General features: G+C 39.4%; 3 protein-coding genes, 1 long non-coding RNA gene and 2 pseudogenes across 22 annotated transcripts; 3 read left to right on the top strand and 3 right to left on the bottom strand.

The window, feature by feature from the left end:
* Window positions 1-4841: 4841 nt before the first annotated feature.
* Window positions 4842-60456, bottom strand: CPNE3 (copine 3). 4 transcript variants are annotated; one of them, XM_036031089.1, is made up of 17 exons: window positions 60365-60371; window positions 57627-57629; window positions 49524-49663; window positions 49079-49258; window positions 41567-41641; window positions 40223-40294; window positions 35285-35368; window positions 32657-32746; window positions 28180-28278; window positions 22541-22627; window positions 21832-21891; window positions 21188-21321; window positions 16518-16572; window positions 16388-16439; window positions 10827-10960; window positions 9546-9782; window positions 6775-7875 (listed from the first exon to the last, which is right to left on the bottom strand). In XM_036031089.1, exons 3-17 carry the CDS (start codon window positions 49653-49655, stop codon window positions 7759-7761), a joined length of 1608 nt encoding a protein of 535 aa, XP_035886982.1. In that variant the 5' UTR covers window positions 49656-49663; window positions 57627-57629; window positions 60365-60371; the 3' UTR covers window positions 6775-7758. The 4 variants fall into 4 exon arrangements, with proteins under 4 accessions (XP_028373954.1, XP_035886982.1, XP_035886980.1 ...); XM_028518153.2 differs by lacking the exons at window positions 57627-57629; window positions 60365-60371 and adding an exon at window positions 59890-60128 and having other exon boundaries at window positions 4842-7875; XM_036031087.1 differs by lacking the exon at window positions 57627-57629 and having other exon boundaries at window positions 60365-60456.
* Window positions 60457-68197: 7741 nt separating this feature from the next.
* Window positions 68198-112070, top strand: RMDN1 (regulator of microtubule dynamics 1). 9 transcript variants are annotated; one of them, XR_004904337.1, is made up of 11 exons: window positions 68253-68465; window positions 76077-76194; window positions 88245-88341; window positions 90186-90345; window positions 94979-95068; window positions 98506-98561; window positions 100220-100307; window positions 101400-101430; window positions 103510-103643; window positions 104075-104187; window positions 110190-112070. XR_004904337.1 is itself a non-coding variant. In XM_036031092.1 (10 exons), exons 1-10 carry the CDS (start codon window positions 68253-68255, stop codon window positions 104123-104125), a joined length of 999 nt encoding a protein of 332 aa, XP_035886985.1. In that variant the 5' UTR covers window positions 68202-68252; the 3' UTR covers window positions 104126-104202. The 9 variants fall into 9 exon arrangements, 7 of the variants coding, with proteins under 7 accessions (XP_035886988.1, XP_035886987.1, XP_035886990.1 ...); XM_036031092.1 differs by lacking the exon at window positions 110190-112070 and having other exon boundaries at window positions 68202-68465; window positions 103549-103643; window positions 104075-104202; XM_036031093.1 differs by lacking the exon at window positions 110190-112070 and having other exon boundaries at window positions 68227-68408; window positions 104075-104202.
* On the bottom strand, window positions 75540-95017 carry LOC118501701. Its single transcript, XR_004904339.1, has 3 exons — window positions 94881-95017; window positions 86626-86629; window positions 75540-75550 (listed from the first exon to the last, which is right to left on the bottom strand). It is a non-coding gene; the product is annotated as an uncharacterized LOC118501701 (long non-coding RNA).
* On the bottom strand, window positions 106789-227571 carry WWP1 (WW domain containing E3 ubiquitin protein ligase 1). 8 transcript variants are annotated; one of them, XM_036031082.1, is made up of 26 exons: window positions 227433-227571; window positions 204961-205056; window positions 203466-203627; window positions 186418-186508; window positions 174214-174352; window positions 173267-173391; window positions 161341-161478; window positions 161188-161254; window positions 158188-158372; window positions 151868-152219; window positions 140829-140924; window positions 136973-137147; window positions 134350-134404; window positions 134182-134266; window positions 133925-134053; window positions 131222-131297; window positions 131047-131118; window positions 129132-129220; window positions 126212-126371; window positions 123459-123592; window positions 123230-123370; window positions 119259-119379; window positions 114889-114993; window positions 112510-112606; window positions 112117-112189; window positions 106789-109634 (listed from the first exon to the last, which is right to left on the bottom strand). In XM_036031082.1, the coding sequence occupies exons 4-26, from the start codon at window positions 186485-186487 to the stop codon at window positions 109535-109537; spliced, it is 2784 nt and encodes a 927-aa protein (XP_035886975.1). In that variant the 5' UTR covers window positions 186488-186508; window positions 203466-203627; window positions 204961-205056; window positions 227433-227571; the 3' UTR covers window positions 106789-109534. The 8 variants fall into 8 exon arrangements, with proteins under 8 accessions (XP_035886975.1, XP_035886972.1, XP_028373595.1 ...); XM_036031079.1 differs by lacking the exon at window positions 203466-203627; XM_028517794.2 differs by lacking the exon at window positions 203466-203627 and having other exon boundaries at window positions 151868-152192.
* Window positions 227572-232238: 4667 nt separating this feature from the next.
* LOC114501388 lies at window positions 232239-235896 on the top strand (annotated as a pseudogene).
* A 13556-nt stretch (window positions 235897-249452) lies between these two features.
* Window positions 249453-252509, top strand: LOC114501387 (annotated as a pseudogene).
* The last annotated feature ends 8755 nt before the right edge of the window (window positions 252510-261264 follow it).

Here is a 261264-nt window from a genome sequence, read left to right as displayed (position 1 = left end):
TTTTATTTTTATCATTGTTCAAGTACAGTTTTCTCCCTTTTACTCCCACTCCAGCCCACCCACCCAACCCTCCCCACTTCCCTCCCATTACCACCCTCCCCCTAGTTTTGTCCATGTGTCCTTTAAATTTGTTCCTGTAAACCCTACCCATTCTCCCCTGAAATTCCCTCTTCTCTTTTTGCTATTTCAAATGGGATTTTTTTTTCTTGATTTCTGCTTCTGCTGTTTCATTGTTGGTATAGAGAAATGCCTTTGATTTCTGGATATTGACTTTGTATCCCGCTGTTTTGCCGAATTCATTTATTACGTCAGGCAGTTTTTTGGTGGAGTCTATAGGATTTTCTATGTACACTACCATGTCATCTGTAAACAGTGACAGTTTTGTTTCCTCCTTCCCACTTTGGATGCCTTTTATTCCTTTTTCTTGTCTGATCACTGTGGCTAAATCTTCCAGTACTATAATGAATAGAAGTGGTGAAAGTGGACAGCCTTGTCTTGTTCCTGACCTTAGTGGAAAAGATTTTAATTTTTGCCCATTGAGTATGATGTTGGCTGTAGGTCTCTCATATATGGCCTTTATTATGTTGAGGAATGCTCCTTCTATTCCCACTTTGCTGGGTGTTTTTATCATGAATGGGTGCTATACCTTATCAAATGCTTTTTCTGCATCTATTGATATGATCATGTGGTTTTTGTCTTTGCTTTTGTTTATGTGATGTATTACATTTACTGATTTGTGAATATTGTACCATCCTTGCATAGCTGGAATGAATCCCACTTAGTCATGGTGTATGATCTTTTTAATGTATTGTTGGATGTGGTTTGCCAGTATTTTGTTGAGGATTTTAGCGTCAATGTTCACCAGTGATATTGGCCTGAAGTTTTCTTTCTTTGTTGTGTCCTTATCTGGTTTTGGAATTAGGATGATTTTGGCCTCATAAAAAGAGTTTGGGAGTCTCCCATCTTTTTGGATTTTTTGGAATAGTCTGTGAAGGATAGAGGTTACTTCTTCCTTAAATGCTTTGTAGAATTCTCCTGTGAAACCATCTGGTCCAGGGCTTTTGTGTGTTGGGAGTTTTTTTGATTACTGCTTCAATTTCTTTTGCTGTTATGGGTTTGTTCAGGCTTTCTGCTTCTTTTTCATTGAGTTTTGGAAGGTTATATTTTTCTAGAAATTTGTCCATGTCACCTAGGTTTTCAAATTTCTTGGCATACAGTTCTGCATAGTAATTTCTTACAATCCTTTGTATTTCTGTGGTATCTGTTGTAATCTCTCCTCTTTCATTTCTGATTGTGTTTATTTGGGTTTTCTCTCTTTTTTTCTTGATGAGTATGCTTAAAGGCTTGTTGATTTTGTTTATCTTTTCAAAGAACCAGCTCTTGGATTCACTGATCCTTAGAATTGTGCTTTTAGTCTCTATGCCATTTAATTTTGCTCTGATCTTGGTTATTTCCTTCCTTCTGCTTGCTCTAGGCTGTCTTTGTTGTTGTTCCTGGAGTTCTTGTAGACGTAGGGTTAGGTTGTTTGTTTGCAATGTTTCTAATTTTTTAGGTGGGCCTGTATTGCTATGAAGTTCCCTCTGAGGACTGCCTTGGCTGTGTCCCATAAGTTTTGGGTTGTTGTGAGTTTGTGTTCATTTGTTTCCAGAAATCTTTTGATTCTCTATGAGTTTTTATTGGCTGTATTCTTCCTGCTACAACTTTTCTGAGTAGAAGTGATGGTGCAAAGGTCAAATAAATATGCTTCATTGAGCAATACAACCTGACATTTCTTGACAACAGCTCCCTTGGGTGAGGAAAGAGAGGTACCCTGAAAGGTCATAACCCCCCTTACTGCTGCTTTGCTCCTCCACAATGTACACAATGGGTCCCTGTACACAATGACTGTACAGAAGTACAGGGACCCTGTCTACCCAGAATCCTGAGTAATGAAGAACTCAGACCCAGGGCATTCTGAGGCATGTTAACAAGGCTCTGCTACAGTTTCTTGTACCCAGCTTTATGCAAATCTGCCTCTGTTGTTTATATCAGAATCTTAGACTCTAAAGGGAATTTAAAGATTCCCACTACCAGCCTGTTACACAAATCACAAAACAAAATCCTGTGTCCAGGACTACTGCAGAAGATGGCACAGCTCAAGGATAGAGGTACCACACTAACCCAAACATGAAGATCCTGGATGAACTTGTTATAAGTAGCTTCCACCTGAAGAAGGACTTTTTCAAATAATACATATCCCAAGATTTCATGGGGCAAAATGGCAGTCAAGTCTGCCATTTTAGGATATTTATATTCCATATCAGAGAAGAAAGTTTCAAATTTTGCTTGTCCTTCAGAAAGGGACTAACCACAGAGTTCACTAAATTAGGAGTCTGAAGAATACAGTTGGAACTCTGCTGTCCTATGTGTAAAGTGAGTAGAGATTGTTATGAAATAAAAAGTTTTCTACAGCATGTATATAATCAATATTGACAACCCACTCACATTCTGACTTCAAGACACTGTCTGTTTCTTTATCTGGGGCTCCTCTGGCTTCATCATAGAACCCAATGTGAACTTCAATGTCCATGTCTGCTAGGGAGAGCAGGGTAAATGCTGCACTTTCCTCTGGGCTCTGGGAACATAGCAGTGAAAAAACTGAACAAAAAGCCCTGCTTTTTCAGCTCTTGCATGTGAGTGAATGAAGATGACAGGAAACCATGAAAGTAAACCCTAAACATGGAAGAGGGCTAGAAAGTACTGGGGAAAGAGATACAATTTTAAATAGTGTGGCAATGACACTGAGGATCTGCAGGAGTGAGGGAGCAGGCTTCCAAGTGAATACAGACCTGCAGGATGGGCTAAGAGTACACCAGGCACATCCCCATCACAGCAAGAAAGTCCACAAATGACCAGAGATGGTAGGAGATATATCTGGAAGAGGAGCAGAGTCCACACCAGAAACATGTGGAAAGATGGCAGGGTTAGTAGACTGAAGGTACCAGTGGAGAATGATTGGAAGGAGCTGTTGTGTAGCGGGAGTGAGCTGGAAAGTGTGTTGTTAGTGGGAGACCAAGTACTTGAAGTTGAGATTTAGAGGGGCTTGTTAGGGATAACAAAGAGGTCCAGAGCATGACCTCAGGGGTGGGCCAAAGTGAGGTGGAGAGCAAGTTGATTACCAGGAGGAATGGAGCTGATCTGATGATGAGAGTCCAAGCTGGAGGTTTTCAGAGGCAAATTCTACCTGAAGTAGAAGGGGGATATTTACCTGACTCCATGCCCAGTGGGAGGTCCACTTGAGATGGCTGCTAGAGGAAGTGAGTTTCCACTGGAGAGCCAGGGATTAACTAAAATAAAGCATGATCAAGCCCGGAGGGGAGAGACTTCTTTGGGAAGGGACATAGCTAATGAATGACACAGCTCCAGGGCAGGGAGTATGTGGTCAGACAGTGCTACAGAGGAGCTACAGGAAATGTCTTGCTTTGTAAGGACTGTAGGGCTGTCCTGGGTCATTGGGCAGCCAGATAGCAATGACTGGAGGAGGGGGCAGCTGCTCCCATCAGCAGTGTTCAGAGCTCCCCTCTGTACTCAAGATCTCCATGCCTGAAGGCAGAAGACACAAGCACAACAGGCTGTCTCATCTTTGCTCCAATTGTTTTCCTGTCACATGCTGTCTCCTTTTCCTTAGATTGTAAATTCTTTGAGGTCAGTTAGAAATTTTACTCCTCATGACTTCACCTATTGGTTTGCAGTACTAACCCTAACTCCTAAAATTCTTCGGAGTCCAGTGCTGGAAACAGGTGCTGGTGAAAACACAATGCCTGGTGAGTCCGCTTGTGGAAACACCAAAGATCCTCTGGCTGTCCTTTCATTGTTGCCAGAAGGCATGACCTCTTATAATAGCAATAGCCAAGCTAAAGAATCATTCTCCAAGGACACTGTAACTTGCTGTGAGGTTTCTGGAGAATTGGGCCAAAAACAGCCACACTGAGTGACAAGTGCCAAGGGTGCCCATCTTGCTAAAAGCAAGGGTTTGGCAGCCCTGTGATCTGTGTCAGCATCAGGCATGAGATGCCTCATGAGATATGGCACTAACATATCTGGAGGAAATGGCAGGCTGTGGCAGAAAAAGCAGAATTCAGAACCTGACCTACAATCAGACACTTAGCAAGCGTATGACCAAACAGTGAAGTCTCTGCCCTAAGCTGACCGCCAAGGCAAAGCCAGAACCATCGTCCCTTTGTTGAAGTGCTTTCAGCGACAGCTGTGACCCTTAGCCTGAGTCTGAACTCCCCTGCATGTCCCAGATGGTCCCGGATGTGACCCCACCACACTGCACTATATATTCCAGCAAATTTATATTTCTTTCCTTTCCTAAAACATTTCTCTCCATACTTGCTGTTGACTTGATACCTTCACAAGTGCTTTTAAACTTCTTCACCCAGCTAAATTTCAGGTCACAGCTTAAAAACCACATCCTCAGGGAAGTGCTCCTTGCTGGCCAGATGGGTCAGGTCTCCCTATGATATGTTACATCACACATTGATCTCATGTCCCCATAATACTCATTTAATATTCTCTTTCTCCCTGCTCCCATTCCACTATTTCTACATATGCAGCAACTGTGGCTGCCTCAGTCAACATTGTATCTCCAGGGCCTTGCCCAATGAATGGAACAGAATCAAAGCAAAAATTTTTTTAAGTTAAGTGGATATTCTGTCCTGCTTAATATGACTTATAAAATGTGAGAAGCAATATTTCCCAGTTCACTCTAGCTATAAGCTGAGAACCTTTCCCTTCTGTACCCAGAAAGTATCTTGAATGCAGTCAACATCTTTTAAATTAATAAACCCCACAAAATATTAACATCACCCAAACTCTTTAATTCAGTAAAATATGGAACACAGGCCACTTAACATACTATATTCACTTTATTTCTAACTTTTCTACTGGTTTTGATAACATGTAGAAAAGAATAAAAATTAAAACAAGGCACTATTGTAGCACATCAAGAAATATCTTTATTCAAAGGGAATTCAGTTGGAAGTTATACTTAACATCAACTAATAGACAGAGTCCAGCACAAATAACACCCTTATTTCATTACAAACTGTTTTATTACAAAATCATAAGCATGTAGTTCTGTAACAATACCACATTCAAGCACACCATATGACATTTTAGGCGAAATGTTCAAATTAAAACTATAAATTGTTACACCCATATTATTACCCTACCAACCACACTCAAGAAGGCCGGCCTTCTGCCAGACTCTGTAACTTATATGCTTATTGTCAAGGATGATATCCAAAAAGCATGAAACAGTCTGGCAATCACAGCCAGATGTCTTGCTTATGTGTCACTTCCATGACTGTCAACTGCATACATGGAGAGATTGACCAAGATGACTTTCCGAAAAATACACAAACAAGGCAAAGCATGAGGATGAGGCATACTCAGCAGTGGGCCCTGAACCTGCTCAGAGACAGCAGACTGGTGTAAGCTTTGGACCCAACTCTACGCCTTTGTGACCTGACTATGCTGATTGGTATATTGTCCTCGCTGTATAGGCATGTGTGAGAAATAGTGCATCCACCCAGGGCACCACTGCTCCAGCATATGCTTGTAACCTATCTAGTTATTGTTTCTTTAAATGTACTTTATGAACTAATGGCACTTGAATGAATGGTAGCACAACAGGGCTATTTTAATATAAAATACCAGTAAATCACACACAATGAGGTGAAATGTAGGGATTGTACAGACTTTATAAAATAACTTACAAATTGTAACTGCTTTTATTCCAAACTGCAAGAGTAGGGTATCCATTACTCTAATTTGCCAGAACCATAGTTCTTAGGAGAAACAACATCTATTGATGAATCTGATCAAAAATTAATAAATAATTTTAAAAAGGAAATAATTCTGGTTAAAACCAGAATATGACATTGTGAAGATCAAAATCAGTTGGACAGTGGTGTCAGAAGTACTGTGATCTGGGCAGTGAATTGATGACGAGTCACACCCAGTGCTGCAGGGCTGGTTAGCATTAAGCCGGTAAGGAGGGTCTTGGGAGTGTGTTTAAAAATCAAAATTCTGAAAACCACAGCAATATACATGTGTTGCATCCAAGCCAAATAAAATTAGAACACAGGACAAGAAAGGCTCCCAACTTGGAAGAACCAGACATTTCACAGAATAAGAGATACAAACTTTGGTGCAAGTTTCAGGACTGAATGGCATATTAGCATAGCACTGGATGCATCCACTTGAGGATTTGTGATCAATATGAAGTTTTTAATGTTGAATGGCCAATATATAGATATGCCAGTACTTGGCACAAGAGTCCTCAATAACCATTGCTGAATCTATTCTGATGAGAAAATGTTTGCTTAGTAATATGTTCTAAAGGGTAAAAATCAGGGAGAAAAAGCATGTAAAATGCACTCTATCTTAAGGCAGAAGTTGGATTTTTTAAAAGTTATAACAGGTTTTATGCTTTTTAAAATGTTTTCTTCCTTTTTAAAAAAGATTTTATTCATTTATTTTTAGAGAGAAGGGAAGGGAGGGAGGACGTGAGGGAGAGAAACATTGATGTGAGAAAGAAATACTGATTGATTTTCTCTTGCACATGCCCCAACTGGGAACCGAACCCACAACCCAAACATGTGCCCTGACCAGAAATGGAATCAGCAACCTTTCAGTTTATGGGACGATGTTCCAACTGAGCCACACTGATCATGGCAGGTTTTATGCTTAATACAGTGCATTCTGGGCTTAGGAAATAGCATATTATTAAAATGGAAAGTATAATTTTGATTCATTAATAACCATTATCATGAGTTTAAAAATTAGATTAAAAATGTTACTTAAAAAAATGAGAAAATATCTAAATGATTATGTACAAACCAACATATGGGACCTTAGCAAGCAAAGTATAAAACTGTCCTTTCTTAATAAGCATAGTCTTTCTTAAGTGAAAAGGAAATAGAATTCTGGTTTAGTCCTCATAGTTTTCCTGGACAAAGCAACCTTAGCCATTACAAAACAAACCAGTGAAAATGCTCTAGTAATGGAGATTCTAGGACAAGCTATTGCCTGCAGGTGCAGACCCTGAGCTCATGGACCTCATGGACAGTGTTCTGCATGCATCAAAAGGACTGAGCGGCAAACATGGATGGCTACTTATATGAGAATGAGGTCGCTGACTGTGTTATAAAGACCAGATACGTGCCTTGTCATTCAGCACTCTGCAGAAAGTCCTGGTGGCTGCTGCTGCACTGTGAACTAGACCATGAACTGGATCATGTCTACCCTGCCACAAACTCAGATACAGGCGGGGGCACTTGTAGCCTCTGGAAAAGCACTGAACAAATCCAGTGTCATCTCCTTTGAGAAGTCTTGTCACCAAGATGGACATGGTCTTGTGACACACAAAGCACAGCAACCTGAGACTGTACCATCCCAACAGGTTTTCATTTTTTCTATTGACAAACATTCAAAATGGCATTTTCACCCTATGAAAGTAAACAATTATAACAACAAAATTGGCTTTTCTCACATGAGTGTCTAATCCAAACAGCCTGACTATAATTACTAGAAGTCACAAGCAACCACTGAATTGATTGGGCAAATATTAAATTAGCACTTTTCCTCCAAAAAAAGAATTAAAAGAATGCTTTAAGTAAATAGAATACACAGAGAACTAGGTTCACATCCTAAATGATGGTTTGAAAGTATGTGACATCATGTCCATAATCGGGGGAGGCAGGAGAGATTTCACTTAGTGGCAGTAGCAGGGTTCTTGGGAGGAAGGAGCTTGTACGTGTTGAAGTAGCCCACAACCTGCTGGGGGATCTCCGCCAAGACACATTGAGCCAGCGCCTCTTTGGGAGCCTAATGAAAACAATCAGATGACTACTTTAGCAACTGAATATTTACTGCTCTTCTAATGAAGACTAAAAATACCACACCAGCCAGTAAGGAGGAGCAATCCCCATTCCTAGGCCTGCATCTTGTCTTAGGAACAGTTTAAGAACATGGAATAAGCTAAAGAATGCTTTCTATCCCACTGACATTTATCAAGTTATTTTCTGGTGTGTGATGACTTTTTGTTGTTACTGTTCTTTAACTTTTAAATGTGGGTTTTTCATTCACTAGGTATTAATTTTTTTAACTTTTTATTTTGAAATAATTATAGATTTATAGGAAGATGAAAAAATAATACAAAGGAGTCCCATGTACCTACACACAGTTTCCTCCAAAGGTAACAGCTTCTATAACAGCAAGACAATATCAAAACCAGGACAGTGCATTGTTACAGTTCACACACCTTACTGGGATTCATCAGTGTCACATGCTCTCATGTGTGTGTTGTGTGTGTGCACATGCATCTCTATGTGTCCATCATATGGACAGATCTGTGTAACCACCACCATAATCAAGATACACAATTGTTTCATTACCACAAAGACCCCCAATATTACTGCTTCTTAATCTCATACCCTACCCACATCTTGCCTCTATATTGCTGGTGGGGATATACAATGGCACAGCCACTCTGGGAAAATTTGATAGTTTCTTTAATAATTAAACATGCAACAGTCACGAGGCCCAGCAACTGCACTTGTGGGTATTTATCCCTGAGAAATGTTCACACAAAACCTGTATGCGGGCCCTGGCCGGTGTGCCTCAGTGGGTTAAGTGTCAGCCCACAAACCAAAGAGTTACCAGTTGGATTCCCAGCCAGGGTACATGCCTAGGTTGCAGGTCAGGTCCCTAGCTGGGGGCACATAAGAGGCAGCCACACATTGATTCTTCTTCCCTCTCTTTCTCCCACCCTTTTTCTAAAAATAAATAAAATCTTTTAAAATTTTTAGAACAAAAAAACCCCCCCCAAATCCCATATGCAATGTTAATAGAAGCTTTGTGCGCAAAAGGCAAAACTGGAAACTGAAGACATCCTTCAAACAAACTGGTACACCTTTAGTATGGAATACTGCTCAGCAGTGAAAAGGTGTAAATGCAGCAGCTTGGCTGAGTGAAAAAGTCAGTCCCAAAGGTTACATACTGTATGATTCTGTTTCTATAACAGTCTTGAAAAAACAAAATCATATAAATGAAGACCAAATTAGTGGTTACCAGGGGTAAGGAGGGATGAAGGTAGGAGGGCATAGGTATAGCTATGAAATGGCAACATGGTAGATTTTATGAATTGGGAACTTGCTTGTATCAATGTACCAGTTTTACAAGATGTTACCATTGGAGTAAACTGGGTAAAACAGTCACCTGAGAGATTTTCATCAAATCAACTTCCAGTTTGGTAAATTCATCACATACTTGTATAGAGTTTTTCTGTTGTCATAGAGGTAAAGATGTAATATATTTTAAGATATTCGTAACACTGGTTTAATGGTTTATCACACAGACTGTAAGAGGCAGTGTACAACCTGAAGTAAAACCACGCACTCTGATCAGGGCTCTTCAAATGGAACATTCCCACACCTGCCCTAGGACCTACTCAAGCATCTGGTTGTAAGCTGGCAAGTAGAAGGAATGGTACTCACGCTCTGGAACTGTCTGAAAGGCACAAACTGGACAATGTCTCTGATGGCAGCCTCGCCTGATGGGGAACGCAGACTCCCAGTGTCACCATCCAAAAACTCCATGGCACTGAAGTCAGCACTGCCCACTCCTACGATGATGATGGACATGGGCAGCTTGGCAGCATTGACGATAGCTTGCCTGGTCTCATCCAGGTCTGTGATCACACCATCCGTGATGATCAGGAGCACAAAATATTGCTGCCAAAGAGAACAGTAGTCTAGCGAGCAGCTCAAGCTCCCATGCAGTAAGGGCAATGGCTGCTGACAGCATCTTAATGAGTCATTAGTGTCCTTCTTGCTTGTTTTCCTCACCAGTCTCCACCTAGGACACCATCTAACAATAGTATGAGATCTCTGATGACAAGGGAATTTACCAACAGAAATGCTGTAGGTTCATTAGAAGTGTAACAGACCACAAAATAGGTTGAGCATAAATTCATGGGAGCAAGACATGGAAAAGCACAGGCATAATCATACTGACTTAACTGAAGTATTAAATCTGTCAAGGTATCAGGCAAGGGAGCAAGTGGCAACTCCAGTGAAAAGCAAGAGAACTGTTTATCATACAAAATTCACTTAAAAAATGGATATGGTATGGGGTGGGGGTACGAGATGCTCTTACTTCTGTGCTATCTGACCAATCTTTTTAGAGAGTTGTAAAATGTTATGTAAAGTTGTGACTCCATCATTTGGTTCATTCAAGTCTGGAATTGGAGTAAGATTTGTAACAATACCTAACATGTGCTCAGTGTTCATTATGGCCCAGACCCTGTGCATTTGATACAAATTATCTTATTTTACTCTTTGGACAACTATATGAGGTTGTCATCCCTACTTGACTCATGAGAATACTGAAGCTAACAGAGATATGGCATATGAGGTCTTACAGGTAAGGGCTGTCTGATACAAAACTTTTTAGCACAGTGAGCAATTCTGCAACAGCAACTCAAGTTGTAAGTTAACTAGTTTATGTGTTTGGTCTACCTTCATTTGTGAGTATGGGAGGTAGAACCAATTTAAAAATTAATTCAAGACAGAGAAAAGACTCATGGATGAAAGGGTTGCTTGTTCTTGCCTTGTTTGTAATGATCACTAATACAATAACAGATGTTACTCCAAAACTGAGGATGACTATACCATCACTTTGTGTTTTTCCTCGGCATCTCAACAGTCAAATCAATGGATAAGTGGCACTAGAAGCAAGTATGACCCACAACTCCCTGCCCTGGTGACAACACTTACTGAAGCTGTCTGCTGTTGTGTAGCTGCAGCAGCAAACCTGGCCACGTGGTTGATGATTGGGGAGAAATTTGTGGGTCCATAGAGTTTTATCTGAGGAAGGCATGCCCGGTAAGTCTCCACGATGCCTTGGATCCCTAGACCAGGAAAGCAATATTGAACATTTTCACATGCACTACAACTGTTCATTGTTCACCACCTGGCTAATTATATGTACATATAAATATATATAGTGCTTTAAATAGTTATAAGTTCTACATTAAGGAGTTCCTCTAAGCTATACAGGAGTGGAAAAAAGTAGGCTTCAGTCATCTTCATGCAAAACAGTGTTTATTCTTGTATTATTAATTATTGTATTATTTTCCATATAAGCTGTAAACCTACTCATGCCCCACCCTGTATATCACACACCTCCACAGCTTTGCTGCATCTCAAAATCCAATAAACCCTCCCCTCTCCTAAGAGAAGGCATTTATTTTCTTTTTTTAAGTATATTTTATTGATTATGCTATTACAGTTGTCCCATTTTCCCCCCTACACTCCCCTCCACCCTGGACCCCTCCCACCCACATTCCGCCCCTTTAGTTCATGTCCATGTGTCATGTACTTTTAAGTTCTTTACCTTCTACATTTCCCATACTATTCTTACCCTCCCCCTATCTATTTTCAACCTACATTCTATGCTACTTATTCTATGTACCTTTTCCCCCTCTCTCCTGCTCCCACTCCCCTGTTGCTAACCCTCCATGTGATCTCTATTTCTGTGGTTCTGTTCTTGTTCTAGTTGTTTGCTTAGTTTCTTTTGGTTTTGCTTTAGGTGTGATTGTTAATAATTGTGAATTTGCTGTCCTTTTACTATACATGTTTTTTCTTTATCTTCTTTTCTTAGATAAGTCCCTTTAACCTTTCATAAAATAAGGGCTTGGTGATGACGAACTCCTTTAACTTGACCTTATCAGAGAAGCACTTTATCTGCCCTTCCATTCTAAATGAGAGCTTTGCTGGATAGAGCAATCTGGGATGTAGGTCCTTGTCTTTCATGACTTGGAATATTTCTTTCCAGCCCCTTCTTGCCTGTAAGGTCTCTTTTGAGAAATCTGCTGACAGTCTGATGGGAACTCTTTTGTAGGTTACTGTCGCCTTATCTCTTGCTGCTTCTAGGATTCTCTCCTTCATTTTTACCTTGGCTAGTGTAATTATGATGTGCCTTGGTGTGTTTCTTCTTGGGTCCAACTTCTTTGGGGCTCTCTGAGCTTCCTGGATTTCTTGGAAGTCTATTTCCTTTGCCAGAATGGGGAAGTTCTCCTTTATTATTTGTTCAAATACATGCTCAATCTGTTGCTTTTCCTCTTCCCCTTCTGGTAGCCCTATAATTCAGATGTTGGAACATTTAAAGATGTCCTGGAGATTCCTAAGCTTCTCCTCGTTTTTTTTAATTCTTATTTCTTCATGCTTTCCTGCTTGGTTGTTTCTTGCTTCTTTCTGATCCACTCTATTGTTTTGAGTCCCAGTTTCCTTCCCTTCACTATTGGCTCTCCTCCGTGTATCTTCCTTCATCTCTTTTATGGTAACCTGCATTTTTTCATCTAATTTGCACCCAAAATCAACCAGTTCTGTGAGCTTTCTGATCACCAGTGTTTTGAACTGTGCATCTGATAGATTGGCTATTTCTTGGTCGCTCAAAAGGATGAGTCCTGGGGGACTGATCTGTTCTTCTGTTGGAAGCATATCTCTCTCTCTCTCTCCTTTTTTTTTTCGGTCTGGTCGCTCTTATTACAGTGAGGGGCAGAGCATTAGGTGTTCACCGGGGCTGGGCACCCCAGTCACTAGATTGTGACATTGTATGTGGGGGTGGGGGCAGGAGGGAACAATGGCAATAGTTCTGTTCTACTGGGATCTCATTCCCTTCTCTGGGATCCTGGGTTGTGCGCTCTGCCCTGGCCCACAATGCCACCTCACTGGGTCCACCAGCTGCTGCTTGTGAACGAACTCAGGGTCCACTGCTGCAATCTTGCACATCCCGGAAGGCTAAAGGTGCTTCCCAGTGCCTTTAGCGCCCACTTCTCCCCAATCTCCACGCACCGCGACCCGTGCCCACTCCTCCTCAACGCCCCTCCTACCAGTCTGGATGAATGGGTCTACTTCAACTTCTTGGCTGTCCAACTTCCATTCAGATAAATTCTGTCAGTTCTGGGTGTTATTCTGGCTCTAAATTGTTGTTCTAATCTTGGTTGTGTGTGGAGGTACGGTGCGTCCACCTATGCCTCCATCTTGCCGGAAGTCCCCCGTATTGATTTTCATCTTAGCAAAATTATTCATTAATCTACACTAGGATTGTTACAGTGCTTGATTTTAATGTGTTTTAGGATTGAAACTCAGATGTAAAAGAACCATGAAAGAGCTGCTGCATCATAAAACTGTCTTAAAATGTGAAAAAAGTGACTGACTAGATATAAAAATACTTGTATATGTATGTGGCCAGAGGCTCCACAAAAATGCCAGCTGGCTACAATCCTACTGGTAATTTCAGGCCAGGGTTTCTTCGATGACTTACAGCAGTGATGCTGCAAGGATTTTTAAAACATGAAATACCTAACCATTAGACAGGCACACTGACCTCTTTTCCCTTAGATTGTCAAATAAAAAAAAAAAATACTGCCCTGGTAGGTGTGGTTAAGTGGATTGAGTTCTGGTCTGTGAACCAAGGGTCGCTAGTTCAATTGCTAGCTCAGGGCACATGCCTGGGTTGTGGGCCAGGTTCCCCAGCAGGGGGCACTCAAGAGGCAACCACACATTGATGTTTCTCTCCCTTTCCCTCCCTCCCCCTCTCTAAAAATAAATAAATAAAATATTTTTTAAAAAATGACAACAGCCACACAACAACTGCCATCCAGTGTGAATGAATCAAAATTATACCTTTTTCTGTCAGATAGGCAAATAATATATGTTTTTGATGTGCTGCAGAATTTTAATAATTAGTTCATGTGTGCTAAGAGGTGAAAAAGGTTAAAAATTGCTGATTTAGAGGTCAAGCATGGCAGGGCGAGCTGCAGAACTCCACATACCCACTGGGTCAGTGTCACACTCCACTGCTGGTTTTGGGCACTGAGGGGCCTGTTGGGGTGCTGTGTGCTGGGCCTGGGCAGGGCCTGGACCAGTTGTGAGCTGTGCATGTCAGTGGACAGAACGTTGACATCTCAAAAGACCCACTGCTTGCTCTCCCTATGCCACAGGATAGTATATCCCAGAAAGTGGCTGCTCCTTTGGCCCAAGTCCCAGACAGAAGAAACAGAGCAGAGCTACAGCCCAGTGATAAGTGAAACTGAGTAAGTCACTGAGATCTGGAGACTATTTATTACAGCAACACAACCTGGTAAAAGCTGAACAACATTCCAGGTAAAAGTACTGCTGATGCTGCATAGTACCATACATGCACCTACTGAATCTGCCCCAACATTAGAGTCAGACACAGGTAAGATACTGGAACCTCTAGAAATTTCCCACAGTTCTCGCTGAGATCATCAAGTAATCTTTCTCAGAAGAACGCTGATATAAAACCCAAAGAGGTTGCTTGTTTAAAAATGTGCAACAGAACAGAGTAACAGAAGAGAAGCATGGACTTGGTTTAAAAGCTTCAGAGGAACAAGTCCCTGCCCTTAAAATTATCGAGTTCCCATTAACTCCCCTTAGTCACTTTGAACTTAGAAATGAATGATCTCATGAACAGCCCTTAAGAATATAACATTGATAGATAGAGGACATTCTACATGCAAAGATGAGGCTGTAACTAGGGTCAGTCAGTGCACTCGTAACAAAAAATCATATTGACACAGACAAGCAGCAGGATTCTAGTGCAGTGACACAGCTGTAGAAAATTGAGTCCATAACCATAGCAATAATAGCTTCTTCCACTTCTACCATCTTAGCTTGCTCTTCAGTCTGAAGGTGTCAAAACTATTAATTAAATTTCTTCACAGATATCAAGTGCCTTCAGTTGCTCCACTAAGATTGAATTATGCCAAAATCTTTCCTTTGCATTATAGGAACAAGCAAGACATGTTATTTATTTCTGGGCAAATAAATTTCATCATTAATTTGGAAAAGAAATTCAACTTCCCCTTGCTTTAGAATAAAGCTGTCTTTTTTTCTGCACAGTATCTCCTTTGTCTCAAACCAAATGGACTTTTTCCTGACTATAAACCAGAAATAGAAAAGCTGCACTTGATGGCAGCCCAAAGATGGGCTCATATTACTCAGAGTAAATGAACTTTTAAAATAAACTATCACATAAGTTATCCATATTCGCTGGCAATAAATGAAATCTAATTACAGATTCCAAAGACTTTCTAATTTTGTCTTAAGCATAAAACATATTTCTTGAAAAGAATAATATTCCCAGTTTCAAATGGCTATGGATATAAAAGCCACCAGCCACTGAAGTGTGTCAAAGGAGCACTGAATTAATCTGTGTGGAAAAAGTGTTCCAGAAACAAGAGAAACCCTAATACAAAGTCTCCCAACACCATGTTCATGTGCTTCTATTGTACCTTGTGAATAGGAGAGGACAGGCGCTTTTGTTCAAAATCCGTACATTCCGTAATTGTCAAAAAGACCCATTGCAGAAAGTCAGCTTATTGTCTACAATTTTAAGGCCCTATCCCCACCTTTTTTTCCTCCTCCAAACTTACATAATTTTGTGGGAGAATTAGCATTCTAGGTTAATTGCTCAATGGGGTAAAGGAGGAAAACACTTGGATATGTGAAGTATCAGGAAAGCATGAACCACAAACATTGGCCTTTACTTCCTGCATCAGAGGGAAGCTGTTCCTAGAGCCAAGCCCTTTGCGCCTCAAGCCACCCACCCACTCACGGAAGACCGAGCACAAGCAACTTGGTGCTGGACACTTTCCTTGTAGAGTATCTGCTCCTCCGAGAGGAGCTTCAAAAGACTCATATAATGAACTGCTCATTTTACTGAAGGGTTATCTTAAAATCGACTTACACATAAAAGAAATATGACTATATTATTGACCTAGTCTCAAGATTGAGAATTCTGTTGTTCTATTAAACAAACCTCTTAAGGCAGAAGAACTTAGCCTGAGATCATCATCATAAGAGTGATGTCACCACCCTCACCAACTGGGTGCAATTCTTCTGCTTTATTTGACAAAAAGGAAAGTATGTCACAAAAGAAACCTAGAGTACTGGCTGGGTGACTCAGTTGGCTGGAGCATCATCCCATTTATCTAAAGGTTGTGAATTCAATACCCAGTCAGGGCACATACATAGGTTGTGGGTTTGATCCCTGGTTGGGGCGTGTACAGAAGACAACTGATCAACTTTTCTCTCTCACACAGATGCTTCTCTCTCTCCCTCTCTCTCCCTCTCCCCGCCCCATGCCCCTTCCTCCCTCTCTAAAATCAATGAATAATATCCTTGTTTAAAGATTAAAAAAGAAAAGAAACCTAGAGAGGGAACCTGAGTAGCTTTAAATCACAAGAAAAAAACAAATACCAGTGAGGTTCTCAGTTTACAATGCCTGTGTGGGTTTTTTTTTAACTCACCATTACAGTAGGGGTTGGATGGATTAAAGTTCATGGGAAATTCATGCGAAACCTGAAGAGGAAAGAGGGGCTGATGAGGCTGGTTTTGCTTCTGTAAGAAACAAATCTTTAAGTCGGGATTTCCTCTTACCTGCCACTGAGGAGGTATTTGGGCTCCAAAGCCAAAAGCTGGAAACATCTTATCACTAAAAAGAAAATTTAAAAAAATGTAAAGGTGGTCGTTTTGAAAGTAGAGTTTTATCTTTACTCAAAACCAATAGGAGCTTCTTTTTTAAAAATTTTAAATCTTTATTAAAAGATAAAAAAGGATTACTCATAATAATCAGAGAAAGAAATGTTAATATATGGCAATTCTCATTCTCAATATTTTTATGCGCTTTGAGGGAGAAAAATATCTTTATATACATTGATAAAAATGGGGTTCATATTCCCATATTTTATAACATATTATTTTCTATTTATACACTGTATATTATTCCACTGAATAAACATGTAATCCATAAAGCCCTAAAACTATAAGGCCTTTCATTTGTTTATAGTAAACTCATGTGGCAGTAAAACCTGAGCTCAACTCACATGGGATGATTTACAGCCACATAATAGGATTATTCACACACTGGCCACAGAAACATAGTAGAAATGCCACATACAAAACTCTCAAATTTATGCAGCAAAATGTATGACTATTTGGCCCCAGCAGTTTAGGAGTAAGGGGCAGGAACCTGGGTCTATAGCAGCCTGTGAATGGTGTGAGTATTCCCTTTGTGGACTTATCCCCATGTCCTGCCACATAAACAAACCTCAGTGATGGACACGCTCATTTCCTACTAGGGACATCCTTCTCCATGTAAACTCTAACAGCTCTTCTTGTGGACTGAACCTATATAACATGTCAGATCTTTTCCCAGTTTATAATCTGTCTCTTTATTTACAGTATCTTCCCCTTTATAGTTTTAATATTAATATGAACAAATAAAGTTTTTTTCATGATTTCTGTTACCTCACTGCCAGACTATGAACAATCCACATCTATTTTTTCTGTGGGAATGTTCAGGGTTGTCTTTGCTAATAAACATGGTCCATCTGGAAAAGTCTGGAGCTGGATATGATGCAGACCAATACTTGCCCATTTCCATTTTCTTCTCCACCTTGTAATAGGCCACCCAAGCCAGAGCCCACTCAGCTGATCCAAGCTCCTCAGCCAGGACATCGGGAACATAAGTCATCTGAAGAGGCCCCTGGGAGGGACACACATGCACCCCGTCTCCTTCATCTTCCACTGCTGGAGGACCCAGGACCTACCACAGCTGCCTGAATCCAGGGTGGATGTTACAGGCCGAGGAAGGCAGAACTGCCCCCTCAGTATCAGCTACTCACCTTTACCCATGAACACAAAGGGAAACAAGCTCTATTTGATCAAAAACACTTTATTTTTACATGTCTAGTTCAGCAGTTTTGCCTGTAATTTATATGGAATAGTATCCTAACCAAGTTGAGTTCTTGTCCGGTTTGACTGCTGTTGTAGCCCTTTTCCCTTGAAATTACATCTCCATCAAATGCCAAGTTCACATACACACTTGGGTCTATTTCAAGACAGTTGCTTTGTTCCACAGGGCATGTGCTAGTTCCATAATCTTAACTCACATGCTTTTAAAATGTTTTACTACCTAGTAGAACAAATTCCCTGTTTCTTTTCTTTTTTTTTCCTGAAAAATTTCTTCATTATTCTGATTCATTTTCCTTCTAGAAAATTTTAAGAATTATTTTGTCAGGATTCCAATGCAATTTTGACTCAAGTTGATTAAATTAGGGAGACTTTATACCTTATATCATTATGGCATCTGTCTACAGGATACCATTCTGCGTGGCATGGGCCCAGCTCCCACTTGGAAAGGCCAGTGGAAAGTGAGATCTAGTACACAGGACCCACACCCATAGATAGGTTCTCCTTTGGAGAATCAGGCCTGCATTGTACCTGGGCCACTTTGAGACTTGTTTTTTGCTAAAACTTCCTCACCCTGAATTGAGGCAGCAAATGTTTACTGAATATCTTTAAAGTAACTTCCTAAAATCTATGCTAAGCCTTCCAAGGTGTGTAACCAGTTCAACCACTTTTCCATTTACATTTGCAAATATCCTTCTTTTTGATGTAATTAGCAACATCCTCTCCTTTGTTTTCTGTGAAAGGTAACCACCTAAAGAGAACCTGTTCATAGTAAATGAGGACCATCCTCAATGTAATGTGCCCAGAAAAGCAATAAAAGCTTGTCAAGGCAAGGGTCAGGGCACTCTCCCCTTGAGAGAGTGGCCATGTCATCCCTTTCCCTTCACAGGACTCGGGTAGTCCATGTAAATCTGTCTTGTCTCATCCATAACACCACGGATACGGCTGGCTGGTGACCACATCATCTATCTAGAATCGTGGGATATCTTTCTGTTTAAACAAGTCTTCTCTGTCTTTCAGTACAATTTTGTAGTTTTCCCTCAGTAAACATCCTAGACCTTTAATTAAATTCATTCTCAATTTTTATTGCATTCTGAATTGTGATCTTTAATCCACTATAACTTCTTTAATCAGTTATTGGTGGTTATTGAAAAAATGTTGATTTTTAATTTTATGTTGTCTCAGACCACCTTTCTAAACTCTCACTACTTTCTTGTATTTTTTACTAAACTCTCTCAGGTTTGAGTCCATTCCTGACAGGTCTGCTGGAGTTGATGTCTGAAACTGTCTTGGTCTGCTGCCTCTGTGAGGAGTGGCTGTCCCCTTCCATCCATAGTCCCTACTCCATTGTGGTTACCTGCCTCTTTGAGCCATCTTTGGTAAGTTAAAACTTTCTCAAAAAGTTATCGTTTAATCCAGATTCTCCACTGTAACAAGTTTCAACATATAATTTTTAATGGTTTTTTTCTTGAATTTGTGCCTATATTCACTCTCTCATTACTAATATTCCAATGATGTTTTCTCTTTCACTGTTGGCAAAAAGCCTTGGTTTTTGTTCAACTTGCACAAAATCACGTCTTCCTTTATTTAATAATGTGATGGCTTTTTTAGAACTCTCTAAGCCATTCCTTGTTGTTCGGAGGAAGTTAGTGCAGTTGGGAGAGCATGTTGCTGGTCAGGCTCAATGTTGCCTCTGCCATTACCAGCTAAGGGACCTGGACAAGGGACTGCCCATGCCTCAGTGTTCTCTGCAAAGTGCAAGTGACAAGAGCAGCCCTCTTCCCTTGAGGATGTTATTAGGTGATTATGATGCAAAAAGTGCTTAAATCATCCCCAACACTTAATAGCTGACATGTATATGGAATCTGCTATTACGATGTATTTTTCTTCTGTGTTTTAATTTTATTAAAATAGTTTATTTATATTCAATTCTTAGTTAAAAATAAAAGCATGTAAACCAGAAATTCTCCTGCATAAAGATAGCACTGCCCTGGCTAGTGTGGCTCAGTGAATTGAGTGCCAGACTGTGAAGCAAAGGGTTACAAGTTCTATTCCCAGTCAGGGCACATGCCTGGGTTGTAGGTCAGGTCCCCAGCATGGGGCATGTGACAGGCAACCACACATTGCTGTTTCTCTCCCTCTCTTTCTCCTGCCCTTCCTCTCTTTGTAAAAATAAATAAATAAAATCTTTTTAAAAAGATAGCACCATGCACAGTCTTCTTATTACCCTCCATTCCTAGAGAGCTTGATATCACACTTTGGTCTTCTCTTTGATCTAATAACCACTTAAGAATTTTTAAACTTCAACATGGTAAATTCTCTTTAGTTATCTCTTTCATGTTAACTTCCAGGTGGCAGTCTGAGAGAATGACCCTGTGAATGTTTTATTCTTTGTATAAGCCCCATTTTTACTTTGAAATTTTTATTATACTTCTGTTTTCAATGTAAGTACTTTGATACTGTTATTAAACACGTCCATAGTTATATTTTCATTTTGGATTATACAGTAAGGTGCTCTATAAGTAATTTTTTTACTGTTTTTATGAGTTCTGCCTTAAATTCTATAAGGCTAGTACTAGGATTGTTAACTTTGCTTCAGGTTTGTTTGCCATTTGTCTGAAAAAGCCACTTCTTTAAATGTTGTAACAGATTAACAAAAAGCTATTTCAATAAGTAAGGGCTTTTGTGGTAAAGTAAAAGGTAAAAACAAGTGAAATTTTATAGTGTATCTTAACAGATCCAGAACAAAAAATTACCAATGCACTAAGTCACCATTAAGATAATTTTACTATGACTGCCAAGGAAATAGATGTGTTAAGAAATAGCATCTATGATTGTTTACAGAATGTTTCATCTGGATTTTCCCTAGTGAGTAAACCCCAAGGAAACTAGGTCAAAGAAACAACAGCCTGCTGATTGCACTCAGCTGTTAAATAAGCACATTGTACCTAATATATTGTAAATGACCACAGACCACAATTAAAAGTCCAAAGTGAAAACTAGGACTGTGCCCTGGCTGATGTGGCTCTGTGGATTGAGTGCTGGCCTGTGAACCACAGGGTCACCAGTTCAATTCCCAGTCAGGGCACATGCCTGAGTTGTGGGCCCAGAACCCAGCAGGGGGTGTGTGAGAAGCAACCACACATTCATGTTTCTTTCTCTTTCTCCCTCCCTTCCCCTCTCTAAAAATAAATAAATAAAATCTTAAAAAAAAAAAAAACTAGGACTACCACAAAGATAAAGACAAGGTAAGAGAAAGTCACTCCCCCAGCAGTCTATCCCCCCAACTCTAATGATCAGAGAAAAAGCAGAGGAACTGCTCCTATCAGGAGTGAGGGAAAACAAGTCATACTCACGCATCATAATCCTGAATGACCAGTCCCACAGACCAGATAGCGGTCAAGTACTCATTCACACCGCTGGGGCTGATGTAATGAAGGGAGTCAGGAGACCGTGGGTCACCATTGGAGCCAGTGAAGTCTACCCCCACCTGCAAGTAACAATTGCAGACCTTACTAGTGAAGGTAGGACACCTATACTGATGTCCAGGAGAGCATCAAGAGATGAGACACAAACATTCATTCTGAGGGCTGCCTCCGTTTCCTTAAATACCTGAGACCACAGGTATATCCAGTCAAATAATCTGAGCCTCTGCATGAAACAGCCTGCCATTCCCATTTGCTAGATGCATTAAATCATAAATTATTACACCCATGACTTTAAATGTAGGGTTTGTTTTTGTTATGTCTGTTTTTATTATTAAACTTACTATAGGATAATCACTTTTTTGTACATAACCTGTTTACTATTAGAAAGAAGGAACAGATCTTACTAACACAGATGAAAGCTTCAGGATGTGCGCAGACCACCTGTCTAAGGGAGACTACACAGAGTGTAAATTTCAGCACAAAATCAGTTTTGCAGGTAGAAAATGTACACTGAAAAAATGGAAGTGCTCTTCCTGCAAAATTGACTTTGAAAAATTTGGTGAGCTACTTACAGTAAAATTCAGCTGACATCCTCCCATAATATAGTCAAGGAATGTGCATTCCACTGTAATCTAAAAACAAATAGCAATAGTTAAAATGTAGGCTTTCCTCATGAGCAAGAGAAACAAAGAGCTCTCTGACAAAAATTTTTAACAGTTTATGAAATGAACAGAATTCATATAAACACATGGAGGCCAATCCTGCACTTAAGTTTAAGGTCCCTGCCCTATATGTCACAAATTGGATTTTACTTCCAGATAAGTAGAGCAATGTTCAGATTAGAATAAAACGGCTAACACTGAAATACACTCATTTTACATTTTAAGAAACTAGTAATGAATCTAATGTGTTGACAGCTTTAATAAGCATAATAATCAAGATATTTTTAAAAGCCCACTTGTTTGTTATAAGAAATCTCTTGGATCACTCCCCCCCCCAACTCATAATGTCATTCCCACCAATGCAATGGAAAAATACCACAGGGCCTCACATTTCCTAAAATAACAAAAAAACTTAACATCCTCTCCTTTCTAAAACATTGTCAAACCTTGGAAACAAAGTTACTTGAAAGATTTCTTTACTATTTCCTACTCTGTTCTTCTCCCTAAAGTGTGTGGGCTCCCGTGATTCTCAGCTGCCCCAGATACAGCTGTGATGTACCACATTGATAGAACTGGAAATGGGGTCTCATTACATGAACAGTGGTCAGGGTCAACTGACCTCACACTGCTTCACACTGATGACACCTGAATTCTTGTAGCTCTTTTTCTTCTGTCTCTTTTTTTCATTTATGCATTCAAATTCAATCTGTAGTAAGGAAAGACAAAAGTTTGTTCTTACTAGTGATATTAGAAATGTCAATGTGATTTTATTAATTCTTTTAGAGAGAGAGGAATGGAGGGAGAGAAACATCAATGTGTGGTTGCCTCTCACACACCTCCTACTGGGGACCTGGGGAACCCAGGCATGTGCCCTGACTAGGAATCAAATCAGCAACTCTTGAATCTCAGGCCAGCACTCAATCCACTGGGCCACACCAGCCAGGGCAGAAATGTCAATGTGAATTTAAATGAGTGATTTTTCTCTCCTGGACTCAAACTACCTACTAATGTAGGTCTACTGCAAAATATAACTCTGAAACAATGACATAATCCACTAAATATGTGAAATAGTTAGTGAAATTTCCAAAAGGCATTCCTAAATTTATTTACCTTTTAAAATAGTTTGTAAATATAAATTTCCTTGCAAATCTGCTAAGTAATAATCTTGTTCTTTACAATAAAGGAACTAAATTATTTTACTCCCAGTTGTTACCCTCACAGGAAACAAAATATGCTGCTTAGAAAAGAAGAAGAAAACCTACCATCAGAAAACAGAGATACATGAAGACCAATTCCATGGTAAAATACATAATCTCTTTCCACTGGGAATGTGTGTTACATATAGATCTAATGTTGTCCTCAGTATACTTCCTTCCCCAGACAGACTGGTCTTCCTTCCCACCTTCTGTCCACCTGTCTATCCATAAGGCTTGGCTCATGTCCTCCTCTGTTCTAGTCTTCTCTGATCTTCACTTCTCTCTTTAAACTTCTGTAGCCATATAAAACTAACATACTTTGTATTATCCTCAATTGTTTCATTCATTTTTTTTCATAGCTAGAGTATAATGACCTCCAATTTATACCTTCAAATTCTCACTGACTTACCTAATAAGTTCATAAGGGATACTCAGTGAATACTTGATGAGTCAGCTCTTCTGGTTAATAGAAAGCAACTTCTATAGTACTAGTTTTCTAAAAATCAAACATTAAAAAGTACATTTGATACAATGATATAAAACAAAAGTATGTTAAGTTTTTGAAGGATCGGGATCCTTCCAGAGTCTCAGTCATCATCATAAATACAAATTACTGAGTATTTCAGATGCAGAAATGCTCTACATAGAATTCTCACTGGTCAAAGGCTGCATTATTTCATGTACTCACTCTCTCATAAGGCAGATGCTGTCCTAGGCACTGAGAACAGAGATAAGACAGAGCCCTGCCTTTAAAGAACAAGAATGATAAAGAACAAGAGTGAAGACTTCCTGCCAAGATGGAGGCATAGGTAGACACATTGTGCCTCCTCCACAACCAAAATAAGGACAACAACAATTTAGAATTAAAAAAAGACCCAGAATCAACAGAAAATTGAACTGTATGGAAGTCCCACAATCAAGGAGTTAAAGCAGACATATTTATCCAGACCAGTGGGAGGGGCGGAGTCTGGTGACCAGGCAGAGAGGGGTAGCAGCAAGGCAGCAGCTGGTGGACCAAGCGAGGTGGCAGATTGTGGAGGGGTGCAGTGCACAAGGAGGCTGGCGGACTGGGTGGTCCCACATTCGAGCATAGATAAACCAGGCGAAACTGGGGAGCGAAGACAGACTACGCACGCCAGGGTCCCAGCTCGGGGATATAAAGCCTCAAAACACCGGCTGAAAACACCTGTGGGGGCTGAGGTGCCAGGAGAAACTCCCAGCCTCACAGGAGAGTTTGTTGGAGAGACCCACAGGGTCCTAGAACATACACAAACCCACCCACCCAGGAATCAGCACCAGAAGGGCCCAGTTTGCTTGGGGGAAGCGGGGGAAGTGACTGAAATCTGGCAGAGAGCAAAGCAAGCAGCATTGTTTTCTTTCAGACCCCTCCCCGACATACAGCATCACAAACCAGCAACTGGGTTGCCCCACTCGGGTGAACACCTAAGGCTCCACCCCTCACTACGTAACAGGCATGCTGAGATTAAAAAAAAAAAGGCCCAAGTGAAAGAACAAGCCAAAACTCCAGAAAATACACAACTAAGGGATGAAGAAATAGCCAACCTATTATATGCACAGTTCAAAACACTGGTAATCAGGATGCTCACAGAATTGGTTGAATTTGGTTGCAAATTAGATGAAAAAGTGAAGGCTATGCTAAGTGAAATAAAGGAAAATGTACAGGGACCCAATAGTGAAGGGAAGGAAACTGGAACTCAAATCAGTGGAGTGGACCAGACGAAAGAAAGAAACATCCAACCAGAAAAGAATGAAAAAACAAGAATTCAAAAAAAATGAAGAAAGGCTTAGGAAGCTACAGGACATCTTTAAACATTCCAACATCCAAACCATAGGGGTACCAGAAGAAGAAGAGGAAGAGCAAGAAATTGAAAACTTATTTGAACAAATAATGAAGGAGAACATCCCATTCTGGCAAAGGAAATAGACTTCTAGGAAGTCCAGAAAGCTCAGAGAGTCCCAAAGAAGTTGGACCCAAGCAGGAACACACCAAAGCACATCATAATTACATTACCCAAGATGAAAGATAAAAAGAGAATCTTAAAAGCAGCAAGAGAAAAGGAGACAGTTACCTACAAAGAAGTGCCCATAAGACTGTCAGCTGATTTCTCAAGAGACCTTACAGACAAGAAGGGGCTGGAAAGAAGTATTCCAAGTCACAAAAGGCAAGGACCTATATCCAAGATTGCGCTATCCAGGAAAGCTTTCATTTAGAATGGAAGGGCAGATAAAGTGCTTCTCAGATAAGGTCAAGTTAAAGGAGTTCACCAAGCCCTTATTATATGAAATGTTAAAGGGACTTATCTAAGAAAAAGAACATAAAAAGCATGCACAGTAAAATGACAGCAACCTCACAATTATTAACAACCACACCTAAAACAAAAACAACCTAAGCAAACAACTAGAAGAGGAACAGAACCACAGAAATGGAGATCACATGGAGGGCTAGCAACAGGGCAATCGGAGGAGGAGGAGGGGAATAGGTACAGAGAATAAGTAATGTAGGCGGTAGGTAGAAAATAGACAAGGGGAGGGTAAGAATAGTATGGGAAATGTAGAAGCTAAAGAACTTATAAGTACATGACACATGGACATGAACTAAAGGGGCGGAATGTGGGTGGGAGGGGTCCAGGGTGGAGGGGAGTGAAGGGGGAAATGGGACAACTCTAATAACATAATCAATAAAATATATTTAAAAAAAAGAACAAGAGCGAGCAGGCCTGTCACCACAACAACATTAAAAGCTTCATTTGTCATAAATGAGCTGGATTTACAAAACATTTTACATGACCCATTATCTTCTAAAAGCAGGTCATTCACTGATTCTGGAAAATAATGAACTAATTCCAGTGAAACATCAATCCATAGCACTCCTCATATTTAGTTCCTTTGGGAGGCCTGCTTTACTTTAAGTATTCAGGTTTTCAATATTTTCCATTAGTTCTGCCTTTAAAAAATCTTTAAATAGAATATTTGCAGCTGAATTTTGCTGCTGTGTTAATTCAAAGTCAGTTAACTCAAAGCCAAATTAATGTCTGTATTGAAACCATAAGTGGGATTTGAAAAGCCTCTCCTCCATCCCACCAGCATCTCGGTACTGGCTGCTTCTAATACCTGGGTTTTGTGACCAGAAGCAGGGACAGAGTGGAGATCTCTATGTGACCCACTGAAAATTCTAGCCCCTTTATGCTTATTTAAAACTCATTTCTCCCAATTACTTAAACTAAATGGCTCATAAGTTTTATTTATTTGTTCAACTTTTAAATTTTGATCTAGACCTCTCAGCATCATCTTTTAGGTCACATCACCCACATGACTTAGTAAAACAGACCTTCTTACCTGGCTATGACCTCTTACCTGTAAAACCCCATGGCTATATTTTCAAAAGCAAATGCTATGTATATAAAACATGAGCATGTTTCAGGTCTCTATGCAGCTAATAAACATTCATATTATTCTATTATAAGTTATATAAAAAGCATAAACACTTTATCTCATTCAAACTAGAAAGATAAATAAGATGAAAGCAATTTATAAGTTTTACTTAAAAAATTCTCTGGAACAGTATTTAACCACATTGGTTTAGAGATAGAAAAGTTTCAGAGGCACTCTTAGAAATATGTTGAGATGCTAAATGTAGTGAAGGCAGACACACTGTTACTAGTAGTCAGTTTCTCCAGAGTGCCAGGGAGTCTCCCCATTGGCCAAGATAGTACCATGGGGAGGTTCTTATATTGAGTGCAGGGTAAGCTAGAAATATCAATGTAGAGGGCCCAAGTGTACAAAAAGTAACAAGATAACTGGACAGAGAAAAAGCCCTTCCCCACCCCTACCAGACTGGGTGTGGTACTATAGGAAGGCAGGCACATGTGCCACAAAAGTCAAAATGGTGCAGAGGGAGGTACTGGACCAAAGAGGCCAGTCCATCTAACCTGGGAAAAGAACGGATTGGTTGGGAGATGGACCCACCCAAAGTGCACAAAAGTTTGGGAAGTTGATTGGTCATTTTGAAAAAGCAGCTGGTCTGTCCCATACCTAAACTAATATAATCCCAGGGAAACAAAGAGGTTCTCTCTTGCTCATGACTTGAGGGCTTGCTTTCTTGCTTGCTCATGACCTGGACTTGCATGATGTGCTTGCCTATTCTCTCTATGGGTAGCCCATGGCTTCCAGGAGGGAGTCTCTTTTTCTTTCTCTTGCCTATTTGGGAATGCTTTTGTCCACACATCTGTGTGCTCTCCAGGGATTATGTGACCTTGCAGCCCTAGCAGCCACAGGGCCTATGGCCATGTAGGCCCACACGCAGGCTCCAGGAGGGAGCCTAAAATGAACAGCAACCTGGAACAAGCTAAGCTACCTGGATGGGGACTATGATAGCTTAGCAGCCACCCGTGGGCTCCAAAGGACTGTACTTTAAATTGGAACAGAAATTTTGGAGACACGAGTGTGCCATTCTCCCAGATTGCGCATCACCTGCATAAAACTTCTTTCTTTTTGCATCAGCAACTGCCACATAAGTTTGGCTTTTGTAGCAACAGAAGTTGAACCCGTTTTTTTGTTTGATTACAACATGATCTTAACATAAGTAGGGCCATTAGATGGTAGCCATATTTCCTCATTTGATGTACCATATCTGTACTTTCATCCCTCCATGGGTAAGGACAAGTCAGAGAGAAGACCCAGAGGAAGGCTGTAAAAGTAAACACAGTTTAAAAATACTGTACACAGGTATTTGTCCAGTGCTGTGGATATTAATTTTTGTGACCAATGAAATGCCAAACACTTGAAAAATAAGAATTTTCAATCAAACCATGAATGTTGTCTGTAGCCAAGAAAACAAAACTCTAAATCTTATGTAAGCTCACACCCCAAGTATGAATTTTGGGTCATCTGATTATTAAACAAATAAAAGCTACAGATGTCTGAGCATTATATAATATGGAGAAAATATGTGGTAAACATGTGCTATGCCAAGGGAAAAAATGGAATACTAACTTCATGGCCAAACTGTCAGATATTTTCAAACAACAAAAATGTGACTTACGGGTGAGTTCCTGGAGGCCTCTTTCAGTTTGGTCATGGTGGTTTGAAATGTTCCAATGAGATCATGTGACCCATCATTATCATAATCATAGCACTCTACCTAGAATTAAGTATGACAAAAATATATAAAAGTCAACATAACTGTATTAAAAAAAGTATTGGCTGTAATCAGTGGGACTTACCAAAAAGTGCCATTTTCATTCAAGTAAGTAAAAATATTCAGTGTGGCCCTGGCTGGTATGCTCAGTGGATTGAGTGCCGGCCTTCGAACCACAAAGGACTGCCGGTTCAATTCCCAGTTGGGGTGCATGCCTGGGTTGCAGACCAGGTCCCCAACAGGGGGTACATGAGAGGCAACTATACATTGATGTTTCTCTCCCTCTCTTTCTCCCTCCCTCCCCATTTCTAAAAATAAATATAATCTTTAAAAAATATATTCAGTGCGCAGGTCTCCTTAGAGAGGTAGAAACTGACTTCCTGGAACCCTTCCGAACTCTAGTGACCCTGGAATGGGTTCCCGGGCAGATCACAGACAGATAAAAAACAAGTACTGTTCAATTTCAGCATTAAGCGGTTTCCAATATCTCTTTCATGTCCTCTATAAGTGCTGATAAAATCAAAACAGAATTACACCTCTTCCTCATTCACTTCTTTACCTTGTTATCGCTGACCAACAGCTAAAAGCCATTATCTGGAGGAAGAGAGGAAGCTAGTGAGTAGGCAGCTGAAAGGCATAATTAAATTCTAGATGACCTAAAATCATGGAAAGAGTGTTTCATCTTGCCATTTGGTATGGTTAGGCTTGCATGAGAGTTAGACATGATAAAGTCAGATGACAGCATTGAGGATCACAGCTCCTACAATGAAAAGGAAAACTCAGTGGGAAAAGTACTGAATCCCTTGTGAAGTCTCTGCTCCCACATAAGGCTGGTGAAGTCCAGCCTCAGCAGCAGCTTTCACTCAGTGAGTGCTCTGTCTCACAGCCAACAGCCCGGAGCCGAATGTGTGATTCGAATGCAGTTTCATGCCAGGTGGACAGACGTAGTGAAGAGTAAATATTCACAAGAATGCCTGAATTATCTGTTGCAACAAGAGACTTAAGGTGGTGTAAGCTGTTAGCCAGCAGAGGCGTTATGGTGAACAATGAATAACCAATGTCTTCTTAGTGCTTTTAATTTCAAAATAGATCATCTTATTTCTACAAACCCTTATTATGTATACTGCACACATTAGCTATTAAAAGCTTGTGAGGCAGCCAAAGGTATTAAACAGTCTTGGAAGACATTTCTTGTGTGGGGCCCAACAGAGTTAAAGGAAAGCTGTGCTAAGGACTCTTGAATCCTTTTAGAACCCATGACTGCCTGTATCTAAAAAGCTATTGGCATTGACCCCATGCCATCTTGCCATCGTTCTTTATAGAATTATGTTAATCACCAAGCTAAAGTGCTCACAGCATTTCATAGCATGAAATTAATAAATTTCATAAGTCTCACCATAAATTTTAGGATTTATACATCTCACCTGACAAAGTGATTTTTTTCTTCTTAGTTGTATGAGAAGTGAATCAATTACTTATCATAACAGATAGCCTTTCATTCCTTTATTTCCATTTTTATTCAGGAAGACTAACCATTGATCAATGAATAAAAACAAACAAGGTCTAGAATTGCAATTCTGAGTAACTGATAAGAGTTTTTATTTGTTGAAAGCACTTTGGCCGCTGACCAATTCTGAGATTTTGACTCTTGCCCTGTATATGTGATGCTCAGTTTTTAAGCCCAAAGGCCTTTTTCTAACTTTCTAAAGTATCAGGGAAAAGAAAAATAATGATCTTAATTTTTTTCTAGGAGAACTAAAACAAGATAAAGTCAAAACAATCTTAATATTTTAATAATTTCATTTTAATAGGTTTTTATATGTATGGACAACAGAATGTTACATTTTAGATTTGCATTCAGGGAAGTACAATTTGCATCTAAGGCAAAAGCAAGCTGTGATAATGCCAAGATTTTATTTAAACAAAGCATACGAAGAGCTAATACTATTCATGTATTTAGTCTGCCTGAAACTTCAGGGAATGCAAAAATAGTTTTCTATTTTAATTTCTAATAACTCACTATATTGCCCCATTGAAGGCAAATGTTTGGTGCTGAAGAAAAAAATGTGGCATTTATAATGCTGGCAAATGTTCAGATACAGTTTGAGGGAAGATGATGTAATGACTGTGTCATTTAATTTCTCTTCTCAAGAATTCAAATATTAAGACTACTGTGTGCTTTAAATAACAGCATCAGGGTGTTTGTGAAACTGAAACACATGCATATATACATCTGTGCACAAGTATATATGTAAAGTATGCACACACCACACAATACCACATCTACTAAGGCATTCCCACTTCAGGCAAGGTGGCAGCATGCATGATTATTTCTCAGTCACTGGATGTTATGAAAATGATAATACATGCTAGAGTGCACATTCACACTGCAGCAAAGAAACTGCTGATGACTGTAACTCTGTCCTCTGCTCTGTAACTCTTTACGCACCTCTAAGCAGTTTCCAAATACCAAGGGAAATCACAGATATATGACTTCCTGATATTGCAAAGAGATACAGACAGTGATGATGTGGCAAGCCAAATTATATGTCATTAAAGCAAACCAAGAAACTTTTAAGAATGGAAGGCATTCATCAGGGTAAGCTCAGAAAACCAGTTTACTTACTATAATAAAATAGCCCTGTACGCAAGCCACTGTGTGCAGAAAAAGTTTAAAAAACATTGTTTCACAGTTAACATATTATGATCAAATAGTTTTGATTTAGATATATTTTCACAGCCTCTCTTGCTTCTCAGATCTAACGAAGCTTCAACTTACTACCTTTAATGTCAAAAGCAAAAGCTCTAGATTTGGTACAATAAAAAAAGTAAATCTGTTTTGAATTTTTATATAACTTTATTTGAGCCAAACTGATGACATATGTCAGGGAGCAAGATCTTAAATGCTCTCAAAAGTAATTTTTAAGCTATTTTTCTACTATTTATTTTGTACTGTATGTGCCTGAATGGTATGTAGATTATTTTGAGCTAAAGGCAATTGAGACTCTGTGGCCTAAAGAAAAACTTTTGCTCCCCACTTAACTATCTAGAAGACTTTAAATTAGGAGCCTGATCCATGATGACAGAAATAACTTTATCAGAGTTATCATCAGAAATAACTTTTTAATTGTGTATATGGCAGGGCAAACTAATAATCACTGAACGTGCGCTATCCCTCAATGACCTTCTGACACCTCAAGGTATCTTACATCCTCCCTCTCCCAGAATGTCTTCTAGACCTCAGTTTCCCTTTGTGTCTGTGACTCTCTTATGTAGGAGGGGTTCCCCTAAATATGTAATTAAATTTGGTCAATTTCTCTTGCTAATTTGTTTTGTGTCTATTTGAATGTTAGACCAGCCAACAGAACCTTGAGAGTAAAGCTTGTTCCTCCCCCTGCCCAAAAGCTGACTTTTCACTGTTGTTAGAAACACCACACAACTTACACAGACATTATTTTTTAAAGTTCTCTGCGGTTTTCAATGATAACAGTATCTGTACTGTGTTTAAGAGTTTATAAAACTTTAATTTTTGCTAATTTAATTCTCACTTTTTTGTAGAATAGACATTATTTTCTCTATTATATAAGTAAAGACATTAGATGACCTGCCCAAGATCCTTTAGCTGCTTCAAGGACTGAATTAAGACTTGCATTGTAGTCTGATTTTCAATTCTCCACTTGTTCTGTGCCATCAACCTCCCTGTATTCACCATATTCATTACGAAAAACAAAAACAAAAACCCATGTCAGTTTGCTAACCTCAGAACATAAGAAAAGGCTTCTATCTGGAATCTTATGTCAACAAGTGACTCTAGTATAAAAATATCTTTAAAATAATATATATTTTTTTGATAAATGGTTAAAGTAAGAACATTTTAACAAATTCTTAGACATCTGCTTCTGCTCCTTGTTGCCACTCTACCTTCCTGATCCTCCAAAACTGAATCGACCTAAATGTTTCCAGTACTTGTATTTTGCTCTGGAAATAAGCGACAATACCACCAGTCTTCATTCTATGCTGTGCTAGGGGCAACATCTGCTTTATCCACAAGAGACACACGAGAGGCAAACAGGGTAGTTACAGGTCCTATTCATGGAGTAAAGGAATCTTTTTAAAAGGCAGAAAAATTTATATTAGATATTTTATTTTAAAAATAAATGAGTAAAATAAAAACTATAATGCTTGATTCAGCATTAGGTCAACAGATCAGTCAAACATGTTGTATCTTCAAATTATTTATCATCAAAAACATCTCTACTTTAGTATTCCTAAATATGAACAAAACTGAATCCTACATCTCTGTTGCATCACATAATCTTTTTAAATACTATCAAATCAATCAATTTTACAAAAGAGGTGAGTTTGCATAATTTCAAATTACCTTAATAGTTTTATCCATATCTCCGTAGCACAGTGAGTTAAGAGAGATTTTAAAAGGTCTCCAAACAGGATTCAAGTTGTTTTTAATAACCTATAAAAATAGATTTTCAAGGACAAGTTAGGGACGTATTCAGTTCATTAGCATTTTGTTCCTGCCTCTCCTAGATTCCGCTGTGCTTTAACCATTCGTCAATTACCTCTTTGGGCAATCAACTTTTTCACTGAGAAACTAGCTAGGCCAATATTACACAACTGTTACATTAAAGCTGTAATAAACTGTTTAGTTGTGATACATGCTAAGAAAAGAACAAAACTACTTGGGAAATACATCCACCCATTACAAGATATGCTTGTGTCAGAAATCAGGGTTTCCAAACAGGGTATAGAAGACTGAAATATGATATAAGAAAGTCTGAGAAAGAACTGTGCTGGGTTGGATTTGGTTAAAGAAATAGTCTTAAGTTCATAATTAAATTTTTAAAAATATACATAAACATATATATATGCTTCCCAGCTGAGTAAATTGAAAAGGCCTAAATGCTATGATGTCCCAGTAACAATGAGTACATCCAGCCTTCAGATCTTGGCAGCTAAATACCACCACCCTCTGAAAGGAATATAGTTGCTTCAGAGAAATGGGTTGTTCCAGATCTGGCACAGAAGAAGCAGAGGGTGAACTGAGACTACAATATAAAATAAGAGAATGGTTAAAGAGTTAAAGACTAGGGGTCATGTTAAAAGAAGCCAGGAGCCATTTGAAGGCACTGCTCTGGTCAAATCTGGATTAATTTGAGCTGTAAAATGGGTGACAGTAACGAATTACAAATAATGAACATGCTATGTTATAATAATCTATGAGTCCACAATGACACTAAAAATAAAGAAGGAGAAAGTAAGAGAGGAGTATCTGGTAAAATACATTAAGGGACAGAAAATATAAGAATCACTGTGTTATAACCCAATATAATAACTGGTTCAGGCATGGATCATGGGTAGATGCTAAATCCAGTGGGGGAAAGCTGGGAGAACAGCCTCAAAGTGACACACCACAGACTACCTATTAATTACAAAGGGGTGGTCACAAGCATAACCACATGGGCAAGGTTGGCGTCAGCAGTACTGGGCAGCCTGACACTGTGGGTCCCCTGCTGGTATAGAGCAAGAGACACAGAGTGGTCCTGATGGCACGTCTCAGCAGAATCTAGCTGTGAGGAAACACAAGACTCCAGAGTGTTGGACATACTGTGTTGGGAACTGCCCTGCCTGGTTTCAGAAACTGTAACCCCCCATGACTAAGGCTGAGTGAGAGACCTTGAGTCCCTAAGCCACTGAGACAAAGCTTATCTCCTTGGCAGGAGTACCACCTCTGCCCCCTTTACTTCATCCTGCCTGGCCCCCAGTACATGATCAGTTACCCAATGATAGGTAAGATTCCTCAAGGGAGGGATGACCTAAGACAGGAGTGGTCATGGGGGGCCCTCAAGGAAGGACTTGGGGGCTATAGATGAAGGAAGTGATGGACCCTCGCCCCTTGGTTTTGATACAGCCTGAGTCCTCACTCTGTCTGCAAGAAGTCTCCTAATCTCTTGGCTTCCTTACTTCCCCTGATCCACCTAAGCCTGAAACAATGCTAGAGGTGGGTGCAGCCCTGTGCTGCAAAGTGCAAATTCCCTGGGGTGATCAGGCCTAAGAAAGAAAGCATAAAATCCTGTGAAACCTGCTTTGCTAATACCCTTACTCCAAGCGTGAAATGAGTTTGTTTCCTCAAAGTTTTATAGCCCTTTAGCTATCAGACCCTGACTCAAAATAAAGGAGTCCCTAAGCAAATTATGCAAATTAAGCCAATAAAAGCCTGTCAAGGCAAGGGTCCGGGTGCTCTCCTCTTGAGAGAGTGGCGGTGCCATCCCTTTTCCTCCACAGGACTCAGTAGTCTGTGTGAATTTGTTCATATCTCATCCAAATGCCGTAGGCAACATGGGCTGTGTCTACTTCAATACTGGTCTGATTATTCAAGAGATTTGATGGCGGAGAGGTGTAGGAAAGCAGGAAGAAGAATTAAGCTAGATGCAGAATGCTAGATGCAATAAGCTAGATAGCTAAATGCAAAATGTGAACTTTGATTGACTTTGGACAAAACAAAATGATATGCTTTTAAACATGTGAGACAGCTGGAAAGGCCTGAAGACACTATTATAAACCATCTTAACTCTTTCAGATGTGGTTGGGTAGGAGAATGCCCTTGTTCTTGGGAAATTTCTGCTCTACTATTAAAAGGTGAAGAGTTGCCTGCAGCCCACATCAGGACAGCTCTGAAAAAGGGAAGTACCTATGTGCAGGTGTGTGAGTCTGCATGTGTATGTGTATGTGAGAGAACGTACAACTGTAGAGGGATACATTACAGTGCTCTTTACAGGGTTTTAAATTTTTTTCAAAATAAAAACTTTACTAATAATTAAGCAGGGTAGCACCTCCTCATTAAAAGAAAAAAAAATCAGCATGTTGACCATATGTCTCTGGCTATGTATGTCTGAACTCAGATATTTTTATACAAACATAATTTGAAAAAAATTTTAGATTACTATAATTCTAAAGGAAACCTCAACCCTACTTTTCAAATTCAGATGTTCACCTCTGTTCGATGAATCATGAGCCAGTTTCCATCAGATGTCTGCTTGTGGAATTCCAGGTATGGATCTGACTTTCCAAATAGATCCTACATTAAAAAGAGAAAGCCATTATTCTCCTTTAGACCATTTTATGCCTATTACATGTTAATAACACCTGAACTCTGTCCCCCAGAGTACAGATATACAGAGTACAGTACCGTAGTAAATACAAACCCATCTCCTTCCTCACAGACTTGCTGACATCTAACCAGGAGAACTATGATGGTATTTCTGATATATGCTCCTAGTCCTTACTTCTCAAAAAACATGATGACTTTAAAATATAGTGATCAATACGATCCATTAATATAATATATTTTGGGCTGTTTTCATTAACATTGTTCACTCACACAGCACTGGGTAGTTTTTACGTAAGCAATATTCCACACTAGTTATGCTAACTCCCTGAGGGACCAGCAATAAAATGGATTCAGAGGGGTTAAATGATTTGCTAAGATAACATATCTAATTGCTGATGGACCTGAGTCTTGACTCCATATATTATCCTTCTATGTTCAATTCCACACACAAGAGAGCAGAGGTAAATATGTGGAGTGTGCAACAGAATTACTTCAAGGGCACTCACCTTTTTCTTCTGTAATTTCCCACAGTACTCTTATACAGTGCTCTCAGCACACTGAGCACTCAAAACTGCCCTTACCACCACCCTCAACACATACACACATAGGAGATAAAAGGATAGAAGGATAGAAATTATAGAAGGATATACAAATCACTTCCATAAGTTAAACTCAAGTAATGAGATTATGGATGGTTATTTTCTCATTTTCATTTATCTTCACTTTGAAATCTCCATACTACTTAGAATACATTACTTATTATTTGTCAAAATGAAAGGACACCTGTTAACTCTACAATCATATGTACAGCTATGTCTTTCAATTGAAGACTTTTGAGTCCTGAATTAACCTCAGTACTAAATTAAGAACAAAGATAGTATCATTTCCCTACTTAGTATAGTTTACTGTCAAGCAAGAAACATACTTGGTACAGTCAAAAAATATATAAACACAAGGACTAGGAAGAACTAAAATTTAACTTTATCTGCAAGAAGCATCGTAAGTAAATATAATAAGCCACTCTATGCCACATTTTATATTGTAAAACTAATAATAGCATTATACAGAGACATTAACTTTCTAAAAACACAGTAATCTACCTTGTCTTACTTATTGTAGAAATAAACCTATGACAGAGGCAAAATAGCACTGTTACCATTTTGAAGGTAAGAAAACAGTCTTTGTTTAAAAGTTCATTAGTGTTAAAAGTTCATTAAGTTAGCAATAGTAGAACCAAAATAAGAATTAAAAGTCCCTGACTCAGGCCTCCAAATATGTTACATGAAAAAAGGAATGTGGAGGAAAGTGTGCACGTGGTATGATACACTTACCAAAAGGCCTGGGGTGGGGACAATACAAATACAGACAGACATGCATGCCCACACATCTCAATTGATAGATACACACACATGAGGGGGGACCCCCAAAAAACAGAATTTATTCATAAACAATTGTGTATTTATTCTTAAATGCTTAAACTTCAGTCACCTTCAGAGTACTCACCATTTGATGCAATACACCTATCAAGGCATTTTTCCAGTGCTCAAAACAGTTTTTGAACTGGTCAATTTTGATGCCTTTCAGTGCTTCTGCCATTTTTTGTTTCACCTCTTCCACATTGGCAAAACATTTCCCTCTGAGGACATTTTTTATCCAGGGAAACAAAAACAAAGTCGCTCAGGGCAAAATTCGGTGAATAGGGAGGGTGGGGCACAAGGGTCACACCAAAAATCACTAAACACTTGGTGCAGTGTGGGTAGGTGCGCTCCTAAATTACTCATCATGAAATGAGCAAACACGTTGAATGAGTCTTCAAAAACATTTCACTGAAGCCAAATGCAGCCTCTCACTACAACATCAGCAGGCACACTGATACACATGGGTTCCAAGAACACTCACCCAGAGGGGGAAGCCTGTATGTACTACAAGGGGCCCACCCTCCAAGAGATAATTCCAGGTTTCTTGGGTCCTGCCTCATACATATGTGTATATAAGTATATGTATACAGACACACAAATATATGTTCGCATATACATATACACAAAAAACCTTAGTTTTTTTAGGAAATTGAAAGATTAAACCATAAAATATAAATTAAAAAATATTACCTACAGGAGGAAAAACAGCAGGCAGGGAAAGAAGCTAAATTTCTTGAATATACCTTGTTTTACAGATTTGGCATTGGAACCATGTAAATCTTTTACATGATTATAAAACAAAATTAAATCAAAAGGTGTTTAAAGAAATTCATAAATGTCAAAAGCAAAATTCTACTATGTGTCAATATGACAGTATAACCATTCAGAGAAGAATTATTTCTTTAAAACCAAAGTTTGACTGTATCACCAAGTGGAATATAACCAAAAGGATAAAAAACTTCAAAGAAAGCTCAAACCATTTCCAGTAAAAATATTTTAATTACAACCTGGATATTTTTATTCTGAAACTATTCAATACTCTATAAGACAAAATAGATAGGTAATTATGTTAATATCTTAGGAACCCAGATTTTCAACATAAGAAAAAAACAGGTATAAATATAGAATTAAAGAAGTAGAGCCCTGTAATTCTATATCTGAATATCTAAATTGGAAATAACTGTATAAACTTATAATTCAGTTTTTCTTTTTTCTCACATTAAAACACTCATAACAGAGGTTTTTTAATTTTACTTTATGTACAAAGAGCTAGCTAGCATTGTTTGTATGGTAAAGCAGATGTCTTAAATAACCAATTCAAGGAAGTTCACTTGGCCCAACTTAATAAAGCCTATACCTTCGAATACTGACAGAAATACAAGTGGCCCCTGTTGAGGCCATATGTCCAATCAGACCACCCAGTTTGAGCAGACACAGCAAGAATGAGAACCCTGGCCAAATGTTCTCAGATGGCTCCTGTAGAGCTGTTGGTAACTTATCTTGCTCTCTCCAGTAAAACAAAGCAAAAGGTAAGTTTTTCTTAAAAAGTAAAATAAAATCTTTCCTATATCTGACTACTGACTGAGAAGCCACAGAAACAATAAGCAACCACAATAAACAGCTCCCTAGCACCTGCCTGTGGTCTCTAAGTACCAGCTCTCACTGACACGCAGAATAGCACCATTTCATGTGCCAATCTGGGGCAGAGACTGAATGAAATGAGCCTGGAACATGTGTCCTCCCATAGGGCAAGGAAGCTATCAGAGATCCCTGGATTGTCCAGATGGTTTCAGGGATAAATTAAAGAGGTCCCCAGAGGCCAAAAGTTGGAATACTCTGTATCAATAAGAATTAATCAATAGAGTTCACAGCAATACTAAAAATAAACAACAAATGCAAAAAACCCTCATTGGTCACGTTTAGAGAATAATAAGGAGCCAACTTATTATTCCAAAAAATGGTAAATACAGGAAAAAAAGTCAAACATTTTAACTTGCCTTTTCTGTAAAACTGTACCTCAAAATAAGTAAATGCCCAATGGGGAGAATACTTTCCTCTATAGAAGTATTCTCACTGATTAATAAAGAAGCAATGATAGCATGAGAATATCACTATTTTATAAACCCTTAATAAAACAATATGTCTAGGTGCTTATCATACCCTAAAATACACACTCGACAATGTGAGCCTCCTGATTATGGGCCACCACCTATGAAACTGCCTTACCAACAATTAAAAATACCATCTAATCATACCTCTAGATTCAATTACCAGCTTACAGAAATCAAGAAATAATGGTGGAAAGAGCAGCAAGTTACATGACACCATAGGGATTTAAGCAGTTATACACACCGTGGAAACCTCTATAGGACAAAGTATTCAATTTCTTTGTGGAATAAATCCCAGGAAGGAAGGATGGATGGATGGATGGATGGATGGATGGATGGAAAGATGGATGGGAAGGAGAAAGGGACAAACAAGAGAAGGAATGAAGGAGGAAGGGATGAAGGAACGAAGGAAAAGGAAGGAGGAAATTTACAGGTTAAAGTGATTTAAGAGGCACATTAACCAATTATATATTTTTAAGAGTCTTTTGAGATATACCAGAATATTTACAAATGAAATGATATGATGGCTAGGAGGAGGGAAAGAAAATAGGGGTAGAGATGTAACACAACTGGTCATGAGTTATAATTGTTTAAGACAGGTGATGAGACATGAAATTTAAAAAAAAATACTATTCTATGTTTGTATATATTTACATTTTTCAAAAAAAAATGTCCCTGGCTACTAGCCTAACATGTTTTCAAACTGATGTGTAAGGAAATATAAACAATGAAGAATATTGATTGGATAATAAAGTAAAAAAGCGTGTGAATTATTCTAATCCATGTAATATATATATATTGTTGTGCTATTATATAATACATTCACCCTTCATTAAAAATATTGACTTCTGAATGGAAAGAGGAAATTCTGTAATCAATGAAATATGAAATTTTTGCTTTATCCCTTAAGGTAATCCAATACACCATCTCTACTATCTTTTCCAGTAACATTAATGCTTATATTGACTCCTCTTTTGAGCCAGAGAAACCCTTTGATTATATTAACAGGAAAGAGGTAAGAGGAAACAAGTTCTGCTTACGCACACACACAGATACACATACAGAGACAGACACAAACTCATACAGACATACATAGACACATATACACACAGCTACACACTCACATACACAGAAACACACACACAGGAAAACAGGATTTGGAAGGCACTAAAACTCCAAGGGATGTTCAGATGATGGCACTTTTATATTAACTGCAGTATTACGTATTTCTCAAACAAGAATCACTGTGTGGCAAACGATATATATCCCTGTTGAAGTCTGCATCACCTACCCACCTTATTGTCCAGTTTTCTTGCTTCCATTTCAAACAAGACCACTCTGTTATCCTTTATTTCTTCTGCTGAAATCTAAGAACAGATAAGGTAAGTAAAAGAAAGCTTTTTTTAGGGATTCTGATACACTCAGGAAGTACTGATATTCTGTTACCTAATAGTATATAAAGTCTGTTAATATAAATAAATTATAAAACAGTTAATAACTAAATGGTACATTTAAGAGATTTATCATTATAGCTTTTATGTACTTGCAATAAATATTTTCCCAAAATATGGTGAATCTCATTATGCACTTTCCTTTTTAAGTATCATTATACACCTCTGTTTTTCGATTAAGTCTGCATTATGCACCTTCCTTTTCAGAGGCTGTTGCCCCAACTGGATTTCCTAATTCCAGTGAGAAATTCAAAGACCTGGAGAAATTCACAACACCAGCTAAAGCTCTCTAAACCCTGAGAAGTGATGAAATCATATCTAGAAAACACTATCAATTGAAGTATCACATCACTATTTTTCATTTAACTTAACTGAGTTATTAGCTGTCAAAGGCCCAAGAGCAATAAAAGTAACTACCCACAATGTTCTCTATGTGCTACAATGTTCACAATGTGCTAGGAAAGTTAGCACCCCCACAGACTGACCATTCTTATGCTTTAGGAAATTTCAGTAAGAACAAAATGGCTGCTCAGGGAAATGAGTTTCATGATGGAAATGATCCTAAAACGAGGCTCTCAGGGAGCCAACCTTCAACTTGCAGAGCTAAAGTCAGAAACTATTGCTCCAGGGGTGATTGCCCAGACACAAGGTCTGGAAGGTAAGATCATTAAAAGCACAGCATTATATAACTTGGGATCTAAATTGGGATAAGACATACATTCATTGGCCCAGGGCTAGATGTCAGCTGGCAAGTCCTGCTGGGAGGACAGACAGCAGAGTGTGGGCACTAAAAAACAGGTGCCAGCCATGTCACAGTGTGAGACCCATCAGGAATAAAATCCATTCTGAAAATTCTGTCATTTTGAGGGGATGACTTTGCCTTGCAACAAGCCAGGTGGATCCATTCAGATAATTAAATAGTTTAATTATACTTCCACAGGAGTAAGGCATATCACCAAGTTGCTCTTGACCCTGCGACCAACTTAAACACTCAAAGGGATTTTGTATGTGTGTGTTTCTTTTTTTGGCACACACGTTTCCCATTTGTGATTGCTCTTAAGCAGGGCAGGAGGACGGCGCCATTCAGATGAAATGATAAAGCATGGTTGTAAGGTAATTACCTGCCTGTACAGTTTCATTGTGCCCTCTACATAAATCTTTTTAGACAAAAAACAAGTATCTTGTTACCGTGATGCTGCCTTTACCCGCAGGTCTGCCACTTTTAAGCACCAGTGGTCGAGTCAACTTCTTACTGGAAACAATCTATTAAAGGAAAAGATTGATAAAAAGAGCTTTTTCACTTCATCTTGTAACATTTTAAACTGAATGGTTTTGAAAAAAAGTTTGAGTGTGAAGTCATTAAGTCCATTCTGTAAGGATGGAGTGATTATAAAATACATGGACACATTTAAAAATCTTATTTATTTTTAGAAAGAGGGGAAGGGAAGGAGAAAGAAAAGGAGAGAAACATTGATCAGTTGTCTCTTACACACCCCAACCAGGGACCTGACCTGCAACCCAGGCAAAAGCCGTGAATGGGAATTGAACCAGAAACCTTTTGGCTTGCAGGACAATGCCCAACTCACTGAGCTACACCAGTTAGGGCATGCTTGAAGAACACTGGAGACATTTAAAACCAACTGGAGAGTTGCAAGATGGTGGAGGAGTAAGTGGAAGCCACACTAACCTCCTCCCAGAACCAAGCTGGAATTACAACTAAGTTGTAGAGAAATCATCCTGAATAACCAACAGAACATAAGCTGGAGAGAAGTCTTATAACCACGGACAGAGAGAAGTCACCACTTCACCATAATGAGACTGGTAGGGAGTATGGAGGAGACATGAGAGGGCTGGCCGGGCTGCCAGGGGCAGTAGCAGAAATTCCAGAGGGATATGTCAGCAGCTGGAGTGTTCCCCCTGAGAAGTGTGACATCTAAACACCAAGTTGGGCTCTCCAGCTTACAGCATTAGAGCCTAAAAAAACCCAGGTAACATCAAGCTGTGAAAAGCAGCAGGCTTTCTGTCTGCCAGGAAAAGATGGATGAGGATAAGGAAAGCCTCTTACAGGGCCAGTGCACAAAATTCAGTTTGCAGCACATACCCTGGACTGTGCCAGAGGGAGGGCAGAGGGAGGGCAAGAGATACTTGACAAGAGTCTGGGGTTGGTGGCTCTGGAGAAAGAATGGAAGGAACAGTGTTCAGGATCACTACGCTGAGTCATTCCATATACTACAGAAGCCATTTTTCTCAGGCAGAACACTCCTCTCCAAGTGATACCGGCCTGAGGGGAAGCAATAGCCCTGGCCACAGGAATTACTCTGCCCCACCCTGTGGTGTTTATGCAGACTGCTGATTAGAGCTTAAGGCTATATGACTGATCAGTTTAAGACACAAAATACAAGGAAGTCACCAAAATGGGAACACAAAGAAACAGACCCCAAATGAAAGAACAAGAAAATTTACCAGAAAAACTAGATGAAATGGAGGCAATTGATCAGATAGAGTTTAGAGTAATGATTATAAGGATACTCAACAGCATGAAAAAAGACACAGAAACCATAAAAAAAAGGACCAGTCAGAAATACAGAATGCAATGTCTGAAATAAATAGTATACTGGAAGGCATAAACAGTAGATTAGATAAAACAGAGGACAGAATCAATATTTTGGAAGACGAGGTAAAAAAAAAACCTAGGCAGAGCAGCAAAAAGAAAAAAGAATTTAAAAAAATCAGAAGAACTTAGCCCTAGCTGGCGTGGCTCAGTGGATTGAGTGCGAGCTGCGAACCAAAGCATTGCAGGTTCAATTCCCAGTCAGGGCACATGCCTGGGTTGCAGGCCACAGCCCCCAGCAACTGCACATTGATGTTTCTCTCTCTCTCTCTTTCTCCCTCCCTTCTCTCTCTAAAAATAAATAAATAACATTTTTAAAAAATTAGGAGAACTTAAGAAACATTTTAGACGACATGAAGCATAATAACATCCACATCATAGGAATAACAGAAGAAGAGAGTAAGCAAGGGATTGAGAACCTATTTGAAGAAATGATGACTGAAAACTTCCCTGATCTGATGAAGGAAAAAGACACACAAGTTCAGGAAGCTCAAAGAGTCCCAAACAAGTTGGACCCAAAAAGGCCTATAACAAGACACATCATAATTAAAACGACAAGGCTTAAAGACAGAGAGAGAATCCTGAAAGCTGCAAAAGAAAAAGAGGTAGTTACTGAGACTGGAGCACCAATTAGACTATCATCTGAATTCTCAAAAGAAACATGGCTGGCCAGAAAGGAGTGGCATGAAATAGTCAGGGTAATGAAAAGCAAGGACCTACAACCAAGGCTACTTAACCCAGCAAGAAAATAAAATCGAAGGAGAAATATGGAGCTTCCCAGACAAGAAAAGCTGAAGGAGTTTGTTAACACCCAAGCCAGTACTACAACAATGGTTAAAGGTTTTAAGCTTGTTTTAAGAAGAAAAAAAGAAAGAAAAAAAAGAGAAAGCAGATGAAAATAGTCTAACGATAAAATAGCACTAAATACAAAGTATTTATCAATGATTACCTTAAATGTGAATGGCTTAAATCCTCCAACAGAATGACATAAGGTATTTGAATGTATAAGAAAAAAAAGACCCAAGAATATGCTGCCTCTGAAAGACTCATTTCAGACCAAAAGATACACACAGAATAAAAGTACAGGGATGGAAAAAATATTTCATGCAAACAGAAGGGAAAAAAGCTGGGGTAGCTGTACTTATATTTGACAAAACAGACTTAAAACCAAGACTATATTAGGAGACAAAGCAGGACACTACATAATGATATAGGGAACAATCCAGCAAGAGGATATAACCCTAGTAAATGTTCACACACCCAACATAGGAGCACCTAAATATGTAAAGCAAATCTGGATGGACATAAAGGAAAGATCAACAGAAATACAGTCATAGTTGGGGATTTTAACGCCCCATTGACTTCAATGGATAGATCTTCCAGGTAGAAAATCAACAACAAGACAGTAATCTTAAATGACACACTAAATCAAATGGATTTAATTGGTATCTTCAGAGCATTTCACCCCAAAGCAGCAGAATATACACACTTTTCAAGTGCACATGGAATGTTTTCTAAGATAGACTACCTGATAGGACACAAAACAAGTCTCAATAAATTTAAGAAGATTAAAATCGTATCAAGCATCTTCTCTGACCACAATTCTATGAAGCTAGAAATCAACCACAAGAAGAACACTGAAAAACTCACAAAGATATGGAAGCAAATTAGGATGTTATTAAAGAATGAATAACAGTGAGGTCAAGGAAGAAATCAAGATACCTTGAAAGAATTAAAAATGAGGGCACAACAATCCAAAATCTTTGGGATTGGGAAAGCAACAGTAAGAGGGAAATTCATACCATTATAGGCCTATCACAAAAAATAAGAAAACGCTCAAGTAAACAATCTAAATTCACATGAAAGGAACTTGAAAAAGAACAAACAAAGCCTAAATAAGTAGAAAAAAGGAAATACTAAAGGTCAGAGCAGAAGTAAATGAAACGGAGTCTAAAAAATAATATGAAAGATCAATGAATCCAAGAGCTGGTTCTTTGAAATGATAAATAAGATTGACAAACCTTTAATCACACCCATCAAGGAAAAAAGAGAGAGGGCCCAAATAAATAAAATCAGGAATGAAAGAGTAAAAATAACAACTGACACCAAAAAATACAAAAGATTGTAAGAAAATATTATAAATAACCATATGCCAACACACAGGACAACCTGGACAAACTGAATAAGTTCCTAGAAAGGTAAAATCTTCCCAAACTAAATCAAGAAAAATCAGAGAATCTGAATAGACAGATTACACCTAGTGAAATTAAAGCAGTAATCAAAAAAATTCCCAAAAAACAAAAGCCCTGGACTGGATGGTTCACAGGTCAATTTTACCACACTTTGAGAAGAACTAACACCACTCCCTCTCAAATGACTGCATAAAATTCAAGAGGAGGGAAAGCTCCCAAACAATTTTTATAATGCCAGCATTATCCTAATGCCAAAATCAGATAAAGATAGTACAAAGAAAGAAAATTAGAAGCCAATATCCCTGATGAATACAGACGCTAAAATCCTCATCAAAATATTAGCAAACTGCGCGGACTGGGAACCAAAGTGTCCCAGGTTCGATTCCCAGCCAGGGTACATTCCTGGGTTGCAGGCCATAACCCCCAGCAACCGCACATTGATGTCTCTCTCTCTTTCTCTCTATCCCTCCCTCCCTCCCTCCCTTCCCTCTCTAAAAATAAATAAATAAAATCTTTAAAAAAAAAAAAAAAAAAAAAAAAAAATATTAGCAAACTGACAGAGCAATGCAAAACCCACACCATGATCAAGTGGGTTTTATTCTGGGAGTGCAAGGTTGGTACAATATTCACAAATCAATAAATGTGATTCACCACATAAACTAAATGAAGGATAAAAATCACATGTCATATCAAAAGATGCAGAAAAAGCATTTGATAAAATCCAGCACCCATTTATGATAAAAACTCTCAGCAAAGTAGGATTAAAGGGAGCATACCTAAACATGATAAAGGCTATATGTACAAATTCACTGCCACCATCATATTCAACTGTCAAAAACTATATGTGTTCCCCTTAAGATTGGGAACAAGACAGGGAAGTCTAAAAACAGAAAGGAAAATTTAGAAAGCAATATCATTCAGCATTGCTAAAAAATATATATATGTATATAAACATATATATGAATAAACTAATAAAGGATATAAAAAGACCTGTACTTGGAAAATTATAAGACACTGAAGAAAGAAATAAAGGAAGATACAAATAAGTGAAAACACACACCATGTTCATGGGTAGGACGAATTAACATCATTAAAATGTCCATACTACCCAAGAAATATATCGATTCAACACAACTACTATCAAGATTCAAATGATATACTTCACAGAACTAGAACACGTAACTAAAAAATTTATATGGAACCATGAAAGGCCCCACATAGCAACAGCAATCCTGAGAAAAACCAAAATTGGAAGAACCATGCTACCTAATATCAAATAGTATTATAAAGCCATAGTAATCTAAACAGCATGGTACTGGCATAAAAACAAACCTATAGATCAATGGAACAGAATTGACAGCCCAGAAATAAATGTACACCTTTATAGTCAATTAATATTCAACAGAAGAAGCAAACTCACACAAAGGGTTAAAGATAGTTTATTCAATAAATGATGTTTGGAAAATTGGAAGTATGTGTCAGAAAAATGAATCTAGACTACCTTCTTACACCACACACAAGAATATATTCAAAATGGATCAAAGACTTAAATGTTGGACCTAAAATTATAAAAACCCTAGAAGAAAGCATAGGCAAGCAAAATGTCAGAATTGCTCACAGCAATATTTTTTCAAATATATCTCCCTAGGCAAGGGAAACAATAGAAAATATAAACAAATTGGACAACATCAAACTAAAAACATTTGCACAGCAAAGGAAATCATCAACAGAATAAAAAGACAACCCACAGAATGGGAGAACATATTCACTGATACATCTGATAAGGGATTAATGTCCAAAATTTATAAAGTACTTATAAAACTCAACACCAAAAAAAACAAACAACACAATTAAAAAATGGACAAATGACCTGAATAGATACTTCTCCAAAGAGGATATACAGATAGCCAATTGACATATGAAAAGATGCTCAACATCACTAATCATCAGAGAAATGCAAATTAAAACCACAATGATATACCATCTCACACCTGTCAGAATGGCTATTACCAATAAATCAACAAACAAGTGTTGGGGAGTATGTGGAGAAAGGGGAACCCTTTTGCACTGTCGGTGGGAATACAGAGTAGTATAGCCACTATGGAAACCAGTACGGAGATAGATACCTCAAAAAAGTAAAAATGGATCTGTCTTTTGACCCAGCAATCCCATTTCTGGGAATATATCTGAAGGAACCCAAATCACTAATTCAAAAGAACATAAGCAGCCCAATAGTCACTGCAGCTTTATTTACAGTTGTCAAGATACAGAAGTAGCACAAGTGTCCATCAGTAGATGGGTGGATAAAGCAACTATAATACAGTTACACAGTGGACTACTACTTGGCCATGAAAAAGAAAATCTTACCCTTTGCAACAATATGGATGGACCTGGAGTACATTATGCTAAGTGAAATAAGCCAGTCAGAAAAAGACAAATACCAGATAATTGCACTCGTATGTGCACTCTAATGAACAAACTGAACTAACAAGGAAAACGGGGACAATTCACAGATGGAGAGCAGGATGACAGCTTGTGGGGAGGGGGTGGAAGGATTGAGAAAAAAGGAAAAAAGGACTCATGGATATGAACAACAGAGTGATGATTGTTGAGGGTATAGAGATATAAGGGGACTAGAGGTAACAGAAAAAAATACAATAAAGATTAAGTCAATAAAAAAATAAATAAATATTTCACCCCTCTTGGTTAAAGGCAGGCCAGGCCTCAGAACTCTCACCAAATGGGATTCAGTTTTTTAACTGATGTAACTTTAATGTATAACTCCCCCACCCCCAAAAATAGCATTTTGATTAATATAGTAGACCTAGGCTCTCAATCAGCTATAATCTCTTATATTCATTTTAAATTTAGCTATATTCACTTTTTTCCAAAACAATAAGTACTTTAACTTCCCTTTGGTACTGTTTATCAAAGTTTTTGAAAACTGATCAGCTCCATTTGTCAAGACACAGGAAATGCCATGATCTCCAAACAATTCAACACTGGAAAATGAACTCTTAAAAGATAACTCTGAGCAATAATTGTCACCAACTTTAAAAAAAGACTCCTTTCCCTGAAACCTTTCTCACTCTGTACAAATGTTCCTTACCTCTACTTAGAAGTCAGACTGTGAGTGTGTCTACCCACAGACACACTCCTACCCTACTGAAACCTATCCTGTACCAGAAAGATAGAACTATGATAAACAAGGTGAATGATCAGGGAGAGAGAGGAGAGAGCACCCAGTAGGCTAGCAGGACCCCACAGACTCTAGTTTGAAAGGGAGGAAGCCCAGCTGATGAGGCATGAGCCAGGGAGGGCCCAGTGTGGGCCCTGGGTACCAGTGAAGCCAGTTAGAACATGAGAAGTTGCTGGTACTGTGATGGCATTTATGACTAAACATAAGGGCGCACACACAGCAGCTACAATAGTAGTTTCATTTACTGTAATGTCGAACGAACACCCCAAATGCAAACATATGGTCCCTGCCCTTAGGAAAGTAACAAATTCTATAATGCTGAAGCCCACCAAACCAATGTATGAATTCGGTCCTTAAAGTGATTACATGATTTCCAACTTTAAAAATTAAACTAATGAGCACTTATGAAAAGGTCCAAATTTTTGGAGATGTGACGTACAGCATAGGAAATAAAGTCAATAATAACTGTGATAACAGTGTATGAAGTCAGATGGGTACTGGAAATATTGGGGGAACACTTTGTAAGGTATATGATTATCTAACCACTATGCTGTGCACTTGAAACAAATACAAAATAATATTGAATGTAAACTGTAATTGGAATTTTTTTTTGTAACTGGAAATTTTTAAAAATTTTTAAAAGGTCTAATTCTTTGGTTAAAATTTAGACACATAGTAGAGCAGCAACTTATACTCACTTGTCCAAGGGTACATTCACATTCTCCTAAGAAGTCATCATCATTCAGCTCGATTGTTTTGTTATCAATGTCATAAATCCCAAATTTCAGTTTCTGAACCACTTCAAAGTAATAATCAATAATAAATGTCTTGGAAAATGCGGGATTCAAGCAATTCTTAATCCTTTCTGTGCGCTCAACCTGTACACACCCCAAAATAAAAATGTTTCAAGTCAAAAGTGAACTTGCATTTTAAAATTTTTTTAATTTTATGTACTACATCCAACTAAATATAGGCATGACAGCTAAGGAAGTTCCTATATGTGTGTTAAAAATTCTGTCAAGGACAAACCTGTCCAAACACTGCACTAACAGATGAGATGGTTTTATGATTTTTAACATTTTTAAACTCATGTTGTCAAAAAAACAATTCAGCTTGCTTTTCACCTATAGTATTTAATATTACCTCATACCACTGCTGACCACTTGTATTCAAGAATAACACGCACAATGGGTCAGACTTTGACCCTATGTCTTTATCCAGAAGATTGTCACAGGAAATATTCAGCTCCACCTTCATCACACACTGGGCAGCCATCTCTTGAGCTGTGAGAAAACCAAGGAGATGAGAAATGATGCCATTGAAATGGTGCTTCAAGAAGCACATCATTCCCAATGAAGAAGCAGAACTCTCAGGACAACTGTCAGGACAGGACCTAAGAGGGAATTGACTAGAATAAGACTTAAGTGCCTCCCAGCAAGTCGGATGTCACTGATATTGCTTCAGTCAGACTTTTGCTGGGATAAGCTCATTTATTATATGACAAAAGACATGTTAATAATCTTTTCACTTCCCTATATATTTTACCATTCATAAAAAGTCCAAGTAGCATTTAGCTATGAAACAAAACTCTTTAAACTACAACCTTAATATTTTTATTTGTTTATCTGACAAGATGCTAAAGGAGATATTTTCTGTTTTCAAAGAATTTTGCTAAAACCCAAACCCGGGGAATAAAAGACCCCCAAATATACCCTCTCTTCACCTACCCCTGCCCATTTTACACAAGTGGTTCTCAATCTTGGCTGCTCACTGGAAGCACCTGGGAGTTTTCAAAACCACTGATGCTGGAGTCCTCCACTCAGAGATTAGTGTGACTGATTTACGGTCTACCCAGCCTCGGCTCCTTGGACGATTCTAATGTAGACAAGGTCAACAGACCCACTAATCTACAAAGAGCTTCTGGCAAACAGGCATAGCTTACTTGTCCTCCAGACTTGCCACAAATACCAAAGTTAGCACAACTGTCATTAACCTCTCTCCCCCACCTCCAGTCAAGGGATGAAGAGGGCTGGGGATAGATGAAGCCCTCAGAGGCTGGCCTTAAGAGGTGATAATTGCTGAGGGTAAGTTGCTTTCCTCCCTGACACCAGGTAAAGGAACTGGAGCAGCCATCTCTTGAGCTGTGGAGGAGACAAGCATCACATTCCCCTGCCTGGCAGGCCACTCACAGCACCCAGCATGAAGTAGGGGCCCACAGTGGGAGGATAGGTCCTAAAGGGAAGAAGGAGACTCCCCACTAGAGGTGCTAATGGCCTTTAGAATGTGGGATATTCAATGCCCTTTGCCTTCCACTTGGAGATCTGGATGAAATTCTGGGACAAGAAGGACAAATCCACTCATCACTCATCCTGTTATTTAAACAGGATTTCTGTGCTGTATAAAATGCCTACTCAGGCCTAAAATAATCAGGATTATGCTTAGAAGAGTCCTTTGGCAAGTATTAAAAACAACTCATGCCTACAGAAACTCTTTAGTTATTCCAATGGACTCTTTGAAAATAGTACAATCCTCAGTGTGGGTCAGAAATCAATACTAACATTTAAGACTCTTAAATTAGCCCTGGCTGAGTGGCTCAGCTCGTTGAAGTGTTGTCCTATACAGCAAAAGACTATGGGTTCAATTCCCAGCCAGGGCACATACCTAGGATGTACTACAATCCCCAGTCAGGGCCTATGTGGGAGACAACCAATCGATGTGTTTCTCTCACATTGATATGTTTCTCTCACATCGATGTTTCTCTCTCTCTTCCTCTCTCTCTAAAATCAAGAAACATATCCTCAGGTAAGGATTAAAAAATTCCTAAGTTAAAGGAAACAGAATAAGGAAACAGGTTTTGTAGTTGCAAAAGCTAGAAATTCCTTTGAAAAGCAATGCTCTTTGTGTGGACTTCACCCTGAAGAGAATTATTCCTAATATAGAACAAAATTCACAAATCCTCTATTTGCCTCCTAAATCCCTTCCCCAGGATGTTGTAATAAAACTGAAACTGCCATGGCCTTTTACTGTGAAGTCAGACATTTTTTGCTACTTTACGTGTATCACAGTTGTGAAGTGTAGAACACATGGTCCTGACAAAGTGCCCCAGACACTAACATTGGGAGAAATCTCTGATGCAGGCCAAAGACTGTACAGGGCAGACACTGCAGGGAGACTGGCAGTGCTGAGCTTGGAGGATTCTGTGAGCAGGTAAAGAGGGGACCACAAAGAAACAGGAGGGCTAGGCATGAGAGGGCACAATGAAGACAGTGTCATGGAAGTGAGCATCCCGATGGGGGAGTCATGGTGGGCAGGACACGAGTCTAGTGTACTGAGAACTAGGCTGAAGGACTCAGTGGGAGGGTGATAGGTGTCACTGCAAGTTCTCAGGCTGGGGAGAAGAGGATGAGATACTCATTTCAGACATCACATGTGTTAAATCAACTCTATGGTGCCTCAGAAGTTCGGTCACTGACATGATAGCAGTAAAGTTTCCGGATCCAGAAACACACAAATACTGAATTTAGTGCCAACATTAGCATATCTTTACATTGTCCAGTGCAGGAGATGAGCTGTTTCCAATATCAGTGAGCACCTGTGATGACAGTGTGACTACAATCATCATTCTGTCCTACTCTGATTTATGAAAAAGGAAAAAGTGCTACATAGACTGTCAGGGTACAAAGCAAATGGTACAAAAAGACACCAGAAAACCCAGAAGCAGAGATCTGACTGTCCTCCCTCTGATGTTACACAGTCATGACATCACCGAAAGGTAAACACATGGGCCTTGCCCTTGGACTTGCCACCTGTAACTCTGCTCCTCTGCACCTCCAACAACTGCCTGTTCCTCCTCTCTCCCCAGACCCCAGGAGCACCCACAGGCCTGATCCCTCCTAGTCTTTCTACCTTCTCTTCTTTGACCTGACCCTCCCAAGGAAGGGTTCAAGCATCAGTGAGCAGGGAGTGTGCCCCAAACTGACCACCCTACCTGCCCCTACTTTACATCAACAAAGTACACAAACAAAGTACTATACATTCAAGAGCCTTACCTTCAATTTCCTCTTGGTTTCCTCATGTCCAATAATAATATGAAAATAATGAAATTAATAACCAACCCTACCTTATCTGGTTGTTCAGCAGACTGAGTTAATATATTTGAACAGTGCCCAGAAGCTGCTGCTGCTTAATAATAGTAGTAGTAATAGTAACAGTAACAGTAGTAGTAGTATTTTAGGACTACCTGCCTCCAGTGTCTGATCCTCTCTTATCCACCCCAAATTATTCCAGCCTTCACTAAGGACCTCATTTGAACTCCTGCAGAATAGGGACAAGATAAGATTTGCAGTGATGATTATGTGATGTCATAGAAATGACTTTCTAGATTTCTTCATCAGTCAAAATGGAGATTCTACAAGTAAACCTGTACATCTGGCATGTGCAGTACACCTCGCTCTTCATATCTAACACAGCGTCTATGGAATAAAGGTTAGTGTATCCATTTTGTCTTCTGCATAAGGGAGTTTAGAGTGTTGTGAGTTGTATCAGTAGTACCCAGGATAATGCAGTACTCCAGGGACGGACGTAGCATGAGCAAGGTTTCTAAAGTCCTGGGAACACAGTATGTAATGAATTGTCTACCAGCAACCAGCTAGCCCTCAATTTCCAAGGATGGGGAGAACTGCACAGAAATGAAGATAACACCTCTGTGTGGAGTCACTCTCATAACAGAGACACACAATCAGAAGAACATGATTCCCCCTCTCACAGAAGAGCTACAGAAACAGCCTGCTAGGTGTGCATGATCATTTAGTAAACTGCTGACAGCTACATTATTGTATTCCTTCCAAAACGCAAATCTCTTCTATTAGCAGTATCCCCTGATGACAGCTCTGCATGCAGGCTCATTTTAAGCTACAAACCCATTACGGCTTGAACCATGTTAACAGCAATGTCCATGAAGATGCTCTTTGCACTTCCTTCTATGTGATGACCTGGTATATGACACATGATTTTAGAAACAATATGGTATTCTTTTACAATGGAAGATAATAAATGTTTTGTACTCTTGGTGTCTGAGACAATTGAGCAGACAGAAGAAGGCATGCCAACAGAAGGTGCCTCTATGTGTTCCTCCCCAAAGAGTGATAGTAGCAAGATAGAGAGAGCCCTGGGACTGGCCAGAAGCTTCTCCACTGCACAGGTGACTTACTGGAGAATAGTTTGGTTTAGTTGTTAGGTTTCTGAAATGTAAATATCCCTTAGAAATCCTAAACAAGTCAACTTTCCCAGTCACCCCAACTACCCCAAATCAATATTATATGACAGATGATTCAAAGAAACTGAAAATTAAAAGCTAATATGTGAAAGAAGGTCTAGTGTATAAAATTTTGGGACCATGGTCACACCCAGGCCCTAGCTGAAAACCTTGCAGTGTCTGCTTCCTCCTCCCCATCTCACATAGGCCTAGTGCCCTAATGTGCTCAGGAAAGCTGTCAGGGAGATTCTGGCACACCCCCCAAATCTCTCACATGTACAAGTGCAGAGCCTTCCCATACCCACAGCCCAACTCCACTTCCAAACCCTCTCATAGCTCCTGGCGGCACTCCCACTGCCATCCTCCCTCCATTCACATCATTACTTTATCACTTCTGATGGAAACAACAACATCACTGGCTGCCCAGGGCCACTAGTCTATTGCTCTCCCAAGAACTCCTGGCTCTGCCCACACTGACCCCAGCCAACTAAAGTGAGCAGCACCTTCTGCCCATCCAAGGTCTTCATCAAGATACACTGTGATTGACAGCTCCCCCATGAGTGGCTGGGATGCCTATGAAACGTGGGCTCTGTTTTCCTTCCTCTCCACTGCCGTGAGCTGAGCACAGGGACCAGGCTGCAGAGCCCCTTCACCAGGAAGGACAATGTCTGGCTCATTCTTGGGGCATAAAGAAGAATAACTTCAGAGTCAGTACTCTTTGTTCACATTTCTTTCCCGCTATGTATTTGAGTGTGTTTGCTTTGCCAGGTTATCTATCTGAACTTCAATTTCTATAAATTGGAGATTTAAAAAATTACCTGACAATGGTTGGTTTTTGACATGCTCAGCATATATCAGACATGACTCTATGAACTGTAGCAATTATTACTTTATTAACTACTCAAATATTTAATTGATTGCCTCGGTGTTGATGGCTTATTATTAAGTAGTAAGATGTAGAGCACACTTCTCATCTTTGTTTATGAAGAGCTTCTTGGAATGATAATAAAAGACTATGGGTTTTACACAAAATTAATTGGCCCAAATAGCCTTGATGATAGACCGGTGCTAATTTTTCTAAATTCTCTCAGAAGAGCTTGTTTCTCTGAGCAACTACGTAGTTGGTACATAGGGGAGGGGATCTAGGACTGGTGACAATGGCTCATTATTTGTCCCAAAACAGTTAGAGGGAAGTCAGTGCCCACCCACCAATAACATGAACTGGACAGTTGATATTTATCTCACAGCAGTTCTCCAAGACAGTCCATTAGATCATGGGTTACTTAGGGCACAAAAGCATTTCGTCCTTGCTGGGCTCTCACATATTATCTACATGGGGCACCAACATCTCAGAGCTTCCAGAAGGTACTCCTGGGCCATCTCAGGACAGCAACATGAGTTCACAGGAATGCCCTGCACTGAACACCCGGGCTCTGAGAGTAGAAAACTTATGGTAAAAGAATTTACACTGAGTTTATCCTGTATGTATTAAGAAAGTGATGCCCACATATTTTAATCCCTGCCATGGACACTAGAAATGGGGATAGGGAATTACATCAAGCATTAAAGCACACAAACAGAGAAAAAAACATGTTTTCTTTTCAGTGTGAAAAAGGGACCAGCAAAAGGGTCATTGGATCAGAGTAAAAAAAAAAAGTGGCCAATAGTTCTGTGTCACTGCTTATGGGCAGTTGTCTAACTTCTCTAGCCTCTGTGTTTCACTTATTAAATCTGAATTTTTAATCACTTTAGGTAACTTTTAAGGCCTCTTCCAGTTAATGTGCTATGATGTTCATTTAATCATAGTGAACACAAAACATGTAGAGAAAGTGGTATTAAAGGAGTAGGAGTATTTTTTTAACAAATAGAAAAATATCAGAAAAGTTACAAGAACCAAAAAGAGAAACAGAAAGAAAAGGATAAGATTTTCCAAATTTAGCCTCCATCTTCCACTACTGAAAAAACCGCATCTGAAAAAAATACCTATATTCAGATACTATCCCACTAATTAAGTACCTCTGCTTGAAACTATTATTAAATTCCATATCCTGTGATGACTTGGAAAAATAAAGATCATCGACAAACAAAACACAAGCCCAGTGCATTGGGCCTACATAGCAGGACAAGGAGGCAAGTTTTCCTACCATACACAGTGTCACTCATCACTAAACCCTCAGCGCAGCAAAAGGAATCAGTTTCTGGCTACCATAAAAAAATAAATTTCCAGATACTTGAGTTATCCTGAATATCTAAATAGTAATACTATTGCTGATACCCGAACATTCAGAATGGGGAAAGCAGGAGTCATTACAAAAGTGTTGACACTTGACCACTTTTGATTTTAAAACTAAAAACTATGTAGTTTCACCCTGTACTTATTGCTTGATACAAAGTGAGAGATTAACTAAGGCCCCTTCCTTGATTTCTCTAGAAAACCCTTAAAATATATAGATCTGTCTGATTCATAACAGGCTACAGAGTTTACTTAATATCTGTATCTAGTTATACTACTTTTCTAATCCCTTGGCTACAGTATATACACTTTAGAAATCTCATGATTACATTTTCTAGCCTATCAAATAAAGAGTTCACCATAGGGGCACTGAGTGAGGTGTTAATAAAAGTCAGATGCAATGACAGTATCTCAATATTGCCTCACTTTATTACCATTACCCATATACCAAATAAATCATCTTTTACAAAAAAACCTGCCTTGATAAAAATCAGAGCTGTTTCTCCTAGTAAAAAATTCCAGCTCTTTAGCCAAAAATTTTTTAAATTATAAGGCCTCTATAAAACTGCTGGCCAGCTGGGCTGCAGGCAGGATGGATGTCATGTTAAGGCCCATTCACCTCGGAAACTGAAGTCCCTTGGGCTCCTTATTCCAGTCCCAGCATTTTAAGAACTTCATGCCTTTTGGAATCCCCCAGATGTTGGACCAAAAATTAGAAGTTCTCACCTGCCCGTTACCCAGCTTTGCCCAATTCTAACACCTGGGTCCCTCCTCTTCTCAGGGAGCTCATCTATTTAATTGGGCCAGATGGGCATTTCACACGTCACTACATTCTTCTCTCTAGTTGTGATGAAAAATAATATGAAAATTCTCTCAGTTCAAAGCTGCAACAACTACAATGACTGTTCTCAAGGCTTTAAAGTGTCTATGTGGAGCAAGGACTGTGAGATGTTTATACATTTCCCAATTTCAAGAAGATTCCTTGTATGGTTTCTTAGCATTCCATTTCAGCTATTTGTAACTTTCTGGTAAACCCCTTCATACTTCCTGATCAGGAACAGTTGTATAGTACTTCATACTATTCATTCACTCAGTATCATTCTCACAGATAGCCTATTGTGCCAGACACTCTGCTAAGGTACTAGGGGACAAGAAACCAAACAAATACACATCCCTGCCCTCACACAGTTACACTGCAGGGAGACACTAAAGTTACAGTGTATACAGGTGGTAGTAAGTGCTAACAAGAAAAATAAAGCAGGGAAGGTGAACAAGGAGTCTTGAAGGCAGCATGGGCAATTTTAGATATTTTATAAACCTATTTTTGACAACACAATAAGGAAATACTTGTTTTGATTTTCACTTCCCAACCTCTAGAGAGAAGAAAATGTGGACAGACAAGTTCCTCTTCACAGTTGCAGGGATCTATTTTAACATGCGCTATCTATCACCTGAGTCTGGAACAGGGTAAACTAACCTCAGAAAACTGAAGAGGCCTGATGACAATGCATAGCACAACCACACTGCTGCTTTGGTAATTTTCACAGGAACCAGACATAATACATCTGCTTGGTAAGATGGCATTTTGAAATGATTTGCTATAATGAATATGTAGTGTTTCCTTCTATTTTTCATGGGGAAACTGTATTAATATGCTATCCAGCTAACTTATATTGGTAATTTTGATCACTAGTTGACTAATTTTAATGCCTTTTTAAAATTATGATTACATACTGGTAAGCTGCTCAAACTTATTTACCTACTTATTACTTTTTAATCCTCACCTGAGGACACATTCATTGACTCTAGAGAGAGAAAGGACAGGAAGAGAGAGACAGAAACATCAGTGTGAGAGAAACATCAATCAGTTGCCTCCTAAAAACATCCCAACCAGGGATCGAACCAATGACCCAAGTATATGCCCTGACCAGGGATTGAACCTGAAACCTAGGTAAGTGTACTGACTGGGGATCAAAACCACAACCTTCTGGTGTATGGGATCACTCCAAAAAACTAAGCCAACCAGTCAGGGCTTCAAACACATTTAAGCCAGTGTAGTCATTTTCAGAATGTTATCAAAATGTACACCTAACGTCTGTTTTTGATTATCATGTAAGAAACTTAAGTAATGTAGTTAAATAGAATCTATGATGCTTTACTTTAGGTGTTAATTTAAATGTCCTTCTCAGCCAATGTTTCAACAAATTTCCCAGCAAGTATCTTACAGATTTGTTTGAACTTTAACCTGATTAGCAATACTTCCAAGACAGGTAAGAAGGTAAAGGGAAAGGTAGTAGGCAGGAAGCTAGCCTGCAGGGTGAAGGTAATAGTGAGCATATTAAAGGAATGTCCACATTTGGGTTCCTCATACTTGAGAGTATAACTGATCCTCACTCAGATATCCACCTAAAGGTTCATGCTTTCCATGAGCAGTGGTGGCTAATTACAATTTTTTAAAGATTTTATTTACTTATTTTAGAGACAGATGAAGGGAGGAGGAAGAGAGGAAGAGAAACACCAATGTGTGGTTGTCTCTCATGAGTCCCCTAGTAGGGACCTGGTCTGCAACCCAAGAATGTGCCCTGACTGGGAATCGAACCAGCGACTCTTTGGTTATCAGGCCAATGCTCAATCCACTGAGCTACACCAGCCAGGGCTCATTACAAATTTTTGAAGGTCAAAATGTTATTTAATCATATTTTACACCCAGTGCTAACCTTCTTAGTTTTGCTGACTTTCTAGAACAATTATTTATTGACTAAAGAAAGTTTTAAAAAGAAAATTCTAACAGTAGTAGAAAAAAGCACAGCTGTGTCTAAAGCTAGAGAACCAAGAACTGACAGGCACTGAAGTCAGCAGGAATTGGTTATCAGGACAGACGCCATGGAAGAGATGTTCAGGACAGTAGTGCCAGTGTTGTAGAGAGCATGTGTATAATCCTTAGGTTGCTTAATGCTATGTGGGAATGAAGGTCATTGTCTACAAAGTGTTCACAGTTATAGGTAAAATTAGGAGACATGTCTAGTCATTAAGCAGCCCTTAAAAGGAAAAGGCCTCTTTTGTCCCCATTCTGACACCTCTTGTCCCTTTGCATTCTTTAGGCACTAGATCTGAGAAAAAAATCCTGAACCATCAGGCCAGGCCCCCTCTTATCCAGAGAGCCTCAGTGCGTCCAGTCCCAAAGACTGATCTCTGAGTTGTTTCAAACCAAAATGAAATGTATTTTTTTAATTCATCAACCAAAAGGAACTCCCTTTTATTTTTTTAAGATTTTATTTATTTATTTTTAGAGAGAGGGGAAGAGAGGGAGAAAGAGAGAGAGAAACATCAATGCGTGGTTGCCTCTCACATGGCCCCCACTGGGGACCTGGCCTGCAACCCAAGCATGTGTCCTGACTGGGAATCGAACTGGCAGCCCTTTGGTTCACAGCCCATTCTCAATCTGAGCTACACCAGCCAGGACCAAGGAACTGCCTTTTAAAAAAATTCTCACAAAGGCAAAAAGAAAGTGACCCTGGGTACCAATGACTGTATTAGTGTGGCTGTAACTGTTCTTTTTTTTTAATTTCTTTTTATGTGTGGTTGCCTCTCCTACCCCATACTGGTCACTAGGTCAGCTACCAAGCAACATGCCCTGACTGGGTATCAAACCAGTGACCTTTTAGTTTGCAGGCCTGTGCCCAATCCACTGAGTTACAGCAGCCAGGGCCATGTTCTTTATTCGTCTAAGCCCCTGTCTCTGAGCTCTGGGCCTGCACAAGTTTTGTTTGAGCTGGCTTGTGGAGTGTGCTGACCCTAGTTAGTAACGAGTAGGTTATACAAGGCAGACACTTTGCTGTGTTACAAATATCATCGTATTTAGTCCTCGTAACAACACTGACATAGGGTATTTGATCTTCGCTTTACAAATGCAGAAACAAGTCCTAAGAGGTTAACCTGCCCAAGGTCACACAGCTAACAAACCTCAAAGTAGAGATCTGAAACCTCGGTACCCAGTTTATTTCAAAGAGTAATGTTCTTACCTTTAAGCGCCAAAGCTTGTGATGTGACACTGTACAGACCTTAATTCCAACCCCAGTGGTAAATTGCTTCCTCTTAGCTTCCTCCAGCTTGAAATGGAGTAACAATTGCACGTTAAGTGGTAAATGTAGGTATCGGATGCACTAATGCTTACATCGCTTGTTCATGGTGTTGTCTGTTGAAATCACCACCGCAGGTCCCATACCACATGCCCTTTGTCTGAGGGTCAGTGCAGAGGCCACTGCACAGAAAACACGGCCTACACAGTGATCTACGTGGAGTGCACGGTAGCTGAGAAGGCAAGTGGCCGGTCCGGAGCTTCCGCCCCACCCGGCGCAGGCTCCATCTCCCCGCGCAGGTCCAGGCGTGCCACCCCAGTTGTCCCTCCCACCGCGCTCCTCCGGCACTCCTAGCACAGGACCCGAAGGCCCTTCTACCCCTAGCCCCCACACTGCCGAGGGTACAGCCCACACTCACCTACAGCCTCAGCGGCGAACACCTGGGAGCAAGTCTAAAGTCCGACCAGCAACAATCTCGGGAACCAGACAAGACCGGCCAGCCGGGCGAGGCTGACTTGGGGGCGGGGAGGTGGGTGGGGCCAACCAGTAGGGGGCGGAGCGAAGACGCTGAGACAAGTTGAAGTGGGGTCTAACTAATGGAGGCGCAGATGAGGCCTGGCTGAGAGGGAAGAGGCGGGTAGAGACGAAGTACGCTGGGCCAAGGCGCAGGCCCGCCCCCTGGGAGCACAGCTCGCCAAGCCCTGGCACAGGGCAATGGCCTCCTGCCGGTGGGCTGAGGCTTCAACACTTTTATGAGACTTTCCTCACCCAGAACCGCAGGCTCACTTTGCACCTTGAAGTTAGTTATTTAGTGCACCAAAATTAATTCCTAAAGGACAAAACAATTAAAATATGTGAGAAAATGAGTCCTGGGGAGATGGCTCATTTGGTTGGAGCATCATCCCATACAGTAAAAGGCTGCCCTTTGATTCCTTGGCAGAGCACATACCTACGTTTCGATTTTGATCCCTGCTTGGGGCACGGAGGGGAGGCAAATGATGGATGTTTCTCTCTCACATAGATGTCTCTCTTGCTCTTTCTCTCTCCCACTCCTTCCCTTCCTTTCTCTCTAAAATCGATAAACATATCCTCTGAGCCATTTTATATCCTTAATTTAATACTCACAATTTTGTGACATATTCATTGCCATTATCCCCACTTTACAGAAGAAAAAATGCAATTGAGAAACTTGAGTTTTGGTCACTAAGTGTCAGCCTACTTGCCTAAAGTCACATTTCTAAGTAAACTAACCCCAAAGGCCCCACTTGATGAAACAAACTGTGGGAAATACAGAACTTGTATCCCAGAAAAGCATGAACAAAAATCAATTGGCAAACACATTGGAAAAAACATTTGCCATTCATCTTGAACAGTCAAAGAAAGGGTTAGTATCTTAAGCAGCAATTGATCTTTTTAATTTTTAAAATTTATTTTTAGAGAGACGGGAAGGGAGGGAGGGAAACATCGATGTGACAGAGAAACATCCTTGTGTTGCCTCTCATGCATGCCTGGGGATGGAACCACAACCTAAGTACGTGCCCTGACTAAGAATTGAATTGGTGACCTTTCACTTCATGGGATGGCGCCCAACCAACTGAGCCATATGAGTCAGGAAGTACAAATTAATTTTCAAAAATAGAAATATGAGCAAAGGATAATTATTTAAATTACAGAAATGGAAAATGAAACATATGAAGAAGTATAGACTTTTCTAACTAAAAACTTGACTTTTAATCCAAAAAAATGAAAACTAAATATGTTTTGTGTAGAGCAGGACCAATAAAATGGCATTGGTCCAGTCAAGATAGGATAAAGTATATAAAACAAGATGGAGTCTCTCATGTCAACTAAGATGGCTGTCAGTCAGCCATGACACTTTGGTTCAAGAGGGAAACTACCTAAGTCATGCTATACACATTTGGCAAGGAGGCACACCTAAGATATCTGCACATGTGACCAAAACAGCCATGTCTGCAGAAGAGGACCTCCCATAGATAGACTCCTGGGGAAATTCCCCACTTATCATCAGGGGTGCCAAAGACACTTATCAAGAGACCCAGAAGGTGTAATCCACCACTTTAAAGATATAATTGAGGCAGGCCCCAGACCACTGCTGAGACAGCTGAGCTCCACACAGCAATATACTGTTCCATGCCATGCTGATCTCCCTTGGCATCAGCTGCTGGAGGCTCTGCCCTGCTGGGTTGAGGACTTTGTCTGTTCTACTGCTAACCTGACTCCAGAAATCCTTCCTTGTAAGATACTGACAACTCCCTTACCCACTGTGCTGTCTCTTGGACCTGCAGACTGAGACCCTGGGACTTGAGCTCATTATTCCTTATTGATTGCTCTGTGTGTGTGTGTGTGTGTGCGTGTGTGTTATATTTCTCATAGATTGTTAGAGTGGGAGTATGATATTCATGTATGTTAATGTTCTACTTTGAGTGAACCTGCATGCAATAAAATCTGAGTGAATAGCATAGTTATCTTGTGACTCTTGTCTATTCCTTGGTGGTAGGTAGCAAGCTGAGCAGTTGCCCAGCTGACATATAAGAAAGACTATATTGGCAACATATGCTTGTGACATGTTTAAATAATCACATCAGGACACATGAGGATCCAGCATGTGCTGGATGCCTACTATGTGCCAGGCATTGTTCTAGATTTGTGATAAATTAGGGACATACAGAATCTTTTATCCTAGGGGAGGACAACTAATAAGTGAATTATTATAAGTGAATGAGATGATTTTAAGTAGCCATAACTACCATGGGGAAAGTGTTAAGGGTGATTTGGGGATAATAGGAGCTTACTTGAACTGGGGATCAAGGAAGGTCTAAGGAGGCCATATTTGATTTGAGACCTAAAAAATAAGATAGAGGCAGTCATGCAAAGATCTGAGGGCAGTGGGATGATAGCAGGGGCAAAGGCACCAGTAGACCTTGCAAGTTGCAAGAGCAGAAACAAGGCCTTTGTGATTGCAGCATAATGGGGAGGGAGAAAAAGTGTTTTGTTCAACCTTTTGTTTCATTCTTGATTATGCTTTGACATGTAAGTGAAGGTTGCCAGGCACACCACTAATTTAAGTGTAATTTTTCAAAATTTCTGGAACACATAGTTTTCCTCACTAACCATAATGATCTTTGTCTCCACTAAAATAGAAGTAAGGAAAAGGAAATGGTTGTGTACTTTTAGTGCCCAATAAGCAATCTTGTTTCAATGCATCACCCCTTCTGTTCAGCCTATTGTCTAAATTCTATTCTACTTATGTTCTTGTTCACTTTCTCATTTACTCAACACTTATTAAATTCATATTATGTATTAGGCATAACAACATTTAAGAAACAAAGAACAAATATGTATCAGACCCAACAACTAGTAGAGATTTTCATGGATGTTAAAATGAATGAGATGTTCATAAAATCAATGGATTACACCAAATTTTGTGGCTTAAAACTAACAGTCACATTATTTCTTATAGTTTCTGTGTTCAGGGATTTATGAGTGGTTTAGCAGGCCATTCTGTCTCATATCCTTCATAACATTGCAGTCAGGTATTGGGCAGAGTTACAGTCATCACATGGGGCTGGAAGATCTACTTTCAAGGTGGTATGCTCACAAGTAGCAATGGTACTGTGTGTTGGTGGGAGACCTCAGTTTCTCTCCACGTAGGCCTCTCAACGGGGCTGCTTAAATGTCCTAAGGGCATGGCTACTGGATTCCTCCAGAGTAAAACTCCACAAGATCTAGGCAGAAACTCAGTGATTTGTATGACGTAGCCTTGGAAGTCACATGCCATCACCTTTGCAGTATTCTATTGGTCAAACAGACCATCGTTGATTAAATGTAGAAGGGATTCCACAAAGGGCTAAATTCAAGAGGAAAGGATCTTTGCCTGCCTTCTCTGAGGCTGGCTACCACAAAAGTCTAATAAGTGTTTTGAAACTAAATATATAAATAAAACCTAATTTCTCCTCAAATCTATTCTACCCATAGTTTTCTCTATCTCCATTAATGGCAAAGCATTCTTTCAATTGTTTGAGTCAAAATACTTGGAGTCATTGTGGACTCCTCTTGTATCCTGTCTCTATCTGGTCCGGTCTGTCTGCTACTCCTGTCAACTCTACAAGTGTATCTAGATTCCGATGACTCTTATCTTCCAGCCTAGTTGAAGCCACCATTATTTCTTTCTAGATTATTATAATACTCTAGTAACTGCTTTGCTACTTGCTCTCTTTCAGTCTATTTTCAAAACAGAAGAATCTAATTAATGTTTAAATTAAATTATGTCACACACAATCATACAAAGACACAATTTCTTACAATTGCCTACAAGGTCCTACAGTACTTGATTGCCACCTCCTCTCTGACTTTCTCTCTTGTACTCTTCCCTTTCCTCAATGAACCCCATCTATAATGGACTTACTGTTTATGGAAAATGCCACTTGCTATCCCAGTTCAGGCCTTTCCACTTTCCTTCTACACAAAATGCTGTGCCCCCAGATATCTTCATGGATCTCTCCTTCTTCTTTGGGTCTTTATTCAAATGTTTCCCTCAGTGAGGACTTCTGTGGCTACTAGCCTATTGAAAACTGTAATACCAACACAGAAATGCACTCCTTACCCCTTCCTGCTTTATCTTCCACTTCATTTATCATCATCTATTATATCTTTTATTATTTATCTTATCTTTTGCCAACTACAATATATACTCCATTAGAAATTGTTCATTCACCTCTAGAAGAGTAGAAGATATACCATGCAATAAACATTTGTTGTATGAATTAAGAAATGGTGCCAGGACTTGTAATAAGACAAAAGTCAGACATATCACTGATTTTACAGTATAGCAAAGGCACACATTACCATTTCTTATCAACACATTACCAGTTGTTATCACTGCAGCTCCAAAATATACTCGATTAACAAATAATCTAATATAAAAATAGCATTATAAAACATGCTCAGAGCCATGAAAGATATAAAAGTATATTTACAGAATCAAGAAAAGCTTCTTTGAAGAAGTGACATTTGGACTGAGAGCTGAAAGATGAACAGAAATTACCTTGGTAAGGAATAAAGGAGCTGGGTGGAGGGATGAGAAGGAAATATTTTTTTCGTTGTCAAATAATCTTTAATTGAAATATTTTCCTTTATACCTGTTAAGTAGCTGGCCATTCCACTGCACCACTGTTGATGTCATCTACGATGTCATGAGGGTGGTGGCCATCCACATTGCAGCCCACAAACTGGGTGGTCCCCAGGATCTCTTTATCATCATCTCTTTAATGATTCCAGAGAGCTCTCTAGCTAAAGAGCAGTGCCACATCTGTTAGCAATGTTGATGATCTCAGCAAAAATGATATTTCCACTGTGCTTAGTGTGTGTGTGTTTTCTTGCATTTTTCTGTCTCATGGTGGTTCTTTGAGGACTTTGATGATCAGGGCAGAGGCAGAAGGCACTACCTCAATCTGGGCCTGTCTGTTCTGAATGGTCAGTTTCACTGTAATCCTCAGACCCTTCCAATTACCAGTTGCTTTGGCGATGTCATCACCAACCTTTTTTGGAGAAAGGCCCAGGAGGTTGATCTCTGGGTGGGGGGTGGGGCAGGGCAGTGTGGCACTTACTTCCCCACTGGTGCACCTCAGGTAAATTACTTTGATCTCATTGGGGCCAAACTTCAGTTGCATGGTGGAGGCGGCTAGTGTTGGATGAACCTGGATTTGGAATGACCGAAGAGTTGCACCTTTGCCCCCTCTGAGCCAAAAGCCAAAAGCCGGATAAGAAATCTTGACAGAAAATGATTTGGGGAGATCTGAGGCTCCTCAAAGGAAAGAAAAGACAGTATTTTTGGGGACTGCCCTGCCAGGTCTCAGGAAGCTGTAACACCCTGTGACTTAGGCTGAGTGAAAGACCTCTGGACCGGGAGCCACTGAAGGAGACAAAACTTATTTCCCTGGCTTGAATGCTGCCTCTTTTGTGCCTGACCTCCTAAGCTTGATCAGTTAGCAAATGACGGGTAAGATTTCCCACAGAGGGAAACATCTAAGATAGGCATGATCACGTGGAGGCTTCTGGGAAAAGACTCGGGGCTGTGGAAATGAAGGGGTGATGGACATCAACCCCTGCCCCCTCAGCTTTGTCAAAGCCTGAGTCTTTGTTCTTACATGTGAGAAATCCAAGTCTCCTGGCTGCCTTTGTCTTCTCTGGTAACTCAGGCCTGCAGGGGCGGTGCAGGCCAGACCAGAAACGGCAGGCCCCTGGGATCATCCTGCCTGGGACATAGAATATGCAAGATCCTGTGAGATCTGTTTGCTGGAGGATGTTATTAACTTGAAATTTAAAAGCACAGGGAGGAGCCCTGGCTGGCGTAGCTCAGTGGATTGAGTGCGGGCTGCGAACCAAAGTGTCGCAGGTTCGATTCCCAGTCAGGGTACATGCCTGGGTTGCAGGCCATAACCCCCAGCAACCGCACATTGATGTTTCTCTCTCTCTCTCTCTTTCTCCCTCCCTTCCCTCTCTAAAAATAAATAAAATTTTTTTAAAAAAGGCACAGGCAGTTAACTTTTGGAACCTGTAGCCCTTTCATATGTTAAAGACCACAAACCTTGCCCAGAATCACAGCAGGAGTTCTGTCCCCACTTTTGTAAGTTGCCTACATCTTTTGATCTTTTCTACCAGACTGTGAATCCACAAACTAAGTCTGTTTTCTCAATAAAAATCTACTTGGGAATGGACACGGGGCGCCCTCCAGGAGAGAGGGTAGCCAAAGGTACTTTCCATGTGAGGAGTGGCCCTTCTGTTCCTATTGCTCCACAGGACCTGGTTGTCTCTGTGTATGTTTTTCTTGTGTTTCCACAAGCATCCGAAGCTGAGATGGATACTGCTGGCCAGTATCATCCACACAATATGCCCAGAACCAAGAGAAAAATATTTCAGACTTAAAGAGATTAAAGAAACATGACAATTAAATGCAATATGCAATCTGGATGTGACCCTGAGTTGGGGAAATAGTTGCTATAAAGGACAGCTTTGAAACATATTAAATAATAGTATTGTCAGTTTTCTCAATTTGATCATTGTTTAGGGATTAAACAAGGGAATGTCTTTGTTTCTAGGCATAGAGAGCCATATGTGTAATCCACTCTCAAAAGGTTCAATAATAGAAAATAGTAGTAGGAATAATATATGCATACTACATGTAATATATGTAAAGAAAGATAAATGTGACCAAACATTAACAATGGCTAGATTTTTTTCAAACTGAAAAGTGTAATTAAAATTTAACTCTTAATGAATTATCAGAAACTAGATTTCAGGATTATTGTGGCATCCAGTGGTATAAGCCTATTATTTAGCAACATTGAGGGAACTACCAGCAGAAATATGTAAAAGTGGTTCCCTCTGGGAAAGCAGACTAGGGTCCAGCAAATGTTGGGAAGAAAATAGTAAGTCACTGATGAAATCCTAAAGAAATGTGGTTTATTTAGAGGGACGTTGGGAGACAGCAATCATAAGGTAGCAGCACTGGACTTGGGGAGGATCAAGTGAAATAAGAGTATGCGTTCTCTTTGTATCATAGCAGTAAAATGACTATGGAAATGTAACCTAGTTGCTGAAACCAATGTCTTGCCTCCTCCCCCATAAACAGCTTTGCTGTGCCCCACATAACAGGCACTAAACTAGGATCCGGACCATTGGTTACTGAGCTGAAGGGGCCCAAGTGCTGCGGGGGTCAGGGTTTCAACCAGACCCAGAGCTACGAATGGCAACCTGTGAGACCGGCTCTCTTCCTCGTTCATCTTCCCCGGCGTCTCCGTCCTCACGTGGATTAGCTCAGTTTCCCTCTGCTGCTCCCTGCTCCGCCCCAGGGCATCTGCCTATCCAGGACCCCCAGCACAGTCTCCCTTCCTTTGAGGGCAACAAAACTGGAAATAACTAGCCCTTGTCTTCTTGCAGACTTAAACGCTCGAGTCTATTTCCGAGCTTTCAATTCTGTTCTCATGACCTAGCTCTGTATCTAAACCGTAACACACTACACAAACCAGGAACAAAAAACGGAAATCAGAAGGAAATTCTCGCTGCCCCAGTATCCTCCGCGTAGGAGCAGGAAACCCGCTATGTCCCAACTACTAGAGTCAAACCCCGCCCACCGGAACCGTGAGCCTGAAACTTTGCGCTGGGCCGGAACCTGTGCACAGACCGGCGCGCGCCTGTTGAAGCGCCGGAAGAAGCACCGGAAAAAGCGTCGGCAGGAAGCGGGATTACTTGCTTTTCGTCAGACCTTGCTTGGGAGGCGATTCTAAATGGTGATGAGTCAATTCCCCAGGAAAGTCATGGCGCTGGCTTCGCGGCTGTGGCGCTTTCTCCCTTCTGGGCGGGTTGCAGTCCCGGGACTTCGGCTTCCGACGCGGGTTACTGGCGGGCGCGGATCGTGCGTGCAGGGACTCAGCGGCTCAGAGGTAGCTGCTGAGTTCTGGCTCACGGGGAGGGCGCGTGCTGGCTACCGCCGCACACAGGCAAGGGTTACCCTTCCGCAAGCCTGCTTTCCTTCCTGGAAACGGCGCTGCGCTCCTCCTCCCCAACCTCTGCCTGCGCTTCCTATGAAAGCTCGTTTTCCCTGCAGAATGTTGTGGACGCTGTGAGGTGGCCCTTGGATTGTCGGGTTCTGGCCTTTCTATTAGACTGGCTGGGCCTTGGTTTATTTCCGTAGCAGGATTGGGGGCTGAAGGTAGTCACTGGTGCACGTGACATTGCATTTGAACTGGATGTGTTATTCTTTTAAAGGGTTTTTTTTTTTTTTTTTTTGAGTGCTTGCTGTGTTCCTTAGTGTGGTTGGGAGCAGTGTGAAAGAAGCGCTCAACTTCCTGAAAAGCTTGCAGCCAGGTGGGCAGGTGTTAGATGACTTGGGTGGAGAGAGAGAGGAGTGGTACAAAGCATGAAATTAACTGAGCTTCAGGTTTTTGGGGCAGGGCATTAATGAAGTTAAAATTCTAGAGGACTGTGATATATAACATTTCTTGAAGGCTTGCTGTAACCATACATTGTATTAAGCATTGTCTCATTTAATCTTCATTCCCATTCTATGGAATAAATGTTATTTTAACCATTTTTAAAAAGAGGAAACGGGTAGGGTTAAATAATGTGTCCAAGTCTTACAGCTGGGAAGATGTTGGGTTTGATGGCAGGTTGACCATCCCCCAAGCCCATGAGCTGCTTGTTGTTGCGCTGTTAAAAACATGGAAACTAGAGAAGCAGCATAGAAAGGGTAGAAAAAGACAAGGTCAGAAGACAGAAATACAGCACCTCCTTGCTTAACGTGGGAGGTAGGGCAGAGCTTGGAGACATTGCATGTTTCACTTCAGGCCACTGCTGTTAAGTGAGTCCTGATGGGGGGGGGATGTGTGCGCATGCGCGCGCACTGTTGGAGGGTTTCTCCATCAATTTGTTAAATTTGAAACACCTCTGTAACGAAACAGTAAGTGTTAAGTTCCTGCTGCATCTCATCAGCCTTATAATGTGACAGTTATTCCAGAACCCTGCTGTAATAACATTCTAAGCCAAAGGCAATAACAAAAAAATTATTTTCTCCAGGTATATTGAATTTTTAAGGAGTTGTAACTATGTATTGCTACTGATTTACCAGTTATTCATGTATTTTCAAGCCTTTGTCATTGTACTTTTTCCCAAGTTTTTCTCTAAGCATAATAAGGTCAGTACATTTTACTAGAGATATTTATTTCCTAGGAGTTTGCAGAGCGTGGACGTTACTTCTGAGGGGCTGAGAAAACATTTCATTTGACTTTTCTATTTGCAATCTATATTACATAACACCCATCTTGGAATGTTTATTTTTCAGCAAATTTGTACTGAATGATTTCTCTGAGCACAGCTCTGTTCAATGCTGAGGATGCAATGAATGTAAGAAACAAACCTTTTCTCATTTATATTACAAATTGGAAGGAAAGGTGTCCACTTAGTAAATGTAATGAATGGTAGGTGTTAGGAAAAGGGCAGCAAAGTTACACTAAACCTGATCTTGAAGGGAGGAAGAGAAAAGGTGTGAGCAGTTAGAGGTGAGAGATACAGAGTGATGAGGACAACAGTATTTTTTTAAGATTTTATTTATTTTTTGTTTTAGAGGGGAAGGGAAGGAGAAAGTGAGGGAGAAAAACCTCAGTGTGTGGTTGCCTCTCACGCACCCCAAACCTGGGACCTGTCCTGCAACCCAGGTATGTGCCTTGATAGGGAATCGAACTGGCGACCCTTTGCTTCGCAGGCCTGCACTCAATCCACTGAGCTACACCAGCTAGGGCAATGCAACAATATAGGTGTTGTGGTAAGAAAAAGGAGTCTTTTTAAGGAATTAAAAGTGACTGAAATCTGGAATGGGAGAGTAAACTGAAATAAGGATAAGGAGTCAGCGTGCACTAGTTTTTTTAATTAGCTATTACTACACAACAAATCATCACAGAACTTAATGGCTTAAAACAGCAAATGGTTTCTGCTGGTTAGGAGAAGTCCAGGTGAAGCTTAGCTGGGTGCCTCCAGCTAGTTTCTCGTGAGGTTAAATCAGGCTGTTCAGCTGCTAAAGTCTGAAATGGAAGCTGGTGCTGTGCTGTCTCTGTGCTGTGCCCTGGTATTAGGGCAGTTGGTTAAGGGTTGTTCTGTTACAGCCCTTGGGACCCAGGAATGTAGGTCTTATTGGTCACCAGAGCCAGATCTAGGGGTGTTCCCTGGGCAGTAGCTGCAGAAACTGTGGCAGTGATGTGGAGGGAGAGTGTGATGATAGTGGTTACCCTTCGTGGCACCTGGAGAGGGTCACTGTTGGTCTCTAGATGTGTTATATTAGATACTTGCCCTTTAGGCTGAAGTTTTAAGCTAAGCAAATAAACCTCTTTCACAGAGAATTTAGGCCCTTAACCAGTCAGCTACCTCTGTGATGGGCTGTGGGGTGGGTGACTCTGGGAAAGTGTTTTACACATGGTTTCTCACTTAGCGGTTGCCTAATTAGATGCCAGCCTCATTGGCCGCCTAAGCAAGATGTTTTGGGGGCTTGTCTCTCAGGTGTGGGTCTTAAAAGTTAGGGTGTCCGCTGTGGGGTACAAAACCTTTGCTGTTTGGAAAGAAGAGTTCTGTGATTGTGGATTGCTGTAGCAGGAGTGGGGTTTATGGCAAGATTGTGTCTTTGCGTTTCCTACCTGTTTATGGGTTTTTTCCTCACTTGATGTGGAGTCACTCAGCTAGATTTTGATTTTGTAGCTGTAGATTTACTGTTTCTGTAGGAGGAGCTGTGTTCGGATTCTCCTCAGTCACCCTTTTGAATGGGAACCTGTGGTGGCCACCAACCACAGCCAGGTTCTGAAAACCTTGTAAGTCTGATTTTGTTCTAAAGGTTATAGAAACCATGAAAGAGTTTTAAACACATGGTGTTTTTAAAGTTAGATTTGCATTAAAAACAACTTTTGGTTCTGGATGGCAGTAGCTCAGTGGATTGAGTGTGGGATGCGAACCAGGCATCGCAGGTTCAATTCCCAGTCAGGGCACATGCCTAGGTTGCAGGCCTTGGTCCCCAGCAACCACACATTGATGTTTCTCTCTCTCTCTCTCTCTCTCCCCCTCTCTCTCCCTCTCCCGCTCTCCCTCTCTCTCCCTCCTCTGTCCCTCCCCCTCTCTTTCTCCTTCCCTTCCCTCTCTAAAAATAAATAAATAAATAAAATCTAAAAACAAACAACTTTTGTATAGTGTCAAAAATGGATAGGGTAGTGGATGCTGGAGACGAGGTAAAGATCATTGCTATAGGACAGGTGAGCACTGTGATGGTTTGAACTATAGTGGGGGCCATGGGACTGGAAATCAGTGGTTGCAATCGAAGGCTGTTATGAAGATAAACTTAGCGGACTCAGAGGGTTTGGTGTAAGGGTTAGAGGGAAGAGGTCAAGGAATAGTCTCAGTTTCTGGCTAGAGCACAGGGTATGGGCAGTGATGCTATTTCCTGGGGGCTCAGGGAAAAGATGACTTATGTTTCAGGCTATTTAAGGTGAACGTGATGAGGTGGCCAAGGTGACCTGTGGAATAGACTGTAGTCTGACAGGTCAGGCGTTTACTTTCTGAGGTCAGGGCTGGAAATTATAGATTCAGGAGACTTTAGCACATAGTTCTAAGTAATACTGTGGTAATAGTAAGACCGGAAGGAAGCCTAGTACCCACTACAGAGGAGTTCCAACATTTAAGAGGAGGAGGAGCTGGCAGGAAGTTAGGAAACCAAGAGATGGTGGTTACACCTTTCTTTTTATGTAGTGATGAATTTATATTTTTGAAGTCTTTATAACTTGAAGCTAGTACAATTAATGTTGAAGGGAAGACATGTTTAAGAGATGGCTTCTGTTCAACAAATGTTTTTGAGAACTCATTATGTGAAAGGCATTGTGTTGGGTGAATGAGGGAAAATGGCACATTCCAACTGTCTCAGTTTCACAAGTCATTTGTATTTTGGAGTGTCACTGAGTCCTGATTCTTTTAAGTGAATTTTTTAGTTTCAGAAACATGATTTTATCCATTTTCCAAGAGATGAACAGAGAGGTCTGCTTATAGAAATCGAAGTGATGAGTACAACTGCAAACTGTTCCTTCATTAATTTACAATAAGACCTATAAATGCCAGCTCCCTAACAGTGCATTACTCCCACTAAAAAAGCCAGAATGTGGTTCATTCAGCATGATGTCAGCAAAAGAGTTGAACACCCTAGATTGGGAGTGTCAAACTCATTTTCACTGGGGGCCAGATCAGCCATGTGGTTGCCTTCGAAAGGTCAAATGTAATTTCAACTCCTTAACAGTTAAGGAGTAGTCACACACACACACACACACACACACTCACACTCACACACACACTCACTCACACACTCCTAAAATTATTTTGGCCCTTTGAAGGCAACTGCAAGGCTGATGTGGCCCCTGGTGAAAATGGGTTTGACACTCCTGCCCTAGATGTATAGTTTCCTCAAGTCTGTGCAACCTTTTCTGCTATGTGATCTTCCTGCCAGAGATTGGGAGCTAGGAGACTCCCTGATAAAATCTTAGTCTTTTTCCTCTTATTTTATTTTTTAAAGAGAGAGGAAGGGAGGGAGAAAGAGGAAGAGGAATATTGATGTGTGAAAGATACATGTCAGTTGCCTCTCACGTGCCCCCAACTGGAGACACATGCCGTGACTAGGAATCAACTGAGACCTTTTGATTTGCATGCAGGTGCTCAGTCCACTGAGCCACACTAGCCAGGGCCCTCTTCTTTTTCTAGGTACCACCATCACCATGTGTGTGCATGCACACCCATATCCTCTGCATGGCCCCATCTTGCTTCTCTTAGTTAAATAAAAATAAATGCAGAAAATTCACTGTTAAAAATGGGACTATATCAAATTTAGTTTTACTACTTTGTTGTTGATGTGTTTTCAATCCAGTCATGCAGTATCCTGAATACTCATGCTCGAGAAAGTAAATACAGGCCCTGGCAGGGGGAACTCAGCTAACTGGAGTGTCATCCAGATATGCCAAGTTTGTGGGTTCAGTTACCAGTCAGGGCACATACAAGAGTTGACCAACAAATACATAAATAAGTGGAACAACAGACTGATGTCTGACTGTTTGTCCTCTCCACCCCCTTTCTCTCTAAAGTCAATAAATAGAAAGAAAGCACTGAGCAAGCTGCAATATGCCAGATTCCTCATTCCTGTTGTGGATACTTAAGAGAAGTTGAACTGGATCAGCTATGGGATGGGATAGAGGCAGGAACGTCTCTAGGGTTGTGTGTTTTGTTAATCTGCACAGTCAGAAGAATTAGGTTGTCATTTACCTTGATAGGGAAAACAGGAATGGAGTTAGAGAAATGATAGCTGTCTTGGCTGATGAACATGAGATGCATGTGCATGTCATACTTCATATATAGAGAAGTGTTGATTAGGTAGCTAGCTGCATTTAGGATTCTGAAGTTTAGAGGAGACATCCTAGCTTAGATTACATGTGCAGGTTTTTGGCATGTTGATGGCATTTAAAGTCATAAAGTACAATCACCAGAATGATATAAATAAAAGGAGGTCTGGGACTAAGCTCAAGACTCATCTGGGCAGGGAAGTATTAGAGATGAGGAACCAACGAGAGACAAGCTGTTGCAATAGGAAAATCAAAAGAGTAGTATTTTGAAAGCCACATGGATAGTGTGCCAAGAGTTAGAATAGCAGGTGCTGAGGAAAGAGGCTGGATTGGTTACAGAGAATCAGTTTGTCTTGACTCTGCCAATGGTGATGGTTTTACAGGTTTGTACAGTGTCATGACTGCTATACATTATGTATATTCCATTTATTGTATGTCACACATCTCAGTATAGTGGTTTTTCAAAATCAAACATCCAGCCCTGACTGGTGTACCTCAGTTGGTTGGTTGTCCTGCAAAGCAAAAGGTCGCTGGTTCAATTCCTGCTCAAGGAAGAAGCCTGGGTTGCGGTTTGGTCTCCAGTCCAGGTGTGTATGAGAGGCAACTGATTGGTGTTTCTCTTCCTCTCTTTGTCTCCCTTCTCCTCTCTCTAAAAATAAATCAATAAAATCTTTTTTTAAAAAAGCCCAAATATTCATTCATGATTTAAGAGGGAAAAAAAAAGAGGAGGGAATTAACCACTGTCGAATACCACTAATGGGTCAAGTAAGAGGAGAAGTGAGAAAGGCAACAGGAAATAGAGCATCCTTGGTTACCAGCCAGATACCTGCAGTGGAGTGTGGGCTACAGATGCTTTGTGTGTGAGCTCTAAAGAGAAAGAATGGGGGGAAGAGGTTCTGAGTACAGATGACTTTTTTTTTAAAGAGTTTTGCTGAAAAGAGAAGTCAGAAAATGAGACTGAGGTATGGTCAGGAGGGAGATGTGGTCAGGAGGAAGGTCTTTGCTATAAGAAGAAAAAGATCCAGCTTACCAACATGGTATAGCTTGTTATTATACAGGTGGAAATGAATCAGCAGAGAGGGAAATACTGATGCTCCATTGTCCTGGGAAAGTGGGTAAGATCCACACATGCCTTCTTTCCTGTTGGTTTTGGGGATTGTGGCCATAATTGTGAAAAGTAGTTTCTAAGTCTATGTAGATATACTCTATATTCACTGTTTACTGAAAACTATGGGTTTGCACATCACTTTTAAAGATATCTTAAAGTTATTTACACTTTTTATGTGTACTAATTAACCATATTTAATATTTTCATCTTGTGTTTTCTTAAGACTGGTATTAATTGGTTTGGCCAAAAAGTCTGTATGTTTTTTCCATATGACAGCTCTAGTAGTGCTTAGTTGTCTTTTAACTTCATTCAAAATAATTTCATTAGATTGTATTGTGATAGCTGTCATATCAGTGTGCATTTTAAAAAAATCAAAATTGGTGAATTTTTGTGTATCCATTTTAATATTGAAGATGAAAGAAGATATGCAACATTTTTGGTGTGTTATGCTTTATTTTTTCAGGAAAGGTAAGAATGCAACTGAAGCACAAAAAAGATTTGTGCAGTGAATGAAGAAGGTGCTGTGACTGATCTTGAACATGTCAAACGTGGTTTTCTAAGTTTTTTGCTACTACTGACATTTTGGCCAAAACGTTTTTTGCTGTGGGGCCATTTCATGCATTGAAAGATGTTTAGCAGCACCCCTGGTCTCTACTCCCTAGAAGCCAATAGTGGGACATAGCAGACATACTCAGAATTTCCAAATCAGTAAAGTTATTGGTGAAAATGAAAAATGTGTCTTTTGTTTTAAGGAAAAATCTAAACGGACTTTTTGGCCAACCCAATATGTTGGTGTCTTATATTTTTTTCAAACAATTATACTATCCATGCCTCCTCAGTCCAGTACTTATCTGCATGACAGATTTTTAGATAAGCTACCTCCCTTAGATGGTATAAATCTTTTCTTAACAGGATATGCTCTCCCTATAAAGTAATAATGTAAAATAGTTTTACTGAAGTATTTGATGAGGTAAATTTTAAGCAGTATTATTAGGATTGATTGCTTTGGGAAAGGGGGAGAAAAATGATGTAAGTTTTGCTTGGTTGTTTCAAATTTTCTGTTTGATGACCTCTGACCATAATTGTTTCCACAGGTGATAGGAAACCCAGGAGCTTTCAAAAGAAGCCTTATATTCTCAGCCTTGTCTTATTTGGGTTTTGAAACTTACCAACTTCTTTCTTCGGCTGCTGTGGTTCATGCCACAGCCAAAGGTAAGTTAGTTAAACATCTGAACTCTTAGTGGTTTATGTTTGTCATCTTGGGGTTAATAACTTAGTTATTTTTAATACACTTTGAAATTGATGTTCTTAATAGGCTAGATTATTTTCTGCTTTCCTCCTCATGTCAGTCTGATATATTTTCTTTTAATAATTGCAGCTCCTTCAGTGAGAAATACTATATTAATACATTATAATTTTAATGGGACCCTTGAGCTAAGACTGGTACTTTTTTCCCCTTTATTTTTATTGTAGACATTATTACAGATATCTCCATTTTCCTTTCCCTTTACCCATTACCACCTATTCCCCACACCCTCTTCCCTGTGGCCATCACCAAACTGTTGTGTCTATGGGTTATATATACATATGTTTTTTGTGATATAGTTTTAAAGGGCTGAGGAGTTGTGGTGGGAACAAAGAATACCCTACAGAGACCATATCTGGTCCACAAAGCCGTAAGTTCTTACTCTCTAGATGTGTATAGAAAAAATTTGTCAATCCTTACTTTATAATGATACGATGATTCTTTTGTTTCCTTATTGCTAAAGTGTTAGAGCTTCTTGGTACAGTTAAAGGCTCAGTTACTTTGAGATAGAAGTACTTAATTTATAAAGAATGCAGCGTTGGCTGGCGTGGCTCAGTGGATTGAGTGCTGACCTACAAACCAAAAGGTCACTGTTTTGATTCTGTGGCTGGGTTGTGAGCCAAGTCCCCAGTAGTGTGTGCATAAGAGGCAACCACCCATTGATGCTTCTCTCCCCTTTTCTTCCTCCCTTCCCCTCTGTGTAAAAATAAGTAAATAAATAAGTAAATAAGTAAATAAATAAATAAAATCTTTTAAAAAATGCAGTTTGGTACTAAATATCAAATAACTGGTTGAAAAGTAGAAAAATTACATCAAATTTCTTATTTATATACTATAAACATTAAGAGTTGTCATATTTTAAAAATTAAATTTAGTTAAACAAGTTGTGTACATAGAACCAAAATTTCAGCATATTAGACAAAGTCTTTTAATTGCTACGTTAACATCTTTTTCACAGGACCCACTTTTTTTTTTTTAAGATTTTATTTATTTATTTTTAGAGAGGGAAGGGAGGGAGAAAGAGAGAGAGAAACATCAACGTGCAGTTGCTGGGGGCCATGGCCTGCAACCCAAGGCATGTGCCCTGACTGGGAATTGAACCTGCGATGCCTGGTTCGCAGCCTGCGCTCAATCCATTGAGCTATGCCAGCCAGGGCAAGACCCACTTTTTAATCAAGAAGGGAGTTGGGGAAGGAAGCAGAAATTTGAATAGCTGTTCAGATTAAAGTTCTGGTAGAGGAAGAATTTTGGAATATTAGCTAAAAATTACTAGTTACTGATTTTATCTGTGAGTATTCTTTAAAAAAACAGGTAGTTGAGAACTGCTTATATCTTTGTTTTTTGTAATGTATCATTTTCATGAAGGACAAATTAGAGGACTTGGTTTTGTCACTGACTCAATGACATATTTTGGCAAATAGAACAACTCAGCTTTTTTAAAGCTCCATAGACTTTTCACCACAGCTCCAATATTCACAACTTTATAAAGTTGTTGGGATAAGCATATTATCACATTGTAATATTAATTTTTAAAAAACTTGCCCTGGCTGGCGTAGCTCAGTGGATTGAGTGTGGGCTGCGAACCAAAGTGTCACAGGTTTGATTCCCAGTCAGGCTACATGCCTGGGTTGCAGGCCATGACCCCCAGCAACTGCACATTGATGTTTCTCTCTCTCTATCTCCCTCCCTTCCCTCTCTAAAAAATAAATAAATAAAATCTTAAAAAAAAAACTTATCCTTGAGAGATGTGCTCAGTTGTTGACCTTTTAAGATCTGTGTGTGTGTTCCATTATAATAGTATTTTTAAAAGATTATTTATTTTTAGACAGAGGGTAAGCGGGGGAGAAAGAGAGGGAGAGAAATATCTCTCCTTCCTGTGTGGTTGCTTCTTGCACACTCCCTACCAGGGATCTGGCCTGTAACCCAGGTGTGTGTCCTGATTGAGAATTGAACTGGTGACCTTTTGGTTCCTTAGGCTGGCGCTCAATCCACTGAGCCACACCAACCAGGGCTATAATACTAATTTTGGAAAAGATGCTCACCAAGTTAAGTATTTTCCAAGTCAAAGTGTCAGCAGAGGTGAGAACTCTAATCTTTCTTTTTGAGTCTCTCATGCTTAGTTTGTGTGTGTCAGCACCAGCTGATTGTGGAAGTGAGTACAAAGCATTGGTGCTCCCAAAAAAACAATATATGGCATTTTGAAAGGCAAAGCCCAAATTACTTTCAGCCCTTACTGATTTGATGGTGGTCCATTTTTTTCAGACCATGATCTTTTAATTTTTTTTAATCCTTACCTGAGGATATGTTTAATTTTTTTTAATCCTTACCTGAGGATTTTAGAGAGAGGGGAAGTGGGGGTGGGGGAAAGAAAGAGAAACATCGAAGTGAGAGAGAAACTCTCAGATGTGTTCTGATCGGGGAGTGAACCCACAACCCTTTGCTGCAAGGGATGATTCTCCAATCACTGTGCCACCTGGCCAGAGCTGACCATGATCTTAATGACAAAATTGCTGCATGTTCAGTAACATACAAATAATATTTTAAAGTGCTAGACCCCGGTGAGGCCCGCCTGAATTGAGTGTGGCCTCGTGCAGCCTCAGGGTAGAGGCAGTCTTGTTGTCACCTGTTTTCCTTACTCTGCAACCCCTGCATCCACTCTCTTTCCCCACCTTTTTAGTGAGCACAGGGAACTGGCCCTAGGACTTCTGTGGGCCAGCTGCAGGTGCCCGCTCGCATTGGCCCTGTGTCCCTGCAGGCAGCACCTGTGCAAATGGCAATTGTTGGGTGTAAGCTTATGAAGCATTTTCCTTCAGAGACCACTCATTGCAGTAAGGTCTCCATTGCAGGAACTGTGTCATATGGCCTCGTCTATGCCATCAGCACCTTTTGAAAAGCTTCAGTGATGAACTTGGCTTTGTGATGTAGATGAAGGCAGACTGCAGGGTGGCACATTGGGTCTTCATCCAGGCAGCCCTTTCCTGTTCCTCAGAGAGGCAACATTGTCACTGGAGACTCCAGCCTGGTGATCATTGTAGCAAACTCACACCCCAGAGAAGGAAAAATGTGCCTTGATGTAGTCAGGCAAAATGTGTACATCTTTAATGACTCCTTTTGTCACCCCTGCTACAAACTGAGTGTTTCTAGTCCCATGGATGTCCTCATGTATGTAGCCTGGAGTGTGTTCCCAAAAATTGCCACTGGAAATGGTGTAATCTGGACACTCCCTGTGTCCATTTCTTATTGGGCAGAAGCTTGATGTCTATTGTGACAGCTGTTATGGAAGGATCCCTGGAGGCCATGGAGATGGGGAATACCTGTGTGCAGTGAAGCAAATGTTTCTGGTGTCCCTCTGAGGGATCTGAACTCAGTTACAGGATCAGAAGACCCTGAGTAGTGGGAAAAGGGCCAAAAAGAAGTGATCACCTGTGGCTAGGAGATAGTGAAACTTAAAGAGTTTCCTCACTGGGCTTTTGGCTCATCTGTAGTTGATTGAAGGGGAGCATTTTGAAGAGCCTTAGGATTTCCATCATTGGTAACGGTCTCTGTGGAATAAATGTATCCTGGGAAAGAATGGTATCATAAAGATGACACTGACCCCTGATAAAGAGGCTCGTTTGAAAAAGATTGCAGAAAAACTTTGAGAAATTCAAAAGAGGTCAAGCTTTATAGTTATTTAAAGCTATCACTCTGAACTTATTGAAGAGGTGGTAGTTACAGGATTATATACCAAATATTTGAATAAACTTAAATTCATAAAAGTAGGAAAAAGAAATGGGGTGGAATGACTTAGCTATTCAGCCTTTTTATTTAGCCTCCAGGTGCTGGGTGTTACTTATTGTTTACAGTCCCTAAGTGACTGCAGCAAAGATGTTTCTGGTATTTCCAGTGTACCAGTACTAGCCTTCTGTATGTATGTAGTTGTTATTTGGCCCCAAAGTGTATATGATATATGTGTATATTATAGAAGTTCTGATTCCTTTTATCCAGTACATACTAATGCATTCATTTTTGCTGGCTTATACCTATGTTCATTTATATGCTATTCAAAACAAGTCATAACTTCTACAATGTAAAAATAAAAGTATATACAAGGGGGAGCCCAAAATAAACCGGAATTAATAAAAAATTGGGTATTTGGTCTTAAACGCTTAGATTTCATTTACCTTCAAAGTATGCTCCATTTGATGCAGTACACCTGTTGAGACTTCTTTCCACTGCTCAGAAGTTTTTGAACTCGTTGATTTTGATGCCTTTTAGTGCTTCTATTATTTTTTTGTTTTACCTTTTCCATGTCAGTGAAACGTTTCCCTTTGAGGACTTTTTTCATCCAGAGAAACAAACAAACAAAAAAGGTAACTCAGGGCAAAACTGGGTGAATAGGGAAGGTGGGGCACAGGGGTCACACCTAAAACTGCTGAACACTCAGCACCATGTGGACTGGTATGCTTCTAAATTACTCACCATGAAATGAGCAAACATGTTGAAAGAGTCTTCAAAAAAAATTCACTGAAGCCAAATGCAGCCTCCCACAACAATGCCGACTGATACAGTGACACAGATGGATTCCTAGAACACTCACCTAGTGGTGTTACAGAACACACCCACACACAGGGCCAAGGGGGGTTACTATATATAGTTAATGGAAGGACCCCTCACTAGGTTCAATTGTCCATTGCCAATAGGAAAGACATCTCTCAATGCTAGAGATTTGTGAAAAGGAAAGGAAATGTTTATTTAAAGCTATACAGACTTCAAGTAGTGACTTAATGTCTTCATTAAAATATCAAAGTCATGTTGGATACCCACAGACACCCACAGTGCTTCTCCCCCTGCCCTAATTCGGGTACCATATCTCAGGAAAAGAAGCAAACGTCCGGGATTCCATCCTGGGTTCTGACACCGTCAGCTGTGTCACTGTCAGCTGGGTTGCCGTCAGGCAGGATTTCTAATTAATCCGGAACTATGTGGCACCTTCTCATGGCCTACTGGCAAGAGTTCTTTCATTCTTTCACCCTTCTTCCAGGCAAAGTCTCTCCTGCTTCCCAGGCCACGTGGCCAAAGGGAGCACCCCAAAGCCACGTGGTCCTCTTCTACCAAAGCTGAGGGGGTCTGCACTCGGGTGAAAAAACTGCATGGATCTCCCTTACATGGCCACAGCCACGTGCACACCGCATTGCAACAGCTGCATGGTCCCTCCTCTATTGCCACAGCTACATGTTCTCTCCCTGCAATGGCTGCGAGGAGGGGGAGGTCGCCACTCTGCCAAAGCCCAGTGACAGGGCTGCGGGAGTCCCCATTCTGCTAAAGACCACGTGGTTCTCTATGGCCACAGCCACGTGGTCCTCTCTCTGATGGCTGCCAGGTCTGGGTTTAAATTCCCGAGCCAATCTTCCTCTGCAACCCCATTTCCAACTCCTCCCACAATCGGCTACACTTTCCAGCACACCTATATCCTTCTAGCTTCACTGGGCTTCCATAGTCTGGGCAGGCGTGGCCCCATGGTGTGGAGCCAGTCATTTCCAAGCTCTCATGTAAGTGCTGTACCTCAGGGGACCTACCCCCAGTTAACATCTTAGGTAGAAGTCAATCCCTTCTCCCTGGCTCAAAGCATGGCTCCAGCTATTTAACATATCTATGCAACCAGTTAAAGGTTATAGATATATTAAGTGACTCTGCTAGAGGTTAGCTGCAAAGCTGTTGCTATGCAAAACAGCTCAATGGCCCTGCTCCATGTGTCCCTTCCCCCAACTCACACCTGTGGGGGAAGGGGTGAGGACATCCTAATAGTACCTGAACACCTTGAATTCTGGACCCCATTTCAAATTCCTATTTGGGCCCTCATTTTGGCTACACCCTATTACAGTGGGGGAAGCCTGTACAAGTAGCCTGCCCTCCAGAAGATAGTTCTGTTTTTATTTTGGTCTCCCCTCATACATGCAGAAATAACTCAGCATTGCAATCCTAGCACTAAATAAAACCTTGGAAAAAATTAACATTTTAATATCGCAAGGTATACCTTATTCTGAAAACTAAATTCATTTTGTTTATAATAGAGATTTTAATGAAAACTACCCTGTTTTAGAATCCTTTCTCTATTTTGAAGCATATTTTGACTGATACAGGGTGCAGCCAAGAGGGGGGCCCCCAAAAGGGATTTGGAATGGGGTCCAGAACTTAAGGTGTCTAGGCAATAGTAGAAAGATATATAAGATGTCCTCACGCCTTCCTCCTCAGGTGCGAGTTGGGGGAAGGGACACATGGAGCAGGAACATGCAGGGCTCTTGTACAGCCACAGCTTTGCAGCTAATCCATGGCATGGTCATTTAACATATCTATAGCCTTTAACTGGTTGTTTAGATATGTTAAACAGCTGTGGCCAGGCCCTGAGCAGGGGGATGGAAGGAACTTCCTCCAAAGATGTTAACTGGGGCAGGTCCCCTGACTTACAGCACCTGCCTGGGAGCTTGAAGATTGGCTCCATGGCATGGGGCCACACCTGCCCAGACTCATGATGGCAGCTCAGTAAACTTGGAATAATACAGGAATGCTGGCAGGTGTAACTGATTGAAGGAGGAGTCAGAAATGGGGGTACAGAGGAAGATTGGTGCAAGGATTTAAACCCAGACACAGCAGCCATTAATAGAGAGAGCCATGAGGTTTTGCCAGAGTGGGGACCCCTGCATCCATGTGATGGTGAGAGCCATGAGGTTTCACCAGAGTGGGGATCCCCACAGTTTTAGTAAGGGGAACCACCATGCGGCTTTAGCAGAGAATCGCCACTCGGCTTTGGCAGAGTGGCAACACCCCCTCCCCACAGCTTTGGGGAGATCCACGTGGTTTTGGCTAGAGTGCAGACCCCCAAAGCTTTGGTGGAGAGAAGAACCATGAGAACCATGTGGTTTTGGCCAGAGTGGGGACCCCTGCAACTTTTGTAGAAGAGGACCACGCGGCTTTGGGGTACTCCCTTTGACCACGTGGCTTGGGAAGCAGGAGAGACTTTGCCTGGAAGAAGGGTGAAATAACTCTGCCAGTAGGCCATGAGAAGGTACCACATGGCTTTGGATTAATTAGAGATCCTACCTGGACAGCGACACAGCTGATAGTGTCAGGAGCCTGGATCCCAGATGTTTGCTTCTTTTCCTGAGATATGGTACCCTGAATTAGGGCAGGGGGAGAAGGAAGCACTGTGGGTGTCTGTGGGTATCCTAAAGGACTTTTGATATTTTAATGAAGATGTTAGGTTACTACTTTAAGTCTGTATAGCATTAAATAAACATTTCCTTTTCCTTTTTACAAATCTCTGCCATTGAGACATGTCTATCCTATAAGGCGGCAGACATAACGAACCTTGGGTTCCTTTTGGTAATAGTATATCACCCTTGGCCTCTTTGTTCTGTAACATGGCCACTTGAAATATTAATGCAAAGAAAAGAGTATGGATGTTTATTTAGTTTTCCTTGATTTTTTTTTAGCTTTGTTTCCTTAAAACATTACTGTATAATTAGTTGATTGGCATGTTCATTTAATTTGTTTATGAGACCAGGGGGTAGCCCTTAAAAAAAAGGTCAATTATTGATAAAACCTAGAAGCCCTGTTTTTTTATAACTTGGAAAATGATCCAAGTTTGTGTGAAAATATAACTTCATTGGTCCTTACAAGTTTTCCTTTGTCATCTCTCTCCTTTCATATGCTGTGATACTTATTTTTCATATTTTTTGAAATTGGTGTTCAAATAATTCTATTCATAAGAACTTCTGCTTAATTCTCTTTAAACCTGCATCATGCTCATTGAAACCAATTAATTTTTTCTCCAGTTATGGGATTAAATCATTCTGAATTGAGCCTTTTTTAGAACTTAACCTAAGGATATAATATGTTTTTTGATATTCTAGTTGGATGGGATTGTGGGACTCATTTTTTAAGGCATTGTCTGTAGTTACCACTAGACTGTATCAAATACCTACTTGTCAGCATTAATTGAAACACTCTATTAATAAGTTTTTTATTTCCTTAAAATAGACAAAATTTAAAGCCCCTTGAGATATGCTAGTGAGAGAGAGAGAGAGAGAGAGAGAGAGGAAGTTCACTTTTAAAATGCTTAAAAGTGGCTCAACCTGCATGACCTTCCTAAATCACTTCCATTGTCTCTTCACTTCTTATCTTGATTTCTCTTTATTGAAGATCCTTTAGAGTTGAGGTCAGTGCTCCTTACCTGTAACCCTGTGTTACTTTGGGGCCCTTTTTAGAGGCACTGTCTCCAATCCTGCTGGGGATTATTGGTATGAAAAATTTTCCTTAAATTTTAAGATGTTGCTGGTGGTTAGACCCTTTTAGTATCTAGAGAAATCTTAGAATATCTAGAATATTTAGGTACTTGTTTTCTGCTAAGTCTTCTACTGAGGAACTTCAGAAATAGAGCTATTTTACCTGCTTAGAGTAGAGTAGTATTCATCCCTGTCCAGGTGTGTCTCACATGCCTCAGAGTGCACTTAGCAAGAAAAGCTAGAAAACCTGTTTACTAACTTATACATATAGTCACATCACTGACTCTTTTTACACTGATTTTTTTTTTGAAAAATGCAAAAATTCATTCATTGCACATACTCATTGTAGGCTAAATTTAAAATTTCACTGTACAGTTGTGAGTGAATTAATATCTCAGTTTATCTTGAGATATGTATTGATTACTTATGTTGAAGAGTATTTTTTAAATTGTACTGATTATGCTATTACAGAAAAAGTAATGTACTTCAAAAGTTTAGTCCATTTTATAGAATATGGTCTCTTTATGTCAGTAACATAGCTTATTTTTAAATATTTTCAGGAAAAGTACAGAGCATTAAACAAGTAAAAAAAAATACAGCTGATTTACAGAGATGTCAGTGATCTACATGCTCCCACCTTAGTGCCTATGTGAGTCTGTAGTATCAGAGTAAGTGCATCTTTTCTTACAAATTACCCACTAAATGAGTTTAGAAATTTCTGTTTACAGTCAGGAAAAAACATTTTTAAAATCTGGATACTATAGCTTATGGTACTGTATATAATAAAGAAATTGGAGATAAGTGATAAGTTAAATTATTTTAAATTATTCACTAGATTTCTACATTTAAAAAAAGTTACATGGGTGATGATTGTAGAGTTCCTGGATCATGTTAAGGACAATATCTCTATCAGGCTCCTCAGAGTGTGGAAGATAAAATCAATGAATAGAATTAAATGTGACTTTTCTATTTATACATGCCATATACACATTTCAATATGCCAAGTCAGTGTATTTAATGTTATAAACATAAACAAGTTTCCACACACTTAGTGACTTACTGTCTTCCAGTTCATAGTGCAGAAGCCCCAAATGGGTCCCACGCTGTTCAAGTCAAGGAGTCAGCAGAGCTGTGTTCTTTTGGAGGCTTGAAGGGAGAATGTTCCTAGTGTTTTCAGCTTTTAGAGGTTTCCCACATTTCTTGACTGAAAACCCCTTTCTTCCCTATTCATAGTGATATATCACTCTGACCTCAACTCCATTGTCATAGTTCTCTGACTTTTTTCTTCTGCTTCCCTTGCCCACTTTTTGGGACTTTTGTTACAATCCTGGATGCACCTGGCTAATTCAAGATCATTTCCTATTTTGAGGTTAGCTGGTTAGCAACCCTAATTCCATCTATGAATTTAACTCCCCTTTATTATGTAGGCTGCACATTTTTATAGGTTCCAGTGATGCAGACTCTGGCCCTCCTGAGTCTATGTGTTGTGGATGCGGTACACAAACTCACACAGACTGCCGACTCCTGTGGAGAAAAAGGGATGGCATGGCCACCCTCTCGAGGAGAGCGCACTGACCCTTGCCTGGACAGGCTTTTACTGCTTTCCAGTTGCATTACATCAAAAGATTCTCGTTATTTCTAGATTTAGTTAAGGGATTATTTCTTACAGATAGCAAAAAAAAAAAAGAAAAAAAGCAAATGCAAGGGAACGATAAAAATGATTGATTTGGTTACATTTTGTCCTTGGGGCATCTTAGCACAGACTTTAGGGAGTTGCTTCAGAGATAAACATTAAACATCTGCATTCTTAGCTCAGAGTGAGGGAGTTTTAGCAAAAACAAGTCTCATAGCAGCCTAGGTACAATGCAGACCTGATTCCCCATGGGAAAGCCAATCTGCACACCTGGCTCCTGTGTGCTGCCTTCCATTGATCGGTTTTCTGGATCAGTACTGGACTACATTTGCCATTGCCATGCTGATCAGTTCCCCATATTCCAGGGATTGGGATGTGGACATCATGAAGGTCACAGTTCTGTTTACCACAAAATATTGACTAAGAATGTTAAGACTTACTTGACTCTTTTTTAAAGAATCTTTGGCTTGTTACAAACAAATTTGGAGGATGAGCCACTGATAAAAATATAGAATAAAATGGAAGCCACTTAAGAAAATTAACCAACTGTGTGATTATTTGGCTAACTGGGTTAGCCAAAAAGCCTGTTTAGTTTTTTCCTTAAAAGACTTATTTTTCATTTTCACTAATAACTTTATTGATTTGGAAATTTTGAGTATGTCAGCTATCTCCCACTATTGGCTTCTAGTGGGTAGAGGCTAGGAGTGCTGCTAAACATCTTCCAATGCATGAGACAGCCCCACAGCAAAAAATTTTTTGGCCAAAATGACAGTAGTACCAAGAGACTTTGCAAACTACTTTTGATAGGTTCAGTCAGTCACAGCATCTTCTTCATTCACTGCACAAATCTTTTTTTGTGTTTCAGCGTTTTTACCTTTCTTGAAATAAGGTATTATAATAAAGTATAATATGCCAAAAATGTTGCATATCTTCTTCTGTCTTCAATATTAAAATGGATGCACAAAAGTTCACCAATTTTGACTTTTAAATTCACGCTGATATGACAGCTGTCACAATACAATCTAACAAAATTGCTTTGAATAAAGTTAAAGACAACTAAGCACTACTAAAGCCATCATACAGAAAAAAATGAAACATTTTGGCTAACTCAGTATTAAACTTTGGCCCCTAAAGAGATTGAGATAAGATTAAAGAAGAAAAGACTTTAAGGGTTTCTTCGCTGTTGTCATTTAATTTTTCTTAAACTAGTATGATTATATCATGATGTTAACAATAAAAAATACTTCATGTGCTTTTCTCATTTTTTTCTTTTTTGATGATTTAGGTTTTAATATTTCAAAAATTTAACCTCAAACTATGATTAATTAAAGCATTCCAGTATAAATAACAAATTAAACTCAATACATTGGAATATTGGTTCATTTATAGGATTGACTAATAAGCACCCTTATAAAAAACAAAATTCAATGTCTCTCTTTAGTGACAATTAGAATATCTTGAAATATTCTAATATTTAATTTTTACCAGTAACTGGTCAACTTCAGAGCCTTATACTGTCTATAAGGTTTATGTGTTTGGGGATAATGTCTAATCTAGTAAATGAATTGGTTGGAGTACAGTGTGAATCAGGTAAGTTTCAGATTCTCCATACAGTTAATTCCATCTAAGTTTTTGATGACAGATTTGACTCTTTTTCTGTAAAGTATCTATATAAGTCAGGTGATAAAGTGAATCTAGTAAAACTGTGGTTCAGTACGTGCAAATTAATAATTTTCAATACTGAAAGTGGATGGTACTTAACAGTGGCAACATCAAAGACTGGAGGACAAGGGTACCATAACTTGTCACAGGAAGTTCCTTTTCTCATTAAAAAGTATACCAATTTTAGTACCAAAATAAGTTGTCTAATTTTTTTATTTTCCATGGTATAAATAAATCACTGGCTATGATAGTTTCATAATTATTTCTATTACACTTGTGCTTAGATACTAAAGATTTTGGATCTAATTTTCTTTGCTTATATATGAGTTTGTGTTTCTTAGAATTGTTGTTATCTGGCTTGGGAAGACCTACTTTACTGTGCTATTTTCATTTATAGTCTTCAGAGTTGAAGAAATACTCCAACAAGCAGACTACCTCTATGAAAGTGGAGAAACGGAAAAACTCTATCAGTTGCTGACCCTGTACAAAGAAAGGTGAGCAGAATGTGATGGGCCTGGGTTTGTGGTTTCCTCAACATTCTCATGTTATTTAACACTTAAAATGAGTCTTAGTGCTACGAGTCCATAGTTTTTTAAAGATTTTAACTTCAAAATAGTATTGCTTTTTTTTTTAAAGATTTTATTTATTTCTAAAGAGAAGGGAGGGGAGGGAGAAAGGGAGAGAAACATCAATGTGTGGTTGACTCTCAAGTTCCCCCTACTGGGGACCTGGCTGCAACCCAGGCATGTGCCCTGATTGGGAATCAAAACAGGGACAGGCCAGGGCTCAATGCACGGAGCCATACTGGCCAGGGCCAAAGTTATATTTCTTAGAGCTTCATTTGTAGCAGGCCATTTCTTTCTTATGTTAAATAATCTGCAAATGCTGTATGTATGTCATTGGTTTAGAAAAGGTTGTTCTACTTAGTATAGTAGAATATTGAAATGCTTTTTCTATTTTGTTTGCTTTGGATCATACAAGTTAAGTTGCTGAATATGTCATCTATATTATATATTTTCATTTCTTATAAATTAATTTCTTAATAGGTACAAGATTTTAATGAATTTGGGTGGTTATATGACTCCAATGAATGGTATCTGTGTATCATGTTAGAAACTCAGTCTTTAGAGAAACTAAAAATACCTCCTTTTAAAAAAAATAGTTTACTTGTTCAGTCCAGAGCATCAGTGTGTATTCATTTAGGGGGAAAATAGAGGTAGGGTAGATCCACCCCTAAAAAGTGAGTCAAATAAGGCATTTCCAGGTCACTGATTAACCTCATCTCCTATTCTACTGCCTTTCTTAGATTCTCAAGACTCATCATTTTACTTCCTAAATGTCTATAGGACCCATCTCTCCTTCCATGGTTCCCTCAGTAACTTGAGAAGGCTGGCTTGGCATTTTAAGGTCACTTCAGTAATCACTTGAAAAGTAAGCTGTTAGGTAGTTACTCCGTATTCATTGAATTATAAATAAACTGTTGCTTCCTTTAGTTTAAAAATTTTATGTGAATACCACTTTTTGTTAAGAAATACAGGGAAAGGCAAAAGTAGGTTTATAGTTGTGAGTATATAAAACAGTTTATTATTTATTATTGTATTATTTTCCATACTAACAACTATGAAGCTGCTTTTGCTCACCCTGTATATAATACAGTAGGCTTAAAGGCAGATATTTAATAAAAAGGAATTTAAGGCTAGTTTTAAAACTCTTTCTAGTTCTTAATTTTGATTACTGTTTTATTTATTAAACATTTATTATTTTATATAATTATATTTAAGTGGAAGTTCTTCAAGGAGTCGAGTGCCCTTACTTGAAATATGCCTTGTCTTGTGGCATGAATTCATTTGGAGGTTACATTGTACTCAGTCATTCATTAATACGTACTTATCATATATCTGTTCTGTGCCAGACACTGTATGTGGGGTTACGGTACAACAATTTTGTATTTTAAAACAGACCCTCTTTGTCAAGTCGATGTGTATGATGTGCTCTCTGAAGCCCAGTGTAAGTAGTAAGCCTCAAGTTATATGTTGCATATTATAGGGCAAGTGTTTGGAGAATTCAAATGCAAAGATATTTTCTAAGGAAGGTAATATTTCAGATACAGTAAGTTAATATTTATGTATAATACTAAATATTGTGTAAGTAATTTCTCATTAAAGAAAGCTGTGGGAGAGAAAATAACAAATTTAACATGGATAATGGCATTTGATACCATGTTGCTTGCTATACCCTCACTGTCCTGAAAGACCATATGTATTCATTAGTGATGTGACCTTTGACAGTTTTTAAAAATGCAAACTAAAGTGGTAGTTTTATATCTACTTCAAATTAGTGAAGATGCAGAGTTACTGTGGCGTTTGGCTCGGGCATCACGTGATGTGGCTCAGCTTAGCAGAACCTCAGAAGAAGAGAAAAAGGCCCTGGTATATGAAGCCCTAGAGTATGCAAAAAGAGCACTAGAGAAAAATGAAGCAAGTTTTGCGGCTCATAAGGTAAGCTGCCTAAAGTAACAATGGTTACCATGTACTGAGGGTTAAACTGGTCTACATCTATCAGTTATCCCCAGTTTACATGGAAAGATCATTCTCTATGTTAAAGTAAGGAAGAGAGATGTTTTTATAACACTTTCTTCAAAAAGAAGTTTTTTCCTTTTTAGTCTTGAATACTTAACTCTACCTTCATAAGTTTATTTGATAAATTATTTCTGTGAATGCTTATTTTCATGAATTACCTATATCTTTACTCCTAGTAGTACAAAAATTTGACAGATTTTTTTCTCATTTTCCTCACATTCTATATCTGTTCTGTAAGACCAAGTATAACTTTTCACATATAAGCACCACTACTTTATGGATTTCCTAACTGGATAGAACAATGGTTTTCAATGGACACTGGGGAGAATATGAGGTATTATTGATATTTTGGATTACAGTAGGGTGAGCCACAGGGATCAAAGGGTGGGTGGCCCTTATAGTAGAGAGACCAGAAAGTCTGAAATAGCTGTGTGACTCCTTGCATGTGGTATACCAGCTCGTGCCAGGAAGCAGGCAGCGCATTGGGCAGTCTGTACTTTTCTTGAGCCCTGTAGAGGAGGTGCCAATGCAGAGTGGCTTCCCACTCATTTGTCTGAGTCAGATTCAGGATGTAGGTCTTGTGATTCAGGACCACATGAGAGCTTCCCAGGTAGTTGTCATCTGTTTGGTAGACCTGTAACCAGGATTAAGGCTGATGTAAGTGGTGGTGCTAGGTGCCAGAAAGACTATAGATAGCAGCCAGCCCAGGGTTTCCTTGTCATAGAAGACTTCAACCTCATTCATGTGTGTGTGGCCAAAGAATTGACCAGCCAAGGTGTTCTTGTACCTGGCTACAATTCAGCAATAATTCCAGCTCCTGCTCTTCAGGTAGTGCTCTAGGAGTATGTGGCCAATTACCATATTTTACCATGTGTAACACGCACTTTTTTCTCCAGATTTTTCAGGGAAAAATAAGGATGTGCATTACACATGGGTAGTACTAATTTTGTATCTGTATAAATGTTTTTAATTCTTCTATTTATGCTTATGTGTTAAAAGTATAACTAGAAAGCAATAATGATATCCATATGTTCAAAAATAAGTGCTAAAATTCCTTTATAATACAAAAAGTATCTAAGTATAAATAATTAAATTAACAAATTAAAGTGGAAGACTTCTTTCTCTGAAAGTTCGAGCCGGAAACATGGGTGCACTTTATACATGGGAGTTCATTATACATGGCAAAATATGCTATATGCATCTTGTCTCCTCGGCAGCCTGAAGCTCCCCCACCAGCTACTGTAACTGTCCATTGTGCTCTGTGGAGTTGATCAAATGCCAGAAGTTCTCATGGGAACAAAAATTCACATTGAGCGAGATGAGGTGGAGGCTGGGGCATGGGGAAAGGGTATAGAACCCCCAATTCTGAAACAAAGTGAGCATGATCCTCTTTGTCCATTTCTTTGCTAGACATTTGGATGGAGGGCAGAGTCATACAGAACATCATCTGTAGCTTTAAAGAGCTCTTATTCTAGCTGAAGACCAAACAGCATGATGATAGGGCCCAAGTGCCTGAGGAGAATGGTTCAGAGGACTAAGGACTTGAGGAGTTCAGGGTAGAGAGAAAAATGAGCTAGAATGGAAAGCAAAGTCCACTCAGGAAAGAAGACATGGGCCTGGGTAAGTTGGGCAAAGGTGGGATGTTAAGTTGGAGCGGAAGGCATTCTAGAGAGGGCCAGCATGAGCACGGCTGAGAATAGTATGGAGAGGGTATGCTGCCACGATGTACTTTTAAAGTTCTGTTATTAGGAATGTAAACATTCAATATTGTTTCATTTTCTCGATGCATTGACCTCTATCATTGTAAAATGATAATTTTTATCTCTAGAATTATTCTTTGTTTTATTCCTACTATGTCTGATATTAATGTAGCTATTCTTTTCTTTTAATGTTAATATGTTATATCCTTTTCTGTTTTTTAATCTATTTGTGTCTTTATATTTAACATATACTAATTTTTAAAAAAGATTTCATTTATCTTTAGACAGGGGAAGGGAGGGAGAAAGAAGGAGAGAAGCATAAATGTGTGGTTGCCTATTGTGTGCCCCCTACTGGGGACTTGGCTTGCAACCCAGGCTTGTGCCCTAACTGGGAATTGAAGTGGCAACCCTTTGGTTCGCAGGCTGGCACTCAGTCCACTGAAGCACACCAGCCAGGGCAACATACACTTTTTGAAAGCAGGTGATAAGTCTTGCTTTTTTGTCCTTTTGCTAACATTCTTTTAAAAAAATTCATTTTTCAATTGCAGATGACATTTAATATTATATTAGTTTTAGGTGTACAACATAGTAGTTAGGCATTTATATATCTTACAAAGTGACCCTTCGATAAGTTTAGTACCCACCTGGCACCATACAAAGTTATCACGATATTATTGACTAGATTCCCTATGCTGTACTTTATTACATCCCTGTGATTCTTTTGTAACTACGAATCTGTACTTAATCCCTTCATTTTTTTCACCCAGCTCCCAAACCACCCCCCCATCTGGTGACCACCAGTTTGTTCTCTGTATTGATGAATGTTTCTGTTTTATTGATCTTTTTTATTTTACTAAGATTATGTATTATTTTTAGGGAGAGGGCAGGGATAAAGAGAGGGAGAGAAATGTGTGAAAGAGAAATATGAATTGGTTGCCTCTTGTATGCAACTCAACTGGGAACCAATCCCACAACTCAGGCATGCGCCCTGACTAGGAATCAAACAGGCTGCCCTTCACTTTGTGGGATGATGCCCAACCAGCTGAGCCACACCAGTCAGGGCTGTTTTGTGCAGTTTTGTAGATTCCACATATCAATGAAATCACATGGCTTTTGTCTTTCTCTCCCTGATTTATTAGCATAATATCCTCTAGGTCCATCCATGTTGTTACAAATGTAAATTTTCATTCTTTTTATGACTCAGCAATATTCCATTGTATTTATGTACTGCCTTTTTATCCATTTGTCTGTCGATGGACACTTAGGTTGCTTTGATATCTTTTTGATGCTATTGTAATTTATATTATCTTAATTTCATTTTCAGGTTGTTCATTGCTAGTGTATAGGAATGCAACTAATTTTTGCATATTGATTTTTATATCTTATAGCTTTGCTAGACTCATTTATTGTATAGTCTTTAGGGTTTTCTATATAAGATCATGTCATCTATAAGTAGAGATAGTTTTACTCTTTCCCTTCTTTATCTTGCCCAACTTCCTTGGCTAGAGCTCACAGCACAATGTTGGAATGGCAATTCTTGTCTTGTTCCTGATTGTAGAGGAAGCTGTTAGGCTTACCTTGTCTCTCAGGTGTCACTGTTGCTTATGTGTGGTATCTCAAAAATCTTTATTATATTTTGTCTGGATTTTTAGTGTTTCAGGCAAGAAGGTAAATATAGGATCTGTTATCCCTTTTTGACTAGAATATCTGCTTAAAAGTTTTCTTTAAAGATAATGTGAATTCATTATAGACAATAGCCATTTTGGAAATCAAAGTGTACAAATATGGAAATAAAAACCACTCATGATCACCCCTCCTACCAACAACTCTTAATGATTGATCATGAACTAATTGTAAATCACGAAATGCCAACTTAGGGGAGAATGTGTTTGCTTTGCATGTAGGTGATAGTTAAGTATGTAAGAGAAGGTGATTTTACCCAGAGCCCTGAGATGTGGCAGAAGCTCAGAGCACCAGGTTTGAGACCCCATGTGACCCCTCCAGTCATCTGGATTTAGACTATTAGAGGGGTATGTCTGTGAAAAATAGTATTTTTATTTTTAAGAAACATTGAAAGATACAAAGTATTTTGGTGGGGAATAGATCAAAACAGAAGTTTGTTAAAATCTTTCTGGTTAAAATAATTAAAATCCCACAGAAATAAGCTCAAACAAAAAAGGGAGGTGTTTATTCTGAAAACTATTGTATTTCACAGAAAGCAAAGGCAGGTGTATTTAAAATGGTTTCCAGAAACACTGGCTCAATTGATCTGAGGCTGTGGGCTCTTCTCTGCAGCTTTGTCACTAAAGACTTTTTCTTATCCTGAGTTCTGTGACTTTCCATAGCACCTGGATTTACAAAGCTTGGATAGTTTGTATTCAATTCTTAGAGAAAAAACTCAGATTGTCTCAGTTTGTGTCTGTTGTCCAAGTATGGCTGTGGGTCACAATTGACAGATGGCAGCTGTTATTACTATAATGATGCAGATGTGGAGACACAGCTCCCAGAAAAAGGATGAGAAAATAAAATGAGTTATGGAATTGCAGGTTTTTCTAAATTTATACTCAGACTATAGACATGAATCATTACTGTATTGTGTTGATGACTTCCTCAGAGATTAAATCCTCTCTGCTCTCTGATTTGTACTCTGTTTCTCTGTAAAGATGTGCCATCCTTGAGTTCCTAAGGACCATGGCCACTTTTCTTCATATATTTCATGTATATAACATGGTATTTACGCTCAATGAGAGTAACATGAGAATGACTACTGAGGAATAATTATTCACTTTTACCTTGTATTGAATGGACTATTAAGTATTGTTCTTCTTACACCTTTTTTCTTTTATTTTTAGTGGTATGCGATCTGTATTAGTGATGTTGGAGATTACGAAGGCATCAAGGCTAAAATTGCAAATGCCTATGTTATCAAGGAGCATTTTGAGGTACTGCTGAATTGAAAAAGCCATTAGCTTTCTGAGTAGATTTGCTTCACTAATTCCTTGCTGTTTAACAAACCACCTCAAATTTAGTGGCCTCAAGCAGTGGCAGGTTATTTCTGCCAGTTCTGTAGATTGACAACACCAAGTGCTTCTGTTCTGCTTGGGGTAGCCCAGCTGACTGAGAACTGCATTCATCTGGCCCCTTGGCTGGGACAGGTGTATGGGATGGCCTGTTGTCTTCAATGGTTTCTGTCCATTTAGTCGTTGGCCCATGCTTCTTTTTCTTTTAGTAATTTTTAAAAGATACTTATTTATTTATGTATAGATGGGGGAGGGGGGAGGAAGAGAAACATCAATGTGTGGTTGCCTTTCACATGCCTCCCACTGGGGACCTGGCCTTCAACCCACGCATGTGCCCTAACTAGGAAGCGAACCAGTGACCCTTTGTTTTGCAGGCTAGTGCTCAGTCCACTGAGTCACATCAGCCAGGCTGGCCCATGCTTCCTTACTGTATGATTGCTGGCTTCCAAGAATGAGGATTCCAAGGGAAAAGTCCCAGTGTGCAATCTTGCATCACACTTGGTAATATCCCATTGACCAGAATAAGTCATGTGGCCAAGGCCGGTCTGTGAGAGGGGACTATGCAGGGTCCCATACTGGAAGGTGTGGCCTCTTCTAACAGTCAAACAATCCCTGCTCCATTCCCGTAGTAACAGTGCTATTTATGCTGTGATTTTTCTGTGTGTGTTTTAGTATCTCCCCTTAAAGTTAATTCATGTATTCATGGTAAGCTCTTCCTCAGCTGCCAGAAACTCCAGAAGTCTGTGTGTTCCGTGGTGCACATACACACCTATTCCACTGTATTCCAAACAAAACCGCCATTGAAAAGCCAGCATGTTTATTTCTGTTGTGATGTTCTACCCAGGGGTGTCTAACCTTTTGGTGTCTCTGGGTCATACTGGAAGAAGAGTTATCTTGGTCTATACATTAAATACTTTGCAACATGTAATCACAACAAATCTCATAATGTTTTAAGTAAATTTACAATTTTGTGTTGGGTCACATTCATAGCCATCCTGGGCTACATGTGGCCTGTGGGCTGTGGGTTGGACACCCCCAGACCATCTTAAAAATACAAAGGAAAAGAAAGTGATGGAAACTTGTACAGGGATAATGTTAGTCTGTGTAACAGCTTTTCTGAATTTTCTGGTGATAGTCTCAATACCTAGTTTTTTTTTTTTAATGACTAGTGTAAAACAACATTGAGTGAGGAGTCAGGAGACCTAGCTTCTTACTCAAGCATCAGTAGTACGTATGCATGTGTACACATTTCCATTTAATAATATGCATTTGTCATATTTTAAGACCATTGAAATCAGACTGCATTATATAGCCAGTGATATCCTATAATTGCTTTTTCTTTCTAAGTGGTACATAATGTAATGATATGGCATAGGTGTTATGGTATCTTAGACTCAATGAAATAGAGTATTTTTCTCAGTGACATTAGATATATCTCCTAAATTACTCTGCCTTGGTATGTAGAAATACATGACAAATAACTTCCAGTATGAACAATGAAAAATTAAAGAAAATATATTAATGCGTACTTTAAAGAAACAGTGAAGGCTATAGGTTACATTTAAGAAAATGTTTTGTATATGTTTTCAAAGGTATATATGTTCAGTATATTTAAAAACGACAGTGTTTAGTATTTATTGTTTATCCTACTATTTCAGAGTCCATTATTATAGTTAAAGTCAGAAGGAATTAAGCAAACTGTGTTTGCTTGAGAGTAGCCATCTCACCCATCCCATAAAAAAGTTAAATTCTTATGCCCAGGGCACCATGTTTGTGGTGGATTAACTTCCTTCTTTTGCATCTAGAATGGCATGAGACCTGTACTTGTACAATGCAGAAAATAATTACATAATTTTTTGAGGGCTTCATTTTCCAGTGGAGCTCAAATAGCAATAGGGAAAGATAGCTTAAAGTTGTATATCTACTTCAAAATATATTTTGGTATAAGTCATATCACACTATTTATAGGAAAGTAAGTTTTTAAGTGAAAAAAATTTTTAAAGATTTTATTTATTTTTAGAGAGGGAAGGGAGGGAGTAAGAGAGAGAGAGAGAAACATCAATGTGCGGTTGCTGGGGGTCATGGCCTGCAACCCAGACATGTACCCTGACTGGGAATCGAACCTGCGACACTTTGGTTCGCAGCCCGCACTCAATCCACTGAGCTACGCCAGCCAGGGTGGAAAGTAAGTTTTTTGATGAGTGTTGATTCTTACCCATATTATTGAAGCTAGAGTTCTGCCAAGTCATACTTGTTAGCCTCATTATGTCATCTCTACTACTGCCACTGACATTGATCAGTGTTAGTAAGAAATCAAGTGCCTAGTACTTAAGTAAAAATAATGCTGACAAAAGATATTACTGTGTTAAGCACCTCCTATTACTTGCTCATTTCATTTTCACTACAACCCTCTGGGGAGGTGTAGTATTTTCTTAATTCTCTCAAAGAGCAGACCCAGGCAGGAATATAGAAACATGCCAAGGTCAAAAGTTAGAAGTCATGAGCTGTGATTCAAACCCAGGTAGTTTGGCTTCACAGCCCACACTGGTAACCAATACAGATATTTGAAAATGTGTATCTCACACATTCCCAACTGAAAGTGAAAATGTTGGTGTACAGAAAAAAATAAGCTAGGGAGTCTTTTTAAAAAGGGATCTTTTATTTTTAATGGTATTGCATTAATCTCTGAGATTTCCTTAGCAGTTTTCAACACAATAATGTATAAGAGGAGTAATTTCATTGAAGTTATTCTATAGTTTATGCTTTATAGTTTATGCTTTACATTAATTCACACAGGATGTCACATAGTAAATAGAAACTAGGGACACTTTATAACATATTTTACCTTGTGCATAATCCTATTAATGAAATCTGTGAATGAATAGTATTTATTTTTTCTTGGTTAAGTATAGATGGGTAAGTTGACCAAAATCTGCATACAGGAGAGTCTCTAAAATTATGTACTTCTTTCTTCTACTCAGAAAGAATGCTTTTTATTCACGTAGGCAAAAAACTTGCTTATTTTTCTTTTAATCTAGAAAAGAAACATGAGAGCTATGGGTTACTGTTAAAATTAGCTTTACTTCCATATTTCTTGTTTTTCTCATCTTGAGAATCACTATTATTGGTTTCTGAACTTTGTAAAATATTGTAACATTGGTATAATTTATTTAATCATGTATTGAAACAAATTTAGCCAATTAAAGAATCAAGGAGGAAAATTGGCATGGATTATCATAGAAGAACTGAAATGCAGGGTTGCAAAAAATTATTTTTAAATCATGGCTTCTTCAGTAAACATAGCAAAGTTCCTGTTGCTGTTTCAAAAACAAATGATTGATTTTCTTGTTTCTTGTTAGAAAGCAATTGAATTGAACCCTAAAGATGCTACCTCAATTCACCTAATGGGTGTTTGGTAAGAAAATTTCTTTGAATAAATATTACAGTAGTATTTAGTATGACCTTATTTTGTAGTGTGTAAAAAAAGCAAGGTGTAAAATATTTTTAAATAGTACTTGGCAGTGCTTTAATCCATTAAATTAATTAGCAGTTGTGCCTATATTATTAGAAAATACTAAATTTGATTGTGATGATGTTAAACGTTGTTATCCAGATCATTTAGAGATAGCTACAGTTATCCTGTTATCCATGGGGCATATGTCCAAGACCCCCCAGTGGCTGCCTGAAATTGCAGATGGTAACTCTGTATATGCTGTTTTTTTCCCCTACACACACCTTTTTCACTTGAACGGAGCGCTTACAGCATCTCTTTGGAGTATCTGAATTGCCAGCACCACTAATTGGTGCTTTGGGGTTGTTAGGAAGTAAAATCAGGGTGACCTGTACACAAACACGATACCTCAACAATTAATCTGATAACAGATAGCTACTGTGTGACTAATGGGTGGGAGCATCTACAGTGTAAGGACACTGTACAAAGGGATGATTCAGGTCCTGGGTGGGACTGTGAAGATCACACGAAATTTTATCACACTACTTGGGAGGGCATGCAATTTAAACTTATGAATTGTTTATTTTTGGATTTTCCATTTAATAGTTTGGGACTGCAGTTGACCATGGTAACTGAAGGTGCAGAAAGAAAACCATGGATTAGGGAGGATGACTGTACTAAGACTGAAAAGGCATTAGAACTTTGTGGTAGACTTTAAAATTCCCTGTGATGAAAATGTTTACTAGGCAAAGTGAAATTGGTTCACTACCACTGTGGAGGTGCACAGGGAGGGAGCCTCAGAGACCTCTGCACCTTGAGTGCATCTGAGAACAAGTCACCTGAGTCTGAATGTCATCTTGTTTCTGTGTAACCTTGTCTGTGTGCTTCAGTTTGTTTGTTGGTTGAAGAGATTCTGAACACAGTCCTGGCACTGTCTTTGCGTGTAGTCTTCAGGGCTAAATATTTATTGTCTTCTAAGAGGTGATAATGTAAACTGCCATGAAACAAACTTCTCAGAGAGGGAAATCTTCAGGACAAAGGACATTAATTAAACTAATCAAATGCCTGCAGTCACTGAGTTAGGTGCTAGTGAGTAAACAGGAGTTCAGACGTAGTCGAAGACCCAGCACTTGCTTCCTACTCACTTCAGAGGGGTGTCAAGATCTTCGGATGTCAGCCCATTTTCCTCACCCTTTTAAACATATGCATTTAAAAATGTTGGGTACAATTGTTTTTTATGCATATCATGTTTAGTTTTGTCATTTTTCTTAATCCTTTTTAACTTCTCTGAGTTACTTTTTCTCATGTAAAAACATACAGTAATGATCCTGTTTCATTAGTTAAGTGTATGAGAGGAAGGAACTCACTGAACTCAGCACCTGGGACATCATAAGCATTCTGGCAGAATGACAGTTATTACTAGTACTGTTGTTAACTGTTCATATTTGATCACAAAATACACCCTAGTTGATGGGTCAGTATAAATGTCAGTCTGCATAATTCAATATGACTGTTAACCTACAAAGTATTATGTCCACTAGGAATTGTTTAAAAGAGACTGTTTGATTCTCTTTTTAGAGAGAATAAGGTGCAATTTGATGTATGAACGTTTGCTTCTTTAGGTGTTACACGTTTGCTGAAATGCCTTGGTATCAAAGAAGAATTGCCAACATGCTGTTTGCAGCCCCTCCCAGCTCCACCTATGAAGAGGTATGTGATATGCTTGGCACAGTTAGTACTGACCTTTGAGGTGTGCCGCATTTGCAGGGCGCTCCCTCTGGACTGGTCAGTGTGGCTGGCACAGGCTTCACTGTGTCCATGACTCTGAGTGCAGTTTCTCTGGCTGGAGGCTCATAATGCTGGTGTATTGTCAAGTAAAGTAACCGATGGCTAACAGCTGCATTTTGTTTGAAATTTATACTATTATTTAATAAAGTCATCAAATAGAACAGGAAATAGAGCAACTGTTCCTCAGCATGTTTTACAGACACATTCTGTATAAGTCACTTACCTGCAAAATAAAGCACTTAATAACTTTTTTTAAAAAGTTCTATTGAAAGGCTCATACTCTGTTATTTTCTGAAGGCCTTTTGCTTTTCCTGTTGAAGATAAAATTTGAAAAGGGTTTCTGGGCAAACATTTTGGGTTTACTCCTCACAAAATTTTCAGAGCAGGGAAATAGGCAGTTGTGAAATAGCTTTCCCAGTAATTGTATCATAATAAGGAGATGTTTTGTTTTCTTTTTCCCTTGAGGTATATAATTAGGGCACAGTTGGGAAGTATTTATTTAAAAGAATGCATTCTAAGAAGAAAGATAGCTCTCTTACAACAAAGTAGTTGTCAGAAGTTTGAGCAAGTTAAAAAGAAAAAGCAATTTCAGACTCACAATAACATTTTATATAGGAATTTCAACAATAAAGGACTTTAAACATTCACTGGTACAACATGTGTGTCACTGAGTAAATTGTGCTTTTGATTTTTATCTAGTTTCCCCTGCTAGTCATTGTTAGGACTTAAGAAAGATCAAAATAGCCCAGTTGCATGTCTTCCTCTGCATGTGATGCTGCTTTGGGACAAGTCACAGTTAGAAGGGTCCCCACGTAATCTGTGCTCTGGGGATTTAAGTGTTACGTTTAGTTTTGTTATGTTAGCTCTCACTGTTGATGAAATTGATCCTTATTTTAAGATGTTTTCATCTACTTCCTGGCTTATATTTAATATAGGAATAGATTTTGAGAGAAAAATTTTTAATATTGAGTGTTTTAATCTTTTTCATTATGTTTGGGTTCTTTGTTTTTACAGGCCTTAGGCTACTTTCAAAGGGCAGAGCAAGGTAAAATATTTCAGACACTACTATTAAAATTGTGAATAATAACAATTTAAAAAAATATTTATTCTGAACACCTTTGTATTGTCAAATAATTCTTAATGTTTTATTCAGTAAAGAGCACTTGAGTAAGAAATAGCCCAAACTGTGTTTAGATGTGCCATTCTGGAATGGTCTTTCATTTGATGTAATTCAGAGGCTTCACAGGTTAATCGTCTTACTCAAGATCACTCAGCTAATTAGAGGCATTTACATGGAAACTCTGGTTTTAAACCAGGGCAGTTACCCTGTTGCAGAAGAGTTTTGTGTCACTCTTGCTCGGAAGAAATGGCAGCCTGCAGTGACACCAGCCCATCCTATGTTTATCTTTTTTTAATATTAACACAATTAGAGAAGGGATATAAGCATGTTACCAAACACACCCAAAAATTTGCAAATGTTTTTCTAAATCAGAAAAATCAAAGACTATTAAATTTGAGAACCTACTCATATGGACTTATTCAAATGCTTATATGATAGCAAAGAAATTTTCAAAAAAAATTACTGATTTCAGAGAGAGAATGAGAACATCAGTTTGTTGTTCTGTTTATGCATTCATTGATTGATTCTTATATATTGCCCTAACCCCAGGGATTGAACCTGCCACTTTGGCATATTAGGACGATGCTCTAACCAAACTACCATGCCAGCACAGCGAAGTATTTAAAAAGAAAAACACTTTTTCTGAATAATTGTCTTAAGTGTTAACTAGCTCTCTAATACATTAATTGCAATTTACTGTTACTGCCTTCCATTGGTATCCTCATGATGGTAGTTTTATGTATCATGAATATAAATATGGGAATGAAGTTGCCTAAAAGGGTGTTAGATAATGAAGGATTAGGAGTATTGAGGAAAACATGGTGTTGCTCTCCTGGAACTAAAATCCTCAGTAACTGATTGTTCTCACCTTTTACCTTAAAGGTCACTTGCATAAGGCAGCCTTTCCTTGTGGCCCATGTCTTGTTTAGAAGTCCTTCCTCTGCCTTAAGTACCTTTAAGCTCTCCCATTGGAGTTTTTGTTACTCCAGTGTGAATACTTGTCCATGTCTACAGCTAAATGCAGGGAGGATGGGGGCTTTTTTTGCTCGCAGTTGCATCCTTGCTGTTTAGCCTGGTCCTGGGCAAATTTGCTGAATGAGAGAGATGAATCAATGAATGAATGACTTGCATTTTACCCCAAGGAAACCTTAAGCACATCCACATGTCATCTTGCAAATATGTTAACATGAAAGAAGTAAAAGTTTTGGGTTAGGAGCAAATGAAGGTAAATTGTATCCAAGAATAAGTATGATTTGAATATAGAGGTCCCCAAGCTGATACATGGAAACTCTGTAAAGAATTAATGAAGTTTGTGAGATGAAACTATGCTTTCATTCATAGGCTTTGTGTTGACATTTTTCCCTCAGCCAACAATGTTCTCCACTTTTCTGTTTAAAACCCTACTCGGCCTCCAATTCAGCCCAGGTATAACCTGTTAAGAGTTAGTTGCTTTTTTCTTTGGTTTCTCATCTTTTCTTTCTTACATTATATTTCATTGTGCTCATGTTCCTCCTTTTCATTATAAATTCCAAAAAAGCAGATTGTTTCATCTATGCATAAGGGCAGCTCCCATCCAATATGTGTTGGTACAGTGTGTGAATCATCATGATGTCTCATTCAACAGTCTGCTGAGTACATGCTATGTTCTAGGCACTTAGGGTGCAACAGGGAAAAAAGGTGATAAAGGAAAGTCTCTGTCCTGTGGTAGGTAGCTTGTCTCCCAGTGACTGGATGGAGCATCAGCTTTATAAAATGCCATGAAATGATGAAATGAAAGGTGTGTGTAATAGAATCCTACCACATAGTAGATACTCAATTACCTTGTTTTATGCATCTTTTGGAGATAATAAATACAGAGTTGAATAAAAGAGTATCCCAGTTAGCCTAATCATTTATTGATCACACAAATTTATTTTCAGAATTTAGACCAAAAAAAATAAAGCCTTTAAAAATAAGAGCAGTACTATTTCTTCTGAGATAATTGTTTTTCTTTCTTATGAACAGTGGATCCAAACTTCTACAGCAAAAACTTGCTTCTTTTAGGAAAGACATATTTGAAGCTACAAAACAAAAAGCTTGCTGCTTTTTGGCTGTTAAAAGCCAAGGACTACCCGGCACACACACAGGAGGATAAACAGGTAACGTCTCCAGTGAAGTAAGGCAGATAGGTTTCCATTGAGGCACTCTTATACATAAAAGTGAATTAAGAACGTCTTTAAAAACATAAGTTGTCTAAATACATATTGTTGAAAACAAGAGTGTTCATTTTGAATATGAATTAACATTTATGCTAATTTCTGTACAACATATGCTTAGTTACTATCAACAGATGTTATGAATTCCTTGTGAGTTATTCCTGTTAGAGATACATAGGTAATCAAATGAGATTTCTAAAATAAATGGCAAGGGGTAGGTGGGTGGGAGGTTCTGGTGTGTGGAAGAGTCATTGCTAAGAAATTTTATTCTTAAAATATGCTATCCTAATTTTTGGAAACAGACATTGCAGTCTACCTTATGAACTTAAACTTCACAAGTTCTACTGTCTATTACATGCATTTTTCCTTTTTAGGTACAGGCAGAAGCTACTCAGTTGCTTACAGGTTTCAGTGGCAAGAATTGAGAATTTTTCAGAGAAGAAATCACCTGAAATCTAGGAAACACTGCCTTTTCATCAAATTATAAGTATGTTAACCATAACTGTTCTGTGGCTGTTTTTTTAATGTTGTGACCATTTAACAAATATACAAAATTCTAGGTTCTTCACAAATAACAAGTCAAAAGAAATAATTGCTATGAGGGTAGAGGTGTCTCCATGGCTCAGGGGGCAGTTACCGTGTGTCTGAGACACTAGCAGTTCCAGGTGGTAGGACATTTGAGGTCTGTTCACATGGGATGGAGGGGAGTAGGAAGGAAAGCCCATGAAGAGGGGCAACTGAGGGTGCATTTTCAAGTTGGACTGGTTCCCAGTTGAAATCTTGCAGAGAGGGGACAGTGAAAGTTAGGAGGTTGGGGATTGAGGGCTCTGGGTGTAAAGCAGTTAAATGATGTATCTGGGAGCCAGGCTGCCTCAGGAGGGAACTGGAAATGAGTGATCTCTGTGTGTGATGTGACTTTGTCTCACAAGTGGGTTGATCTGGGACTTGACAGAGCCCAAGTTCTGTTGCCTTATGGGTTGAAAGCAACACAGAACTTGAGGGAAAAGTGGAATGTAAGATGTTTAAGTAGGCAGACAATACTGCTTCCTTGGGGCTGGATGTGACCCTGCAAAGTCTGAAGCTTTAAAAAAAGGATGATTTGGAATGTGAGAGTGTATGTGTTGGGAGCTCCTCAGAGGGTATGGTGTCACAGTGGGGGGCAAGGGAGGGGAATGATGTGCTGTATCTTTTGCGTGTTCTCAAACACAAAGGAAAACAAAGCAGTGGCTCTGCCTTTCTCTGTGTATATAGCTGTGTATATTCCTGAATCTTGAAATTAACTGTAGATGATGTATTTCATCCCTGGATACTTCATCATCTCAGAATATGGCCCTCTTTCACAAATCCATGATCTCACCTAGAAATCCAACTCATTATTATCTCATACCCAGTCCTTTAAATTTCCTCAAGTGTCCCAAAATGTCTTACTTTCTTAAAAATCAGGATGCAAACGTATATTGCATTTGGAAATTACTCCCTCAGCTTTTCTTCTCAGCTGTGACTGTGAAGTAGCCAGGCCAGTTGTCTTAGATCACAGGGCAAACACAAGGCCCAGTGGCAGACTCCAGCCCTCCACCTTGTTTTGGCCAGCCTGGTACCTTGTTTCTACCTGGCAGCTCTGCCAACCTCCTTGCAGGTAGTTAAGGAGTAGCTACGTTTATACACTCCTAAAATTACTTTCAGCCCTTTGAAGGCAACCTCGAGGCTGATGTGGCCCCCCAGTGAAAATCAGTTTGACACCTGTCTTTGATTGTCTGTTGTTCAGTGGGCCTTACTGAACCCGCTTTGAGAACCACTGGCCCACCTGACTTTCAAGGACCCCCAGTTAATTATGGTGGATCTTTTGTGTCCAACTTGACATTTATCACTTTCCTTTAGAGTAACTTTGAATGTTATTTTCTGTAGATGAATTAGCAGGTAATGAAATGGGAGGTAAGAGGTTTGGGTAAATGCTGTCTCCTGAGTGATTTGTGTGTGTGTGTGTGTGTGTGTGTGTGTGTGTGAGAAAGGGAAAGAAACATCAGATTGTTGTTGTTCCACTTATTTATGAATTCATTGGTTGATTCTTAATGTACCCTGATCAGGGATCAAAACACCTTTGCACATCCTGGCGATTCCAACTGAGCTAGCCTACCAGGACCTGTAGAGCTTTTAAAAAACTTTTTTAAAATTGATTTCAGAGAGAGAGAGAGAAACATCAATTTGTTACTCTATTTATTTATGCTTTCATTGGTTGATGCCTGTATGTGCTCTGATTAGGGATCAAACCTTCATCCTTGGTGTAGTGGGATAATCCTCTAACCAACTGAGGTCCCAGGCCAGAGCTAAAATGTGTTTTTAACTTTATAGATTCATAACAAGGTGCAAAAACTAACACAGGGAGGTCCTATGCATCCTGCTTTGCTTGCCCAGTAGTGATGTTTAACACAGTCAGACCCTGTTCAGATCGATCCACTTTGAAGTGTTCTTATTTGTGTATGTGTGCAGTTTTGTCACCTTGGAAACTTTTGTGACTGTTCTAGATTCCTTGTCATCACCAGGCTCCCTGGTGCTGTCTCTTCAGTCATATACACCTCTCCATCCATCCTGACCTGTCCTCTATAATTTTGTCATTTTAGGAGTTATATAAATGGAATCATACAGTACCTGACCTTTTGAGATACATCTAAGTTCAGTCAGTGAGTTCATTTCTTTGTATTGTTGACTGTTTCATTGTGTGGGTGTTCCCATTCATTTAACCTGAATCTATTGGAAGGCAGTTAAGCCATGGGAATCTTCGGTGCTATGATCATTAGAATGGTACATCTCCTATCTCTGGGATAGACACTTAGTAGTTGTTGGGCCTGTTACAGAGCTGTTGTGTTCTCCCTGTAACTAAGGGGCAGTTCCCTCCTTTAGGACATGGCACCTTCCAGGGGTCTATGTACTTTCTCAGTCTCTGCCTTTTGACTCCCAGGAGTATGATGACCCCGGACTTCCTTTAGGTTAGACCTGCTTTGAACTACGGGAGCCCAGTCTGGCTCCGTCCTGTGCAGCCCCTCTGGGCTCCTGTCCCAGCACTGACTGCTATTTTGAGATGTTTATTTTCCCTTGTTTCCCCTCCTATGTGTGTACACAAATATTTGTGTTCTATCTTGTAAGCATTACAGACTGGCTGGGTGGTTACAAGGACCTCCTTGTAGATGTTTCCTTTTTTAGAGGCTGTGACAAGAAATCTGAACTTGGAAATTGGCTACTATACTGTAAGAACCCAGAAGCTCTCAATTAACTTCTTGTTGGCAGTTTTCCCAACTGAGTATTTAAATTACAGACTGTGGACTTTGTAAAATGACTTTTCTCAGACTCTACAACAACAACAAAAAACCCAGTTCGTGGAGTCATGAGGATTAAGGAGTTACCATGAGTATCATCAGTATGTATATTAAATACCATGGCCCTCTGATTGCATTCTCCTTTGTGGAAATTGGGGAGTAAAGTTGGGATTTAGTAGGAGATGCCCCTTTTGGATTTGTCTTTGTTGGCAGAACATTATTTTGGTGGCATTTTTTGCTTTTGTGCAAGCTCACTCTAAACACTGTTTTGGCCTATGTGCCTGTGCATCACTGTGGTAACTTTGGCAAGGCCCATGGAGTTCATGTGACAAATGTCCTGCACTCAGCATTGAACTGTGTCTTATGACTGGAGAGTGTATACTAGGTGCAGAGGAGCCTCAAGAAGGCGAAATGCTGTCTGATGAGGTCACGTGGGGATGTGATCTGCCAAAGGAAAAGCATAGAACACGAGTTTAGCTTTTAAGTTCAGTGGATTAAGAGTATGTGTTTTGAAGGGAGTGAGAAGTGGGGTGAACTACAATGTCAGTGTTGCTGACCCACACCACTCTGTCTGCCTCTGAGGATGAGAAGAGCTGGGTGGGTGGGCACGCCAAGGCTGTAGGTTAACAGTTTTTCAGACCTTTCAGTTCTAACTGCTGAGGAGGGACTGAGAACAAAACCACTTGTAGTGTCTGTCCAGAGAAGGCCAACAACTAATATGGTATATGAAAGTGTGTTGTGCCTGTGATCTGTTTGCTGGTACTGGTGCTGCATGTTGCTGAGCCTCCCCTGGGAGCTGTCTGTGCTGGGACCAGTCAAGACAGGGGATCCTGCCTGCAGGTCTGTATCTCTGTCATCATCATGGAAGGGGGAAGGCCTCTCCAGAAAGCTGATCTGGGTTATGTTAGCCCATTTGATCACAATAATTTCTTACCTGAAGTGGAGAGGGGACCAGACCCATGAAAACCTCCTGTCTTCAATCATTACAAACTCATCCAGCTGGGGATCCTTTATGTGTCTGACAGTGAACTCTTTTCAGGTATAACTTGAGTAGCACTTTGAAGACTAGTTATCACTGTCATATATGTTAGATTAAAAAAAAATTCTTTAGGCTTGAAAAGAACCCGTGTCAGCAGTTAGAATTTGGGAAAGGAGTCTATTCAACCAACTGGATTGCATCTTTACTCTGAGTTTTGAAAAAATACAGAACACAATCTAATATATAAAAAAAAATTTTTGGCAAAACAAACTTTAGGGAGATTAGATTGTATACTAATTTTTGTATATATTCAGCAGTGAAATATGTTAACATTCTAAGATGTCACTTCTGTGGTTATAGAAAATTTTTAGGTAAATGGAATTTACAGTGCATATTGAAATGATGCATATTTAAATTTTTGTATTAATTAGGAAGCCCTGTTTGGTAAAGTAGCATTAATATCACATCAGATTTTAATTTGTTATACAACTTTGTAGTTCAGAAAATGGCTTTGATAACAATTAAAAAGTTAGTTACTTAGGACAAAAATAATCTATATGGAAAGGGGGAAGGACCAAAAGATTGTTGATATGCTTATTTAATTCAGATACATAGAATTTTCATGAACAGAAAATCATTAGACTCATTTGAGTTCAAATGCTTATGAACTCTTTAGTCCATCTGGTTTAATGAACTAAAACTTTGAAAACAAAAATGGACAAGTTCACGTTACCTTTTATATGTCCCTAAGTATCAAACTGCATCAAGTTATGAATTAAAAGACCATCACACTTAAAAACAAAAGTACAGATGTGCCTGATTCTTTTAATCCCACAAATACCTAGTATCCCAAAGGAACATGTAAACAAAACTCTATGCTTCTCAATAGATTCCATCTCTAAACTAGAAAGAATGGGGCTGGGTCTGTTAGTACATGACTTTCACGTAAGGATGCTTTCATTTGTTACTTGGACTGCATTTCCTTAGTGGTGTAGCAGAAGGGAAATTTTCAACTACTGTATTTATTTAAAATAAATTGACAGGTTTGAGCACCTGTCTTCAGAAAAGCCAGCAGCATTAGTTAACATACTCTAAGTCAGACTTGGCCTAGGCCCTCAGTACCTTCCTGAACAGCCACACAACTGCACATACCACGTGGGATATGTCATGTGAAGGGGCAGAACTGAGGTGAAGGCATCTGGACTGCTTCCGCAGGAATGCTGTTGTGATGATGCAGCCAAGCAGCTCTATAAAACTAGAGCCACTACGGGCACACTGATGTAGATACTTATTTTTAATAAAGTCTCTTGCTGCAAAAGTTAAAGGTAATCTTTTTTCCTGGTCAATCAGTTCAAGGGAATAATAAATAAAGTAGAAAAGGATGAGTTCTTTTGTATATTCTGTGTAACAACAGAAAACATTTATATTTAGAGATGTTCAGAAAATGCACCGTACAGAACGAACGGCTTATTTACACTTATCTGTGAAATTTTTCTTGGCTGGGGTATGTGAACACCAGAGTTCCCCAAGATGAGAAACCTCATTTATTCTTGTCCAAACCCCTCTGTTTCTTCTATTGCAAAAAGAAGTTTCTCTTTCAGTTGCTCATAACTCTTATACGGTGGGAGGTCCAAGCGATTAAAACTAAACAGAAACAAAATCAGATGTGTGTTTAATAAAATGAAGATTTCTAATACAATATTTTTAAAGCACATTTGAAAAACTAAAAGGACAGAGACATGTTACTATACTACTTATATCTATCATTATTAATGTATACAAATTTCTTGCAGCAGTCTATTCAGACTTAAGACCTAGTCATAAGAGTATTTTAACATTTCCCAGAGAAAATGGTCTAGCATTTTAATCACTGTCTTGAAAGGCGCATTTATATCCCTCTCTCTCCCTCTTTCGAAAGTAATCAAAACTCAGACCCTGAATGATTTCAATCTTGTCCTTTCTCATTTCTTGTACTTTGACGGGGGACATCCCACAAGTAGGTAAATTGGTTTCCCTTTCCAGTAGGCAGTCTCATCCTGCCTGTAGCTGTGAGCCTTGCCTTCCTGACAACTCCTTCAACACCCACCAGTGACCTTACATTTTGAAAAAAACAAAAAGCGAAGGTTGATAACTGTCTCCCTTTCACAAAATCTAAAATCTGTCTATAGTGACAACCAGCTTTCCCCCCTCCTGTTACAGCAAAGGCCAGTTCCTTTCAGCTGTCCCTGGTGATTCTCTCTGGTTATGGAATGCCCTGTCTGCCTTGGCAACTCAACCTCCACTGGCTTCACCAATTTAATCTTGGCTCGTATGCAAATGTATGGTCACAGGATCCCTTTTCATACTTTCAAAGTACTGAGAACCCCAAACAGCTTTTGTTGATGTGAATTATAACTACTATGTTAGAAGTTAAAACTGAAAAATTTAAAAAATAATTCATTTTGAAACGTGACCTTGTTTTATATTTCTGTAAATCTTTTTACTGTCTGGACTCTGATACCTGTACAGCTCTGTTGTACTATATGATCTTCGTTAGGAGATGTATACCTGTCTCCCACATGTTCAGTAGGAACTAGAGATGGGCTCTAGTCACTTTTTCAGATAATTGTATTATTCCTTGACACTATACTAGATTTGACCAGGTTACATGTAATATGAAATCAAAGAATTTTTTTGTACTGTTATGTAAAATCCATTGGATGGTGTTGCCCTCTGAACCATCTTTTTTTACCCGTGCATGATTTTGTGACATATATTGGTCACTTGCAAATATGGTTCACCAACTTACAGAGGATTTTCAAATGTGACACATTTAATTACGTAATAGAAAAAAAATTCATCTCGTCAGTAACTGCTAATCTCACCAAAAAGTCCTGGGAGGCTGTCAAGCCCATGGTGTGTATATGTATATATGTGTGCATATATAAAAGTTTTCCAAAATTCTAATTTTTGCTCAAAACCTTCACTGCCCACAAATGCTGTGAATTGTTTTCCTTGAAGTGACACACTTACTTCACTACTTTCAAGAAAGTATTTGCCAAATATCCAAGTCTGAATAAACCATTTGTTAGTCATTCTTTGAAGTAATGGGAGTGTTCATAAAGAAGCCAGCTGGGTCAGCCTTCAACTCAAGCAGCTGCTTAAAAGCCTCCCCTCACAACAGGCACCATCATCAGACACATGCTTAGATACCAGATGAACAAAGTCAATTCTCACAGCCTCATGAGGTGTAATCCACAGTGAACCAAGTTGTTTTTTTCTTTTGCTGTCAACAGCATACATGGTTAACAAGGACCTGGTGAAGGGGTGACAGTTTGCCACCAGCATGCAGATGAGAATACCATAAAAAGGTGAAGCGTGGCTTAGCACGAACATAGTTCTGACCGAAGAGAACCACCCATGTCAGGTCGCCACCTGCTGGGAACACCGACAGTTCTGTATTATCTCCCTGTTCACTGTCTCTGATCTCTCCTTTGGCCAGTAGATTTCCTTGAATCTCATCATCCGCTAATTAAAACCTTTTAGAAGCTTCCACTTGCCCTTACAGTGAAATCCACACTCTTCAGAGTAGCCCAGGGTCCTGCACAGTTGACCTGTAATGACTGCCTGCATTTCCAAAGCCCTTATTTCTCTCCCCTGACTCACAGTCTGTTCCACTCAAACCAGTCATTTCTGCAATTTCTCACTTCAGGGTACTTGTAAACAACCATGTACAAAGAGTGCATTTCCCAGATCTCCAGAGCATGCTGTTCATCAAACTCCAACATGGCCCTTTCTGAGGGCTCCTTGCCCACCAGGCTAGCTGTGTCTACCACGGCTCAGCTTCATTTCCCTCCAGACGTCCTAGAGCTGTCATTTGCATGCCCTCCCCTAAGGAGTGCAAACTGACAGTGGATACTCTAAATATTGGTTTGTTCAGTCAGGACTAAACTTTGCAAGTATTCAGATTAACCAGGTAGAAACTATTTGGTGGTGCTCAGTTATAGGACGCTGCCTTAATGAGTATGTTCTAAATGCTGAAATCTGGCTACTCTAATGAATTAGCAGTTATATTGGGATCATATATTTAAAAAAAAAAAAGACAAGACTGGCTTTTACCTTCCACTTAGGACTGTCTTCAACTTACCACGTGTGGCTTCTTGGTAACCAGGTATCTTTCCCAACTTTTTCAATGCAAAATTTTTGAGGCCCATTACTTCCTAAACCAGGAAAATAAAGTAAAATTTATCTGATCCTTGAAACTTTTTGGTCTTGAAAACTAGTTATATAACACATCACATAGATAATACTACAGTGTCACTTGCTTCTGCCCTGAACAGCTCCTTCTGGCTGCAGGGACCCAGCAGCAAACATCATATCAGTGCAAAGACCAGTATCTGCAGAAGTCTACACCCCCACCACCCAGAGGGGCAGAGCAGTGGCCACCCAGGTGGGTGACTTTCCTTGTCTCACCCTACGTATAGCACCCGGAATGAGCCTTAGGCGAGTGACCAAAGTGACCCACAGAGGTGGCACTCACCCATGAGCTCAGCGAAGCCTCCAAGGGGCAGGCGGCAGGTTCCTGTGACAAACTGAAGCAGACGCATTCTCGCCTCATTGTCTGTATCCTTCACAAACTGTAACAAGGCCAAAGTTAATGTAAAATAAATGCTAAGTTATCTTCAGTAATGAAAATAGTAGACATTTAAAGTATTCCTAAATTTCTTCCAGATAATTAAGAGTGAACTTGAAGAATAAGAAATTTAACAATGAAATTGGTTCAAAAGAAAAGTGATAAAAAGTGGTTGCAGCATTTACCATTTATTAGGGCTAATTTGTGCAGTGCTGAGAATACTACAAAGAGGAAGCAGAAACTTAGAAATATCATCACTGATCCAAGAAACCAGGACAGGTGTTACAGCTGTCACCTCTGGAGGGTCCTGCCAGCACAGTGCCATGAACTTCTTTGGTGTGCAGCCCTCCCAATACTGTGAGATGGGTCCTACATTAGCATCCCCATTACATGTAAGGAGACAAGGCCTAGAGAGCCATACAGTGTGTCCTCAAATGGCTAATAAGTGGCAGAACACAGGTTGGGTAAGCTCTGAATCACTGTCCTGTCCTGGACAACTGCACTTTCCCTTTAGGGACCCCCCCCAAAAAGTGACCACTTCCACTCAGCACCACTTCCCAACTTTGCTCTTCATACTTAAAAACCATAAGTATGCATTCTTCCATAAATAATCTACTTCACTGTTTCTTTTCAAAGAGGGACACAAATGGGTTATGTGCTGTTACAATGATCTGAATTGGTCTGAGCATCTTCAAAGAAAGCAGGGATACTCAGAGCAGACATGTACCTTACAGGTGGGACTAAACTTAGGGATGGACAAGACAAGTCATATACTAATCCAGCCACAATGTTTCCATGCACAATGGTGCTGCTGACATACTCCATCAGACACAAAAATGAGTGGGTCTGGCATACACCTCACCACTGTCCCTAAAATCAACCCAATCCATGTGGATTTACGTGGTGTAAGCGTCAGCTTCTCAGATTTAGACACATCCAAGTGAACAGGCTGGGAGTGAGCCTAAAGGAACAATGGCAGACCCAACTGAAGTCACAGGTAGTAAGGGCAGCTTCCATGCCTTTGCCTCCAGGTGCTCAGCTCTCCACTTCTCAGAGCTGGCTCCTCCACACTCAGATTTTCCTTCGAACCAGCAGACAGTGTCACAGACACACCTTCCTTCCCCCTTAATGTTCTATCGAAACCAATCTCCAGTGTCTTTGTTCATCTGCATTTAAGAGGGACTGCAGGGCATAGTATTGCAGAATGGATATATTATAGTTTATTTTACTTAGTCCCCTCCTGATGCACATCAGATGTTTCCTGTCTCCATCAATGTTACCAATAATGCTGCACTAAGTACTCTGGTATGTGCCATCTTGCATGTCAAAACATATCTCTAAGACGAACACATGGCACATATCCTTCCATAAAGATGCAACTTTTGGAAAATCTTTTTCTAGTAATACAAATACCCAGACCATCTTTGCACCTGAGAGTGAAGCAGTAAACCAGCTCAGTTACTATGTAAGTCTCAGTTACTAGGTTTATGTGAAGACTATCTGCTGGCCTAGAGATTGTAAATTTTCAAATGAACATATAAAACAGAGTCTAGCATGAAGATCAGTACACAGCACTTGGATGCCCAGAGACCACCTAATGGAAGCTTTAGCCATCAGGAAAGGAAAGAGAAAGGAGAGGGTGGATATTACCCTGTGGATTATTCTAATTCCCTAGCATGTTGTCACCTTCAAATGAATTAAGTGTCTGCTTTGACTTCCTCATAAAACATACTTCCTCCTTCACTTACAGAATTAAGTAGAATTTGTAGACTACTTTGATATTGCTAGAAAAAATGCTATACCTAAACTTAAAGAAGTAATCACTTAAAGAAGATCCTGCCATTCATTCTTTCATCCAGAAATGGTCAAAATAAGCAATTTTTTAATATATATTCACTTTTAAAAAAAAATCCTTGCCCAAGGATACGTTTGATTTTAAAGAGGGAAGGAAGAGGACAGAGAAAGAGAAACATTGATACGCTGCCTCCTATAAGTGCCCCAACTGGTATCGAACCCACAACCCTAGGTAAGTGCTTTTACTGGGGACCGAACTGTCTTCCCCAGCCCCCCATGCAACATTTTGCTGTATGGGATGACGCTCCAACTGAGCCACCCAAACAAAGCCACATACTCACTTTTGGTTTAGAATTCAAAGACTAAAAAACCATGTCCAAAAGTCTCAACTTGGTGTCAATAATAAAAATTAAAAAAAAAACCCCAAACTTTTAAATTGCTGCTTCATTAGAAAATACCTTAAGTACTTTGTTTCAAAAAAAATAAAAATACCTGCCAAAACCAAATAATCTGCTTGCTGTTTCTTGTGTAATGCCGATATACAGTATTTCTCTGCCAGTCAGCCAGGTCCACCTCCTGCATGCCACAGAGCATAACCTGGGGCGGGGGGGGAGCACAGTCTCAGTTGTGGTCAGGACTTGGAGATGAGAACTATGACTCCATGTGCATGACAAACAGTGGTCACAGTAAGCAAATCCACAACATTTATAGCTATTTATCATGAAAGATTCTTTGGTACCTTATCTATGTTTTCTGAACTCAAAAAACAACCCAGCTATTCTTTAAGAAAACAATAGGTGTGTTAAAAGAGTATTTCCCTTTACTATAAATATATCCTAAACTAGGTATCCAAATTATTGATTCATTTCAAACATGAATTTCTGTCTTTTAAAAATGAGTGCTCTTATCTACTTAAAAAGATACTAACCTGTTTTCATTTATCCAGGATTTGGGAATAAAATATTCTATGTGAAATTTTCAAATAACTCCAATTTATTATATATGGGATGAAACTATTTTGTGCATAACAAAATAGTATGGTGCATACTATACTTCTCACACATCAACTTTGAACTATAATTTACAGACAACAAGATGCACATTTTAAGTATAGAGTCAGATGAGCTTCGACCTGTACACATACCTGTGTAACTACCACTGCAACAGAGATGCATTAACGTTTCTATGATGTCTCCTTTGCAGTCAAAAGCCACCACCCTCATGAGGTGCTAGGTGACCAATGACTTTGGATTCTCAAGAATATCACACACAGTGTGCACATACAGTCTTGTTTGTTCCCCGCCCAACACAATGTTATACCTGGTGCTTTGGGCACCAGCACTTTCTTATCACTGGGGTGTATTTCATTATATGAACATAAAACTCTTTATTTATCCATTCACTTGGTGGTAGACATTTAGATTACTTCAAATTTTCAGCTTTGAGGCATAAAGTTGTGACGAACATTACAGAAAAGTCTTTGTGTGGGTTTATTTCCTTTCACTTGGGTAAATACCTAACAGTTGAAGGGGCCAGGGCATGAGGGTGAGGTGTGTCTAACATGGTATTAGAACTAAATGGTCCCAAAGTAGACTTCATTGAGCTTTCACTTGCACTTTCCAGAGACTAAGGAGCCCTTTTCAGGCATTTACCTACTGTCACTGTCCTTGTGCTAAACAAGCCTTTGTTGATATCTGTTGCCATATGTGGGCTGTCTTTTAAGTAAAAACTTTGAAGAGGAGGAGGTTTCAGTTTTAATGAAGTCAAATTTAATCTGTGTGGTTTATAGTTTTTTTGTGATTTCTCTAAAAAACTAAATGCCTACACCAAGATTTTGCTTCTATGTTTTCTTTTTAGCTATCATATTTGTGTTTGATTTATTTTTAATTAATCTTTTTTTATGGGCTGAGGCAAGAGTTGAGGGTAATTTTCTTCCACGTGGATAGCCTGGTGATTCAACGTCCTTTGTTCAGAAGACTTTCCCTTTCCCCACTGAAATGTATTATCACTTCTGTTAAATATCAAATGACAATGACATGTGGGTCTATCTCTGGAGTTTCCAATGTTCCACTGATCTGTTTCTCCTTTCACAAAGACAACATTGTTAACCAGGGCTAACAATTCTTGAAAGCAGGTACTGCACAGCTTCCAAATCTGTCCATCTACAGCCTTTGTATTCCCTAGTAATTTTAGAATCAGCCTATCGATTTTTACAGAAAATTCTGCTGGGATGTTGAATGGGGTTGTATTGAATATACAGATTAATTTGGAGAGAACTGACATTTTTACAGTACTGAATCCTTCGATATATAACCTGATATACCTCTCCACTTATTCAAGTTACCTTTAATTTTCCTGAGCAATGTTTGAGTTTTTAGGATAGAGGTCTTACATGTCTTTGGTTAAAGTACTGTGTTTTTAGGACTAGAAGATGCACCGGACCATAAAATGCACCTAGGTTTTAGGGAGGAAAATAGGGAAAAAAATGTTTGAAGCAAAAAATGTGGTAAAATATTTAATAACCTGTGATCCCACTCCACCGCCATCACCACCCCACAGCAAGCCAGGCACACTATATTCAGACTATAAGACACACCTCCCTTCCCCCAAATTTGGGGGGAGTGTGCCTTATAGTCTGAAAAATAAGGTAGTTCATTTTTCTATGCTTCAGTAAATGAGACTTCCAATTGTTCATTGCTAGTATTAAATAGAAGATAAAAATTGATTTATATAATTACTGACCTTGTGCCCTACGGTCTTGTTAAATTTCTACTAATTCAAATAGTTTTTTGGTAGGTTCCTTAAGATTTCCTAAGTTGACAATCAATGATGTGAAACTTTCTCTTTGTTGATGCCTTTTATCAGACTGAGAAAGCTCCCTTCTAGTCCTAGTATGGTCAGAGTTTTTATAAAGAATAACTGTTATATCTTAAAGTTTAAAATATTTTAACTTACCAAAGGGGGCATGATTATGAATAGACATTACTTTGAGTAATGATATGAATACTCATTATTGAATATTATTCATGGATTGAGACAATGATGGGGAAGAAAAGAAAGAACAGACTAGGAGTAAAAATCAAAACAAAGCAAAAAGGGATGGGTGTTTTATCATAGCTCTGCACTATGAGCTAAAGACAAGTCAGTACCCAACAGGACATAAGTCCCCTTATGTACTGCAAGCAGCCAACTATGTCTCAGCTGTACATGAAAACATGTAAAGACCCATTAAGGGCTATGGACTAGCACCAGCCCATCATGGCCCTCTGGGCCTCTGCTGTAGCCACTACCTAACACCCGTTCCCCAGGGGACCTCCAGGGAGAGCTTTCATTGGTGCCATGGAACTTTTTAGGTTTATGTGTTTTGAAGACCCAGAATAGTTTAATTTCCCTTAGATTCTTAGTGAAGTCTGTGATTAAAAAATGATTAACACTACCCTAAAAAATATCTTCCATTCATTCTTCTAATGTATTTCTGCTTGTTTAAGCAAGCTGTTAGGAAAGATGTAAACCAAGACTAATGATTCAACATGTCATTCAGACACAGAGTCCTGACTTTCAATATTTTCCCCCCCTCAGTCAGAATTTTCAGCAGGTTAATTTCTACATAGGAATACTACTATATAAAACATGAAATGCTAATTTTCACATGCAAGTTTGATTACATGGACAAACCAAGTTTCTTAGTAAAGAATACAAGCTGGCTAAAGTTAAAACACCACACCTACAGGGGGCTGAGAGGAAATGCCAAGGACTATCCTGGTGTCCATATGGGAAGAAAAGACTTCGCAAATTCAGTGACTAATCTTTAGGGAAACAAATCAAAACAGTAATGAGATGTTATCTCACACCCCTTAGGATGGCTATCATAAAGCAAAAAAAAAGAAAAAATGTGGTGAAGATGTGTAGAAATGTGAACCCTGGTACACTTTGGTGGGAATGGAAAATGGGCAGTTCCTCAGAAAACTGAATACAGGATTACTTAATGATCCAGCAATTCCATTCCTTGGAACATACCTGAAGAGCTTAAAGCAGGATATAAGATACTAGTACAGCCACATTCAGAGCAGCAGCATTCACAATAGCCAAAAGGTGGAGACACTGTCTGGTGAATGAATAAAGAACATGTGGCCTATACATATAATGGAATATGATTCAGCCTTAAAAAAGAAATTCTGACACCTGTTGCAACGTGGATGAACCATGAGGACACTATGCTCGGTGAAATAAGCTGGTCACAGTAAGACAGATACTGTGTGAGTCCACTTAAATGAAATAGCAAGAGTAGTCAAACAGAAAATAGGTGGGTGGTGATGGGCTAGGGAGTGGGAAATATGGAGAACTTGTTTAATGGGTAGAGTTTTAGTTTCTCAAGATGCGAAGTTCTGGAGATCTGTTGCCTAATAATGTGAACATACCATTACTGAACTGTACACTTAAAAATGACTAAGATGATAAATTGTGTTATGTGTATTTTGTCACTCTCCAAAAAATTCTCTACACTTTTAACAAATCTAAATACAGTTAACACCACTAGGAAGTCATGACTTTAAAATCTGATATTTGGGGTAACTCATTACTAAGCCAGGGTATCAGGAAGTTTCCCCAAATGAGTAATATGGTTACACTCACTGTCTAGGACCCTACAACAGGCCTGATCGATGATTTTGTGCCCATGACATCATCATGGTTCAAAGAACATGAGCCCCTCATCCAGTGCTAGGATTTAACAGCCCCAAAACTTCTGGATGAGTGAGAAGATCCTAGATTGTGCCACATAATTTAAAACCGTTGGGCATTCTGCAAAAGCACCAAATAGCCCCTGCCCCCACTCCCTATAATATCTAATTAAAATGCCTTACCTCCAGTTCTTTTTCATCAAAGTACTGTAGCCACTGAAGAGGAACAACTTCATTGAAACCATCCAGGAATGCTTTGGTCTGCTCTTGCACTCCTCGAGAGAAACGCCATTCTGTCATTAAACTGAAAATAAAGACAACATATAAAGTTAGGTCACTTGTATGTGGTAAAAGGCTTAGGTAAAAACCCAACTTCTAATTCCATTTTTTTCTAAATCTACCATCTATATTCCTCACACACATGTATAGTTCTGAGTTAACACATGTCTACATGAGGAACTCACTGCAGCACCTGTACAGTTGTCAAGATGCTTTTCAAAGTGAAGAACATGTAAGAGGCTCCCTGATGATGAGGCTACACCATGAGCAGGAAGGGCAGCCACAGACACCAAATGGACTCCCCTTCCTCCTGACCCAGCCCTCCACAGAGAAGCAATGGTGTGTCACAAGGATATCAGGCACGCTGTCTGCAGGCCTTGAGATGGGACAGGTTATGGTCCCTGTCATAGAAGACTCAACACTGATTTACTGGAGAACACAAGGGCTTCCTAACATTCAAAGGAGAAGTTACTTAAGACAGAAACAAAACATTCAAAGGAGTCATAAGGCAGTTGTAGAGGAGGGAGGCAAGAAAGAGGAAGAAAATCCGACAGTTATAAGGTCTGGAAGGGAGGTGGGTGTGGAGGCCCCTGTGCAGCAGCCGTGGACACTGGGTGAGGGAGCAGCCTCTCCACGTCTCCTGCTATCAACCCCTCCCCAGTGTGGAGGAGGAAGGTGCTTGACTTGTTTCAGATACCTTTCATCCTTGTTGCCTCCAAAACTCCCCTACGTCAGTTACATAAGCCCCCAATTCTGCCCAGCTGCCCCCATGCGGCTCAGATGGCTCTCTTCCAAACACCCCCTTCAGTCCACTGCCCCTCCCTAGCCTGCCACCACTCATCAGAAGGGGGCCCTAGCTCACAGTCCTCACCACCTCACTTCCCATTCACTCAAGTTTTAAACCACTGTAGTTTGGCTTTCAACATCTCCTCCCACAGGAAGAAACAACCACCTTCACAAAATGTCACCAAGGCACTGGAAGGGCCAAGTCTTGTGCCCTTTTTTCTGTGCTCATGTGACATGCTACCTGTGACAGTGGCATGAGCATTCCCGGTTCTCAAAGCCCTTTCCACCCAGCACCATCACAAGCTGATTGGTTCTGCTTACTTCTTAAAGGCTCTCCATCTGTCCTATAGGGTCTCTGTCCTATAACTGAGTGTCACTGAGATCTCTTTCCTTCTCAACTCTTCTAGTCAGTCACTCAACTATCTAAGGATCATTCCATTAATTACTGAAGTTTCAACTATCATAGAAAAGCCAGTAATTCTTAAATCCCCTAATCCTGCTTTTCTCCTGAGATGATGACATTTGTAATTCATCTCTCTGTGGACATCCTGGTAACACATCCACTGTCAATCAGTCTAGAAACCTCAATTGTTTACTTTATTTACTACTATTTCTATACTATGTGTAAGTAATGACTTACTCTGAACCATTCCATTCCTATAATGTCCTCAAACACCCATCCTTTCATTTTTATGTGTCATACCTGTTTCAGGTCTCTAATTCCCACCTTCTAGATCCCTGGACCACCACCTACCCAGGGTTCCTCCCCTTTCACTCCCTTCCCATCTACGACCCCCAGTTTATCCTCCACAGATGCTATAGCTAGGATTCCAAAACCACTTCTGATCATACCATCTTGTTGGGTTTTGATGAAAATCCAGGTTTCTTAGAAATAATGTGGTTTCTTTAGACTAAGGCACAAGTGTCTACCACTTGAGGCCCCTCTCTGGCCACTATTTGTTGCTATTTGCCATATTCCTGGAATATCTCAATTCCTCTGCTCCAGCTGGCTTCTGCCTCCCAAAGAGTTGTCTACCCAGTCATATTTGTGTACTAAAAGGTATCACAAGTAAAAGATCATTATCACATTAATTTTAAGAGCAGATTTAAAAAACAAGATCAAAGTCTGCTACTGTATCAGAGACTGGAATAAAATCCTCCCAAAATTTTTATATTCAAGATCAGATATGAACTCTTATGTAGTAGGTACTATACAGAAAAGATTTTTTAAAGTAGTGGTTACCTTAACACAAAGTGCAGAATGCAAAGAAGCAAATTATACAAGTGCTGTACAAACATTAAACTGCTTCTTTGATGTTTGAAAACATGGATAGTACTTTTTCAGTGCTTAGGTTGTGTTATTTAATAACCATTGGATTGGACTTTGGGAAAAGCTTAGTTTAACAAATATAGAAAGTATTGTACAAACATTAAACTGCTTCTTTGATGTTTGAAAACATAGATAGCACTTTTTAAATGCTTAGATTGTGTTATTTAATAACCATTGGATTGGACTTTGGGGAAAGCTTAAAGTTTAACAAATATAGAAAGATGGGTGCCTTACTACCTTTGTGAACATACTTTCTTCAGAATGTTTTTCTAGTAAAAGTGATAAATCTTCTATGTGCTCCAACATGTGTACAGAGGAACAGGTATGGGTGATTCCATGTTCAGAGAAAATGAGGGCTAAGTGTGGGACACTACCGTAACAACTGCAAGTTAAGAAGAAAGAAAGAAACACAGCCATGTCTATTTAATAGTCTTTCACTAAAATGTCCTCTTTTGGTACTCTCCCCCACAAGGACAGAGGCAGCAGCGTGACTGGATTCATGTTTACAGTATTCTGCCTGGTCTGTAGTGGCCCAACCTGGACACAACCTGAATGGTGCAAGTAATACAGAATGGACATATCATGATTAACTATTAGGAAGCAAGTTAATCTAGCTCTCCTGACCTGCAAAAGCTAAGAGTAATGTATGTTAAATGATCCCATTTTGGGAACAATTACAGAAAGCAAACAAAGAATCTGAAAGAAAGAAGCAAAGATAACACTGAGAACCTAAGTCTAGAAGGAGGGTGAAGACGTGGTAGAAAAAATGAGAAGTCTGATGGTGACACTTCACCTTTACCCTGGGTCATTTAGTAGTTCAGGAGCCCATGTGCCCAATCTAGTCTGTAATTTGCTTTTCATACAGCCCATGAGCTAAGAACAGTCTTTATATTTTTTTAATTAAAAAGAAAGGTTGAAAAACTATTAAAAGAATATTCCATGATTTGAAAACCACATGAAATTACATTTCAGTGTGTATTCTGTGATTTTATTGGAGTACAGCCACACGGGTCTGTTCTCATCCTGTCTGCACTGCTTTAGCTCCAAGTGCAGGGTGTGGGCAGTGGTAAACTGCCTGAAATATTTACTATCTGGTTCTTTCCTGGAAAAGTCTGCTGGCTGGTGGAAATGATTTCTAAAGTTCATATTTGACTTTAACAGAACACTGAGGTCATGAGAGCAGACTCCTCAGAGAAACAGGCTGAATGAAGGACCTTGGACAGAGATCCACATTTAGGAAGTAGAGAGAGAAGGAGGGCAGCATCATCGAAAGGAGAAAGTGAAGAAACGACAGGCTGTTGGATCACGGAATTCAAGAGGACAGTTTGAAAATGGTGTGGGAGGGCAGGTGAGATGCCCCAGGAGATGAACCCTGCTGGTCGGTCAGAGCCAGGTCCATGTCACACTGCCCCACAGAACACCTCATTCATTTGTCTGGAAGGAAGCAGCTGTGGGTTCTGCACCAACCTCTGAGCACCAAGGGCAGTGACATGTGACCTGACACAGGCAGGGAGCACACAAGCCAGTGGTTGTGAAGAAGGAAGATCAGTGTATACACTCTTACTTCAAGAACAGAGGGAAGTTACTATAGTACATGTGAACTCTGGAGTACGGTGGAGCATGTATATAGGTCAAGTAGAGAGAAAAAAATGAAAAGGTAAATGATAGGAAATGAATGTGGAGTCCTTCCAGAGTTGCGGAGAGGGAGGAAGCCGGGGTGTAGACAGGGGATTAGTGCCAAATGTTCTGGAAACCTCACCCAATGTACTCATCCTTGTTGTCCTCAGTCACCAGGATATTGGCACCTCCCAGCTTCAGGTCATGTGAGGTAACTTTTCCCAAAATCTCCATGTCAACAGAAAAGTACATTTCTAAGCCACATTCTTCAATGTCGTTGTCTCTGGGTGATAAAAATATATACATACTAATTAACAAGACATATAAATTGGTTTCAAGAAAATGCCTTAATGAAAGATAAATCTTCAAACCTTATCCAGATAAGGGAATTATAAAATTCAGTATCAATGGATTCCAAATCCTTAATCGTCAGTTTCTTACTTAGCATACGCTTGTAGAATGGTAAAGAGAAACCAGTATCAATAAACTTTCCATGGAAAAGTGCCTGCCAATAAAAACAAAAAATTATTTTAAAATTTACAAAATAATTTTCTTATTGAGTATACAATGATAACAGAGAAATCACAAGGTTTTACCTATTTAACTAAGGTCAAACATTCAGCTACATCATGTCCTATTGGTAACTAAGATGGTGATAAAGGAGCTTTACCAACCCCACTCTAATGTACTTTATAAATTCAATTAACCTAACTGGATGTGGAATGGAGAAAGGGCATCAGGGCTCCCTGACTCCTGGCTTTCCCTACTTTGCCCAGGGGTTATGCAGGGCTTCCTGGGCACATTGTGCCTTCACTGCTCTGGCAACAGCCAGCACAGGGAGCCCAGTCCCATCAGTCCCCAACCTCTATTGTGCTTTGTGCTGTGTCCTATACACAATCCATTACTAGCAAAAGCCCCCAGAAACTCAACTGTTTCTCTTTAGAAAAACAGTGTCTTGCCCAGACTGGGTGGCTCAGTTGGAGTGTTTGTCCTATACACCAAAAGGTTATGAGTTCAGTCTTCATTCAGGGCACATACCTAGGTTGTGGGTTTGACTCCCAGTAGGGGTGTGCATAAGAGGCAACTGATCAATGTTTCTCTCACATTGATGTCTCTCTCTCCCCTCTCCTCCCTCATCAATAAACATATCCTTGGGTGAGGAATAAAAAAAATAAGGAAAAAAAATACGAACATCTTGCTCTAACAAAAGTCTGGCATTTCTCTGAGGACCTTGCTTCCCCCCAAGTCCTTTCAAAGGGGTACGATTTCTTTTTGTCCCTTCATGTCACCAGGCCAGGAAGTAAGTGGGTATGTTCCTCTCTACTGATCCCTCCTCCCCAGCTGCCCATGACATGTGGTGGTCACCCCTGGCTCTCTGGGTTCCTCTCCATCTGTTCAGTGTCACGATCTTTATACAACTACCTGGTCCTACATGTTTCAGAACCCATGTGATGAGCCCTTTTCTGAGGCTGGCTTTTAGTCCATGACTTTAGACTTTAGTGAAAAACGCTCAGCACCTGCCAGGGGTGCTGTGATGACCAGTACCCACACTTCCTCTGTCACCTCAGATGTACATCCACCTCCACCCAGCTCAGTGCCTGTGGTATTAACAGCAGGCATTTCTGCTCCATGGAACCTAATCCATAGAACTGCTGCCTTTTCACTTTCAGCCCTGCACTGTTACTTCCTCGTATGCTCCCTTTAGATTCCATACCTTCAAAATCCCAAGTTCACGAAATCCAACTCTCAGCCGTCAGCCTGTGGCTGGATGCTGGAACATGCCAGAATGGGTGCACGACCACATGCCTGATTCCTACCCACAGCCCCAAGTAAAGTGCAGAGAAGCACGGTGCTGATGCTCCACTGTGTCCACACCAATTTACTCAGCTGGTCATGGGCTCTGTTCTTCCAGGAAACAGCCATTAGAGGACTGGCAGGGTCCCCACAGGTGCTCATGACCAGCTTACTACTACTTCTCTGTGTTCACACTAAGTTTCTCCTGGGTCTTGTCCTCCAGGTCTCATTGCACTGGCCTCACTTAGTTCCTTCCCCTCTCATTCCATCAACAGCAACAGCAGATGAATTCGTGAGTCCTTCTCATTCTCAATCCCACATCAATTCTAGTCACTGCCCAGCTTCTCTCTGATCCTTTGAAGCAAGCTTCTTTATATCTCTGGCTTTCACTCCTGGTTCTTCCCTGGCCACACCAAATGGTCAATGCTTGGACCTCATCGTGCTCAGCTCAACAGCACTGATTCAGGTGACAATTCTTCATTTGTTCTTCTTTCATTTGCTGGGAACCATTCTCACTGGATTATCTGCTCCTCAACCTCATCTCTTTTGCAGGTTTCTTCTCATCTCATCTCCCTGATGTAAATGTCCTTGAGCTTCCTATCTACCCACACTTGTTCCATAAACAATTGCACAGCCTCACCTAGTTATCCCCTTATTACCAGACTGGTCTGCTGGCTACTTGTTCCTCACCTAGATGTCTACAGGTGTCTAAAACCTAACAAACCAAATCCAAATTCTTGATTCCACAACCCCCAAGTTTGCTTTTGCCACAACCCCACCACCTTAGGAAAGGGGACTACAAACTGACACAGGTCTGCACTTGATTCTGTCTCACACCTTGCATCTAAGCAGTCTGAGAGCCTGTAAGCTCAAACACAGAACAGCAAACCACTTCCTATCACCCAGTTGCTGCACCACTCAGGTCCCTTATCTGTACTGCCATATGTCCCCACTTCTCCTGGTGCCTCCTCTGCCCCAACTATAGTCTCTTTTCTGAACAGCAGCAAAGTCAGCATGATAAAGTCAATGTCAGACCATGTTACTTGGATCCTGTTGCTTCTCTGCTCACCGTTCTTCAGGGAATGCCTGAAGGGTCCCTCGGTACCCATTAGCCCGGGCTCTTACAACACCTGCACCTACTCCGCTGTAGCCAAGCCACTAGAGATCAGAACTGCAGTTCCAGCATCCCTGGTTTGCTATTCCCTCTGTCCTAAACACTGCTTTACAAGACACTTGGCATGACAATGAACAGACATAACCAAGGACAATGCATGTCATTTTGCTACTTTTGAAATAAGTGAAATTTAAATAAATATGGTATCAGTCTTACCATGGCAATGAAGCGACCGATGAAGCAGAAGTAGGAAAGGTGGTCCGGGTTGATGGTGGATGCAGGGTTGATCTGAAGACAGTAGTTGTTCTTGCCAGCATACTCAAACAAGCAGTACATGGGATTCAGGACTTCATGTGAGAGCAAGAAAAACCATTCTCTAGAGAAAATACAATAAGGTAATATCTTAGCATTCACATGTACATGGATTTAAAGCCAGATCAAATATACAAAATTATGGCCAGTCTTGCACTGCCAAATAGAAAGCTGGTGTCACCACAGCTAATATTCTCACTCTGTGCAGACTTGTGTATATCCCCTATCCCCTCAGCTCCAACTCCACCTCAGCAGGGCCCACATTTTCCTTATAGTCTTGCTTAGACCCATCCCATTTTGTGCAGTTTTGTGAAGTTATTTACAGTATTATGTGTACCAGTAACTGGTAAGACCTCACAATGGTATTCATTTTTCTGCAGATGATCAGCTCCATCTAACAGAGTACAAGCTCCTCAAAAGAAAGGGCAACCTTTTTATATATTTTTGTAACCTTAACTCTTACAGGCATTGTAGGACAATACACATTAGGTTCTAACAGATACTTGCTGGTGATACAGAGATACACAGCACTGCTGCTGTGGAACACTTTTAGTTTTACCACCAATGCCTCAAAAAATGGAAGTAAAATTAAAAAGGTGAAATCTTTAAATGTGATAAACATTCTCTAAAATGCTACCTATTTTAGGTAACAGTGCTAACAGATGTTTTTCTAAATATTTTAAAACATAATCTCAGAAGTGCCTGAAAGGGAGAGAATGGAGTTCCCAAACAAAATCAACTAAGAAATGTTAGGTACCAATTCCTAAAACTAAATCCAGTCCCAACACAGTAGCTGAACCAAATGGATAGGTGAAGTAAGGCATGCCCCAGGGAAGGGGGCTGAATAGATCTGCTGAGAATGTGTTCAAACACAAAAACTAGGAACAAAGTTTCTGGTTGCTGCAGGTCACTGTCAGCCAAAGCAACCCAGAGAAAACTGAATCCACTCGGAATGAGGGCTGTTACATGGCATCTGACCTGTACCTGACAGCAGGAAAGAGGGAGACATTCTAACTAGTGAGAGGTAGAGTCACATTCAGCATACCCCTCTCTTAACACCCTCAGTAACTAAGGAGACACAGAAGTTCAAATAAATCATGAGACAGCAGATGAGCTAGTAGAACCTAGCAAAGAAAATAAAGGAAATCACAGCAAAAGCAGAAGGCAGGCAGCACTGCAAACCCAGACATGGGAACAGGTGTGAGAAAAAACAAAACAAAGTGGAACAGAACAAGGAGAAAGAAATAACAGGCACATATGGCTGATTTTACTGATGTTCCTCAAGAAAATGAAACATGCAGAACAGAAAAAATGTTCAAAGACATAACAGAAGAAAATTTCCCTTAAATTAAAAAAGTCCTTAATATGTTCGTAAAAAAAAAAAGATATAAAGCAATCAACAATGAAATCGATGAATTTCAAGAATAAGGACTGTGTGGGGCCCCAGAGAAAACTGTTTTCCTAGGAGAGCTGGGCTCCCACTGGCAGCACTCATATTCACGCTAGGGGACAGGAGGCAATGTCCACAGAGTCATTGTGCAAGAAATCTACATCTGCTCAAGCTGCCATTTATATACAAAAGCAAAAGAAAACGCATTCTGAAAACTTCAGGAATACACCACTCTTGTAAATTCTGAATTCCCAAATAAACCAAAACCAACATACAAATCAAAACAAAAAATTTGGAAATAAGAAAATTATGATACAGAGAAAATAACTATATGTAGTAAAACCATCAAAATATAAAACTAAACCAAAATAGTTGAGGTAAATAAGGGTTCAGACCAGAATGAACATTATAAGGTCAGACACTGTAAAAATAATATATTTCATTTCTAGATGTACCTTTCTTTTTATGTCTGAGCATTTCTGAAATTGAGACACATCACAATAGACAGATGTAATATAAACATTTATTGTGATAGGTAGTGTTTCTTTTCTTAAAAAAAACTTCCTTAATGTTTTAGATGAGCAAATATGCTAATACAACCAACACTAATAATCCCTCTTACACACTGCCAGCAGTGGTACCCAGTTCCACATCTCTTTTTCCCTGCTGCAGTAAAAGTGTGATTTTGTAACTCTGTATACTTATGAAATGTAAGTTCAAAAAGAGAGTTGTTTCTATGCAAAGCAAGTTTAATTCTTTGGAAAGATTTAGTGGAAGTGTTTTGCTAAAAAAACAAGTTATTGTCAAATTATATGTGGGCAAAGCAATAAAAAAAAACATTAAAAGGATTTCCCAATCATTGCTTCAGAAGTAGCTACTGTTAACAATATATTGAGTGAATGTGGAAAATTTTATTTTCAAAAAGACTCAGGCTGGATTAACAACACAAACATAAAACCAACACATACTGTTACAACAGTGAAAAATAAACAACTTTATCCATATAATATGATATATGGATATCATATATTGATCCATATATTATGATAGCTCCATATAATGGAATATTGTGCAACCATTAAATAAAAAGAGTAATAGCTAAATATATATATAATTATATAATTATATAAAATAACAAATGTTCACATTATATAAAACAACAAAACCAAGTTGCTATATTGTACACACTTTATGACCAATTCTGCTTAAGAAACCAGCAAACACACAAATCTCATAAATAAATGCAAATTTATATATGTGCAGATAAAATGTATAGGATAACCAAGAGTAATAATAGTTCTTATCTATAGAACTGTGGAAATATTTTAGTTTTTAAAAATCATCTTGGATTGCTATTAAAATATATATCTTCTCAAGAATACATCTATTGCATAAATGGAGCCACACTGTTTAGAAGCAGGTGTTTTATTTTACCTTGCTAAACCACCATAATCAAGCCCTTCTTCTCCTCTAAATATTACATATAATCGCCTCCTCAAGTCGTAGGGTTTTAATGCCATAATCTAATTAAAAACAAAAACATGGACATTTAAACACAAATAATACAGCACAAATTTTTCCAAACAATTCAACTTAAATTTCATCTGTATTTTCAGAATTACACATTTCCTCATGTCATACTGCAATGCCTTTAACTCTAAATAAACATCAATTGATTTGTTCCACAAAGTGATCAAGGTGTGCCTTATGATACTCAGCTCTCTTTTACTCTTATGTCATCTCTTCTTGTACTGAACAAGAAAGTGGCTCTACTTTGGGTCAGTAGCAGGAGAGGAACAGTCTGACATGGAGAGCTTTAAGGTTAGATAATATTCCCTCTCCCTGTCAATCTCAAACTCTACAAAAATCTTATAAAAGGTGACTTGCAACTTTTTCTGACTAGCAACACTAAATGAGAAGCAGAAGATCTTGTTCTGGGTCCTGCTTATACACACATTCCATTCTTAGTAGGAAAAGAACTTGTTCGTAGCAAAGATTTATAACATGATGAGTTTATGCATAAGTATATCTTAAAACAATACCTATAACCAAGTTCATAATCCTTAATGGCTTATATTAAGGTTACTAGTAGAGAGACTTCATTTTTAGATAACAATGAATTCCCCATGTGTCAGAACCTCAGCCGAGGCTGGCATGCATGGTCAGGGTCCTTGCAGAGGGTGGCACAGGCTCGCTCGTCTTGCACATCAAATAGACCACAATTCTCTCAGGCAAAGCACAGAGCAAAACAAAGTCCCCATGAATCTGGATGTACACTCATCAAAATAAAGCCTAGGCAGAGCTTGGAACAGATGGAATCATTTGACACTTTGCTAAGAATTTACTAACTTAAACCAAAAGACAAGTCTGAAGAGTAGCTATAGTAAGTGTCTTGTTTCCTCTCAATAGCTGGTCAAAGGAAGGTAGGACAAGAGCATCCTGACTTCAGAGTGCTCTGTTTCTTTCAGGCCCGTGCCTGTGGTGTCCCCATGCACCTGTACACACAGGGCCTTCTGGGTCCTCATGGGAGTGCTTTGCAGGGATTGAAATGACTTACATGAGTTATTCTCCAACTTACCACAATAAAATGAACTGTCAAGATTTTGATTTTTTATCTTTAAATATTCTGCATAGGACTCAGGCAAGTAAACATATTACACTCATTTATCTGCTTACCAAGTGTTTCTTGAGCACCTTTTATGTGCTGGGCTGTTCCAGGCACAACCACAGTCAACAAGACAGTCTGTGCTCCCATGGAGTGACATTCCAGTCCGTCAGGTGGTACAAAATGTCAGCAGAAAGAATCAATTACCAAAAATAGCTCTGAAAGGGGGCTGGGAGGGAAGTGAGCAGGGACTACCAGCTTAAACAGTGAGCTCACAGAGGTCTTGATTAGAGCATGACGTTTACACAGAAACCAGGAGGGTTATTAAAGGAATACTCACATGGCAACAGTATCTATACCTGTTTAATTTTAATTTGGTAGTATTACCAAGACTTTTTAAGTTAAAAAGTCTTAGCAAAATAAGCGTCAAAATGTGTCACTTTGTCCAGCAGTTGTTTAACCTTTAGTTTAGCAATCTCATTCGTGGTAGAATGACTATGTCTCAGCCCCAGCACCTCTGCCTGTCAAATGGAAGGATGTTGTGGGGATAAATTAAATGGCAGTGCCATGCACATGGCAATCCCTCCAGGCCTATGGGGTTTATTACGACTGAGACTATAATAGGCATTCAGTAAGGTAGTCACTGTTACAGCTGCATTCTGTGTGGTTAAAATATCTAAAGTTCTCACTGTCCCTCACAATAGGACAGGTCGTGCTGGGTTATTCTGGTAAAGTTTTTCTTACCTGCTGAAAGGAATCTTCGAACAATGTCTGTCGGGACACGTTGATCTTTACGTGACTGGGTAGTGCATTGGACTAAAAACAAAAATAGCATTACCATATCATGTAGTTTAGTAGACACACTATGTAAAAACACGACTAAATGCTAAGATATGAGACTCATTTAGCAATGCAGTACCTGGCACAGGTAACGGAAGTGAGCAAGCTTCCACCGAAAGCTGCGCTCATAAGCGATCTGTGGACCACCTTTAGTTCTGAAGAGAAATAGAATAAGCAGGTATTAATTCACATTAAAGTCACAACTTTAACATTCAGTATAATGTGAGTGCCCCAGAGGCCTATAATGACCACAGAACAGTCATTTTCTGGGAGAGTGAGGGTGTATCTGCTGAGCCAGCAGGAGCTTGTGCAATGAGGATTCATGACACCCACACAAGTACAAAGGCTGTATTTTGGGCAGGGCTTTATAAAGAGTCAGTTAAGTGAAATACCAACATCCAGTGCAGACCATTTCAAAGAGAACCTCTGATAACCCTTAAATCTAAGGGACAGAGGAGCTGGACAGAAGGGACATGGAGGCAATTCTACCACACCTTAACCCAAAGCTGAAACTAAAACAAGCATAAGCACAGCAAGATGGGACTCCAGAGACAGGTGGATCATTGAGGGAAATGGCCAAGCTGGTGGTATGTAGGGACAGGTTTTACAAACAGGGCTCAATTCCCAAGGGAGGGCCTGAGTCTCCTGCCTCATGAGAGAGCCTGAAACATGAGCACAAAGAGCTTTCACTTTCCAAGAGGACACTTTGGAATGGAGGGAGAATGTTCTCATGCAGCCAGGTTCAAGTTCATTCATTCAACAAATGTTATGAAATGTGTGCATACATACAACTGGCCCCCTCCTGGAGAGTGAGAGCATTCTTTGTTGATACAAGATGAAAGGACTGCTTTATGTGGAGCTTAAACAGGAGTGAAGGAGCCAGACGAGAAACAGCATGAATAAGTAAACTGTTTCTAAAAGGGGGACATACATGTCTCCCTGTTCCTCACAAAGAGAAAACATGGTGTGGAAAAGGACAGGAGGGGAACAGGAGAGTCTCTCACTGCTGAGAAAGATAAGCAGAGTAGGGCTCACAAACCAACACTTGTGTGAAAACATGGATGCTCAGCCATGGAGATATCTGGGGAGGGGGCACATGAAGCAGATGGGGCCTCAGGTATTACAGGGACAGCTGGGTGGCCAGTGGTGCTGGAGCAGAATGAAGAGGAGAAAAGGACCAAGTGTCAGGTCCTGAGGGGCCTTGTAAGGACTCTGTTTTTCACTCAGACCAAGAAGGAAACCACTAAATGCTTTTGTGCAAAGGAATGACTTTTTACTTATATTTTTTTATTAAACAATCAGCCAAGGTGCTATACAGAAAACATCACTGTGTGGGGTTAGAGTGGGAAACAGTAGGACAGGCAGCACTGTAGGTGATACTTGATGGTGGTAGCATCCTGAGACAGCAGTCGGAGTGCAGGGAGTTACAGTTCCTGATGTACTGAGGATTAGGTAAGAGACAAAGAGGGCTCAGGACGATTCCGAGACTTTGGTCCAAGCATACCTAAGTGTCAGGTGGTCATCAGCTGAGATGGAAATATCTCTGGTGGTACAAGTGTTAATGAGGAAATTGTCAGGAAGGGGTGATAAACAAAGATCACAAGGGAGCAGCTGAATAGAGGAAGCAAAATTTGAAGTGAAAGATTAAAGTGTATCATCAGCATACCGATGCTTTTGAAAAGCATGACAGTGGAGAATGAGTGTAGGTAGCTGAGGAGGGAGATCTGGGACCTTCCTTTGATGTTGAGAGGCTGAAGAGAAAGGTGCACAGAAAACAGAGGAGCAGATAAGACCAGGAAGACACAGAGGAAGCATGGACATTCAGACATAACCTGCTTCTGTCCAGAGACAGGTGTACTGTGTCAAATGCTCTGAGAAGTCCATAAGACAGGCTGTGAGGCAGCCCCAGACTGACAACGTGAACAGTACTGGTGCCCTTAACAAATTTAGAGGCAGGGGAGATCCCAGAGTTGGTCTAGGCTGAATCAGAAATAGCAACATAGACACAATTCCTTCAGGTTTTTTCCCCGGAAAGATTAGTGATAGAGACAATTTTTTACTGAATGGATTTTTTACTGAATGGAAGATGATCACTGGTGGAACAATTAAATGGGGAGGGGACAAGACCCAGGCACCAGCAGAGGGCCTGAACTTTGATAGGAACAATGACAGGTCACCAACAAGATCAGGAGGGAAGAGAGATGCTGCCAGGTAGGAAAATGTGACAGCAGGAATTTGCAAAAAGGCCTTTCATGATGGGTTCTATTCTCAGTGATGCAAAGACCTCACACCTAGGAGTGAGGATGAATGAGACATCTGTCAAATGCCCCAAAGATACCTTCATCTGGAAAACTCAGTCTTCTTGAGTATCTGAGCCTCTGAGATCATGGTAGTGAGATGTGGTGGGCAAGGGCACAGATAGCAGAAAGACGGCCAGGGTCTGAAACCAGCCCCATGACCTGCTATGTGATTCTGCCCAAGTCAAGCACATTCCCTAAGCCTCAGCTTCTGTGCTTGGTAAAGGGAAAATAATAGTATCTTTCTCAAGGGGTTGCTAGAAAGTGATACAAGCTAATGTCTGTCAAGTGCTCAGAACAATCCTTGGCACACTGTACACTATATAAATATTTGCTACTGTTATTGTTAAGGAATTACATGCCCCAAACCCATTCTAGGCTATTACTAAGTAGGTTTTCTTGATCCAAAGCAAAATTTGAGGCTCACTTAGCAGCTAACCCACATTCTAATGAAGCAGCATTAAGAACCTCAGGCTGTCACTTACACAGACGATTTCCCATTTCGAGGATCTTTGAATGTTGTTGTTCTGGTGTTATGATCGACAAAGTAGCGTACACCTTCCCGAGTATACCTAATCTCCCAGCCTTCTGGCAGGGGCTCTTCATTCTGTAAGCTGAAAGGGAGACAATCAAAGGTGAACACTCTCCAGGTACTAAAAACATCTGAGTCAAGGTTTACCTGATTCTAGCTATCTGTAGATACATGTAGAATGATGTAAGTAAGGCTGTAATATATACATACCCTTGAGTTCTTGGATCTTCCCACTGGGTGGTTTTTGTGTTATGATTCACGAAGTAAACTCTATCTGTTGAATCTACTCTTTTTTCTAAAAAAAGAGTGAACATAGCATTTAATAACCATTTCTATATATACTTTTCAGGTATTTTTACCAACAACATATTGGCTTACCCCAGCCTGGTGGTAAAGGCCCGTAGGGGTCATTTTCTGCAGCTAACATTGAAGCCTGATTGGAGAAAGGGTTGGAAGAGAAATAAAATAACAGGATGTTAATATAAAAGCAGGGACAAACCAAGCACTCGTCAGAATCACATTTTATAATAATGTTCTAAATAATATAATAAAGGAATGCAAATGTAGTAATTTCTTTTTAAAATGTTATTTATTTGTTCATTCATTCATTCATTTATTTTTAGAGAGGGAAGGGAGGGAGATAGAGAGAGAGAAACATCAACGTGCGGTTGCTGGGGATCATGGCCTGCAATCTAGGCATGTACCCTGACTGGGAATCGAACCTGTGATGCCTGGTTCGCAGCCCGCGCTCAATCCACTGAGCTACGTCAGCCAGGGCCGAATGTAGTAATTTCAAGATACTAAAGTCCTAAAAATGCCATGAGTTAAGGGGAGTCAATCAATTATTATGTTTCTACAATGACTTAGAAATAACACCCTATCACTGTTTTCATTTTAGCCTTTCTGCAATAATCGAGAGGCACCAGGTGGGAGGGGAGAAGGGCATATGAGAACAGTGGTATTTAAATGAGGCAATAGTATTTGTTTAAAAACACAATTATCACAGTTCTTTTTTAAAAAAATAAATGCCTATTAATACAGCCAATATTAAACTCCAGTTTCATCATTATACAAATAAATGTTTATCTTAATATTCCCTTTTATATAGTCATACATAAAACACTTATGCTTACACATTATTACAACCCAGAAATATATTCTGAAGCACATGTAAACATTCTGTCATCAATTTGAAAAGAATGACGAATGTAAAATCATGCCCTGAAAAGACATTCCTCAATGACAACATACATGCATCTTGAACATTTTATCACTTTGGAAGGGCTGCTGCTACCTGTACTCAGTGTCCCTCCTCTCTCCTCTTTCCTTCAGAAGCAGCCAATGTTCTATGAGGGCAGTGATGTGCTGGCTAGGAATGGTCCATCTCTATTTTCCTGTGCACAGGTCTGGCTGGTGGGATGACCATTCTAAACAAGGAGGTCTGGGCAGAGGTTCCTGCTGAGGGCCTCCATTTCTGAGTAAATGGGCAAAAGCTTACTAGAAAAAGCCATCTCCCTTCTACATCCCTCTCCATCCTTCTGCCTCAACTGGGGAAGTGAGGCCCAAGGAAAGCAACTGCACAGGATGAAGGTAAGAAGCATGAAGCATGAGGACAAAGGAGCCATGCTCCTTCAGGGCAGAAAAGGCCCAGGCCTCTAATGGCATTACTGAGCCAGTGAGGACCGGCTTCGACTCCTCCTCAGACTTGGCGTTACTCTTCAACAACTAACCCTCAATCCATTCAAGGATGTTTTGTCATGTGCAGGAGAACACAGTTCTGATACACACCTCTTACCCAAGTTTGCCTTGTTTCCCCAAGGTGTTCCTGTGTATACCTAAGTCCTACCAAATGCATACTCACACTACATAACTCCTGGTTTACTATATTCAACCAGATGATGCATATCACCACAGATTCTGTGTAAGTTCGATGGGTGGCAGCTGGGTGGCCTACACCTCCTCCCTGGTTGCAAATAGCAGGAAAGGGGTCACCTGTACAAGAAACCTCATCATCTCACCTATGAACAAGGCAGGACTTGGAAAGGCTGATTTTTCTCTTCATGTATTTGCTACCTCTTGCCCATCTACCAGCCTCTATATTTGGGGTTTAAGTTGCTTCAAAACACTATCTACAGATGCCCAGTAGTTAAAATTTATATTTTCTTCTTCCTATGATCAAATACATTTAGCAATTTTTTTAGGGTTTTTTTCCCCTCAATTTTTCTTGTGGATGTTTACTTATGGCAGTAAATAAATCACCAATGGTCAAATATTCAGGTATATTTTTTTTTGGACAAAAGAGTCCCCAATCCCAGGAACATCTTTGACAGGCCAAAAGGAGAGCAAAGTGCTGTTTCAGAACCTGGGAAGAGACCCAAAGTAGTTTGTGTATGATGAGGCTAGCCTTAAGTACATCAGGAGCTAACTACTTTCACTTAAAGCCAATAAAATTATCACAATTAAAGGTAGAAGACTGGGAATTTGTAAAGGCATAGTACTTCATAAAGAAATTACAATTATGAAGCTACCATTTAATAAGGACAATGAGTAAGTTCTCTTAGTATGCTAGAAAATTTCTTTAAAAGCTTGAAGTGGTTATCTATATCACAAGCAATGCTAATTATTTATCAAAGGTTGACTATGAAGGGCCATGTAATGCAGTGCAGAAGAATGTAACACAGTAGACTTCAGTGCAGTAGAAAAAAATACAGCAGAATAGAATGTAGAATGGAATACGATAGAATGCAGTACTGTAAACAGAATGCAGAACTCAGTGCAGTGAAATAAACACAGCAGAATGTAGTGCAGTAGAATGTAACAGGAAAATGCAGTAGAATGAAATGTTGCAGAATGGAATAAAGCTGAATGCAATGCAGTGGAATGAAATGTAGCCAAGTGACGTGCAATCGAATGGAATGCAATAGAGTGCAGTGTGGTAGAATGGAGTGCAATAGATTGTAATGCAGTGAATGAGGCAGACCCAGGGGCCACATGCACTCACTGAGTAGAGGTAGCGCTGATTGAACTGCTGCAGGGCACCCTGGAGCTGGCTGCGCTGTGACTGCCACTGTTCAAAGTCCCGAACCGACTCCAGGGTCGGCCGCTGCCACGTGGTTGTCCTAGTGTTGTGGTCCACATAGTACACCCTGCCACGGTCGTCCACTCTTCTCTCCCAGCTAACACCAAGTGACAATAAAAATAAACAATCTCAGTAGAAGACACTGAGAAGTAGTTAATACTACAAGCAAATAATTTAAAAACCAAGTCCAAGCCATGATAAAATAACTTTAAAAAATGTAAATTACAATATTCTTCAGAAAAGCTATGAACATATATTAGAACAACTAAAATAAAAATCATGTTAACGCAAAATGCTGGCAAGGGGGACAGAGAAAATGAATCTTTTATACATTGCTGGCTGGAATATAAATTTGTAAAGACATTTTGAAATACAATTTGCCACTTTTCATAAAAAAGAAACACAATTACCATGTGATCTAGCAATAGTGCTCTTATGCATCTACTCTAGTGAGACAAAAATTTATGTTTACACAAAATCCTACACATGAATGTAATAACAGCAACTTACTTTATTTTAGTCAGTCAACTGACTAAAGCAGATTTAGAAGATTTAGTCAACCCAAATCTTCAACAGGCAAATGGTTAAACAATTGTGGCGGGGGGGGGGGGGGGGGGGGGGGGGGGGGGCGGGGGGGACAAAAACAAAGGGAAATACGTGAGGTAAAGAATGTGTGAATTAACTGGACTGTGGGAATTTTTACACTGTTACATACATTAAATCATCATGTTGTACAATTCAAATGTTACAATTTGTCAACTATACCTCAATAAAGCTGAAAAAAAAAACCCATGACAAAAAAAGAAAAAGAAAAGCTATGAACATATAACTCTCTATCTTAACTAAATACTTTCCATTCTACCACTGCATGATTTCCAAGTATTACTGGTGGATGGCTGGCCCAGGGAGTAACCCCTCTGGCCAAGATAGTGGCAAGTGGAGGTTCTTACAGAGTACCTACCCCCTGCCACTCCAGTACCAGATTGGTGGTGGGACCAGGGGAAGACAGGCACATGTGCCAGAGAAGTCAAAATGGCAGCAGGAGAGGTGCTGGACCTAACAGGCCTATCAGTGTAGCCTGGGGAAAGATGGGATTGGTTGGGGAGTGGACCTAACCAAAGCACGCAAAAGTTTGGGAAATCAGTCATTTTGAGAAAGCACCTGGTCCATCCCACATCCAAGTCAATATAAACACAGGGGAACAAAGAATGCTCTCTCTCTTGTTCATGGCTCACTGGCTCATGACCTGCACTTAAGAGAGTAAACTTGCCTGTTCTCTCTATGGGCCATGTGGCCTTAGCAGCCTCAGCAGCCACATGGCCCATAGCCTCCAGGAGGGAGACTCTTGCTCTCTCGCCCACCTGGTGAAGCATGCATTGGCATGTTCTCTACCCTGGGAGTACACAACCTTGAGGAGCTAACAGCTGCAGGGCCCATGGCAGCACTGGCTCCACATGCAGGCTCCAGGACAGAGCCTGAAATGGGCAGCTTTGGGAACAAGCTAAGCTACCTGGATGACCACTTAGCAGCCACCTGCAGACTCCAAAGGATATATATACTTCAAGGTGGAGCAGGAACCCTAGGCACTGGCTTTTGTTTTGGTCTTGCTGAGGATTGTTGGTCTCGCAAAGGAGATGGCTTTGAGACAGGGAGTCCGCCATTCTCCCAGATTATATAGCTTCTGAATAAAACCTCTTTCCTTTTTCACCAGCTACTGCTTCATGAATTTGGCTTTTGTGGCAGGAGGCAGATGAACCCTCCTTTTTTGGTTTGGTAACATAAAAATAGTCTCAAAAAGAAGCCAGAAATTGAACCATCCCAGAATTGATCCAACTACACGTTCTCCCTACTTTTCTGATAAGCATTTACTGAGTGCTTACTGATGACATGGCAATCAACCCCAGAGTCACTCCCCACATCAGGATGTTAACTCAAATCTTGACAGTTCTTTTGCCTACCATCCTATAGCTGATATGAGCTGCAGGTGCAGTCATGTCATCTCACCTGCCACAGCTTTCAGGGACTGCTCAGAAAACATCCCAATTCCAGCCTCAGTGTCCCACCCCCCCAACATCCCAATGCTACCTTCAAGAGAACCATATGGAACCACATGAACACCCTCTTGGTCCCTTGGAACAGAATATCCTTTCCAGTCTCTGCACACCCAAACACATCCATGCTCCAGGGTCCAGTTCACCTAGAACCCACTGTGGTCATTAATTTACATGGCAATATCAGAAGTCTCTCAGCAACCAACCTCACAAAATAACATTCCTTGCCTTGAATTTTCTAGAACTAGAATGTGTTTTGTATTGGTGGACAGAGCTCCTGAGTGTCAAAGATGATAAGGAGGAATGCCAAGTGCAGTCAAGAGTGTGGGGACACCATGAATAGCAGCCAAGCTGGCTATTGTTGGGAGCTACCCTGACTGGTTTCAGGAGCTGTAAACCCTCCATGGCTAAGACTGAGTGAGTGACCTTCGGACCATAAACCACTAGGGAGACAAAGCTTATCTCACTGGCAAGAGCGCCACTTCTGCTCCTTTTTTCATAACTGGCCCCCAATGCTTGATCAATTAGCCAATGATTGGTAAGATTCCCCAAGGGGGGAACGACCTAAGACAGGCATGATCATGTGCAGGCCCCAGGTAAGGACTTGGGGGCTACAGCAAAAGGGGGTGATGGACCCTTGCCCTTTGGCTTTGACAAAGTCTGAGTCCTCATTCTGCCTGCAAGAAGTCTCCTAATTTCTCGGCTATCTTGCCTCCTCCGCCTGACTTAAGCCTGAAACAATGAGAGAGGGCAGTGCAGCACTGTGCTGGAAAGGACGGCTCCTGGGTAATCAGACCTGAGAAAGGATATGTAAAATCCTGTGAAACCTGCTTTGCTAAGAATGCTCTTAATTAAATGATAAAGGCCCGAGCAGGAAATGAGTTTGTTTCCCAAAATTGTGTAGCCTTTTAGCTGATAAACCCTGACTCAGAATGAGCCCTAATAGTTCTTTGTATGCTATCTATCATTTGATCCTTACTGCCTGACAATGATTAATAAGCTGTACCTGTGTTCCTGTGCAAATTAAACCCAATAAAAGCCTATCTAGGCAAGGGCACGCAGCGCTCTCCCCTAGAGAGAGAGTGGCCAGGCCACTCTGAGGCACCCTCCCCTTGAGAGGGTAGCCGTGCTGTCCCTTTTCCTCCACAGGACTTGGGAGTCCATGTGAATTTGTCTCGTATCTCATCCATAATGCTGTGGACACCATGGGCCAGTGTCCGTGACAGGCTATCAGTGGGATGTGCTCATGAGGTTGAATACATGAAACTAAGGACAAGGGACATCATGTGAGTGGCCTTCAGTGACAGCCTAACAGCATGAACTGTATCAGGAGCAGGTAACAAATATCTGTCCTCATGTAAACCCTCTATAATATCAGCCAGAATGTAATGCAGTTAACTTGTGGCAACCTGTGGATTTCACTGTAAACCACTCAAATATCTGCCAGTAAATCCCATAGAAAAATGGGGTTTGGATCACTGTCTATGAGAACCATGCATATAAATTGTCTTTCATTCCTTAAAAAGTTAAACAGGGACTGGCACTGTACCAAAATTCTGCAACGACCCTCAGTTACTCATTCCAGTGTTTGACAATGTTTTAGGAAGCCCTTCAAGACAATGTAAGGAAACAATATGCGGAATGAAAGAATCACATTATGTCATATGACGTAAACTTGAAAACCACGTTTGATGAAACAACTGAAGATGGTAATACTGCCACCTTACCCTGGAGGTAAAGGCTGTGGCCTCTCCCATGTGGTCGTTCGAGTATTATGATCCACGTAATAGGTTCTTCCATGCGGATCTTTCCTCTGCTCCCACCTTTTAAAAAAATGTGAAAATATAAGTAAAAGACAACAAATATAACAATATGAAGAATGACTCCTTATAATCAGTAAAGTTACAGATACATTTGACTTTAAAAGTATACATATATATTATAAAGTTGTTTTTTTCCCTCATTAGTGCTTTTTAAGTTCTTACACATTTCCTTTTTCATTAACACAATTGGAAATTCAGTAAGTATAGTTACCAGAGAAAGCTAGAGTAATATGCTAAGTTTTTAAAAGACACTACTTTACAAATTTCCAACTCATCAGAAAAAATAAATTTAATCAAGGGTAGACAAACTTTCAGCCTAAGATCAAGCGCAAGGCACAAAATGTCAGTGAAGTAATGTCCATTCTTGCCTGCAATTTCAAAACCACACATCTAAAAGATTTTAGTAGAAACCACCTTGAAGAAGCATATGGTGTTTTTGTGTCCTCACAATTCTCCCTCTGTGTGCACCCAGTGTCTCCTCTCTGCATATATCTGTCTCTCTCTGATTTGGGGTAAGCCTACAAATTTACAGACATCCTGCTGTATCTTCTCTGTTCTACTCTGAAGACTCACTCTCATTTTCTCCTCTGTAATCCCTGCTTCTTCCTCTCCAGCCTTCCCATACCATGATATAGAAGAAATATGTCAAACATACAAAATGAAAACCTGGTATTTCTGAGTTTAACAGTCATGGTTTCAATTTGAAAACAGAATAGAAAATATTTTTATTTCTCTTAAACACAGGGACCCAATTAAATCTGATTTCCTTTTGATTAGAGAGGTCTTTAATGATTTTTTTCCTATGCAAAGACCACACTTGCTAGAGGTATTCCCTGAACATGGTGTACAGAAGAAGCTGTCAGTCTCCTGCACATGCACACAGACACACACAGGCACATGCACACACATGCACATATACATTCACTCTCCTCTCAACTGTCCCCAAAACACACATGCTAGGCCCTTCTTCATATGACTATGGAAACCCTCCTGAGAGCTGAGCCAGAAACAGGACATGAGTGCTGTTTCCCTGTCCTTGCCCTTCCACCTTCTTCCTTCTCCATACCCATCATTATTCTAACTGCAGGTACTTATCTTGTCTGTTGCCCTGGGCGAGCACCAGAACCCCTTCCAGCCCTCGTCAGACCCCATTTCCCAGGTCCACGACTTTCATTTTCTCTGCCCAGTTGGAGAACGCAAGTCCTAGTACCTTCCTAAGAAGGACACCTGGGAAGGATACTTGAATAAGCCTAGGTGTCTGCACTCACACTCAACAGTGCAGCTAAACACAGAGCTCAAGGTCACAGACAATGTCCCTCTATGATGCAGGCATCGGCCACAGTCTCCTAGAGCTCTTTGTGTGGATTCTGAGAAGTCTGATGCCATTCTGAGGAGTATAAAACTTGCTTGCCTCCATTTCTTAACCTCTGGAAATGCTTAGGATTTTCTTTTCTTCAGCTCCTAACATTTTCCCAACAGAGTGTCTTAATACAGATTTATTTCCCCTTGACATGAGTTTTGGTGAGCCCTTTCAAAAAGAAAATCAAGTCCTTCATATTGTGAAAGTTCTGTTGTTATTTTATTAAGGATTTTCTCTTTTTCTGAAACTTTTCTTATCAGACCTATTTTATAAATTTATCTTTTTATTCTACTTTCTGTGAAATTTCTTTACTTTCATCAGCCAAGTCTTCTACTGAATTAGATTTTGAAGAGCTTTTGGTTCTTTTGAGTATTCCATTTTTATAACATCATGTTGCTTAATTTATGTTATATCTACTCTTATCCCTCTGAGAATATTGAAATAACCTGTTTCTTCTGGTAGCATTTTCTAGGTTGCTTGTTTTGATTTCTTTCTTTCTTTCCATAAGAGGTTTCCCTTGGATGTCTAATGAGTAGGGGACCAAAAATTGCCTGGGGACTTTGTCTGTCAGGGTGGGGCTTGTGGATTGTGGGATTAATGGAAGGGCTATATGAAGCAATTTCACTGGAGAACAAACAGATAGCAGTGTTTTTGTCTTTTTGGGGGGGTGGGAGGAGCCTTCAATGGAAGATATTTCCAGTCTTCTGGGTGGAAAGGTAGAATTCTGGCTGTCAATACTCTGGGATTTGGGTAAGAAAGAACCAAGTGCCTCATTCATATAAAAGGCTATAAAGCCCTTTTCAATTTTATCCTAAATCAATTACAAATATTTCCAATTTAACATTTAACAATATTCAGTATGCACTTATGCTAGTCACTGGTTCTTAATTTTTCCAAAATGAAAGATTACTTCCAGAACTCAGTATTTTTGTTCTAAACAGGATTTATCTTTCTCAAACTAAATTGCTTGCTACACAGAACATTATTCAGAACTACTTTAGGATTTCTTCTTTATATTTTGTCTACATTCTATTCTCTAGATCAAAGGGAGACAAACATTTTCTGTAAAGTGCCAGATAGTAAATATTCTATGCTTTGGGAGACAAGAGGCAAAACTGAGATCACTGTGTAGATACAAACCTAATGAGAGAGAAAACTTCTGCTGTGTCCCCACCCTGTTTTCTGGGTGGGGCATCTCAGGTTGTGGACATGCTGACAACGTTCTGGTGACACAGAAGTCCTAGCCCAGAGGGAGGAGCTTGGCCAATGTCTGTCTTTCCAGTGAAACTGTCTAACCTCTCCTGACAGCTGGCCAAGTGCATGAACTAGCTGAGCTGTCACTTCCAGATGAGGCCCTACCTCCAAACATGAGCCCTCAGTGTGTAGGTGGTGACCAGAGTAGCCTCAGCAGCAACAAAGGAGGAAGATGCTGGGGAGTTTAGGGCAGGTGGAGGTGTTATAGCAGCAAAGGAGGCACTCTGGGTATGCGTATGGGTCCTATAAAAGTGACAGGCTGGAACTGGCCAGAGACCACATTATCCAGCAGTGGAAATTCATGAATAACCCTTAAATAGGTGCAGATTACTGAACTGATTAATGGAACTTCTCAATAAAACTCTTTATTTTCCTGGAGAGAAGTGCTATTTGTAACTGGCATTATCACCTTCACCACACAACATTCTCCTTTCTAGTGTTTAGATATAGTCTCTCTGCCTCACTAAGCAAAAAAACAATTTTCAAAACCTACTACTTACCACAGACCTTGTTAAAACAACAAAAAAGTAAATTTGGAAGAGTTTTGTGAAATATATTACAATAAAAACAACAGAATTTAGTTAATGACTGTATAATTATGGGTTTCAAACCTGAATAATAGGGTAGAGGGTGAACTTTCCTTCTTACAAGCTCAGTCCCAGTCACCTCTCTCCTGCCCTGCTCACCTGCTGTCCCACAATTCCCTCAGCAGCTGACACCCTTTCACCTATCTCAACTCATAGAACAAGCAATTGCCCCCAGTTCTGTCTTTTCTTACCCACTTCCACATGTGTTCACCGGGAGAGTGTAAGAGTTGCTGTCACACCCCATCTCCTGAGCTCCACCTTGCAGCAACTTGAATACAGCTCTCATCATTTCCCAAAACTACTTGTCAAAGGTCAGCAGCAAATAACCTCTTCGTTGTTAAATTCAATGGGGTCTTTCATTTCTTATCTTCCTTGAAATTTTCAGTATATTCTGACCTTGTCAAGCATTTCCTCAGACGTATTTACAAGCCAGGTCCTTTGCCCAACTGCTCCCTCACTCAAAATCACTCACTTAAGCTCTAATTCTAATTGAACAAAACAGCAGACACAGTTTTAGGCACAAGTAATACAGAAATGGAAAAAAAAAAACTACCTTTATCAATGTAGTGAAGAGAGAAAACCGATGATAACACAAAAATAGAATAAATCACCACCAGGCAATCTTACTGCTACAAGAGAAACAATACCAGTTTCATCCCTCATGCTGATGAAATGAACCTGACTCAAAGAGTTCATAATGAATCCATTAATATTAAGTTCTACAACAGGGAAAACTAAACTATAATCTATAGCAGAAAAAGTCAGAACAGTGACTGCCTCTCTAAAAGTAGTTACAGGAATTTTCTGAGAAAGGAGTTTGAGAGAACTTTTGGGGGTGATGGTACATCTACAAGGGTTTGGGGTTAACAGATGTGTGCATTTGTCAAAGCTCATCAAAATGGTATACTTAAGACTTGTACATTTCCTCCTTTGTAAACCTTACCTAAAAAATTTTACAAATACTGAACTCCAGTTAGTGATATGCAAGCTGAAGTGAGAGGTGAAATGTACTGGTATCTGCAACTTCCTGAAATGCACTTAAAAATTAGATAGGGAGAGAGATGAAGAGATATGAGATAAAGCAGACAGTAAAACGTCAATTGTAGAATCTGGTAATAGGTATATAAGTGTTCCCTATAAAAGTCTTTAAGTTTTCTGCATGTTTGTAAATTTTCATTAAAAAAGGATGGAGAAGGACTTCCAGCAAGATGGAGGAATAGGTGGATGCACCGTACCTCCTCGCACAACCAAGATTAGAACAACAACAATTTACAGCCAGGATAACACCTAGAACTAACAGAGGATTTATCTGAATGGAAGTCAGACAGCCAAGAAGTTGAAGTAGACCCGTACATCCAGACTGATAGGAGAGGACGAGCCGGGCAGATGCGGGTCAGCGGCGTGCGGAGGTTGGGGAAAACCTGGCGCGAAAGCCATCTGGCGCGCAAGAACTCAGCGGTGGTCCCTGAGTACCCAAGCTGTGGCTGGCAGACCCAGTGAGGCGGCGATTGTGGACCAGGGCAGAGCTCGCAGGCCAGGACCCCAGAGAATGGACTGAGATCCCAGGAGAACGGAACTACCGCCATTGTTTCCTCCTGTCTCTGCTCCCGCCTCCTCCCCCACATATAACGTCACAATCTAGCGACAGGGGTCCCCAGCCCCGGTGAGCACCTAAGGCTCCACCCCCCACCATAACAGATCAGTCCCCCAGGACTCATCCTTTTGATTGACCAAGAAATAGCCAATCTATCAGGTGCACAGTTCAAAACACTGGTGATCAGAAAGCTCACGGAATTGAATGATTTTGGGCGCAAATTAGATGAAAAAATGCAGGTTACCATAAAAGAGATGCAGGAAGATACACGGAGGAGAGCCAATAGTGAAGGGAAGGAAACTGGGTCTCAAAACAACACAGTGGACCAGAAGGAAGATAGAATCAACCAAGCAGGAAAGCATGATGAAATAAGAATTAAAAAAAAAAAAACGAGAAGCATAAGAGCATCTTTAAACATTCCAACATCTGAATTATAGGGGTACCAGAAGGGGAAGGGGAAAAGCAACAAATTGAGCACGTATTTGAACAAATAATAAAGGAGAACTTCCCCAACCCGGCAAAGGAAATAGTCTTCCAAGAAATCCAGGAAGCTCAGAGAGCCCCAAAGAAGTTGGACCCAAGAAGAAACACACCAAGGCACATCATAATTACATTAGCCAAGGTAAAAATGAAGGAGAGAATCCTAGAAGCAGCAAGAGATAAGGGGACAGTAACCTACAAAGGAGTTCCCATCAGGCTGTCAGCTGATTTCTCCAAAGAGACCTTACAGGCAAGAAGGGGCTGGAAAGAAATATTCCAAGTCATGAAAGACAAGGACCTACATCCCAGATTGCTCTATCCAGCAAAGCTCTCACTTAGAATGGAAGGGCAGATAAAGTGCTTCTCTGATAAGGTCAAGTTAAAGGAGTTCATCATCACCAAGCCCTTATTTTATGAAATGCTAAAGGGACTTATCTAAGAAAAGAAGATAAAGAAAACACAAGTATAGTAAAAGGTCAGCAAATTCACAATTATTAACAACCACACCTAAAGCAAAACCAAAAGAAACTAAGCAAACAACTAGAACAGGAACAGAACCACAGAAATGGAGGGCACATGGAGGGTTAGCAACAGGGGAGTGGGAGGAGGAGAGAGGGGGAAAAGGTATAGAGAATAAGTAGCATAGATTGTAGGTTGAAAATAGATAGGGGGAGGGCAAGAATAGTATGGGAAATATAGAAGCTAAAGAACTCATAAGTATGACACATGGACATGAACTAAAGGGAGGGGAATGTGGTGGGAGAGGGGGTACAGGATGGAGGGGAGAGAAGGGGGGAAATGGGACAACTGTAATAGCATAATCAATAAAATATATTTAAAAAAAGTATGGGAAAAATAGAGCAGTGTAAGAGTTGGAGCAGAGGGGCCTGATGTGGGTAGGGGATTGGAAGAGGGCAGGAAAGTCCTGTGGAATGAGACAGCCTTACCTTGAGCTGTGTATATAGAAGGAACATTTCACACAAGTCACAGCCAACACAGGCTCTTAGGTGAGATCGTGCTCAGCATAACATGCAAGTGTCATTTCCAAGACCCAACACTCTTTCTGAGGACACTGTAATGCTATTATCAGGTAGCTAAATAAGTGAGTAAGAAACCAGAGGGGAAACACAGGGACATAGGAACTCAAAGAGTTTTGAGGAAAGAGGGAAAGATATAGATATGAACACTAACTGGGTTACACCAGCCTAGTCCTACCAGAGCCAGAACCCACATGGGCTCCACTCTCCTGTTCCTCCTTTTCCTCACAACTAATTCCCAGGCTCATCTTAACATCACCTGAAAAGTCAGCAACCACCTTAGTTTGGGTTATTTTAATTTCTCTTAGGGGTCAGTGGCCCACAGCTCACAGAGTAAGGACTACATTTTACTCTAACATCTCGTGTATGCTAAATGCTATTTATTTACAGTTTTATACAAACACACGAGGAGAACACACCTTCTTGGAAACAGCGCTCACTCTTACTATATATTACCCATGTCAATATTTCCTATTTTCATCTGTACTGAGTCACTTCATTAGGTGTTCAAATTATGGTCATAATCTGTGACATCCTCCTACTGTCCAGACCACGTACAGTGTCTGAAGCACTGATATGACCCCCACAGAACTCAGTTTCTGTCCTCACTGATCTGAATCAGAATGCCTGCTTCTTTCATAGAACAGCCCATCTACTCGCTTGTCCCCTACTCAGTCTACAGGACTGCCAGCATAACCTTCATCACACTTAAGTATGACACACACCCCTCCACTTAAAACTCATTAGTACTTACTCCTGGTTTTCAGGACAAACTGTCAGCCCCTCTGCAGGGATTCACATGCTTCACATACTCATACCTCAGCATTCACACCTTGACTCCCCAGTGCTGAACTCCACCAGGAACAGACGCTCTTTCCTGAGTGTGGCTTACCCATTTCTATGATGCCAGTGACCTGAACATGTACTCAGCTCCCCTAAGTGAGCCCACCAACAACTGCCTCAACTACTCTTGAGAAAGTCCCTTCAGGGTAATCTCTCCCAGAAAGACTTCTTCGATGTCGGTTGACAAGACACCCCCACTGCATCGTAGACTAAACTCTGGCAAAGCTGTCACTGTACTGTGCAGTCCCTGGTTGCCTAGCTTTACCCCCTAGAATATGAGGTTCCTGACAGTAACAACAGCTCCTCATAGGTGTGTCACAGTTGCAGACACATAACAAATTAGGATAAATGAATAAGCTGCCAAAGACAGGAGACAAAGGGACAATGAGAGATTTTTTGAGGGGCAGGGAGGACAGTAGATGGTCTGAAATGCTTGCAGGAAGCAGAAGTGGGGACTTCCCATTCTGTAGGAGGTTGAAAACAAATGCAGAGAAAGGTCTATCTGGACACAGAGCCTGAACAGCTAAAATGAGGGACAGTGCAAGCCTCCATAAGGGCACAAGTACAGAGGACTGTAGCTGGAACCAGGAAGGCAGTGGACACACCCGGTAAGAGCCAGGGGACAGCCTGAGCATACCAGCTCCAGCTCTCAGTGTGAACAGTGGGCACACCACGGACTGTAGTGACAGCACAAGGGCTATAAGCCAGACCCCAGAGGTGTGACTTCTGGACACAGAGCAGACATGCCAGTGTTCGACCTGTGTCCAGACCCCAATCCAGCATTTTCAGCTATATCCTGGATGCATGTTTACAAGTGTGAACCACTAAATAAACCTCTCAAAGGCAAAGACAAGGAATCATTAATATTGGGTTGGCCAGAAAGTTCTTTTGGGTTTCACCTTAAGGTGGCTCCAGTAGTGCTTAGTTGTCTTTATCCTCAATCAAAATAATTTTGTTAGATTGTATTCTGACAGCTGTCATATCAGCATACACTTAAAAAAAACTTATCAAAACTGGTGAATTTTTGTTGAAGATGGAAGAAAATAAGCAACATTGTTGGCATAGTACGCTTTATTTCAAGAAAGGTAAAAATGCAACGGAAACTCAAAAAAAGATTTGTACAGTGTATGGAGAAGGTGCTGTGACTGATTCAATGTGTCAACTGTGGTTTGCAAGGTTTCATACTGGAGATTTCTTGCTGAACAATGCTTCATGGTAGGGTAGACCAGTTGAAGTTGATAGTGACCAAATCAAGATAGTAATTGAGAACAATCAACATTAAACCATGCAGGAGATAGCCGACATACTCAAAATATCCAAATCAATAAAGTTGTTGGTGAAAATGAAAACACTTTATCTTTTATTTTACGGAAAAAACTAAATGGACTTTTTGGCCAACCCAATATTAGTATCTTCAGAGCTAAGCAGAGAGTAAACAACCTGTGAGTGACCATGGGAGAGATGACCAAACAGAACAAACATACACTGCATTCATCAAAGCAAACCCTGTGATGCTGAATATGGACCATGGGAAATGCAGAAGTTAAGAATCACTGAGCAGCAATGAAAACCCAAGTATGTAATAACCCATCATCAGGGTTAGATGGATGACTCCCCAACATTCAGGATTAACAGAGGAAACACCTGCTTTTTCTCGAGAATGGGGTGCATAGACCAGAGCACAAAGGAGTCTTGAGCTGAGGTTATGATGAGTGGTGCCATGGTCACTCTTAGTGAAAAAAAAAAAAAAGAATACACCAGAATTGAGTTAAGAGGATCCTACACAACCCAGGGTCCCAGTGTGGGGCAATAAAAACCTGAAAACACCAATGGAAAACACCTGTGGGGGTTGAGGTGCCAGGAAAAACTCCCAGCGTCAAAGGACAGCTCATTGGAGAGACCCACAGGGTCCTAGAATGTAACGTACACAAACCCACCCTCACAGGAATCAGTACCAGAAGGGCCCAATTTGCTTGGGGGAAGTGGAGGAAGGGACTGAAATCTGGCTGAGAGTGGAGCAAGCGCCATCGTTCCCTCTCTGACCCCACCCCCACATACAAGGTTCACAACCCAGCAACTGGGTTGCCCCGCCCAGGTGAACACCTAAGGCTTCACCTCTCACTATGTAAAAGGTATGTCAAGACAAAAAATATGGCCCAAACGAAAGACCAGATCAAAGCTCCAGAACAAATACAACTACACAATGAAGACACAGACAACCTATCAGATGCACAGTTCAATACACTGGTAATTAGGATGCTCACAGAACTGGTTGAATTTGGTCACAAATTAGATGAAAAAATGAAGGCTATGCTAAGTGAAATAAAGGAAAATGTACAGGGAACCAATAGTGCTGGGCAGGAGACTGGGACTCAAATCAATGGAGTGGACCAGAAGGAAGAAAAAAACACAATCAGAAAAGAATGAAGAAATAAGAATTCAAAAAAATGAGGAAAGGCTTAGGAACCTTCAGGACATCTTGAAACATTCCAACATCCAAATTATAGGGGTACCAGAAGGAGAAGAAGAGCAGCAAGTGGAAAAGTTGTTTGAACAAATAATAAAGGAGAACTTCCCCATTCTGGCAAAGAAAATAGACTTCCAGGAAGTCCAGGAAGCTCAGAGAGTCCCAAAGAAGTTGGATCCAAGGAGGAACACACCAAGGCACATCATAATTACATTACCCAAGATTAATAAAATGAAGGAGAGAATCCTAGAAGCAGCAAGTGATAAGGAAACAGTCATCTACAAAGGAGTTACCATCAGACTGTCAGCTGATTTCTCAAAAGAAACTGTACAGGCAAGAAGGGACTGGAAAGAAGTATTCCAAGTCATGAAAGGCAAGGACCTACATCCAAGATTGCTGTATCCAGCAAAGCTTTTAGAATGGAAGGGCAGATAAAGTGCTTCTCAGATAAGGTCAAGTTAAAGGAGTTCATCATCACCAAGCCCTTATTTTATGAAATGCTAAAGGGACTTATCTAAGAAAAAGAAGATAAAAAACATGTACAGTAAAATGACAGCAAACTCACAATTATTAACAGCCACACCTAAAACAAAAACAAAAACAAACTAAGCAAACAACTAGAACAGGAATAGAACCACAGAAATGGAGGGCACATGGAGGGTTAGCAACAGGGGAGGGGGGAGAGAGGTGGAAAAGGTACAGAGAATATGTAGCATAGAAGGTAGGTAGAAAATAGACAGGGGGAGGATAAGAATAATATGGGAAATGTAGAAGCTAAAGAACTTGTAAGTATGACACATGGACATGAACTGAAGGGGGGGATGTGGGTGGAAGGGTGTGTGCAGGGCGGAGGGGAGTGAAGGGAGGAAAATGGGACCACTGTAACAGCATAATCAATAAAACATAGTTTTTAGAAAGAGGGTCCTGCAAATTAAAATTGTTTTTTTTCTTTTCTCCTCATATTGCATGTATTTCAATAAGATGCATGATCTTAGTTTTAAAACAGGGTGTCCAACATAGCCCGCATGGGCTACATGTGGCCCAGGATGGCTATGAATATGGCCCAACATAAAATTGTAAATTTACTTAAAACATTATAAATTTTTGTGTGTGATTACATGATGCAATGTACTTAATGTGTGGCCCAAGACAACTCTTCTTCCAGTGTGGCCCAGAGGTTTCAAAAGGTTGGACATCCCTGAAAGGTACTTGCTTTGTAGCAGATAAATAGTATGAATCAGATTTCAAGTCCAATTACTGGAAAAGTTTTATACACATACTCAACAGTCAAACATGATCAGACATTTGAGAGGTAACATACCCTGAGGGCAGGGTTTCTGTGTTGGCATTCGTCCCAGGCTCCACACACCCACCCGGCTGCCTTAACTTCACTGTTTCCAAGGCAGAGCTATTTCCAGAAGCAGAGGCAGCAGGGTCTAGGTCACCAACAGTCCCAGACCCGAATATCATTCCATCAGAGAGGACACATCCATTGTATTCCGAGGACACTGGCACTTCTGGAACAGGGGCCTCCTCACTAGAGGTTCCAATGCAACTTGGTGATGAGGTGCCATCCTCAGGGACCACCGCAGTCAGCATGGCAGGAGGGGCATCAGTTGGTGCAAGTGAGGTCGATTCTCCATTAACTGCAAAGGGCAAATGAACAAGGCAATCTGAAAGTTATGTGTCAATGGCAGGGATACTCAGAGGCATTAACTAAGCTAATGTACCACAGGGGCTGCAGAAGTGCTCTAGGACCTCACTCTATGTGTTCTGGAGAAATAACCCAGCACTGGCATCCATTTTAAATGTGATTTCAACTGTAGTCATTATAAAAGTGAGTCAAATTAAAACTGGAAAGGAGAAGACTATTGAACATAACTAATTAGAAGACTGCACCTCCAAGTTCACACTGACGTGGGGAGGGAGCCATAAATAAGAGTAATGAGGTCATTAGATAAACCTGTACAGACAGAGAGAGACTTCCATGGTAGAAGCAAGGAAAGAGTGAGCTACTGAAAAGTCAAACTTAAGTGCACAACAAGGGCAGATAGATCTGGTTCTGCACCAAGGTGGGGAGAGAATTGCTTTGGGAAAAACACCAGGAATGAACTATGAGAAATAAACCATCACAATTACTCTGCTCCCGGCACTGTCAGAGAACATGCAGACAAAGGGCACAGAGGCTAAATTCTGGGTCTCCCACCCAATGTGCACTCACAAGAACAGTCTCATCTAGCATGTACTCTCCAATGGTACACATTTATTTTCCACAAAAGAAAAGATGGAGTAGTCTTTTCAAAGCAAAATAACACTAAATGGGAAAAGAGGAATGCTTAAGATAATCTAGAACAAGAAACAGTCATAAACCTGTGTGCATACTGAAGCACAGACATAAAATACAGTTACAAACAGTAAGAGGATTAAATATTGATATCAAACAGCACAATCAATTGTGCTCTGCATGTCACCTTAATGCCTGGCCTACCAATTTCTTGTTTCTATTATGCAGGGTGTCAAACTCATTTTCACCAGGGGCCACATCAGCCTCACGGTTGCCTTCAAAGGACTAAATGTAATTTTAGGACTGTATAAATGTAACTACTCCCAAACTAGAAGCAAGGAACTCAGTGTTGCTACCAGGAAGAAATAAGGTGCTGGGCCTGATAAAACAAGGTGGAGGGCCAGATTTGGCCTTTGGCCCTTGGGCCTTGTGTTTGCCACCTTTGTATTATAGCAACAGCCCCCTGATTGGTTTGCCTGCTCCCTCCCTTGTCCAACTACCATCCAGTCTCCAAATAGCAGCCACATAATAGATCTTTCACTCCCCTAGTAAATATGCTGGCACATTCTCACTACAATCAGGGAAAATTCCACACCCTTGACCATGGCCACGACAAGGACTCTACCTGGTCTGGTCCACAGCTACACCTGACCTCACACAGTGGTCTCCCTGCTCCTTGAGCACTGGGCTGTGTATGAGCTGTCCCAAAGTTCTAAGAGGACTTCAGACTATCTGCTTCTCATCAGGTAGAGTATGTGCGCAAACACATATTCAGGACAGGAATCTTGAGTATCTTATTTAATGCTATACCTGCCCCTCCCTCATCCTAGGCTGATTACCCTGTTGTGTTTCTCAGGTTGTGAAATCATTTTGTTTTTATTTATATTCATTAAGTTTGGAGTGCAACAACTTAGATTTTTTTCACTTTTGTATTCCCAAGAGCTACAAAATGCCTTGCATATGAAAACAATAAATATCTGTTGAATCAATAAAGACAAATCAAAGAAGAACTAAATATACCTCTCAAAACTATGCAAATAACAAAGCATTAGTAGAAAAATAATTAAATATATGAAGGCTTTAATAACACAATCAATATCCTGACCTAAATTACACAGTTAAAGAGGTACTTTTGAGTTTCTACTATGTGTGTCTGTGTGTGTCTCTGTGTGTGTATATATATATAGATATATATATTTTTTCCATCCAGACACCTTAAGAATTTTTAGAAAAATTGACATATATAAAGGACAAAACAAGATCCCCAATTCTACAATCAGGAGGCCACATTCTGACTATAATTCAATAAAACTAGAAACAAACAAAACAAAATTTATTGACATATTTATCAGAAGTCTGGCATAATCAGTTAACCCAGGGAAACGCATTTTTAGGGACATCTTATTTTATCCTTCCATGGCCTGTGCCCCCTCCAACTTCCTGACACTCACACTGCACTACAGTCATGTAAGATGTCAACATGGGGGGAGACTGATGAAGGGAACGAGACACCTTCCTATACATTCTTTGCAACTTTCTATGAAATCTATATTTCAAAACAAAAGGCTAAAAACAGAAGTCCAGTTAGTCATACCTAAAACTTACCACATTGAACTGTGATCCATTTTCTTAATAAAACAATAGTTATATATTAGAAAAAGTTATTTTATACTACAGGTTCAGGAAAGAGGGAAGAAGTAGAAAAGAAAGTAATATTTCTCTTAAATTTTTACCACTGTCCAAGGACTATGGTAGATGTTTTAGGTTATTGTGTTTAAAACAATCCTATAATGTAGTTAGTTGAGTATTATTCTCTTTTTGTAAATGGAGGAGCTAAATTTTGAGGAGTTAAATTTGTCCAACCAACATCACACATTGGTGTTAAGTGGCAGAGCTGGGATTAACCTCGTCCTGTGAGAAGCAGAGTCTAATCTTTACTACATCATGACTGCCTACTATTTAGCTTAAAATAAAGACCAATATTCACAGCAACTAAATTGAATGGATCCCCTTAGTCAAGACTCAAAAGAATGGGGTGGAGACGCAGGAAGCCACCACGTACAGTCTGTCTCTGGTGAAATCCTTTGCCTCAAACTCCTTATTCAGCACAGGCCCACAGTTCCTTGGCCGTTTCACATCTCATAACTCTGTGGAACTTAAGGTGACATGACACACATTCTGTATATTATGCTAATACCCAAGCAGGTGTGGGGCCCACAGTTATTAAGCACAGTAATGTTTCTGCAGCAAAAGGTAAGACAACTCATCCTAAGCATGATAAATTCAAAACATCCTCAAATCAGTTCTAGTCCTTCTGCCAACCAAATGGGTTCCCCAGCCTCTCACCCCCCAAAAATTTGTTTTCAAAGATTTTAGAAATTTGGTTGTTGCAGGTAAGGGATTAAAAACCTGTCATATGTGAGACACAGAACATGCACATTCCCATCCCCACTCCAACAATGAAAACTAATTTTTAAAGTCCTTAATTAAAAAAAGGAATACCATTTTTACAGTAACAGCTTAAAAAGAGATTACCATTCCTTGAAAATATACCTGAATTCATCCATTCATCCTCCCACTAAGGGATGACAGATAGTATGAAAGATATTGGTCAAGTGGTTGCTACCAAGAGAGCAGGTTTCATAGCCTTTGTAGACTGGCCAATGGAATGACAGCAGTTGTTTGTCAGATGTCACCAACAATAATCAGAGGAGGTGAAAACAATCACTAAGTTGGCTGGAGGAAAATCATTTGAGGCTATCATGGCATGAAAGACAAACAGCAAAACTCTGAAACACTACAAAAATCCCACACATCCAGGTGCAGGGAAAGCAGAGGGCACAGCAGAGGGCCAGAGCTGGGTGGCAATTCAGTGCCTCCTCCTCCCAGCCATGAGCTCTAAGGCCTCAGGTCCTCTCCAGGACTAGTATCTACTGCAGATTTATTGTGATGGTTAAATTGGGAAATGGCTACACAGTGTCTACAACAGGTATAGCACAAATGTTAGCCACTATTATTATTCTGATTGTCTTAGGTTCCTTGCAGTTACTGTGAATGTCATGGGAATTATTCATGATAAGCCTTCATTTCTAGTTCCTCACATCTCATCTAGTGTTTTATTTTCACCTTGGGATTTTAGGCATGGACAAAAAAGTGAATTTATTCCCAATGGAAAGAGTCTCAAAGTACCTGACAAGTTAGGGTGTAAATAAGAGATTATCCCTTTTGCATCAACACCTGTGTACACCCAAATGCCAAAACATGCAACAAAACTGGTAGTAATGGGTCCCTGCAGCTATCAACTCAAATAGCCAAATATTTTAGCAAAAAGCACTGAATCTCCAAATTTAATATACTTTAGATGAGAGTTCTGACAAGAATGAAAGAGTGTTGGTATAAGCCTTTCCAAAATGAGCATTCTTACAGTTTTCATCAGTCAGGAGTGGATTTAGTTAATAATTGGCCCTGCCATCTAATTACATCCAGAAGGAATGGAAGTGGATCTACCATTCTGAATCCAACACTAATCCCATAGAACAAATCACTCATTTGTTTGGTCACATAAGGTTTTATTTTTCTTTTTTTACAACCTCTTTGGAGAGTTTGCAAGGGAGTTACACTATTTAAAATATAATTTCTTATGGGTACATAACTAGGTTTTTCTTCCCATCATGTTTCTTGGGATGGATATTCAATAACTCAAAACCCGTCTGGCCAAAAAGCACTAGATTCAATGCTTTATTGTAAAGAACTCTGATATTCACACAAACCATTTTTCTATATGTTAATAATTTAAAAAAATAAGATTTTGGTCCTTTCTTTAGGTACTTCCTTAGACTATTTTTAAAAACTGTAATATTTAATCTAGGACAAATAACATAAGGCAGAGTTCTAGGAATCTCGCTATTGTATTTACTCTTGGAATTATTGAGGATGCTGTTCACATTATGGTGTCTTTTCATTCTGGTCTATAAAAGTTAGAATCTCAGGGACAGTACCTATTTTAACTGATCTGTTCTTGATTTAGAGACAATCCTGGAAAATCTAAGGTGATGTTTCCTTTCCTGCTTTGCTAATAGAAGTATGAGACAAATGTTCTTACTAGAAAGAAGGTCAGAATCAGAAAATAAATGCATGTGCTCCCTACTTTTACCCTAGTTAAATGAAAATATTCTTCATTTTTCAGCCACTTTAATGACTAAAAACTTCTACCTATTCTGGTACTTATGATATTTAAGTTCATATTATGTTTAAAAGGTAGCATTAATAAACCAATTAAATTCTTTAAAAAATTCATATCAGTTCCATGTTCACAAAAACTTTCAGGAAAACACATGGTAAATACTCTCCAAACTTGAGTATAAATACAAATTGTCTTATCTATAAATCCATCTATTTTCATTGAATCGCTGAATTTCTTCTCTGCATGTTTCTACTTTTTACTAGGAGCAGAAAACACAGGAAAGAACACAGGCTCTGGATCAAGAGATTAGGACTCTAGCCAAGCACACATGCTAGTTATCTTAAGCAAGTCCTAAAATGTTTGAGTTTCAAGAGATTCATCTGAAAAGGTTAATATATAATGATCAAGTAAAAAATAATTCATAACATTTGTAGCTGATTCCACTGCAAATTAGAATCAGAGAAAATCTTCCTTAGGCAGTCCTACTATAATAGATAATATCCTTAAAAAATATAAAACTCTCTGTGAGCTGTATCATCAACTCACAGTACATTTTTCTAAGTCACACACCAGGAAATATTTGAATAATAAGAGATAGGTTAAAGGAACCATTCATTACTGACAAATCAATGAATTCTCTTAAGTTCTTGTAGAAATATATTCCCTGTTATGAATTAGTGATTTTTTTGTGGCATAAAGCCTAAAAATCTAGCCATCAATATTACTATTGCTATGTGAAATGTGTTGTGATCTCTAATGTGATCTCTAAATTAATATATTTTTTGGCATACTTGCCTAAATAATCTAGAGAATTCAAAATTATTACCAAAAAATTCAGGCATTGTCATTTTAAAATTCCTAGTGCAGATCTGAGGATTAAGAAAGACTATATACTGCCCTGGCTGGTATAGCTCAGTGGATTGAGCTCAGGCTGTGAACCAAAGTGTCGTAGGTTTGATTTCCAGTCAGGGTACATGCCTGAGTTGCAGGCCATGACTCCCAGCAACCACACATTGATGTTTCTGTCTCTCTCTCTCTTTCTTCCTCCCTTCCCTCTCTAAAATGAATAAAATCTTAAAAAAAAAAAGATTGTATACTAAGAAGAACATAGGGACAGGCACGTAAGTGTCACTGAGTCTTCATGTACACAATGTGTCCAAACAGCCATACTTACCAGCATCACTGGCTGGCTCAGATGTGAGTGGTTTGGGAGCTGGTGTGTTTCGGGGTCTGGCAGCACCCTGAGATGGAGATGAAGGTGCACTGTCTCCATTAACTACAGGTGAACAGCATGAATTCTGCACCACAGTGCTGGAAGGTACATGGTTATCTATTCCATTTGGACCTTCAGGAGTCAACCTTCAAAAAAAAAAAATGCCTCACTTCAATGAGTTCAGTACAATTAAATAACTTTACATAAGAATTTTCTTAAGAATAGTTACTGAGTTCTTATCATTCAAGCAAACTGACAGATACAGAGAATAATGAACAAATTTATGGCATGTTTTTTAACATGGAAATCTAAATTATTTTCAGTTCTAAGTATATTCCATACTGGCAGATAAATCTATACTAAAAAATACAACTATACTAAATCAAAATGAATTCAATCCCTCAAAATAATGTTCAATTTATACATTTTAATTATTTAAGTCTAAGAATATTAATCTTTATTTTAAATGCCCTGAAAGTGTCTTCAAAATGCTCATGAAACATAACAATAAATTTGAAACTATTGTAATGTTATTGAACACTGAAAAGTCTTCAAATGTTGATTGTAAATTATTTACTAAGCACCAAAATGAGTACATGATCAGAAAAAGCTAAACACTGCACCACAGTTAGAATTTATAGTATATAAATTCACTGTAAATAAACAAAACTACAACCACAAAAATCAAACATTTTAAATCTTAGTGGCAACTGACAGAGAGTGGGGGTGATACTGTGTAAGTGACCAGGAGAGTTTTCCCAAATACACACGTCACTCTACCTGGTCTGCATAGAGCAGACCCACTTTTTAAAAAAATATAAATCAGAACATGTCCCTTCCCTGCTTAAAATGAGATCGAGACTTCTGACCATAATCAACACAGCTTTTCAAAAACCAGCCTCTCACCCTGTCTACCGCTGCAACCTATTCTCCAAGGTCCTTCTTGCTCACCTCACAGAAAGTATACTATAACAATTTTACTAAATATAAAAAGCATGCTGAAGTCTTCAAATGTTTATTAAAAACTATTATATGTGAGGCAGTAAAGTCATAAAGACTACAAGATTACTAAAAATTTAATTATTATATTCTGGAGTGGGAAGAATTTATAGAACATAAGATCCACCAGAAATAAACTTGGGGTCCTAGCACTGTCATTTCCTCTGCCTCAATGCTCTTCCCTCAGAACTCTATATAAATGTTTCATTTTAGCTTTTTAACTTTAGCTCTAAGGGTACTTCCTTGGAGATGGCTTCTGGACCTCTTTCTTTAAAACAGGCTCCCTTCCATCCTGTCACTATAGCTCTCTCATCAGTCTCTCTGATTAGCTAATTTATTTCCTCAGTTGTTCACTATCCACCAGAATGGGAGTTCCATGGGTACAGGCATGTGTAGCACTAGGACTACTGTCTGCCATCAAACAGGCATTCATAAGTATCTGATGCATGAAGAAATGTCACACCCCCTTTCCTTGTCACCTAGTGCATGTGCAGTGGGGCATGTTGAGGAAGTATGGGCAGGTAAAGTCTGACAAAAGCTCATGAGTAATTCTTATGGATACACCCCACCCTAGCCATCCAGCAAGAAGTCCAGGTAAAGAGCCCGCCTGAAGTTCTCCTGGGCTGCAGAATTAATATTTGATGCAAAATGTGTTACTGTGCAATAAACAGTAGGTTACAGACTGGTAGTGAGTCAAGCTCTTTTAAACATTTAAAATTGTATTTCAAAGTAGACATGTATACACACACATACATTTTAATGAAACTAACCATTTACCCTTTCAGTCCTTAATTTTCTCAATGTAAATTATAATATAGTTACTAAATATATTTATTTAAACCAAATATATATTCAATGTTCTATAAGAATCATTTAATGGTAATTAAAGAGTAATGATATTAATGACAGCAGATTGATAAAAGTGACATTTTGTCACATACTAGCATGCTTCTTTAAATGCAACAAGTGACTTTCACAGCAATATGTTTCTATAATTTCAGGTGTTCATTCCACTATATACGACTTATTATAAGCTTTTATTCCAATTTAAGTTACTTTAAATAGAAAGCTTCTATAAATGGTCACCAAATGTGAATGCAAGCAAGTTTTGAAATGGCAGGATGATTTCTGAGGAAGACCACATCTTATCTTCCCGTGATCTTCAGGGAACTACAATTCTGACAGCAAGACCCTTGTTTTCCCACACGATCTGTCTCTATTTACTGATAAGTATGCCTAAATGCAGATTTTTAAAAGCCCATTTGCAGTAAGACACAATGAAGCAATGACATACACTACCACATGGGCGAACATCATGCTCAGTGAGACGAACCAGACAAAAAAGGTCACATACAATTACAATGATATAAAATGTCCAAAATAGGAGAATCTTTTGAAATGGAAAGCAGACCAGGGGCTGGGAGGAGGCAAGAATGGGGACAGAATACTTGTGAGAGAGAGTTTCGTTTTGAGGGTGACAAGAGTGTTCTCAAATCATATAGTAAGAAAGGGTACACAGCTCTGTGATTACACTAAAGCTACTTACTGTATGTTTCAGACTATAAGAAGCACGGGTGGGAGGCCCTCCCGCCTTTGGGAGGAATAATGGTTGTTAATGCTGCTATTGAGTTCTATTTACATTTATATTGGTGAAATATTATGTTATTTATGTTATTAAATATTGTACATTTTTTGCTTCAAAAATTTTTTTCTCCATTTTCCTCCTCTAAAACCTAGGTGTGTCTTATGGTCCGAAAAATATGAGGTGTCCACTTTAACAGGGTGGATTTTATGGTGTGTTTATTTTATCTCACTAGAGCTGGTTTTTAAAACTACTTCCTCAGGAATTCAATCCAAATGACGTTTTAAATTCTATGGCAAACTCTAAGGTTAAAATTAAAAACTATATATATAGGAAATGTTACATTACTTTGCCACAATCACTAAAATTTGATATTCTACCTGGTCGTTGTCCTGGCTGATGGCTCTCCATTTTCATGTAAGGCATCACCATTTTGCTGTATTTCTACTGAATAACAAGAAAGAAAGAAACTAGGTTTTTATATACTTCCTGATGATTTCTTCCTAATTTTTAAAAACACACAGTTAGCTTACTGGTTGGAGGTGAGTTGCAGCTTGTTAGATTTTCTGGCTCAATCACCAATCCATCCAGCACAACCATTAATTCACCAGTTTGCACTATGCCATTCTTGTTTTCCAAGGAAAGTTTTAATTGTTCTTTCACTCTTTCCACTAGAAAAAAAAATCCTAATTTAAAAGCTTCTGCCACATACAAAAAATGTTTTAGAAATCAAAACTATGTATAAAGAATGACTCTAACTCAGTACTTAACTGCACGTGGAAGGGGATACTTTCTGTCTGTGGGCCCCTCTGCTATACCAGAGCTGCTCTCTCCCACACCTTCCTCACCCCCCACCACATGCTTCCAGTAGCACTGTTAGTTTCCCCTTTGCACAGCATAAACTTCAAGAGGCATAAATGTATCTAGATAACAAGAATAGCAATCATCTCAACAGGCTCTTCAGCCCAGGGTACCACAGAGAAAAACCTGTGGTTGAAGCAAATTTCTGTGTGAAAGTCAGTTTGGTTACTAATTCTACTCTGCTACTTGTAGATGCACTTTGAGTTAGTAGTCAAACTATTTTGAATCTCAGTTTCCTCAGCATAAAATAGCGATAATAAGAGCATCAAACTAAAGGGATTATTACCACAGGTGCACATGCAACACCACACAAAACACCCATAATCATATATGACACAGAAAGCACTCACTAAATGGTTAATTCTGTGACAACAGTTTTCTTTTTTATATGCAAGGCCAAACGTTCCCTTCCTATTATTAAGATATCTAGTTCTTAAACTCAAGGTCATTCATTTTGTTTCAACTTCTTCTATTCTCCAGAATGTAAACCAGTTAACAATAAAAGAAAACCTTATAAAATATGTATTGCAAATATCTGTGCCACCATATACCTCATGTCCACATCACAAAAATAACAAAAACAGTAAGTAGGAGAAATGCAAAAGCAGGCATTTCAGCTTTATCTAGAATAACAGTATTATATCTGGAGAAAACTATACTGACTCCATTTCTATTTCACTCTTGTCATCTCTCTCCACTCAAAGTATCTGCAATTTGGAGAGTTAGCTTATTGTTCCTAAAACATACAGATTCTTAAGGAACAGCCTTTCAAAATCCCTTTAGTGTAGCTTAGTGTAGCTTTCTTAGTGGTAATTTCTGTCATTTTTTTAAAGATTTTATTTATTTTTAGAGAGGGAAGGGAAGGAGAGAGAGAGAGAGAGAGAGAGAGAGAGAGAGAGAGAGAGAGAGAGAGAGAGGGAGGGAGAAACATCAATGTGCGGTTGCTGGGGGCTGTGGCCTGCAACCCAGGCATGTACCCTGACTAGAATCAAACCTGCGACACTTTGGTTCACAGCCCACGCTCAATCCACTGAGATATGCCAGCCAGGGCCAATTTCTGTCATTTTAATCTGTAGTATTTGCATTCTCATTCTTCAGAGAGCTGATGGGCATGCAATTTCACATTGATAATGACCTTCTCTCAACTCTTTGAAGATATTTTCCCACTACTTTCTCCTATTATGGCTAATTCTGTAATTCTAGTTTACAAATGTTTGCAAATGCCTATTTTTCCTTAGTGCTGCCTTTTTTTTTGTCTTTGGGGTCATGCACTGCACTAGGATGTGTCTAAGTATGACTTCCTCTTTATCACCCTTCTTGGGATAGTATGGATCTGCAAATTCACATTTTTCATCAATATTCAAAAACTTACAGTCAACTTAGAGTCAAAGTGGAGGCGTAGGTAGATATACTTTGCCTCCTTGCATAACCAAAAGAAGGGCAACAACAAATTTAAAGACAAAAAATAACTGGAAAGCAGCACCGTGGTTTGCCTTGCCCTGGTGAATACCTAAGGCTCTGCCCCTTACTACTTAACAGGCAAGTCCAGACAAAAAGTGTGGCCCAAATGAAAAAAAAAAAAAAAAAAAAAAAAAAAAAACCAGATCAAAGCTCCAGAAAAAATACAACTAAGTGATGAAGAGATAGCCATCCTATTACATGCACAGTTCAAAACACTGGTAATCAGGATACTCACAGAATTGGTTCAGTATAGTCACAAAATAGAGGAAGAAGTGAAAGCTATGAAAAGTGAAATAAAGGAATTGTACAGGGAACCAACAGTGATGGGAAGGAAACCAGGACTCAAATCAACAGTTTGGGGAAGGAAGAAACAAACATTCAAAAAGAACAAAATGAAGAAACAAGAATTCAAAAAAGTGAAGACAGGCTTAGGAACTTCCAGGACAACTTTAAATGTTCCAACATCCAATCATAGGGGTGCCAGAAGGAGAAGAAGAAGAGCAAGAAATTGAGAACTTATTTGAAAACAAAATGAAGGAGAACTCCCCCAGTCTTGGCAAAGGAAACAGACTTCTAGGAAGTCCAAGAAGCTAGGACAGTCCCAAAGAAGTTGGACTCAAGTAGGAACACACCAAGGCACATCATAATCACATTACCCTAGATGAAAGATAAGGAGAGAACACTAAAAGCAGCAAGAGAAAAGGAGATACTTACCTACAAAGGAGTTCCATAAGACTATCAGCTTATTTCTCAAAATAAACCTTATAGGCAAGGGGCTGGAAAGAAGTATTCAAAGTCATGAAAGGCAAGGACCTACATCCAAAATTACTCTATCCAGCAAAGCTATTATTTAGAATGGAAGGGCAGATAAAGTGCTTCTCAGATAAGGTCAAGTTAAAGGAGTTCATCATCACCAAGCCCTTATTATATGAAATGTTAAAGGGACTTAACTAAGAAAAAGTAGATAAAAAATACGAACAGTAAAATAACAAACTCATACCTATCAACAACCAAACCTAAGAAAACAAAAACAAAGGCGAACTAAGCAAACAACTAGAACAGGAACAGATTCACAGAAATGGAGGTCACATGGAGGGTTATGAGTAGGGAAAGGGAGTGGGAGTGGGGAGAATGGGGGAAAGGTACAGAGAATAAGAAGCATAAATGGTAGATACAAAATAGACAGGGGGAAGTTAAGAATAGTACGGGAAATGGAGAAGCCAAAGAACTTATATGTATGACCCATGGATATGAATTAAGGCTGCGGAATGATGGTGGGAGAGGACGTACAGGGAGGAGGGGAACAAAGGGGAGAGAAAAATGGGACAACTGTAATAGCACAATCAATAAAATATATTTAAAAAAAAATTACAGTCATTATCTCTATACAACCTCCTCTACTCCAACCTTCACTCTGAGGGTGAGCCAACGGTGGTCCCCAGGTGGAATCTGCGTTTTCTATGCATAGCCATACTCTCTCTTTTACATGTTTTCTGGGGCTGCTTTTCCGCCACCAGGCAGAGCAGAATGGCTGCAACAAAGACCATGCTGCCTGAAAAGCCACCCCCTATATAACTCTCTGGCCCTTCACAGAAAAGGCTGCCAACCCCTGCTATGGGGCTTGTTCTTGTAACCTGCAATCTTTGATGTAGAGTCACTCTGTGACATTCATCTAAGACTGACGTTTGGGCTTCAGCACAGTTAGGGTCTGTATCTAATTTTGCCAAGTGGGTTGAAGGCATCCCTGAGTCCAAGCTGAGCTTCACTATCTGGCTGTCAGCCAAAAGCTCAGTATCTTGAAGGCTGCTATCAGCATTGTCCACAATTCTAACTCTAGTTTATAAGGCTTTCATTGTTTTTTGGGGGGGAGGGGTTGGGAGGGTAGGAGGGCTTTGAAGACCACCCCAACCTCTGCAAAAATCATCAGTGCTACAAAAACTTGCTCTGTGCAGAACCTGACTGCACTGTAGGCTGGGGAAGGAGTATTGACATCATTCAGTATCTCACAATTCTGAGCATGGAACACTGGGGTCTAGCATTTTTGAATCATAAAATGGGGGGACTGTCACATAAATAATTCTCATCTACACATGTATGTGTACAGGGGGAATTCTATTACAGTAGAAATAAACCAACTCAGACTTCATCCGCTGGACAGGTGAGTGCCTTGTGCTCAGAGGCTGTACTTGGAAAAGCAGTATGAATCTGCCTAACATAGGCTCCTGACACTCCCCACTCATTTCTTCCAATGGACCGAACACCAGAATTGGGGCAGCGTGAGGGGCAGGGCAAAGGTCCTATCTCCCCCAACTGCAGCCTCCAATACAGCACAGAGACTCTGTCCATCTCATTCAGTGATACACCCTCAGTCTCTGACAGAACAGAGGTCCTTATAAGCATTGAACATAAGTTATAAAGACAGTGCTGTCTTCTGGGAACTATAAGGTAAAAGCTACCTCTTCCTACCTGCTAAAAATTCTCCCTCAGTTTTAATAGGACAGAACAGTCAGAGTGTGAGGAGCCAAGCATAAAACTAGACCATTTAGCCTATAATCAAGAATCTGTCAAAACATACATGCTTTTCTCTCCCCACAGAAACAAGTCTTCAAAAACCTTTGTTTTAAAGGGATATCACCAATTTAAAATAATTTAGCTCACAGTCACATTTTGAACCTACTTTTAAAAACCACTTGCATATATACCTATTGCTGTGTAACAAATTATCCTACAATTTAGTCACTTAAAATGACAATAACCACACATTACTATTCATAATTTCTGCTCTCCAGGAACTTTGGAGAGGCTAGTAAGTAACCTATACACAAAGCTGGCAAGTTGGTGCTGACACAGCTGAGAAGCACCACAGTCGTCCCCATCTGGCTTCTCCATAGTGTCTTTACAATGTTTCCCGCTGAGTGAGGAACCCAGGAGACCCAGGAAGAAGCTGAACTGTCTTCTGGGACCAAGCCCTGGAGCCCTATGCCATCACTTCTGCCATATCCTACTGTTACACAGACCACATGAAGGAGTGACCAGAAGTAGGAGTTCTGGGGGTCACTTTGGAGGCTGGCCAACACACACATAAATATGATAGTAACAGATACAGAACAAAACAAGTGAAGCAATAGGCCACAGATCCTGTAAGTCACAGATAGTCCCAAGAATAAAGCAGGCTTTCTCACTCCAGATCTTCCCGGAATGTCACACTATGGGTCACTGTGCACCAATTCACAGACAAAATTAGGTTTCCATGCCTATCAGGTAGTAAGACAAATTTCAGAATTTATAAAACAACTTAGAATAGAAACAAAGCAATAAATATGTAAGAATAAAACAGAGAACTATCTAAAATAGAATTGGGAAGGATTTTTGAACATAAAAACAATGGAAGATGAATTAACTTTTATGACAAAAATATTAAACATCTATAAATCAAAAATGAGGATAAAAAATCAAGAGGCAAATGATTAACAGAGGTGAGAAGAGCTTTTTTTTAAAAGATTTTATTTTTATTTTTTATTTTTTTTTTATTTTTAGAGAGGGAAGGGAGGGAGATAGAGAGACAGAGAGAGAAACATCAATGTGCGGTTGCTGGGGGTTATGGCCTGCAACCCAGGCATGTACCCTGGCTGGGAATCGAACCTGGGACACTTTGGTTCCCAGCCCGCGCTCAATCCACTGAGCTACGCCAGCCAGGGCTCGAGAAGAGCTTTTATAGTAAGAAAAAAGGAACCAAGAGAAAAATGTGCAAAGAATAAGTTAATCATGAATGATGAAAGAAAAATGAAAAACAAACATTTGATTTTATTAATATTGAAAAATGCTTTGATAAAAAATCTTCATAATGTTTATCTGCTAGTGTGGCAAATATTAGTGTGGACACTCTCATATGCCACATGTGTACAGATTAGGAGGACCTTTTTTTTTTTTTAAACAAATGTACTTTTTCTTTTCTTTTTTAAAGATTTTATTTATTTATTTTTAGGGAGGGAAGGGAGGAAGATATAGATAGATAGATAGATAGAGAGAGAGAGAGAGAGAGAGAGAGAGAGAGAAACATCAATGTGCAGTTGCTGGGGGGTTCTGGCCTGCAGCCCAGGAATGTACCCTGGCTGGGAATCGAACCTAGGACACTTTGGTTCCCAGCCCACGCTCAATCCACTTAGCTACACCAGCCAGGGCAGGAGGACCTTTGAGGAAGGACAGCCAGGCACAGCCAGAGGCTTACAACTGCCCATTCCCTTTGACCTAATAATTTCTAGCCTAAAAATCTTTCTAAATAAGAAAAATGCACTTATATCACTGAATATAAAAATATCATTTGTTCTAAACCTCAGCTTTAAAATGTCTTAGTTTGTGCTGATTATAAGTAAATTTTTAAAAAGATAACTGGAGACTTAGTAAACTAAACAAATAACTAGTATCAGCTAAGTAAATAAGGCTAAAACAAATTTTTAAATAAAATTAAATTTGACTATGCTCTGTCCTCCAGCATAAAGGACACAATTCTCTGATGTTTCGCTACTTCAATGTAAGAGAGAAATTTCAAGTTTAAGTGAGCTTAATGAATTTCAACATGTTTTTCCTTGGTACAAACTAAGTCAGTTCTTCTGCCACCATAAAAATTTCACTATAACCCAGTGTCTGAACTCTAGCCGTTCCACTCCTCTTCAGAGTGTTTGAAGTGGCTCCCCAGCAGTCTCAAAATTAAAATACAAAATGCAGCTCTGTATACATGCCAGTGTAGGGACTTAGAGCAGTAGGGACTTACTGCTCTTACACCTTTCACCCATGAACAGAGTAAGCAAGATTCTCTCCTTGCCCTAGCTCAAGCCAGGCTCCTCTGAGCCCTCTTCTCGAACAGGCCTCCACTTGGTGCACAAATAATTAAGAGATATGAACAAATACTAGCAGAGTTTCTACCAACTCCAGGCTGTTAGCATCCCCATGATAACCCTAGCACCATTCAAACCACCTTCTGGAGAAAGCTCAGGGCTGGCAAAGAACTGACTGCTCATTCCAGTCCACACCCGTGATAGGCCCAAACATCCTTTATTAGGGCTTTATTACAAAGGGCTTAATGGCAAGGGTGAATCCCTCCTCTGTCCTGAGATGAATCTGTACCTCCTACAATTCAGGTGTTCTTCTCATGGACTCAGAAGCCACTGCCCAGACATGTTGTCATCAGGAAGGCCAGGGCCTCTGTCTCCCTATCTCTGTGGGAGGACAAAATTCCAACTATGGGACAGAGTTGGCTAAACTGCACTTACACCAATCAACCATTTCTGCAGTTTCACTTTTCTGACTCATCCTAATTCCACTTGCCCCTCCCTACTTCCTTGTTTTCCCTTTGAAATGAACAGTAAGTTCTGCACAAAGTGGACCCCCCCACCCCCGCCCTTCGCCTTACTGCAATTGTCAAGTACTGATTAAAATCTGTCCTTACCAATTCAACTAGTGTGTCTCGCTTTAATTATCTTTGATAATACATGAAGTTTTCATTTGCAATTTAAGAACTAGTAGAGTTGAGAGGGAAATATATATCTCAGACATTAGTGTCTGTCTAATCATGGTGACAAAAATTAAAAATACCACACATATCTGCAGAGCCAATTAAAGAACTTCCATAATTCAGAATGGTGTTCATGTGATCTGAACATATAACAAGGTTCACAGAGGTACAGATGAAGGCTTAAACCCACCAGTGTTCTTAGACAATATATCAGAGGGCTGTCTAAGCAAAGGCTCTGGACACCAGAGACTTATCCAGGCTTATTCCTGAAGCAAGTGATGGTGCAGGACAGAAGCTCACTGGGATTGAAAGTGAAGAGGGAGAGAGTCTTAAGCTACACGGGAATTTTCAAGGGAAATACAGATGTTTTATGTTGGGTCAGAAATTAGCCTCATACATTTGAAGTGGAACAATGACCTTGACAACTGCAAATACATTTTTTATCCTCCATGAGAACATGCTTATTGATTTTAGAGAGATAGGAATGAAGGGGAAGAGAGAGGGAGAGAAACATCAATTGGTTGCCTCCTGCACTCATTCCCAAACCAGGGACCAAACTCTCAACCAAGATATGTGCCCTAACTGGAAATCGAACCTGCAACCTTTCAGTTTATGGGAAGATACTTCCAACCAACTGACCACACCAGCCAAGGCTGAAAATAGATTTTTTTTTTCCTTTTTTAGTACTTTTTGTTTCTTTTTATTTTAATCATTGCAAATACATTTTGATATGTGAGGCTGCTGAGTTCGTATCACGGGGTGGGGGGTGAGGGGTGATCAGAAACTGTGTACTCTTTATTTTTTCTGTTTCTTCCTAAAACTCAATCAATGTTTATTTAATGAAGAAACATCCTTTATCTAAGGAAGTTAAAATACAATTAATCTTATAGGCTTCTAACTTTTCTCAAGTTATCAGAGCATGTAACAGGTAGAAGACATAACTTCTGGGAAGACAGGAAGCTTTGAACCAAGCATATCAAAAACATCCCAAAACAACACAATTTTATTTTAACAAATCATAAGTAATTAGAAATAAGAAGATAAGCTTTATAGGCTGTTAACTAATGGAAAAATAAAGGTAAACATCAACTAAGTTCTGATTAAAAGATTGCAGAGGTCAAAAGAATAAATTATTAAGTTGCATGAAAAAACTTAAGAGCTTAGGTGAAGGAAATAAGAACTATTATAAATGGAATGTCTTGGGAAAAACTAGAAACATAATGGTAAATATCAAAACTTAAAAACAACATTGGAGGCAACAAAGAAAGGAGTTACCAGCAAAACAGACCAAGCAAACATATAACAGAGATGTTACACCCAAGAAAAAAGACACCATGATTATATAATATGAATTCGGAGCCTAAAGAAATACAAGCAATAAATGGCAAGAATCACAATGGGAGAGAAACTTAGAAAGGTCTAAATTTAGAATTTTTCCTAAAACAAAGCACAGATTTCATACTAGCAATTAATAAAGCACACTGAGGACTTCCAGAATTGACCCTTAGAATATTGTAAAAAATTAAAATTCCACAAAAGAAAGACAAAATAAGCAAGCAAAAAGAAAGAAAAGCTGTTTAAAAAAACAGGAATAAATTCTGATTTTGAAACTCAAACATAGTAAAAAAAAGTTGCAGGCTGCATGGGTCCAGTATGGTAGCCACTAGTACCCACATGTGGCTATTTACATTAAAATTAATTTAAATAAAATAAAATTTAAAATTAAGCTCTTTAGTTACACTAACCACATTTCAAATGCTCAACTGTTCCATGTGGCTAGTGACTATCATATTGGATAGCATAAATATATAACACAGCCACCATCACAAAGTTCTATTGAACAGCAACTTCTAGAAAATTGTGCTAATGAAGTTACCTTTTCATTCTGAAGACATCATAAAAATAAGTAAATTACATAAAAATCTAACACATCAAAAGAATGTGTAAATAAAATTCAACAGCACTGGGATCACATAAGAATAAATTTAAGATTAGAAATCAAGGTTCTAGTCAGGACAAGTGGCAATGGAAGGCATAGTCTGTTATTATACTGTCATTTTGTTACTCCCTTCTGTACTCTTCATAAGATTCTTTGTATTTCATCTTTACTTAAGTGGTTCTAATACAAATATTGGTCCCATATAGGACAAAAATCTTACAGAGAGCATCACTACTAATGAAAAAAATGAGATAAGAAAAGCCATTTTAGGTAAATACAACAACCATAAAAAAATAGTTTAGGATGAGAGAAATCTGGATCATTATCTATAGGAAAAAAACTCCATCCCTATTAACAGAAAGATATTCAAAGTTTCTTCTGTTACAGAAAGTTATTACAATTAATTTGTTTTATGTTTTTACTTGTGAAATTGTTTCATATATCCCCACCCTATTCCAAAAAGGATTTAGCCCACTTAAATAAATTTATGTTGAAAGATAAGGGTTTAGCCCTGGCTGGCATAGCTCAGTGGATTGAGCGCAGGCTGGTAACCAAAGTGTCCCAGGTTCGATTCCCAGCCAGGGTACATTCCTGGGTTGCGGGCCATGGCCCCCAGCAACCACACATTGATGTTTCGCGCTCTCTCTCTCTCTCTGTCTCCCTCCCTTCCCTCTCTGAAAATAAATAAAATCTTAAAAAAAAAAAAAAAGATAAGGGTTTAGAAAAAGTTATATTCCAATAGTATTTAGACAAAGATACTGAGTCCACCCCAGAGCCTGCATGCCAAGTCACTGTCAAGACAAAGGGTGGGGGCTGCTAAGTAAGTAAAACAGCCAAATTCATCCATGATCAGAAAAATTAGGCCCTGGCTGGCGTAGCGCAATGGACTGAGTGCAGGCTGTGAACCAAAGTGTCACAGGTTCGATTCCCAGTCAGGGCACATGCCTGGGTTGCAGGCCACGGCCCCTAGCAATTGCACATTGATGTTTCTCTCTCATTTTCTCCCTCCCTTCCCTCTCTAAAAATAAATAAATAAAATCTAAAAAAATTAAAAGAAAAAAAACAAAAAAGAAAAAAAACAAAAAGAAAATTAGTACCATGAAAAACCTGGGCAGCAACAGAAGGAAATTAACTTATGTGTATTTTTATAGCCTTCTCCATAATTTCATGTATATTAAAGAATTAAACATAAAAGCACACTAAATACATGCATAATTACTGAAAATACTAAGAAGCTGATAGGACAGCACACTCAGAAGATAATGAGAAGGCAAGCTCGCACAAAGCAGGCCAAGTCCTGAGCTGTAAGCAGGAAATCAGACAAACCAAATTAATAGTTTACAAGGTGTGGAAACCAGGAGTTGGACCTGATCTTGTAGCCAAGTGGTTTTCAAACTGGTTTGAGAAACAGGGTTCCACAGAAGTTAATTCAGGAACTGTTGCAGGTATAAGAGCAAGGGCATGTGAGTATGTGAGTGTGCGCATGCATGTGCTTGTGTGTCCAATGTTGCTCTGTGTTTCATATACAGTCAGATTTCACTGTAAGATTTCATCCGAACTTATTCAAATCTTTGGCTGTTGATAGTGGAAAGCACTGAAAAGCATAGATGAGTAAAATAGTCTCTACTTTCAAGCTGATTATGAATTCCATTGCTGTGATTCACAGTTTTATAAACGTCATCTTCAATTTCTATAACAACAGTCCCTACTGTGACCACGCCATGTCCCTGCATACTAAAACTACCCCGGAATATCAAGGCCCCACGAATATTCCTCTGGTTCCAGTTACCTCCTCCATATTGTAATCCATCTCTGAGGACTTTATCCTGTCTGCTATTCATTCATACCACCAATGTTTTTAAGTGTCTTGCCAGAAACTACACTGGCACTCTACAGGCACATTAGATCCAAGTGCTGTTCTCTGTCTAGTTTACTCCCTCTCAGAACATTCCTCTCCAACTTCATCCCTAAAAACCTATTTTCTGTAAAGAAGCATGGAACACAGAGTGCAGAACACCCTCGCACTGGAGCACTCAGTACACGCAGATTCTATTCATGCAAGTGACAATTAACTATCGAACATATTCTGAATATAACACCTCAAAAACATAATACCTTTTTATTAATAACTTGTACCCCTAGACCAGTAAGTAAATTCTCATTTGACAGTGGGGACAGATGAATATGAAAACACTAGTTGTCATGTTTTCATTGGTTGCTTCTTTTTAGAAATAAATCCCACAACACCCTCCAAACTGAACTAGAGCTCATTCAACTGATTCCTAACTAAAACCTAAGTGCTAAGCTGAGGCTGAATGAAAGGCAGCCAAGAATTTGATAAATTAAAAGTGTATTTTTATTCTGTAAGGCTGTCTGTTAGTCATATTAATTTTCTATTACTTCTGATCAAAATCAAGCACCGAGGAATCAGAAACACTGTGCTACAGTCATAACTCTACAAGTATTTGTATTCTTGAGCAAGTCATGAATGACCAGCATCATTTTGTAAATTTGTAGATGGAGAAGGCTACAGTAAATATTTCTCATTTCAAAGAACACTATAATTACAGACAATAACTGACATTTTCACTGATAAATACACAACTATACTTTTATTTTTGGGTTTCAGGATACTTTCAAAGTGTCTTAAATAAATTTTAAACAAAGGTTAGAACAAAAAACTTACACTTTCTGTTGTGTGTTAACAGAGCCTGTTTCAGATCTATTGTTGCTCTTCCTAATAAAGCATCTGCTTTCAAAGTGTGATGACTCCAAACACGAAATTCCAATGTGGTCTGAGGGGTCACATTTCTGTAGGGATGAAATTATAACAAAAATATAGAACAATATACCATTATTCTAACTGCTAATTCCTATTAGTGCATTTACTTCAATTATTTTTTAAAACCATGATTCAGTTTATTTGAGGAAAAATGTTGTATGTACAACAAACTATTTGAGTCATTAGGATTTTTAACAGCTAGGTAAGAATTTTTGTAGTCAGTGAACCAAAACACCAGCAATACATAAATGATATGAGATTTCATCATACTTATTTCCATTTGAAAAAATTTCTAAAGATTTAAGATAATTGATGGCATTGATTATAACACACAAATTTATAACACTGTATTTCAGAAATACCAAAATTAAGAATAATTCATTTGCTGTTGTTATTTATTTTTATAAGACGGAAAGAGAAAATATGGCTACCTGGAAATAATTTACTCTATAAAGCAAAAGCAAGGATTATTATGCCTCCTCTGTCAAGGGAATGAAATTAACTGACAATTTTTCTTATCTACTTTTAAATCAGGGGTATCAAACTCATTTTCACTGGGGGCTACATCAGCCTCACGGTTGCCTTCAAGGGGCCAAATGTAATTTCAACTCCTTAACAGTTAAGGAGTAGTTACATTTATACAGTCCTAAAATTATTTCATCCCTTGAAGGCAACTGTGAGGCTGATGCAGCCCCCAGTGAAAATGAGTTTGACACCCCTGATTTAAACGGTCTATTCATAATGGAAACTGGCAGTCACTATTACGAAGTTTTCCTATAATAATTATTTTAAAAAATTACAAGAAGCATATTTCCTTTTGAAGATTTTTCATTTTTTTATGAAGTACTTACATGGTTAGCTGTTCATCCCATTTTGGGTTAGAAGAACTATTGGATTTTGCTGTTTTCTTAATTTCTCCATCTACTACTACTTCTGTATATATTGCTGTTCCAAACCAGTTCTTTTTTCTTTTTAGTTTGGCACTAGAAACTAACAGAAATATGATAATCATGAGTGAATATATGAAGCCAGAAAGCAGTATAATAAATCAATAAAAATTGAACTGTGCAGCTTTTACAACTCAAACTCTTTCCATTAAAAAATAAAAATAAAACACTATTACAAAATATAATGCCTAAGAACCATTTGAAATAAAATTCAAAAACATTTTTGATTCCCTGGCTGGGTGGATTGAATGCTAGCCTATGAAACAAAGGATGCCAGTTCAATTCCCAGGCACGGTACATGCCTGGTTGCTGGCCAGGTCCCCATTAGGGTGCACACACAAAAGGCAACCACACATTGATGTTTCCCTCCTCTTTCTCCCTCTCTGCCCCTCTCTCTAATGATATATTTTACAACTTTTTAGAAAAAGAACTCATTTCTGAATTAAAATTCAAAAATTCAAAAAGTGTTATTGGAATATAATTCACATACCAAATAGTTCACTTGTTTCAAGCATACAATTCAATTTGCCTGTACAACCATACCACAATAGATTTTTAAAAATAGTCACTGCCCATAAAAGACACCCCATACCATTAATGGTCACCTCCCTCCTTCCTTCCAATACCTCTCAATTCCCCCGTCCCAGTTTTAGGGAACTACAGTTGATCCTTCAACAATACAAGTTTAAATTTGGACATGTCTACTTATCCATAGCTTTTTCTTTTTAACATATTTTATTGATTATGCTATTACAGTTGTCCCATTTACCCCCCTCACTCCCCTCCCCCTGGCACACCCCCTCCCACCCACTTTACCCCCCTGTAGTTCATGTCCATGTGTCGTAAGTTCTTTAGCTTTTACATTTCCCAATTATTCTTGCCCTCCCCCTATTTCTACCTACTGTCTATGCTACTTCTTCTCTGTTACCTTTCCCCCACCCTCCTCCTTCCACTCCCCTGTTGCTATCCCTCCATGTGATCTCTATTTCTGTGATCTGTTCCTGCTCTAGTTGTTGCTTAGTTTGTTTTTTAGGTGTGGTTGTTAATAACTGTGAGTTTGCTATCTTTTTACTGTACATGTTTTTATCTCCTTTTTCTTAGATAAATCCCTTTAACATTTCATATAATAAGGGCTTGGTGATGATGAACTCCTTTAACTTGACCTTATCTGAGGAGCACTTTATCTGCCCTTCCATTCTAAGTGAAGCTTTACTGGAATAGAGCAATCTTGAATGTAGGTCCTTGCCTTTCATGACTTGGAATACTTCTTTCCAGCCCCTTCTTGCCAGAAAGGTCCCTTTTGATAAATCAGCTGACAGTCTAATGGGATCTCCTTTGTAGGTGACTGTCCCCTTATCTCTTGATGTTTCTAGAATTCTCTCCTTCATTTTAATCTTGGCTAATGTAATTACAATGTGCCTTGGTGTGTTCCTCTTTGGGTCCAACTTCTTTGGGACTCTCTGAGCTTCCTGGACTTCTTGGAAGTCTATTTCCTTTGCCAGACTGGGGAAGTTCTTTATTATTTGTTCAAATAACTTTTCCAGTTGTTGCTCTTCCTCGTCTCCTTCTGGTACCCCTATAATTCGGATGTTGGAATGTTTCAAGATGTCCTGAAGGTTCCTAAGCCTTTCCTCATTTTTTTGAATTCTTATTTCTTCATTCTTTTCTGATTGCATGTTTTTTTCTTCCTTCTAGTCCCCTCCATTGATTTGAGACCCAGTTTTCTTTCCATCACTATTGGTTCCCTGTGCATTTTTCTTCATTTGACTTAGTGTAGCCTTCATTTTTTAATCTAATTTGCAACCATAATCAATTCTGTGAGCATCCTGATCACCAGTACTTTGAACTGTGTACCTGATAGATTGTCTATCTCTTGGTTGCTTAAAAGTATTGGCTCTGGGGTTTTGATTTGTTCTTGTGTTTGAGCCTTTTGTTTTGTTTTGTTTTGGTCTGGTCACTGCTGTTACATAGTGAAGGGTGAAGCCTTAGGTGTTCACCAGGGTGGGGCAACCCAGTTGCTTGGACTGTGATCCTGTATATGGGGGCAGGGTCAGAGAAGGAACAATGGCACTTGCTCCAATCTCAGTTGGATTTCAGTCCCCTCTGCTGCTTCCCACAAGCAAACTGGGCCCTTCTGATGCTGTTCCTGGATGGGGGGTCTTGTGTGCATTTTAGGACCCTGTGGGTCTCTCCAATGAACTCTCCTACGAGGCTGGGAGTCTCTCCTGGCACGTCATCCTCCACAACTGTTTTCAATCAGTGCTTTTAGCCTTTATTTCCCAGTGCTGGGGCCCTGGGTTGTGTGGTCTGTCTTGCTGCCCATTTTCACCAGGTTTATCTGCGCGCAAATGTGTGGCTGCAGCCAGCCAGCTGCCTTGTGTGCCTCATTGGGTCTCCTCATTGCCTCCCCACACTTGTGCCTGGAATCTGCCACCGCGGTCTGCCAGCCGCCGCCTGTATCCTGTGCATCAGGGTCTGCCAGCCACCGCTTTTTCCTGCCGTGACCCCTCTCCACAGGCTGCCAAGTCTGCCTCTCTTACCGGTCTGGATGAATGGCTGTCAGGACTTCCGTACAGTTCAACTTTGTCTGTTCTGGTTGTTTTTTTGTTTCTAAATTTTTGTTGTTCTTAATTTTGGTTGTGTGAGGAGGCACAGTGTGTCCATCTACACCTACATCTTGGCCGGACCATAGTTGTTTTTTTTTTCAATAAACACATAAAGTACTGTAAATGTATTTTCTCTCCCTGGTGATTTTAACTTTCTTCTCTCTAGCTTACTGTTGTAGGAATATAGTATATAATACAAATGGCATACAAAATATGTGTTAAACTGTGGTAAGGTTCTGGTCTATCGTTGGCTATGAGTAAAGTTTTTGGGAAGTCAAAGCTATGTTTAGATTTTCAACTATGCAGATGATCAGTGCTCACAACCCTCAAATTTGTCAAGGATTAACTATAGTAACCTTTTTTCTTATTTTCTTTTTTTTAAATTTTTTTAAACTATTATTCAAGTACACCTGTCTCTATTTCCCCTGAGTACTCTCCCCAACCCAGCCATCGCTACCTCTCACCATCAATCCTACCCCTCCTTGGCTTTGTCCATGTTTCCTTTACATGTGTTCCTGAAAACCCTTCCCCCTTCCCCCATCATTATCCCCCACCTACCCCTCTCATTACAGTCAATTTGTTAATTTCAATGAATCTGGTTATATTTTAATTGCTTGTTTGTTTTGCTGAGTAGGTTCCACTTATAGTGAGATCACATGGTAATTATATTTCACCACCTGGCTTACTTCACTTAGCATAATGCTTTCCAGACCCACCCATGCTCTCACAAAGGGAAGGAGGCTCCATCTACCTTTCTACTACATAATATTATATCGTGTAAATGTACCACAATTTTTGATCCACGAATTTACTAATGTGCTCTTAGGCTGCTTCCAGCACTTGGTTATTGTCAATTGTATTGCTATGAACATTGGGGTGCATAGGTTCTTCTGAACTGATGTTTCTGGATTTTTAAGAGTATAGTTCCAGCAGTGAAACTGCTGGGTCAAAAGGCAGTACCATTTTTAGTTTTCTGAAGAAATTCCATACTGTTTTCCATAGTGGCTGCACCAGTCTGCATTCCCACCAACAGTGTACCAGGGTTCCCTTTTCTCCACAATCTTACCAGCATTTGTTGTTTGTTGATTTGGTTATGATGGCCATTTTAAGTGGTGTGAAGTGGTATCTCACTGTGCTTTTAATTTGCATCTCCCTGATGGCTAGTGATGCTGAACATCCTTTCATATGTCTCTGGACCCTCTGTATGTCCCCCTAGAAGTGTCTGTTCAGGTGCTTTGGCCATTTTTAAATTGGACTGTTTGCCTTCCTGGAGTGGAGGCGTGTGAGTGCTTTTTATATTTTGGAGATCAAACCCTTGTCTGAGGTATCATTGGCAAATATGTTTTCCCATACAATTGGTTCCCTTTTCATTCTGCTGATGTCTTCTTTAGTCATGGAGGAGCTTTTAATTTAGATGAAGTCTCATTTGTTTATTCACTTCTTTATACTCTTTGCTCTAGGGGACATACTGGTGAAAACATTGCTGCATGGAATATCTGAGACTTTCCTACCTATGTTCTCTAGGACTTTCATGGTGTCACGACTTATATTTAAGTCTTTTATCCACCTTGAATTTATTTTTGTGTATGGTGTAAGTTGGTGGGCAAGTTTTATTTTTTTGCATGTAGTTGTCTAGATCACCGAACACCACTTGTTGAAGATGTGAAGACGCAATTTTTACTACATTTTATGCTTCTGCCTCCTTGGTCAAATGTTAATTGACCATAGAGACACGGGTTTATTTCTGGGTTCTCTAGTCTGTTCCACTAATCTCTGTGTCTCTTCTCATGTCAGTTCCAGGCTGTTTTCATTACAATGGCCTTATAATACAATTTGATGTCAGGTATTGTGTTCACTCCTAAATTTTTGTTGTCCTTAATTTATTCTTCCTCAAAATTGCTGTGGCTATTTGGGGTTGTTCATGATTCCCCAAATTTTTGAAATGTTTGTTCTGTATCTGTGAAATATGTCATTGGTATTTTAACAGAGATAGCATTGAAATCCATAACTTTCTTTGGGTAGTATGGACGCTTTGACGTTAATCTTCCAATCCATGAACATGGTATATGCTTCCATTTGTTTGTGTCTTCCTTAATTTCTTTCTTCAGGGTTGTGTAGTTTTCTGAGTACAGGACTTTTATCTCCTTGGTTAGGTTTTATTCCTAGGTTTTCCTTAGGTGTTTCTTGTTCACTTTGTATCCTGCTGTTTTTCCAAATTCACTTATTAGGTTGAGTAGTTTTTTTGTGAAATCTATAGGATTGTCTGTGTACAGTATCATGTAATCTGCAAATAACAAGTTTTGCTTCCTCCTTTCCAATTTGGATATGTTTTATTTCTTTTTCTTGTCTGATCACTGTGGCTAGGAATTCCAATACTATTTTGAATAGAAGTGGTGAAAGCCGACATACCTGTCTTGTTCCTGATCTTTGCGGGAAAGCTTTTAGCTTTTACCCATGGAGTATGATGTTGGCTGTAGGTCTTTCATATATGGCCTTTATTATTTTGAGGTATGCTCCCTCTACTCCCACTTTGCTGAGTGTTTTTATTTAAAAAGGCACTGCACCTTATCAAATGCTTTTTCTGCACCTATTCAGGTGATTTTTGCATTTCCATTTGTTTATGTGGTGCATTACGATTATTGATTTGTGAGTATTGTACCATCTTTGCATCCCTGAAATGAATCCCACTTGATCATGGTGTATGATCTTTTTAACGTATTGCTGGATGTGGTTTGTCAGTCTTTTGCTGAGGATTTAGTGTCTCTGTTCAACAATGGTATTACCTGTAGGTTTCCTTCTTTGTTGTGTCTGTCTGGTTTTGGGATTAGGATAATGCTGGCCTCATAAAAAGAGTTTGAGAATCTTCCCTCTTCTTGGATTTTTTGGAATAGACTGTGAAGGATAGGACTTAATTCTTCCTTAAATGTTTTTAAAATTCTCAAGTGAAACCATCTGATCCAGGGCTTTTGTGTGCCAGGAGTTTTTTGATTACTGCTTTGAGGCTGTCAGCTATTATTGGTGTCTTTAGGCTTTCTGCTTCTTCTTCATTGAGTTTTGGAAGATTATGCTTTTCTAAAAATTGTCCGTTTCACCTAGGTTTTCAACTTTCTTGTCACATATTCTTCATAGTAATTTCTTACATTTTTTTTGTATTTCTGTGTTAGCAGCTGTAATCTCTCCTATTTCATTTCTGATTCTGATTATTTGGGTCCTCCCTCTTTTTTTCCTGATGAGTCTGCTTAAATGCTTGTCAATTTTGCTTATCTTTTCAAAGAGCCAGCTCCTGGATTTATTGATCCTCATAATTGTTCTTTTAGTCTCTATGTTGTTTGATTCTGCTCTGATCTTGGTTATTTCCTTCATTCTACTTGCTCTGGGATGGCTTTGTGGTTGTTCCATCAGTTCTTGTTGATGAAGGGTTAGGTTGTTTATTTGAAATGTTTCTATCTTTTGTAGGTGGGCCTGTGTAGCTATGAACTTCCCTCTCGGGATTGCCTTTGCTGTGTCCCATAGGTTTTGGACTGTTGTGTATTCCTTTTCATTTGTTTCCAGGAAGTTTTTAATTTCTTCCTTGATCTCACTGTTTACTATTCGAAGTTAAATAACAAGTTATTCAGTCCCCACATATTTGACTGTTTTTGAATTTTTTCTTTGAGGTTGGTTTCTGGTTTCAGGCCCTTGTGGTCTGAGAAAATGCCTGTTACAATATCAATATTCTTGAATCTGTTGAAGCTTGTTTTTTGGCCTATCATGTAGTCTATCTTTGAAAATGTCCACATGCATTTGAAAACAATGTGTATTTTGCTTCTTTGCACCAAAAGCTTGACACATTATCAGTCAAGTTCATTTGATCTAAGTCATTGTTCAATGCTGCAATATCCTTGTTGATATATTGTTCAGAAGACATATCCATTGTTAACAGTGGGGTGTTAAATCCCCTAGTGTAAGTGTTTTGCTGTCTCCATCTTTATTGAAGTCCTTCAAGATTTTCCTTATATATTTGGGTGCTCCTATGTTGGGTACATATATATTTACAATGTTTATGTCTTGACAGATTCTTCCCTTGAGTATTATGAAGTGTTCTTCTGGGTCTCTTTTTACGGCCCTTGTTTTAAAGTCTATTTTGTCTGATGTAAGTATTGCTACCTTGGCTTTTGTTTCCTGTTCATCTGCTTGGAATATTTGTTTCCAGCTCTTCCCTTTCAGTCTGTATAGGTCTTTTGTTCTGAGGTGGGTCCTTTGTGGTCAGCCTATGTGTAAGTCACGTTTTGAGTAAGCCATTAAGCTACTCAGTATCTTTTGATTGGAGCATTTAATCCATTTTAAGATTACTGATAGGTACTTATTAATCACCATTTTACTACCTTTGTAAATATATTCCTCTCTCTCACTCTCACGTTTTTTTCTCCCTTTTCTTAAAGCAGTCCCTTTAGCATATCTTGTAGTGCTGGTTTGTTGGAGGTGTATTCTTTCAACCTCCTTTTGTCTGGGAAACTCCTTATTTCACCTTCCATTTTAATTGAAAGCTTTGTTGGATAGCATAGTCTTGGTTGAAGGCCTTTGTTTTTCATTACTTGTAGCATTTCCTGCCATTCCCTTCTGGCTTGCAGTGCTTCTGTTGAGAAGTCAGCTGCTGGTCTTATTGCAGCTCCCTTGTATGTTACTTCCTGTTTCTCCCTTGCTGCCTTTAAGATTCTCTCCATCTTGGAATTTTGCCATCTTAATTATGTTCCTTGAAGTGCCTCTTTGGTTTCCTCTTGATTGGGACTCTGTGTTTCCTGGGTTTGTGTGACTTTCTCTCTCATCAAATTAGGGAAGTTTTCCATCATTACTTTTTCAAACAGGTTTTCTATTCCTTGCTCCTCTTCTCCTTCTGGTATCTCTATTATATAGATATTATTAGGTTTCATATTGTCTTGCAGTTCCCTTAACCCGTTTGGTCTTTTTGAGTCCTTTTCCTTATCTTGCTTTTTCTAGGAGATTTTTTCTTCCTTGTCCTCCAGCTTGCTGTTTCAATCCTCTGCTTCATTAGCCTGTTTGATTCCTTCTATTGTGTTCTTCAATTCAGAAATTGTATTCTTCATTTCTTCTCTGCTGTTGTTGATAGTTTCCATTTCCTTTTTCATGTTGTTATAGTTTGCAGTAAATTCCTCATTATTTCCCTGCAATTTTTGGTAATTCTCAGTGAGCTCAGTGAGCTTTCTTATAAGCTTTGTTTGAAGTTAATATCTGATAGTTGACTCATCTCTATTTTGTTCAGTATTTTTTTCTGAGGATTCCTCATTTCCGCTCGTTTTAGGTTTGTCTTCCCATCGTTTGTGAGACTCTTCTTGTTTGCCTCTGCTTCTTAAATTGATCTCTTATGAATCCTTGAGTTTTTAGTGTGAACTACTGTAGGAAACCTGTGAGATTCAGTGGTGCAGTCTCTTTGGTCTCCTGAACTTGATGGTCTTGGGATGCCATTTATGTTGACTCTCTTGATGAAAGTGGATTTTGATTGTTGTTGGGTCATTCTTTGGTGGGTCCTTCCCTCCTGCTGGTTGATTGAGGGTCACTCCACCTACCACATGTTGTATGTTGTTGTGCAGGTGCTGCCAGAACAAAACCACCAAGCTTGGGGAACAATCCGACATCTGCAAAAATATCCTCTCCCCCTACAATCTCAGTATCAACTGCAAATGAACCAGTATTAATAAGAGTGTTAAGAAATAAGACTATTATAAGAAAGGAGAGAAATAAACTATAGTATAAATTCTAGTGACTTAATATGCACAATCTTGCTGGACAAGAAATGAATGTTAAAAAACTATTCAGGAAAGAAAATATTGCTAATCACGGAGAAGACCAGAGTGGGCTTTGTCTTGGTAGCCTCTAGTATTTACCACTGGTTTTCTTTTCTGGATCTGCCTCTGGTGATGTCAGATGTTGACCCCATTAGACCTTAGGCAAGCTGCTGAGACTTTCAGGGATCTACTGTCTTTGGCTGTCTCCTTCAGTTGTTCAACTAGTCATATGCACTCAGTAGTGAGGCATAAGTCCCACATGGAGGGGCAGAATCCCTCTTGGGATTGGGGTTATCATTTTTCTTCAGGGTGCTGCTGCCCAGAAGGGAGTAATCTACCAAAGCACAATGCCTGCTGCTGTATGGGGGATGACTTAGCACTGGGATCCCAGTGTCTATTCCCTCAGCTCTCTCCCCAAAGCTTCTATCACCAGTCTCTCCTCAGGCATCTCTATCCCACTCTGCCCTGCCTTTTCCAGAGCCCTGGGAAGTGACAGCAAATGAAAATTTGTGTGCTGGCCCTTTAAACGGCACTTTATGTCTCCAGCCCTCCATCTCCGGCAGAGAGCAACCCTACCGCTTTTCACTGTCCATTGACATCTATGTACTTTTTGGGTTCTGGTGCTCTAGGCTGGGGGGGGTCCTAGCTTACTGTTTAGACCCCATTCTCCTCAGGCGGATCCAACCTGCCACTTAATTATCCCTATGGCACTGCTACCTGTGGGCATCCAGCCAGTCCTCTCGAGTGTCCACCACACTCCTTACCAGTTAGCACCGAGGTTGATTTTTCTGTCTGTCCAAGGTTATAAGACTTCTCTCTCGCTATTGTTCAGTTGTTTGTTCTGAGTGATTTCTCCACAATATAGTTGTAATTCCAGACTTAACCTTTCTTTTAATAGTTGTTTTTTCAATTGCAGTTGACATACAATATTATATTAGTTTCAGGTGTATGGCATAGTGATTACATATTTACATAACTTACAAATGATCACCCATCCAAACCATCACACTTATTACAATATTATTGACTATATTCCCTATATACTATATTCTACATCCCCATGAATATTTTTGTAACGAGCAATTTGCACATCTTAATCCCTTCCCCTTTTTCATTCAGTTTCCAATGATTCTGGCCTTCTGGAAACAATCAAAATGTTCTCTGTATCTAGGAGTTTGTGTCTATTTTGTTTGTTCGTTTGTTTTAAAGATGCCATATACCAGTGAAATCACATGGCTTTTGTCTTTCTCTGACCCCTTTTACTTAGCATAATACTCCCTATACCCATTCATGTTATTGCAGATGGAAAGATTCCATTCCTTTTTATAGATGAGTCTTATTCCATTGTATATATGATAATCACTGGACACTTCGACTGTTTCCATATCTTGGCTATTGCAAATGCTTCAATGAACATAGGAGTGCATATATCTTTTTGAATTAGTTTCTGGGTTTCTTCTGATAAATACCCTGAAGTATACTTGCTGGCTTCTTCTTTGTCTCATGTTATAACCTTTGTTTTAAAGTCTATTTTGTTTGACATAAATATTACTACTCAATTTTTTTTTTCATTTCCAAATGAAATGCCCTTTTCCATCTCTTTACTCTCAGTCTATCCTTCAGTCTATCTTTTGATCGGAAGTGGGTCTCTTGTAGGCAGCATATGTATAGGTCTTGTTTTCTTATCCATTCAGCCACCCTATGTCTTTTGACTGGAGCATTTAATCTATTTACATTTAAAGTAATTATTGATTGATATGTAGTTATTACCATTTTATTATTGATATTCCTATTCTTCCTCCCTCTCCTCCTCCTCTAACAATACTAGTTTGGAGGTGGTGATCTTCTTCAGATTTTTCTTATCTGGGAAGCTATCTACTTCTCCTTTGATTCTAAATGATAGCTTTCCTGGGTAGAGTAATCTTGGTTATAGGCCCTTGCTTTTTATCACTTTGACTGTTCTGTGCCAGTTCCTTCTTGACCTGCAAAGTTTCTGTTGAGAAATCAGCTGACAGTCTACGGGAACTGTTTCTCTTGCTGCTTTTAAGATTCTATGTCTTTAACCTTTGCCATTTTAATTATGATATGTTTTGGTGTGGGCCTCTTTAGGTTCATCTCATTTGGGACTCTCTGTACTTCCTGGGCATGTATGTTTATTTCCTTTACCAAGTTTAGGGAAGTTTTCAGGCACTATTTCTTCAAATAGGTTTTCAATCCCTTGCTCTCTCTTTTCATTCTGGCACCCCTATGATGCAAATGTTACACCTGATGTTGCCCCAAAGGTTCCTTGAACTACCTCATTTTCTTCGATTCTTTTTTCCCCCGTTTTGATTGGGTGTTTTCTGCCATCTTGATATCAGCACAAATTAAGCATTTGTGTTTTGTTTTGTAAGACTAAAGCATATTCTAGCTCTTCACTGAAAACTAGAATCTACTAACCTCACGATAATGAGTGCCATGGGCATTACACGGCATCTGCTTCTCACACTACCCGACTCCCACCCTCCTAAGGCAAATCTTATTTTTAATAGTCTAGGTACAGAGCTTATTATACACACTATTCCACACCCTGCTCTTTCACTCAACAATTCTATCTTAGAACTTGGCTCCTACTAATATACATATTCATTTCATTAATTTCATTGTCTGCCTAGAATTCCAATGCAATAGTCCACTTGCAATAGTCTTTTGCTATTACAATTTGTGTGTGTATATATATATATATACACATTTATATATAATTTGTGAATATATTTAATATTAAAAACTATACACATATATAACACATATTACAAACTTTATATATACATTTCTTAAAGAAAAATAATATGCAGACATGTACATTGTTCATACACAAATATAAACAATATTTAACTATCTGAATATACATTGTAATTATGAAAATGATACTTTACAAATTTAGACTACTGTTTATACAAATATCAATATCTGCAAAAAAACTTCTATAAGGAAAATATCTGGCATAATGACCACTCTTCCTTGAATCATGTATTCCAACTAACAAGAATGATCTGAAGTCCCCAGTTAAAACCAAGACTCTTTCACGCTCTTGTAAATGTTCCCTCTTCTTCTAATGCTCTCTGCTGCCATTCTAATTGGATATGAATTCCTGTTATTCCTATAGGAATTCAAGTGTTATCCTCTGTGAGTCCTTCTCTTACACATTCTGTACATTCATAGGCCACCTGCAATCCCAAGCAGACCTAAGACACCTTCCTCTAGGTTCTCACTGTATCCAGTTAATGGTCACTCTGCACAATAACTGTCCACACAAAACAAACCTGTTTCACCACTATATATTCCTGGAGAACTAGGGCCTGTCTTTTCATATATGTAATTCCACCTAACAAATATTTCCCCAATGACTGAATGAATAATATTTGCCCATTGATTTAATGGATGGCTAAATGAATGAAAGAAGGAAACAAGGCCTTCAGCTTCCTTCTCCATCCTAACAATCATTTAAGGACCAACTTAATGACACTAACTCTAGTATCCAAATTCTCCCATCAAAGAGGACAGATATATCTTCTCCACACCGAGTACAGGTTCTATATATACTTTATTTTTACTGAATAAATAAAATACCTTTAGAAGGTATCTACCATTGAGGCCTGCTGCAACAAATACTCTACAGTATGAATCTAAAAGAAAGCTTCATTTGGGAACCACTATTTTAAGTTATGAAAATAACTTACCAGTTACCTGTAACTGTAACCTTCCACTGTGATTATTACTAGTATCAGACCTTGGTGAAGCAGTGGCCATGTCCCACAATTCAGCTTAAACCTATAAAAAATTCAATTTATTCATGTGTTAAACAGGAGATTGTAATTTTCACTATGATTACCACTAGTAAAATCAATTAAGAAACCACACCTGATATAATATTTTCAACCCATCACACACCGATATATTAAGCTGTCCATCATTTAAAATTAAGACTTAGTACTATAAGCATTACACATGAATATGGCCAATAAACCATATGAGTCAATGTGAACAAAGTACTCCTGGTGATGTGTTGACTTATCTATTTATCACTTATTATAATATTTATGTATATAGGAAGGGGGACCCCAAAAAACCCCAAGAATTATTTTCCAGAGGACAGGCCACTTGTAGTACAGGCTTCCCCCGCTAGGCGAGTATTCTAGTAATACATCTGTACCAGTGCACCAGCTGGTGGTGTTGTGAGAAGTTACATTTAGCTTCAGTGAATTTTTTTTGAAGACCCTTTCAATACATTTGCCTGTTTCATGACAGATGATTTACAAGCGTACCTGCCTCCACCATGCTAAATGTTTGACAGTTTTGGACCAAAACTGGCATGACCCCATATCCTACCCTCCCTATTCACTAACTCTTACCCCCAGAAACACATTTTTTGTTTCCACAACGAAAAGTCCTCAAAGGGAAACATTTTGCTGATGTGGAAGAGGCGAAACAAAAAAAACGGAAGCACTACAAGGCATCAACATTGACAAGTTCGAAAACTGTTTTGAGCAGTGGACAAAATGTCTCAATAGATGTATTGCATCAAATGAAGAGTACTTTGAAGGTGATTGAAGTTTAAACATATAAGAATAAATTCACAATTTTTTATAAATAAATTCCAGTTTTAGGGGGTTTCTCTTTGAATGTATTATCTGAACTACCCGAATAGCTTGCTCCTTTACACTTTAATATTTAGTGTGTATTTCATAAGAATAAAAATATTCTCTTAAATGATGACAGTACAATGATCAAATTCAGAACTTAACTAGCATATTACTATTACCTAATATATGTTTTATTTCATCAACTGTCCTAACAAAAGCCCTTTATTGTTCATTTTTATTTTTATTTTTTATTTTTTTAAAGATTTTATTTATTTATTTTTAGAGAGGGAAGGGAGGGAGAGAGAGAGAGAGAGAGGGAGGGAGGGAGGGAGGGAGAGAGAGAGACAGAGAGAGAAACATCAATGTGCAGTTGCTGGGGGTTCTGGCCTGCAACCCAGGAATGTACCCTGGCTGGGAATCGAACCTGGGATACTTTGGTTCCCAGCCCGCACTCAATCCACTGAGCTATGCCAGCCAGGGCTTCATTTTTATTTTTAAATGAAGAAATTGGATCAAGTTTCTTGATGCCATTTCTTTTTTTTAAAAGATTTTATTTATTTATTTTTAGAGAAAGGGGAAAGGAGAAAGAGAGGGAGAGAAACATCAATGTGTGGTTGCCTCTCACATGCCTACCACTGGGGACCTGGCTTGCAACCCAGGCATGTGCCCTAACCAGGAATTGAACTGGTGGCCCTTTGGTTTGCAGGCCAGCACTCAATTCACTGAGCCACACCAACCAGACCTTCATCATTACTTTTTAAACACAGGGTCTAGTTAGGGTCTAAATGCTACATCAATTACGTGTCCCCAGTAAATCTAGCATGTTTCTTTTTATAGATAGTCATCTTTGTTCTGCATGACAAACACTTTAAAGCTAAACTTCCATCTACCCTTAACCTACTGAAGGTAAAGTGGAACATTCTAGGCAAGATCGAGAAATATTAATATCATTATCTACCTTATTATTCCCTGTTTATAGTCTTTTCTATTTAGAGCCTTCTCCAAATTCAGGGAGCCAATGCTCTAAAACCATTATACCTTTTTCACTTATTCATGGTTGCCCATATTATATATCTATGTGTGTGCATGAGTATGTGTTTGTGTGTGTGAAAAGACAAAAGAGACAGCTGCTCACTATTTGAGTAACTGAATTAATTAACATGTAGTCTAGTCACAGGTTCTAGAACTTCATTCAGGCCCACTCATCCTGCAGATCAGCAAATGGGCTCCAGGATGACATCTATATGCAGGTATACCAGTTGCCTTACTCTCATAAGCAAACCAAGGGAAATGGAAGCTCTGGAAAATCAATGAACATGAAGAAAAGCAATGAACATTGAGGGGTTTCAATCTGTAGTAATCTGATATATGCAGGGTCTGGCAAAAGTAACACTTGCTTGAGTGTGGTTGGTAGAGTAATATGGGTATAATAAATAATTGTTTTAATTTGAACAGTTCACTTGAAATGTCATATGGTATGCTTGAGTATGACATTGTTATGATATAAAATTACATAATACAAGATTTTGTAATAAAAAAGGGGTATTACTTATGTTGGATCCTGCAGGTATTTTTATAGGTCTTCCTACCTTAATGTAAACAGATCCTGGATAAATAAAAACCAATGTACTTTTCAAATACTGTTATGTTCTCAAGAAATTATTAAGGCTACTTTTACCCATATAATGGTAGCCAAAAGAAAAAAAAACAACTTCTTAAAAGTGAGTTGATATATCAGAGGAAATAGGGAGCAATAAGTAAAAAAAACTTTTGATTTGAGTATTGTCCTGGATATGCATGCTGGTAGTAGCACTGGGACCAGGAGACAGAGTACTAGGCCTGCTGCAGGGTGAGAGTTCAGGTCAGCAGGAACTCTACCATATAGAAGCATAGACGCATGCTCAGGAAAGCACCCCAATTTAAGCCCCTAGGATTGTTATCCAAGATGAAGAGGAACCAATTATGAGCCTATAATATAAAACAGGGGTCTCCAAATCCCAATCACAGAATGGTACTGGTCCCTGGCCTACTAGGAACTGGGCTGCACAGCTGGAGGTGAGTGGCAGGTGAGTATGAAGCCTGGCTCACATTACCACCTGAGCTCCACCTCCCCTCCCCATCACCTGACCCAAAATTGTCAAAGGCTGGGGATCGCAGATATAAAAGATGAAACTTAAAGACAGCAAGCCACCAAGAGTGAGTCAGCAGAAATAAAAAATAATAGTTTCCAACCATCCAAGGACTTTATATTATGATTACCCAATATAAACTTTTAAAAATTAGTGAAAGCAATAAAAGATAAAACATGTCAAGCAAAAAGAGACCATGAAAATGGCACTGCATTATTTGGAAAAGAAAACAGAATTTACTCTTTATTTTAGAATAGATTTAGATTTACAGAAAAATTGTGAAGACAGCAGCCTCTACACCTAAGTTTCCTGGATTATTACACCCTAGAGTAGTGTGCTGTATTTGTCTTAATTAATGAACCAATATCAACACATGAATAACTAAAGTCCACCATTTATTCAGATTAGACAAAATTTAAGGAGAGAATCAGTTAACTTGAATATAAATCTGAAAAATTATTTAAAAGAAGTGCTGAAATAAATAGAAAATGCCAAAGAAGCTAAAGACATGAAGAATAAAATGAGATCTGACATACATTGTCTACTCATAGTCCCAGAAAATGAAGAAAGAGGAGGTCAAACTAAGAGAGAAAATGAATTAACTTTCTGGAACCAATGACAGACAATTATCCACAATTCTAAGAAATACAACATATATAAAAGAGGCTGGAGAAAAAAAGAAATTCACACCGGGGACACACAGCACTGCAACTGCAGGACATGAAAGTAGAGACCATGGTAAAAGCAGCCAGAGGAAGGGAGTGAAATGATAGCAGAGTCTCAACAGGGATAGTAGAAATATGGAAGGTAGGACAAGGACAAGCACCTACGAATGATTAAGGCAAAATGGTTCTACCACCAAACTCTGGGGAACACAGAAGGCATTAAGACATTGTCAGATAAGCTAAAAGCAAAGACCTTTACTTCATGACAATCTAAGAGACGTTTCATAAAAGAGTAGAATCCACACACCCACATCCTTTCCATCGGAGGATGATCTGAAGGGCAAGGAAAGACTAGCAGCATGCAAGTAAAATAAACATTTTACTAAAATAAACATTTAACTAAATAAACATTGTCTGAATTAAGTAATTGTAAACAGTCTTATTAGGATATTTAAATAAAAACAGTTTTCAGTATTAAAATGTAGAACAAAGGAACAGAAGCATATAATACAGAAAGGACAGGGAGAAAGGAGAGGAGTTAAGGTGTAAATCCATGTATTGTTCAGCAGATGAATTATGATCCATTTAACCTTAGACTATGTAGCACTGTCAGAAGGGCAATCATAAAAGAAAAGCAACAAGAGGGAATAATTTTCAAACTGGTAGAAGAGAAGACAATAAGAAATTAACTAAATCAATTACATAAAAAAGGCTAGGAAAGAAAGAACCAGGATTATCAGAATGCACAAAGTAAGAGAATCCATATATAGAAATAATCAGAACAAATGTATATGGACAAATTCAGTAGATAAGGGACACATACAAAATAAAAATACTGATACAATGAAGCAAAAATATGAAAAGGGACATACCAGGAAAATATAAATTTTAAAAAGCTGGGATTAGTTATAATAGCAAATACCATTACTAAGGAAAACAAAGGAAATGATACAAGGTTCAATTCAGTAAGTAGATACAAAACTCTAGGTTTGCATGCTTAATAAAGGCTAACTTTATGTTCTGCCCCTACCCACCTGCTCCAACATATAGCAGCCTCAGCAAAAAAGACGACAAAGACAACTCTTTTCCTAATAGACTTCCAGCTGGGATGGTCACACTGGTAATGGAAACATCCATGTGCCAAACCGGTCAGTTGGATGGATACAAGATGAACTGGAAGATGATTTTACCAGCTGGCACAACAATAACAACATGCATAAGGCAGCTCCAACTGCTCACTGCATCCTGCCCACTGCTCCATGGGCTGCTTGGGAACTCAGTGATTGACCAGAGTAATCTTCCCAAATTGCTACCCTATATAACGCTTCTAGGGAACCCAACTTGTGATGTGATGTAAGTCTCCACCAAGGAATTCTTTGGAGGATTAAATATCAGTGCAATGCATTTATCATGTGAACCAAGAACTCCAGAGAACCTGAAAGGTTCTGATGATGCTGAGTTTGAGAACCTGGATTCCCTGCTCAGTGTCTTGAGCTTCATGAAGAGTCTATATATAAAAGAATTCCCATGGACATGGCCAATCAAACGCAGGATAAAGACAAGAATAACTAAATATTCACTTGACTGAAAAAGATCAGGATTCTGACAAAACAGACTGTGGGAATTGTACTGCCACAGACAGCTCTGATGAGTATGCACCTAGGAGAGGCGACAACAGCTCTGAAGGGCAAACATGGCAATAGTTACAGAGGTGAAGACTGCTGTGATGACTGAGACTGCAGAGGCTATGGCAGAGGCCAAGACTCCAGGACACTCAGTGGCAGATGTGCCCATGGTAGTGGTACTATGGAGCTGATGACTACAGAAGAAGACGGCTAGGAAGACCAATAGGACAGATAGGTCGTTCAGTCATGGATGATCACAGGTTGATGACAGAGGTCCTTCTCAAAGACCCAAATTTAACCAAAGCCTCAGAGTACTACTAAGGAAGATGACTCCTCCTCTGGTGCTTCCCAGTCTAGCCAAGTAGTTTGTCCCTGGAGGAACAAAGCCTGTTGACCCCGCTGTGGGACAACAGGAACCACAAGAGCAGCTACCAAAGGAACAGGAGAAATCCATCCTTATCTAGTGGAACCAAAAACTAGAATGACTGAAACTGCAAAGTGAAGACACTCAGGAACAGGAATGGTCAAGGACACAAGTAAGTCATCTCAGATTGGGACCTCAGCCCCATATGTCAGAAGTCAGAACAGGATGCTCAAAAGAGAAAGAGTGAGAAGTCTCTGGCAGATGAAATCCTCAGTAGTGCAAAAGACTGGCACTCTTCAACTCTAGGCCTCCCAGACCTGATCAGCTGCTAATGGTAATGCTGGCCTCTTCATCACAGGAGGATGTGTGGGTGAAGTGCTCATCCTATCCTTCTGCTTGATGTCAGAGTAATGATCCACTAAGAGTGATGAGGAAGTGGCTGCAGCTCAACCATTTCAGGAAGGATCAACCTAGAACGATGCAAATCAAGTAGATGGGTGAGTGTCACAAAAGTAGGGACTCCCATGGTCCAAGAGGTACAGGGAACAAAGACTATGGAAGGAGTCTGAAAGGAAGCATGGCAAGGAGGATCAAGACTCCAAATCTGTACCTGAGGCAAAGAAACCTGAAAAATCCAGCCTTTAAGTTTAGTGCTTTAAGTGTGCTACTGTCTAAGCTGATGGTGAAGACCAACACTAGGGGAAAGATTATACAGAATACATTTCTACAGCCTGTGCTTTCTCCAAGTCTTTCTCTACCCTGGAACATCCTTGGGCAAATCAAATCTCTGTCCTGACATTTCCTGGGGAGAAAAAAAAACCTTAAAAAACTGTAAGAACTACATGAAGAAATTGACAAATTGGTTATTGTCATGGGCAATTTCAACACACTCCAATTTTTTGTAGATCAAGTGGACCAAGAAAATAACTATGAACAAGCAAAATATAATGAACATACACAGAATCTTATATTTGACTATTAGAAGTAAACTTTCTTCACAAGCATACATGAGACATACAGAAAAAACAATATACACAATAGGAAATAAAAATCACACTGGATTTCAAATATAAAGCATGTTGTTCCCAGTCTCTGACCCTAATACAACTAAGTTAAAATTCAAAAATAAAAGATAAATTTTTAGACCTGTACTCAGAAGACTATATTTGTAAGGAAGATACAAATATATTGGAAGCACATACCATGTTCATAAATTGGAAGAATTAATATCATTAAAATGTCCATACTGCCCAAAGCAATCTACAGATTCAACACAATTCCTATCAAGATTTCAACGACATATTTCATGGAAGTAGAATATTTCAAAAATGTCTATGAAACCAAAAAAGATCCAAATAGCCTCAGCAATCTTGAGAAAGAACAAAGTAGAAGGGATCATAATACCTGATATCAAACTACACTATAAGGCTACTGTAATCAAAACAAAGCCCAGAAATAAATCCATATCTCTATGGTCAACTAATATTTGACAAAGGGAGCATGAGATACAATAGAGTAAAAATAGCCTCTTTAATAAATGGTGTTGGGAGAACCAGACTGGTACATGCAAAAAAAAATGAAACTATACCACCAACTTATACCATACATCAGAATAAATTCAAAATGGATAAAAGACTTACATATAAGCCACGACACCATAAAAGTCCTAAGGAAAACAAAGGCAGTAAAACTTCAGATATCTCAAATAGCAGTATTTCTGCTGATATATCTCCCAGGGCAAGAGAAATAAAGGGAAGAATAAACAAATGGGATTATATCGAATTAAAAAACTTCTTCATGGCTAAATAAACCATCATCAAAATGAAAAGGGAACTGATAATATGGGAGAACTTAATCGCCAATGATACATCAGACAAGAGTTTCATCTCCAAAATGTATCAAGAACTCAAACAACTCAACATCCAGGAAGACAAACAATGGAATTAAAAAATGGACAAAGGGCCTAAATAGACACTTCTCCAAGACCACACAGAGGGCCCACAGACATATGAAAAGATGCTCAATGTCACTAGCCATCAAAGACACAAATTAAAACCACAATGAGATATAACCTCACACTGGTCAGAAAGGCCATCATTAACAAATCAACAAACAAGTGATGGCAACCATATGTGGAAAAGGAAAACTCTTGCACGGTTGGTCGGAATGCAGAGTAGTGCATCCACTGCGGAAAACAGTATGGAAATTCCTCAAAAAACTAAAAATGGAACTGTCTTTTGACCCAGCGATTCCACTACTGGGAATACACCCTAAGAATCCCAAACCACAAATTCAAAATAACTTCAGCACCCTTAAGTTCATAATACTGCTTTTTCCAATAGCCAAGTGCTGGAAGCAAACTAAATGCCCATCAGTAAATGAGTGGATCAAAAAACTGTGGTACACAGGGGCTGTGAGCACCCACTGAGTCTGTGGACACCAGCTCGGGAGAGTTGAGAGTCATGACATGAGGGGCCCTGACCCTGATAGTCCCCAGTCTGGTTGGAGAATTGGCTGTGCTGGAGAACTGGCTGTGCAAGAAGCCAGGCCACCGTACAGAGCAGCAGGCTTGAGTAGGAGGAATTCCTCAAAAAGAAAAAGTGAAAAGAGAGACACTGTTTGGGGAATTCTCCTCCAGCAATTGCTCTGGCCTACTCCCTCCCTAGCCAGGCAGTGATACTGAGGTTGCCTAGAAGGTTGCATGGAAGGCCCTGCACACCCCCATAGCACTGGGAAAGGCACACATCCAAACCCGTAGGACCGAATAAGCCTGGCCAAGAGCATGTGCGCCTGCACCTCAGCCCACAGCGGTAACCCCAAGGAAAATGCACTCTCAGGAACGCCTGTATCCTAAACCCAAGGCGCCTGGGAGAGGCCCCAGAATACCTCTGGAGAGCACATCCTAGGATGACTGAGCACAGATCAGGAGAGGGAAAAAAAAGCCATACCAATCACCCCTCACCCAGATGCAGCCAACAAGACCAGAAAAACCGGTTTGGCCAGTTTGAAACCAACAAGAGCCTTTTTTATTTAAAGTAATTTTTAAATGTTTATTATTGTCTATCTTTCAATTCCTTTTTCCTGTTTCTTTCTTTCTTGTTTTCTTCTTTCTTCCTTGCTTCCCAATTTTATCTCTTCTTTCTTCCTTCTTCTGCTTTTTTTTAATACCTGGAAGTGAAACAAACAAACAAAAAAACCCCCCTGGAACTGTGAAAAGACCAGAGTTGGACCAAAAGAGGGGGCATCCAAACAGCTGAGTCAGTGTGACAAATTCCACTTTGCTATTACAGAGAACCTGCAAGTTACTGCATATTTGTATTATTATTTTTTCATTATTCTTACATCAATGATTTTAATAGTATTTTTGTATTCCTCTTCTTTCTGTTTAGTCTTCTTTGCTTGGCTGGTTATATTGTATCTTTTGAAAGATTTCTCCTGTTCTCTCTTTCATAGTGTATTGCTAATTTACTGTCCCTTACTTCACTCCTGTTCCATTAGCACACTACTAAAGGTCCTGTACTCCCTATTCTTGTTATCCAGATCACATAGATTCTGTCATATGATTGTTGATCTAATATTACTGTAAATAACAGCTGTTCCATACAATTGTAAATACTTTACAACATCCATCCCAGACCTTAACCCACTTCATGGTTTCCTGAACTCTATTATTATAGTGGTTAACTCCATTTTCTCACACACTACAACTATTTACTATCCTTTACTCTCACCCTACCTCAGAATCTGACCTCCAACAACCTCGCTGCTTTATAGATCCAACTCATAGTCCTTCTCTCCCCAACAAGAGTCTTATCTTCTTTCCATTCTTTCCAAAAAGTGGCTAGTTGGGTGGAAGATCATGGTTAACACTATAGCTACCCAAAGGATCTCCTATCTCTTCTCTACCAGCTGCCAGTGTAAATATCATAGAATACTTTCCTGATGTCTTAAACCATTTTGCCTTCCCCCTCCTACTGATCACAAAAAAGAATAAGTGGAACCAGTGAACACCAGGATACCCACTGAAAGAGGAAACCCAACAACAAAGAAACCACCAACAGATAACAACAGAAGAAGGTGAAAGAGGGAGTGGAAACCACACAAACCTCAATCCAGGACCTGTCTGGAAATACAACTAAATAGTAGAGAAACTACCCAGTACAAACAACTGATCAAAAGCAAGAAAGAATCCCAAAACCCTGTACATAGGGAAGAACCAGTTTCAACAAACCCTGCCCTCAACAGCACAACAAAATACATGAGGTGGTGGACAGAGTGATCCTCAGTTAACCAGCTGGTGGGAAGGACCCAACAAAGAAACACCAAACAACAATCAAAACCCAAAGACAAACACAGAGCCAACTTGAACGACAGCCCAAGACCAGTGAGCTTGGGAGATCAAGAAGACTGAACCACTGAATCTCACAGGTATTCCATCACAGAAGTTCACACCATAAAACCAGGGAGACAGAACAGATCAATTTAAGAAGCTGAGGCTAACAAGAATAGTCTCACAATGAGAAGACAAAGAAACAATCCACAAATGGAAAAGCCTCAGAAGGAATGCTAAATGAAATAGAAGCAACTCAACTATCAGATACTGAGTTCAAAGCAATGATTATCAGGAAGCTCGGTGAGCTCACAATGAACTATCAGAAACTACAGAGAAGCTACAATGAATTCACTGCAAACTATATCAACATGAAAAAGGAAACAGAAACTATCAACAGGGGAAAGAGGAAACGAAGAATACAATTTCTGAACTGAAGAACACAGTAGAAGAAATGAAAAGTAGGAATGATGAACCAGAAGATCGGATCAGCGAGCTATACGACAAAGTAGAAAAAAAACATCCAGAAAGAGCAAGAAAAAAAAAAAAAGAGGCTCAGAAAGAATGAAGAAGGACTAAGAGAAATGCAAGACAATATGAAAAATAGTAATATCTGTGTAATAGGGATACCAGGAAGAGAAGAAGAAGAGAAAGGGATAGAAAACCTATTTGAAAAACTAATGATGGAAAACTTCCCTAATTTCATGAGAGAAAAAGTCACACAAATCCAGGAAATAGAGTCCCATTCAAGAGGAACCCAAAGAGGCCCACTTCAAGACAAATCATAGTTAAAATGGCAAAATACCAACACAAACAGAGAATCTTAAAAGCAGTAATGGAGAAACAGGAAGTAACATACAAGGGAGCCCAATAAGGTTACCAGCTGACGTCTTAATGGAAACACTCTAAGGCAGGAGACAATGCCAAGAAATATTCCATGTAATGAGAACCAGAGGCCTGAAACCAAAGGTATTTTATGCAGCAAGGCTCTCAATCATGATAGAAGGCCAAATAAGGAGCTTCCCAGACAAAAGAACTCTAAAAGAATACACCTCCACCAAACCAGCTTTGCAAGAGATGCTAAAGGGACTGCTTTGCAGGAAGGAAAAGACAGAAAGAGGGAAACAGGTATGAGAATGGCAATGAATAAGTACCTATCAATAGTAACTTTAAAAGTAAATGTATTAAATGCTCTAATCAAAAGACATAGGATGGCTGAATGGATAAGAAAACATGACCCACACATATGCTGCTTACAGGAGACCCAACCCAGAAAAAAAGACCTACACAGGCTGAAAGTGAAGGGCTAGGAACAAATGTTCAAAGCAATGGACAGAAAAAAAAGCCTGGGTAGCAATACTCATATCAGTCAAAATAGACTTCAAAACAAGAACCATAAGAGAGACCCAGAAGGTCACTTCATAATGCTCAAAGGAAGAATCAACCAAGAAGACATAAATATTGTAAACATATATGCACCCAACAAAGGAGCACCCAAATACATAAAGAAAATCTTAGAGGACTTCAAGAAAGATATCGACAGCAACACAATTATAGTGGGGGATTTTAACACCTGACTGTCAAAAATGGATAGATCTTCCAAACAAAATATCAACAAAGATATTGTGGCATTGAACAATACCCTAGATGAAATGGACTTAACTGATATATATAGAACCCTCCATACCAAAGAAGCTAAATACACATTCTTTTCAAATGTACACAGAACATTTTCAAAGACAAACCACATGATAGGACACAAAACAAGTCTCAACAAATTCAAGAATATTGAAATCATACCAAGCATTTTCTCTGACCACAAGGGACTGAAACTAGAAACCAACCCCAACGCAAAAAAACCAAAACCCTCAAACTCATGGAGATTGAATAGCATCCCATTAAACAATGAAAGGGTCAAGAATGAAATTAGGGAAGATATAAAAAAGTTTCTGGAAACAAATGAAAATGAACTCACAACAACCCAAAACTTGTGTGACACAGCAAAGGCAGTCATGAGAGGGAAGTTCATAGCATTACAGATCTACCTAAAAAAGATAGAAACATTTCAAACAACTTAACTCTGTACCTACAAGAACTCAAGGAACAACAACAAAGACAGCAAACAGCAAGTAGAAGGAAGTCAATAATCAAGATCAGAGCAGAATTAAGTGACGTACAGACTAACGGAATATTTCTAAGGATCAATGAATCCAGGAGCTGGTTCTTTGAAAAGATAAAGAAAATCGACAAGCCTTTAAGCAGGCTCATCAGGAAAAGAAGACAGAGGACCCAAATAAACACAACCAGAAATGAAAGAGGAGAGATTACAACGGATACTATAGAAATAAAAAGGACTGTAAGAAACTACTATGATTAACTTTATGCCAGGAAATTTGAAAACCTAGGTGAAATGGACAAATTTCTAGAAAAATATAATCTTCTAATACTCAGTGAAAAAACAGCAGAAAGCCTGAACAGACCAGTAACAGCAGATGAAATTGAAGCAGTTATCAAAAAACTCCCCCCACACAAAAGCCCTGGACCAGATGGTTTCACAGGAGAATTCTACAAAGCATTTAAGGAAGAACTAACCCCTATCCCTCAGATTATTCCAAGGAATCCAAAATGATGAAAGACTCCCAAACTCTTTTATGAAGCCAGCATCATCCCAATCACAAAACCAGATAAAGACACAACAAAGAACGAAAACTTCATATTCATATCGCTGATCAACACAGATGCTAAAATCCTCAACAAAATATTGGCAAGCCACATCCAAAAATACATTAAAAAGATCATATACCATGACCAAGGGGGGATTTATCCCAGGGATGCAAGGATGGTACAATGTTCACAAATCAATAAATGTCATATATCACATAAACAAAAGCAAAGACAAAAATCACATGATCATATCAATAGATGTGGAAAAAGCATTTGATAAAGTACAGCACCCATTTATGATAAAGACACTCAATACAGTGGGAATAGAGGGAGCATTCCTCAACATAATAAAGACCATATATGAGAGACCTACAGCCAACATCATACTCAATGGGAAAAAAGTAAAATCTTTTACACTGAGATCAGAAACAAGACAAGGTTGTCCACTTTTACCACTTCTATTCAATATAGTACTGGAAGTTTAGCCACAGTGATCAGACAAGAAAAGGAAATAAAAAGCATCCAAATTGGCAAGGAGGAAACAAAATTATCATTGTTTGCAGATGACATGATAGTGTACATAGAAAATCCTATAGACTCCACCAAAAAACTGCTCAACCTAATAAATGAATTTGGTAAAACAGTGGGATACAAAGTCAATATCCAAAAATCAAAGGCATTTCTGTACACCAACAATGTAACAGCAGAAGCAGAAATCAAGGAAAAAAATCCCATTCAATATAGCAAAAAGAAATATTAAATACCTAAGAATAAACCTAACCAAAGATTTAAAAGACCTATATGCAGAAAACTACACAACACTGAAGAAAGAAATCAAGGAAGACACAAACAAATGGAAACATATATCATGTTCATGGATGAGAAGACTTAACATCATCAAAAGTCCATACTACCCAAAGCAATTTACACATTCAATGCAATACCTATTGAAGTACCAATGGCTTATTTCACAGACATAGAACAAACACTTCAAAATTTATATGGAACCATAAACGACCCCGAATAGCTGCTGCAATTTTGAGAAAGAACACCACAGTAGGAGCGATCACAATACCTGATACCAAACTGTATTACAAGTCCACTCTAACCAAAACTGCCTGGTACTGGCATAAAAACTGGCATGTGGCCCAATGGAACAGAACAGAGAGCCCAGAAATAAACCCAAGTCTCTATAGTCAATTAGTATTGGACAAAGAGGGCAGCAACATAAAATGGAGTAAAAATAGCCTCTTCAACAAATGGTGTTGGGAGAACTGGGCAGCTACATGCCAAAAAAAAAAAAAAAAAAAAAAAAGAAAAGAAAAGAAAAAAAAAAAAAGGAAAAGAAACTCAAGCACCAACTTTCACCATACATAAGAATAAAATCAAGGTGGATAAAAGATTTAAATATAAGCTGTGACACCATTAAAGTCCTAGAGGAAAACATAGGCAGGTTAATCTCAGATATTTCATGCAGCAACCGTTTTAGTGATATGTCCCCTAGAACAAGGGACATCGAGGAAAGAATAAACAAATGGGATCTTATCAAAATGAAAAGCTTCTGCACAGCTAAGGAAAACAGTATTAAAATAAAAAGAGAACAAACTGTATGGGAAAACATGTTTGCCAATGCTCAGACAAGGGTTTAATCTCCAAAATAGATAAAGAACTTACAGGACTCCACTCTAAGAAGACAAGCAACTTAATTAAAAAATGGGCAAAGGACTTGAACAGACACTTCTCCAAAGAGGACATACAGAGGGTACAGAGACACATGTAAAGATGCTCAGTGTCACTAGCTATGAGAGAGATGCAAACAAATTAAAACCACAGTGAGATACCACTTCACATTGGTCAGAATGGCCATCATCATTAACAAAGCAAGAAACAAGTGTTGGAGAGGTTGTGGAGAAAAGGGAACCTTAGTGCACTGTTGGTAGGATTGCAGACTGGTGTAGCCACTATGGGAAACAATATGGAATTTTCTCAGAAAACTAAAAATGGATCTGCCTTTTGACCCAGCAATTCCACTGCTAGGATTATACTCTAAGAACCCTGAAACACCAATCCAAAAGAACCTATGCACCCCAGTGTTCATAGCAGCACAACTCACAATAGCCTAATGCTGGAAGCAACCTAGGTGCCTATGAGTAAATGAGTGGATCAAAAAACTATGGTACATTTACACAATGGAATTCTATGCAGCAGAAAGAAAGAAGGAGCTGCTACTCTTTGGGATGGCACGGATGTAACTGGAGAACATTATGCTAAGTGAAATAAGGCAGGCAGTGAAAGACAAATACCATATTATCTCACCTTTAACAGGAACCTAATCAACAAAACAAAGAAACAAGCAAAATATAACCAAAGACACTGAAATTGAGAATAGGCTGACAATATTCAGAGGGGAGAGGGGAGGGAATTCAGGGGAAAAGGGGAAGCATTTACAGGAACAAGTAAAAGGACAAATGAACAAAACCTTGGGGGGGTGGAAAAGGGAGGGAGGTGGGTAGGACTGTGGGGGTGGGCTGGGACAGGAGTAAAAGGCAGAAAGCTGTACTTGAACAACAATTAAAATTAAAAAGAAAAACTGTGGTACATTTACACCATTGAATTCTATGCAGCAGAAAGGAAGAAGGAACTCCTACCTTTTGTGACTGTGTGGATGGAAATGGGAATATTTTTTTTTATTTTAATCATTGTTCAAGTACAGTTTTCTCCCCCCTACTCCCATGGAAATGGGAATATTATGCTAAGCAAAATAAGCCAGTCAGTGAAGGACAAATACCATATGATCTTCACCTATAAAAGGAACCTAATGAACAAAAAGAAACTAATGAGCAAAACAAAACCAGAGGCATGGAAACATAGAATAGACTGACAACAACCAGGGAGGGGGATAATGGTGGAAAGAAAGGGAAGGGACTAGCCAGAAAAAACAGGTATGAATGACCCATGGACATGGATAACAGTGTTGGGATTGACTGTGGGAGTGGGAATGACTATGGAAGTGAGCACAAGAGGGCAAAGGGGGAAAAATTTGGACAATTATAATAGAATAATGATAAAAATTTTTATAAAATAAAGACATCAAATACATTTAATTCTAAAAATATAAATATAGGTGTTATAAAAGAAAAATAAATCATTGACATAAATCAGCAAAGGTTGCTGTGGGGTATTAAGTAATTACTCTGAAAATTGATAAAACAGATAAATATTTATTCCGTTTTCCTTTATGAATTGTATCTCAGGGTTACCTCACAAGGGAAATTTAAAAGAAATAAAAGCAGATAAAAGGATAGAATTAGAAATTCACAATTTTAGAACTCAATAAAATATAGGCCAAGGTTATGATTTAATAGGTACTAAAAACATTCATTAAGCAAAAAGCTGGGAAATTTTAATTTTATTCTTATTTTATTATTTTTAAAAATAATTTCCTGCTTTTAACATGTACATAATTTAGATTTGATAATCATTTCCACATACAGTCAGGGTTATCAAAGAATTTCAAATATCAAGGTGGGAAATTTTTAAATAAAGTAATCATGCTGACACTATCTGAATCCACAGATCAGAATGAGCATCATTAAGTCAGATAACCAGTTAACAAGTGCCTCACAATTTGATGCAAGTGACAGTAGTCAGAACCACCTATGAATTTTTGCCTAAAAGAAAATACTAAGAGTGAACCTGAACTAATAAAGATTATTTATTTTTTTAAAAAGATAAATTTAAAAATACAAATAGGAAAGAAAAAATATTTCTATATATTTCATGGGTCATGAAAAACATACTGGACATTACTTTAAAATTTTTTAGGAACTGCTTAGTGTGGTTCAGTGGTTGGAGCATTGTCCCATAAACTAGAAATTCACATTTTCAATTCCCGTTCAGGGCACATGCCTAGGTTGTGGGTTCAATTCTTAGTCGGGGCACATATAAGGAGCAACCAACCAGTTGATGTTTTTCTTTCACATCAATGTTTCTCTCCTGCTCTCTCCTTCCTTTCTCTCTCTAAAGTCAATAAGCATGCCCTCAGGTAAGGATTAAAAAAAAGAACCATACTGGGAACTGGATAACAAAGATACCACGTACAAAAAATTGTGGGATGCATTAAAAATTATAGATCAATCCATAGCCTTAAATAAGACTTAAAGTAGGAAAAAAAGGTTGAAAATTAATGTGTTAATAGGCCAATCTGTTAGAGGGACAACACAGCAGGCAAACAGGTAATAACCTGAACAGGAATTATACAGACAAGGAAACTTGTATGGCCAATGAGTATATGAAAAAAAGTACAATGTCATGATTCACCAGAGAAATATAAGTTAAGATCGCATGAGATGATATTTTTAAACTCACCAGAATAGTAAAAACTAGATTATTTTGAGACTACCAAATAATGGCCCAAAAAGTAGCAAAGCAGAGGCTCTTACACATTGGTACCAGGTGTTTAAATTGGTAAAATCCTGCCGGTAGATATGCCATGTGGTACTGTCATGTGCAGATGAACATTCGTAAGTCCTTCAATAAGCAATTATAGATATATGCTATAAAAATGTCTGTACCTATCTGCCAATTATAAGCATTCTTCATAAAATGAAACACGAAAATTAGACACATAATGGAACATTGCTCAGCAGTGGAGATGACTGGCTAGAGCTTTGGCATCAACACAAATGAATCTCAGGAACACAACAGTGAAGGAAAAAGAAAAGCAAATAGGGGTTCTAAGTATTAACACTGCCTCTCACTAAGTCCCACCTCTAACATTTAACACTCTACACTGAGGCCATCAAGAAATGCTTCCAACTCGTAAAGAAAGAAATGAATTCTTTTGGTGGTTGTCATGACCCCATGTTTTGCTCTGCATTTCCTTTGAAAAATGCCATGATTCCATGATTGGAAAAAAAAATCCAGACACATGGGGCATTGTGGATCCTGAGTTTCAAAACCTATATAACCAATAAACACTGAATGAAGGCCACTGAAGAACTGCTGAGGTCAAAGGGAACCAATCACATGAAAAGCTGTCACCACGAATCTAACCAAACATTTCTGCACAAACTAAAGAAGCCACTGTATGGAAATGTTTCTGTAACATTTTCACACTGTGTAGGAGCTTTATTTTGTGGTGCTGTAATATCCACAGTCAAAAAGTAAGTCTCCATCACTATTTTCTTACTATAAATTTGAATGTGCATACTGAGATTTTTCTATGTATTCTTTTATGATGCTTTAATGTTTTCTTGGAATTGTACAAACATTTGTAAATTAGATTGTCCTCTATAATAAAATAAAAATTTGTGCAAGTTTTAAAAAGTATATAAACAAAAATTATTAAACGCAAAACAAAGAAATACATTTGTGATAATACTATTTTTAAAAGAGGAGATTTGAAAAAACAAATTCAGAATAGCAGTTACTTCAGGGTTGTTCTATGTCAATAAATCCTCCAATTCAAGAGTGTACATCTCTACCAGTAACTGCCATTTTAAACTGAAAAACATGATTCAAAAATGGTACCATCTTGCCTTAAAATGGAAGATACACAGCAAGTAAAATTATCAATTTCAATAAACAGTTCCACACTTCATTTAATAACATAAAGTGTGTGGCACTTAAAATATACTGTTATATATATTCTTTAATTTGAGCATTACTACAACTCCATATAAGTAGGGAAGCACTATTTCATCTTACCCATGAGGAAGCTGAGCCTCAGAAGTATTAAAAGTCTACAGTCCTATTTTTTAAGACAACATTATGACAAGTCTACATAGGTATAATTCATTATCAATATGTATGGGGTTGATGGTTAAACATAATCTTAGTTGAAAAAATATTAATCACTTACTCTGTACCAGGTACTGTACTGGATGCTGGGGATATAAAGATGAGTAAGACACGATTCCTCCTTTCAAGGAGTTCATAGTCTAGTGAGGAGATAAACCTGTAAACAAATAGAGAGCTTTCAGTGTGACAGTTACTGAAATAAATGCTGAATATAAAGCAGCACACTGGGGGCACCCAAGAGGAAGTTATTAATCCAACCTTCAGGAGTCACAAGAAGGTTCGCATCTTAAATTATGGAGAATATGGAACATTCAGAGAACTTTGGCATGCCTGGACAATGGGATGGAAGGACAGTGTGTAGTAACAAGACTGACGGCAAACAGGGTAGCCCAAATTGTATAAAATCCCATGGAATAGTTTATGTGGCACTCAAAGTATACAAAGCACCGTATTTTACAGTTTATCCTGAATATAACTGATACACACTGAAGGATTTCAATAGCCACAATTGCATTTTAGAAAATAACTTGGTTAGTAGTGAGTTTTTAAATGAATTTATCTGAAGCAGACAACTGGTAGGGTGAACAAAAAACCTGAAGATTGTACAAGATCTCTGACCAGAAGATTATGGGGTAGATGAGGGTTAATAGAAAGATTCTAAAATACTAAAATGCCCCACTTCACTATCTGGGTGAATGATGGCACCATAACCAGGATAAAGTACTGTTAAGAACAGGAACATATTGTGGGAGACAAACAGCACAAAGTTTTTAACAGCAGACTCTGGAGTCTGACTATTTAGATTTCATTGCTAATTCTGCCATTTATTCGGTCAAGTGTGGCAAAAGAAAAAAACAAGCCTGAGTTTTAACAAACTTTAAGCAAATTGGTTATTCATCCAAATGAATTTAGGTCATAACCTATGCCCAGAACATATGGCCATTTATACATAAGCTGATTATGTACAGCTCAACCTTTTAAAAATGCCTCAGAGCAAATAAAGTTTCATTATTATTCAACTGTAAAGAATATAGAGTCTTTAATGTAGATAATAAACTACACTTTCAGTCCTCCAGGGTTATAATCAAATCCTCGCTTATATCTTAATTGCTTGCTTACTTTCAGATGTCATTAAGTCAGAAGCAACCATTTTAAAAGAACAACAGATCTTGCCCAATTTGCATACCATGCACAGTTTTACCACCAGGAAAAGCCGGAGAAATACTGTCACATATCTATCTGTAAAGTAAGCTTGGTAAGAACACAGAAATGGTAGAAGACAGAGTCCCAGCTTCAGGCCAAGTCTAGAACATAATGCTAACTAATCCACAGGAAGCATCTCAGAAACAAGAAAGGACGGCACGCCTCACGTGCTAAAGAGGTTTAGCCTAATGAATGTAGAACTTGGAAGGTTAAAAAGCATGCATTTAGGCAAAGTTACTGCATCAACAGCACCAAAACTTCAAACTCAATGAATGTGGCAGAGATAGAGATGAACCAAGCAGGCTCCCTTGCCCTAGAATACCTGATTCTGCAACTTGAAAGCAGAAAACAAGCCTTTCATAAAAATTTAAACTGAAAGTAGGGAATCTAATTTTAAACAATATAGGAATGTTACTTCCATATAGACAGAACATTTATAGAAAGACACTGTAAATGGGATAGGAAACAAGAGAGTGACCATGTGTCCTGATTTGCCCAGACCACCCAGGATTGAATCCTGCTCTCTGGAAAACCCCGTAGCTCTGGACACACCAGGGTGGGTGTCTGGTAACCTTAGTAAACAATAGAATGGCTCTAACTGTGTAGATAGCTTTTGTGATGTATCTCAAGAGATTTTTCTAGTGGATTCCTGTTATAATAAAGCATAATTCTGTTCAAGTTTACATTCCTACATGACCTAAATATTCAAAAGGGGGCATTCCATTTTATCAGAATTGCTCATCAGGAGGCCTCAATGTCACATGGGACTGTATGTGGGGAGAAGAAAGAAGAGGCAGTAGGAGGCTTTCCCAACACAGCCCACTGAATTACTTCCACCAAACTCCAACAGTCACCACTGTAGTCTCCTAAATTCCCCAAGAAATTTCCAAAATAGCTTCCTGACAACACAGTCCTACTGCTCTTCCCCACCCCATACCATCATCCCTACTCAAGTCTCATGCCTCTACCAACAATCACTGGCCCAGGATCTGGTCAACGTCCATCCCACCGACTATCATGGATGACAGCTGGACTTGAGGAGCCCTCCTCTGCTCAGTCACTAGACAGTAATCTCGCCACTGCACTCTGTCTACTTAACGCAAGCAATCCTTGATCCCAGTAGCAGCTACTGGCAATAACACCACTACTGTACTTTGCACAGCTTCAGAATTTCAAACTTTCACACCTGTGTCTCAGGGAAACAGGTGAAGTGTAGTCCTTTTCAATTTTAACGATGTCATGTTAACATTACTTTTGATCCCTATCCTATCTCCCATAAGCCTTTTCTCCCAGGATCTCTCCTCAACCACTGTGCATTCCCTCCACCTTGAGATAAGCTCTGCATTGAGGTCTCAATATACACATTTAACTATTTGGAGTAGAAGCTAACTGATTTCTTAGACCCTTTACTTGTCTATACTGACCTGTCTGTATAAGTATCACTAATTAATCCTCTTAAATGCAAACACAGGAATATCACCTTCCTGATAATTTACAGGTGGTACTGGGTGAGAGAACACCACCTTCAAAAAAATGCCATCCAGTGACTTGAAGAGCACTTGTTGTGTCTCCCAAAGGACAAATAAAGGTGGGCATCCATGAGTACCCTTTAACCTCTGACTGGAGTTTGGGGGTTTATTTTAACCTAAAAACGCACATCTAACCATGAGATGTAATAACCTCATCTCTATCCATCTATCATCTATCTATCTATCTATCTTTTACACTTTCAGTCGATTTCCAAGTCTCTGGCACATTACACAGTATTTTTGATGACAAAAATGTATTTATCTTCAAAATGCCAAATTTCCAAAGTCAGCATTAATGCCTACTCTTCTTTATCCGTCCAATTTCAGATTTTCAACCAGAGGAGGTAAATACATAAACTTGCCCCCAAACCTTCTGGTTCTGTTTTCACTCCTCCAATTTTCACTTCTTTTTTCCAGCAACACAAATCCAGGCCTCTTTCTAGGCCTTTTCTTTAGATACATCTCACATCTCCCCTTTCAAAGATTCATTCTCTTCACATTTGTTTTACCTATCTCATTTTCTTGTGTACACTGTTTATAGTAAACTGCATTTTTTTTATTTTTAAGTGTTATTCCTCTAAATGAAAAAATCTCTCTACTTTACAATTATCTCAAAATTTTTCTCTCATAAGTATATATAAAACTGCTGCCACATCAAGATAATAAGAAAATAATAGTAATCTTAAACTGAAATGCACCATATACACCACAATTTTCACTTTTAACAATGCCATGCTGTGGGGGCCTACATAAGCAAACCCAAATCTACATCTGAATGCCTCAAGGTTGGGAAATCAAAATGCTAAGGCAATCAATCTCAAACAGCCAATCAGCTTCTATCTACAGCCAGTCAGATAATTTTCTTCTTTGCTCTAGCACTTTCTGTGTTCTTTCCCTGGCTCCTGTCCCAAAGCATTCCTAACCACTTCTAGCTTGGCACTGGCCCGTTCTAATAGCTTCTTGCTCAAATCAACTCTTAAAATTCTTAATATACGTGTTTACCTTTTAGTAGCTCCAAATTTTGGTCCATCTCTAGATTCCTTTTTTACTGCCAATTCTCAGCCATTTCCAAACTATGCGAATTCCTTGCTCTCAAAATTACTCTATAACCCATCTATTCTATCGGTGATGTAATTAACACAAATTTATTTCCTTTAATAAGATAAACATTTGTATCATACTTTGTGCTCCTCACTGTAGTAAATTAAAAGGTTTGATGAATTTAACCTTATGCCTCCTTAATTATCATGGTTTATAATGCCTAAATAATTGCTGCCCACTAATTTCTTGCAGTTGACTTCTTCACTCATCTTCATCCTAATTTCTAATACTCCTTCCAGATTCAGCTCCTGCCATATCCCCAGTTTTGCACTCGCTAGTTACTTACTCTTTCACAGCATGGAAACTTTATTTCTTTATCTCCTTATGACACTGTAGATTTCTTTATTACAATTCATTTTTTAATAATTTTTATTTTCAAGTAACAGTTGACACACAGTATCATAGTAGTTTCAGGTGTACAACACAGTGAGTACACATTTATATAACTTACCAAGTTATCACCCAATAAGTCTACCAGGGGTGTCCAACCTGTGGGGCCCAAGATGGCTGTGAATGCAACCCAACACAAAATTGTAAACATTATGCGATTTTGTGATTATGGGTCGCAGTGTATTTAATGTGTGGCCCAAGACCAGTGTGGGGCAAAGAAGCCAAAAGGTTGGACAACATGGCCTAGACCTATGTGACACCACATAGTTAATATATTACTGACTATATTCCTATGATATATTTTACATGCCTGTGACTATTTTGTAACTACCAATTTGTACTCCTTAATCCTTTCACCTTTTGCCCCCAGCCCCCAATGTGCCTGTCTTTACCAACCAACAAAATGTCCTCTGTACCTATTAGTTTCTGTTGTTTGTTCATTTATTTTTTCGATTCCACCTATCAGTGAGATCACATGGCTTTTGTCTTTCTATGACCCATTTTACTTAGCATAACACCCTCTGGATTCACTCATGTTATTGCAGATGGCAAGATTTCATTCTTTTTTATGGCTGAGTCACATTCTATTGTATAGATGTAACAGCTCTTTCGCCATTTGTCTACTGATGGACACTAAAGTTGCTTCCATATCTTGGCTATTGTAAATGCTGCAATAAATACAGGGGTGCATATATTGTTGAATTAAGTGTTTGGGTCTCTTCGGATAAATACCCAGAAGTGGACCTGCTAGCTCCTTCTTTGTCTGTTTCAAAGTCCATTTTGTCTGATGTAAGTATTGCTATCCCAGCTTTTTAAAAATTTTCATTTGCGTTATATATCTTTTCCCATCTCTTCACTTTCAGACTGTGTCTTTTGGTCTCAAGTGGGTCTCCTGTAGGAAATATATGTAAGGATCTTATTTTTTTTATCCATTCATCTACCCTATGTCTTTTGATTAGAACATTTAACCCATCTACATTTAAAATACTTCTTGATATGTAATTTTTGCCATTTTATTATTCGTATTTTTTAAAGATTTTATTTTTAGAGAGAGGGTAAGGGAGGGAGAAAAAGAGGGAAACATAAATCAGTTGCCTCTCACACACCCCAAACTGGGACCTGGCCCACAACCTAGGCATGTGGCTCAAGAGGAACTCGAACCCATGACCTTTCAGTTTGCAAGCCAGCACTCAATCCACTGACCCATGAGAGTCAAGGCTTATTACTCATATTTTTTCTCTTTTTCCTCCTTTTTAAAGAAGACCTTTTCCATTTCTTCTTAAAGAAGATCCTTTCACATTTCTTGTAATACTGGTTTGGTTTAGATTTTCTTATCTGGGAAGCTATTTATTTCTCCTTTGATTCTAAAGGATAGCTTTGATGGATGGAGTAGCCTTGGTTGCAGGCTCTGTTCCTTACTATAAAATTTCCTGCTAATCCCTTTTGGCCTGAAGTGTTTCTGTTGTGAAATAGGCTTACAGTCTTATGGGAGATCTCTCCTAAGTAGCTGTTTTTCTCTTACTGCTTGTAAGAGTTTGTCTTTGTCCTTCACCTTTAGTACTTTAATTCTGATGTGTCCTGGTGTAGGCCTCGTGGGGATCATCTTGTTTCAGACTCTCTGTGCTTCCTGGACATGTATATCCTTTTCCTTAGCTAAATTAAGGAAATTTTCAGTCATTATTCTTCAAACAGGTTCTTAATCCTTTGCTGTCTCTCTCTTCTCCTTCTGGTACCCCTATGATGTGAATGTTGTTACGCTTGATGTTGTCCCAGAGGCCCCTTAAACTATCCTCACTTTTTGGTTTTCCTTTATGCTATTCTGATTGGTTGTTTTCTGCTACCTTGTCATCTAGATTGCCAATTTGATCCTCTGCTTCTCATCTGATCTGTTAATTCCATCTAATGTATTCATTTTAATTATTGAAGTCTGATGTAATTATTATCAGTAGTTTAAATTACATTTTGTTATTACACAGTTGTCCTCATGTTTCCCCTTTTGCCCTCCTCTACCCAGAATCCCCCATTCTCTCAGGGAATCCCTCTCCACCATTGTTCATATCCACGGGTCATGCTTATAAGTTCTTTGGCTATGCCATATGCTATACCGTACTTTACATCCCCATGCCTATTCTGTTACTACCTATTTGTACTTCTTAATCCCCTCACCTCTTCACTCACTCTCCCCCACCCCAATCCCACCTGGCAACCAACCAAATGTCCTCTGTATCCATGAGTCTGTTTCAGCTCTTGTTTGCTTAGCTAGATTTTTAGATTCAATTGTTGATAGATATGTATTTATTGCCACTTTGTTGTTCATAGTTTTAATCTCTTTCTTAAGTCCTTTTAACATTTCATATATTTACAGTTGGTTGATGAACTCTTTTAGGTTTTTCTTGCCTGGGAAGCTCTTTATCTGCCCTTCAATTCTAAATAATAGCTTTGCTGGGTACAGTAATCTTGGCTGTAGATCCCTGCTTTTCATGATCTTGAATATGTCTTCCCAATCCCTTCTAGTCTATAAAGTTTCTTATGAAAAATTAGCTAACAGTCTTATGAGAACCCTCCTCTAGGTAACTGCTTTTCTCTTGCTGCTTTTAAGATTCTCTCTTTATCTTTAACCTTTGATATTTTAATTATGATGTGTCTTGGAGTGGTCTTCTTTTCATCCATCCTGTTTGGAACTCTGTGCTCCCTAGACTTGCATGTCTATTTCCTTCACCAAAATAGGGAAGTTTTCTTTCACTATTTTTTCAAATACATTTCCAATTTTTGTTCTTTCCCTTCTCCTCCTGGCACCTCTATGATGAGAATGTTGGACCTCTTAAAGTTGTCCCAGAGGTTGCTTATACTACCTTCATTTTTTTTAGATTCTTTTTTCTTTTTGTTGTTCTGATAGGTTGTTTTTCACTTCCTTATGTTCCACATCACTAATATGAGTATCGGCTTCATCCACTCTACTGTTGTCTTCCCGTAAGTTGTTCTTTATATCAATTAGTGTATCCTTCATTTGTGACTGGATCTTTTAAGATTTTATTTATTTTAGAGGGAAAGGGAGGGAGGGAGGAAAGAAAAGGAGAAGGGAAGGGGAGGGGAGGGGAGGGGAGGGAAGGGATCAATGTGTGGTTGCAGATCACATGCCCCCTCCTGGGGACCTGGCCTGCAACCCAGGCATGTGCCCTGACTGGGAATTGAACTAGTGACCCTTTGCTTCACAGACCAGTGCTCAATCCTCTGAGCCACACCAGTCAGGACAAGACTGGATCTTTTTCATGATGCTGAGGTCCTCACTAAGCTCCCTGAGCATCCTTATAACCAGTGTTTTGAACTCTGCATCTCATAGATTGCTTATCTGCATTTCATTTAGCTCTTAGCTCTTTTTCTGGAGTTTTCATCTGTTTCATTTGGGCCACGTTTGTCTCATTTTGACAGCCTCATTGTATTTGTTTCTAGGTAGGTAGAACTGCTTTGACTTTGTCTTGATAGTGTGGCCTAATGTAGTGGGTGTCCTTTAGGGTCGAGTAGCACAGTATCCCCTATCAGCCAAGTTGGGAACTTGAAATGTACCCTTTGTGTGGACTGAGCACACCCTCCTTTTGCAGTTAAGCCTTGGTTGCTGCTGGCAGATCAATGAGAGGGATTTACCCAGGTCAGCTGACTGCAAGGACTGGCTGTGCCGACTCACCACCAACCTCCACTCTCCATGGAAGATCAGCTGTACAGGGCCAGGTGGTGGTGCTCTGATGTGGTCTGTAGCTATCCATTCTGCGTGCTGGCCGTGGGGTTTCCCAGGTCGTGCAGGCCAAGGTCACTCCCCAGTGTTTTGCCCAGGGCACCGTTCCTGAACTATAAAGCAATCTGAGATGGCTTTACTTGTGCTGGGCTCAGATATTCCCAGGCAAAGACAAACTGTGAATCAAAGCTGGCTGCCGCTGATGCCAAGCCTGGGGCTCACTGAAGTCAGCTGTTGCTTGTTTGATATGATTTAGGAAGTTGTGAAGCATGAGCCAATACCAGCCATTCATATGGAAAAAGCAGCTAGAGTGGGTAGTAAATTGGGTGGCACAGAGTCTCTGGGAATCTCCAAGGCTGGTCAGTGTTAGCCAGCTTAACAGAGTCTCAGATATGGCACCAGCTTCCTGGTTGTGTGGGGAGGGTTTAGAAAAGGGATAATGGCATCTGCTTGCCCTGATGCCAGACTTCAGCTTTTCCCTTATAGCACTTGTGCCCCTCAAGCTGCCACTCTGGTGCTGGAGTCTAGAGGGAGTGAGTCTAAGTAGGTGAGTCTGTGGGAGGGTTCTCTAAGAACTATTTGGGGCTCCAGCTGTTTCCCCCATTGACTCAATCCCCAGTCAGAAGTTGTGGGGATTTATCTTCCTAGCATTGGAACCCTGGGCTGGGGGCCTGGTATGGGGCTGGGACTCCTCGCTCCCGAGATAGCCCTCTCAGATTTTTATCCACCATGCATGGTTGTGGGACCAGACCATTCCATGTCCACATCTCTCCTACCTGTGTGGATGGATGTGGTTTCTTTAATTACATAGTTGTCAGACTTCCATTCACCTTGATTTCTGACTGTTCCAAGTGATGGTTATTCTATATATTTTTTATAATTCTGATGTGGTTGTATGAAAAGTTAAGCCATGTCTGCCTACATCTCCACCTTGACCATTAGTTCTATTGTAGTTTTCATTTCCGATTGGTTCTATTTTATGTTTCCTATCTCTTTATTGAAGTTTTTCTGAGGTCACTGAGTACCTTATAAAACCAGTGTTTTGAACTCTGCATCTGGTAGATTGCTTGTTTCCATTTTGTTTATTTCTTTTTCTAGAATTTTGTTCTGTTCTTTCACTTGGGACATATCTGTCTCCTCATTTTGGCTGATTCCTTCTGTTGTTTTCTATGTATTAGAACTATCTGCTACATCACCCAGTCTTGGCAAAGTGGTCTCATGTAGGCGTCTTGGGGGGCAAGTGGTACAATCTCCCTGGTCACCTGAGCCAGTGCTCCAGGTATGTCCCTTGTGTGGGCTGTATGTGGTATCCTGTTGTAGTTGAGCCTTGATTGCTTTGGTACCTCAATGAAAGGGACTGACCCTCAGGTTGACTGGCTAAAAGGAACGGCGGTGACTACAGTGGAGGAACTTCTGTGCAGGGGTTGATGCCAGGGAGCCAGATTCACTTTGTCAAGGCTCTGGTACCTGCTAAATCCACCTTTGGGTGTACAACTCATCTTTATAATCCCAGCCCCTAGCCCAGTTTCAGTCTTTCCTAACTAATTAATAAATATGTATTAAACAAAGATTCACAATTAATAGAACAATCCTGTGAAAACAGAATGGCTAGGTTTTAAAAAATGTACCTTTATAGCATAGAAGTAAAACTTCAATAAAATTAAAACATTATAAAGAAAATCCTGTACATGTGGGACTGTAAACCACCTATTCCATCTCCCATCTTTGCCCTGCTAATTCTGAGCTCCAAGTTCATGTCCACCTAATCAATGTGATTTCCTTTCCACAACCCAAAATAAATGCTCAGTAAAAAAGTGTCCAATAGCTTTGCCCAGTGTGGCTTACTTGGTTGGAGCACCATCCTATAAACCAAAAAGGTCACAGGTTTGATTCCCAGTCAGGGCACATGCCTGGGTTGCAGGTTCAGTCCCCAATCAGTGCATGTATAAGAAGCAACTGGTTGATGTTTCTCTCCTTCTCCTCTCCCTTCCCCCCTCTCTAAAAAATCAATAAGCATGTCTTCAGGTGAGGATAAAAAAAAAGAGTGTGTAAAAAAAAAAGTGAATGTTATCTAAGATGCTAACTTGACTTACTAAATAATGAAATGGCCACAAGTATATAAACAAGAGAAAAGCTAATCAAACTTTGACATTTTCTAGCCTTAATTATTCAAAATAATTTAGAAGTCATATACTAATACCCAAATTATATGTCAATTGGACTTTTAGAAAAGTCTGGGGTAACAATGGGTGCTTAGAACACCGTACCAATTTTGCCATAGACACATTATAAATAGAAAGAAATCAAGGAAGACACAAACAAATGGAAACATATACTGTGTTCACGGATTGGAAGAATTAGTTATCATCAAAATGTCCATACTACCCAAAGCAATTTACACATTCAATGCAATTCCTATTAAAGTATCAATGGCTTATTTCACAGACATAGAACAAACACTTCAAAAATTTATATGGAATCATAAACGACCCTGAATAGCTGCTGCAATTTTGAGAAAGAAGAGCAAAGTAGGAGGGAACACAATACCTGACACTAAACTATACTACAAGGCCACTGTAATCAAAACAGCCTGGTACTGGCATAAAAACAGGCACATGGACCAATGGAACAGAACAGAGAGCTCAGAAATAAACCCAAGTCTCTACGGTCAATTAATATTTGACAAAGGAGGCAGCAACATAAAATGGAGTAAAACTAGCTTCTACAACAAATGGTGTTGGGAGAATTGGACAGCTACGTGAAAACAAATGAAACTTGAGCACCAACTTACACATTATACAAAAATAAATTCCAGGTGGATAAAAGACTTAAATATAAAACGTGACACCATTAAAGTCCTTGAGGAGAATGTAGGTAGGAAAATCTCACATATTTCACGTGGAAACTTTTTTACTGACATGTCCCCTAGAGCAAGGGACATAAAAGAAAGAATAAACAAATGGGACCTCATCAAAATAAAAAGCTTCTGCATGGCTAAAGAAAACAGTATTAAAATAAAAAGAGAACCAACTGTATGGGAAAACATTTGCCAATGATACCTCAGGCAAGGGTCTAATCTCCAAAATATATAAAGAATTTACATGACTACACTCTAAGAAGAGAAGCAACCCAATTAAAAAAGGGGCAAAGGACTTGAACAGACACTTCTTCAAGAAGGACATACAGAAAATCCAAAGACACATGAAAAGATGTTCAATGTCACTAGCTATCAGAGAGATGCGAATGAAAATCACAATGAGATACCACTTCACACCAGTCAGAATGGCCATCATAAACAAAGCAACAAACAACAAGTGTTGGAGAGGTTGAGGAGAAAAGGGGACCCTGGTGCGCTGTTGGTGGGACTGCAGACTGGTACAAACACTATGGAAAACAGTATGGAACTTCCTCAGAAAACTAAAAATGGATCTGCCCTTTGACCCTGCATTCCACTGCTGGGTCTATATCCTAAGAACACTAAAACACCAATACAAAAGAACCTTTGCACCCCGATGTTCATAGCAGCACAATTTACAATAGCTAGGTGCTAGAAACAACCTAGATGCCCATCAGTAAATGAATGGATCAAAAAACTATGGTACATTTACACAATGGAATTCTATGCAGCAGAAAGAAAGAAGGAACCCCTACCCTTTGCAACAGCTTGGATGGAGCTGGAAAGCATTATGCCAAGTGAAATAAGGCAGGCAGTGAAAGATAAATACCATATGATCTCACCTTTAACAGGGACCTAAACAACAAAACAAAGAAAGCAAAATATAACCAAAGACACTGAAATAGAGGATAGGCTGACAGTGACCAGAGGGGAGAGAAGAGGGAATTTCAAGGGAGAATGGGAAGGGTTTACAGGAACAAATTTAAAGGACACATGGACAAAAACTAGGGGGAGGGTTGTAATGGGAGGAAAGTGGGAAGGGATGGGTGGGTGGGCTTGATTGAGAGTAAAAGGGAGAAAACTGTACTTGAAAAATGATTAAAATAAAAAATAAATAAATAAATAAATAAAACATTATAAATAGTGGGGAGCTACCAAGAGCAAGCCACGGAAGCCTACCAGACCCATAACAGCTGAACCACTTTTACAGTACAAGGAAACCTATTGTTCCAGAGATGATTCAGGGTTGCCACAAATACTTCTTTGTGCGCATATGCATTGATCCCACAAAATCAAAGCACAATTCCAAAAGAAAGTCCTGACACTAAGAAAAGGTACTTTGCATGGTACCTGCCAAATAGTACATATTCAATAAATTATATCTATTTTTATCCTGATATCCTATTTCAAACTTGTATATTCATGAAGATAGCTTTATTTTCCTTACTACATACTAACTGTAAATTCAAAAGTACAGGACAAATCCTCACCACTGATCCACATGCTTCCCTCACAGCCTGCTGCCCATGAGTGTTTGATACCTGTCTGCTAATAAAGAACCCTTAGTGCCAACTGAATCTCAAAACAACAAGCAGGCTTAAAACCAGAGAACCTTATTTAGTTTCAGATGTTTTATTAAATAGACTACCTTGCTCCTCAAATTGATTAGTTTTTTAAAAAAATTGTCAACAAAATAGAAAAAGAAATTATAAGAATTCATATAGAAAACAGTTCTCTAAGAGCTGCCAGCTTAGATAACACTGTCCTAGACAAAAGCAACCTTATTAAATGGCTGGTGGTGAGACATGGAATCTGAATTCTCTGGGCCTGGGTAATCTTACTAAATAAGAAATGGAGCACAGAACACATCAAACATTCTAGCTTAGAATTACTTGACTAAATTACTGCATATTTCATGAAAACATGAAATAATAGCAATCATGCATAATGACACCAACCTAACTCACAACTGTTTTCATTTTGATACCATTAGTTTCCTCCAGTACATTTTTTTCAAAGCTGCAATCCTAGTGTAAAAATAAATTTATTTTCTACTCCCTAGCCTCCATGTACAGTAAGAACAGCTCATTACAAACTAGATTTATTCCTTGGCCAACGTCAGAGCAATTTATGCTTACAGTTGTAAAACGTAGGTTTGGCAACAATATTCTAAAAGACCACAAGATGGTGATGTTGCTCAAAAACAAATGCACCTTTTAAAAATATATAATTAAATACATTATACCAGCTTACCAAAAAAAAAAAAAAAAAAGTTTTCCTTCCTTGTTAAGTAAGGGTTATCAAAAATGTTTGTACTTTACTAGGAAACACTAGTGAGGAGAAAAATACTTTCACCAAATTTAGCAGCAACTATTCTAATTTAAAGCCAAACAGTTATGGTATCTAAAAACAAAACAAAAACGTAGGCACTACTATTGTCTTTCATCACACCTTTCCTCCTCTGCTTGCTCCATCCCCTTCTTCTTCAGGTCATAACAGAGAAATGAAATACATTTTTACTTGTCATGCACTGAACAAATTTTTCCTAATTACTGTTAATTTAGGAAGATGATTCCTATTTCTGTTTCAAAAGGTAAATTTATTTATATCGACAATGAAGAATGCCAAATAGTATCAGTAATGAGAATCAGATCATTTGTTACTAATAACATCCTCCATTTCTCATAATATGCAACATTATGTTTATGGTGGCAAAATACCAAAACCTTTCAAGCAAATATTGTTGCATTTGGTAATTTTCCCCATGCCTTAGCAATTATCAGTAGACACAGGTTTCCCATGTCTGTGCTGCATGTCAATTAAGAAACAAGATTCAAATAACACTAAGCATCTTAAAACTTGGGTTCCAAACTTACAGAATCAACTAAATATATAAAAAGCACTCCCTGGCCAGAACAGACAACAGAGCATTCCTATCTTGAGACCACCTGCACTTAAATTGGTGTGTAACTGATATAGAAACAAAGCCAGTCTTAAACTTGGAATCTGAATCAAGTTTCTGATTCCAAAAATAGTAAGAAAAATAATGATCACTTATTGGGCTCCTATTATTTGTCAGTCACCTTATTAAAAACTATCTCTAATGTTAATAATTACTCTTCAGAGTCTTGATTGTTCCTACTAACAGATGAGGAAAATTAGGTTTCAGGAACTAAAAGTGCTCAGGGCCACAAAACCAGTGAGTCAGGATTTTGAACCCAGAATTCTTGGGCTCAAACCCAAAGCTCTTTTCACCACATCTATACTGCGAAAACAGAATATAAAACAAGAAATGCTGAGCTAAACCCATGCCTTAAAATGAGCAGTTTGCCACATCAATCAGATGTTACTCTTCACTTATTTTTTTCACTTAAAACATTCACAGTAGGGTGATTTTGAGAGGCTTTTAAGCTAGTCACTGAAAATGCTTTTTTTTAAGGTTGAAAAAGAAAGAATAAGTAATCTTTAAAATGACAATGTGTAAGAGTGTAAACACATTAAGAGTGAAGAGGAGGTAAGCTGTAGGGACTTTTTAAGAAATCATGTCCATGTGTTCTGGGAAAAACCCAGGTCAACAAAACATTCTTACTTTGCAAAGACCAAACTTCATAGAGTTATATTATTACAACCTCATACTTCAAAATGCCATAAATATTTCCATAAATAATTTGTCATTTGTTTCAAAGTGTGGTATTTTAATAATATTAGTTTTGCTTACCAGATGTTTTTTCCTTCTAATCCAAAATTTTTTAATATTTTGGTATTCAAATACCCAGTATTTGCTCCATCTCATGAAGTGGCAGAAAGCAGAGTCATGAAAGCCTAGAGCTGAAGCTGAGAGGTGAGACCCTTTTTCAGGGTCAAAAGCCTCTAGATGTCAGGTGTGCTGTCGAGGCTAGCTGTTCTCTGCACTGCAGTGGTCACAACGGTAGCATGACATTCACTCCAAAACCCTTCCTGAGTGTTTCCAAATACATTAAGGATTCTAATTTGCCCACATTTAAGCAGCCTTGGAGATCTGTGAACTTTCCAATTCCAAAGTGCCAATTTCTAGTTTGAGAAAACCATGTTGGGGTAATATGATACGGAAGACAGCTTTCAGAGTAAGAGGACCTAGGTCCAAGCCTCAACTCTACTTTCTGTGTACATGCCACTCTGTTTCTTATTTGTAAAATGAGGATACTAATATGAAGGGGGGGAACTAGCATTGCATCTAGCATCTGAACCAGTGCTAATTTCCTCTAGGCTCTAGCACCACAGCCACCCTTGCCACAACCTCCATGCTTTTATGGCAGAACCACCCAGCAGAGCCACCTACTGTACTTCCATAACTATACAGACAGCAGCAGTCACAGACCCTGCTGTAAACCCTTCATCTGCAGCAGGATCAGACTGAAATTACATTCAGGCAGCTGAGAAGAATATAGTACTGCTAAAGTTTTTGTTATAAATGCACAATTTCAAGATATTTTTAAGTTTATTCAAGTAACAGACACATAATGTTAATTTACTATTTCAAAATACTCTTCCTGAGAATATTAAAGCATGCTGCAAGTATAAACTTTCATCAGATATCTTCACTCTTAGAGGCGAATTTTAATTGAAAACACAGAAACTTCCCTAAGTGAGATAATCAATTAAATAGTTAAAATTTTGCTCCTTGAATATGCATTTCTTCTCATGCTTAAAATATAAGAACACAATCCTTATCCATAAATCCAAAACCCCAAAAGCCCTAAAAACTTAAAGTTCCTTCATAACTCATTGGGTGGCAAAATCTGACCAGACATGTGGCTCTTTTGTGTCCTTATTTACCCACACTTAACAAACATTTGCCAAAGAAAGCACAGGATGCTGCCCTAGACTTTATGGGGGCTTTATGTAACGTAGTATATGGAGTGTATTACCTTTCTAAAATTAAGAAATAGTAATTTTTGGAACATGTCTGACATCAATGAAAAGCTAACATGAACCCATCCTAGTGAATATTTTGAATACTAAGTGCCAGGTTTAAGCCACACAATAGATCTGTGAATTTATTATTATTGCTACTTTACATATGAATACTGTTTACATATGCTAAAACTAGAGCTTAATCTAAAATGAACATGACCAAGCTTACTCAGCCAAAAATGAGTGCCAGAACTCAGACCTAGGTTTGCCTTACTTGAAGGACTGAGCTCTTTTAATAGGCACATTTAAAAAAATTAATCACAAAAAAAGTTTTAAAAAAGTTAAAATCACCAAGACTTGTACCCTAGGAAAAGGATACAAGGTATACTTTCCTTCTGGGTCTACACATCTAAACAGTCACACCATATTTCACAGCTCACAGAACAAAAAGATGAGTTTATTGTTTTTCTCCCCAAACTACTGACCACAAAGTCAGTGAAAACACACAAAACAATAGGCTCCTCAAACAAATGTCAACTAATCCTTCCACTCAAATTTAGACAGAATCAGAGGTTTGGCTTTTTTTTTTTAACCACAAAATGTACTAACATGATAAAAATACGGCTGATATAAACATAGGTTAAGGTTTTCCAGTAACAACCCCAATCAAAAGATCTGCCATTCCTATGACAGCTATGGTCACAGAACTGAATAGGGTTTAAGCGACATATACAGACTGTCACCACTACTGCCCTAAGCAAAACTCAGAGAAAACAAGTTTCAAGTTTTGGTTTTTTTTTTTTCATTAATCAATTTAAAACTTAAACTGTTTCTAATAACTTTCTTCCCAAATCAATGCCATCCGCTAAGCAATGGCTTTCCCCACAACAGACAAAGGCATCCTTACCTCCTTCTACCCTAAAACCAAATTCTAAATCAGACACATTTCACTCAGAGAAGCTCTATTTTTGAGTACCTTATCTGAGCAAAGTGAAAAGCACATTATCTGATAACTAATCACAATGTCTAACTTAACAGTTTCCATAGGCATTTTTAAAAAAGAAATGTCTTCATTCAAAGACTTTCTTTCGGAGAAGTATGGGGAAATTGTTTAGATAAGTAAACCTGAGGGATGCCTCCTGCTGGATCCCTTCTCTTGCCTTTTCCTTACTGAAATCACCATGTATCAGGTTCTGGGGTTTCTTCAGAAAAGTCCTGGGCAATTACTTTAAGCCTCTTTAAACATCTGAAAGGTTCAGATGTTAAGCTCTTTGTATTTACATCACACAGTGTGTTTCATGAGCTACAGTTCAGAAAGTGGTCTGCGGGAGCACCAGAACTCCAAAACACAGGTTTAGTTTCTACCAGCACTTCTCTAACATCTGAGTTATTTGTTAAACATGAAATGCTTAACCCCTACAATCAGGGACCATACCATAGATCTCAAATGGGTACTCAACAATAGACATGGTTAACAAATATCCTAGATAACTGTGATGCTGGTGTTAACTATTTCCTTTCCAGACCACACAGCCAAACCCTCACCAGCTCAGCCACATTGGGTCTCTTTCTCAGATTCATGTTAGCAAGTTACTTTTTACATTAGGTGAGATTTGATATACAGCTTCGCTCATGCCAAAATAATTGTCTTTGAGAAATGAGTGGCTCCCAGAAAAATGGACTTATTTAATTTTTCAACTTAATAAGGAATTATGGGCAATAAAAATGGTTTAAGGGCTGCTTATGTCCCAGGGACTATGCTTTCTGCTTTACAAACATTATCTCAATTAATTGTTGCAAAAATCCAGCAAGAAAGATATTCTTTACATTTGACAGAAGATAAAACTGAGACAACACTATGAGGCAGTACTGACACTGTTCTACCTAACTTTAAAGCTATAACTCTCATCCCAAATGACAGCCTACCTTTTCAGTACTTCAACTCTAAGTGTAGAGTCTTTTAGTCTATTTACTTTTAAGGTAAACTTCGTCCTAATTTAAGTTCATTGAACTAATCCTTCTGCCCCACACTAACTAAACACATACAAGTGTAGGACATCTTGGCATGTGGGGGATGCTACATAGCCAGAGTATCCACCTTAAGTCAGGATTCAACAGTTGCTTTCTCCTATCTTATTTAATCAATATATGGGTATACTAAACAGCTATTATAAGAGCTTATCTTTCTTAAATAAAGAGCTGTCATACCTACAATTCTGTCAATGCTAGTACTTTTAAACTACCCAATAATTTAAAGCAGAAAGGAGAGCCATTGAGAAACACCATAACGTAATTCTACCTGTCCCCTTCTTTTTGCCCTAGCCCTTCCTACCTACATGATCATGTTTCTCAGTACAGTCAAGCACCAAATTCCTCCCTACAACAGCCAATGAACTATTTTCAGAAATCAGCAGATTTGTACTAGGATGCAGAAGCCCATTTTTTGAGCTTACATGAAATGCTTCAAAAGTGCTCCAAAGCCACACCTAAATTCTTTAAATGAGATGTTGATTCTTTATTCCACTCATAAATTATAATATAACAATAACAAAACACTCATTTCCTTCACTCCAGTTAGCCTTAACACTACTTAGATAACTGGAACTTAAAAAAAAAAGCTACTAAAATAGATAGTAACATAAAGACAAGAGATGAACATAAAGTGAGAAAAACCTAGCTTCCACTCTTGAAATCTACCTGTTCCTGGATGAGATGAGTATTACCTTATTCCTTGTTTCCTTAAGGAGGGCCCAGATACAAAGTACTAAAAGTACTAGGTAGTTTTAAGTGTCAGCTCCCAAGAGTTTTCCAGAAGCCCCATTTATGTAATAAATGGGTCCAGTATAATCCTGGGATTCATATTATCTGATCCCTCTCCCTTGAATCTGGGATGACCTGTGACTTACTGTAAATAATGGAATATGACAGAAATGAGGTTATGCTGGTTCCAAAGACTATTGCTGAGGAAAACCTGGTTGCTACTGCTTTTGAACTCCTGTGAGCCCTGAGCAACCATTTGCAGCCAGCAATCCTTCTGGAAAGGCCACCTGGTGAGCAAGGAGCCCTGAGACAACAAGACTATATGGTACAAGAGGAAGAAGAAGAAAAAGAGACAGGGAGAGAGAAACAGAAAGACAGAGAAACCAGTACCCAGGGGAACTGCCAGCTGAATGTGGCCAATTGAGTGACCACCAGCAAAACCAGCAGAAATGTTCAAATGAGACCAGCCTGGCAACCTGGGAAAGCAAAACCATGACCAAAAAAAAAAAAGGTGTCTTTGGTTTTAGGGTTGTTTGTTACATAGTAATAGATAAGCAAAATACTGCTTACCTGGTTCCTTGTGTTTTTTCAGTTTCCTCAAAACCCAGGGAGGAGTGTAGTTACAAGCATACCTCACTTGACTGCACTTCACAGGTGCTGGGTTTTTTTTTTTTTAGCCATTGGAAGACAAGAACCTCCACCAGCAAATATATGAAACCTCACTTTATTGTGGTGTCTCGAACCAAACCCACAATATCCCCAAACTGTGCCTGTAATTATAATTCCAAATACACAATCCCAGAAGTAAATTTCATTTACTTCTCTTCCCACCCCACCTCACCCTACCCTATCCCATTCCCCAATCCAGACTGAGATCACAAAGGAAATAAGTAAATGACTGGCCTAATATCACTACCTGCTCTCCATACACTCAATTCATCCCTCAGCCTCACCAGCATTCCATCACATGGAAAGAAGAATGCACACAGATAGTCCAATGAAAACATAAGAGCCAAGAATCACAAATTGTTAACTGGAAGGAACCTCCCAGGATCATCTAGTCCTCACTGACAAGGTCACATAAAGGCAGTAACTATACCCAATGATGATAAGTCAGTTGCATACATCATACAAGAAAGAAATCAACTCCTGATTCCAGTTTACACACTTGCTAATTGAAATACTCGGGCAAATCATTTAACCTCTTGGACTACTTTGCTCTGTAACATAATGGCAAATAACATAAATTAGTCAAAATTCACTGTAAACAACACCACAAGCGTAAGGAGACAGTGTCCTTAGATGTAAATATAGTGTGTCTCCACAGTAAGGGTTCTAAGCAGTAATAAAAGAATTTGAGAGCTCTAGTGTTTTAAAAGCCCCCAACTAATTCTGAGAGCTGCTTCCAGGCCAACCCACTGGCCCAGGGGTTCCATGAATAAGCTTCAGGTGGTCCACAGACTTTCTAAAACACTGGTGCCGCACTCATTTTCACTGGGGGCAGGGGGCCACATATCAGCCTCCAAAAAAGGGCTGAATGTAATTTTAGGACTGTATAAATGTAACTACTCCTTAACTAGGGGCAAAGAGCTGGCGCTGCCACCAGGTAGAAACAAGATGCTGGGCCGGATAAAAAAAAGGTGAGGGCCAGATTCGGCCGCAGGCCTTGTGTTTGCCACCTATGCTCTAAAATGCTAAGCAAAAAGCACAGGTGCATATGCAAATTTTCCAGGCCAGGTTTCTTTAATTCCACCAAGGATTACTAATCCCCAAAAGATTGAGAACTCCTGCTACAAAGTAACACATGCCAAATATAAACACATGCCAAATATAAAGCTTCTGTGAATGTGCTCAATATCATACCACTATTCACCCAAATAACCTGAATCAGAACCTTCAGTTATTTTCTCTCCCCTCATTTTCTCTCTCATCATCAATTCTGTCTAATCTACTACTTCCTTCCTCCTTACCATTCCTGTATTTACAGCCCCAGCTCAGCCCCTCGCTACCCATGATCACAGCAACCACGAGGTGTTCTCTACCTCCAAGTCTTCTCTACTTCAATCCACACTGCAACAGCTGCCAGATTAACCCTCTGAAAACAGCTTTACATTACATTCTCAACTCAAAGTCATCTGTAAAACCCCCACTGTCTACCAAATCCAAGGTCATCTGCTTGCATTAAAAGCAAACATAAATTGGTCTAATTTTTACTTCAAGCTTTGTCACCCTCACTACTGGTACAAATACTTTATGCTCCATCCAAACAATTATTTCCATCTCTTCAGATGTATGAATTCTGTGCTCTTCTTAGTCCCTTCTCTCTGCTTGGATTACCTTTCCCTGCCTATCAAGATTCTTAGTCATCCTTAAAGATTTCACAAGCCAGGAAATCCCACCTTCCCAAATGAGATGTGGGCTTTTCCCTTTTTAAATTTGAATTCTGCAGGTACCTTAACTATTTATTAAAAGACAAATGAGCCCTGGCCAAGTGGCTCAGTTGGATGGAGCACAGTGCTGTGCACCAAAACCCTGAGGGTTCAATCCCCAGTCAGGTCACACACATATGGGTTCCATCCATGGTCAGGTGCCTACAGGAGAAAATCAATCATTTCCCTTTCTTTCTTAAAAAAAACAAAAACAAAAACAAACCACCAAAAAACCCCCCCAAATCCACCTATATCCTTGGGTGAGGATTAAAAAAAAAAAAAAGACAAATGAGGCATGTATATATAGTCCTACCCACCTAACTAGTCCTTGAAGGCAAAAACCATCATCATGCTCACCTTTATATTCCCCAAACACTTTGCAGAGTCATGCAGTAAATGCTTAATAACTGTGCAAAGTAGTAAAAGAAATTTCAGACTTCCTGGGGTGAACAGTAGATTCCTCTCTATGAAGGCAGAGAGACTTTATCTGTGACATTCTCTATCAACACCAGGCTTCCAAAACATAGCCCTTACTTTCTGCTTTTCAAAGTCCAGGAAGAACTATTTGAAAATGTCAATAAGCTACATCTGAAAGAACTATTCCATTTATTTAACACTTCTCAATCTGAGTGGCTCTCAATACTTGGCCACTTAAGTATTCAATTTGAAAAAATATTAACTGCTTATGAAAAGTGATCATTTCCATAATAGCTAACTTACTACTTTATGACTAAAAAGCAAACACATGCATAAAAGAATGCCTTTCTTTTTTAAAGGGTGATTTTGCTTGTATAATACAGAGACTCAGTGCACAGATAAGATTCATTTATAGTAAGTGGGAATTCTTGTGAACACCTGCATGCAACTGGTCACCGCTGTTTCAGGTAAAAACGCCAAAGGGGGAGAGAGAATTTTAGATTTTAGACATTATCCTCTTCCACCACTGTTGCCAATAGCATTTTAAAGCACTAACTCAAATCCTTTTGAACATTAGGCTGCACACACAAAAAATACATAAAACTTATCCAACAGAAAATGAAAGACACGCCAAACGGCTGGAAGAGGAAAAATGTCAACTTAACAGGCAGTGAGTGGTCTTGTCAGGTCATCACGGGAGCCAAGGCAGCTTCACTCCTAGGCAACGAGGTAAAGGACGTACCTAGCACAGGACGATCCCTCAAAAGTGACAAAGCGATGAGCCAACTACAAAATTAACATCTCGTAAAGGTCGGCAGGAGGAGGTCCCAATCGCTAGCAAAAACTGCAAGGTCACTGGGACCTGGCGGGTCACCGGGATGGAGGTGGAGTGCGCTGGGGCTGCAGCCAAGAGGACTGGGTAATACAGGCGGAGAACGCGGTCCGGGACGAGGTGCGGAAACCCAGGCGCGGGCAGGAAGTGCACCCAGTGTCTCAGGGTGGCAGGGGGACAAGGTGAGCGGCTGAGCAGCCGCGCAGCAGAGTTACCGGGACTCTTCACTCCGGCCTAAGCTAGGGCCACCCGGCAGCTCCGCGACCCCGCCCCGCAGAGTTCTACCCAGGCCCAGGGTTCGGCCTCAGAGTCCCCACCCGCCCCCTGCCCAGTCCGCGCCCCACCGTCCTCACCAGCTCCGGAGCTCGCAGCAGCGTGTCCCCGCAGCGCCTTAGCCCTCGGCGACCAGAACCGCCATCTCGCCGCAGGCTCGGCCGGCAGCCAGGCCGCCTGCAGCCCCTTGTAAGCTCTTTCGCCACCAGGCCCTCCCCCCCCAACCCGCCCCACCGCGATCACCTCCGCGGACCAGCACTTCCCTCCCCAAGAACGCTCCACCCGGCCCAAAGATCCGGACCCCACTGCTTCCCCGAGCATGCGCAGCCAAGGCACCAGCAACGCAGCTGGGAAAGCCTCCTCCACTTGGTCTTCCGGGCGTTAGGGACGGCCAACGAATGGGAGAGGAGGGCGGAGCCCCGAGCCATTGGGGGCGTGGCCTGGATATCCAGGCGGAGTTAGAGCCGCGGAGGGGCGGAGACTGGAGAGAGGCTGTTGGGTTGGTGGAGGTGCGTGCGGCTGCCTTGACTTTGCGGCTGCGTCGAGGGTAGTGCCTCTCCTACTTGGAGGACCTCTGGTACTGGCGTCCTTTGGAACGCTTTACAGCAAAGGTGGGCACTAAATAAGTATCTGTTGGCCAAGCTGGGCGCTGCAGAACACATTGCAAGAGTAAATAAACGCCATCAGCAGAGGACTACCACCCTTTATTGGTCACCAAACCTTGCACCCCGCCCTGTGTGAGAGCTCCCTGCTCTATTCACCTTCACTCACAGCAATCTCAAGTTCTGTTTCCCACTTTGTTCAGTTCCATTCAAAGTACCTAGTACTCACCCAGGCCCCTAAGTTGACAGCTAAAATTGAACCAGCCTTTTATTATTACATATTTGTTTGGTTTCGAATAAACCAAATTATAAATAAATGTCTTTCATAAATCATTTTCCATATCCTTACTGTCATAGTTTAAAAAGTAATCAAGGGTATGAATAATTTTATCCCTTATGAAACATTGGCAAATTGTGTCCCAGAAAAAACCTAGGTTTGATGTCACATTGGTTGGGACCAAAATGCAGCTCTGCCACAGAGGACCACATTCAGACTTTTGTGGGCCCTAGATACTTTTACCTTTGTTGGCCTCTTCTTCCATAAAATAATATTAAAAATTATATTTATAATTGTATAGATATGAAGATGAACATATTAGTATTGTGCATTAAAATGTTTTCTTCAGCCTTAACATTACTGGTAATTTGTTTTACTTCTCATTTTAAAAGAAATTAAAATATTTTTATAGGACCCAAAAGTATGGTAGCAATGATTTGAAGCAACTTCTGATGAAAGTGAAAGAAGGAAGTGCCAAAGCAGAATTGCATTTGAACATCAAGAAGATATGATTCATGACTATGGGAGAAATACACTGTTACATAAACAATGAAGACATCAAAATTGTTAATATTTTGCTGACCTTGGAACAATCATCAGTTCAAATGGAGACTACAGTCAAGAAATCAAGAGAAAACTGAGACTTGGAAGGGCAGCAGTGGAAGATTAGGAAAGATCACCAAAAGCACAGATGTGTCATTAGAGACCAAGCTAAGATTATCCACATCCCCATATTCCCAATTACTATGTATGGATGTGAAAAATGAACAGTGAAGAAGGCTGAAAGGAAAAATTGATTTGTTTTCATTAGGTGTTGGAGGAGAATTCCACTGATACCCTGGACCACCAGGAAGATGACAAGTGGGGACTAGAGCAAACAAAGCCTGAAACATCAGTGAAAGAAAAAAATGACAAAACTGAAGCTCTCCTACTTTGGGCACATAAGGAGAGTTAGGGTTCTCTGAAAATGACAACAATGCTTGGAATAGAAGGCATCAGGAAAAGAATCCTTTAAATATGTGATGGATTGACACTATAAAACAGGGGTGTCAAACTCATTTTCCCTGGGGGCCACATCAGCCTCCTGGTTGCCTTCAAAGGGCCAAATTTCAACTCAACACTTAAGGAGTAGTTACATTTATATAGTCCTAAAATTATTTCAGCCTTTTGAAGGCAACTGTGAGGCTAATGTGTCCCCTGGTGAAAATGAGTTTGACACCTCTGCTGTAAAAGAAGCCATAGGCTGCTGAAGTCTACAGGACCTGAGCAGGGGTATTGAGGACAAGACATTGTGGACATCACTCATTAATAGGAGACAACTTAGCAACACATAACACACAAAAGTATGATGAGCCCAAGGCTCTGTGCCTAGTGTGACAATTGGACAAGTCAACCCTGCTGCCTCCTACAAGTTATGATAGTTGGCCAAATTCACCTGACTATGCCTTAACCAGAAACTACTTTATTGCTACCATATAATGTGGTAGTAAAAAGTGAATGCATTATTACAAATAAAAGACTTAGAATTACATGACACATAGTAAATTAATATTCTATTGTTATTATCAAATTCCCATAGAATTCTTTGGCATTATACGATAATTATTCACTGTGCTTAAGTTTTCAAACAAACTCAAAAATAATCTACTGACTTTGCTAGAAATAAATGATGGAGATTTATTCAAAGATCTTAGAATTTGCAACCTGGAAACACTACTACACAAAAACACAGAAGTGTTCCAAAGCAGAAAGCAAAATAAAAAATTCTTATGGCAAGAAGTATTTTCTTGATACCTGGCTAGGTTGCTCAGTTGGGTGGAACATCATCCCATAAACCAAAATGTCACAGGTTCAATCCGCAGTCAGGTCACATACCTAGGTTGTGAGTTCCATCTTTGGTTGGGGCACATATGGGAGACAACCTATCTGTGTTTCTTACATCAATGTCTACCTGTCTCTCTCTCCCTCTCTTTCTTCCCCTTCCTCTCTCTTTAAAAGTCAATAAACATATCCTTGGGTGGGGATTTTTTTAAAAAGTACTTTCTTGAGAATTATCAGTCCAGCACCCTTAGCCCTAGGACTGGCTCAGGATGGTTATCAGTCAGATAACTGGCAGTAGGGGCAATGGATGCCAGGAGGTCTGGTCAGTACCTGTGGTCTGGATAGTGGATGTCAGGGTGGATGCATATGTGAGTTCTTCAGGGAGGTCATCAGATGGCCTGGAAATGTGAGCACTTCAGGGAGTAATTAGAGGGCTATCAGGAGGTCCAGATGTATATCCAGGCATTAACACAGGGCTGGAAAGTTCAAGAAAGTTTAAGTTTGCAGGCTAGTTAGAACAAGAATGATCTTTCTTCGTGCCCTACCCTTCATCATGTTAATAATTTTAGCAGCTTGGTAAAGTGACTCCATTTTATATACTCCCTGCCTTCACTCATTCCTCAAAGTCATCATGATATATTATTTTTATGGGAAAATATGAAACTGTATTGTTGGTTCATTGTTCATCTTCTTACTGGGGTATCCACAAAAGGCAATTTAATGTAATGTAGATGTTCACCCTACATGTAACATTTTATTTTCTTTGATTATTTTTTTTTGCTTCATAAGTCCTTTCCTGAGATCACATCATTTATCTACTTGATTTTTTAAATTTGTCTGATAATTTTACTTTTTTATTAAATAATTTAATCCTTTTGGGACAACTTTCATTTTCTGGGTTCCAGTATATGAATTTTCTTATTACTAACATTTACTAAAAGGGTAGACTGGTGTTAGGACATGACATGATGTCAAATAGAAGGAAGTCAGGGAGTGGGAATTACATTCCCCAGACCAAAGGGACACCACCTCCCATTCCTTCCTTGTGAGTCTTTGCAAGTTATCTGGGCTGCCTTAAGTTTTAACTAAGCTAACCTTAATGAAATGGGCAGGTGACTTTAAAAAACTCCCACGGAGAAATAGCAGATAAAATTAATAATGCAAGCACAATTGATTAAAAAAAAAGCCTTAGCTCTGACACTTATCTCTATGAATAAGCTTTGGCAGCCATGTTGTTAAACAAGGTCTAATCAGATCTAATAAAAAAGTGCTGTCCCTCCAGGTTCAAAGTTATGATGAAACTATTTGAAATGTGAATTTCTGTGTCATTATTTTTTTAAAGATTTTATTTATTTATTTTTAGAGTGGGAAGGGAGGGAGAGAGAGAGAGAGAGAGAGAGAGAGAGAGAGAGAGAGGGAGAGGAACATTAATGTGCGATTGCTGGGGGTTATAGCCTGCAACCCAGGCATGTACCCTGGCTGGGAATCGAACCTACGACACTTTGGTTCGCAGCCCGTGCTCAATCCACTGAGCTACGCCAGCCAGGGCTCTGTGTCATTATTAATGAAGAAACTCACCTGCATGTATTGTGCCTTGAGAAGTAACATGATTAGGAAGGCATTAAAAAATACACACCCCAAAACATAAAGACAAGTCTTTTATAGTTTTTTCAGAAATTTTTGATATCAAGAGTTACTAAATCTGGCATTTAATGAAATTTTGCTAAATTTAATATACGTATTTACAAGTCTACTTACTAATAAAGTTCCTCTTGAAGGAAAACTTTTTCCTTTCAGTGTGGTTCAGACTGAAATAATACATAAAGCTGTAAGGCACAAACACATTTGTATTCCTTTGTCACCCAGTGTGGGAAGATACATAGAAAATATTGCTGAAGACTAAGAAGCAGGTATTATAACATTAGGTAGTGTTAGATTTTATGTAGGGTTAGAATTGGGAGGGTATGTCAGCATTTCTGTCTGAAATTATCTTTGCTAGATGATGTTTCAAAAGATAGATTTTCAGCAAGAAAATCCTTCTCAGCTTGCCTCTTGGGGTTGTGGCCTTGCTCCCGCTCTGCAAGGCAAACATCCAGAGGCATCCGTGTGTGGGGGGGGGGGGGGGGGGCGGGGGCCTGAAGTGCTTGTAGGTCCACACTAGGTCTCTGTGGGGACAGAAGAAGCCAATGGGTAGGACCTCCAGCACCCACCGGGTCACCTTGAAGGAGGATGAAAGTCAGAACATCACTGTGTTGAAGGGCATCTGGCTTACAGAAAATGTGATTGATCTGGTCATATGAAGGATATCTCTCCATCAGACTTCAAGTTTCAACAGTATTCTGATGCTCATGGTGCCTCAGTTTCTGATGAATTGAAAAGATGAGTCACTGAAAACTGGCATTGGAGCAACCCAAAAAAGAATCTGAAAATCAAAAACAACTCAGCAAGGCAAAGAATTACAGGAAAGGGCTCTTGTCAAAGAGCAGTTGACCAGAGCTATTCTCCAAGAGAGGATATCAAATTGTTATAGAACAGAATGGGGGGGGCACTGAATGATATAAAAGACCACCCCCTTTTTCTTCAGGGGTTCCTCCCCACCTACTGTGTTCGTTTTGTCCACTGCCTGAGGAACGATGTCTCTTAATACCAGAGATCAGTGAAAAGGAAAGAAATTTATTATTTATTTGACATAACACAAACTAAAGTTCCCCACAAATGCACCCAGTCCCCCCGGCACCCTCCACGTGGCAAAAGGGAGCACTTCCAAAGCCTCATCCTTCTGACTCTCACCCAAGCTGCATGCTCCCAAACAAGACACCAAAGCCATGTGGTACTAAACAGACACATGGTCCCAAAAAGGGAGAGACACCCAATGGCTGCTGTGCCTCCATTTAAATCTCAGCACCAATCTTCCTCTGCAGACCCATTTCAGGCTCCTCTCACAATTGGACACAGCTGCGAGCATTCTGATGCGGTGTGGCCCTGTGGTGTGGAGCCAATTATCTCCAAGCTCATCTGAACCCTATTACAAATCCCTATTTGGAGCTCCCCTCTTGGCTGCACCCTGTTACAAAATGAGGAGGAATGTGTTAAGGCAAAGCACCTGGCTAAGTTGCTGGAGGAGAAAGATTGAGTGATAAAGAGGCAGGATGCATTCTTTTTTTAAAAATATATTTTCTTGATTATGCTATTACACTTGTCCCATTTACCCCCTTTATTCCCCTCAGCCCTGTACCACCCTCACCCACCATCATCCCCCAAATTTAGCTCATGTCTGTGGGTCATACGTATAAGTTCTTTCACTTCTCCATTTCCCATACTATTCTTAACTTCTTCCTGTCTATTTTCTTTGTACCATTTATGCTACCTATTCTTTGTAACTTTTCCCCCATTCTCCCCTTCTCCCTCCCTGCTGATAACCCTCTATGTAATATCCATTTCTGTGAATTTGTTCCTGTTCTAGACATTTGCTTAGTTCGCTTTTGGTTTTGTTTTTTTTAGGTTCAGTTGTGAGTGTGTTGTCATTTTTAAAATATATTTTATTGATTATGCTATTACAATTGTCCCATTTCCCCCTTCACTCCCCTACACACTGCACACCCCTTCCCACCCACATTTCCCCACTTTAGTTCATGTTCATGTGTCATACCTATAAGTTCTTTAGCCTCTACATTTCCTATACTATTCTTATCCTCCCCCTGTTTATTTTCTACCTAACTTCTTTTTTTAAATATATTTTATTGATTATGCCATTACAGTTGTCCCATTCCCCCTTTCTCTTCCCTCCACACTGCACACCCCCTCCCACCCGCATTTCCCCACTTTAGTTCATGTTCATGTGTCATACTTATAAGTTCTTTAGCTTCTACATTTCTCATACTATTCTTGCTCTCCCCCTGTCTATTTTCTACCTACCATCTATGCCACTTATTCTCTGTACCTTTTCCCCCTCTCTCCTTCTCCCACTACCCTGTTGCTAACCCTCCATGTGATCTCCATTTCTGTGGTTCTGTTCCTGTTCTAGTTGTTTGCTTAGTTTCTTTTGGTTTTGCTTTAGGTGTGGTTGTTAATAATTGTGAGTTTGCTGTCCTTTTACTATACATGTATTTTTTTTACCTTCTTTTCTTAGATAAGTCCCTTTAGCATTTCATAAAATAAGGACTTGGTGATGATGAACTCCTGTAACTTGACCTTCTCTGGGAAGCACTTTATCTGCCCTTCCATTCTAAATGAGAGCTTTGCTGGATAGAGTAATCTGGGACATAGGTCCTTGTCTTTCATGACTTCGAATACTTCTTTCCAGCCCCTTCTTGCCTGTAAGGTTTCTTTTGAGAAATCAGCTGATGGTCTTATGGGAACTCCTTTGTAGGTAACTTCCTCCTTTTTTCTTGCTGCTTTGAAGATTCTTTCCTTGTCTTTCATCTTGGGCAGTGTAATTGTGATGTGCCTTGCTGTGTGCTTCCTTGGGTCCAACTTCTTTGGGACTCTCTGAGCTTCCTGGACTTCCTGGAAGCCTATTTCCTTTGCCAGATTGGGGAAGTTCTCCTTCATGATGTTTTCAAATAAGTTTTCAATTTCTTGCTCTCCCTCTTCTCCTTCTGGCACCCCTATGATTTGGATGTTGGAACGTTTAAAGTTGTTCTGGAGATTCTTAAGCCTCTGCTCATTTTTTTGAATTCTTATTTCTTCTTTCTCATTTGCTTGGATGCTTCTTTCTTCCTTTAGTTCTTTATTTCACTTTGCATAGCCTTCACTTTTTCCTCTGTTTTGAGACCATACTCAACCATGTCTGTGAGGGTCTGATTACCAGTGCTTTGAACTGTGCATCTGATAGGATGGCTAACTCTTCATCATGTAGTTGTATTTTCCTGGAGCTTTGATCTGTTCTTTCATTTTGGCCATTTTTTTTTTTGTTTTTGTTTTAGCATGCCTGTTAAGTATTAAGGGGTATATCCTTAGGTATTCAATAGGGTAGGGCAACCCATTGTCACTGCATTGTGGTGCTGTATGTGGGGGAGGTGTCTGAAAGGGAACAATACCCCTTTCTCAGCTCTCAGCAGGCTTTCAGTCACTTCCTCCACTACCCACAAGCAACTTGGGCTCTTCTGGTGCTGATTCCTGGGTGGGTGGTTTCATGTACATTCTAGGGCCCTGTGAGTCTCTCCAGCAAACTCTTCCATGAGGCTGGGAATTTCTCCTGCCACCTCAGCCCCCACAGGTTTTTTTCAGTCAAAGGTTTAGAGGCTTTATTTCCCTGCATTGGAACCCCGGCTTGCACCATCTGTCTCACTCCCCAGTTGTTCCTCCTGGTTTATTTACACACAAATGTGGGACTGTCTGCTCTGCCAGCTGCCACCTTGCCCGACCTGGTCCTCCAGCCACTGCCTTGCTGCAAGTCCTCTCCACCCAGGTGACCAAGACAAGATGCATTCTACAAAGAGCAGCCAGCTAGGCTGGAGGAGAGGAGCTCAGAGTTCTACAAAGTCACCACTGAACAATATCAGATAGCTGCTGAAGAGGTGGAAGCAAAGTTCAAGCTGTATGAGTTTTAGACAGTTTGTGCAGATCTACAGGCCAAAATTCTCCAGTCTTACTGCCAGAATGCCCAGCAGACCCTCAGCTGCTCTGCTCTGGCCAACCAGTACATGTGCTGTGTCAACCAGGACAAAGAGAGCATGATTGAGAAGGGAGATAAAATCAACTTTCAGAACAAAGAGAATTCCTTCGATATTAATTCCAGAGGTGAAACTTTTTTTTACTAGTGAGAAAGTAACCTATTTAAAGAGAAGACCACTAAAGAGAAGCACCAGAGAGCAGACTTGACAGAAGCACATCATAGTTTGATCAACAATCATTTGAAAAGCCAAGGCCTAGATCAGGGATTAACTATGAAGGACCTGTTGCAGTGTTAATAAACCCAAAATGTGATGACAAAATCAGAAAGCAGCCCTCTCCACCTTTTATATTTTCTATTCAACTTTCTCTTCTAACCAAGGTCCATCATTCGGCAACTTCCCCTCCAGGAAAGCTTGGGGTTGGGATCCAGAATAAGGAAACTGGAGCAAGGAGTGGGAACTGTGGCATGTCCCCATCTCGGGCCAGCATGTGGGGCAGAATTATTTAGACTGTGGTGCATTGAGTTTCTCTCTATTTCTTTTCTCCCCTGACTTTGTAAGAGCCATTTCATTTTAACTTACTGCAATCATGTAAGAAGACAAAAAGGAGAGAAAATATACCTCTTTTATTGGAATAATGTTTATGATTACAAGTGAAATAAGGCTTTTTTTTTTACCAACATAAAGGCAACCATAGCTTACACACAAAAAAATCCTTACCAAATTTCTTTTTTAAAGATGTTTTATGAGAAATATATGTTATGGTGGAACTACTACTTTGCCTGGAATTATAAATTAAAAGGATACTAGGTAATGTTTTCTTATATGAAATTTATTAACTGCATGATTGATGGGCAAGTTTTTCTTCAGAGAAATTAAAGAGAAGACTGCATCAATATTGACAATTTTTATTTCATAAAAGCACAACCATTTCAAATACTGTCAAATGTTTACATGACTTTATAATGACATAAGAAATACCAGTGATTAACAACTGTCACAGAGAAGTTCATGGATTATTTCACTGGCACATACTTAAAAGAGTTATTGGATTTAGAGACAAATTAAGCATTTCATTTACAAGAAGCTAAGTGCTTAAAATTTGTTGACCTCAGTGATGACAATAGAGAATAAAGTATTAATTAGCAAATATTTTAAAATGAGCACACCTGACTTCCTGCCAAGATGGAGGCATAGGCAGATACACTTTGCCTTCTTACACAACCAAAAGGAGGACAACAACAAATTTAAAAACAAAAAATAATGAGAACTGCCAGAAAATCGAACTGTATGAAAATCTGACAACTAAGGAGTTAAAGAAGAAACATTCATTCAGACTGGTAAGAAGGGCAGAGATGACAGCCTGGGGCGGAGATGATGTACATGGAAAGGCAGCAACAGGAAGACAGGTGGGAGAGGTGGCGGCTGGTACCAGGTGGTCCCACATTTGCTTGTGGATGAACCGGGAGGAACAACTGGGGAGCGAGAGAGATTGCACAACCCAGGGTTCCAGTGTGGGGAAATAAAGCCTCCAAACCTCAGTGAAAACCTGTGGGGTTTGCAATGGTGGGAGAAATTCCAAGCCTCACAGAAGAGTTTGCTGGAGAGACCAATGGGGTCCTGGACATGCATGAGTTCACCCACCTGGGTATTGGCACCAGAAGGGCCCAGTTTGCTTGTAGGAAGCTGGGGAAGTGACCAAAAGCCAGCCAATGGCTGAAAAAGTGGCATCGTTCTTTCTTGGACCCCTCCCCCACATACAGCACAACAATGTGGTGACAAGGGTTGCCCCACCCTGGAGAATCCCTAACTTTCTGCCCCTTACAACATAACAGGTCCACTGAGACAAAGAAATATGGTGAAAAATGAAAGAACAGATCCAAGCTCCAGGAAAAATACAACTACATGATGAAGAGTTAGCCATCCTATCAGATGCACAGTTCAAAGCACTGGTAATCAGATGCTCACAGAGGTGGTTGAGTATGGTCTCAAAACAGAGGAAAAAGTGAAGGCTACGCAAAGTGAAATAAAGAACTAAAGGAAGAAAGAAGCATCCAAGCAAACGAGAAAGAAGAAATAAGAATTCAAAAAAATGAGCAGAGGCTTAAGAATCTCCAGAACAACTTTAAACGTTCCAACATCCAAATCATAGGGGTGCCAGAAGGAGAAGAGGGAGAGCAAGAAATTGAAAACTTATTTGAAAACATCATGAAGGAGAACTTCCCCAATCTGGCAAAGGAAATAGGCTTCCAGGAAGTCCAGGAAGCTCAGAGAGTCCCAAAGAAGTTGGACCCAAGGAAGCACACAGCAAGGCACATCACAATTACACTGCCCAAGATGAAAGACAAGGAAAGAATCTTCAAAGCAGCAAGAAAAAAGGAGGAAGTTACCTACAAAGGAGTTCCCATAAGACCATCAGCTGATTTCTCAAAAGAAACCTTACAGGCAAGAAGGGGTTGGAAAGAAGTATTCGAAGTCATAAAAGGCAAGAACCTACATCCAAGATTACTCTACCCAGCAAAGCTATCATTTAGAACAAAAGGACAGATAATGCTTCCCAGAGAAGGTCAAGTTAAAGGAGTTCATCATCACCAAGCCCTTATTATATGAAATGTTAAAGGGACTTTTCTAAGAAAAAGAAGATGGTCAAAACTATGAACAGTAAAATAACAACACACTCACAACTGAACCTAAAAATACAAAACCAAAAGCGAACTAAGCAAATGTCTAGAACAGGAACAGATTCACAGAAATGGAGATCACATAGAGGGTTTTCAGCAGGGAGGGAAAGGGGAGAATGGGGGAAAAGTTACAGGGAATAGGTAGCATAAATGGCACAAAGAAAATAGACAGGAAGAAATTAAGAACAGTATGGGAAATGAAGAAGCCATGGAAGTTATATATACGACCCATGGACATGAACTAAGGGGGTTGGCAGAATTCTGGTGAGAGGTGTTGCAAGGCAGAGGTGATAAAGTGGGCAAAAAACTGGACAACTGTAATAGCATAATCAATGAAATATATTTAAATTTTAATTTATTTTCCAAATAAAATAAGCACTTTTATGTATTGGTAAAGGGAATTTTTACAATAAATAAGAAAGTAAACAACTTGGGGGAAAATTAGTATTTGTAAAACAGATGTTTGGAAGTATTTCCATTAATATGTGATAGTGCAGCTGAAAAAATGATACAAGTGTGTCAACTCTAAGAATGCTTATAGTTGCAAAGTTTAAAACTTTTGAAATAGTATTTTCTGTTTTTTTTTTAAAGATTTTATTTATTTATTTTTAGAGAGGAAAGGGGGGAGAGAGAGAGAGAGAGAGAGAGAGAGAGAGAAACATCAATGTGGGGTTGCTGGGGGTCATGGCCTGCAACTCAGGCATGTACCCTGACTGGGAATCAAACCTGCGACACTTTGGTTTGCAGCCCACACTCAACCCACTGAGATATGCCAGCCAGGGCTTGAAATAGTAATTTCTACCCCATCTAAACATCTTCCAAATGAAGAGTTTTTAATCTTTTTGTTAACCTTTTTGATGTTGTTGTTGTTTACCTAATGCCTACGTCAAGGTGAACTAAATTTCAACAAAATGTTTGGCATGATTCATGTCTGGGAATGAAAAACAAGTATTATATTTGAGTTACTGAGACAACTTATACTTTGTCCACTTGTAGCAGCAAACTTTTGACATGTGTTTTTCATCTTTGATAGCCATTAAATTTAAGTATTGAGTCCATTCAACTTAGAACTCAAGCACTGAAAATATTATGTCACCATTATAACCAAGAGTAAAATAAGATGATCTCACAAAAAGCAAAATAATTTTTAATAGGTTTTATTTATTTACTTTTAGAGAGAAGGGAAGAGAGAGAGAGAAAGGGAGAGAAACATCATCGATGTGCAATCGGTTGCCTCTCACACATCCCCAGCTGGGGACCCAGCCTGCAACCCAGGCATGTACCCTGACTGGGAAATGAACCCTTGACCTTTTGATTCATAGGCTAGTACTCAAGCCACTGAGCCACACCAGCCTGGGTGAAAGAATTTGTATTACAACAAACATAATAAAATATCACTTTCATTTAAAATATTTATTTATTTTATCATTATCTAAACTTTCCTTAATTTTTTCTTATGTCTATGAGTGTGCACAAAATGTCAGTACCATAAGTATGTAATTTATAAATAAATGTGTATAAATTTACACATAAATTTACTCTCCCTTGTTCAGTGGACATGTAGGTTCAGATATTTTCTACTAATCAAAATATGTGACCAAAATGATAAAAATCATTGGGTTGGTAAATGAGATAGAGAGTGATTTTTAGAGATAGTTAATCTAAGAGTAATTTCATATAACTGGAAGAAAAAACAGAGGCAATATAAAAAATTGTTAATACTGTAACATAAAACAGAAAAACTGAGAATAACTTAGTACAGAGACCAATAGTTCAACATATTTCAAAACCCAGCATGATATATTCATTTCAACAGTTGCTGGGTACCTACTGTGCTTTGCATGTCCTTGGCAACAAAAAGATGAATAAGATGTGATCTCCTGTCCAGAGCCTTCCACTGGGGAAAACAGAATATTTATGACCATGGAAAGTAGGGGAATGATGTGAATAAACAGATAATTTCTGTAAATATTGTAAAGCACATACAAGAGGGTTCTATGAATAATATAAGATGGTGTCTTGTGGTGGTGGTACCTGAACTAAGCTTTCTTGAGAACACATTAGAGAATAGTATAATTGATTCATAATGAGGAATTTGAATAAATTGAAAGTACTTATTACAGTTGTTTCATTTTTTTTCAATGAGGCAGAAAAATGTATAAGATAATTTGTGAAGATTCCTGCCTTTATAGTCTTCATAGAAGACCTTAAATGTTTTGATTGCTAAATGTGTAAACTTCAGTTATCTGGAACAATCCTCAGACTACACTTGTGCCAAATGAATAATATACTTTCTTTTACTCTCCCTTATTCAGTCAACAGTTTTTGAACACAGCTTTGTTTCAGGCATTGAGCTAAGTGCCAGAAATATACAGTCAGATAAGACACTTTTTCTGCCCTCAAGGGACTTCAAGTCTCATTGTAAACACCATCTTGTAAAGCAATATACAGAAATTAGTGTTAGAACTGATGAAATACAGGTTGGAATAAGGTACATGCCAGGTTGAAGGCAGAAAAGTGGTCTACATCAGAGAGGCTTTCTAGAAGAAGCTATATAGGTCTTGAAGAACAAAGAAGACTTTGCCAAGAAGGTTGAGAAGGAAAAGACATTTTAGGGAGAAGGAACAGCATGTGCAAGTACAAGGAAGCCTGCCACCATTTTCTAGGCTCTTATAAATGGTTTTTTATTCACATTATTGTTTATCATTACTCCTCAAGTTCTAGCTTACTTAGACTAATTTTGTGAGATCAAGATTTACAAAACATCCGTTTGAAGCATGTGTACAATCTGGTTAGACTTTGAGCAAATTTAGACCTATAATTCTACACCAACAATGGCCAAGATAAGCACTCATACAGGTTGGAGAAATCAGATTCTTCATGGCTCTTGTCCTCAGAATGTGATGTCATTGGTGGTTGTAGTAGTGACTGGACTTCGTAGCTTCACTGGACCTGGGTGTCAATCATCACCTCCCTCCCAATGTCCTTCACCTAAGGAAACCTCTCCCCTAGCCACACTTATGGTCTCACCGCTACTAACTGAAGAGAATAACCTAGAGAAGAACAGCCCAAAGCCCTTTTGGGCCAATAAGATTGTCTTTCTGAGAATCTGAGGTTAAGATATTTTGCTTTGAACCCTTCCTTGGTGGTAAAGAGTCCTGAATAAGATGTGTAAACCCCGGGCCTACTAGTTGACAGAGAGAAATTCACCCATCAGTACCCAAAATGTCAGTTGTTTGAGAGCTGTACCTATGGGCACAGGTGGAGGAAACACAGGCATCATAGGATCACCTGCCCAAGACATAATAGAGAAGCCAGGGGTCTGGTATCTCCATCCAAGTTTGAGGTACGACAAAATAGTTATGTAGCTTCCCACTCCAAAGTCACTTGCCTGTGAGACCAAGAAGGACATTCCAATACACCAGGTGTAAAAAGGGGTTATTTGAAAGCTACAGGGAAATCTCACATAATGCTACTGTAGAGAGTACCACCAGGTCTCATAAATACTGAAAACATTCAGACAAGCTGTTTTTCTTCTATCTTCTTTTCAGGAAGCAGGATTTCTCTTCTCTGCAATTGTATATCACACCTCCACTTTGTTCTTTTCTTTTAAATTTTATTTTAATCATTGTTCAAGTACAGTTTTCTCTTTTTTACTCCCAATCAAGCCCACCCACCCATCCCTTCCCATTTCACTCCCATTACCACCCTCCCCCTACTTTTTATTCATGTGTCCTTTAAACTTGTTCCTGTAAACCCTTCCCATTCTCCCTTGAAATTCCCTCTTCTCTCCCCTCTGGTCACTGTCAGCCTATCCTCTATTTCAGTGTCTTTGGTTATATTTTGCTTTCTTTGTTTTGTTGTTTAGGTCCCTGTTAAAGGTGAGATCATATGGTATTTATCTTTCACTGCCTGCCTTATTTCACTTGGCATAATGCTTTACAGCTCCATCCGTGCTGTTGCAAAGGGTAGGAGCTCCTTATTTGTTTCTGCTGCATAGAATTCCATTGTGTAAATGTACCATAGTTTTTTGATCCATTCATTTACTGATGGGCATCTAGCTTGCTTCCAGCATCTAGCTATTGTAAATTGTGCTGCTATGAACATTGCGGTGCAAAGGTTCTTTTGGATTGGTGTTTTAGTGTTCTTAGGATATAGTTCCAGCAGTGGAATTGCTGTCAAAAGGCAGATACATTTTTAGTTTTCTGAGGAAGTTCCATACTGTTTTCCATAGTGTTTGTACCAGTCTGCAGTCCCACCAACAGTGCACTAGGGACCCCTTTTTCCACAACTTCTCCAAAACTTGTTCTTTGTTGCTTTGTTTATGATGGCCATTCTGACTGGTGTAAAGTGCTATCTCACTGTAGTTTTAATTTGCATCTCTCCGATAGCTAGTGACACTGAGCATCTTTACATGTGTCTCTGGATCCTCTGTATGTCCTCCTTGGAGAAGTGTCTGTTCAAGTCCTTTGCCCATTTTTTTTTAATTGTGTTGCTTGTCTTCTTAGAGTGGAGACATGTAAGTTCTTTATCTATTTTGGAGGTTAAACCCTTGTCTGAGGTATCATTGGCAAATATGTTTTCCCATAAAGTTTGTTCTCGTTTTATTTTAATACTGTTTTCTTTAGCTGTGCAGAAGCTTTTTATTTTGATGAGGTCCCATTTCTTCATTCTTTCTTTTATGTCCCTTGCTCTAGGGGACATGTCAGTAAAAAAGTTTCTGCGTGAAATATCTGAGATTTTCCTAACTACGTTCTCCTCTAGGAATTTAATGGTGTCACATTTTATATTTAAGTCTTTTATCCTCCTTGAATTAATTTTTGTATAAGGTATAAGTTGGTGCTCTAGTTTCATTTGTTTGCATGTAGCTGTCCAATTCTCCCAACACCATTTGTTGAAGAGGCTATTTTTACTCCATTTTATGTTGCTGCCTCCTTTGTCAAATATTAATTGACCGTAGAGACTTGGGTGTATTTCTGGGTTCTCTGTTCTGTTCCATTGGTTCATGTGCCTGTTTTTATGCCAGTACCAGGCTTTTTTTAATTACAGTGGCCTTCCAGTATAGTTTAGTGTTAGGTATTGTGATCCCTCCTACTTTACTCTTTCTCAAAATTGCAGCAGCTATTCTGGGTCATTTATGGGTCCATATAAATTTTTGAAGTATTTGTTCTATGTCTGTGAAATAAGCCATTGATACTTCAATAGGTATTACATTGAATGTGTAAATTGCTTTGGGAAGTATGGACATTTTGATGATATTAATTCTTCCAATCCATGAACACAGTATATGTTTCCATTTGTTTGCATCTTCCTTGATTTCTTTCCTCAGTGTTATGTAGTTTTCTGAATACAGATCTTTTACCTCTTTGGTTAGGTTTATTCCTAGGTATTTTATTGTTCTTTTTGCTATTTCAAATGGGATTCTTTCCTTTATCTCTGCTTCTGCTGTTTCATTGTTGGTGTACAGAAATGCCTTTGGTTTCTGGATGTTGACTTTGTATCCCGCTGTTTTGCCAAATTCACTTATTAGGTCACTCAGCTTTTTGCCCAAGCCTGTGGGATTTTCTATGTACACTATCATGTCATCTGCAAACAATGACAGTTTTGTTTCCTCCTTTCCGATTTGGATGCCTTTTATTTCTTTTTCTTGTCTGATCACTGTGGCTAAAACTCTCAGTACTATATGGAATAGAAGTGGTGAAAATGGACAGCCTTGTCTTGTTCCTGACCTTAGTGGAAAAGATTTTATTTTTTGCCCATTGAGTATGATGTTGGCTGTAGGTGTCTCATATATGGTCTTTATTATGTTGAGGAATGCTCCCTGTATTCTCACTGTACTGAATGTTTTTATCATAAATGGGTGCTGTACCTTATCAAATGTTTTTTCTGCATCTATTGATATGATCATGTGGTTTTTGTCTGTGCTTTTGTTTATGTGATGTATTGCATTTACTGATTGCAAATATTGTACCATCCTTGCATCCCTGGATTGAATCCCACTTTGTCATTGGTGTATGATCTTTTTAATGTATTGTTCGATGCGGTTTGCCAGTATTTTGTTGAGGATTTTAGCATCTATATTCATCAGCGATATTGCCCTGAAGTTTTCTTTCTTTGTTGTGCCTTTATCTGGTTTTGGAATTAGGATGATGTTGGCCTCATAAAAAGAGTTTGGGAGTCTTCCACCTTTTTGGATTTTCTGGAATAGTCTGTGAAGGATAGGGGTAAGCTCTTCCTTGAATGCTTTGTAGAATTCTCCTGTGAAACCATCTGGTCCAGGGCTTTTGTGTGTTGGGAGATTTTTGATTACTGCTTCAATTTTGTCTGCTGTTACTGGTCTGTTCAGGCTTTCTGCTTCTTTTTCATTGAGTTTTGGAAGATTATATTTTTCTAGAAATTTGTCCCTTTCACCTAGGTTTTCAAATTTCTTGGCATACAGTTCTTCATAGTATTTTCTTATAATCCTTTGTATTTCTGTGGTATCAGAAATACCACAGAAATGTGGTGTGTTGATTTTGGTGTGTTGATTTTGTTTATCTTTTCAAAGAACCTGCTCTTGGAGTGATTGATCCTTAGAATTGTGCTTTTAGTCTCTATGTCATTTAATTCTGCTCTGATCTTGGTTATTTCATTCCTTCTACTTCCTTTGGGCTGTCTTTGTTGTTGTTCCTTGAGTTCTTGTAGGGTTAGGGTTAGGTTGTTTGTTTGAAATGTTTCTATCTTTTTAGGTATGCCTATATCGCTATGAACTTCCCTCTCAGGACTTCCTTTGCTGTGTCCCATAAGTTTTGGTTTGTTGTGAGTTCATTTTCATTTTTTCCCAGAAACCTTTTGATTTATTCCCTAATTTAATTCTTGACCCATTCATTGTTCATCAGCATGCAATTTAATCTCCATGATTTTTAGTGTTTTGGGTTTTTTTTTCCTTGGGGTTGATTTCTAGCTTCAGTCTCTTGTGATTTAAGAAAGTGCTTGATATGATTTCAATTTTCTTGAAATTGTTGAGACTTGTTTTGTGTCCTATCATATAGTCTATCTGTGAAAATATTCCGTGTACATTTGAAAAGAATGTGTACTTACTTTCTTTGGGATAGAGGGCTCTGTATTATATCAGTTAAATCCCTTTCATCTGGGGTATTGTTCAATGCCACAATATCTTTGTTGATATATTTTTGTGGAATATCTGTCCACTTTTGACAGTGGGGGGTTAAAATCACCCACTATAATTGTGTTGCTGTCAATATTTTTCTTGGAGTCCTCTAATATTTTCTTTATGTATTTGGGTGCTCCTATGTTTGGTGCATATATATATTTACAATATTTATGTCTTCTTGGTGGATTCTTCCCTTGAGTATTATGAAGTGACCTTCTGGGTCTCTCTTTATGACCCTTTTTCTGAAGTCTATTTTGTCTGATAAGAGTATTGCTACTCCAGGTTTTTTTTTTTTTCCTGTCTGTTTGCTTGGAATATTTCTTTCCAGACCTTCACTTTCAGTCTGTTTAGATCTTTTGTCCTGAGGTGCGTCTCTTGTAGGCAGCATATGTGTGGGTAATGCTTTCTTATCCATTCAGCTATTCTATGTCTTTTGTTTGGAGCATTTACTCCATTTACATTTATTTTGATAGGTACTTATTCATTGACATTTATTCATACGTGTGTTCCCCTCTCACTGTCTTCCTTCTTTTCCTTAAAGCAGTCCCTTTAGCATCTTTTGTAGAGCTGGTTTGGTGGAGGTGTGTTCTTTTAGACTTCTTTTATCTGGGAAGCTTCTTATTTGGCCTTGTATCTTGATTGAGAGCCTTGCTGGGTAAAGTAGCCCTGTTTGCAGACCTCTGGTTCTCATTACTTGGAATATTTCTTGACATTGTCTTCTGGCTTGGAGTGTTTCCATTGAGAAGTCATCTGTAAGCCTCATTGGGGCTCCCTTGTATGTTACTTCCTGTTTTTCCCTTGCTGCCTTTAATATTCTCTCTTTGTCTTGAAATTTTGCCATTTTAATTATGATGTGTCTTGAGGTGGGCCTCTTTGTGTTCCTCTTGATTGGGACTCTCTGTGTTTCCTGGATTTGTGGGACTTTTTGTCTCATCAAATTAGGGAAGTTTTCCATCATTACTTTTTCAGATAGGTTTTCTATCCCTTGCTCTTCATCTTCTCCTTCTGCTATTCCTATTATACAGATATTATATTTCATGTTGTCTTGAATTTTTCTTAATCCCTCTTCATTCTTTCTGAGCCTCTTTTCTTTTTCTTGCTTTTTCTGTGTGTTTTTTTTCTACTTTGTCCTCCAATTCGCTAATCTGCTCTTCCGCTTCATCGATCCCGCTTTTCATTCCTTCTACTGTGTTTTTCAGTTCAGAAATTGTATTCTTCATTTACTCTTGGCCCTTGTTGATATTTTTTATTTTCTTTTTCATGTAGATGTAGTTTGCAGTTAGCTTGCTGTATCTTCCCTGTAGTTTCTGGTAGCTCATTGTGAGTTCATTGTGCTTCCTGATAATCATTTCTTTGAACTCAATATCTGATAGTTGAGTTGCCTCTATTTCATTTGGCATTTTTCTGAGGCTTCCTCCTTTCCTTCATTTGGGTATTGTTTCTTTGTCTTCTCATTGTTCTTGAGACTCTTCTTGTTAGCCTCTGTTTCTTAAATTCATCTGTTTTGGTTCCCTGTGATTATGGTGTGAACTTCTGTGGTAGAATACCTGTGAGATTTAGTGGTGCAGTGTCCTTCATGTATTCTGATGTTCACAGCTTCTCCCTACTCTTTTTTGTGATCCGTTGAAGGAGTAAGGCCAAATGGTTTAAGACTGCAAGACAGTATTCTATGATATTCACAGTAGCAGCCAGTAGAGAAGAGATGGGAGATCCTTTGGCTATATATAGTGTTAACCGTGATCTTCCACCTTACTAGTCACATTTAGAAAAGATGCAAAGAAGATAAAATTCTTAATGGGGAGGAAAGGATTGTTAGTTGGTTCTAGAAAGCTGTGAGGCTGTGGGAGGTAATATTCTGATGTAGGGTGGGAATAAAGAATAATAAATAGGAGTAGTTTGTAAAAGAATAGAGACAATCCCCACAATAATAGAGTTCAGGAAATTGTGAAGTGGGCTGAGATCTGGGAGGTGTGTTGTGTAGTATTTACAATTGTATGAACTAGGTCTTATTTACAGTAATATTAAAGCAACAATCATGTGGCAGAATCTATGAGCTCTAGATAACAAGAATAAGGAGCATAGAACCTTGAGTGGTATAATAATGGAACACAAATGAAGGATAGTAAAGTATCAACACACTGTGAATGAGATAACGGGGGAACCTATGAAATGACAGTATAACCAGCCAAGCAAAGAGGATTATACAGAAAGAAAAAGAATACCAATTTATTTTATTTTTATTAAAATGAAAAATGTAAGAAAAGTGAGAAAAAGATAATACAAATTTGCAGTAACTTGCAGGCTCAAAAAAAGGGGAAAAAAAGCAGAAGATGGAGTGCAGGAGAGATAAATTTGGAGTGGAATGAATAACACTAGTATGAAAGGAAGAGAAACTTAAAGAATTGAGAGATATAAAAATAATAAGAATTAAAAAATAAAAAGTCACTTAAAAAACAAGATAAAATCAAACAATCAAACAACAACAACAGCTAAAAAAAACAAAACAAAACAAAAAAACCCCCTCTGGTTGGTTTCTAACTGGTCAAACCAGTTTTTCTTGTCTTACTGGCTTCAGCAGGCTGAGTGGCATTTCGAATGCGTTTCACTCTTCCCAGTCACAACTCAGTCAGTTTCTGGCTATTGTCCCCAGGACTAGCAGCGCCCTCTCCCCAGAGCAGATCCGATGCCTTCCTGCGGGACCCTGAGTGTGGATATGGGCGCTCCTAAGCACACTCTCCGGAGCTCACTGCTGAAGTCTCCTGGGCTCTGAGGCCCCACTGAATGCCAGCATCTTTTCTGGATTCATGGTGCAAGCTCCAGGGATAGCAAGGGGTCACGCCCTTCCTCCAAATTTCACCTTGGTGGGCTCTGTGTTCTCGGGAAGCACCTGAGTCTTTTCTGGGTTCACGATGTAAGCTCCGGGGATCCCGAAGGGGCACACGCTCCCCCAAGTTCACCACCGCAGGCTCCAGAAACCCGAGAACACCCATTCTTTCCTCATTCAGGGCTGTAGGGTCTGGGTCTTCAGAACCACAGTCTCATCGGGTTGGGGGCTCAGACGCATGGCCAGGCCACCCCTGGTCATGCAGGCTGGTGTCCTCACCCTTCCTAGGACTGTGTGTGGGTGCTTGCAGCCCCTGTGTGACTGTCTTCCAGTCTTACTCCCCTCTCTGTGCCTTCAAGCAACAAGGCTTCCCCTGGTGCTGCTCAATCCTTGATGTCCAGGGAGGGAATGGTGACTCCGCTCTCCCAGGTGCCCTGAGGCAGACCCGGGAGCACTGGGCCTGGGGGCTGCAACCTTCCTGGTCCCCGAGCTGATCCCTGTGCCCTTATTATCCTGAAGCAATCTCCTTACCGTCTGGTTTTTCAATGTCCGCTATAATTTTTGATGTCCTGTTTTCATAAATGTTGCGATATCCTAGGCCCCTTGATCTGTTCATCTGCAGATCCGAGAGTTTCTCTCCCCTGCATAGAGGAAGGGGACTGCACTCCCTCCAACAAAGCCGCCATCTTCCAATCACCTGTTCTTCTTTTACAAGAGCCTCCACCAGGCTCTGGAACCACTTTGGCTCAGATATGACATGCTGTTACCATTTAGTAACTACTCCTGTTCATCAAGTCAATACTCTGTCCCTTAGTTTGAGTTCTTGCACTCATCAGTGTACCTGTTAGACAGGTAACATTTTGGATACTGGTGGACAGAGTTCCTCTCTGCAAACTAGCTAGTCCAGGAGTTTAGATATCTAATTTAGGATCCACCAAGAGTTCAAAGCAAAACATCTTACCTCAGTTGACAAAATATTCTAGACAGTACAGTTGCTGGAGCATTTGTAAGAACTGGCAAGTATTGGTCCAGGGACAGCAAAGTCCTGGCTCAGCCAGGATGTCATCACTGAGGGGCACGTCAGAAGCATGTTGCAGTCACATTACAATGAGATGGAGGTAGGCAAAATGGGACCGGAAAGCTTGCCTTGTTGCAGAAGTGAGCAGCATCATCCAGGTCGGGCAGTAGAGAAAGGAGGTGCATGAGGCTCAAGGTGATATGGAATGTGATATCAACGTGTTACAGCAATCAAGCAAATAGGCAAGCTGTAAATCAGGGCATGTGTGGGTGAGCAGTAATTTTCATCAAGGAGAATCTGCTGAAAGTGGTCTCTGGTTTCAGAGCAGCTCAGGGCTATTGGACACCAGCCCTGCTTCTGGACCATGAAGAGCCTCTTGGAGTCAAAGTGGTCTGGGGCCAGCAGGGAGCCTTCAGGGCTGCTGTCCAGTAGGGACAAAGTTGCCCTTCATCTTCTGCAGACTTGAATTTCAATTGTCCCTGATCCCCATAAGGGCTCTGATGAGTCAGATCCCATTGGAGCCAGTCTAGCACCCTGGAGGGGATTTTTTAAAAAATTACTTATTGATTTTAGAGAGCAAGAGGAAGTGGGTGAGAGAGAGAGGGGAGAGAGAGGAGAGAGGGGAAAAAGAGGAGAGAGGGGAGAAAGAGAGAGATTTGTTGTTCCACTTATTTATACATTCATTTGTTGATTCTTGTATGTGCCTTGATAGGGGATCGGACCAACAACTTGGTGTACCTGGACGATACTCTAAGTAACTGAGTACCAGCCAGGACAAAGGGGATTTCATTCTGCTGAATGTCAAAGTTATGCTCTATTACCCAAGTTTAGTTTCTTCTTGATACTTATCACCATCTGACAATCTTATTTGCTCATTTGCTTATTGTCTGTCTCTCCCCAGTAAAATGTAATTTTCTTTAGAGCAGAGACTTTGATTTGCAGCCATTGCTGTGTTTTATAACACCTTGAACAATGTTTGGTTCTTAGTATGTTTTCAATAAATACTTGTTGAATGTATAAGTAAAGTCCATGAACTCGGAAACATGGCCATGGGCCAAGAGCCTGAACGAACAAGTCCAAGTCCTGGAGATCCTGACAGTTTTAACATGTCTAAGTTTAACTTGGGATAGTGGTAGACAGTGTGCCACCCATGAGGTACCACATCCCTGATGAATGTCCATGTAACTTGGAGGAGGTAAGCCCAGGAAGAGGCACCTACACCTGACATATACCTTTTTATTGCTTGCTGGCTACCAGAGGAACAGCAGCAAGAAAGGCACTCTCCCTTTCACTTCTGTGATGAGAGAAACAGAGTACTAATTGCTGCCACATGTGGGGGCTATTGTAACCTGTAAGGTCTTTAGTATCAGTTCATATCTTTCCAAAGCATGCATCCTGTATGTAGGGTCCACTCCACTTAAGAATTCTTCCTGAGGAAATATCCACAAGGAAGAGGTCCAAGGCACTGAAAAGACAGGTTGAAATTTATGAGTTTTCACCCAAGGTGACATTGTCATGGCCAAGGTGATCTCCCAAGCTCTTGACCACTGCTGAAAATGAAGTATGGGTGATGGTAGCACATAGTGAATCTAGTTTCCAGATGGTTCCCATTAGCTGGTGTGAGGTGCAATGCTCTAAGACCTACATAAAGAATCCTGGAACGTGGCTTGAGGACAGCTTGATATCTTACAGATGTAAGCATCCATATTTTATCCCAAGGAAGGGGGTAAGCTGCTTCTAAAAGTACATATATGGAAGGATGACTCTAGGAACAAGCTCTAGAAAAGTCTGCCAGAAACTTATTCTGTAGGTGGGACATTTTTCTTATGAAATTTTCAGTGTATTTTGTTCTTTTGAGTAATAAATTTCTCTTTTGAAGTCTCTGCAAGCAACTGTATAATGTTGGAAATAGCCCATTCTTTCTGGCAATCTTATAAATGCTTTTTGTTTGTTTGTTTTTTGCTGTAACAAAGAAAACATTTTTATTAAAAGAAAAAATAAAATATAATGTTTAAATTTCAACATGCCTTTAAGTACTTACCTGGGTGTCAACAAGTCATTGACCTCCCACCCTATCCACACCCAAATTCTGCCCTTAACTCTGATATTGCAATTGTTCTAAGAAGATAAAACGTAACTGTGCCCTTCTGGAGAGAAGAATATGCATCTAGCTTGTTTCTATTGAACGAGTCCTCAGCCACAGATATGTTCTCTTTCCAGCCTGCTTCTGAGATGTCTATCTAGTGCCTGACCCCTCTGACCCCCCAGTGTTCAAAGATAATAAAACATTTATCAGGGAAGTGTAAGTGAGAATATTTTCAGGAAACAGATGAAATTTCTCCAAGTACTTTGTTTTTTTGAAGAGCAGCCACATGGCTCATTGCACACGGAGCACAAGTTTACTAATTAACACACAGCCTTACCCAGAGTCAGCCTCCTTGCCTACTTCTTCCATTCTTAGAAACCAGTTAGAATGAATACAAATTTGGCTCAGCACTTCTGGGCATGTAGTATGGCACAATTTCGTAGTGTGAACACCACCATTCTTGCAAGGTATGTTTCTTCAGATGGTGTTATCAGAGGGAGCTGATACTTAACAATAGTAAGTTTGGTAGATTCTAAGAGGATGTCTACTTTCTATGATGACATTCCACATAATACCCTTTGAAAGCAAGAAGTCAGAGTGAATTTCATTAAGATGCAGAATGAAATAATCAGTTTTATAACCCAGTAGTGATATTTGCATTAGGGTTAAGTCAATCAACAGGTATTTTTTGAGAACCTCTGATATAAAACAATCTGAGAAAGGGAATGTATATGACACAGGAAAATGTGTGTTCTAGGTTTGGAAGATCTATTTGGTAAGACAGGCTGCATGTTTGTTTTTAAAAAACAAGGAAACTATTAAAAAGTTCATAGGAAGGAAAGATGACTTTTATCAGAAGTGCTCACTCAGGGATTGGGAGAGCAGACAGGATTTAGGACAGGCTTTGGAGATTAAGTAACAAAAAATTATAGCCGGGGCTCTTATGCAATTCTGGGAAACATGGAAAGATATGGCTGATGAGTGTTTTCAACAACTGAAAATTGGAAAGATTGGCGTTTACTAGTAAGTTGGAAAACTTATTTTGGAATTTAAGATCCTTCAAAAATTGTCACATCATAAACTTTTCTCACTGGAGATGCAAGTCCTTCCTGTGATGTTTTAGTGCTATTTAACAAATTGTACCAACATTCAGAAGATTAGAACCACTGTTTTATTTCAGGGATGAATGCTGCAGGTCAGAAATAAGAACACGGATCAGCGGATTGTTGGTGGGTCCCTGCTCCATGACATCTGGAGCTTCAGATAAAAGGACATCAAAGCTGAGGTGGACCTGGAGCCTGGGAATGAGATCAGTGGGAGACACGGTCACACATGCATCTGGTGGTTGACGTGGGCGTGGCTGGGACTTTGGCTGGAGTTGTTGGTCAGGGCATTTGTCAGGCTTCATCCTGCAGCCTGGATTTCCTCACATTATGACAGCCTACACTTGTTTTACAGTGGCTCAGGGCTCCAGAGATACATGTCCTGGCTGACGAGGCAGAGAAGGTATGCTCTACATTTCCTGACCCAGAAGTCAAGCAAGGTCCTTTCTACCTTGTTCTTTTGGTTATGAAGAATCACAAACCCTATTACCAGGCTCTTCTCATAACACCACTGAAATCATGCTGATTCAGATGAACTTGGACTATTGTGATGGAATCTTTTAGTATTTAATTGTTTTTAATATCCATGTGCCCTCCTTGCATCTTCCTTTTCCCTTGGGTTCCATGATATCATTCTGTCTTGGTTTTCTTCATATTACTCACTGTTTTCTCCTTTTAATCTCTTTTATGATCGAACCCCCCATCCTTTTCATACCACCCATTTAGTGTTGATGATCCTCAGGGCTTCATTTTTAATTCTTGCTTCTTCTATAAACCTTTTAAAACTTGAATTTTCTTCTTCCTAGAACCCCTTGACTGATAAGCTGGTTTCACATGTTTACTTCCATAACCACCATTACATGTAGTCTTAACTTAAAAATTGTACACTAAACCCAGATTCATATTTTTACCTGCCATTTTGATATTTGCCCAAGTCTTGCCTCTAACTCCATGTGTCAGAACCTGAACCCACTGGCTTCTGCCTCTGCCCCAAATCTGTGTATCATCTTCACTTCCTGTTTCAAGGATCCATCAACAGACCCCCTGTTAGAAATCCAGAATTCATCATTTGTCCTCTGTCCTTGTCCACATACACCCATGGATCTATAAATCCTGTGTTTTCTTTTCTGAATATTTCTGGCATCTGTCATTTTTTTAGTGCCTACTGCCCAAGATCAGACTCCCGGTATTTATCAATAGCTTTCTAACTGCTCTCCTCACTTTACCTTCTCCAACTATCCTAACTGCCAGAATAATCTTTCTATATGCAAATCTGACTTTGTGCCCTCTGCAGTGTCAAATGTTTAAATGCCTCCCCTTTGTGGAGTGGGATTAAATGCTTGCTGTAGTGAAGTCAAGCAAAGTGCTATTTAATTTAATGCATTTATGAATGGATTCATTGTGGCAGAAGGATGACTAGGGGTAAGCTTTGCAGTAACATAATTATGTCCTGATTTGTTGTCATAGACAATGGCCTCAGTTTTTCCACCCATATCTACACCCTTTTGAGGCAAGAGAGTCAATATCTCCACTTCTTGAATCTGGGCTGGTCTTGCAATTTGCTTTGGCCAATAGGATAATAGAAATGATGATATTTAAATCCTGAGTCTGGGTCCCAAGAGGACATACAGGTGTCTATGAGATTTTCACCTGGACCTTTGTTGCCTTCTAAAAACAAATGTAGGCTAGTCCACTGAGGGATGAAAGACCGTGTCTTTTCAGCTGAGATCATCCTGAACCCACCAGTTCTACACCTGCCTGCAAGATGACCACAAACAGCATGAGCAAGTCCGGATCTGATCAGTAAACCCCAGTTCAGGTCAGCAGAACCATGGGACTTGGTTCTGAGAAATAAAAAATGATTACTCCTTTAAACCACTAAGGTGTGAGCTAGTTTGTTATGCAGAATTATGTGGTAATAGCAACTTTTTGTCCCTACAATATTGGTATTGCCATGAGCTTGAGCTTTTCCAACATTTAATCTCAAACATGTGACTTTCCAACCTTCTACTTTCCTTGTGTTATACTCCCCTGCTACAATGTATCTTTGATCCAAGGCCTCTAAACCAGAAATTACACTACTTTGTTTTTATCCATCTGTCCCATCCCATATTTTCTCAGGGACATGCTTAGGTTTTATGATCCATCCTTGTTGGGAACCGCCCTGACTGGTATCAGAAGCTGAACCCCCCTCCCCCCGGCCAACAAGGCTAAGGCTAAGGGAATAGGCCTTGGAACCGTAAGCCAGCAAGGAGACAAAAGCTTATCTCCCTGGCAGGAGCACTGCTTCTGCTGCTTCATTCATAACTGAACCCCAAAGCTTGGTCAGTTAGCCAAAGACGGGTAAGATTCCCCAAGGGGGGAATGACCTAACACAGGCACGATCACTTGGGAGGCCCCCCAAAAGAAGGACTTGGGGGCTGCAGCAAAAGGGGGTGATGGACCCTCGCTCCTCGGCTTTGACATAGCCTGAGTTCTCATCGTCTGGGAGAAAATCCCCTTATCTCTTGGTTGCCTTAGTTCCCATGCTCCACCTAAGCTGAAACAATGACAGGGTGGTGCAGCTCTGTGCTGAAAAGGGCGGATTCCCCGGATGATCAGGCCTAAGAAAGAATATGTAAATTACTGTGAAGCCTGCTTTGTTTAGAATGCTCTCAGTTGAATGAGAGGGGTCCAAGGAGGAAGTTAGTTTGTTCCTCAAAGTCTTACAGCTCTTTGACCCCGACTCAAAATAGACCAGCAGACTTCCTTGTTTTCTATGGTTCCTTACTTCCTCTTAATGAGTACTGTACTTGAATTATTATGCAAAACGAGCCCAATAAAAGCAGGTTTGGACGGTAAATTGGCATGCTCCCCACTAGAAGGGGTGGCCATTCTGTCCCTACTTCTCCACAGAAACTAGTTTGTCTCTGTGCATGTTTTTTCTCACGTGTTTTCATCGAGCCATCCGCAGTGTTCCGTAATCACTGCTGGCCGGTGACCCACGCATCACATCCTTAAAATGTCTCCTGAGCCAAACTTCCCCATCCTCTTTTTTCCCTATGGTAATTTTCTGACAAACCCTCAGCCTAAGCCTAACTCAGCTACTCATGTTCTCTTCGTCTATAACCAAATAGCAGAATATGGCAAAAGAAAGTTATGCAGTTGCCCTGACTTTACCTCAGTTAATGATGACACCTGTCATGTGGGGCCCAGCGTTAGCACTGCTCTGTGGACTTCCTTTCCTCTTCCTCTGGGTGACTACTTCATGCCTACGCTGCTGACCCTCAATTGATGACCTTCTTCACACTTCACTGAGAAAATAGAAGGTACTATATTAAAGCATCCACATTAGTGCTCTTTGAATTCTAAGTTTCATTTGCATTTTCTTTCCTTCTGTCACAATGGAGAAAAGTCTCTCTCCTATCAAAGGCCACCAGGGAACAAAGTCTCATGTGTCCTTTCCTACTCAAGACTTTGACCTTTAGTATGCCCTCTTTCATGCTTTATCAATTGCTCTTTGTCTATTCCTTTGTTTCCAGTAGGTTACTAATACAGTTATGCATTGCATAACGATGTCTCATTCAAGGACAGACCACATATAGGACAGAGATTGTAATGGTTATGATGGAGTCCCATAGATTATAATGTTGCTAGTGACATCATAGGTTTGTGTGAGTGCACCATGACCTTTGCTGGTTCTTTTTTGTCTGTCTTATCTCTAAATGCAAGAATTCTCTACATTCCAATCTGAAACCTTATCTCTTAGCTATGTACACACTTGCCCCTTGTTGATCTCAACTACTTACATTGACCATGATTAACGTCTCCATATTTTCCTTGTAATATCTAGATTTATATACCAAAGTTCCCTTTTAATATCTTTACTTGAATATGGTCATTCTAAACTTAACTAGTTCACAACTGAACCACTTGTGTCACTACTAGGATTTTTCTTAGTGTTTGTTATTTCAATTAAGTGGTTCAGAGTCTAGTGGAAAAAGATGACAATCAACATTTATGCAACAGTATTAGTACTTTAATAGTTAGAAACATGATATTATATGCATTTAAAGAAGAGGTGTTTTATACAGCTAAATACAAAGGGGCACAGAATTCAATAAAATGTGAGTGACATTGACCTATGTCAATTTGAAACTGGAAAACCCTGTGTTTGTGCTGCCTGTCACCTACCAGACCCAATAAGCAGAGACAGGGATTCAATCTTTATGGGCGCTTTATTCAGATGGCCAGTGATCTGAGAAATCAGCAGGTTTATACCCTAACAGACACTTAAATTCCATTTTAAACCAACCCTTTTTATAAGGAGAAGAAAAGTGTAGGTAAGGGGTTTGGAATTCAGGGAAAAAGTTAATCAGACAAAAGCTGCAGCATTCTTTCATCTGTGTCTTGGGCAGTGGTCTTTATCTGTCTCCTGGGTGTTAGGCATCTCACCCTAGAGTACAATGTCTCAGACACCATCTTGATTGCTTGAGTCCTCCTGAGGCACAACGGTAGAATAATTTATGATCTCTTGGAGTCAAGGTTGGTCATACTTTCAGTTCCTGAAACAATAGCTTTTTACGTACATCGATTACTAAGCTTATTAGCTATTACTTAAAACTAAAATTTTTCCAACATTTGAGTCCCCTATCAAATTCTGAATAGAATCATTAAGATGCATCCTATGACTCCACTCTTACTGTTTTCCCTCTACCACTAACTGACCTGCCCCAGATAAGGGCAGCTTTTGAGCCTATATCCTGGAATGAAGATGACCTGGTACAGAGTCAAAGCTGAACAGCAAAGAGCATGCACCGTGAGCAAGAAATAAGCTTTTGTTGTTGTAAAGCAAGTGGTGGCTTATGGAAATGATTGTACTCATCTCCCAATTCTGCATGAAATGATGCCGCCTTAGTGACTTAAAACTGGCCAAGGTGGGAGTACTTACTATGGAAATTTCCAAATTCTACAAATCAGAGCTTTTATCCCTGGAGAGCTTGTTAAAAATGTATCAATACTCCAATGTTTAAAGTCACTAATATTTGGCTTTGGCATCAGACAACTTAGCCTAAGCTGTCTGATACACTATTTGCAAGCAATTTACAACCTGTGGTAGGTGTTGATGGGCTCAAATAGAACAACATTATAGTAAGTGCTCCATTAAAGAAAGAATGAGACTTTATGGGTGTCAGGAGCTGTGAAGGGTCTGAGATTTTTACCCTGCTTGCCTGATCACAAGTTAGCCTGCTAGTTTCAAGGATACTGGCAGAAGACATGATACTCCTAGATCAGAGACAAACAGTTTTATTACTCACAGCACAAAAAGCAACAAAGGCTTTCATGTTCATGTCTATTGCCCTTGTCCCTAAAGTCACAAAGGGATTGAAGTGGCCCAGATAAAGGCTGCACCTGCCATGAATCTGTGTCACTTCTTGGAACTTCAAGCTTAGGACACTTGAATCTTTCTTAATGCACTGCAAGCAGAATCCCACATTTTCCCTGAAGAAACTCATTATCTTTATTATATTTCACAGTAAAAAAACCCACCTTCTATTGTTGGAAGAGGCACCCTTTCTATCTTCTAAAGCTGTTTGCTATACAAACATTCTTGAAAAGTGTCTCTGCTCACAAATGAAGAAATTTAAGAGACCACTATAGAATTATCTCTGCAATGGGTACAGTTTTTTAAATTTAAATTTAAAAAATTTTTTATTGTTGTTCAAGTGCAGTTGTCTCTATTTTCCCCCAACCGCTCTCTCCCTCCCTACTGACACACCCCCTCCCACTCTCAATCCTACCCCTTTTTGGCTTTGTCCATGTGTCCTTTATACATGTCCCTGACGACCATTCACCTTCTTTCCCTCGTTATCCTCCTTCCCCCTCCCCTCTGGTTACTGTCAGTTTGTTCTTTATTTCAATGTCTCTGGTTATATTTTGCTTTCTTATTTGTTTTGTTGATCAGGTTCCACTTATAGATGAGATCATATGATATTTGTCTTTCACCACCTGGCTTATTTCACTTAGCATCATTTTTGAAGAGCATCCATCCACCTTTGATAGTAAGGCTTCCATGGTTTCCCATTTTACCATCTACTTAGAGTTTTTCCTGAAGGGTGACACATGGTAGGGTTTTTTCCTCCCCCTCTTTTCTTAGCTTTTTGTGTCCTAGATCTTTGGACTTAAGCAATTATAGAACTTAGTGGAAGAATTTAATAGTGGGTGTTGGTTTTGTTGTTCCTCTGAGTGACAGTGTAAACAGGGGAAAGTGCAACCTGAGGCTCTGCAAGTCAGCCCTCCTGGAGGAACATCCCAGGCTTTTTACTCAGCAGCCCTTTAGCTTTAGACAGGTTATGTAAGACAATGAATGCATAGGGAAACAGTCTTTGTGCAGCTTTAACACAGATATTCTTCATTCCTGGGAGTTCCTGAGATTTCAGTACTTGCCTTGGGCTTCTCCCCTTAGAATCAATGCAGAGATAGAAGATTTAGTCTAGAATGAAAGATATTGCTTATCTTTAAGTTTCCAAGTGAAAAGTTAAAGTTTCTAACAGAGTCAGTAACCTGAATGCCTGAAGATCAGGCTAGAGAAACACGCTTGAGCAGTGGAGGTCTTTGAGCACCAGAGGCAAGTGTGGGGTTGGGCCCATCCTTATCTCACTCCCACAGTCCTGCCTCCTCACCTGGAGAGAAGATGATAGATGATATCAAGAGGGAGGTTGAAAGTTTGCACCAACTGATATTAAATTCTGAGTTTACTTCTTTTAAAGTGCCTGAAATCACTTTGGATAAGTTTATCTTTTTCTTCAATTAGTGGATGTAGGTACTCATGAATTAATTTGTGTTCAGTTCTACAAAAATGAAGGAAGTTTTAGAGTGGCTGAGAGCTTTTGGTCTCTTAATTTCAAATCTACTACCTGTGTGAGGGGATTAGCACACTGACCCACAGAATGTATTCAATTGGCATTATTTATTGTTATTAACAGTATTACATGCATATATTTACAAAAGCAACTTGGAAGTGTTTGAAATCTGTCTCAGGTGTACCATGCTTAGAGCTTTTCTTCTTTTCAGTTGCTTCAGATCTTTTACTCCCTTATTTAGTAACTAATTCTTTCTAAAGTGTTAATTGATAGATTTGCTGTTCCTAGTAATGTTTTCAGTTGCATAAGACAACCAAACACAAAAGTCCTTCAGGACCCAGAAAGAATGCACAATAATGGGGTGCAAATTCTGAGATCAACTGTGGAGACATGATAGAGGAGAGGGCCCTCTTCTATCAAATTATACATCAGAAGTGTCTGCTGACTTTATTTTTTCCAAGCTACACAGTTTAGCATCAGATTCTCAAAGTGCTAACTCAAAGGAGAACATGATAGTGGAAATTCATGCATCTCCTGGCAGATTTTAAGAGGAATTATTTTGGCCAAGTTTTCAAATTCTTTTTCTATTTTTGGTGTTGATCTTTTTCAACAGTGAATAACAATAGACAAAAAGATATTACTTGTATGTTTTATCATTGGTGTGTTCTTATCTGAGATTTGTCTGATCAGACACACTGATGCTTATGTTGGCTGCATGGGAAACCATATAATTTGTTCTAGTATGCTGGTCAGCAGAATGCTTGGTCTGCCACCATTCCAAAAGAGGGTCACTACTTACTCAGTGTAGTTAAATGTTAATTTTTGGATGATATCTTTTAAAAAACCCTATAATGTCTGAAAATCAGTTTTGGCTAACAACTTATTATTAATGCATTTTCCCCTATTAACTCATTTGTTGTTTCCTACATCTCTATGGGAAGATATATAAAAATGTACCTGAATTTTTATAGATACCATCTTTTAAAAAATATTTTTATTCCAAATACCATACGATCTCACCTTTAACAGGAACCTAATCAACAAAACAAACAAACAAACAAGCAAAATATAACCAAAGACACTGAAATAGAGAACAAGCTGACAGTGACCAGAAGACAGAGGGGAGGAATTTCAAGGGAAAAGGGGAAGGGTTTACAGGAACAAGTATAAAGAACACATGGACAAAAACAAGGGGGGTGGTGTAGAAACAGGAGGGAGGTGGGGAGGTCTAGGGGGGTGGGCTGGGATGGGAGTAAAAGGCAGAAAACTGTATTTGACCAACAATTAAAATTAAAAAAATGTTTTTATTCTATTGGCCAGAAAAAGTTGATTTCTCATCAAGCCTTCACAGATACATTTTAATATGTTTTCTCCTTTCTCTAGAGGAATTTTTATTATAATGAACTTGAATGTGCTTTCAATTTTATTCCATTTAGTTTGAAATAATCACTTGATATTTAAAGTTATCGTTGTACATTTTCCTCTCTGATGTGTCTAGAAATATATTTTCCAAGTTCTACATAAAGATAAACCTTGGTAAAATGATCAGTGAAAAAGTTGCACACTTTTTTTTTTTTTGGTAAAGAAAGTGGCTGCCTTTACTTTTCCCATTTTGACAAGTAAGAATTTAAATGAAACAAAAATGACAAATAACCTGGTGGTGGGAGGTCTTAAGGTCACATATATACATTTAGAAATCACTAAAGCACTTTTTAAATGTATGATTCCATTAAGATAGCACTGCTCTCACTTTCCATTAATAGCCAGTCAGCTAATTATTCATTATCTTTACTTTATTCACATTCCCTGCCCCTCCTACTCATTTTTAGTCCCCATCACTTCTCTAAAACTGCTTTTGGCCAGATCATATCAGCAATTAGTATTTGCATT

Source organism: Phyllostomus discolor, chromosome 7 (assembly GCF_004126475.2).
Source record: "Phyllostomus discolor isolate MPI-MPIP mPhyDis1 chromosome 7, mPhyDis1.pri.v3, whole genome shotgun sequence".
NCBI classification, from domain to species: Eukaryota; Metazoa; Chordata; class Mammalia; order Chiroptera; family Phyllostomidae; genus Phyllostomus; species Phyllostomus discolor.
Note: the sequence above shows the minus strand (reverse complement) of the source record. Positions and strands in the feature narration are given on the sequence as shown.

Bases quoted from the DNA above. Each gene is read 5' to 3' on its own strand.
- WWP1 (XM_036031082.1), bottom strand. From the start codon at position 186,487: ATGGCCACTGCTTCACCAAGGTCTGATACTAGTAATAATCACAGTGGA. The intron at 134,405-136,972 runs GTGAGTGCATGT...TTCTCCAATCAG, and splicing joins ATCAGCGCTACCTCTACTCA to GCTTCAATGTTAGCTGCAGA. The intron at 112,190-112,509 runs GTGAGTGCCACC...TTCCTGGTTTAG, and splicing joins AGGCTTCGCTGAGCTCATGG to GAAGTAATGGGCCTCAAAAA.
- RMDN1 (XM_036031090.1), top strand. From the start codon at position 68,253: ATGGTGATGAGTCAATTCCCCAGGAAAGTCATGGCGCTGGCTTCGCGG. The intron at 76,195-88,244 runs GTAAGTTAGTTA...TTTCATTTATAG, and splicing joins GGTTCATGCCACAGCCAAAG to TCTTCAGAGTTGAAGAAATA. The intron at 90,346-94,978 runs GTAAGCTGCCTA...TTTTATTTTTAG, and splicing joins CAAGTTTTGCGGCTCATAAG to TGGTATGCGATCTGTATTAG.
- CPNE3 (XM_036031087.1), bottom strand. From the start codon at position 49,655: ATGGCTGCCCAGTGTGTGATGAAGGTGGAGCTGAATATTTCCTGTGAC. The intron at 21,892-22,540 runs GTCAGTTGACCC...ATTTGTTTTTAG, and splicing joins TCAGTGTGAAGCAGTGTGAG to ATTACAGTGGAATGCACATT. The intron at 10,961-16,387 runs GTGAGTTAAAAA...TTCCTGGTCTAG, and splicing joins ATCCAACCCCTACTGTAATG to GGATCCAAGGCATCGTGGAG.